Source organism: Eleutherodactylus coqui, chromosome 1 (assembly GCF_035609145.1).
Source record: "Eleutherodactylus coqui strain aEleCoq1 chromosome 1, aEleCoq1.hap1, whole genome shotgun sequence".
Classification (NCBI taxonomy): Eukaryota; Metazoa; Chordata; class Amphibia; order Anura; family Eleutherodactylidae; genus Eleutherodactylus; species Eleutherodactylus coqui.
The window spans coordinates 155,742,324-156,030,681 of record NC_089837.1 but is presented as its reverse complement, the minus strand read 5'-3'; the positions used below and the strand labels follow the sequence as shown (position 1 = coordinate 156,030,681).

General features: G+C 43.0%; 1 protein-coding gene across 2 annotated transcripts; it reads left to right on the top strand.

Annotated features, from left to right (window-relative positions):
* Window positions 1-101,607: 101,607 nt before the first annotated feature.
* IL1RAP (interleukin 1 receptor accessory protein) lies at window positions 101,608-286,661 on the top strand. Of its 2 annotated transcripts, none has more exons than XM_066602080.1 (11): window positions 101,608-101,870; window positions 211,230-211,294; window positions 232,952-233,237; window positions 238,331-238,520; window positions 246,234-246,399; window positions 251,962-252,033; window positions 261,643-261,772; window positions 263,318-263,472; window positions 267,578-267,727; window positions 269,128-269,271; window positions 285,716-286,661. In XM_066602080.1, exons 2-11 carry the CDS (start codon window positions 211,231-211,233, stop codon window positions 286,438-286,440), a joined length of 2,082 nt encoding a protein of 693 aa, XP_066458177.1. In that variant the 5' UTR covers window positions 101,608-101,870; window position 211,230; the 3' UTR covers window positions 286,441-286,661. The 2 variants fall into 2 exon arrangements, with proteins under 2 accessions (XP_066458177.1, XP_066458181.1); XM_066602084.1 differs by lacking the exon at window positions 285,716-286,661 and adding an exon at window positions 269,943-271,459 and having other exon boundaries at window positions 101,621-101,870.
* Window positions 286,662-288,358: the final 1,697 nt, after the last annotated feature.

Sequence of the window (288,358 nt, the reverse complement as noted above, 5' to 3'; positions counted from 1 at the left end):
GGTCAAATATATATGTTTTAATACAAAAAATATTAAAATGTATTGCTTGATATACCCATAGACTAGCTATTACTGGTTACATGCAGTTCAAAAATGCATAAGGCCAAATGCACACGGTCGTATTTGCACTGCGGGATACGCAGTGGGTATCCACCTCTGGATCCCGCATCAAATACTGCCCATAGACGTGCTATGTAAAATCGTTTTTCCCTGCCCTCTGGGATTTTCCGCTCGCTGGGGGGAAAATCACATCATGTTCCATTTTGGTGCTGGCCTCGCACGGAACTGCTTTCAGAGCAGGACTGCTGTTTGCCAGCATTACAGGTCAGCAATAGAGATGAGCGAACGTACTCGTCCGAGCTTGATGCTCGGGCGAATATTAGGGTGTTCGGGATGTTCGTTATTCGTAACGAACACCACACGATGTTCGGATGTTCGGGTTACTTTAACTTTCTTCCCTGAGAAATCATTTCTATATGCGCTCAATGGGGCCGGCGGCAGCAGCGCCAACCCCATTGAGAACATATAGAAGACAAATCCTTCTTCTCTGCCACAGCTGTAACAGCTGTGACAGAGAAGAACGATGTTTGCCCATTGAATTCAATGGAACCGGCAATACAGCCGACTCCACTGAATGCAATGGGCTGCCGGCGATCGCGGGATGAATTGTCGGAAAGGGGTTAAATATATAAGCCCTTTCCTGCAATTCATCCAGAAATGTGTAAAAATAAAAAATATATATATACTCACCTGGTGCCGACAGACGGAGTTCAGCGCGGCAGGCTGCAGTTCTCCTGAATTGCTCTGAACAGCTGTGAGTAGTATTCAGCAGCCGGGGATTTAAAATCCCCGCCTGCTGAATAAGATGCCTCTGAATGGTCACAGCCTGACCAATCAGAGGCCAGCCCTCACTCACACCCATTCATGAATTCATGAATGGGTGTGAGTGAGGGCTGGCCTCTGATTGGTCAGGCTGTGACCATTCAGAGGCATCTTATTCAGCAGGCGGGGATTTTAAATCCCCGGCTGCTGAATACTACTAACAGCTGTTCAGAGCAGTTCAGGAGAACTGCAGCCTGCCGCGCTGAACTCCGTCTGTCGGCACCAGGTGAGTATATATATATTTTTTATTTTTACACATTTCTGGATGAATTGCAGGAAAGGGCTTATATATTTAACCCCTTTCCGACAATTCATCCCGCGATCGCCGGCAGCCCATTGCATTCAGTGGAGTCGGCTGTATTGACGGCTCCATTGAATTCAATGGGCTAACATCGTTCTTCTCTGCCACAGCTGTTACAGCTGTGGCAGAGGAGAACTTGCTGTGTCGTTCCCATCATTTTCTTGAATTGCCAAGATTTTCACACATGAAAACCTTAGCGAGCATCGGCGAAATACAAAAATGTTCCGGTCGCCCATTGACTTCAATGGGGTTCGTTATTCGAAACGAACACCCGAACATCGCGGGAAGTTCGTTTCGAATAACGCGAACCCGAACATTTTGGTGTTCGCTCATCTTTAGTCAGCAACACTAAGGTTACAATAATAATATACTAACTATTTTACCTATAAAGTGCTGACCCCTCCTCCTGGACACCCTAGGCACATGCTCTCAATTCCCACCTTATAAATAAGTCCCTTGTTATAAATACAGCCCTTACTGTAACAGTGACATACATAGAAGATATTGAGCCTCAAAGCAAAATTAAAATAGGTGCAAGGCTAGGGTATGCCACCCATAACAATTCAGTTGGGCCAACAATTGGGTGACACAATTCAGTTTCTACAGGTTCATGCCACAGCAGGGGATGGTACTAGTCAGTGCTAAGCCCCCTATCTCTAAGGGCTCCATAAAAGGCGCATGGACTGCCTCTATGGTACGTATGCCCTTGAATTCTAATAGAAACTCTAAAAGTTAAATACTTTGGAAAGAATTGATTTTTTTACCCTGTTGATTCCTACCTAATCCCATTTAACCTTACCTAGTAGTGCTAGGTCTAGCAATAAGCGTGAATAAGAAAAAGTCTGTAAAATATATCTTATATTACCCTGAAAAAGTCAGTTGGGGCTTAAATAAGACGATACTAGTATTATTAAACCTGATCAGCAATGGCACTTCCAATGTCACTATGTTTCCAGCATAATTTGGCACAACAGCAGAGGCCAAAAGAAATAACATGAGGATGGACCAGCTTTGCAACCAAATGAGGTATTAGTTCAGTTCTTGGCCAGTTTTCTTTATGGCATGGTAAATCTGACTAAATCTGAGCACCTACTCATATTTGGGGTATTGTAACATGTATGATTTCACCGAGATCTGGACTGTTCACATAAAATCACTGTGGCAAGCAGACTACTATAAAGCTGGTGGTTAATACATCATTTTGTCTTGTTGATACTTTGTCTCAGAGTGACCTAAATGACAAGCTGTTTATAGAGACGTCGCAGGCTTACAAGGCACTCTGCACTGTGCAAAAGAAAAACATTAGAATATTTCTATTCCCTGTCATGTCACTAGAACCCTGCTGTCTCTTGACAGGATGTAAATTAGAAGTCAGTGCTCATTAAGAATTTTAAAAACAGAGTTAGAAAAAAATGACAAAATATTTTAGAGAGGACTTTTTCAAATTAAAATATTTTGTTTCAAAGAAACTGTATGTTGTGCCATGTTTAATGCCATAGTGTGGACATTATGTTTAGTATTTTTTTATTTATTTTATATCACTATTAACTTTCAGGTCTATGTGCAGAACATCGGATCGGCCTATCAATAGACCAGTGGATCCTCCAATAGGCCCATACCCCCCTAATGCTCTGTACTAGCAGAGAAAAAAGCAGCCACTTCTCTAATCAGTAATAGAGAATCCTCCCTGTAGCATCACCCCTAGCGTCTTTACTTCAAGGACCCATACTGATCCTGGTTCCCTTTCTTCCTCCTGCAATAAGTTACTAAAGCCGGAGGGCTGTAACGTAATACAGCTCATCAGTTAGGATGCATATGACAGAGAGGGAGAGGGAAGTACAAGATCTTGTCCTCTGCTCACCCATCTAGATGGACCTCCATAAAAAATTACGGATCTTCTACTGCCATCCTGGGCTGTCTACATGATGTGCATACTGCAGCAAGCTAAAGAAAAGGTGCGTGTAAAAACCATCTCAATACAGAATTTTTTGAGATTCATTTTCTACCAAATCATTAAATAATAATATACAATAGGAGTTCCAATATACAGATAGGACCAGATAGACAGTTTCTGAAGCAATACAGTAAGTTCCTATTTCCAAGGTCAAAAAGAGGGGCATTACAGGAATAAAAATGAAGAGAAGGTCAAAAGAGGGACACCTGAGAAGTATACTATTTATGAGAATAGTCAACAGCATTTTATGTGTACTGTATCGTGATATTATTTAGGCTATGACCATATTTGCACTGAAGGTTTAAATTTTGATGCAAATTCCTACAATAGACCCCATTGTAAGTTGCCAAGCTCCTTCAGGCTTTGATAGTATTCATTGGCTATATGATGACTCCAGCACTGCTTCATGGCTTCAGTAAAAATCATGAAAGTGATAGGATATATATGCAAAAAAGCCTATATATATATATACACACACACAATAAAATAGTTTATCTGGTTTCCAACAAAAAGAAAAAAAGGCAGAACATGTTCACCTCCTCTTTGCCCCATCAGTTCAGCTCTCAGTCTTTGTTTACAAATTACCAGCCTGTGACCGCTGCAGGCAATCAGTGACTTCAGGACTTGCATATCAAACTCCTCGCATTATATAGTTCCTACTCCTGAGAAGTGATGCCAGTAGTATGACACGTGTGACCACTGAGGCCAATGAGTGACTGTAGTAGTGATGTAGCAGACACTTGTAAATACAGACCAGGGGAACATCCATAGTATAAACAGCGGATCGGCGGGGGACTTTTTATGTTCAATCTTTTTTTATGAAAAACATTTTTTGTTTTCAAAGGACAGACAAATCAGGTCTCGCAGGACCACCTAGAATCAGGAAATATATTAAAGTAGATTCTGAAAACATAACTGGCGGAGCTTAGCCTTTGTGCAAAAATAATATTTCCTTTGTCTATCTTATCACATGTTTTGTCTCTAGCATGTCAAACGGTCTCATAAGAATGAACCATGTCAGAGCAGGATTATCTTCATTGGTACATTGTATTGGTCTAAGCTCCAAAATGTATGAAAGAGACACAAGAAAAAGAGAGAAAAAAAAGAAAAAAGATAAGGGGGGGACCATATAAGGTATCCCATCAAGGTGATCCCAACCCTCTGGTACCATGAATCCAGTGACCAGAGATGAAAATAAGGAAATGAGAGGGGAATCGGTGGGGGACTTTTATTTTATATATTTTTTTTAAAAATTAGATAACCCTAAAGCCTACAAACCCTACACGAAACCTGATAACATAGGTTTTAGTGCAGTTTAGCACAATCTCATATTATTCCTATAAGTCCTGTAAGCTTCCAGTCATACTGTTATTTGCAGGGTCTCCACACTCATTTTTGGTCGCTTTCACATGGGCTCAAATTACTGTGGAAATTCAGAAATCTCCTGCACATGGTATGGACATTTTCCACAATGAATCCATGAAAAATGCTGCAGATTCAAAATCTATTTATGCTGCGGAATTCAACCTTTGAAATACCAGGATTAAATTCTGCATTTGATCCACAATAAACAATGTGACCAAATCCGCACCATTTAGGTGCAGATTGAGTCACTGTGGATTTCCGGAATGCCAACAGCGATTTTGCTAAGTATGAAGATGGCCCAACTGTTCTTGCTAAATTACTGCAGTGCTATAGCCATTAGTAGATAATTTTACCCGCTATTATTAGGAGCTTATTATAGGAAAACAACGTTCCGTGTAGCGACACTAACCAACCATTGTCTTCTTTTATTGTCCCTTCTGCTGACAAGGGCACCGTTAAGTAGCTGTCCTGTAAATATCAGTGTAAATCACAGCTTCCTGGACACTCATGAGAATGTATATGCTTAAATGCACTGACGCCTGAGTTTTAGAGTTGAGTTAGGCTTTTAATATCCTTGCCAGAGAGAATGTTAAATTGAGACCTGATTTACTTCTGCTTGACTGTTACAAAAACTTTCCCAAAGGAAAGTGGTTATGCTAAAATAGAAAATCCATTTGCTGTGTTGGAAACTGAAAAGCACTAAGATTCCCTTTTTCCATTTATTGTAACTTGCTGCCGTTTTTTTGAAGAGTTACAGTTTACAGAATCACCATCACATATACAGAAATATACAGTAATAGTCTATATTTCCAAAGACCTTTGCGCTGCTTAATTTTCTCCCAGGTTTAAGCCAGCTTATTAAGGGGGCCAATTACACTGGGAGCAATGATTCTGGCTTCCTTCCCAACCACCTATTTTAGTGATTTCTCAGTAAGTACATTTTCTTATGAAGCAATCTAATAGTGACTTTACCACAGTGTAATTCTCATCATTTAAACATTGGCATTCAAAGCTGAGCTGCACCGCATTATAACAATGTGGAAATCCATTCTCCGTCTTACATGAAATACTGCAGATAATACTGTGCACTAGTAGTTAACGCTGCAAAAAGGAAGTACCATGCTGCGCAAACACTGATTATAGGGATGGAGGAACGGTTCAGACACAAAAGTTGCAAAAAATAGATTGGAGAAATCTTTAGATGGTAACATTGTTTGTCTTTTGACATTAAAGGGAACTTGTCAACAGGAAAACGGTGCCCAATTTGAGGACACCGCTTAATAGCTCTAGAGACAGAAAGTGTAGGAATGCAAACATATAATGATGTTAGCAGAATTGTTACTGGGCAACAGAGCTTCAGATAGGAGACATATGTAATAATCACAATAGAGGCATGTTCTCAAAAAGAGGAAGATCTGATTCGTCCAAAAATAAAATATATAAAAGACAATAAAATTAACTTGCCCGCATCCGTTGAAATGAACCCCTAGAGATAAGTATCACTTATCCAAACACTCCCAACTCACTCATAAACTTTCCAGCTTTTAGGTGAATAGCAATAAAAGATGCAAATGGTTAATAAAGAGGCACTTACCTGATCGGTTTTGAAGATGTCTATTACCTGCAAAGTCCATGATGTAGTGCTGGTTTTTGAGGGTTTGTGGTATGAACAAATGGGGTTAAAAAAAAGTGAGGTGCTTTGCGACCGGTAGCATCTATCTCACACACTAGCCCTTTGTAAGGGGCCACACATAAGGGGGTTAATACAGGCAGCCTCTGTGCATAGGGGATAGTGGATGGGTGTGAGCCTACCTCCTCCTTCACAGGTACTACATTCACTAGAGCTCAGCTGGAAAAAGTGTAGGGACTAGAGGGGCTTGACAGAGGATCTGGTGTGGAGACGGTCTGAGAAGGCAGGTTTGAGAAGTGAAGGTAATGCCAGGACTGTGGGATACATCCCTGAGTGATGGGGGAGCACAGCATCTGCAAAGAAAGACACCAAGAGTCCCACTGAACCCACTGGAACACTGAAGAGACAATGGAGCCACGATCTGTAGAGAGGGAGAACAATTGCTGCTGCGTTTATATTGCCCAGATACTACAGCTTGTATAATCAAAAAACGGTTAAGGGAATACCGGAACAGAGAAGCTTGAGCTCTTCAGCAACAAACTGTAAGTGAGATCCATCCCAAGCTGGATCATAAGTATGCACACTAGTACAGACTCACAACAAGCCTGTTGTATAAAGAAACACTGCAGCGATTTCTATTTAAAGAGACAGTGCTCCCTGTGTATGAACAGCCATTCATAGTATTGACACTAAAATCAACTTTATTAGATATTCATTAAAACATGCGGGGATAAGACTGATACACAAACATACAGCAATTAGTTTCCCTCAATATTGGTTAGTTTTCCTCAATATTCAAGAAAAGACAAGAAGAAAAAGGGCACAATTCAGAGATTTGATCCCTATGGTAACAAGTTAGGTCAGAGAGAGCATAACCAGCAACCCTGATAATCTCCAGCAACCCACCATCAGGGTTGCTGGTTACGCTCTCCCTACTATATCTATTTAGCTTTGAGCTAGGCAGGGCTATTTCATCTGGAACTACTTTAGACATTGTGTCTCTGACCCAAGTCGTTTTTGCAACTGACTGCCGCTGGCAGCTAGGATTGACAGACAGTTCTTATTCTCTTAGTTCCTATTTAGGTAGGACCTCTGTGCCTGCTACGGGCCGATATCTATTGGAGCTTTCTAGCTGCTAGCTAAGCAAGGTCATTGTGCCTGCGACTACTCTAGATATGATTTCTTTTAACTTTCAGCTTAGTAGGGCTTTTGCACCTAGAACTACTGCAGGCATTGTGTCTTTATCCTAAGTCAATTTAAAGACTTACTGGGGGGGGCTTTGAATATAAGCCCTCCCCCAAAAATAAGCCCTTGCTAGACTACATGTAAAAAAAACAACAAACTCACCTACCACCAGTGTTCCGGTCCTTACGCTCTTCTGCAGCAGTAACAGAGACCAGCGCGAGGACCGGAACGCTGGCGGTAGGTGAGTATTATGAGACACCCCCCTGAAAATAAGACACTGTGTCTATTTTGAGACAAAAAATTAATATAAGACAGTGTCTTATTTTCGGGAAAACATGGTAGGTAGGACTATCTGGCCTGCAACAGGCTAATGAATATATGAGTTCTATAGCTGGTAGCTAAGTAGGGTCATTCACTCTAGAAAGAAACTTTTTAGTCATCTATCGTTGTTGTCAGTCAGGATTGACGGGCAATACACGATTCTTCAACTTTCTATGGGGCAGCATTTGTTGTCATCCACGCGTTGGAATTTATTTAGACACTAATATTTGGTTCCTGAAGAACTATACAAATAGGGAAACGCATTGAACCGTTAACCAAAATTGTGTACTAGAGAGAGACATCTAGTCTGTATTCTGTCTTCTTTGTCTATACTAGCTATAGTGGAGCTATGGTAAAGGGACACTATCACACCAATCTAAGAGGGTACATATCGTTCTAACCCTTTTGATCCCATCATCTGTAGTGTAGTACCCCAGGGTGATCGAGACATGAGGCCCACACTGAGGAGCTGGTGGGGGTAGAGGTGTCAATTCTCATGCTCTCTTGCTCTACCAGATTCCTCCCTGGAGGGACGCACGGAACCTCAGCCAAGGCACCACTAGACCTCTTCAAGGCAACACCGGGTGGCGGTTACCTGTATAAGTGTAGTGGACTTGAGGTTGTCATGCGTAACGCCACCATTCCATTCACACCGGCACATCGTCTGCGGTTAAATACGAGAGCCCACACACAGTTAACCTTGAATACCTCAGTCACTGGAAATGGGCAGTGACTCGAAACTTTACTCTGAACTTGCAGAAATACAGCTTACTCGCACATGCAGCAAGGACAGTGTTTTAGTAGATGGTCAGGGAGGAGAACACAGGATGACACTGGGTCCACAGTCTAAGTTATCTGTGGTGCTCCACTCCTGGACACACACACACTCCAGGACTCTGAATAAGTCTGGTGGGGAACACAACTCTCCACTGACACTCACTCAGAACTTGCTTTGTAGAGCACTGCATGGTGGACTTCTTCACTCCTTGCACTCCTCAGAGGTGGTTTCTAGAATGGTGGAAATCTGAATACCTCTGCTCTTCTTCCATACTTCACCACATGAGGGTTGAAGGTACCCCCATATGGCAGGCACTCTCCCTCCTTTCACTACCGTTGAAGTAAATAGAAGACTAAACCTTGCTCTCAATCACCCATTCTTATAGAAGGGCAGACATCACATGACTAGACAGACTTTGATACTTTTCCAGACCTATCCCAGCCACTTTCAAACATATGTTTATGTGCAATACACATAACAGCAGACAAGAAAATTTGCAAAGTGCATCCACATTGAAGACATGACATGTATGACAATTATGGCGGGGCAAAAAAGAGGTGTTTTGGGCCACTACATTAGCATTCAGCAAGTCACCTTCTGGGTGACATCTAGGTGTTCTTGATATATAGGTGTTCTTTGACTCTTGAAATGACACTAAATTATATACTATGTATGAGGACAGATCTACTCGTTAATGACCTGTCACATTGACTGCTGACTAGTCGTTTAATAACTATATTTGTCCCTACTGTGGTTAGTGTCTTATCATAGGGCTCAATCTCTGAATTGTACCCTTCTATTCTTAATTAAGCAGGCCTTTCCCACCCTGCAATAACCATTCTGATATTGAGGGAAACTAATTGCTGTATGTTTGTGTGTCAGTCTTAGTTGATTTTAGTGTCTATACTGTGAAGGGCGTTACAATTTGACATAGACCTCTCTGCTCCAGTGAATTTCTGTGTAAGAACAGAGACTTAATGCAGTACATCACAGTGTGTATTGGGAGTACATATGCTGTGTTTAGTTGTAGCATGTTCATAATACTGCAGTAAAGGCCTTCTTCAAAAGGACTGTGTACCGCTTTCTATTTCTGCATTCCACTGTTACCAGTCTAACTCTTGCAAATATCCTCCATATTGTTACTGTATAACCCCTTAATGCCACAGGGCATAAGTTAATGTCCTGGCTACGAGGTACTTAATGCAACAGTTCATAAACTTATGCCCTGTGGATAGCTTGGGATCAGAAGCTGACCCTGCAACATCCCGCAGCGGGGGCCGGCTGTTACTGATAGCTGGCCTCCTGCTTCAATAGCGGAGGTACATAAGGACAGCGATCCCTGCTGTTAACCTCCTACATGCTGCGATCTATGTAGTTTGCAGCATGTAAAAGGTTCACAGAAGGAGGGCGCTCTCTCTGTGACATCATCATCCCCCCCCCCCCCCCGTGATGCAATCACGGAGGAGCAATTGGTTGCCACGGCAACAGGGTGCAAAATACTGGCGTCCCGGCTTGCCATTGACTATGAACGTTATTACAAGAGATAAGGCATTGCAGGACTTCTGCTCTGCAATGCCTTGCCATAAAGATCATAGCTAATATGGCTCAGGTATCCTTCAGGGACATAAAGAGCGTAAAAAAAACTAAAAATTGTGTAAAAAATACATGTAAAAAAAGAATTAAAAAGTACCCTTTTTTGCTAATTTTCCCTTATTTGTATAAGGAAAATTAAAAATATAAGAAAAAACCAACATATTTGCTAACATCATGTCCGTAATGACCTGTACTATAAATTGAACACACTATTTATCATGCAAAGCAAAAACAGTAAAAAGAAAACAGGCAAAATGCTTATTTTGTTCATTTTACCTCACAAAAATGCAGTAAAAATGATTTAAAAAGTAGTATGTACAAATAAAAACTACAGCTCGTCACGCAAAAAACAAGCACTCACAGAGCTCTATCCATGGAAAAATAAAAAAGTAATAAATGCAGCAACGAAAAAATTATTATAATTTTTTTTAAAGGGTTTTTATTGTGTAAAAATGGAAAAACCTAAAAAAATTATATTTTTGATATCATTGTAATTGTATCGACCTGCAGAAAAAATGTGTCATTTATGCTGTATGATTTAGAGATTATTCACACACGCGTATATCGGCTGCCATTTTCACAATACTAGAGTTCATTTTTGACTCGTCTTTCATGCCCGACCAATATACACTGCCCATCTGATGCATTGGTTTACAATGCATCGGTTCAGATGGGCGTATTTTCGCAGCATAAAAGCACCCAGCCGGCTAAGATAACGCATAGGAGTGCAGTTCAACCGGGTGCTTTTACGGAATATTGCGGCGGCCCCATAGACTTCTATGGAAGCCTATGTTAGCTGCTGGAGAAGGAAGGTGGGAGGGAGTTTAGTGTGTCTACTAAACTCCCACCCCTTCCCTCCTTCTTTCCGCCACTTGTAGGCTGCCAGCAATGGAAGAGAGTGGGAGCTTAGCACACTAGCTCCCACCCCGTCCCGCCCCTTTACCTTGCCGAGAGCCAGCAAGTGGATGGAAAGGGGGAGGCAGTTTAGCAGAGCTAAACTGTCTCCCCCCACCCAATGGTAATCCAGGCTCGGCGTATATGCGCCGGACCTGGGCCGTCTTAACGGGCACACAAAGGGCAGATTTGTGCACCCATTCACACGATTTTCAGTCGTGTGGAAATAGCTACGCTTATGTGAAAGAGCCCTAACATAAGTAAAAGCACCAGCACAATATATGCCGGGTAGATCAAGGAACTGATTACTTAATTACCAAATGGACACTTTACTTCACTATATTGCATAATAAAAATTAGATCGTAGTCAGCGGTCCTTTATGGAGTATAGACAACAATATACAGACCGCTACAATGTATAGATCTGAAGAACTGAGCCCAACCAAATACCATGTTGTAGACTCTTCTCCGAATGTCACAGTAAGCAACCTTCTCCACCAGTCGTTTCTCATTATGCCGGAAACTTCATTATAATTCTGAACTGAATTAGTGGCAATGATGTCACACTAAGGATTTTACAACAGACATACCCCTTAAATAAATGGTGTTATCAGTACAGAACGAAACTAAAGATGTAGTACGTAGCGATGAATATACAAATCAATCACCCCTGAAAATACCAAACCACCATTCGCTGCCAACCAAATAAGTAAAAACCTAGGTTTTCCAGCCAGTCACCGACCCTGGCACGCACCAGGCATAAGGCTGCATAGCAGTTACTATCTTTGGGGGGGTTAAGTATGCACAGTTAAGAAGGGCAGTGATGTCAGTACAAAAAAATCATACAGTTTTAATAACATTTTTTATGCTACCCATTGAGTACTGAAAGATTCGTTAAAGCCCTTACTTTGACTAACATAGTTTGTAAAAAAGAAAAAAGAAATTTTTGTAATCTAACTTAATTAGCCTCCTTTTTTGCATTATATTTCTAACTCTGTGGAAAGTGGAGAAAACGCCACCTGAAGTCCTCCACAAAAGATCTTATTATAGATTAATTATTATTCAAATTGTTGCTTGTGTACCTTGATACATCCTGCCGTTCAGCTTAACAATATGTGAAAATACTAATAGGTTGGCAGAAACCCACACCAATACTTCAAATGAACAAAAAAATACATTTATTTTTCAGCAGTTTTGACACAATTGTTGTAAAGAGGTTTTTTTTTTAAAGAGACAGTTCTAGAAAAATGTTTTTAATGCTGAATCTTGCTTTTCCCATGAAATATCTATGGCAAATTTGAACCAAAACTATGATGAATATGGCACGCTGCAGTATAAAAGTACAGACTTTACAAATATGTGTTGTTTTAACCAACCTGCGTAAATAGAACTGCCTAAATTTTACATTTGTACGCCGAGAAAAAAATCACATCCGCATGCTTTAAATTGCTAATGCATCCCTATGGGCGGCTAGAGATGGGAATCTCCCACACGGGAGACTTATGCAGATTTTATAATTAAAATCTGCCCGTGGACATTGGGCCTTACTCTTTCTCAGTATTAGGTTTCATTCACCCTTCAGTATTTGACAAGTGTTTTCATCCATTTATTTAAACCGAAACCCCAAGTGGATCCTAAACACCGCAAACTATAATAGAACCATTTATACTTCTCATTTTTGAATTCACTCCAGAGATGAAAAATGCTGATCAAATGCTGATGTTTGAACGAGTCCTTAGGCCAGTCTCATCAGATAAGTGCATTTTGTGCCCATAAAACTGTACATACAAGTATCCCGGCCTGACTGCGGGCCCTACTGACCGGAACTTACAGCATCATAGGGATCTATGAAATTTGAGCCAGTAGATCCATGGTTGGGTCAGGACATTCATCCATATTACATGTGCAAAACTGCCCTTGTGATACGAGGGGCTGCTGATAAGTCATTGGCTTTACCCAGAAAGAAACGAGATAGGGAGATAAAACTTTACATTTATTGCACATACTCTCCACTGATGTCAACACACTTCTTACATCGGTATTCCAAGTTTGGTAAGTCTTGCAAAAAGAAGGATTTCGGTTGTGCCTCAAACCAGTCATCCGTAGCAGCCGTGGCATCAGAAATTGTGTGAAATTTGGTACCCTTGAAGTGTTTCTTCTAGTTTGGAAACAGATGATAGTCGGAGGGAGCTCGATCTGGTGAATAAGGTGGGTGGTCAACCAGCTGGAAGCCTAGCTCCACCAGTTTTGCCGTAGTCGGTTGTGCAGTGTGAACGTAGGCGTTATCTTGCAGGAACAAGATTTCTTTGGACAGCTTGCTGCGCCTTTTGGCCTTCAAAGCTGCCTTCAATTGGTCGAAAAGTTCAATGTAATACCTTGCATTGATGGTGGAACCATTTTGAAGGTAGTCCACTAGCAGCACGCCCTCCTTATCCCAGAACACAGATGCCATCACCTTAGTGGCTGATTTTTGCACCCTGAACTTCTTTGGGTGAGGAGAACCACTGTGCCTCCACTCTTTTGACTGCTCCTTGGTTTCAGGGTCATACAAATAAATCCAGGTCCGGGAAGTTTTCACTCGCATGCTTTTCTGATCTGTTGTCAAACATTTGGGGACCCACTGTGCAGATAGCTTCTTCATGTTCAAATGTTCATGGATAATGGCACAAACACGTTCACGAGAAATCCCCATGATGTCTGCTATTCCTTTAGCTGAAATTCACTGATTCTCCAGTATGAGGTTGTGCACAGCATCGACAATCTCTGGAACAATGAGCCCTTAGGCTATGTTTCTACTGCAGTTTTGCAGATCATGATAAAAACTTTGCTGTTTGCTCTAAATTCTGTAAAACTGGTTCATACAAGTCTCCCAGCATAGCATTCCATATGGGGATCCCATGTTGTAGCATTCCTTAAAGGTGTGAATAGTCTTGACTCTCTTCCAATCTAATAATATTAATTTTTATATAATACCAACATACCGTATATACCGGCGTATAAGGCGACGGGGCGTATAAGACGACCCCCCAACTGTCACCTTATACGCCGGTATTCAGTGGAGAAAAAAAAAAAAATTTTATTACTCACCTCCCCCGGCGTCCTGTCGCGCTCCGGCAGGATGTCGCTCGCTTCGGCAGGCTGTCGCTCGCTCCTCGTCCCCGCCGCAGCATAGCTTTCTGAATGTGGGGCTTGAAATCCCCGCTTCCAGAAAGCTAATACACACGCCGGCAGCCATGACATCATTGAATGGCTGTGATTGGCTAAAGCACACGTGGCTTCAGCCAATCACACTATTCAATGACATCATTGAATGGGTGTGATTGCTAACACGTGCGCCTTCAGCCAATCACAGCCATTCAATGATGTCATTGAATAGTGTGATTGGCTGAAGCCACGTGTGCTTTAGCCAATCACAGCCATTCAATGCTGTCATGGCTGCCGGCGTGTGTATTAGCTTTCTGGAAGCGGGGATTTCAAGCCCCGCATTCAGAAAGCTATGCTGCGGCGGGGACGAGGAGCGAGCGACAGCCTGCCGGAGCGAGCGACATCCTGCCGGAGCGCGACAGGACGCCGTGGGAGGTGAGTAATAAATTTTTTTTTTTTACACTTTTTTTTTTTTGTATTACCGGCGCATAAGACGACCCCCGACTGCAGAGCAGATTTTTCGGGGTTCAAAAGTCGTCTTATACGCCGGTATATACGGTATTCCACAACCAATAAACAATTTTAACAATAAAATGGAGGGTCCTGCCCACACAAGCTTGTTGTGTACAATGGTCCATAATATATATATATATATATATATATATATATATATATATATATATATATATATATATATATACAGGTATGAAGTGCATTAGGATCTTGAGGATATAGAGGGAGGGGTTTAAGTATTGAGGGATAATGCAGAAGCGTGTAAATGGAGAAGAGTTAAATTAGGGACAATGGTAGGTCTTCCTTTTAGGGCACACATAAAACTGTGAGTGTTGGGCATTGACCTGATTGTCTGGGGTAGTGCAGTGCAGAGAACTGGTGCAGCTTGGGAGAAAACTTGTACGCAGAAGTGGGAGTTTTGGATTAAAGAGAAACCAAGTGTAAGGTCATCAGCAGAACAGAGAGCATGGGCAGAGTGCTAGAAAGATATGAGGAAGGAGATATGGGGTGGTGCAGCACTGTGGAGAGCTTTATGGACAAGAGTGACAATCTAACATTTATTACCTCCCCACGGGATAAACATAGGACTGCTTCAGAGCTCCCAGAGTACAATTCAATTCCCTTTATGTTTGTGATGGTAATATAAAACGTAGCAGGCCACATAATATAGTTTCCAGTACAGCTACTCAACTATTAGAATAATGTTCCCCCTGCTGGCAGCAAATATGTATTTTAAGTATTAGTTCTGATAATTGAATTTATAAAGTAGATATTCAACAAGAAGTAGTTTATTTAAAAGACAATTTACTTAAATTAAACAGGGAAAATAATCATGTTAGATTACCCTTTAGCAAGAAAAGCTAGTGGAGCAGTTAGGAACTAATTATTTTGGTTTATTCTAGAAAACATTGAGCCAAGATATTTGTTGCCATACAATTACAAGGCATAAGTTATTGACATTATTAAAAAGCAGATGCTTTGTAACATCATTAAGTTCCTGATACATTATTTCCACTAGTAAACAAAACAAAAGCAATGATATCTCTATCTTGTGCATACATCACACAGGGCAGAAAATATGTGGGCATCCCGTTTAGTGTGCTTGGTCATTTAAAGAGATTGCACCAAAACAGACTTTCATCACCTATCCACCGTATTAGTGGGGGACTCAACAGTGACACCCCCACAAATATAGAGAAAGTAAGCTCTATGTCCCCCTTTCCTTCCCTCTGTGGGCTCATTGCAGCTCCTGCAGTGAAGAGGTTGAATGGAGTGGTGGTCTCACAGGTGCAGTACTGTTCCATTTAGCTTTAATATGGATGCCAGAGATAGCTGAACCCTTGAGCTCAGCTATTTTTGTCAGTCTCATGGAAATGAATGGAGCCGCGCCATGAATGTGCGACCACTGCTTCATTCAATCTGCACATCACTGCGGTTGTATGCAGCAAGCCTGCAGTAAGGAGAGAAGAGTCCTCCACCAATCCAGCTTTTATCACCTATACATAGATAATAAAAGTCTACTTTGATACAACCATTTTAAGCTACACCCATCCTACTCAATGAGTACATAAAACCAGGCAGATAGCCATGTAATTATTTCCATATACAAACATTAGAGTAGAACAAGTAATTTTGAAGAGCTCAATGACACAAGCACTTATAGGGTGTCATCATTCCAAGAAGGCAGCAATTAGATTTTGCCTTTCTTCCCTGTGTATGCCTGTCAACCGTAGGTGCTGTTACGATGAAATGGCTATTGCTACAAGCAACATAGAACTGTAATCTGCTGAACTGAATAGTGCCTAAATCACCTATTCTTGACTAAAATTCTAAGTAATGTGATCAACTCTTCCTGTAGAAGCATAAGAGAGCAATTCGGACCGTCTTTCTAGAGTTTCACGTATTGGGCTGGTATGGTTAAACAGCACACTTTACATGAATGTCCAAATGCTGGACCTTGTTTCTTTTTTAATCAAAGTCTGAAATTCTGCACTGGAGTGATGAAGTAGTGATATGGTTTGGGCTGTTTTTCATAGTTGTGACTCCTGTGGACATACCTTGGACATCACATTTGTCAGAGAAATTTAGTTGTCTTTAAGGGTGGATGCCTTAAAAGCATCAGAAAGGATTTTGTAATGTCCTTGCCTTAGACCTTTGGCTAAATGGACCACAGGATCTTCAGCCACGTAAAACAGTCTTTTAGTCTGGGAAGACTATTTTATGGCCAAATATGTATGTAACCATGTACATTGATTATGTAATTTGTGTAAACCTTCCCATTTTTATATGTTTTGTTACACCTTTTTTTTATCCATTACAAAAGATGATGAGGGGGCGGCTCTGGGGCTCAGAGCTGATTTCGCTTTGATTCAAAGCAGCATATTGTCTGATTTCCTTCCAAATGGTGTGTTCGTATACGATTCTTGTTTTAACTATACCCAATCTGATGACTTCTTTAACAGTGGAGGTCCACCAGCAATTTGCTCAGGTTTGCTTTCTACTTATACTGAATGTGGATGACCTTTTATTCCACACAGGATGAGATATAATAAATAGCCTTTGCCTTCTATCTCCTCCACTGAGGGGTGAGGGGTCTGGGGTCAGTATGTAGAAAAAGCAAAGGAGCAATTTGATCCCCATCAGGTAGAGTTACTTTGTGTTAGTTGTTGTTTCGTTGTTTTCTTGTTTGTCTTTACGCTGCTAACTAATATATAATCTCTAAAACCCTCTTCCTCTTTTCCTAATTTGGGTTAACGGTTTTCAATTTAAATGTTACCATCTGCTGTCTGCTTTTCCGCTGTTTGTCTGTGTACTGTATGTCTATTAGTTAGAATCTGGTTCTTCAGAGTCTGCACACGCAGTAGGGGGAAGAGGAGAGAGAGAGATGGACGGAGTATTTTACTTGTCACAAAGTAAACTACTGCATATGGCGAGTAGCTTATCAGATCTTTATAAGAATCCTGAAGGGTTCTACAACAGCATACTCCATATAAGGGAAAGATACAATGCGACATGGAGTGGTTTGGGATTATTGTGTTTCATAGCTGTGGGAGCTCATATAATGTTTAAGATAATGTATGCATGAAGTGATGATTCCAAGGGGAGGGCAGCCTCTCCTCTTATCTCTAGGGGGCCTCGTTCATGTGTCACTTCGGTGATTAGCAGGGAGGGGGTAGAGAATGCTATGTGACACGTCCACAGGAGTTTTGCTGTTATCACTACTAGGATATTGATATGTTAAGAGTTACATTGGTGAAGGTTAAATTGGAACCAGATGTTTTATCAGTGTGCATAAAGTAAGTTATGCAAATGCTGTCTTGAAGAAAGCATGTTCAGTTGAAGACAGTTGGTATGGATCTGTCACTAGATCTGTTACTTCTATGTATAGGAGTATGAAATACAATAGATTATGCTCTGACTTAATTTTTCTCTGTGAATGGTTTGTTATTTGTGTGTTTGCACTGCGATTGTGGGTACATAGACAGCTGATAGTCTGTTGGTTCTGTGTCAACTGCGTAGCTGTATTTCATCATGCAAATCTCCGGTCAATGTGTTGCTATCTGTTTTTATGCTGTCTTTAGTCACATATGCTTATATGTTTTAATTGGATGATATACAGTGGTTATTCACTGTATAACCTTTATCTTCGTAACTGTATGTTTATATTCTCTTACTACTCTAAAAGGAATTTTACTTGTGTGCTGCTTGATGTTTGGATGTTACTTTTGCCTGTATAAGTATGAATACAGTGTAGTGTTGCAATGCGAGCTTTAGATGAATGCATCTATATAAATTGACTTTAGTTGAATAGATAACCGAAGCCCCTTTGAGTTCTTTGGCACATATGTGCGACTTCTATGTCATGACTCTATTCTTGTATAGATAACAGACTGTTCCTGGATATTTCTTATTACGATGTTTTACATCCCTCTGTGTTAGTAGCTGTTATGTATGACTTCAGTGGGTGTATATTATTACTACGATACTATATAATCACTTGGATGGGGACTCTGGTGTGTGTGTTTGAGTAAGTATATGTTTAAAGGTTACAAGTGCAAATTCCTCTCCAAAATCTGCTGGTCTATATTTGGTTGCCTGGATTTAAACGTCTACCGCTGTGTAGGTCAGTAGCTGGGGAACAACAGAGTGCAAAGGGGTCCCCACCCATTGCAAGGTATTCTTCTAATCATTTTACATAGCGAGTTCTGAAAATCGAGATGGCTACTCTGGCCAGTTGCTATGAGAAGCTACCTATGACCGATCTGAAAAAGCCCATGATGCGGAATCTGTTATGGGTAGGATAGGGAAAATAAGGCAAAAATTCATGAAAGCAGGTATGGAGAGGTAGGGAATTTGCATGTGGACAGGATTGTTGAAATTCATGGTTATCTGATGTTTATATTATATGAAGTTACGAAGTATGCAGCTGTTTAACATTTTGGAATGCTCAGAAGGGTAACCTCTGCTCCTCCAGATGCAGATGTTGCAGAGCGGGTAGGTAGGGGACATTCTAGTCAATGGAAAGACTGAACTGAATGTTGTGCGTCCTAAATGCAAGTATTCCCCACTTGAACGAACTTTGGTTGTTGCAAGTAGCATAGAAGAGAGGCTACATATATAACAATTTAAGATATGGGAAAATCCTACTGAGTTGAAGCCACAGGGGCTGCAATACACTTACATCCTGTCCACAGCCAAACAGGGATGTTATAGCTGTGAAGGGAGGGGTCACATGAAGTGAAATTGCCCAACCCTCAGAAGCCAGACATACGTGCAGACTGTCCCGTAAATTTGATTGGTGCGGATGTGGTAAGTGCTATTAATGCAAGTACAATGAGGTATGCTCTGATCGCCCTTATTTTTACATCTACAATTTAAAGGGGTTGTCCCGCGGCAGCAAGTGGGTCTATACACTTCTGTATGGCCATAATAATGCACTTTGTAATGTACATTGTGCATTAATTATGAGCCATACAGAAGTTATAAAAAGTTTTATACTTACCTGCTCCGTTGCTGGCGTCCTCGTTCCCATGGAGCCGACTAATTTTCGCCCTCCGATGGCCAAATTAGCCGCGCTTGCGCAGTCCGGGTCTTCTGCAGTCTTCTATGGGGCCGCTCGTGTAGAATGCCGGCTCCGTGTAGCTCCGCCCCGTCACGTGCCGATTCCAGCCAATCAGGAGGCTGGAATCGACAATGGACCGCACAGAAGCCCTGCGGTCCACGGAGACAGAGGATCCCGGCGGCCATCTTCAGCAGGTAAGTATGAAGACGCCGGACCGCCGGGATTCAGGTAAGCGCTGTGCGGGTTGTTTTTTTAACCCCTGCATCGGGGTTGTCTCGCGCCGAACGGGGGGGGGTTAAAAAAAAAAAAACCCGTTTCGGCGCGGGACAACCCCTTTAATGGTTTAAACAACTAGCTGCACTCAAAGGGGTGGAGCTAGATGATGTGAAGAAAGGGGGTATGCATTGGGTCCCTTCCCCGCAAAGGAGGGTGTGAGGGAAAATTCTGAGAAGGCCAGACTGGCAAAGTATAAAAGTTACTATTTGTAAATATACTAATGATAATGATAGATTTTAAGATTGTGTTGTAAACTTGATTATCTTGATTTGCAATGTTTGAAGAATATCAAGAAATTATTACTGTTTGTTTAAATGACTAATTCATGAGTTATATGTATAATGTATATAGAAGTTATTTGTGCTGTAATGAAGGTAGTTTAGGAATGTTAGAAATATTCATTAACTGGAGCAGAAAACTTATCAGGTCACTTTGGGCAGAGATTGATGGATTGATAAAATTGACATACAGAATCTTGCTTCATCCATTTTTATAAAGGGGTGGAGAAAAGCACCAGAAGACCCAGGACTGCGATTTTGTTTGATTTGTTATGGACTGACTTATTTCTGATCATGTTTATTTTGGACTGAGTAAATTCATGAACTGAGCTATTTTTTGCAGGATATTGGAACTTTGCAAGTGGGATTTTAAATTTCATCTCCTATAAGTGCATGCTGCATCTATCCACACAGTGTAACTGTGCGCCTGAGCCTGAAGAAGTGCCACCAAGTGCCAGCTGATGACAAGTCAAAGGAGGGCTAAGCTTCATAGCTCCTCCCTGAAGAACAAATGGTGTACCAAAGGGAAACAGTGAAATCTATTAAAACAGTGGAATCTATAAAAAATAAAGAGACTCTATAGTCAGCTGTGAATACCTGCACTTCCCACACCCATGGATATGAAGAATGGAGGAGATTGACTGACACCAATGTATTAGGTGGGGACAGATTACTTCTTTGGGTCTGTTCTTTGGCTAACCAGGGAAAGTAGTAAGGGCACCATGATCCCTTTGCTTCTCTGCATCAGAGACCCTGTTGATTTCGGGTCTAAAGAAGATCAAGAGAAGGAAGACATTGAGATAAAGAGACATTAGTATTCAGCATATGACTGCTTTTTTTTTTTTTTCATTTTTTCCTCAAGCCCAGATTTGACAGGATTGGTTTTATGTTGCTAGTAAATTAAATTCTAGGGGACAGTGTAATAAATGTGATATTGGATTCTTTGGTTATTTATGTAATGTATCATGGTTATGAAAAATATAGAAAGAAACATTTAGAAGTTACTAATCATTCATTAACAAAACTATAACATGTCAAAAGGTATATTCAAATTATTAATTGTTGGTGATTTTATGTATTTTAATCACATTATGGAATTGTTGTGTAATCCTTTTTAGTGATAACTGTTACAAATAGTCAACGTTGGGATCTAGGTCGTGTTTACCTAGAGTCCTTAACCCTGTGACCCGTGCCCACTCACATGGACCGACACATTAACCCAAGGAGTCAATGGTGAGTCTGGTGAAACAACATTGGGTAGCGCCAGGATTCAATCAGGCTGCCACCAGGTTTGTGCAAGGTTGTGTCATCTGTGCCTGCCATAACATTGCGAAAACTGTTAAGGTCCCATTTAAAAGCCCTTGTACCTGTTTCAGCAGATGCAGATGCTACATTCTCATTTGACATTTTATGTAGGGTCTTTGCAGAAAATATTGCAGCAGATTCCTAAACATGTTTTCAGTTCTATTTCAGATCTATCATCATTGCAAAGTACTCATAATCTGCAGCCAAGGGATTGAAGGCCCTTACCAAGTTTAATTTACTCCTTCTTCTGTAAAGGTGCAAGGGGAAAAAAAAACAAAAGGAAGTATTTTCTGCTCTATGTTATTTGCAATATTTTCAATTGCGTCTAGTGAACATGCATTAGATAAAGAATGCAGTGACAAATTTATTAAGTGTCATGGGATTATATCTAGAATTTCTGAGAAATGTGTTAGAATGTTGGATATGCTTTTATGCCCCTGTGTCAGATAAAGCAATGTCATATTTAGAGATTGTACAATCAGAAATTAACCTAGGAATTAGTGCGGTTAAAAAGTGTCCTCCAGTCTTTCTTGGAGTTATGCCATAAAATTTCCAATGGGAGAACCCCAGCAGGCAAATGATGGGGTAAGACATGGAGTACAGGGTCTTACTGGAATTGGTCAGCCTACAGTCACATGTAGCACTAAAACTTGCTATGAAGAACTTACTAATTGTAAAGATTATTCTTGATGTTTATTTCCTGATACTTTGTTATTAGCATACGTTGCAGATGCTTCCGTGCAGGGGTGTAACTATAGAGGATGCAGGGGATGCGGTTGCACCCGGACCCAGGAGCCTTAGAGGGCCCATAAGGCCTCTCTTCTCCATATAGGGAGCCCAGTACTATGAACAAAGCATTATAGTTGGGGGCCCCGATCCAGGTTTTGCATTGGGGCCCAGGAGCTTTACGTTATGCCTCTGCTTCCGTGCATAAGAAACAAATCAAGCTTCCTTAAGGGATCTATGCAGTGTGTGGTAACAAAGCATATTGGTGGATTCCACGGTGTGCAGGAGGTACATCATGTACTATAGCTGAGTTGGAGCCAGTGACATAGCTATGAAAAAAAAGATAAATTTCCCTACCAATACATTCTTTTTTATATGTTATATAAATGTGATACACCTGACAAGAAGGTACATTTGACTTACACTCACTGGGCATTGAAACAGGTGCAACTTTGAGTGGAACCATAGGTATAATGTTCATTTCACTGAAAAATGCACATATGATAGAAGCACTAGGAGATGACTTTGATAATATCACAGATACAGTATTTGATGTGCTTGAGGTTCAAAATGAATACATTAAAGAGTTAATGTTTGGTTATCAATCAACACACTGTGGTGCTGGATTATATCTTACCATCTCACAAGGAGGGTTATGTCAAAAAGTTGGCCAATCTTGTTGTCATTATATTGATCCTTCAGGAACATCGCTGATCATACATGACATTGAACAAGTCAGAAAGATGAAGCCGTCATACTGTAAGGCCTTATCTGATGAGGAAATGGCATGGCCAGAAGGGTTAGCATATTTAAACCCAGTCAATTGGTTCAATTGGTTGGGTGCTATGGTATCTAGTGTTGTGCATATGTTCCTACAGATTGTTCTTGTAATCCTGGTGGCTGTAATCAAATCATTGTTAAGGTTCTATTTCGAAAAATCATAAACACCAATTGGAGATATTTTTCAGGAAAATCTTTAGTTAAATTTGTGGATCAGTCTACCCCTGATGTGCATGTTCTAAATGTTATAACAACTGCTAAGCTGCCATGTACCTTGTGTGGGAAAAATACTCTGCAAGAATTTAACAATTGCATGTATTGTGGACACCAAGTCTCATCATTAAAGATCAAAGAATTTTTATATATATTGGACTATATCCAATGGACTATTATTGGATTTATACTCTTTACAGACTAACAGAATAACCATATAATATCAGTTTTATATGTATCTTATTTGTATCTTCTTGTGGCCTAGTTTTCCTTACAAATCCGTAGTGGTGATCTTAGGGACAAAAGAGGGATAGTTGAGGTCTAAACCAGCTCGGGGTAACTGGGTTTGAGGAGTTAGAGGAAGATCTCTTGATAATCCTGGGGGCGGGCATTGGGAGGAAGGGCTAGCAAGGGTAGCAGATCTGTGATACCCTTTCTGATAATAAAAGGTGGGAGCTGTCAGAGAAATGTAGTTGTCTTTAAGGGTGGGTGCCTTTAAGTCATCAGAAAGGATTTTGTAATGTCCTTTCCTAAGACCTTTAGATAATTGTAATCACGTACTTTTCTCAGAATTGTGGATACATATTGGTTTGCCAATTATCCTCAGAAATGGACTACAGGACCTTAAGAAATCCTGAAATCCGGAGGAACGATGTTCTCTATTGTCCAGCTCTTGTGTAATTTGGAACGGTCATCTGCAGCTGTTACTCTGTTTATGCCAAATATGGTTTCATCCACATAGAACATTTTTTTAGCCTGGGAAGATTATTTTATTGCCAAATATGTATGTAACCATGTACATTGATTATGTAATTTGTGTAAATGTTCCCATTTCTATATGTTTTGTTACACCTACTTTTTATTCATTATAGAAGATGAGGAGGATGCGGCTCTGGGGCTCAGAGCCGATTTCCCTTTGATTCAAAGCAGTATATTTCTGGTTTCCTTCTAAAGGGTGTGTTTGTATACGATTCTTGTTTTAAGTATACCTGATCTGATGACTTCTTTAACAGTGGAGGCCCACCAGTGATTTGCTTAGGTTTGCTTTCTACTTCTCCAAGCACAGCAGCTCCAGTGAACGGGCAATGTTTCATGCGATGCACATATGAAACATTGCCTGTTCATGTGTTTTCAGCACATGCTAGCGGCACATTATTTTTGCGCGCCAAAAACACACTCATCTGACGGAGGGCTTAGGGTCTTTTAACCAAATTGAGCAATATTTCTTAAGGTTATTTGGACTAATATTGCCACAGATTTGACAAAATAATATGCTGCTACCCTTAAGTAGAGCGCATATTATAATGACTTTAAGCCTTCTAGTAGTCACTTTAGCTCATCTGCTTTTTAGTTACCCATTCTGGTTCCCAGTCTTAGAAACTCATGATTACTAACAGGTAAGGCTCTGGATACATTACTTCACTATTGCTACATGATCTGCATCAATTGCAGCCTTCCAGATATTGCCTATGACAGGAGTCTTCAACTGGCGGACGGTGATTTGAATCCAGTTTGCGGATTCCATCTGTCTAGACCTCATAGACTAGAGGGCAGTGTCTGCTCCTATGCATCTATGATGGCAAATCTGCCATCTATTGCGTACCAGGACTTTACTATCCTCTGCTCAAACTGCCACACACTGACCTGATAGCTGTTAGTGCTGATATATTTTACATGGGTACACAAGGTGCTTCAATACGTAGTAGACATTGAAAGCACTGTTATGTGTCGACATGTACATCTTGTGGTGCCCAGTGTTTATAAAAGGAGTGCCACTGGGTTTGTGCTCAATTCGGTGTTTCGGTGTTCAATTCCACAGCATAGGTAGAATCAGTCAGTTTATACTTACCTCCTTCCTAAGGCAGACAATCCATCAATGAATCAGTGTAAGGGATTGTGTTTTGCATGGGTGAGATGCAATTTTTATTGATACTATTATAGGGTACATATGAGATTTTGATCAATTTTTAGTAATTTTTTTGTGTGGGGTGACAAAAAAATACAATTCTGGCATTATGTATTTTTAGATCAGATCACAGCCATTGTGGCCAGCTGCAGGAAACAGCTGACAGCCACACGATATGGAGCAGGCTCAGCTCATTAGCCCGCTCCATACTTCACCTGTGCACATGTGACTATATATATATATATATATATATATATACACACACACACATCACATGTCTCCTATGGTGTTACAGCCCCTAATGCACTCAAGCATCCTATTGACATGTTTATCACCAATGATCCCTATAGTAGGATATGTAAGTCCAGAGTGTAGTATCCTGCAACTGTAGGCAAATGCCATTATTTTATTAGTGTATAATGTTTTATAGAACTTCTTATTTGAAGGCTTGAAGGCAATAAATGGATTTCTTTGTGGTGTAAAGAAAAGTAGACAGGTTCATGTCCAAACTCTTCAGTTGCACAATGCTACAATTCATACTATGAATGAAGCGAGAAATTTTATCACAGAGGATCTAGAACATAATTATTACTTAAATGAAAGATTAAAGTCCATTTGTGTGGGAGGAAGACAAATTTCATCTATTTTACTGTTACATTTCCTTTCCCTCACCATTAACAATGGCATTAAAAAGAACGGACAAGCAGCCTAACATTTTGTGTAACATATAATTTAGATCTTGCCACATTCACTGAGGGGTGGAGGATTCTTACTTTTGAGTGGCTTGACCTTAATCTCCCTATAGCAGTTTAACTCCTGACAACACACTTGCAACACTGGCGTAAGAGCTTGCCTTAATCTGTAAATTGATAAGCAGAGTGGAGATTATAGTTTTATCTTCACTTGCTTTATCAAAACAAAAACATATAACAACAGTATGGAACAATCAAGATATTAACACAGGGCATGGAATGAAAAGCATGTATTATTACTATGTAACCAAATGCTGAAAGAGTCAAAAATACTCCAACATCTTCATATTTCTAAACTCTGTACAAAGACAGTAAACTGAAAGCAGTGCTTGTTATGAATGGCACTCACAATCAAGTGTTAATGCCTGCAAAAATAACACAGATTATGGACTTTTTAGACAACGATTTTCAATCAAAAATCACTCAAAGCCGTCTTTTGAGCAGTAATCGTGGTGTCTAACTGCAGTGGCATCATGCAGTTTTTGTTAAGCCGTCGCTGATCGCTGATCTTTCAGCATGCAGTTATCAGGGATTCACAGCGGGATACAGCTGATACTATTGTTTCAGCTGTAGCCCTCTCCCTGAAGACACTGCTCTGAGCAGAGGACAGCTGGGTGCAGAAGACAAGCGGGGCTGCCACGTTTGTCTTCTGCATTCTCTGCTCGGACCGCTCTGGGCGGGCAACAGCTAGATGCAGAAGACAAGCGGCCCTGCTTGTCTTTTGCATCCCCTGCTCGGAGCGCAAGGTGATCGCTCAATGTTTAAATGATCACCTTGCGCTGTAAAAAATTTTTGAGCGATAATCGTTGTGTCTTAAACAGGCTTTATTAACAACTTTTTAAAGTTCCAGAAGAGTAAAGGCATTGTACCAGAATTACAAGTTATCCCCTAATCACAGGATAGCGGGTATGTTGCTGGTCATGGGGGTCTCACCACTTAGACCTTCACTGATCCGAGAACTCGGGTCCCATGCTTACTACAATCCCTGCAGTGAGGTGGAGACTGAATGAAAGGCTGGTCGCAGAAGCATGCTGACACTCCATCCACTTACTTTCAGTGGGATGCAGAGATAGCTGAGAGGCAAGCACTTAAGCATTTCCTTTAGCCCTATTGAAATTAAAGGAGCTGCAGCTATGCATGCATGGCCAGAGTTGCATTCTGTGTGACATGGGAGAAGTGACCCGGCAGTGAAAAGCAGATGGGAACACAGAACCCCCATTCTTAAGATTGGTGGAGGTCTCAGTGGTGAGACTCCCGCTGATCAGCACGTTATCCACTATTCAGTGGATAGGGGATAACTTGTAATTTTGGTACAACCCCTTTAAAGTCTTTTTGAAGAATTATAGCAAGACATACAACAGTTTGTGACAGTCTCAAGAACAACAAGATGCAACTCCTGAAAAACTTTCCAAACACTGGCAGGAGATGGAGCATCAGCCAGAATAGTCCAGTTGCCATAGCAACATCTGCAACAACACCCATGGGTACTCTGGAAATGAGGATGGGACACACAGCTTGTTATTTATAATAAAGCAACACTTTAATTAATCCTATGGAAATAATGACAGTAACAGTTGCTAGAGACTGTTCAAAAATGTAATTTTGACTATGTCGATATTATGACTATTGCGGACTCTTAAGCAATACTGAAAGTAGTGGGATTCATGTAAAAAGTATCAATAAATTTAGACCTAGTCAGTGTATTCTTTACATATGCAGAGAATTGTGAGAAGTCTATAAATTAGTTAGTGAACGTCTTTTGCCACAACAGTAAGCAAACACTGTGCATCCAGCCTGTCCTTATCTAGTTACATAGGTTGACATTGACATTTTAGGTGTTTGGACCTGCTGTTATTTAGTCCCTATTCTGATTGACAGATGCTGTGCATCTGCCTGTATATATAGAACCCTATTCTAAAAGGTGAGGGGTTGAAGGAGGCGGGAAGAGGAGGAGCGAGTGCTCCCCTCATGAATACAGGGACTCATATCTGAGTCTACTTTTCTACTTTAGGCTCTATTAACCAAATGGTATTTGGGTGGGGGGCTATTTGGGCTAACAGTACAGCAGACCTGTCACAATAATATGCAGCCCTAAAGAAGGACACTAATATCACAACATGTCTGCTTTAAACCTTCTGATTGCCACTTCTAGTTGTCTTGCCTCCTGGTTAGCAGTCTTGGCTAATTCTAACAGATGTAGCAATCATTACTGGTGCATCATGATAACTTGATTTACAGTAATAACTACATTTCTCCACTGTAGATATGTGACATGTATCAACTATAGTCCAGGTTTTCTTATTAGACTGAATTCAGACTTTGTTAGGTTGTTAGTTATAGTTCCATTTCTTGCTTGTATAAAAAGTCTGACTTTGACTTGAAGGAATGCTGCCTTTCAATAGGTGGCACTGTGGAGGATTTATTCCATCTCCCTTACTTGCATATTACCCAGAGGAGCATGCGTGGCCATTTGAGTCGCCTCACTTAGTTTATAGTATATAGTTGCTCTCCCTAAGGAGAGAAGAGCGTTTCTGACCCCCGTCCCAGGCCTCTCACTAGCAAAAGCCAGACTCCTACTGTACACTGATGAAGGGCAAAAACCCTGAAACAGCTGTATGTACATGGAGTCTGGCTTTGCTTGTAATTCCTGGTCATTGTAACAAGGCTTGTATAAAAAGTCTGACTTCTGTTTGAAGGAATGCTGCCTTTCAATAGGTGGCACTGTGGAGGATTTATTCCATCTCCCTTATTTGCATATTACCCAGAGGAGCATGCGTGGCCATTTGAGTCGCCTCACTTAGTTTATAGTATATAGTTGCTCTCCCTAAGGAGAGAAGAGCGTTTCTGACCCCCGTCCCAGGCCTCTCACTAGCAAAAGCCAGACTCCTACTGTACACTGATGAAGGGCAAAAACCCTGAAACAGCTGTATGTACATGGAGTCTGGCTTTGCTTGTAATTCCTGGTCATTGTAACAAGGCTTGTATAAAAAGTCTGACTTCTGTTTGAAGGAATGCTGCCTTTCAATAGGTGGCACTGTGGAGGATTTATTCCATCTCCCTTACTTGCATATTACCCAGAGGAGCATGCGTGGCCATTTGAGTCGCCTCACTTAGTTTATAGTATATAGTTGCTCTCCCTAAGGAGAGAAGAGCGTTTCTGACCCCCGTCCCAGGCCTCTCACTAGCAAAAGCCAGACTCCTACTGTACACTGATGAAGGGCAAAAACCCTGAAACAGCTGTATGTACATGGAGTCTGGCTTTGCTTGTAATTCCTGGTCATTGTAACAAGGCTTGTATAAAAAGTCTGACTTCTGTTTGAAGGAATGCTGCATTTCAATAGGTGGCACTGTGGAGGATTTATTCCATCTCCCTTAGTTCCATTTCTGGAACAGAGAATCAGAAATAAATGGTTCCGCTTTTTTCCCCATTGATTTCTGTGGGTTTTAAAAAATACAAATACAATGCTTTTGTTTCATTAGGTTTCTATTTTTTAAATGGAACAAATAGTGCATTCTGCAGTGCTATTTGTTCAGTTAGCAAAGTCGAGGGTCAAGAGCGGCAAATAAAGCATACAAATTGCCGCTACTTAGCTGTACTTTCTAGATTTCAGCATTTTCAGAATTTCCATTTTGTGCCCAGCAAATCCCTATAATTCCATTGCTCTTCTCCAAAAATCGAACAGAAACAATCTCTGAACTATAACTGACAATCCTAACAGAAGAGTGAATGCACCTTTAAGTGTTAAGATTATAGCATATAATTGGTAATTACCTAACAAAATTAAAAGTGCTCAGTCTGTAACAACTGAAAGGGCAATTTTCCATGAATCAATTCTCTTAGGTACATACATGTATTAATAACCAATAGCAATTGGATTTTCCTTTTATGTTCTCAATAATTATTGCTACAAGTATGGATACCTTAAAAGGGATTTTGCAGGGCACACCAGCCGTCAGTCATTCATTTCAATGGGAGTTATGCCTGTGCTTACGAGTGCTAGCCATTACACAGGGGTCAGAGCAGCGACTTCCACTCCGACCCTAGTATATCTCAGCACCGACAGTCTGTGCTGCCTGGAAAACCCCGAAATGGCCTATTTTGGCCATGTAAATGCAACGATTTTTGGGGGATTTTCATCTCCACTTTCAAAAGCCATAACTTTGTTTTTTTGTCCATCCACATAGCCATAGAAGGGCTTCTAGAACGCCTAGTTCACTCTCGCCTTGTATGCTATCTATCAGAGAACTCTCTCCTCGACCACTTACAGTCTGGCTTCCGACCCCAACACTCAACAGAAACTGCCCTTACAAGGGTATCCAACGACCTACTGACAGCCAAATCGAGGGGTAATTACTCCCTACTGATCCTCATCGACCTCTGCAGCATTTGACACTGTCGACCACAAACTCCTCCTCAGTATGCTTCGCTTCATCGGCCTAAAGGATACTACTCTCTCCTGGTTCTCCTCCTACCTATCTGACCACTCTTTCAGCGTCTCCTTTGCCGGCTCTACCTCTCCTTCTCTTCCCCTTGCTGTTGGGGTCCCCCAAGGCTCGGTCCTCGACTCCCTCCTTTTCTCTATCTACACAGCCCCTATTGGACAAACCATCAGGAGATTTGGCCTCCAATACCACCTCTATGCTGACAACACCCAGCTATGCACCTCTTCCTGTGACATCTCTGCACCTTTCCTCCAAAACATCACCGACTGTCTGTCCGCTGTCTCTAACACTATGTCCTCTCTCTACCTAAAACTAAACCTCTCTAAAACTGACTTATTGGTATTTCCACCCTCTACTAACCGACCTCATCCTGACATCTCTATCTCAGTGTGTGGTGCCACCATAACACCCAGACAGCATGCCCGCTGCCTTGGACTCATATTCGACTCCGATCTACAATTTACCCCCTACATCCAGTCTCTTGCCTGAACATGTCAGCTGCACCTAAAGAACATCTCACTGATTCCGCTCTAAAAACATTTATTGTTGCCCTCATCCACTCACGGCTCGATTATTGCAACTCGTTGCTAATCGGCCTCCCCTGCGCCAGACTCTACCCTCTCCAATTTATCCTGAATGCAGCAGCCAGGCTCATCTTCCTGTCCAGCTACTCAGACGCCTCTGCCCTGTGCCAGTCACTGCACTGGCTGCCCGTCAAATACAGAATTCAATTTAAACTCCCTACCTTCATCCACAAAGCCCTCCACAGCACAGTGCCACCCTATATTGCCTCCCTCATCTCAATCCATCACCCTGCCCAGGCTCTCCTCTCTGCTAACGAAACTAGACTGCGCACCCCTCTAATTCAAACTTCTCACTCCCGCCTCCAAGACTTCTTCAGAGCAGCACCAGTCCTCTGGAACGCACTACCAAAGGCTACCCGGGCAATCTAGGACTCGCAGAACTTCAGGCGTGCTCTAAAAACACACCTCTTCAGGGAGGCATACCGCATTCCCTAAACAAACCCCTATGTACTCCGCCTGATAACATGCTCCCTGACCTACTGACTGCAATCCCTGCTAGCCATCATAAACTGCCCCTGCAGTCAAACCGATTCTGCCGTCATATGGCTAAATGTCTGACCATTGTCTATGTGTATAGCATCCCTCACTCTCCACCTCGGCATACCGTGCACATCTCCAGCCTCTTTACCTTCTGTATCACCCCATTACTTGTAGTATGTAAGCTCGTTGGAGCAGGACCCTCACCCTTATTGTTTCCATCAACTGATTACTATGTAACTGTGGTTCTGTAATTTTTGTACTTTCTTTCTGTATTCCCCCTGTCTATGTAAGCACTGCGGAATATGTTGGTGCTATACAAATAAAGATTATTATTATTAATCTTTTTGCATGGCAAACTGTAGCCTTTATTGGTACTATTTTTGGGTGCATATAATGTATTGTAAAAAGAGAAAACACATAAATTCTGCTATTTTTTTTGCAGCGTTAATCATACAACATAAATGACATCATAAATTTTTCAGCTGGTTGGTGTGATTACTACAGTACCAAAAATATTATGTATTTTTTTTAGGTTTTTCCACTTTTAAATGATATAAACCCTTTTTAGTAAAAATAATTATCAGTTTTACATCGCTGCATTCAAAATCCCATAACTTTCTTACTTTTCCAGGTTCGAAGCTTTGTGAGGGTTTGATTTTCGCGCGTCGAGTTGTAGTTTTCCTTTGTACCATTCTGGGGGTACATAAGCCTTTTTTGATCACTTTTAGGCCGAATGCAGATGGGTGGGTTGGATTCTGACTGCGAGATCCTCGCAGCGGGAATGCGACCCTGTGCAGTGACCTCCGGCTTACCTGTACAGCGTCTTCACTCTGCACTGTAGATGTGCTGGCTGGCGCACAGCCACACATGCACAAAGCAGGCCCGGCGCGTCAGTGATGGCGCGGCCATGTGAGCCTCTGTAAAGGTTCACACTCTAATAGGTCATGCTGCAATTTCCACCCCGCGAGCGGAATATCACAGTTGATTACCACTCGTGGGCATGGAAATCCATTTTTCAATGCATATACTATGGGCTGTATTTGCTGCGGTATCCGGAGCTCCGGATCTCGCAGTGCGAATATGCCCATGTGCATTAGGTCTTATTGTGTGTTTTGGGAGGCAAAATGCGTAAAATAAGCAAGCATTTTTCCTCAGTTTTTTAGGGTGTATTTTTACGGTTTTGCCATGAAGAATAAGGCCTCATTCACACAGGCGACACGGCATCGCTGCGCAATATCGCATCACTGGTCCATGCGACATCGCCATGACTTATCGCTGTGATACCGCAACTTTGTAGCGCTACAAAGCCGCATGTGGTGCTACAAAATTGCGCGACTTTGTAGCACCACATGCGAGTTTTTACGAGGGAGGCTTGAAATATAAGCCCTTCCCCGAAAATAAGCTGTAGCTGAAGAAGAAAAAAAAACAAAACACACATACATCACCTGTCCCGCACTGTCAGCCGGCCGCATCTTCTCCCCGGGTCCCCGGCAGTGATCTTCTCCTCTTCTGGCCAGGGATGCAAAAATCCCCGCCTCCTTGAAGCGCTGGCTGTGATTGGCTGACGCTTAGCCAACAACAGCCAGTGCTCAATGAATGGCAGTGGTTAAACAAATCACAGCCATTCATCGAGCGATGCAATGCAACAGAGAGGAAGGCTCTATAGGGAAACATGGACTACAAAACCTCACGAGTCGCGTGCATAGAGCGGGACCCATGAGGTTTTTGTGTCATTTTGCAGCATGCTACAAAACATCACGTATGAAGTAACCCATAGGAAAGCATGTGCTTCTCATACATGCAATTTGTAGCATTCTAGCAATGCTACAAAATCACGCGGCTTTGTCGCCCGTGTGAACGAGGTCTAAATAGCATATTCAATTTATTGTACAGATCATTATGAGCATGATGATACCAAATATGTCAGGGCAGATGTGTGTTTTTTTTATACCAATAGGGTAAAAATGTGCAAAAATGCATAAAAATGTGCAATGGCAACCCATCGGCCCTCCACAATTACATTGCGGGGGTCTGATGACATCACAGAGGGAGCGCGTTCCCTCTGTGAACCCCTTACATGACGTGATCTACATAGATTGCAGCATGTCGGGGTTAACAGTAGGGATCGCTGTCCTCATGTATCCCTGCTGTTGCAGCGGCAGGCCAGCTATCGGTGACAGCCATCTCCCGCTACGCGATTACACGGGTTCAGCTTCTGATCCCATGCCATCCAGATGATGTAAGTTTCCTTTCTATTGCATTATGTACACTGCTGTCAGAACATAAACTTACATCCTGTGGCATTAAGGGGTTAAAGAGAACCTATCACACTGAACATGCAATCTGATCTGCAAGCATGATGTTAAAGAGCAGGAAGAGCTCATCAGATTGCTATATAGCCTTGAAGGAAAAGATTTATTAAAGTTGTATTTCACTCATTGAAATCCCTGCACTTTCTATGCTTAGGAGTCCACAATCACATTCATAGTCATATAGGCTGTCAATATATGAGTCACTAAGCCCAATGGACTCCTATGCTTACAATGAACATTTAAAAAAAAAAAAAAGTATTCTTATTGTTTTGAGCAAAACTAACTTAAAATAATCTGTAGCAACTCCAGCTCTAAACTATGATGTTGACACGTTCCATTTAAACCCTATTAAAAGTATTCCTTATACAGTATGCACTAAGGGAACTTAAAAGCATAGCATAGCAGCCAACTAGCTTATTTTCCGTTTATTTTTTTAGTATATTTTCTACCTGTTTCCATGAGCACTGCTCCTTTTTGCACTAGGTTGAGAAATATCTCCCATCCAGTTTCCTTAACTCTAAACAAATATATAATTTACATAGACACACAGCAGGAGAGACGTGAGTACACCAATACTTCTTTGCCTTTCTGTTAAAAAGAAGAAAAGAAGAAAAAAAGCCACTTTACAACTCTGATATTCTTTTCGCTTCATTTCCTTGCTATTTTAAAGATTTCTATTTCCTGTCAGTGAATGGGAACAATCTTGATCACATCCAGAGACAGAAAACCCATGCAGACCTAATAATTTCCACAGTTGAGCTTGCTACAATTGTATTCCATCTAGGCAATCCCCTGGAACCTAAATACATCGCTTTCCTACTCTGAAAGTTTGCTACAAAGTATCAGTGTTGGCCAAATGTATCAGCCATGAGTTGTTTCATAGATCAGTGTTTCCCAACTCCAGTCCTCATTGACCCCCAACAGGTCATGTTTTCTGGATTTCCTCAGTATTGCACAGGTGATGTAATTATCGTCAGTGCCTCAAACAATGCCACAGATGTACACTACCGTTCAAAAGTTTGGGGTCACATTGAAATGTCCTTATTTTTGAAGGAAAAGCACTGTACTTTTCAATGAAGATAACTTTAAACTAGTCCTAACTTTAAACAAATGCACTCTATACATTGCTAATGTGGTAAATGACTATTCTAGCTGCAAATGCCTGGTTTTTTGTGCAATATCTACAAAGGTGAATAGAGGCCCATTTCCAGCAACTATCACTCCACTGTTCTAATGGTACAATGTGTTTGCTCATTGGCTCAGAAGGCTAATTGATGATTAGAAAACCCTTGTGCAATCACGTTCACACATCTGAAAACAGTCTAGCTCGTTACAGAAGCTACAAAACTGACCTTCCTGTGAGCAGATTGAGTTTCTGGAGCATCACATTTGTGGGGTCAATTAAACGCTCAAAATTGCCAGAAAAAGAGAACTTTCATCTAAAACTCGACAGTCTATTCTTGTTCTTAGAAATGAAGGCTATTCCATGCGAGAAATTGCTAAGAAATTGAAGATTTCCTACAACGGTGTGTACTACTCCCTTCAGAGGACAGCACAAACAGGCTCTAACCAGAGTAGAAAAAGAAGTGGGAGGCCGCGTTGCACAACTAAGCAAGAAGATAAGCACATAGAGTCTCTAGTTTGAGAAACAGACGCCTCACAGGTACCCAACTGGCATCTTCATTAAATAGTACCCGCAAAACACCAGTGTCAACATCTATAGTGAAGAGGCGGCTGCGGGATTTTGGGCTTCAGGGCAGAGTGGCAAAGAAAAAGCCATATCTGAGACTGGCCAATAAAAGAAAAAGATTAAGATGGGCAAAAGAACACAGACATTGGACAGAGGAAGACTGGAAAAAGTGTTGTGGGTGGATGAATCCAAGTTTGAGGTGTTTGGATCACAAAGAAGAACGTTTGTGAGACGCAGAACAAATGAAAAGATGCTGGAAGAATGCCTGACGCCATCTGTTAAGCATGGTGGAGGTAATGTGATGGTCTGGGGTTGCTTTGGTGCTGGTAAGGTGGGAGATTTGTACAGGGTAAAAGGGATGCTGAATAAGGAAGGCTATCACTCCATTTTGCAACGCCATGCCATACCCAGTGGACAGCGCTTGATTGGAACCAATTTCATCCTACAACTGGACAATGACCCTAAACACACCTCCAAATTGTGCAAGAACTATTTACAGCAGAAGCAGGCAGCTGGTATTCTATCGGTAATGGAGTGGCCAGCGCAGTCACCAGATCTGAACCCCATTGAGCTGTTGTGGGAGCAGCTTGACCGTATGGTACGCCAGAAGTGCCCATCCAACCAATCCAACTTGTGGGAGATGCTTCTAGAAGCGTGGGGTGCAATTTCACAAGCTTACCTCAACAAATTAACAGCTAGAATGTCAAAGGTGTGCAATGCTGTAATTGCTGCAAAAGGAGGATTCTTTGACGAAAGCAAAGTTTGATGTAAAAACAATGTTATTTCAAATACAAATCATTATTTCTAACCTTGTCAATGTCTTGACTCTATTTTCTATTCATTTCACAACGCATGGTGGTGAATAAGTGTGACTTTTCATGGAAAACACAAAATTGTTTGGGTGACCCCAAACTTTTGAACGGTAGTGTACTTACTATAAAATATTCTCAAAATATGACCTGTTGGAGCCTTGAGGACTGGAGTTGGGAAATACTGTCATAGGGCTTGAAAACATCTAAGGAGAACTGGTGAACCAAAGTAGAGAGCTTACACCATAGGTATGCCGAAGAGAAGGAATGGAAGGCTAGAAAACATTACTTCAGAACATACAAATAACAAGAGTCCAAAACAATCATGGTAAAGACTTTATTAGAACTGATTAAGGCTAAGATTCTATTGCAAATATTGCAGTTAAACCATTGGTTGCTACAGTTGTCACTCTAACTTAAAGTGGTTGTCCAAGTTGTTTTTTTTTTTTTTGTTAAAACCCCATTCAGTAACATAATTAACTGGTATATATTCACCCCTCCCTAATGTGTCCCATGCCAATGCGCTGAATCTCCACTCTGGCTTCATGCTTACAGGCTGCCCCAGTTTGTCTATAGGACGTCACAGGCTACAGCAGCCAATGACAGAGCTCAGTGAAAGGTATTTTGTCATAAAATAATAACTTGGACAACCCTTTTAATGTTTCCCTGTGGGTAAAAAAAGTTATGTGACTTAGGAAAACATTGAGGTTACGCAATGGGTGCATAAAACCCAAAGTGGAGCAATAGATGTGAGGACAAAGCAATCTGGGACCATTACTGCTTACAATGGTGTGGAGATACTGGGGTTATCCCCAGTACAGGGCCACTATAGCTGCCTATTATAGGGACATTACATTTGTCAATGTCATGATTGCAATTTAAAACTATAATGGGGCACAGAGGAAACCGTAATCTGCATGTCAGATATAGCACATATATCTGTTACACTGGGTTAGAGGATGGTTAGGTCTGTACCTACCTTTACCTTCAGAAAACAGGCAGATATGTGATTCCATTCCAGCTATGCAATGGAACTAATGACATGAAAAGGAAAAATGAAATGTATTTAAAAGACAAAATGATTAAACTGAAAGGGAGGATTTTGTATATCTAAGTATTCAGAAATGTAAGCCCTTATGTGCAAGTAATGATATTACCAGTGAAATAATTATACTACTATTACCCAGCAGTTGTGATTGCAATTGTTATAGGTAAATGGAGAGTAACATTTCATAGCAGTCCATTTTCCAAGCTATTTCAGAATTAAATGATGTAATGCTGATTCATGCCACTTCTCATTAGCAAAATAATTAGAGCATCTCTTTAAAATAAATTACAGATAATTCTGAACATAACACGCAGATGCACTGTGACTGGGATGTTTTTACATGTAGCTATGGAACTTTGGGATATAACTGGGGTTCACATTCTGCCTGAGGACTTAGATCACAGTGGAATCAGCTGATCTAACAATGAGAATGTGTAAATGTGAATTTGGGAACAGAAGATTTTGGAAAAGGCTACAAGCATAACTGTAAACAAAACCGCAAAGTGTTTAAAGGTCCTTTTGGTGGCCATGAACATTCATCTGAACATTTGTTTCCCCGATCCTCAAGCCATGTAAACAGAGGCGTAACTTGACGCTCCCGGGCCCCAATGCAAAACCCGTAAGGCTTTACTCATAGTACTGGGCTCCCTATATGGAGAAGAGAGGCCTTATGGGCCCCCTAAGGCTCCTGGGCCCGGGTGCAACCGCATACCCTGCATCCTCTATAGTTACGCCCCTGCATGTAAAAGGTACAACGATCAGCCAATGAATGATCGCACGCTTGAACGTCAGCTGATCGTTGACTTTAAGCAAGCAGAAAATGCTGACTGATTATCTGCACTAAACATCTGTATGAACAAGGAGATGTATAGCTGTCCAAGGGGGTCGAAGGATTGTTCGTCCCCATAAGAGATTCTTAGTTTATGTAAAACAAAAGTAACTGAGAACCAATCAATATGCTTGTCAGGCTGAGAGTTTGGCCTAAATAAAAAACCCTTACAGTATGTTCACATGTAGTGGAAATGCTGCAGATTTTCAATAGCAACATTTACATCAAAAACTTTGTAAAATCTGCACTATCAAGGGCTGCTTCACACTGGCCAGGGCGTGATTCATGGCCCGATATTGTCTTCACAATCCATGTGAAACCCCAGGATGCGAGTCGTTTTCACATGGAAACAGCCTTGCATCACTGCCGGGAATCCCTTCATCCAAGCGGGAAATCCCTTCACCCCTGCCATGGCTTAAAGGGGTTGTCCCGCGAAAGCAAGTGGGGGTATACACTTCTGTATGGCCATATTAATGCACTTTGTAATGTACATCGTGCATTAATTATGAGCCATACAGAAGTTATTCACTTACCTGTTCCGTTGCTAGCGTCCCCGTCTCCATGGGGCCGTCTAATTTTCAGCGTCTAATCGCCCGATTAGACGCGCTTTCGCAGTCCGGTCTTCTTCTTTTCTGAATGGGGCCGCTCGTGCCGGAGAGCGGCTCCTCGTAGCTCCGCCCCGTCACGTGCCGATTCCAGCCAATCAGGAGGCTGGAATCGGCAATGGACCGCACAGAAGACCTGCGGTCCACCGAGGGTGAAGATCCCGGCGGCCATCTTCACCAGGTAAGTAAGAAGTCACCGGAGCGCGGGGATTCAGGTAAGCACTATCCGGTTTTCTTTTTTAACCCCTGCATCGGGTTTGTCTCGCGCCGAACGGGGGGGCTATTAAAAAAAAAAAAAAAAACCCGTTTCGGCGCGGGACAACCCCTTTAAGTAATTTCCCTGCCACGTCTGAAGGGATTTCCTGCGGGAATGAAGGCATAGGATCGCAGAGTACTCCTATTGCTTTCAATGGGGCCGATGCTATTGCCGCCAGCCCCATTAAAAAGAATGGGTGATATTGCGAAAAGATAGAACATGCAGCAATTTTTTTTTTCACACAACATCACATGAGTGAAAACATCGCAGATGGGAATGAAACCATTGAAAATCATTGGTTTCATAATTCAGCATTTTCACTCACTCTCACATCGTGCGAAATTAGCTCAATTTTCTTGTCAGTGTGAGGCCGGCCTAATGCAGATTTGGACTCTAAATCAGCGGTGGATGCACAGCACTTCTATCACCTCCTAATACTGCCCACCGCTGTGCCTAGAGCACAGGGTACACTGCCACCTGCTACTAATCTCCACCGCTGGCGTTCATATACTGTGCTCGTCGTGTGATGCCACTTTTACATCACATGACCGGCACCGGCAGTGCTCAGTAGCAGTTGTCAGTGTGCGCAGCAGCACACAGTATTGAGAGATGATAAGAGCACTATGCATGCTAACATCAACTGTGGACCAGCAGCTGATTTGGAGCCAAAATCAGCTCCATCAGTGCGGAGTTTGGCCAAATTCACATGGGCAGATTCAATTTGTGGAACCCGCAGCGTGGGAGATCTGCATATCAAGCCACCCATAGGGATGCATGGGCACCCGCAGAGCAAAAAGCATGTGCATGTGATTTTTATTCCCAGCGGGTGTTTTGCAAGTGCAAGAAGAAAACGCAGCATGCTCTATCTTCCTGCGGATCCTGCAGGGAAGGCTTTCATTAAAGTCAATGGAAGCCGTCTGGTCCGCGGCACATCCACAGCTGTCACTGCGGATGTGCCGCGGATACGCAGGAAAGCAGGAGATTCAAAATCAAAAATAAGTCACTGCACATGCGCCGAATGTGTTAGTCAGCGTGCCTGGATGCATCTGCCGTGCTGAAGAAAGAAGATCCTTCCCCGACGGAGGAGACCCGCGCTGGATCCAGAGAGGAAAGAACCTGTGTTTTTATTCTCATGTCTGTGGGCACAGTTGAATTCCGCTGCTGGATTCAAAAGCAGAATCCGTGCGTGCCCGTGGGCATGATGCTTTTAATGGAGTTTTTGAGGCAGAAATGCTGTAGATTTTGGTGTGGAATTTTCAGCTGCTGAAAATTTGGAACATTTTCGTTACCTGTGACCATTTGTCTAATTTTCCAAACTTGCATCAAAATCTACACCATTGGTGCAGATTTAGAGACGTGGATTGATGTGTTTTTGAAGTGGTTTTGGTGCACATTTTCTGTTGCGGAAAATCTGTACCATTTCTGATATGAGTGAACGCAACGTAATATATTAGTAGTTTATTCATGTAAATATATCTTTACTATATAATATAACAACAGTATCCCCTAATATTAACATGCAACAGATTTACTGCAGAAACATCTCTGACTGCCCTATTTATCTGAATGTGCCTTTCAGAAACTCCTGTAAATGCTGCAGAATACCAGTAAATAAAGGATTTACAGCTGCAGAAACTTTAAACATCTAAAATAAGATAAGTGCTGTAAGTTTGTAACACTTTTTACATAACTGTGATAGCAAATTGTGCTAAATAAAAAATCATCACTCGTTTTTAATTGATGCAACATTTATTTCATAGAAGCCGCTTCAGTATTCTGCACAACAAATAGCTGTAAAAAAATGTGTAGCCACCAACTGAAAAAATAATGTATTATATATGTAGACTACCGTATACCCAATTCTACTTATTAGTTGAAATGAGACTTACCTATGTCTCCTCTTTGCCTGTGCAGAAACCTTGCTCTCTACTGGGATAATGTTTTGCTTTGGATTTTTTTCAGTAAGTACTGGATTGTAGATTAATGGGGCTTCTAGGCAGTTTGCCAAAGTGATAACTTACCATCAACTTGTGCTTAAAAAGACCAATAAATATATATCTAGCTGTGCCCATATGACTAAATAATGTATACCAGCAGCACATATATAATTATATATCAGAAAAAGGTGTCATGGGGTTATAGAAATAATGATCACTTCTACAGTATCACTCGTGACTTGCACTTGATTTATGGATGTACCCCACCATCTGTGCTTGCTCCACGTTAGAGTTTAATTATTCAGGCAAAGGTACACTATTTGACAGGGGTTATGAACTTTTTCTTGCCAAAGTTTGACAAAATATGTTATCATTTTCTTAGAAATGTTATTGAATGCGAAGATACCAAAGTAGTGATGATATGTCCTTCATGACAGCAACACTTACCCCGATAACACATAAGTAACATTCAGTAACAAGAGCAGCAGGACATTCTGTAACATTAACAGTCATAGATCCAGAGTAACTGCTGTAGACCTCCCAATAACAGAGTAGCCACATTACCTAACAACTCCCCAGCACACAGATTACAGAATTCATAGAGGACTCCAGCAGAAAAACTCAGCAGTGGACATAGATGCCACTCAGTGGTGTAAGTTAAACTCTATTTCCTCTCCTACTTTCTGCCCCAAAGATCTGGCTAGTCGTCCCCTAACTACAGGATAGCAGATATGTTGCTGATTGGTGGGGTCCTCACTACTGATACCCCACTAATCTCCAGAACCATGGTCACAGGCTTACTGCACCCTACCGCAGTAAAGAGAAGACTGAATGGAACGTTGGTTGCACAAGTGCGCTGACGCTCCATCCACTTTCAATGGGACTGCAGATGGGCAAACCACGGGCATTTTCTTCAGCCCTATAAAAATGAATGGAGTGGCGGACATGCAAGCATAGTCAGAGCTGCATTTATTGTGACATCACTGCAATGGGAAAAGTGATCCTGCAGTGACAGCCAGACCATTCTTAAAATTGGTGGGGGTCTCAATAGTGAGACCTCAGCTGATAAGCAAGTTATCCTCGAATTAATGTATAGGGAATGACTTTTGATTTTGGTTCAAAACAAAGCTAAATAATTAGTGACAGTCTCTGGAACAACATGGTGCAACTCCTGAAAAACTTTCCAAGCACTGGTGGGAGATGGAGCATCAGCCAGAATAGTCCAGTTGCCATAGCAACACTTGTAGTAGTACCCATGGGTACTCTGGAAATTCGGATGGGACATACAGCTTGTTCTATTATAGAGTGTCACTTTAATTAATCCTATGGAAATAATGACAGCAACAGTTGCTAGAGACTGTTCAAAAATGTAATTTTGACTATGTCGTAATTATGACTATTGTGGACTCTTTCTTTTTTCCAACAATATTTTTTATTGATATTATGCCAATTATTGTACAAAACATTTGTGCAATTTTACATTTCCAGTACACATATATAGTCGAGACTTTACAAGTATTTAAATGGCGCCCCACAGCTGGAAAATTGAAAGAGGCATTTATTACTTTTTTTGTTTAGATATGGTGGGGGGGGATTAAGAACATGGAAGGTAGGAAAGGTGGGAAAGAAATTGGGAAAATAATAATAGGGAATAAGGTTGGAAAAGTAACAAAGTTGTACCTTGGACCTTAATAAGATCTACCAGAAACGTTTCTGGTTTAACATGGATAATAGGTCAGCCAAGAATTCCACATACCATAATACTGTAAGATATTGTTATTCCGGAGGGCTAGAATCCTTTCATAAATACTGTGTTCGAATATGAGTTGAGTCAGGTCCTTCAGTGTGGGTAATATATCTGATTTCCATTTTCTGGCAATTAAAGATTTGGCACCCAAAAGAATATGGCCTATAAGCTTTTTTACGGGAAAATGTATCCCACCGGGATCCAGTAGCAATAAAGCTGTCTCTGAGGAAAATGGGAGTCTAAGGCCTGTGATCTTGTTGATAAGAGCATAAACCTCGTTCCAGAACAGGAGAAGGTGTGGACATGATCAAAATATGTGAAGTAGAGAACCTGATCGTCCACAACCTCTCCAGCATCGGTCATTGGAAATGAGTCCTCTTCTAGCAAACAACGATGGAGTGTAATACCATCTTGTCAGAAGTTTTAGGTGAGTTTCAATCAAACTAGCTCCTTGTCCCGCCCATCTAAAAGCTTTCAGACAGTCAGGAGTAGGAATTTTAAGCCCTAAGTCTTTTTCCCAGTTAAGAAGATGGCATTTCCCGGAGGTTGTCAGGTTCCCTGAAAGGACATCATAAAATAGCCTAGTGGGTAATTTTTTGTGGAAAGAGTTTAAGAAAGAATATATTATATCTGGAACCATAGGGTTTTGAAAGTTATAGTTATGTAAAAAGGATGATACTTGAATATACCTGAAGGTCTCTGACAATGGCAACTGAAATTTAAACATCAACTCTTTGAATGAAAGAAGGCCGTCCTTTGGAGTATAGATCTGATATGCACTTTATACCATTTTTGCACCATATTTTAAAATGTATATAAGGTATAAAATACTCCAAAGTTTCTAAAGGTATACTAGACAGTTGTCTAAAAGAATTCCTGTCAGTATGGTGAATTAAATCTATCCAAGCCTCGATAGACACCTTCATCGAAGGAGATAGGTACGGGGTGTCTAGACAATTCGCAAGAGCAGGAATAACACCACACATTGTTGCTGCAAATAATAGCGATTAAAGCGATTTTTGTCCATTGTATTATAATTCCGTTGAAAGCCAGTTAAGTTTAGTGTAATAATGCATCCAAGGTTCTAGGTTGCTCAACAAGGTAGATTTATAATAGAAATCCAAATAGGGAGACCTAGGCCTCCTATTTAAGGATAGAATTGATAATGTTATCCTGGGCCTCTTGTTTTGCCATAGAAATCTTGATAACTGTTTTTGAAAGTTGGTTATGGTATGTTTTGGAATTACTACGGGGAGTGTGTGGAAATAATGGAGAATTTTTGGTAAAATGAGCATTTTAAATATAGAGACTCGACCTAGCCAAGGTAAGGGATATGTTAAGAAATTGTCTAATTCTCTCTGAATCTCTCTGAGGAGCTGAGGAAAATTAACTGCAACCAGATCAGATAAGGGAAAGGAGAGCTTTACTCCAAGGTAGGGTATGGACTTATCCTGCCATTGGAATGGAAATTCTACTTGTAAGTCTTGTTTTAGGTATTCTTTAAGATTTATTCATAAGATTTGGGATTTATTGGAGTTTAGTTTATAATAGTAGATTTCTGAAAACCTAGAGAGTGTTATTTGAATGGCTTTCAAGGATTGGAGAGGGTTTGTCAGGATAAGTAGGACGTCGGCGGCAAATAAACTAATTTTGTGTTGGCGAAATTCAGCCGGGACTCCACATGTGTCTGTGTTAGTCCTTATGGTTTCAGCCAAGGGTTCCATGATTAGGGTAAATAATAAAGGTGAAAGGGGGGCATCCCTGGTGGGTGCCATTAGATATGGAGAAGGAGTTGGAAAGCGAATCATCCACTAGAACTTTTGCTGAGGGATTTGTGTATAGGGCTCCAATAGCATTACATATATTGCCTAAAAATCCAAATTTATTAAGAGTGGCAAAAGCGTACTCCCAGTGTTATCTGTCAAATGCTTTTTCAGCGTCGAGAGTTACTAATACAGTTGAGAGGCGTGTTCTTTCGAGTTTGTGAAGCAAATTTAAAATTCTTCTAGTTCCATCAGAGGCTTGTCTTCCTCTAGTGAATCCCACCTGATCAGAGTGTATAATATCAGGCAAGATATCTAACAGCCCTTGCGCCAAAGTTTTTGCATATATTTTAATGTCACAATTCAAAATGGAAATAGGTCTGAAGTTGGAAGGGGAGGTGGGATCTTTGCCTGGTTTGGGTATGGTTACAATTATTGCTTCCAAGGTTTCTTAAGGAAAGGAGTCATCTTCAATCCCTTGATTAAAGGCTCGGGTCATGTGGGGGACAAGTAAAGTCGAGAATGTTTTAAAATATTCGTTAGAAAAACCATCAGGCCCTGGAGCTCTTTGAGCTTTCAGAGTCTTGATGGTATTCATGATTTCTGAAGGAAGTAGTGGTGTGTTGAGAAAATTTAATTGGGTTTCTGATATCGTTGGGAGATTTATGTTACTTAAAAATTTCTCAATAGATAGCGCTGATGGCTGGGGATTGTTGGTTTCGTCTTTTAAGTTGTAGAGATTTTCGTAGTACTGGCGAAAGGACTCCAAGATCTGTTAGGGATGGTGCAATTTGACAGATGGATGCTGGGGATCAAAGATATACGGTATCTTTGATTTTTGTATTTGTTTTTTAACTAGTTTAGCTAGCAAACGAGATGGTTTATTATTAGACGCATAGAAGGATGCCTTTGAGGATCTCATTTCCTTATCATAATTATCCATTATGTACACTCTAAGCTTTTGTCTTCACTGACTCTTTTGGACCAGCAGACTAATAAGCTTAAAATTAAAATTTAACTTTTATTTATTCACTTAAAAAGTATGAAATAGACAAACAAACATACACATATATGTAGTTGATTCTGTCTCACTTAGAGATCTCAATTCCTCAATCGAAGATTTCGGACAACTAGTGTGTCCAATTACTAGCAAGCTAATATAGTGCATATATTTTACGCGTGCCCTCAGGTAGAGTGGCAATTCTGAATAATTCACAGGCTCTCCCGGCCACAAACACACCAGTGGTGGTCGATTCGTATGATATATTTTGACCGCAACAAGTGTTTAATAAGTTCCCTACGCGTTTCACCCCCAACCACACAGGGGCTCCTCAGGAGCCAATAGTTATTCCAGGAATCAGTTTCTGGCAAGTGGTTATGGAAAACAAGAATGTCGTGCGAAGGTCAAATCACCTCCCTCACGTACGTATTAGTTAGTGATCAGCTAGTATGTTTCAAAATTATTTGTTAGTGATTAGCTAGTATAATCTTCCCACAAAAACAATTCTAAGTGAGACAGAATCCACTACATATATGTGTATGTTTGTTTGTCTATTTCATACTTTTTAAGTGAATAAATAAAATAAAATTTTAATTTTAAGCTTATTAGTCTGCTGGTTCAAAAGAGTCAGTGGTGAATTTAGTAATTGGACCTTGACTGTCTCTGTGAAACTCCCCCTAAGCTTTTGTCTTAGATTAAATAATTCTTTATGAAGAGTATCCGAGGGGTCCTTCAAGATCTGCGCCTCTATAGAAGAAATTTGGTTTAATAAACTATTAAATTGTTGTTTTTTTTCCTTTCTATATTGTGCACTAGTTTTAATAAGTACCCCTCTAATGAATGCTTTATGGGCATTTCAGATAGTTAGTGGAGACATTCCGAGTGTAGTATTATATGTAAAATATTCCTCCAGGGCGGACGAGATAATGGGCTTGTATTTGAAAAGTTTTAGAAGGAGCACATTGTTTCTCCAATTTTTGGGTCTCCCATCCACTCCTTCGAGACGTATAGAAATTGTGACCGGTGCATGATCGGACCACGTTGTGGTACCAATCTGTGCTGAAAGAACCTGGGAAAAAGCGATTCTATTTACCAGGATCAAGTCCATTCTCGAGAAAGACTTGTGTCTCAGTGAGTAGAAAGAGAATTCCTTAGAACAGGCGTTTACGCATCTAAAAGTATCAAAGAGTGCCTCTCTATGTATCCAAGGTGATATGGAAGGTGTTGATTTAAGGGCCCTTCTTGAAGAATCCAATAATTTGTTGGGTACGGCATTGAAGTTGCCACTAGAGATGAGCGAGCACCAAAATGCTCGGGTGCTGGTTACTCGAGACGAAATTTTCGCGATGCTCGAGGGTTCGTTTCGAGTAACGAACCCCATTGAAGTCAATGGGCGACCCGAGCATTTTTGTATATCGCCGATGCTCGCTAAGGTTTCCATTTGTGAAAATCTGGGCAATTCAAGAAAGTGATGGGAACGACACAGCAACGAATAGGGCAGGCGAGGGGCTACATGTTGGGCTGCATCTCAAGTTCCCAGGTCCCACTATTAAGCCACAATAGCGGCAAGAGTGGGCCCCCCTCCTCCCAACAATTTTTACTTCTGAAAAGCCCTCATTAGCAATGCACACCTTAGCTAAGCACCACACTACCTCTAACAAAGCACAATCACTGCCTGCATGACACTCCGCTGCCACTTCTCCTGGGTTACATGCTGCCCACCCCCCCCCCCCTCCCTGCACGACCCAGTGTCCACAGCGCACACCAAATTGTCCCTGCGCAGCCTTCAGCTGCACTCATGCCACGCCACCCTCATGTCTATTTATAAGTGCGTCTGCCATGAGGAGGAACCGCAGGCACACACTGCAGAGGGTTGGCACGGCTAGGCAGCGACCCTCTTTAAAAGGGGCGGGGCGATAGCCCACAATGCTGTACAGAAGCAATGAGAAATATAATCCTGTGCCACCGCCATCAGGAGCTGCACACGTGGGCATAGTAATGGGGAACCTATGTGCCACACACTATTCATTCTGTCAAGGTATCTGCATGCCCCAGTCAGACCGCGGTTTTTTATAAATAGTCACAGGCAGGTACAACTGGGAATCCCCAACTCCGCAATGGGAATTCCGTGTGCACCCACAGCATGGGTGGCTCCCTGGAACCCACCGGCTGTACATAAATGTATCCCATTGCAGTGCCCTGGAGAGCAGAGCTAACGTCAGATTAAATGCAGGTGGGCTTCGGCCCACACTGCATGCCCCAACCTGACCGGGCTTTTTAATTCATAGACACAGGCAGGTACAACTCCCAATTGTGAAGTCCCTGTGGACCGACAGCATGGGTGGGTGCCAGGAAGCCACCGGCTGAACATAAATATATCCCATAGCATTGCCCATCACAGCTGAGGTAATGTCATGTTTAATGCAGGTGGGCTTCGGCCCACACTGCATGCCCCAGTCAGACTGGGGTTCTTTAGAAGTGGACACATGTAGTTACAACTCCGTGTGGACCGACAGCATGGGTGGCTCCCTGGAACCCACCGGCGGTACATAAATATATCCCATTGCAGTGCCCAGCACAGCTGATGTAACGTCAGCTGTAATGCAGGTGGGCAAAAAATTAATTGGATTACACTGTAGGCGAGGGCCCAAAAAAATTGGTGTACCAACAGTACTAATGTACCTCAGAAAAATTGCCCATGCCCAACCAAGAGGGCAGGTGAAATCCATTAATCGCTTTGGTTAATGTGGCTTAATTGGTAACTAGGCCTGGAGGCAGCCCAGTTAAAATAAAAATTGGTTCAGGTGCAAGTTTCAACGCTTTAATGAGCATTGAAACGTATAAAAATTGTTTAGAAAAATTATATGACTGAGCCTTGTGGGCCTAAGAAAAATTGCCCGTTCGGCGTGATTACGTGAGGTTTCAGGAGGAGGAGCAGGAGGAGGAGGAGGAATATTATACACAGATTGATGAAGCAAAAATGTCCCCGTTTTTGATGGTGATAGAGAACGATGCTTCCATCCGCGGGTGCAGCCTACGTATTGCTTAGGTATCGCTGCTGTCCGCTGGTGAAGAAGAGAAGTCTGGGGAAATCCAGGCTTTGTTCATCTTGATGAGTGTAAGCCTGTCGGCACTGTCGGTTGACAGGCGGGTACGCTTATCCGTGATGATTCCCCCAGCCGCACTAAACACCCTCTCTGACAAGACGCTAGCCGCAGGACAAGCAAGCACCTCCAGGGCATACAGCGCGAGTTCAGGCCACGTGTCCAGCTTCGACACCCAGTAGTTGTAGGGGGCAGAGGCATCACCGAGGACGGTCGTGCGATCGGCTACGTACTCCCTCACCATCCTTTTACAGTGCTCCCGCCGACTCAGCCTTGATTGGGGAGCGGTGACACAGTCTTGCTGGGGAGCCAGAAAGCTGGCAAAGGCCTTGGAGAATGTTCCCCTGCCTGCGCTGTACATGCTGCCTGATCTCTGCGCCTCCCCTGCTACCTGGCCCTCGGAACTGCGCCTTCTGCCACTAGTGCTGTCGGATGGGAAGTTTACCATCAGTTTGTCCACCAGCGCCCTGTGGTATAGCATCGTTCCCGAACCCCTTTCCTCTTCGGGAATGAGAGTGGAAAGGTTCTCCTTATACCGTGGGTCGAGCAGTGTGTACACCCAGTAATCCGTAGTGGCCAGAATGCGTGTAACATGAGGGTCACGAGAAAGGCATCCTAACATGAAGTCAGCCATGTGTGCCAGGGTACCTGTACGCAACACATGGCTGTCCTCACTAGGAAGATCACTTTCAGGATCCTCCTCCTCCTCCTCCGGCCATACACGCTGAAAGGATGACAGGCAAGCAGCATGGGTACCCTCAGCAGTGGGCCAAGCTGTCTCTTCCCCCTCCTCCTCATGCTCCTCCCCCTCCTCCTCCTCCTCAACACGCTGAGATATAGACATGAGGGTGCTCTGACTATCCAGCGACATACTGTCTTCCCCCGCCTCTGTTTCCGAGTGCAAAGCGTCTGCCTTTATGCTTTGCAGGGAACTTCTCAAGAGACATCGCAGAGGAATGGTGACGCTAATGATTGCAGCATCCCCGCTCACCATCTGGGTAGACTCCTCAAAGTTCCAAGGACCTGGCAGATGTCTGCCAACCAGGCCTACTCTTCTGTAAAGAATTGAGGAGGCTGACTCCCACTACGCCGCCCATGTTGGAGTTGGTATTCCACTATAGCTCTACGCTGCTCATAGAGCCTGGCCAACATGTGGAGCGTAGAGTTCCACCGTGTGGGCACGTCGCACAGCAGTCGGTGCACTGGCAGATTAAACCGATGTTGCAGGGTCCGCAGGGTGGCAGCGTCCGTCTTGGAGTTGCGGAAATGTGCGCTGACCCGGCGCACCTTTCCGAGCAGGTATGACAAGTGTGGGTAGCTTTTCAGAAAGCGCTGAACCACCAAATTTAAGACATGGGCCAGGCATGGCACGTGCGTGAGGCTGCCGAGCTGCAGAGCCGCCACCAGGTTACGGCCATTGTCACACACGACCATGCCCGGTTGGAGGCTCAGCGGCGCAAGCCAGCGGTCGGTCTGCTCTGTCAGACCCTGCAGCAGTTCGTGGGCCGTGTGCCTCCTATCTCCTAAGCTGAGTAGTTTCAGCACGGCCTGCTGACGCTTGCCCACCGCTGTGCTGCCACGCCGCGCGACACCGACTGCTGGCGACGTGCTGCTGCTGCTGACACATCTTGATTGCGAGACAGAGGTTGCGTTGGAGGAGGAGGAGGGTGGTTTAGTGGAGGAAGCATACACCGCCGCAGATACCAGCACCGAGCTGGGGCACGCAATTCGGGGGGTGGGTAGGACGTGAGCGGTCCCAGGCTCTGACTCTGTCCCAGCCTCCACTAAATTCACCCAATGTGCCGTCAGGGAGATATAGTGGCCCTGCCCGCCTGTGCTTGTCCACGTGTCTATTGTTAAGTGGACCTTGCCAGTAACCGCGTTGGTGAGGGCGCATACAATGTTGCGGGAGACGTGGTCGTGCAGGGCTTGGACGGCACATCGGGAAAAGTAGTGGCAACTGGGAACCGAGTAGCGCGGGGCCGCCGCCGCCATCATGCTTTTGAAAGCCTCCGTTTCCACAACCCTATACGGCAGCATCTCCAGGCTGATCAATTTGGCAATGTGCACGTTTAACACTTGAGCGTGCAGGTGCGTGGCGGCGTACTTGCGCTTGCGCTCAAACAGTGGCGCTAGGGATGTCTGGACGCTGCGCTGAAAGACATTGCTGGTTGGGGCCGAGGACAGCGGAGGTGAGGTAGTGGGTGCAGGCCAGGAGACGGTAGTGCCTGTGTCCTCAGAGGGGGGTTGGATCTCAGTGGCAGGTTGGGGCACAGGGGGAGAGGCAGTGGTGCAAACCGGAGGCGGTGAACGGCCTTCGTCCCACCTTGTGGGGTGCTTGGCCATCATATGCCTGCGCATGCTGGTGGTGGTGGCTCCCCAGCTGATCTTGGCGCGACAAAGGTTGCACACCACTGTTCGTCGGTCGTCAGGCGTCTATGTGAAAAACTGCCACACCGTAGAGCACCTTGACCTCTGCAGGGTGGCATGGCGCGAGGGGGCGCTTTGGGAAACAGTTGGTGGATTATTCGGTCTGGCCCTGCCTCTACCCCTGGCCACTGCACTGGCTCGGCCTGTGCCCACACCCTGACTTGGGCCTCCGCATCCTCGCCCGCGTCCACGTCCTCTAGGCCTACCCCTACCCCTCAGCATGGTGTATTACCAGTAGTGCAGAAACAGAAATTTAACTGTAATTAAATGTGCCACTTATTGGCCTGTGGTTGGAGGCTGACTTCGCTTACGGAACGCACAGCAGAGCCAGGAAATAATTTTGCGCAAGCCTGCTGTAACACTTAGCTGGCTGCGTATGAATTAGGAGGACAACTACCCCCAGCACAGACCCAGTACACTGAGGACAGTCACAGGCAGCCCAAATAGATTTTTTTTCCCAAATGTTTTTGGAAAGGCCCACTGCCTATATTCAATAAATATGTCTTCTGTCCCTGCCTCACCACTACTGGCCCTGGAGTATGTATAATAACTGCAGACTGTTGCACTGTGGACTGGAATACAGCGGTGATGTAACAGCCAACACAGAGCCAGGAAATAATTTTGCGCAAGCCTGCTGTAACACTTAGCTGGCTGCGTATGAATTAGGAGGACAACTACCCCCAGCACAGACCCAGTACACTGAGGACAGTCACAGGCAGCCCAAATAGATTTTTTTTCCCAAATGTTTTTGGAAAGGCCCACTGCCTATATTCAATAAATATGTCTTCTGTCCCTGCCTCACCACCACTACTGGCCCTGGACTATGTATAATTACTGCAGGGCGCAATGCTCTGCACGGCCGATATACAAAAAAAAAAGTGCAACACTGCAAAAAGCAGCCTCCACACTACTGCACACGGTTAGATGTGGCCCTAAGAAGGACCGTTGGGGTTCTTGAAGCCTAAAATAATCCTAACACTCTCCCTATAGCAACTCCAGCAAGAGAGCACTTTCCCTGATCTCTGTCAGAACGCATCTGTGGCGAGCCGCGGGAGGGGCTGATTTATATACTCGGGTGACACCTGATCTCGCCAGCCACTCACTGCAGGGGGGTGGTATAGGGCTTGAACGTCGCAGGGGGAAGTTGTAATGCCTTCCCTGTCTTTCTATTGGCCAGAAAAGCGCGCTAACGTCTCAGAGATGAAAGTGAAAGTAACTCGAACATCGCGTGGTACTCGTCACGAGTAACGAGCATCTCGAACACGCTAATACTCGAACGAGTATCAAGCTCGGACGAGTACGTTCGCTCATCTCTAGTTGCCACATATAAAGAGGTTACCCACCTCGCTCCTCCTAATTTTCTTAATAGTTTTGTTCAGGAATTTCAATTGAGCATTGTTCGGAACATAAAGGTTGACGATTGTAAAAGGTTTTTGGTTCAAGGAGACTGTTAAAATCAGGTACCTGCCTATTGTCACATTCTTGAGATGTGATGTCAACTTAAAGAGAATCTTTAAATGCTATCAAGACTCCTGCTTGTTTTTTAGGCGAAGATGCCACAAAAATTTTTGGAAACCTTTTATGAGAAAAGTTTGGACTAGCGGAGGCAGCGAAGTGGGTCTCCTGCACACACAGTACATCAGCATTTGTTTTCAAGGCCTCCTTCCAGAGCGAGGATTTCTTAAAAGGTGAATTCAACCCATTGGCATTAAGCGGAAGTATCGTGACCGCCATTTGGTGTCATAAAGTGATAAGATAGATATGTGGAAATTCCAAGGTAGAACTGAACAAACATCAGTAACAACAACATGTACTGCAACAAGAGTAGACACTGTGACTTGTATTTACAGTAACAAAGAAGACTGTCTTCACTGGGTTGTTTACGTGTGGAGACAGAATTAGAGGCTAGGAAAGCCATAATGTAAAAGGGGATTGAAAGCATTAATTAAGAGGTGACTGGGGGGGGGGGGGGTAGACAGGCTATCAGCCTGTTACTTATAGAGGGGACGGAAGAGTTCGCCTGGGAATGAGCTTCCGGGTTCACCTATAGTAGGTGTTGTTGGGACCTATTGACTTAGAGCAAGAGTCATTTCTGGATCCATTCATCAGGTTGTTTTCTTGGGATTCTTGAGGCTGGACAGGAAAGCTGCAACATTGGCAAATCTATATTCCATGTTTTTAAAAGTTAGGCGGTTAGTCTGGTTTGGTTATTATGTGAGTTGTGTCGTCTTTACGAATCCAGATTTTAGTTGGGAATCCCCATCTGTAGAAGATATTTGCTTGTCGTAAGGCTGAAGTAATTTCAGAATTTTTTTTTCTCTCAATCATAGTAGCTTGGGATAGATCTGCATAAACGCGGGTGTTAGAGAACGGAGATGGTAATTGGTTTAACTTGCGGGCAGTCGACATTAATGTATCTTTAATATGATAAAAGTGGATTCTGGCTATTATGTCTCTTGGAGTAGTATCTGCGATAACTTTAGGTCTGGGAAGCCTGTGAGTTCTATCGATAATTAGGTCTTGCAGAGACACATCTGGAAGAAGAGAACTCATAAGTTGATTCAAATACTTTGGTATTTCAGATGTAATCAACTCCAGAATTTTGCAAAACGGAATGTTGTTGCATCTATTCCTATCCTCTAAATCGGCAAGTTTGGATTTAAGTTGGTGTACTTCATCAGCCAGATCATAGTGGGCATCAATTAGTGCATTATGGGACTGCACAAATTCGCCCATCTTACTTTCTGTGTGGCTTCAATAGTAGAGGTGAGTGAAGAGTTAAGAGCCGTGAAGTTGGACTGAAAAGAGTCACTCAGTACCACCATCATATCCTTTATAAAAGAATCCGAAGCTGGCTGATCTGAGGACGGAAGGGATTTGATATAGTCCCTTAGGGAAGAAGACTGACTAGATGTAGGTTTAGGATCCTCCTCTGGGCCTCTGTTTTAGTGGGTTTGCTGATGGGGAGAGGCTTTTTTGGCTCTGAGAAAGTGTAGTCGGCGCCATCTTGGGTGGTGTATTTGAGAGGGGACTTTGTCTCTTACCTCCCGTCTGGATGTATGAAGGGGAGGAAGAATTAAAACTCACCCTCCCTTCTGAGTCCCTCTCCGGTAAGGATCCAGGGGCTGCGTCTGAAGCTGTGGTTTCAACGGCTCCAACCTCCAGCAGCGTAGCAGAGCAAGTCAGGGAATTCCCCACACGGGCACGCGGGTGCTCTGGGTCGCCGAAGAATTCATCTAGACGCCGCGGCTGGGATCAGGAGGCTCTGCGGCGTGACATCTCCACTGGCAAGAAAGAGAGGAGGACACTTCAAGCCTGTAAGGGTCCCTGGAAGTAGCTGTGCAGTTGCTAAAGGTGAGTATCGGCACGGAGCTCCGGGTTCACGCCGCCATCTTCCTTCACAGCCAGGCCACGCCCCACTATTGTGGACTCTTAAGCAATACTGAAAGTAGTGGGATTCATGTAAAAAGTATCAACGAATTTAGATCTTGTCAGTGCATTCCTTACATATACAGAGAATTGTGAGAAGTCTATAAATTAGTTAGTGAACTTCTTTGGCCACAACAGTAAGCCAACACTGTGCATCCAGCCTGTCCTTATCTAGTTACATAGGTTGACAGTGACATTTTAGGTGTTTGGACCTGATGTTATTTAGTCAATATTCTGATTGACAGCTGCTGTGTATCTGCCTGTATATATAGAACCCTTTTCTAAAAGTTGAGGGGTTGAAGGAGGCGGGGAGAGGAGAAGTAAGTGCTCCCCTCATGAATACAGGGACTCATTTCTGAGTACACTTTTCTACTTTAGGCTCTATTAACCAAATGGTACAATATTTGGGGGGTTATTTGGGCTAACAGTACAGCAGACTTGCCGCAATAATATGCTGCCCTGAAGAAGGACCCTATTATCACAACATGTCTGCTTTAAACCTGATTGCCACTTCTAGTCGTCTGCCTCCTGGTTACCTGTCTTGGGTAATTCTAACAGATGTAGCAATCATTAGTGGTGCATCATGATAACTTGATTTACAGCAATGTCGTATATTGTAGTTGAGTTAGCATTACATGTTAAATGTCAAATTAAGGTTTGTTATATCTCTAATTTTCATACAAGTCCCAAAAGTCGATAAGGAGAACCAATCAAACTAATTAGTCAAAAATATTGTACTGTTCAATATCACATGTCGATTCAATATCACATGTCTGAGAGTCACAAAAGTATGTGAACCTTTGGGATTAGCAGATAATTTAAAGGTGAAATTAGAGTCAAATGTTTTCAGTCCATGGAATGTCAATAAGGTGTGAGCAAGTGACCTGTTTTCTTTAAAGAAGAACAGGCATCTATCAAAGTCTGATCTTCACAACACCTGTTTGTTGAAGTGTATCATAGCACAGACAAAGGAGATTTTTGTGGCATTCAGAAGAAGAATTCTTGATGTTCATAAAGCTGGAAAACATCGAAAACCCATTTCTAAAGAGTTTGGACTCCACCAATCCAGTCAAACAGATTGTGTTTAAATGGAGGAAATTCAAGATCCCAGGAGTGGTCGATCAATAAAGATCACCCCAAGAGCAAGGCATACAATAGACTACAAGGTCAAAAAGGAACCAAGGTAACCTCTAAGCAACTAATGGTCTTTCTCACATTAGCTAATTTTCATAAGTCCACCATCAGGAGGACACTGGACAACAATGGTGTGGCTTGCAAGAAGAAAGCCGCTGCTCTCCAAAAAGAACATTGCTGACCGTCTGTTGTTTAGTAAATATCACCCAGACAAGCCAAAAGGCTACTGAAACAATGTTTTGTGAACAGATGATATCAAAACAGAGTCTCTTGGTTTAAAAGACAACCTGTCATGTCCCCATAGCACCATAAGCTAAGTTATTGTGCTTTTAGGGATAGGGGACGTGACAGAAAGCTGTGTGAAGAATTTCTTATACTCACCTGCTCCCTGAACCCGGCAAACGCCTGTAAAGTCCTGGTAGTTTACAAAAATCTGACTATTTTCAGAGTCCCATGCACAAACTCTCCTATAGAAGTCTATGGGAGAGGACAGAAATCCGAAAAGAATCAGATTTTCTAGCGCTGCTGGGACTTCACAGGCCTGATTTGCATAAACAAATTATCGCCAAAAGGGGTTAGAGAAAGAAGTCAAGAATCATTCTGATGAGCAAAGCAGTGCACCTTACAGCCGAATACAGATGTAATACTCTAACTAAAATGTCTAAATCCCCAACGTGTCCACAATCCAGATTTCTATTGTACCATACTAAGAGGAGGGTCAGAAGCCAGTGCAAGCAGCATAAATCAATGAACTGCTCTTGTCAGGTATCAACTGTTTTAGGCTGCTGGAGGTAGAATAATGTTGTGGGGAATGTTTTTTTGGCACATTCTGGGTACTCTGCAAACTATGGATGGATGCCATGAGTCTAATTGCTGCTTTTCTGCAGGTCAAATGAGGCCAATGTGCTGGTAGATGGTTGTCTTTAATGTTGTCTTTAATTCAGTGTATCATTTATAGAAAACCTGTTTACAGTAGTAGTAAAAACATTATAAATATTGGTTTGAGCACACAATATACATTAGGCACAGGTCGGATCCCGCATGCGGGAAGCCTGCAGCAGATTCCAAGTGTGACTGTGAGCACACTACTTACCTGTACTGCGTATGACCGCTGGGGCTTGCAGAGGGTTTTTTTGTTTGTATTTCCAGTGCTGTCGCTTAGCGATGACACGGGTACCCATAGCCCATATGCTATGTTAATTTCGTATGGGCTGCGGATCGAACGCCTCCTTTGGCATCCATGGAGGCCATTCGCGTGGATTCTGTAGTAAAACAGAGAATGCTGCAATTTTTCTTCTCGCAGAATACGCGAATTCGTACCCGTGAGTGTGAAGGAAAATTCGAAAATGCATGCCTTTCCATGCCTACGTTTTACCGCGAACGCCGATTACAGAATCCACAAATCAAATACGGTCATGTGAGGCCGGCCTTAGACAGTGTATGAATGGAGCAGAGTATCTGATGTGAATTCTTGCTTAAACATAAAAAACATGATTTTCCTTGATACTCTGTAGCATCTTTTTGTTTTTATCACAATACAATAACAACAACATAAAACTAGAGTGTATTGTTTATATGTTTGTACGCAGCCGTTTGCTACATTTGACCTTTCCTTCTAATGGTTTCTTCAGCATTCTGTAAACAATGTGAGACCTATAAACCCACAAAGTAAACAACCAGTGCATTGCTTTAGATTAACTAGTTTCTCAAGTTTCACATATATTGATTTTCCATGTAGATTGTCTCGAGCAGAGGGATAAATTAGAGTTATGTCTGCCTTGTACTCACAAAAGTATTCAAGCAGGACAAAGTAAAAGTAGTGCCAACCTGACCACAGACACCTGTCCTTGTAAATGCTGTATATAGTCAGTGTAAGCCAAGTGCATCATAGGGCTGTACAGTGTATGTGTGCTAGATTATTACTTTAGCTCCTGAAACTTGGTGCACTTTTCAGAACATTTTAGGAAGAGCTTTTGAACAGTAATCATAATGTTATGAGTAAAAACTACTGTTTTCAACTTTCTGAAATAGCAGGTGTTTGTAACATGATTTCCCAAAATAGTAAAAAATCATTTTAGCAGATGCCATTCGAAACAAATCTTATCAAGCATTGTAGGCGAAAAATGTTTAGAAAATATCAGCTGCAGTTTACAGCATAAGATGATACCTGATAAAAACAAATACACGTCACATAGACCAACTCCAAAAATTATATTTTACCCAGTCTTTGCTCACAGTGTTCATTTGCCGTATGCTCCAGTAAAGCTCCTTGTGCATACATCAAACGGACCCATAGGTCCCTATTTATTTCACTTTAGCCAAAAAGTGTACTTTTCATCTCCGTTGCGCTGGTATGTCCCCATACTTTTTTATGCTGCGCTATTTCATACTGAAGCTCTTTGGGGAAAAAAAAGTATATTTTCTTTTTAACATGGGAGCTAATGTGTGACTTCTGTCACTGTAAGGGCTCCAACCCACTAGCTATACGTTTTCTTACAATGCGAGAGTGAGTGAAAACGCACGATTATGAAACCAATGATTTTCAATGGTTTCATACACATTTGTGTTGTGTGCACTCAAGCCTCGCAGTGCTAAGCAAAACCTGTACGATCGCCCATTGTTTTCAATGGGGCAAGCAGCAGCAGCACTGGCCCCATGGAAAACATAGGGAGTACATCACGCACCACTGCCACAGCTGTCACAGCTATGGCAGAGGTCCACGATTTTATCTCATTGCTTTCAATGGGGCAAGCACTGCTGCAGCCCCATTAAAAGCAATGAGTTGCAGCAATGGAATATATTGATATATAAGCCCTTCCCCGAAAATCATGCCTAGCTGAAAAAAAAGTTTTAAAAAAAATGTACTCACCTAGAAGAGCCTTTTGGCTCTTCTCTTCGGCGTCAGCAGTAGTCTTCTGTCTTCTGGAGGCCGGTGATTGAAAAATCTCTGCCTCCAGAAAGTGCTGTCTCTGATTGGCTGAGCACTGTAACCAATCAGAGGCAGTGCCCAGCCGTCATTGAATTTCCCCACGGGGATGAAGGAATTCCCTGCCATAGCTATCACAGGTGTGTCAGCGGAGCGCAATATACGCCTTATGTTTTCAATGGGGCCAGCGCTACTGCCGCTGGCCCCATTGAAAACAATGGGTGATAGCGCAGGTTTTGCTTAGCGCTGCAAGGCTTGAGTGCACACAACGCAAATGAGCATGAAAACATTGAAAATCATTGGTTTCATAATCAGGCATTTTTAATCACTCTCGCATCGCAAGAAAACCTAACGCTAGTGGGTTGGAGCCCTTAGGCTATACAGTAACATATGTTGGAAGTAGCCATTAGAGGTATATGATGAGAAATTATCCCAACATATAGCTCCGAGATACAAATGCAGTATGAATGTACCCTAACTTTTTTCAATGTTTCCTAATTCTACTCAAGGAAAGATATTATATCTCTAATTTACTGAAAAATTATATGCTATTGGCTTTATCATTAAGTGTGTTTGCATCATTTCTGTTTACAGAAGTTATGCAGCCTTTTAAAATTAATGGCCTATCCTTAGGATGGGCCATCATTATAAGATCAATGAGTGATGGACCCTCCACATCCCCATCGATATTTAAAAGTGTGTGTGCATATGTATGTATGTATGTGTGTGTGTATATATATATATATACATATATATATATATATATATATATATGTGTGTATGTATGTGTATATATGGGCCATCATTATAAGATCAATGAGTGATGGACCCTCCACATCCCCATCGATATTTAAAAGTGTGTGTGCATATGTATGTATGTATGTGTGTGTGTATATATATATATATACATATATATATATATATATATATATATATATATATATATGTGTGTATGTATGTGTATATATATATATATATATATATATATATATATATATATATATATATATGTGTGTTCGTATATAATATATATACAATATTGTGTGTGTATATATAAGTGTGCATCTGTGCATATATATATATATATATATATATATATATATATATTTATAATCGTGTGCACCTGTATTTACATAAGTATAATAGTGTGCGTCTGTGTGTATTTATATATATATATATTTGTGTGGGGGTCACTCCTCACTACTATGGCCAAAATAGGGGCTACCATGGGGGACCTCATTACTGCCGGGGCCACCATGGGGGACCCTATTACTACTGGGGCCACAATGAGTGACCCTATTACTACTGGGGCCACAATGAGTGACCCTATTACTACTGGGGCCACAATGAGTGACCCTATTACTACTGGGGCCACAATGGGGATCAATATTACTACTGGGACCACTATGGAACAAGTATGACTTCTGGGGTCATTATGAGGCTTACTATTACTACTGGGGCCACTAGAGTAGCACTATGACCACAGAGGCCATTATGGGGGTCACTATTACTACTGGGACAACTATAGGAGCACTATGAATACTGGGGCCATTATGGGTCACTATTGGGGTTACTTACTACTGGGGCCACAATGGGTGACCCTATTACCACTGGGGCCACTATGGGTGCCCCTATTACCACTGGGGTCACTATGGGGACCTTATAACTACTGGGGTCACACCCTACTACCACTCGGGCCCTATGGGGTTCACTATTACTATACAGTGTTGCAATTACAATCGGCCCTTTGAAGGCAACCATAAGGCTGATGTGGCCCTCATTGAAAATGAGTTTGACACCCCTGATCCAGGGTCTTGGAATATTCTAATCATCAAAGTCTCTTCTTATTCTTCAATACATTTTAGCAAATCTCGTAAAAGAAAAAGTACAAAATTATTGACACAGAAGATGGCTACTTGCTCACAAAAGGGCTACACATAGGACAGAACCTGGAGTCATATTCATTTCACTAACAGAAGCAAACATTGAAGAGGCTGCAGTGCACACATAAGCATTGCGGCACATTCAAACAGCTATTCAAGCGGAGTGCTAAGAGTCATCCCCCAACAATCGAATACTAATAGCTTATCTTAAAAATAAGGCATCAATTTTAAAAGCCTGGGTAACACCTTTGGGCCACATGTCCATGGCCGTTTCGATAAAATGCTGTAGGTCTCTCTGCATTTTACCGGTGCTTGTAAATACCCGGTCTGCTGGCAGAGAGCCAGCAGAGACCGCATATGACTGCAAGTGTACTGCACATTCCCACGTATCACATGCACACGGCCATGCACAGTGTGACTTTTTTTTGTTTAAATTCCCCACTCTGTTTTAGTGGGGTTACATATGAAAACGCCACCCCTACTCAATGTATTGTATATGAAAGCATTGCATATGCTGCCTATACAAATATACAGGGATCACGCTGCGTAGTACGCAGAGAAATGGAGCATGCTGCAAACCATTTTTTGTGTGTGTCTACATGTACATGAGCATGGATCAATGAAAGTTCATTGACTCCATTCACTGCGTAGAACGCAGCTGTGCAACGCATGCGCAATACGTGGTGAAAAAACTCCAATGAACATGAGCCTTTAATGTGCACATGTTCATACTAATCTCTTTTTTCTTTAACTTAATAATGTACAGTGAGAAACATAAGCTTCAGTCCCAATGTCCACGGGCAGATTTGAATTGCAGAATCCCCCTATGTGGACGATCCACAGTTCAGTCCACCCATAGGGAACCATGGGCATCTGCACTTGAATTTTGACATGCGGATTAGTTTTCCGGATTCGGCATGCAGAAAACAAATCGCAGCATGCTCCATTTTAGTGCAGTTTGCGCATGGATGGTTTCCATGGGAAAGCAGGAGTTAAAAAAAAAAAAGACTACGCATGTGCGCCGGCATCCTGGCCGGCGCTTCCGCACACATTTGCAGTACAGATCTGGACAGGCATGCAGGGTTGCTGGCCGCAGACAGGGTCGGATTCTACTGTAAGTTTTACATATTTTATATACTTTGGATGCCAACGCCTCATCATTTTCCAAATATCTGCTTGCTTTTATTGTACATCAACATTCGTATTTAATTAGGGAGGTATCCTACAAGTAAAATGACAGATAATCAAAACAAATGAACAAACAATGACAAAACGTGAGAATTCTCTGCCCACATGAGCTACAATCTAAATGAATTAAAAGGAACAGCATAATAGGTACATGGTGCTGATTTAGTCCAAGGAACCATTCCTTTGTGTTAGCATGGGGATTATAAATAAAGCTGTATGAACTGCCACCAGTCGGCATCTCAAGCCCTTTTACACTGAACAATAATCTAATCATTATGTGGGTCAACACTTTCATTTAGATTTGAACATGGCTCTCAAAAAGGTTGTGGATGTTTGTATTTAGAATGGTTACAAATAAATAACATTTCCATAACTTTGCAAGCCTTTGAACAATATTCCATGTTCATAAATGTCCTTCGCACCAGTGCACTACTATATATAAACCGTTCACAGCATGCAGAAGGTCTAGAGATTATAGAAGCCCTTCACATACTAGACTCTAAATAATATTGTTTATTAGAAATTACCTAAAAACATACATACCAGGGCTAGACCGATGGGACAGGGGTATGTGTGCGATCACAGACCCCCAGAATCCAATAACGAACACACATATATACAAACTCAGACACAAACAAACTAGGAGAGACACCTACCATCCAGGCCAGAGGTGCTGCTGCTTTTTTATTTTTCATTAGCTAGGTCTCTATTAAGGGGTGGAGAACAGCTTTCCTTTGTAGTATATTAAAGGGTGGACCTCTGGGTGGCATTATCCACATTTCTTGATGCAAACTGGGCTATATTGGCCAGTTTCGTAACTCCCTAACACCCTAGTGACGAAACCGAGATTCCTTTAATGAGGACACTGGCAGTGGACCACTGTTGAGTGTTGGTTCCTGACCCATCTTTCTTTTGGAGCGATGGTATCAATGTCGCTGCACCCATACCGCTATATTATTTGGCGTCTCAGATCACAATCAAAGAAAAGTTCAGTTGGCTATGACTTACGCACCTGTACCTCCTGAAGATCCGCCACACAGGTGGTGAAATGCGTAGAGCCTTTAGGGATGCCCATTTGTCGACAGCCACTAACCCCAATGTACTTCCAATATTGAGAAAAATATATTCTTTGGTCATCATACCCAACCGGTACATTTAGGGATACGGGTGTACATTGGGTCTTCTTCTCCAATATCTATATCGAGCCCTCTAGGGGACTTGATTTGAGAGCGGTGTCTCTCCTAGTTTTTTTGTTTGTGTCTGAGTTTGTATATATGTGTGTTCGTGATTGGGTTGTGTGGGTCAGTGATAGGGCTAGCCCTGGTGTGTTTGTTTTTAGGTAATTTCTAATAAACAATATACTATATATAAACTGAGCAATACATTTATTGTATTTCTGTATGATGTATCCAAGAAAAATACTATCTTGCACAGAAAAAGTTAAATCTATATTTCCTTCTTTCTACAGAAGTAAGAAACCTACAGCCAGGAGCCAAAACTAAACTGCAGATTTAAAAGAATTTGAGCAATTTCATTGCATTTCATACAGTTGCTCAGCTTTAATGACAACTTGTCTTGCGTTATTTGTAGAATACGGTTCCTGTCACTGAACTACACGTTAAAATTCCATTTTTACATTTCTTGCACTCTACACTTACCCTCACTGAACTAAGCTTGGAAACAGGCGCATTCAGAAAATTGTTCAGAAAATTGATTTCTTTCTTCTAAAATTGTTCATATTTTCTGGTTAACATTTTATAACTTCAACCTTCAGAATGTAAAATTATATAACTCCCCTTTTATTTATCCATGGCTTGCTTGTGAAGCCCATTTTCTTTTTAACCTTTCCTGAAGAAGGGCTACATGAAAGATGAAACTTCAATGAATTTACCCTACATTATACATTCTATGCTGAAATATCCTGAATTATCAATTTTTGATCTTTGATGGTGTATGCTGAGTGACTTACCCCAAATCATGTGATTCCTGTATTCAATAAATAGCCTATGACAAAGAATGTCAAGGTGGGACATCTTTATTTATCACTGTAATATGCTCTGCCCGAAGCCATTGTGCAGATACATTGCACTAAATGATCAACAACTTACAAAAAGTATGTAAAAAGGTTGAATCTAAATTTCTGCACCTCACCCTTTACAGTAGATGGCTCATGATTTAACCCTTTCCAATCCACTGTCTGATGTCTGAAGACATTCTGATTGAAGGCTGTAAGAGCTCCGATGTCGGAAGACGTCCGGCAGAGTATTCTTACTGTATATTACGTTGTTGGGGGACCTCTCCAGCATGTCCCATACTGTAGTACTGGCTCTAGCCAGCAGACGGCGCCATTGCATATTTGCGGAAAGAGAAAGCCCCCTATGAAACTCTGAATCTAAAATTGGATTGCAAAGGGTTAAAAGGTTTTTCCAGGGAAATACTACACCTGTCCTCAGGATAGGTCATCGATAGTTGATCGGCTGGGATCTGCGGCTTAGAATCCCAGACAATCACCTGATCAGGTGTCCGCTGGCATTACAGCAACACACAGTGGCACAGAGTAGAAGCTGACTCTCTGATCTCAATGTAGTGGCTGGCGCTGGTAATTGCAGGAGCAGCTCTCATTAAAATCAATGGGAGCTGCACAAGCAGTTACAATCACCGGCCACTACACAGGGGTTGGAGCAGCAGCTTTCGCTACGTAACTGTATGTGTTCTTTCATAGTGTAGACATAAATTAATATTATTTCTTTTATTATTCACAATCAATTAAAATTGCAGGGCACTGACTGGGTCCTCGGCCCTCCTATGTGAAGGAACAAGACCCTAACACAAACATACACTTAGACTTGAACTAATAACGAACCAGAAAGAGAAGAGGCCACCTCTTATCCAAGATGAGATTTTCACCTGGGTAGAGTGGTCAGTCTGATTGGTGATTCAATATCACATTAGTTGCAATGTCCCTTATATGTATGACCTCCTTAATTGGTATAAGGAAATGTGAGGTATGTATAGGTGAGTGTCCACTGTTTTCTATACAGTTTAGAATAGAATATACTTCGGGTTCGGTTTAACGCGTTTCCCTGCATCGTCTTGCAGTTCATCAGGAACCAACTTGTTCCCCTAAGTAGGGTGTGTGTGTGTCTGTGTGAGTGTGTGGGGGTGGGGGCAATAGATCTATATAGTGCTACTATTAAGCTAGATCCAAGACCTAACTATAATCACATTCTGGATAGATAGATAGATAGATAGATAGATAGATAGATAGATAGATAGATAGATAGATAGAATTGCTCCTGGCGCAGTGTATGAGTGAGAGACAGCGTGCAGATCCACACTGAAAATTTCCGAACCTATTTTTTTCCCCATTGTAACTGGCCTCAATTCTGCACCAGTTTGTTTAAAGGTGTGGAAAAGGGGTACAGATTGCTCACACTCATGCAGCCTGCTATTCTAGTTATATGCAGGGACAGTGAAGTTCTTTATTCCCTTTATTTGCTTTCCCAGCCTTTCTATTGATATCACCCAGTAGGTAGATGGTATCTCCCGGGGTTGCAAAAAAGCAGGGAGGCTATCAGTTTTCGTTGTTGTCAATCATTCAGGACTTGGCCACACCAGGACCATTCTCCCTGTCTCCTTGATTATCTAGTTGAGTGGGTAGAGATAAATAGTATTTCCTTGCTTAGCTAAAATTAGGTAGGCTAGCAGTCCTAATTTCTGTCTCTCATTCAAAGATTGGCCACACCAGGACCCCTCTCCCTGCCTTCTTGATAGTCTGATTGAAAATAAAGGTCAGGAAAATAAATATAAATGAAATTAAATAGATATAGTCTGTAACCTGGATGGTAGGTTGCAGCTGACAGTGGGCACCCAATCAGCTGATTGCCCGGGGTCCCAAGCGGTGGACCTCAGCTGATGAACTGTTGATGACCTATCCTGAGGATAACGTAGAGAGAGGTGTAGCAAACCCAAGTACATGTCTGAGGCAAGATAGGTAGGTAATAATGAAACAAGGTGTTGCCAACCAGGTGGAATGCCTGACTCACAAGGAAGTATGGGAAACAATATAAAATGCAGGATAAAAGCCTGGTGGATGGCACAAAACTACAAATTTAGTAAATAGCTGAAGACAGTCTTAATTTCAATAAAACGTGATTCAAGGCACAGGAGCCTCTTCATCAGTTACACTGGATATCGGACTATATATACGTGTTACAAGTAAAGTGAGGAGGGAAAGGGAAATAGGGTACTAGTGTATCTTGACGCCACCAGGAAGTCCTGGTGGAAACAAGATTGATAGGGGGTTGACGCCCCCTGATGCTGTTTGACCAGCTGATTGTCCTGGCAGTGAGGCTGAAACTTTTCACCCTGGGCATCGGGGAAATCAGCGGCAGCGTTCAGAGGTGCAGTAGCTACAGGAGGCAGGTGAGCACTACAACACACCGGCCTCGCTCCCAGCAGCAGTCCTGTCCCACCTTTGCTCGCCGCTCTCACACAGCTTTTTGTACTCGTCCAGCTGCCCCCACATGTCATCTCCCACAGGAGACAGGTGAAGAGTAACACACACTGGCCTGTCTCCCGCCACCAGTCCTGTCCCACCTCCGCTCCCTGCTGTCACAATGCCTTTCACTGGGGCCCGCTGCCAGCAGTCCTCTTCCAACTCCGCTCCCCCCTCTCACTCTCTACTTTAGTGGTGCCACTGCTGCCGGCCATCCTATGCCACCTGTGGTCCCTGCTGTCACTCACCCGTCTTCCCTGTAGTGGCCCCATTCCCGACGCCTGTCCTCTTCTCCTTACCAGCCCCACTGTCCGTGTTGACATGTCCTGCCGCTGGCCCCGCTGTCACTCTCCCCGTCAATCGGGAGCTAGGAGTGTGACAGGGGCATCCCTCCATGCTAGCCCTGTCAAACCCCTAGCTTCCGCTGGCGTCAAGATACACCAGTAGCGGGAAATAGGAAAGCAGGAGAAGGGACCATAGAAACATGACCAAAATCATTGAATATGGTAACCAATTGAGATAAACACATGAGATAAAATACAATGCCATGCAATTAAAAAAAACTCTTAACTTACCTTCAGCAGAGCTAGAATGCTAAGGTCCCTAGTAACCGTCACAGGTTTGCAGGTTGCAAAAATTATTCCCTCTAATGAAAGACTGCTTCCTTGGTGCAAACAGCAAATGCCTATGTTGTCAGAATACAGAAAATAAAAAGAAGGCCTTCATAATGTGACTAAGGACATTTTTTTCCCCAACAAAACTGCTCATCTGACTTTGTGATTTATTTGCTAGAATGCACCTGAAAGCTACAGTACGTTGGTCGAACCACACAGCCCTTACGATGTCGGATAAATAAACACAGATCAAATGTTAGTAATGCTTATGTGAAATAGTGTTTCCAGAGATGTGGTAGTAACACATAACTGTGACTTCAAAGCCTTCACAATAACAGCTCTAGAACAAATCCTACAGCCAAGAGATGCAAAGCTTTGAAGAAGTGTGAAATGTTCTGGACCTTTAAACTGAACACTTTATCCCCAATGGGCCTGAGAGTCTCAAAAATATTTATGAGGGCTGCCTCATCCAATATAAGGCAGAATACTCATGGCCCTAGGGCCAATCATTTATTGAGTTTGACAAATGTTTTTGTTAGGTCCACTGTTCAGACTAACTCCTTTGCCTCTGACAGACGCATGCATCATCATGCTCTCTGCTCTACTTTAAGGGTTAAAGGCTTCTGGGCTTCTCTGTTCAGCTGTAAGCTCTCTTGCTAATCTCCTTCCTATATAGCTGAGCTGGTACCTCTCCTCTGTGCTACAGAGTTGTTGTCTTTTGTTCTGCTCTCAGGCTCCCAGTTTAGCTCCTGTTTGCCTTCTGTGTCCTGCACTTTGCCTTTCTGTCTGTACTTGCATCCCTCAGTCTATATTCTTCACCTGTGCCTCTGGGTTTCCTTGCAAACCTGTCTCTTCCCCTGTCCCTTTATTTCACCCAATCCTGTTCTGTCTTTTGTGGTATAGGCGTTCTACCCTTTCAAGGTCACCTAAAAGAAGATTGTGGGGTCGTTTTTATCAAAACGTCAGCCCTGCTTATAGACAGGGTCTTTCTTCACCCTCATACCAGCTCAGGGCTAGGTACTTTCCCTAGTTTTCACCCCAGGACTGGGTTACAGCCTTTCTGTATCTCACCTCCACATGGTAGAGGATCAGCTGTTGGCTTTGCTGGATCGGGGTCATCACATATCCAGTAGACCGACACAGTGGATTCACGTCCACATTTATTAGTTTTTCTATTTTCATCGGTTAGCAATTTCTATTCCCCAAACTGGGTATCCCATAACTTGTGTCACTATGGAGTTTCATTTTTAGCCTAATATTTTTCACTACATCCTACATCCATTTTATATTTCCCTACATATAATTTTTATTCAGTCAGGTTCTTTGGCCCTCTTGGCATCCCGTTTCGAAATGGCATACCTTTTTGAGGCTTTTACATGTATTTTAATTCATTAGAGGCCTCCAAATGCATATCTTTTTTCTTATCACCACTACCATGTTTTATACATTTTATTTTTATTACTTCATTAGTATACTATTTTGTTATTTGAGTACATTACCCTATTATGCCATTACATCACTTATTGTATAAGTTATTATTCTTATTGTCACATTATAAATCCACACTATTCCCACTCCTTTGAATGCTCTAACTTTTTTCATCCCCAAAGCCCATATTTATACATTCAACAGACCGTCCTCTCTATGTCTTTATTTTTATTAGCCATCACTCGCAGTCTTTCATATCTGACTAAGCTGATATTTTCATATATTTTTATTATTTCATGCCCTGCATATCTCTATTGTGTTTACACCGGCATCCATAGCAACTGTTAAATGCACTCTCACTTAATCTCCTACGCTTCAGTTAACAATTTAAGCTGGGCCACTAGCAAGCCTCACTATTCTCCACCACTATAGCAGTACTTCATTTTCCACCCATACCGATAAGTCGTTTTATATGGTTCCTTACAGCTCTCGCCATCGCTCCCCATTAGGTATTCCACTGACAGATTCATATCTTTATCCTTATTTGCAGGTGTTTGCGGGTAATTCCAGTAGTTGTTTGAATCCCATCCAGTCCACAGCAATATGCTAGCAAGCCCACCCACCACCCTTATAGCCACATATACCTATTACAGAATGAATTATATTTAGCATTATACACCATTCATACTGCCCTATGTGCACATCCATTCACCCATTATAGTCATTTCATCCATAACATTTGTTACATTGACTATTGTGTCTGCATTCATACTGTCTTATTCATTTATTTATTAATTCATTGTTCATTCACTCTTACTATTCCATATTACTAAACTTGTCTCATATCCACACTATTCTCACAGAATTATGTATTCATTTGTTTTTGTATTTATATATATGTTGATTAGAGATGAGCGAACGTACTCGTCCAAGCTTGATACTCGTTCGAGTATTAGCGTGTTCGAGATGCTCGTTACTAGAGGCGAGCACCACGCGATGTTCGAGTTACTTTCACTTTCATCTCTGAGACGTTAGCGCGCTTTTCTGGCCAATAGAAAGACAGGGAAGGCATTACAACTTCCCCCTGCAACGTTCAAGCCCTATACCACCCCCCTGCAGTGAGTGGCTGGCGAGATCAGGTGTCACCCGAGTATATAAATCGGCCCCTCCCACGGCTCGCCACAGATGCATTCTGACAGAGATCAGGGAAAGTGCAGCTGATGCCGGAGCTGCTATAGGGAGAGTGTTAGGAGTTATTTTAGGCTTCAAGAACCCCAACGGTCCTTCTTAGGGCCACATGTGACCGTGTGCAGTACTGTTGAGGCTGCTTTTTGCAGTGTTGCACTTTTTTTTGTATATCGGCCGTGCAGAGCATTGCGTCCTCAGTCTGCAGTCATTGTACAGAGTATAGGGCCAGTAATGGTGAGGCAGGGAAAGAGATATTCAGGCTATATAGGCAGTGGGCTTTTTCCAAAAAATTAGGGGAAAATACTATATTTGGGCTGCCTGTGACCGTCTTCAGTTTACTGCGTGTCTGCTGGGGGTAGTAGTCCTAATTAATACGCAGCTAAGCGTTAGAGCAGACTTGCGCAAAATTGTTTCCTGGATCTGCTGTCTCTGTTACATCAGCGCCGTCATCCCGCCAGAGGGAAACAGTATACATAATATTATACGCTGCCTACAGTATCTATCTGCTGGGGGTAGTAGTCTTAATTAATACGCAGCTATGCGTTACAGCATGCTTGCGCAAAATTGTTTCCTGGATCTGCTGTCTCTGTTACATCAGCGCCGTCATCCCACCAGAGGGAAACAGTATACATAATATTATACGCTGCCTACAGTATCTATCTGCTGGGGGTAGTAGTCCTAATTAGTACACAGCTAAGCGTTACAGCAGGCTTGCGCAAAATTGTTTCCTGGATCTGCTGTGCGTTCCGTAAGGGAAGTCAGCCTCCAACCACAGGCCAATAAGCGGCACATTTAATTACAGCGTTCTGTTTCTGCACTACTGGTAATACAGCATGCTGAGGGGTAGGGGTAGGCCTAGAGGACGTGGACGCGGGCGAGGACACGGAGGCCCAAGTCAGGGTGTGGGCACAGGCCGAGCTCCTGATCCAGGTGTATCGCAGCCGACTGCTGCGGGATTAGGAGAGAGGCATGTTTCTGGCGTCCCCACATTCATCTCACAATTAATGGGTCCACGCGGTAGACCTTTATTAGAAAATGAGCAGTGTGAGCAGGTCCTGTCATGGATGGCAGAAAGTGCATCCAGCAATCTATCGACCACCCAGAATTCTGCGCCGTCCACTGCTGCAACTCTGAATCCTCTGGCTGCTGCTCCTCCTTCCTCCCAGCCTCCTCACTCCATTACAATGACACATTCTGAGGAGCAGGCAGACTCCCAGGAACTGTTCTCAGGCCCCTGCCCAGAATGGGCAGCAATGGTTCCGAATCCTCTCCCACTGGAGGAGTTTGTCGTGACCGATGCCCAACCTTTGGAAAGTTCCCGGGGTCCGGGGGATGAGGCTGGGGACTTCCGGCAACTGTCTCAAGAGCTTTCAGTGGGTGAGGAGGACGATGACAATGAGACACAGTTGTCTATCACTCAGGTAGTAGTAATTGGAGTAAGTCCGAGGGAGGAGCGCACAGAGGATTCGGAGGAAGAGCAGCAGGACGATGAGGTGACTGACCCCACCTGGTTTGCTACGCCTACTGAGGACAGGTCTTCAGAGGGGGTAGGCAAGTGCAGCAGCAGGGCAGGTTGGAAGAGGCAGTGCGGTGCCCAGGGGTAGAGGCAGGGCCAGACCGAATAATCCACCAACTGTTTCCCAAAGCGCCCCCTCGCGCCATGCCACCCTGCAGAGGCCGAGGTGCTCAAAGGTCTGGCAGTTTTTCACTGAGAGTGCAGACGACCGACGAACAGTGGTGTGCAACCTTTGTCGTGCCAAGATCAGCCGGGGAGCCACCACCACCAGTCTCACCACCACCAGCATGCGCAGACATATGATGGCCAAGCACCCCACAAGGTGGGACGAAGGCCGTTCACCGCCTCCGGTTTGCACCGCTGCCTCTCCCCCTGTGCCCCAACCTGCCACTGAGATCCAACCCCCCTCTCAGGACACAGGCACTACCGTCTCCTGGCCTGCACCCACACCCTCACCTCCGCTGTGCTCGGCCCCATCCACCAATGTCTCTCAGCGCACCGTCCAGCCGTCGCTAGCGCAAGTGTTGGAGCGCAAGCGCAAGTACGCCGCCACGCACCCGCACGCTCAAGCGTTAAACGTGCACATAGCCAAATTTATCAGCCTGGAGACGCTGCCGTATAGGGTTGTGGAAACGGAGGCTTTCAAAGGTATGATGGCGGCCGCGGCCCCGCGCTACTCAGTTCCCAGTCGCCACTACTTTTCCCGATGTGCCGTCCCAGCCCTGCACGGCCACGTCTCCCGCAACATTGTACGCGCCCTCACCAACGCGGTTACTGGCAAGGTCCACTTAGCAACGGACACGTGGACAAGCACCCCCAGAATTGCGGGCCCCAGCTCGGTGGTGGTATCTGTGGCGGTGTATGCTTCCTCCACTAAACCACCCTCCTCCTCCTCCTCCTCCTCCTCCTCCTACGCAACCTCTGTCTCGCAATCAAGATGTGTCAGCAGCACGTCGCCACTAGTCGGTGTCGCGCGGGGTGGCAGCACAGCGGTGGGCAAGTGCCAGCAGGCCGTGCTGAAACTACTCAGCTTAGGAGAGAAGAGGCACACGGCCCACGAACTGCTGCAGGGTCTGACAGAGCAGACGGACCGCTGGCTTGCACCGCTGAGCCTCCAACCGGGCATGGTCGCATGTGACAATGGCTGTAACCTGGTGGCGGCTCTGCAGCTCGGCAGCCTCACGCACGTGCCATGCCTGGCCCACGTCTTTAATTTGGTGGTTCAGCGCTTTCTGAAAAGCTACCCACGCTTGTCAGACCTGCTCGGAAAGGTGCGCCGGCTCTGCGCACATTTCCGCAAGTCCCACACGGATGCTGCCACCCTGCGCACCCTGCAACATCGGTTTCATCTGCCAGTGCACCAACTGCCAGTGCGACGTGCCCACACGGTGGAACTCTACGCTCCACATGTTGGCCAGGCTCTATGAGCAGCGTAGAGCTATAGTGGAATACCAACTCCAACATGGGCGGCGCAGTGGGAGTCAGCCTCCTCAATTCTTTACAGAAGAGTGGGCCTGATTGGCAGCCATCTGCCAGGTCCTTGGAAACTTTGAGGAGTCTACCCAGATGGTGAGCGGCGATGCTGCAATCATTAGCGTCATCATTCCTCTGCTATGCCTCTTGAGAAGTTCCCTGCAAAGCATAAAGGCAGACGCTTTGCGCTCGGAAACAGAGGCGGGGGGAGACAGTATGTCGCTGGATAGTGAGAGCACCCTCCTGTCTATATCTCAGCGCGTTGAGGAGGAGGAGGAGGAGCATGAGGAGGATGAGGAGGAGGGGGAAGAGACAGCTTGGCCCACTGCTGAGGGTACCCATGCTGCTTGCCTGTCATCCTTTCAGCATGTATGGCCTGAGGAGGAGGAGGATCCTGAAAGTGATCTTCCTAGTGAGGACAGCCATGTGTTGCGTACAGGTACCCTGGCACACATGGCTGACTTCATGTTAGGATGCCTTTCTCGTGACCCTCGCGTTACACGCATTCTGGCCACTACGGATTACTGGGTGTACACACTGCTTGACCCACAGTATAAGGAGAACATTTACACTCTCATACCCGAAGAGGAAAGGGGTTCGAGAGTGATGCTATACCACAGGACCCTGGCAGACAAACTGATGGTAAAATTCCCATCCAACAGCGATAGTGGCCGAAGGCGCAGTTCCGAGGGCCAGGTAGCAGGGGAGGCGCGGAGATCAGGCAGCATGTACAGCACAGGCAGGGGAACACTCTCTAAGGCCCTGGACAGCTTATTGGCTCCCCAGCAAGACTGTGTCACTGCTCCCCAGTCAAGGCTGAGTCGGCGGGAGCACTGTAAAAGGATGGTGAGGGAGTACGTAGCCGATCGCACGACCGTCCACCTCTGCCCCCTACAACTACTGGGTGTCAAAGCTGGACACGTGGCCTGAACTCACGCTGTATGCCCTGGAGGTGCTTGCTTGTCCTGTGGCTAGTGTCTTGTCAGAGAGGGTGTTTAGTGCGGCTGGGGGAATCATCACAGATAAGCGTACCCGCCTGTCAACCGACAGTGCCGACAGGCTTACACTCATCAAGATGAACAAAGCCTGGATTTCCCCAGACTTCTCTTCTCCACCAGCGGACAGCAGCGATACCTAAACAATACGTAGGCTGCACCCGCGGGTGGAAGCATTGTTCTCTATCACCATCAAAAACGTGGACCTTTTAGCTTCATCAATCTGTGTATAATATTCATCCTCCTCCTCCTCCTGCTCCTCCTCCTGAAACCTGATGTAATCACGCCGAACGGGCAATTTTTCTTAGGCCCACAAGGCTCAGTCATATAATTTTTGTAAACAATTTTTATACGTTTCAATGCTCATTAAAGCGTTGAAACTTTCACCTGAACCAATTTTTATTTTAACTGGGCTGCCTCCAGGCCTTGTTACAAATTAAGCCACATTAACCAAAGCAATTAATGGGTTTCATCTTCCCTCTTGGCTGGGCATGGGCAATTTTTCTGACGTACATTAGTACTGTTGGTACACCAATTTTTTGGGGCCCTCGCCTACAGTGTAATCCAATTAATTTTTTGCCCACCTGCATTAAAGCTGATGTTACATCAGCTGTGATGGGCACTGCAATGGGATACATTTATGTACAGCCGGTGAGTTCCAGGGAGCCACCCATGCTGTCGGTCCACACGGAGTTGTAACTGCATGTGTCCACTTCTAAAGAACCCCAGTCTGACTGGGGCATGCAGTGTGGGCTGAAGCCCACCTGCATTAAACATGACATTACCTCAGCTGTGATGGGCAATGCAATGGGATATATTTATGTACCGCCGGTGGCTTCCTGGCACCCACCCATGCTGTCGGTCCACACGGAGTTGTAACTGCATGTGTCCACTTCTAAAGAACCCCAGTCTGACTGGGGCATGCAGTGTGGGCCAAAGCCCACCTGCATTAAACATGACATTACCTCAGCTGTGATGGGCAATGCAATGGGATATATTTATGTACCGCCGGTGGCTTCCTGGCACCCACCCTTGCTGTCGGTCCACACGGAGTTGTAACTGCATGTGTCCACTTCTAAAGAACCCCAGTCTGACTGTGGCATGCAGTGTGGGCCAAAGCCCACCTGCATTTAATCGGACGTTACCTCAGCTGTGATGGGCACTGCAATGGGATACATTTATGTACAGCCGGTGGGTTCCAGGGAGCCACCCATGCTGTGGACGCACACGGAATTCCCATTGCGGAGTTGTACCTGCCTGTGACTATTTATAAAAAAACGCGGTGTGACTGGGGCATGCAGACACCTTGACAGAATGAATAGTGTGTGGCACATAGGTTCCCCATTGCTATGCCCACGTGTGCAGCTCCTGATGGCGGCGGCACAGGATTATATTTCTCATTGCTTCTGTACAGCATTGTGGGCTATCGCCCCGCCCCTTTTATAGAGGGTCGCTGCCTAGCCATGCCAACCCTCTGCAGTGTGTGCCTGCGGTTCCTCCTCATGGCAGACGCACTTATAAATAGACATGAGGGTGGTGTGGCTATGAGGCCAGCGTGTGGCATGAGTGCAGCTGAAGGCTGCGCAGGGACACTTTGGTGTGCGCTGTGGACACTGGGTCATGCGGGGGGGGGGGGGGTTGGGCAGCATGTAACCCAGGAGAAGTGGCAGCGGAGTGTCATGCAGGCAGTGATTGTGCTTTGTTGGAGGTAGTGTGGTGCTTAGCTAAGGTATGCATTGCTAATGAGGGCTTTTCAGAAGTAAAATTTGTTGGGAGGGGGGGGCCCACTCTTGCCGCTATTGTGGCTTAATAGTGGGACCTGGGAACTTGAGATGAAGCCCAACATGTAGCCCCTCGCCTGCCCTATCCGTTGCTGTGTCGTTCCTATCACTTTCTTGAATTGCCCAGATTTTCACAAATGGAAACCTTAGCGAGCATCGGCGATATACAAAAATGCTCGGGTCACCCATTGACTTCAATAGGGTTCGTTACTCGAAACGAACCCTCGAGCATCACGAAAATTTCGTCCCGAGTAACGAGCACCCGAGCATTTTGGTGCTCGCTCATCTCTAATGTTGATTTATCTATGTTTTTATTATTTCATGTATTCCTTCATTTTATCTATGCATCCATCAGCATAATTTACACTTCTGTACTTATATCATGTCTTTACATCATAATTTGTATTATTATTACTGTCTTTAGATTGATTGACATTGTGATTTCTGTGTTCACTATTAAGCTGCGCCAAACAGACCAACATTTTGTTTTAATGCAACATGATGTTTACACCCTGAACATTATATACACTTATACACACTTTATAAATTCTCCATTTCACTTCTTCATTAAAGGGGTTGTCTCGCGAAAGCAAGTGAGGTTATATACTTCTGTATGGCCATATTAATGCACTTTGTAATATACATCGTGCATTAAATATGAGCCATACAGAAGTTATTCACTTACCTGCTCCGTTGCTGGCGTCCCCGTCTCCATGGCTCCGTCTAACTTCAGCGTCTAATCGCCCGATTAGCTGCGCTTGCGCAGAAGGGTCTTCTGCCTTCGGCTTGGTCTGGCACGAGCGGCGTTCTGGCTCCGCCCCCTTCTACGCGTCATCGCGTAGCTCCGCCCTGTCACGTGTGCTGATTCCAGCCTCCTGATTGGCTGGAATCGGCACACATGACGGGGTGGAGCTACGCGATGACGTGTAGAAGGGGGCGGAGCCAGAACGCCGCTCGTGCCAGACCAAGCCGAAGGCAGAAGACCCTTCTGCGCAAGCGCGTCTAATCGGGCGATTAGACGCTGAAGTTAGACGGAGCCATGGAGACGGGGACGCCAGCAACGGAGCAGGTAAGTGAATAACTTCTGTATGGCTCATATTTAATGCACGATGTATATTACAAAGTGCATTAATATGGCCATACAGAAGTGTATGACCCCATCTGCTTTTGCGAGACAACCCCTTTAATGACAGTTCTACTTATGACTTATTATTTACATTCCGTTTTTTACTCTAGACCAGTGTTCCCCAACTCCAGTCCTCATGGACCCCAACAGGTCATGTTTTCAGGATTCCCTCAGTGTTGCACAGATGATGTAATTATTGTTGGTGCCTCAGACATTGCCATACGTGTTCTTACTATAGGATATCCTGAAAACATGACCTGTTGGGGGGCACTGAGGACTGGTGTTGAGGAACACTGCTCTAGACCTACACCTACTCAATCACAGTCCCTTTGTTAACCATCACTACACATCATGTCTGATCTTATCACATTCTATCATATACATGCCTGGGTCCTATTTTGTTTGTCCACACCATATACAGTTAACCACCCATCCGTTCATTACATTTATTCTATTCATTTTATTTAATTTTTTTTTGTTGCATGGCATTGTATTTTATACTATGTGTTTATCCTAATTGAATGCCATATTCACTGATTCTAGTCATGTATCTATCTCTCCTTCCCTCCCCCTTCTCACTTTACTTTTAACACATTATATATATATATATATATATATATTCCAATATACAATGTAACTGCTGAAAGGGTTTCATGTACCTTGAAACACGTTTTCTTGCTGGTTTGTTGAAATAAAGACTGCCTTCACCTATTCGCTATAAAGATGTTTCTTTGGAGGTTTGTGCCGTGCACCAGACATTTATCCTGCATTTTACATTGCTATCCTGAAGATAAGTCGTCAATAGTATTTCTCTGGAAAAGCCCTTTAGTTAATAAATTTGGTTACCTTCCCATTACAGATTCTATTCTAAATTGAAGGGAACCTGTCAGCTTGTAAAAAGTAGTCCATTTTGCAGGCAGCAAGTTATAGATTTGAAGGAATTGAGCAGGCTGATATATACACAACCAGTCAAAAGTTTTAGAACTGCTCAATTTTTCTTGTTATTTTTTACATTAACATAGTGTAAGTCCAGCAAATAACGTGAAATGGTTCAAAGGTCCAAACACAAATGAAAAATATTATAAATTTTTTTTAACCTGTAATACAATAGTCTGAATTCAGGATTTTAACCAAAGGGCTTTTGGCAGGGAAGACTTAAAGGACAGCTGCTCTGCAGCACAGACAGCAAATTATGGTCTGAAAGTAGATGCTTATTATTTCTACAGTTGTCTCAACTTTTGTAGATTACTTTCAAACCCTCTGATTCTATGTAACCAGTGATGGAACAAACTGCATTACAACACCCTCTAGGGCAGGGTTTGGACAATGTTGGTCTTCAGGACAGAGCACATTGTTATCATTAAGGCAATCAAACAAAGATGACAGACAATTATAACCCTTAGAAATTTAGGTCTGTTCTACAGAGAAATTGCCAAGAAGGCAGTCAGTACAGTTTACTGTAGCATCAAAAAGAAACTGGAGAAACTTCTGCAAGGTAGAAGTGTGATAGACCAAAGGCCACTACAAAATCATATGACAAGTTTTGAGAGTCAAGAGTTTCTGTGATGGGCACTTCACAGCACAGCCTAATACAATAAAAAATAAACAAGTTTCAATTTCAACTGTGAAAAGAAGACTTCTGTCTGCTCGCTTGACAGGTAGAGTATCAGTTAAGAAAACCACTGCTAAGATTTCAAAATAAAAAAGACTTGCCTGGGTCACGCAGCACCTCCTGTGGACTACTGAAGGGAGGAATAACGTCTTACGGACTGATGATTCAAAATTTGACATGTTTGGTACATCAAGCAGGGCTTTTGTACGCTGTCGCGTAGGTGATAGGGGGCTCTTTTGCACTATCCTCAGTTGCCAATTTATACACGGTGACTGGCACACTGGAAAAAAGGGCTACCAAAGCATTTTGCTACACCTTCTTGTGTCTGACTAGTTGGACAGAAGTTCAAATTACAGCAAGACAATGATTCAAAATATACTTCTAGATTAGGTCAGGACTATTTAGGAAGACAAGAAGAAGCCAGTAGGCCTCAAAGAATGGAATGGCCTGCACAATCTCCAGACTTAAACCCAACTGAGCTTGTTTGGGATGAACTGGACAGAAGGGTGAAAGCAAAGCAACCTACAAGTGCAGCACATTTGTGGGAACTTCTGCAACAATGTTGTGAAGAAACCTCTGAACAATATCTGAATAAAAGAATGAAAGAATGCCTTGATTCTATAAAACTGTTATATTAACTAGAGAGGGCTACTCTGAACAGTCAAAAATCCAGATTAATCTGGTGAAACAAAGGTAATCCATTATTTGAATTCATCTTAACTTGTTTGTTCTCTGCTTTCATTTCAAAGTATATCAGAGGCATTAAAGGGGTTCTGACATGAATAATGTTTTTATGCTTTAGCAGCCATTGTTCCCTGGTCTGCCTAATGGACCCAGGGAACCCATGGGTTAATGGCTGCTAAAGCATAAAAATCTTATACTTACCTGTTCTCCTGTTGTTGTTGACATCGGGGGGTCATCTCCCGGCAGCATACTAGCACTTTCTGCTTAGGTTAAGCAGCCTGACTAGAGCCACCTGATTGGTGCACGCTGTGCAGTCACGTGGTGCCGAAGAGCCAATCAGGTGGCTCTAATCAGCAGCGCTGCTTAACCTAAGCAGAAAGTGCTAGTATGCCTCCCGGCAGGCAGTCTTCTTCCTCCAGCAGCCGCGCCGCTCCGGGATCGCGCGCATGCGCAGTGGAGAGGTGCCCTCTGACAGGAGTCAGGACGGGCCGCGTCTCCACTGCGCATGCTCAGCACTCCGGAGTTCAGCCAGGACGGACGGGCCGCCCACAGCAAGCACTGCTTGTGACGTGCTTGCTGTGGCGGTCCGTCCGTTGACCTCGGAAGTGCCTGACGGACGGACCAGAGCAGGAAGCGGTCTTTTTGACCGCTCCTGCTCTGCTTTAAAGGCACAGAAGAAGATGCCGGCTGGAGGGGACATGCCTGGCGATGGGGCCAGGCCAGGCAAGGTGAGTACAAATTTTTTTTTTTCATGTCAGAACCCCTTTAAACTGTGTAAATATCAATAAAAATTGGTGTTCTAAAATGTTTGATTGGTAGTATGGTTTTGTGGTAAAAAATTCAGCATAACTTGTAATTTATTAATTTAAATCCCTGCTCATTCTGTATATGGCTGTGCATAGAGATATTTGTCAATCTCTGACAAGACCGCCCACTGAGTCTCTAAGCTGAAAATGAGCAGAGATATAAATTAGGCTGCGCTCAAACAAGCGTATCTTGTAGCCTGCTGACTGCAAGAAATACGCGTGCAACATGCAGCCAGTTCGCAATGACATTGCCAACTGGCTCTGCGCCACCAATCGCCATGTACTATCTTGGCATGTATGCACATGTAATATGCACCAAGATAGAACATGCTGCGATTTTTCTGGCAGTGTATTGTGCACAATTTATGTCAGCAGCAACATGGCGTAATAGGCTAAGACCATAAGCTCGTGTGAGGCAGCCCTTAATAGAATACAAGTAGAAATAAACCTGCATAGCTTATCCTGCTCTATAACATGCTGACTGAAGCTAACATGTTCAAGCTGACAGGTTTCCTTTTAAAGGAAACAATTTGTATGGAGGGAGCCTGTTGGTATTTAATGCTACTCATGATTCGGGCAGCATGAAATTCTAATGACAGGTCAAGAGGTTTTCCCACTAAACACTTTTAGGGCATATTGCTACAATATGATGTTACTTACTGACTGTTGGGGGTCCGACTGCTGTGACCTCCATCAGTTACTAAAATGGAGGAACAGCTGTGGTCTGTAGAGCAGTCAAACTTCTCCGGAATTGACTCAGTGCTTAGCTGCCTTGCAGCCCTTGGATTCTTGGTTCAAGTCCCACCAAGCACAACATCTGCAATAGGTCAACTTAGACTGCGCCTCCAATGGAGGCTTCAAGTGATGTACAGAACTGCAGAATAAGTATGTCATATTAATGTGTAAAATTAATAAATCAAAATATTTATCAGTACTATGCCAGTGCATTCTCATTACTGGTGGAAACTCTTATAGCTGAACTATAACCAATTGTGACAGCATATCTTAGAAATTTGCTGCAACTGAAAAAACACTTTGAATTACTCATTTACCTCCAAAACTCATTTAGGCCTCAATCTTTATCATCAATCTATCTTTTCTGGTATATATCCCTATGATCCTCACAATATCCTTTTTACAACCTCCAAATTCAGTCACCAATATGCAAAAAACTATGCATTAAAGAAGACCTGACTTGTCCTCATGTCAGCGGGGCTGGCTGCATAGCTGTGGCCTCTCTGATTTTATCACAGCTTTTCTATTGTTCCTATTTCTCTCTATTTCTAGGTACCAAGTCCTGTTAGATTTGAATTCCGATGTTTTGAATCTGTAAAGCAGGCGGTCTCCATTGTTCACTGTCAATAGATGATGTCATATACGATTGAGTGTGAGTGCAGGAGATTGCCACATATCCAAAGTGCCAGGAGCTAAATCTAATGGGACTCTGGGGAAAGGTGGAAGTAGGGAGAAGAGAAAGGGCTCCTGCTCATGGATGGATATTTGCTGTCGAATCCACAGCACGCATTTGCACCGCGGATCCGCAGCAAATACCGCCCATAGCATGCTATGGGAAAATCAATTCTTCCTCCACACTTGCGTAAACCAATTACGGAGGAAATATTACAGCATGCTCCATTTTTTCGAGCATTCTGCGCGGACGGCTTCCATTGAAGTCAATGGAAGGCGTCCGATCCGCGGCCCATCCGCAATGAACATTGTGGACAGGTCATGGTTTCCACATTGTCACATAGTGACAGTGCAGGGAAAAAAAATTTGAAAAAAAATATCTGTACTGCACATGTGCAACGGTGAGCCGCTGGGTTCATCCACAGTACAGATTGCCTAGCAAAAGACCAGGTACGCACGGACGCCGCTGCTGGCAGAGCATGCGGAATCCATCTCTGCAGTGTGCAGGAGGCCAAAAGCTATAACAGTGTAAGCAAAGCTATGCAGATGGTCCCACCTACCTGATGACATAACAGTTTCTTTAATGAACAGACATAAAAAGAACAGAATTGCTACCTAAATCAACTAGAAACCAAAGAAAGGGATGCTCAAAACTGATACAAAAGTAAGTCTCAGGTAAAATAGACCCTATAATATATGAGCTTGTCAATCCAAATTTAGCTTAAGTGATCATCTAATGATGGCAGACAAGATTTTCCACTTAACAGAGGCCTGATACTTATCTAATTCAAGCAGTCAGCTCAAAAATGATGTCAGCAGCATATCATGCGGGTTTTTATTAGGAATGAAGGAAGAAATACAAATAGGTCTGTCAAAAAAAGTGTCTGAGACTTTACAGAACACATTTATCAAGGATGCATCTGGGTTATTTTTAGTGTGCGCAATATGACTCAACAGGTCATGTACTATGTTGGGGAGTATGGTGGCGGCTAGACTAATACAATAGACTGTTGTCAGTATTTGCAAAGCTCTTCCACGGCTTCTTTGAAGGGTTTCTGTATGCCAGTTTTAGCAAATAAATGAAATCCTTTGTATAATAAAAAGATACACAACTTTCTAACATACTTTCTGTATCAATTTCTCATGGTTTTCAAGATTTCCTTAAGACTCCATCTACAGAGGATATTATTTCTCCTACAATTCCTTTAATCTGGCATTTCATTATAGAAATGTTATGTTCAGTTGCAAAACAATTTGTATTTTTATAAGAACAAACAGAGAAGAGCGGAGATAACTGGTTCTTCTGTCTAATCCTATCCTGCTGCATCTCACACAGCACTGTATCACTTTATTGTATGACTATGTGATGCATTACTAGCTTAGATCCACACATGCAGAGCACCGACCACCACGTCTGTGGTATAAGATACATTAGTAAATTACACTTGAGTAGGGTTGAGAAATTATTCCTCATACCTGATACCAGGAAATGCCCTTGACAGATAGTAGCTCTGAAGGTGTGTCTATCCTGTTTCAAAACTTGTTTTTGCCATAGTTGCGTCATTTCATAATATATGTACTGCAAACATAGCTCAGTTTTCAGATGACTTTTCCGACATAGGCCGCATGCCAGGTCGGATTCCGAGATCTCACAGTGAAATCCATCCCTGTGCCGGCCAGTGATCCCCATGTACCTTTCTTAGATGTGCCGGCCACCGCATGTGCGCTGTGCAGAGAATACCGCACAAATGATGACGTAGATCTGCGGCGATTTCGAAATTTCGACATTTCGGAATCGCCGCTGGACGGACAGCTTCCATTGACTGCAATGGAAGCCGTCCGTGCAAGTCTCGCACAAAAATCCAGCATGCTGCGATTCTTCCTCCGCGAGCGGAAATCGCTGGTGATTTCCACTTGTGTTCGTAGAAGACTCATTTTTCATTGCATGCTATGGACGGACATTGCTGCGGAATTTGCGCTGGGCGTCTGGCCGCGAATTATGCAGCAAAAATCCATTCCTGTGCATGGGGCCCAAGCCACCATGTGTGTGTTTAAGGAATAATATTCTTTCTGGCCATTATATGACTTTTCTCCTCTGCATTCTGTATAGCTGATTTTCCATCCTCTCAGGAGTGGCGCCAGTGCGGCTGCGCTTTGGATATAATGTGGGTGCCAAATTTCGCATGGTTGGTATAAGCTTGGAGAATCAATACATGTACACATGAGGTGTGTTCACAAAATAAATATTACACGTTTATTGATCAGCAGGTAATATATTATTTTGGTGAGAAACAACCACCTACAGTGAACCAATCACAAGAATAGCAAGGTGTGTAATAACTAGAGATGAGCGAGCATACTCGTCCGAGCTTGATGCTCATTCGAGTATTAGGGTGCTCGAGATGCTCGTTACTCGAGACGAGCACCACGCGGTACTCGTCTCGATTAAACGAGCACTGACCATTGAATTATATATTTAACCCCTTCCCGACAATTCATCCCGCGATCGCCGGCAGCCCATTGCTTTCAATGGAGCCAGCTGTATTGCCGGCTCGATTGAATTCAATGGGCTAACATCGTTCTGCCGGGACAAGGGGAGTATATATTTTTTTAATTTTTACACATTTCTGGATGAATTGCAGGGAAGGGCTTATATATTTAAGCTTTTCCCGACAATTCATCCCGCGATCGCCGGCAGCCCATTGCTTTCAATGGAGCCAGCTGTATTGCCGGCTCCATTGAATTCAATGGGCTAACATCATTCTTCTCTGCCACAGCTGTTACAGCTGTGGCAGAGGAGAACGATCTTTATGCTGACAGTGCGGGGGGGGGGGGGGGGACCTGGGAACTTGAGATGCAGCCTAACATGTAGCCCCTCGCCTGCCCTATCCGTTTCTGTGTCGTTCCCATCACTTTCTTGAATTTCCCAGGTTTTCACAAATGAAAACCTTAGCGAGCATCGGCGATATACAAAAATGCTCGAGTCGCCCATTGACTTTAATGGGGTTCGTTACTCGAAACGAACTCTCGAGCATCACTGAAAGTTCGACTCGAGTAACGAGCACCCGAGCATTTTGGTGCTCGCTCATCTCTAGTAATAACATACAACCAACTGTAACTTGTATTCGTATCAATCTATTAGGATAAAATATTGACTTATTAGCATATAACCAATCATAGTAGATGGCAACATTAACCCATGCACATGTTGTCTGTACTGAGCAAATACTTCAGCTCAAGGCTCTCATGTTATCTGGTATTTGTTTATGGCTAGACCTTGTAGAGATGGCGACAGTGTTATTGGCCATTTACATGGGACAACTATTGCTCAAAATTTGTTCAAATAAACAAATTTGAATGATAATCATGCAGCGTAAATACACAAAAATCACTCACTTTTCATTCACTTTCAGTCAGCTCAAAAACCATCGCTGGATCAAGGGCTTGTCATTCTGTGTAAACGCTCCCCACCTAGCACTTCACAAAGAAGGTGAAGCACTGAGCGAGAAGCCTGCGATCCAGCGGTGACGTCTATCAGTGTAAACGTTCTGCACGAGCGCTAACGACCTTAGCGGTGACATCAGTGCTTGTTTAGTCCTTTACCAGACTGTCGGCCCATGTAAAAGGGTCATTAGAAAACTTTTTTACCCACACTTATCTTTGCACATTACTAAAATGCTAACTTTTGTAGTACGTTTGCTCTGAGAAGCATATACTTTGCAAACAATCATGACTATCACACTGACTGAAAACACAAATTGACCGCTGTGCATACCAGAGACAGCTGTATGCAAAGGGTGTAAGAGACATGCGTATTACAATATGCCATATCATTTTTGTATGTGGAGGAGATAAGAATCCTGCTTGCTTCTCGGTATGCTTCTACTAAAATACAAAACAAAGCATATTAATACAAAACATAATTTCCTCCACACTGATGAAAAGAGCGGCTGCTGTGCTGTGTTCTACAAACTGTAAACCGGGCGCTGCAGATATTCTAGTCTCCGTCTGTTAGGCCTCGTTCACATCAGTGTCAGGGCTCCGTTAAGGCTTTCAGTTTCTCTGTTCCGTTTTTGGAATAGAGAAGCTGGAGTAAAATGGAAATAACCAGATCAAATCCACATCCACCCCGAGGCTCGCTCGAGTAACTGACTTATCCGAGCGTGCTCGCTCATCTCTACATTTAACCCTTTGCAATCCAATTTTGGATTCAGGGTTTCCTAGGGAGTTTTCTCTTTCTGCCATTTTACAATGGCGCCACCTGCTGGCTAGAGCCAGTACTGCAGTATGGGAAATGCTGGAGGGGCCCCCGACAACAGCGAGGCCAGTAATATACAGTAAGAATACCATGCCAGACATCTTCTGACATCGGAGCTGTACAGCCTTCAATCAGAATGTCTTCAGACGTCAGACAGTAGATTGGAAAGGGTTAAGATTAGAGATGAGCGAGCACCAAAATGCTCGGGTGCTCGTTACTCGAGTCAAACTTTCCGCGATGCTCGAGGGTTCGTTTCGAGTAACAAACCCCATTGAAGTCAATGGGCGACTCGAGCATTTTTGTATATCGCCGATGCTCGCTAAGGTTTTCATTTGTGAAAATCTGGGAAATTCAAGAAAGTGATGGGAACGACACAGAAACGGATAGGGCAGGCGAGGGGCTACATGTTGGGCTGCATCTCAAGTTCACAGGTCCCACTATTAAGCCACAATCGCGGCAAGAGTGGGCCCCCCCCCCAACAATTTTTACTTCTGAAAAACCCTCATTAGCAATGCATACCTTAGCTAAGCACCACACTACCTCCAACAAAGCACAATCACTGCCTGCATGACACTCCGCTGCCACTTCTCCTGGGTTACATGCTGCCCAACCCCCCCGCATGACCCAGTGTCCACAGCACACACCAAAGTGTCCCTGCGCAGCCTTTAGCTTCCCTTATGCCACACGCTGGCCTCATAGCCACACCACTCTCATGTCTATTTATATGTGCGTCTGTCATGAGGAGGAACCGGAGGCACACACTGCAGAGGGTTGACAGGGCCAGGCAGCGACCCTCTTTAAAAGGGGCGGGGCGATAGCCCACAATGCTGTACAGAAGCAATGAGAACTCCAATCCTGTGCCACCTCCATAAGGAGCTGCAAACGTGGGCATAGCAATGGGGAATCCATGTGCCACACAGTATTCATTCTGTCAAGGTGTCGCATAGCTCAATCCACACTGCAAGGGGAAAGCCGTCAGCGCTCTGCCCCCTACCCAAGTCAGTCAGTGCCTTTGTGCCAGACAGGTCAAACACCGCAATGGGAACTAAGTTTGCACCAACAGCATAGGTGGGTCCTAGGAAACCCAAGACATGAACAAAAAATTGATCTGAGCGACCAAACGTGGCAGACTTGCACCGCGCCCACGGCATAGGCCTCGGCCCACAGATTCAGCAATCCTAGGCTGGAAGTGGACTTTCACTGCACCCAGGACATAGGCCTCTGCACAAACCCTCAGCAATCGCGTGCCTACAGCGGACTCCAATGCTAGTGTAGCTGTGCACGTCTCATTAGCGCTGTATTGCTCCTGTAGTTTGTCCCAATGCAGTGCCCCGGATAGTAGAGCTAACGTCAGATTAAATACAGGTGGGCTTCGGCCCACACTGCATGCCCCAGTCAGACTGGGGTTCTTTATAAGTAGACATAGGCAAGTACAACTCCGTGTGGACCGACAGCATGGGTGGGTCCCAGGAAGCCACCGGCATTACATAAATAAATCCCATTGCATTGCCCAGTTCGGCTGAGGTAACGTCAGATTAAACGCAGGTGGGCTTCGGCCCACACTGCATGCCCCAGTCAGACTGGGGTTTTTTTATAAGTAGACACAGGCAGGTACAACTCCCTAATGTGAAGCCCTTGTGGACCCAAAGCATGGGTGGCTCCCTGGAACCCACCGGCGGTACATAAACAAATCCCATTGCAGTGCCCAGCACAGCTGAGGTAACGTCAGATTAAATGCAGGTGGGCTTCGGCCCACACTGCATGCCCCAGTCTGACCGGGGTTTTTAATACATAGACACTGGCAGGTACAAATCTGTAATGTGAAGTCCCTGTGGACTCACAGCATGGGTGGCTCCCTGGAACCCATCAGCGTTACATTAATGTATCCCATTGCAGTGCCCTGCTCAGCAGAGCTAACGTCAGATACAATACAGGTGGGCTTCGGCCCACAGTGCATGCCCCAGTCAGACTGGTAATATGTACCTTAACAGTAACCGCGTTGGTTTTATTTAGTTGGTTTTCGGAATGTGGCCAGGATTAAGTGGGCCGTGGCAGGGGGATGGTGGGGGGGGGGCTCTCTTGTTGTGTCGTTAAAGGTGAAATTCTTGGACTGCCAACAGACGGACCAATGCAAAGGTATTTGCCAAGAATGTTTTCATTGTTGGAGGAGGAGGGGGATGTTTTTGAGGCACTACATGTCCTCTCCACGTGTCCATGGTTATATGCACCTTAACAATAACCGCATTGGTGGGAAATGGCCTAGCTGCCATCATGTCTTTGGGAAGCCTCTGTTTCCACAGCCCAGTGACATAGCATTAGCAGCGGTATAGGCAGAGCGAGGGGGCACTTTGGGAAACAGTTGGTGGATTATTCGGTCTGGCCCTGCCTCTACCCCTGGCCACCGCACTGCCTCTTCCAACCTGCCCTGCTGCTGCACTTGCCTCCCCCTCTGAAGACCTGTCCTCAGTAGGCTTAGCAAACCAGGTGGGGTCAGTCACCTCATCGTCCAGCTGCTCTTCCTCCGAATCCTCTGTGCGCTCCTCCCTCGGACTTACTCCAATTACTACTACCTCACTGATTAAATGTGCCGCTTATTGGCCTGTGGTTGGAGGCTGACTTCGCTTACGCAACGCACAGCAGAGCAAGAAAACAATTATGCGCAAGCCTGTAGTGAGACCTAAGTGCGTATGACTGAGCTACTGGAATTCACAGGGCAGAACCAGTCAAGTGGCCAAAGGCCAGTGGTAGGCCTTAAGTATTTTGCTTCAATGTTTTCAAATGGTGAGGTGAAAAACCAGACAGACACCGTATGCAGCGTATATATGTATACTCTTTCCCTCTGGCGGGATGACGGCGATCATGTAATGGACACAGCAGAGCCAGGAAACAATTATGCACAAGGCTGGGTATTAATCAGCGACTACTATCCTCAGCACACATGCAGTAAACTGAAGACGGTCACAGGCAGGCCAAATATAGTATTTTTTTCCACTTTTTGGGGAAAAGCCCACTGCCTGTGATATAGCCTGTATATGGATTTCCCTGTTGGAGGATGACTATGGTTATTGAAAGCACAGTGCAGCCAGAAAAAATTATGCACAAGGCTGGGTATTAATCAGCGACTACTACCCCCAGCAGACACGCAGTAAACTGAAGACGGTCACAGGCAGCCCAAATATTGTATTTTTTTCCAATTTTTTTGAAAAAGCCCACTGCCTATTGATAGGGATAAATCCATGTTACGTTAATATGCTGTGGGGCTCCAAATCAGAGGTGGTTATGGCAGCCACCATGAGAAAGCAATAGACACAGGCATCACGGTCGTGTCTTAGAGCAATCTGAGTTTATTGTGTACTTTGTCTTTCTTATACAAAAAAATAGTAGGCGTATCAGAGGTTGAACTGCTTTACAGAGGTCGACCTGTTTTACTGGTACATAATTTTGTCTTCTTTATAAACAATGCTTTATTTGTTTGTATGTAGACATCGTGTCTGGTATCCTGATTATCATCACACTCTACATTAACAAAGCATTCCATACAACCTTTTGATCAGTGTAACGAGATAAACAAGCTCTTGGAGACATGATGGACGCTTAAGATTACACCTGTACTTAATTTAGCAGAGCTTTTCATAGGACACAGAATAGAGTGTACAATTTAGGCCTACAGCCTCCGGAAACGTATATCAAAGATACATACATATATAAATTAATATTTTCATAACCCTCACAATCCCCCATTTTGAAACAGTCCATCTTGAAAAGAGCCTTTGTAGTGGTACTATCAAGGGTGCTAAGCCACCCCCGCCGGTCTTTCTATCCTCTTCGCCGGATCCCCACTGTTGTTGCTCTTTTACGTATGACTGTTTTAACGATATCGTAGAGGGAGCGATTCCAGATAATTTGCTTGTCTCCGTATCCCACAGAATGTCCATAAATTGCAAACACTCAAAAGAATGAACAAAAGAAACAGTATTAGTAAAGGGTGAAACATAAAATCCATCATCTTTCCTGCAATAGGTGACCATTCAGTAAAAATATCATACCAGTTATACTCTGTGTCTACCTGGATCTCAATACCTAGGCTGACTAGCTTATCTCCTACCCATACATTTTTCTAATTCCATAAGGGAGAGGTTAGTAACATCCAAATGCATTTAAAGGTGTTCAGTATCTATCATTAGTCTTACAATTCTACCCAAGGATACTGTCAGAGTTGACATAGGGATAGTATCTGGGTACCAGTAGTACCTTAATGTTGCTTCAGCATCTGACAAAAATGTGTAAGTTTCTGTAAATCTATGTATCACCGATATGTTCTGTAAACATCCAGAAAATGGAGTGGTGAGATTATACATACTGGTGGTGTTAGTTTGGTTGGTAACAAAGCATATATATTGGGGGCCAACTTCTATCAGCATATAGAAGAAGCAGGTAACACCGTCCAATCACATATGCTGATTGAAGGCTGCTGGAAACATGGCTCATATGCGGCTGTACTCCGTCCGCATGCTAGGCCATCCAGTGTTTCTTCACAGTTCTCTATACCATGGGTTTTATTTTCACTATAAATCATAGTACCTGAGAACTTGGGCAACCAATATTGTAAAGCATATAGAGGCGGTCCGAACACCACAGGTAGTACTACAGACTTACACATCAGGCTTGTGTCCTTTACATCATAAAAAGTCATTTCCCCAGTGCTATACTCATCAGAGCATTCTACACTATCAGCCCGGGGCCGTATCCAGGATGCTACTGGAATTACATTATTGAGAATATTTCTCCACAATTTTTCATTATTTGTCATCACATCTGACTGCTTTGTCCCTCTCGTGAATCATATATACATATTGCAGGCTACATTGTGTATAGTTCATGAATTTACTCATATTTACAAACAAATCCTTTTAAACCGCAAAACCAGATTAAAAAGCGTTAATACATCCTTATCATATCTTAATGCAAGACATCGGGGGAGGAACAAGGAAGGCATGCATTGTGCCTGAACATTTATCAATCTAGAAACATCCTGTCCTACCCCAGCCATTTTATTCTTCATCACCTCTAAATCTATAGAGTTCAGAACCCCTACACCTGTACCAATTCCCCCTAATAGGGTATCATTCCTCTGGTGCAGGGTTTCATTGCCTGAAGAGAAATATTATAATGCACAATGGTTTTCTGGCTCTTTGTGGATGATAAGGGGTGTCAAATGCCTGGGAGTTACCCAGGGCAGACATGAAGTGTTGCATTATTTCACCTGTGAAATGTGTACCTCTATCTGACTCGATTACCTCTGGTACCCCGTATCTGCAGATCACCTTATTCATGAGCTTCTTTTCGGTTACCTGCTCATTCACTTTTGTAACAGGGTACGCCTCCAACCTGAAAAACATCAACAACAAGCACATATTCATACTTCCCAACACGTGGGAGCTGAATGTCGTCAATTTGCAATCCCTGAAATGGGTAGAGTGGTCCTGGCAAGTGCCTTTGTGGTCAATTTACTTCTACCCTGTTGCTTACGGCATAGCTCATGCAAAACTGGACAAATGATGTAGCAGCTACAAAGAACCCAGGGGGCAACCCTTTCTCTCTCAAGCGTAGGTAACATAGCTGCCTTCGATAGGTGAGTCTTTCCATGGATCAGCTGGGCCATCATGGGGTACAGGGATCGTGGTAGGCAAGTTACTGACTGTTTGCCATACGCCACCCTGTTCTACTGCTCCCATATTAGTCCATTTATCTTTTTCTTCTTTGCTGGCTTGTGACTGTAATGTCTTTAGTACATCAATGTTCAAATTTTTATCAAAGTCCAAATCATAGTCTCTGACTTGTGCGGTCAGTATCTTCTTTTCTTCTTTCTTCCACGGCTTGAGGGCCGCTGTCTGCGCTGAAGTCTGCTAGGGCGTTGCCTTTTGCTTCTGCACTGTTGGCTTTAGTATGAGCTTTCACCTTCAGGATTGCTACTTTGTCTGGTAGGAGTAGGGCTTTCATAAGGTTCTGTACTGCTACACCATTCTCAATGGGTTGTCCTACAGAAGTTTAAAAAATGTCTGGCCTTCCATATTGGGCCGTCACCATGATCTATGCCGAATACATACCAGGAGTCAGTGTAAATGGTTACCTTCTGTCACTCTACACGCCTCAGTGAGGGCCTTCAGTTCCGCTTCTTGTACCGAGACATGCGGAGGCATTCTGCTTTTAGAGATCTTGTTGTGTGAACATCTGGTGTGGAGTCGTCAATCACCCTGGTACCATCTATAAAAAAAAACAACTCAAAATATGTATTAACAAGGGGTTTCAATAACTCTTTAAAACTTAAACTTTCTTGTTGCATCAATGCTAGACAATCATGCTGATATTCTATTCCAAATAGATCACGTTCTTATTTGCAAAAATTTTTAAAAATAGCTGATCTGTAATACATAGATCACCTATGCATCCCCCTCCCCCATTTGATCACCTATGCCTCCCCCTCCCCCATTTGAAACAGGATACTCGATTGGAAGAAGAGTAGCCGGGTTCACCATTGAAAAGAAATATTAAAGGGGGGGCATGAGCAAAGCACATTGCAACCTTATTTGACGAGCTAGAGACAGATGTTTAGGTTGTACTTGAGTGAGTATACTCTGGATGTCATGAGGGGTGAGAACCACTAGGGGGGGTAGTTCAGGACCAACTCAGAAGACTTGTCAACCATTGCTTGTACTGCTGCTACCGCACGGACACAGGAGGGGGCTCCTCAGGCTATCGGATCCAATCTCATGGAGTAATACCCAAGTGGCCGTGGACGTCCTCCATGTTTTTGCGTCAATACTGCTGTCGCATGAAAGGCCAGGGACGGCAGTATGAGACAAGTCCCAAAAAGGTGCGAAGCTTTGGCAGCAGAAGATACAGAAATGGCTTGAACTGCAGCCCTGCGTCGTTCTGTGAGATGTCTGCCTTCTTGAGCTAGACAACAACCTTTTGTTTACAAAGCTGTAATTTTTCCTTTTTAAGCCTTGCAGCCATTTTCTGCTAAAAAAAATTTTAGAAGAGAAATGGGTGCAGATTGACATGTTTTCATATCCTCAGCACAAAGCTGGAAAGTCATTAACATATTGCAACAGCACAGTCCCCTCAGGCGGAGTCCAAGCCTGCAGGACAGTTACATAAATGCCCTTTTGTCTGAAAAAGGGCCGGAGATTCAGACTGTCTCCACTCTGGCTTATTATCTATGACCTTAGGGATTTCAATAGACCTTCTACAAAGGCCATACTAAGTACATGTTTGCCCATCTTTTCTATGCCCCTATACCCCAGATCTGACTAATGTTGTTGAAGGCGGGCATAGAATTGTTTTACACTTTCTTCCTTCTCTTTGTGTGACATTAGAAAGAGACAAGGAGGATTCTCTCAATTTTTTTTTTTTTTTTTCTTTTTCCCCAATGTTTCAGACAAATTAAAAATATTTTACCACTTCTCAATTCTCTATGTTTAATTTTATCCCAATCTGTGCCACAATAGTCTTTCACATAATTTTAGATTATCGTTCCCACTGCCTTCCCTGTTTTACATCTGCTCCTATTCCACCCTCCGCTCCCTGCATCTCTTTCTTGTCCTCATGCTTCCACTCACTAGCCTAGGATCTAGTGAGCATAGGCATAACCGGTTTGTGCCGAGGAGCTCCGCAAGCAGGGCAGCTCTCTCTCCAATCCGGGTTCTGTTGTCCACAATGCCAGCAGGTCCATCCCTCCAGTCCAATGTTTGACCTTGGAGTGGATGACTTGGCATAGGGTGGGGAGGAGACGGTTGGAATTGAGATGAAGGAGGGGGTGAAGATGGAAGAGGGAACTAACCCGACAATGAGAGAACATCTTTGAATTCTTTTCTCATTTCATTTTCAGCTACTGAACAGTATATATATATATATATATATGATACAACATACTTCCTATGTAGCCAAATATAACCAATTCTTAATTCAGATTTCTTTGCAAAGACAAGTAGGTCTTCTAAAGCCCAGTACTCCCCACCCTTTGAAATTTATCTTATCTTCTATAGAACACAGAAACTTGTCCAGACAGATAGCAAAGCTGTATAACAGGTTCCACTGCCTGTGACCATCTTCTATTGTGTGTAACTAACCTGGGCTGTCTATTTAAGATTAACCCAGAATGTAATACACTTGCCCCCACCTTACAAAAACTGCAAATTCACACTCACTAAGGGGGGTTTTATTCATTCCTATACGGACTGATAATATGTGAAGTAGAAATTGGGATTGTATTTACTGTACACCAGACTTCCAATAATGAGCGAATTATGTATAGATAAGAAAAACTCTTAGTACCGCGGTTTTTACACAATTCGTTCAGAATAGGCTACCCAATGACAAACACAATACAACTTATGCCCATTTCTACCCACATACTGATATTCACCACACTGTGACCACTCAGCGGCCAATATATTATAGGGGGCTTTATTCCACCCTGGCATTATTAACAATTCATCGGACACGTCTTTGTTCTTAGCTACCGACATTTTCGTACTATTTCGGATTTTCTTAAACTGCGACATTTTCACACTAAGCCAGATTATCACAAGAAATTCTTCAACTATCAGTTTATCAAAATTTTCCTTTAAAACAAACTAGTGTATTACTCTCTGCGTAATCCTGTTCACAGCGCCATTTATGTATTGCTGCAAGGAGCAAGACTTAGTTCAAATTACGCTTTAAAGAGAGTTAGACACTATAAAAGGTTCATACTGTAGTTGATTGGGACCCTAATAAGTAGGATGGGGACCAACACTCATCCGCCAACCTCCCCAGCCATCCTTCACACCTTATCCTCTTTACCAGCAGTATGGACAATGGCTGGCGGTTTATGTACACCAAGAGGCTTATTGTTTTTATTCTTTCACACACATAAAACAATTGTTTGTTTCACTATTTTCTTATGCAGTCTTCCATACCTTATCCTCTTTACCAGCACTATGGCCAATGGCTGGCGGTTTATGTACACCAAGAGGCTTATTATTATTATTATTATTATTTTCTTTATACACTCTTTAAATAAAATACTGTTGTTCATTGAAGATGAATTACACTTTAAATAGAACTTTTGTTATTAATTTGACTAAAGTACTTATCAGGTGTTTCAAGTACACAATTATCTCATATTAATATCTTAATTCAATAATATTCAAATTAACACAACCCAATATTTTTGAATTCCACATATTCCACGAATCTGTATATACATATATGCACTGTGGTAATCCTGGGCTATTATCTCACACAACTAGTCTCAGGAATAAAATTAGATGCCCCTCCTTTGGTCACTCCATTTGTTCAAGTGAGAGACTTAACATGGAGTCTAAGAGTGACCTTCACTCTATACATTACCGCAATATACATATATATATACCAACATCCACTTAAAATGGAGACACACTTCTCACCTAGGCTGGACTGTGTGGAGGGTGGAGCAAGACCTATTCCTATTGTTCTTCCCTCCCATCTCCTTACATCACCTAGCTCCACCCCCTGTGGTCTGGCTCAGCATTTGGTCATTTTTGCTTCATTTCGTTTCTGGTTACCGGACAGTATACACCATATAACACAGTCTAACTCTCATACAGGTCCTTCCATTTATACACACACATAAAGACAAAAACATTTGCATGTCAGTTACTATTTTTTTTTTGTCAGTACTTTAAGTGTCAGTACTTCCTCACTTGTCTAAAAGTGTCGGTACTTCCCAACCCTGCTTATTTCCCCCCGTCTCAACTACTTCTCTTATACCTATAAGAGGCTCCCATCAGGGATTTTATCCCCTGAAAATTTTAGGCTTCCCTGGTACAATTTATACCATGCCTTCCCGAGATCGGCAAGCGGGTTTCATATTCTGTACTTCCTCACCCTGCATATTTTACCTCGTCTCTACTACTTCTCTTATGTTTATAAGAGGATCCCATCAGGGGTTTTATCCCCTGAAAATTTTAGGCTTCCCTGGTATAACTTATACCATGCCTTCCAGAGATTGGCAATAGGGTATCATATTCTGTACACTGACCATGCAAAGTAACAAATAAAGACAATAACAGTTAAACACCCGCACAGCATATTCAGCCCACCATATGAATTCTTAAAAAGCTTGAAGATTTATAAGAGGCATGCACTTCTTACCCCTCGGACAGGAAAGGAGCAGCCAGGAAGCACGGATAGATTGTGGCAAGATAAAGCCTTACCTTACTGCGCAGTTTTTGTCAATCCGTGGTTCCGAGTGGCTCCTTATCCCATCTGGGTCCGGGGGGGTTCGAGGTGTAGGTGGTCCTCTTGTTCCATCAAGCCCCGCGTTCGGGCGCCAATTTCTGATAGGGATAAATCCATGTTACGTTAATATGCTGTGGGGCTCCAAATCAGAGGTGGTTATGGCAGCCACCATGAGAAAGCAATAGACACAGGCATCACGGTCGTGTCTTAGAGCAATCTGAGTTTATTGTGTACTTTGTCTTTCTTATACAAAAAAATAGTAGGCGTATCAGAGGTTGAACTGCTTTACAGAGGTCGACCTGTTTTACTGGTACATAATTTTGTCTTCTTTATAAACAATGCTTTATTTGTTTGTATGTAGACATCGTGTCTGGTATCCTGATTATCATCACACTCTACATTAACAAAGCATTCCATACAACCTTTTGATCAGTGTAATGAGATAAACAAGCTCTTGGAGACATGATGGACGCTTAAGATTACACCTGTACTTAATTTAGCAGAGCTTTTCATAGGACACAGAATAGAGTGTACAATTTAGGCCTACAGCCTCCGGAAACGTATATCAAAGATACATACATATATAAATTAATATTTTCATAACCCTCACACTATATAGCCAGTATATCTCTTTTCCTGTGCCACTGTCCCTGCCTCAGCAGTACTGCCCCTATACTCAGTAAAATGACTGCAGACTGAAGACGCTATGGTCTGCACGCCCGATATACCAAAAAAAAAAAATTGTGGAACACTGCTAAAAGCAGCCTCAACAGTACTGCACACGGTTAGATGTGGCCCTAAGAAGGACCATTGGGGTTCTTGAAGACAAATATAACACCTAACGCTCTCCCTATAGCAGCTACAGCAAGACAGCACTTTCCCTAATGTCTCTCAGAGTGCATCTGTGGCGAGCCGCGGGAGGGGCAGATTTAAATACTCCGGTGACCCCTGATCTCCCCAGCCACTCACTGCAGGGGGGTGGGGATAGGGCTAGAACTTCACAGGAGGAAGTTGTAATGCCTTCCCTGTGTTTCTATTGGCCAGAAAAGCACGCAAATTTCTCAGGGAAGGAAATGTAATGGAGTCGAGCACCGCATGGTGCTCGTCTCGAATAACGAGCATCTCGAACACCCTAATACTCGAACATAATGAGGCAGATTTCTACAATTGTATTTAATATCACTGTTGCCCATAGCAACCAATCTGTTCACTTCTTTCATTTTACTATGTGTTTTGGATGATGAAAGCCGGAATCTACTTTGTTGCTATGGGAATCATTGACACTTTTTCTAAGAAGCGTTTTTTTGCACAAAGCTGAATGTGATATAATATTTGTCCAAAGTTAGAAACAACCAAATCTTTTGAAAGTTGTTACAAAATGTAGCTACAAGCCGCAATATGAAATGATGAAATTACACACTGCTATGACAATGGTGATGCTATGCAACTTTTATGTGATGTTGCATTTGTCCCGGCCGCTATGTCTGCTGAAGGGTTTCCTTTTATAGTACAGATTGCAAACAGATTTCAACCCGTCTGAAGATTCTCTACAAAAGATCTCGCAGAATATAATGATAGACAAGAAAGCCCCAAGTAACAGGAAGGTGTATGGAGTGTTCAGTCATCCGAGGACAGCCCAGAAAATGCATATTCTCACAGCTTCAATTACATATCAACCCACAGTAAACCTGATGGTAGTAAATAGTGTCGCACTGGCGCACAACTGCGGCTACCACAAGTGATTCTTAGAGCCCGCCTTCTGTATATCCCAGAGATTTAATACAAAAGATACTGTATACAGAGATATTAATTACATATACAGTACATAAAGTGCTTGCACTTTTTTTATTGTACAGAATAGGCAATTCCAAGCATTTTTGCAGTAGGTTTTATTAACCTATTCTGTACATTTTTCTTACAAAACCCCTCTTCTGCTATGCAGCAGGGTGAAATCGGGGCTGAGAAATCCATCTACACCAAGCTGTAGAACAGTAGAGGGTGCTCCACCCAGCTGTGACTGTTCGTGTTCTCTCTAGAACAGCTGCAGACACAACTGTTTCCATGTTACAGTTTATTAATAAAGTGTCTGTATTACGGTATATATAATTTTTAATAGCCATCTGCCCCCTGTGTCCCACCACTGCTCTCTTGGCTCATATGCTGCTGTCCCCCAGCAGAGCACTGTGAAGGAGAGAAGCCGTTCTATTCTGCAGACAGCTTCACTCTTCACAGCACTAGCTTCCCACCAGACCCAATGCACTGGGGCTTAGTGTGCCAGGTATATACTACCATGTCAAACCCAGGGAACAGCAGCATATGAGCAGTAAAACATTGGAGTGGTGGGATACAGGGCTATTAAAAATTAATTATATACATATATGTATATGTATAATACATACACATTAATAAACTGTAATATGGGAACAGTTGTGTCCGCAGCTAACTCGCTGCGGCTACGCTAATTGCGTAACATCACTGCCTTTCACTATGAATGGCCTAGCTACACAATTAGCGTCGCTGCAGGATGTTGGGCGGTCTGTGCTACAGATGAAGTGTGCCAAGCTTCTGTGTTGGAATGCAGCAAGGCAACATGTTTTTATTGTGGAAAAGTAGTAACGAATAATAAAAGCTACTAAAATGTGGCATCGCTGTAATCATATTGACCCACAGAACAGAACTAACATGCCATTTATACCATACGATGAACCACGTAAAAGAAAAACTAAAAAAAAAAACAACTTCATTTTTTTTATTGTCCCCCCCAAAAATAATGAAAATGAAAGAATACATTATATATACCCCATAGTGGTACCTTTAAAAGACACAACTCATCCTGCTAAAAACAAGGCCTCATATGGCTTTGAAAAAAATAAAAATGGTATGGTTCTTGGAATGTAACGATGTAAAAATAAAAAAAAAAGTCTAGGTATTAAGGTGCAAAATGGAACGGTCACTAAAGGGTTAAACACATGGTTAAAAATTGCGTTGCAGTTGCAACTTCACAGTAAAACCTGTATGCGGATATCTGCATGGTGTCTTTGATTGCATCAAAACGTTGTGTCCTGACCCACAAGCATCCAGCATACTAGCGGGTTTAAAAAAAAACTCTTTGTAGTCTATTAACCCTTTAATGACTTGGCCAAATTCTGGAAATCTAACACGTGTCACTTTAACATAGAATAACTCCGTAAAGGTTTTGCATATCCAAGTGATTCTGATATTGTTTTCTCGCCATATATTGTACTTCATTTAAGTAGTAAAAATAGACCGCTAGAACTTGTGTATATTTATTAAAAGCGCCAAAATTGGGAACATTTTTCAATTGCAATATCTCAAATATGTGCAAACATACTGTACAAATTTTTGATAAGATATATATTTCCATCTGTTTACTTCATTCTGGACACTCAAACAGAAGGCATTCAACAAGCTGCTCCTGGAGCTGCAGGAAGGCGAGCGTTCCGGGATACTTCCGGTAAATTACATATTACAGGTAGCAGTCTAAATAATAATAAAGAGTACAAAACAGCACCACTCCAACAAACCCATAGGGTGGGACCGTACTAGTGCCAGCCGCAGAGGGGGTTTGGATCCTTTGACTCCACAATAGTACAGCGAAGAAAGAAGAAATCTGTGGCAGCAAACAGTGATGCACTTTAAATCAAAGCTTCTTTATTCCTCCACCACAGCATACGACGTTTCGATCACATGGTTGATCGGTCTAAATAATGCCGGGCTCACAGGGCCGTATGTGGAATCCGCTTGCGGAGATCCGTAGCGGATCCCAGCTGCGAGTCCGGCCGTGGCCCTGCGTACAGCTGTGTAATGTAGTGCGCATAACTGCGTACTCACACAGGCGGTCATGCGCAGTGCACCTTTTTTGTTTATATTTTCCATGCCATTGCGATGACACGGGTATCTGTAGCCCGTACACAATGTAGTTGCATATGGGATGCGGATATATCCGTGATCATACAGTACAATGGGCTCTATGTCACAGATATCCACGGTAAAATAGAACATGCTGCGTTTTTTCTGTGAGTGGATTATGTAATTCCAACCCGCTGTGAGCAGAATTGTGTAATCTAATGCATTGGATTGATTTGCATATTACAGCGCATCAAACGCTTGCGGAATCCGCAATTACTATCCGCTCTTGCGATATCAGCAGAAGGTAGATCGCTACCTTTTTATGACGTGACCGGGGACCGCTCAACGAGGCCACCAGTCAGTGCTTCACGTTCTCGGCTACCTTTGGCAGCAGGTAGCAAGGAGATTTTGAATTTCTGGAGCTCCCCGTCTCCTGTGCACGTGTCCAGCATCTTACCGGCGGGCGCATGCACAGAAGGTGGGGAAGATCCGTGGAGGATGATCGCATCGAGGTTCAAATGTGCAGGCCTCCGGTAAGAAGTTTTATCTCCTCTCACCGATCGCATCAGTGAGGGGAGATGAAACTTCAACTTTTTATTTAACTTTTACATGATCGCCATTTTCCATTGGATAATAGCGATCATGTGACCGGGGACCAATTACCGCGGCCCCCTGTGACATCTCAGGCCTTTCTGCTACCTTTGGTAGCTAGGAGACGGAATATTTTACATTTCCCGGGCAATCCTTGACTTTGTAAAATGGCGGATGCATGTGCCAAAGCTGAGAAAGGTCCTTGGATAAAGATCCGATCAAGGAACAAATCTGGGGACGTTAGGATCCGTAAGGGGAAATAAATCTTTAACTTTTTAAACTGTCTTATAACTTTACATGATCACTATTATCAATAGATAACACTGATCACATGACCAGGAACAGCATACAGCAGTCCCCGATGACATCTCCCTGCATTTGGCTATGTTTGACAGCCTGGTGCATGGCGATTATAAATTTGCTGGGCTCTCTGGGCCTTCTAAACGCATTGGCGCCACATGTGCTGAAGCCCGCAGCAGGTCCGGACCGCCACAAGACATCATGAAGACTGGAGGTGAGTATTTTCAGCTCTTATCCTGGGTCCGACCCATGAGGGGAGCTGTAACTTTAACTTTTTTTTTTAAACTTTTCCGTGATCGCCGTTTTCTATTGGTCAACGGGGATCAAGGGCCCGGGGACCATGAGAGGTTAGCGCAGAGACTTCAGCTCCAAATACAGAGGTTGGAGTGGGAATCTCCGCGCCAATCTCCATATAGTGGTCGGTGCTTGTCACTGGAAGCACGGCTCCCTTTGATTTCAATGAGAGCCATGCCTGCAGTTACAAGTGCCGGCCACTACACGGAGGTCAGCGCGGACGCTTCCACACCGACCTCTGTGTTATTCCCCCACTGACAGCATGCGCCCGCTCAGCTGATCGGTCGGGGTCCTGAGCGATGGACCCCCACCGATCAACTATTGATTACCTATCCTGATGATTGGGGATACAGGGAACCTTGGAGGTTTGCGGAGATATTCCCATAGTTTTCAACGGGAGATATCACATTGCGGGCACCCAGTGGGCGCTGCGATGCGACAGCACGCAGAAGGGTAGAACATGCTGTGATTTGATTCCCGCATCGTATTGCGCTGCCATGCAGGGAAAAAACAATTGCTCAAGTTTATGACCCCGCTCCAAGAATGAGGTTCATGTTTGTGAGGTTTTCTCGCCTGTGTGCAGCCGGCCTTTTTTTTTTTTATCCCCACAGCGATGCTACGAGGTTAGAGAAAAAAAATCATAGCACGTTCCATCTTTTGGCGTTTCCTCGGAACGCCCCGTTCCTTGTTTTCGTTGAGACCTTTAAAGGCATTGCAGGACACTTACCTACCGTGCGATGTTTCCCACTGAAACCAATGGGAAACACTTGCGATACTCTGACGCTCGTGACACACGCGCTCGAGGAGCGCAATTTCACAGAAGCGAGCCGTTTTTGAATAAAAAAAACCTCAGATACGCGGGTAAAACGTATGTTGGCAAGCGCAATAGCGGGATGAGCTTCTTGGCCAGATAACGCGCTTGCCGGCTGAATTGTTAACCCTAACTGACTTCCGCTTTAACCCAAGTGTGCGCCAGGCCTTGTTGCCCCCGAGGCTGGCACTACAGGGCTGCAGCTGGCACTACAGGGCTGGGGCTGGCATGTGAGGGCTGCGGCTGGCACTACAGGGCTGGGGCTGGCATGTGAGGTAGGTACTAAATATTGGCTGCTGCTGTTCCTCTCCTGAAAGTTGTCATCTGTACTGCTCCACACAGGAAGTCCTATGTCTCCCCCCACTATGTGACCCCCAAGTTGTGGACCCCCACCTCTACAACAGCGGGGTGCTGAGGTGAGGCTCCAGCGACCACCATACTGCGCACCATGCCCGCCTGTACTTTGAAACTCTCATAAAAGCATTGCTCGGCCGCCTCGCACACGGCGGTTACACAACATCCTCTTCCTGTAGATGGAGGCGCATGAATCACCAACTCTGTCACTCAGAGCCCACTAGAAGCTCCGGTTCTGCAGCAGCAGCAGCCACCACCTACCACCGAGCTCCACCCCCCCTCTAACCCGGAGCTGGGTGGAGCATTCCTTCGCTCCAGCCGTCAGCCGGTTTGAACCAATCACAGGATACGGGGGAGGTGCCGCAGGAGCGGGCAAAGAAGAGGCAAGCAGGAGAGAGAAAAAGTGTCATGGAAAGTGTCTGGGTGACCCGCGGCAGGGCTGCGGCTGACATTCCAGGCGGCTGCAGTGAGAAGCAGAGCACAGCTGGACACAGCTGGGGGGTTTCTTGGTGATACAGACTGGGACCTGAGCAGCTGACACAGGTGAGACTGTATACATATATATATTTGGGCAGGGGGAAGGTACCAGCCTGAAGTGCACTTGGAGTGCAGTGTGCTGGGCATGGATGTGGTGAGGGGGGCACATGGGTACAGAATAAAGTGACCTGTGTCTGCTGATGCCCAATTCTCCTACTTAGAATGGGCAGAGATTGTGTGGAGCCCTGGGTACCAGTATGCCCATCTATGTAACTGCTGGCATAGGGCTGTTGTAGTAAGCTGATGCTTCTGCCGTAGAGCTGGCAGTGCCAGGATGGATAATGATAGTAATGATGTGTCCTGAATAAGACTTCTCTGAATGACAGGGCACACAGGATGACGCAGCCTGACCCCAGCTCCTTGGCATTGAGAAACACTGGATTATTTGCGTCTTCTTCCTGGCATTATCTGTTTGTGTGGTTTCCTGGCAGAAACTGAAGTTCCTGGTTTTCCATCAGGGATGAGAGGATCTGCCCGTAGGTCGGACGTGTATGAGGACATTGGCATGTAACCCGAGACAGCATGGCACAGGCCGCAAGTACTGTATTGCAGAAAACAATTTGTGCCACCCCTAATGCCATGGAAATCTGTGCATAGAACCTGGGCACTACGTATTTACTGTGACATCCTTAGGATGCTCTTAAGTTCTAGAATCCACCAGTCTTCACTTTACCTCTGTTCTTCATTGCCATTTGTATTACTGCCTGCTGGTACCGCTGCCCTGTATCTGCGTGTCGTAATGCATGCTTAAACCCCATGCACTCCTTAGGCTTGTCTTAGTGTTTTCTTAAAGGGGCTCACTTTTTCTCATAAAGATGCTGTTAACAATTGATGCCCAAGTGCTGGACCACAGGGATACAGTGTCAGTTTACATCCCCCATATATAGGATACAGGCATATGACAAAGAATAATGATTTCTGGTGTGCTACGTTATCAGCATTTTCATCCTGCCTTTGGGGAAAAGCACACTATTGAGTGTGAGACCTATTAACCCTATCAGCTCTATATGCAAATTACTACTGATTGTTTTCATCCACTTTGGTGTATATGAGCCTGTGCACTAGGATCTGGTTTCAAGGGGGTGATGTGCAAGTAGTCTACACTTGCCTCTTACAAAATGACTATTTTATGCCATACATCCCATGTAGTCGAGACGCCCGCTGGCACGCGCCGTGAGTGCTGGTGGACTGTTGCCTCAACAGTGTTGCTATTCCTATGTTGCTGATCACACCAGGACTGGAGTTTCTGGATATCACCTTGAAGGAGGAGAAGGTGGCAGTTAGAAGGGGTCATTATTTGTTGCTCTGCTCTGGTGGTAGCTGTTGCGCCGAGGTGTGCCCATATGAATGTGTGCATTTGGCACCTCTGGTGAGTGTGCACAAGGGACAAGACCTGCTGTGAGATTGGGTAGAAATCTAGGCCTAGTAAGTCACCAAAGAGGCAAGAATATGGTCCTTTTACATGGAGCAATTAATAGTTCGGATGTTGACTGAGTTGTTTCCTTTAAATGATGTCTGCAGATACCCTGTTTCCGCGAAAATAAGACCTATCCAAAAAAATAAGCCCTAGATGCATTACATTAGGTATAGTCCAGGTCCCTCCCGCTGCTCTCTGGAGCTCCGAAACGCTTCTTATAGTCTTCGACCGCCCACAGAAGATCACTTCCTGGTTAGGGGATTCATAAATCCCACTTACAGGAAGCGATGATGGCTCTGATTGGTTCTCGAGTGCTGCTCAGCCAATCAATATAGCGCTCGATGAATCAATCAGTCATCGCATTGTAGAGGCTGGATTTATGAATTGGCCAATCAATGCTGCGGCTCAGTATTTCGGAGCTTCGGAGAGCAGCGGTAGGAACCTGGACCGAGTCTGCTAGGTAAGTATAAGACATCCCCTGAAAATAAGACCTAGTGTCTCTTTTGGGGCAAAAATTAACATAAGACAGGCTGTTATTTTTGGGGAAACATGGTTATTGTTTCCATTTTTCAGCTTAGCTCGTTCAGTCCATCGTTGCTTTTGTCAATGGAGTCTGAAAATACCAAGGAATGGTTTTACATGAAACCACTGGCAAACAATGAACAGCGATTTGTATGCCTGCAAATGATGAGCAAACGATTATCATTCCTCGTACAATTGTTGGCCGTGTTTATACTCATACTATTCAACGAATATTTGAAGGATAATTGTTCCATGTAAGAACTCCCTGAAATCTGAACTGGGGTGGGTCCCAAGTTGTCACCATGTGAGTGAGAGGTCCTGGAGTCGGAAGCCCTCAGAGGGGTTGCTCAAAATCGGGAGACTGCCGCTGGTGAGTCTGAGAGGCTGTTACAAGGGAGCCAGTGGCTGTATATTGTGTTATATCATTAAAGGACTTTCCAGAGACCCCCACAAATGTAATAAAAGCCATGGATACTTGGAAAACAATAAAAGAAGCATAACTCCCCTGTCCGTTTCGCCTACATTTCAGCGTCAGTTCCCCCCGCTGGCCATGTTTCAACGGTGATATTTCTGACTACCCATATGACTGCTGAGGACAGTGATTGGCTTCACCAGTCACATAGCTAGTCAATGAAGTCACCACGATGGCTTCGGAAACACAGACTGGCATGGAGCCGTGGCAGAATGATTACAATTTTTGTATTGTTCTATAATGATCCATAGCTTTCACTAAATTTGTGGAGGGTTGGAAGACCCCTTTAAAGCTCCTACAAGTTCATGATCATCAAGAACTGGTTGCACAACGGCCTGGTGAAAAGCCATTTAGAAACTATGAGAAATGAGTGTATTGTGATTGGATGAAGCCAGGGAACTACAGGTGACTGCACTAGTGGGTTGCTGATATGGTACCATCACATTTGGCGCCTTCCTCCTGCAAGTAGTGAACGGTGCAGGTGATACCCAGACTGCAGGAGGTATGAATAGAGAAGATCCTATCAGGTTGATTTGTGTGCTGTTATACCAAGTGACTTGAGCCGTACTGCCAAGGACCATTCTGTATTTCAACACAAGTTTTGACAACATGCATACTGTATTCTGCCATCTGTGAGTCACAGGGAGTGATTTCAGAAACAGGTAGCGGCCTAACAGTCATCGAGAACCCTGCAAACACCAGGGCATCATCATGCAAGGAAACGCACCTCCAGTTTGAGGTGCTGTAAGGGATTTCCCACTATCCGTGTATGCAGTGATACAGGGAAGGCTGTCAATCACCGATGGGACCGCCCACTGGATTCATTACCTTGGATTGAGCAGATCAGACCCCATGATCAATATGACAGCTTCCCTATAAAGGCAGTGTTCCAAGACAGACCCTACACAAGTTTTCACTATCGTATTCTCTTCAAGTCTTCACTCTTCGTCTGTTCATGCTGACACACGTTTGTTCGGACTGTGTAGTCACTAGCCTTACCGTTATCCTTTTCACTGCTTGTTTTAACCCTTTCCAATCCACTGTCTGACGTCTGAAGCTCCGATGTCGGAAGACGTCCGGCAGGGTACTCTTACTGTATATTACTGGCCACTCTGTTGTCGGGGGCCTCTTCAGCATGTCCCATACTGCAGTACTGGCTCTAGCCAGCAAATGGCGCCATTGTATAATGGCAGAAACAGAGAACCCCCTTGGAAACCCTGAATCCAAAATTGGATTGCAAAGGGTTAATACATTTCCAATAATTGTTGTAGTGTTGCTATTTTATCAACATATTTAAACAATACAGAGATTGTTTATATATGCACATGTTTTCCATCTCAGTGATGTTATGTTCCTTATAGCCTGACATACCGTACATAAACTGTGACCAATTTAGTTTCATACAGTTAAAATGAAGGATCGCTGCTCTAAGGGCTCCTGTCCATGGGTGGGTCGGACCCCACATGCAGAATCCCGCAGCGGAGTTCAACCCGGTGCCCGGCCAGTGACCCATGCGTACTTGTTCGGCGGTGTCTTCTCTGTGTGGTGGATGTGCCGGCCAGCACTCCGGCACGCATGCGTAGTACAGAGGACCCCGCACCGTTGCTAGGGGAGGATGTGGCTCCCGCAGCCCTTTTGCAATGATGATTGCAGAATGGCCGCGGAACGGACGGCTTCCACTGACTTCAATGGAAGCCGTCAGTGCGTGGCCAAAAGAAATCGCAGCATTCATGAGCGGAAAATCACAATCGATTTCCGCTTGTGGGCAGAAAATCTCATTTTTACATTGCATGTTATGGGGCTGGGTTTGCTGCGGAGTCCAAAGGTAGTACACCGGACTCCGCAATGAAAAATCTGTCTGTGGACAGGAGCCCTAATGCAATGTAGCTGATATTCTGCAGATTATATTGGTATTGTTGTCCATGTCAGATACAACACCACTGTGTGACAGTACATGGGGCAGTGTTTTGGGTGACAACTCTTCATCAGACTTTAAGGGGTATTCTCATCTTGGACTTTTATGGAGAAACCACTGTTATGGTTTCATTTCAGCCTGTGTCCCATAATACAATAGGCAGCTTTAAAGGGGTTATCCCAAAATCTAAAGTTATTCCCTATCCACAGGAGAGGCTCGCGATCCTCAAAATGGGGGGTCCTGTGTCCCCGTGCTCTTGTCACTGTATGGTCACTACTCCCACCCACACTGATGTCAGACTGAATGGAGCGCTGGCCACTCTAACCATTTTAACGGGGCTGACGGATATTTTTTAGCGCTCGTACTTGGCTATCAGCGGTAGTGCAATTGAAGGTGAATGGAGTAGCACCGCGCATTTGTGGCTGACGCTCCATTCAATCTCCTCCTCACTGCAGGTTTAAAAACTACCCATAAGAAGAGGCCCTAACTGTGTGATAAGCTAGAAATGACATTGATTTCCGTTTCATGTAAGTACTGTGTCTCACAGGGCTGTTGTCAGCATATAAAGAAGCTGCACCCGTCCGTTTGTTGCCTTGATTCCACCCTAGAACTGCTTTCTGCTGCATTTGTCATGTATGCCAGCTCTGTGCCACCTCAAAGGGAACCTGTCCTCACCAATAAAGCACCAGAAACGGAACTATGTTGTCCATAGGGCACGTCCCAAGGAGTACGGGGATGTACTTTTTATACTTACCTGGCTCCTCGTTCCTGCCCTGTAACCTGTGGAAATCGGCGCTCGGTCTGTTAGTGTGCTGAAGAAGAGACTCAAATAAGGAAGAAGGAACAATACCTCTGCAGCGCCACCTACTGGATGGCAGCATTCCTTCAAATCAAAGTGACTTTCTAACAAGTCTAAACAATGATTAGGAATAGGAAACCAAGCCAGAATCCATATACAGACAGCTGTTTCGGGGTGCTTGTCACTCATCAGTGTGCAGCAGGCTTCTGGCTCAGTCTGTGAGGGGCCTGCGAAGTTGGATCAGGAGGGGTGTCATCTCTTCATAAGTTGAAAACCCCAAAAGTGTATTGAGACATCTAGGGGGTGAGTGGATTGGGGGATGGTGTAGTCTCTCCCCAAAGAGAGCACCCAGAAGGGGGTGTGGGGACACCTAGAAGGTGAGTGAGTCATGCTCATAGACTTTCACAGGTGATGGCTTGGGAAGCTAGATAAGTATAAAAAGTACATCCCTAGACTCCACGTTCCTTGCCCTATAAGCACCATAAATTAGTTTATAGTGCTCTTAAGCCATGACAGGTTCCCTTTAAAGGGGGTTTCTTAATACTTAAAACTGCTTCACAGCTACTCTGTACTACCTGGCCGCTGCTGACCAGGACACGTGACTGCTGCAGCCAATCACTGGCTATAAAAAGTCACTGCTGTGGCCAGTGATTGGCTGCAGCAGTCACATGTCCCGGTCAGCAGCAGACAGGAAGTACAGAAAAGCTGTGAAGCAATTTTAAATAATAGCAAAACCCCTTTAAGTTTCTAGCAGTTTGCAACATCATACTCATAGTTTAGGTCCTGCACAGTGGAAGGCCGGGGCGCCGGTGTGCAAGGAGTAAGGGGGCACAGCACTCTACCAATCCTGGGGTCCCTTCATTCTCAGGATCGGTGGGGGTCTCAGCGATTGCACCAATCGTTAAGTGATAGCATGCCATATAATATTTAATGGCTTGCACTGCTCTGTTTAATAATTGGTAAAAGAAGCTATTGAGGTGGTCTACGACATGACGGTATAGACATAGACATGCAGAGGATTCTGTGTAGGTTTGAGATTGGGATATTGTCATTATCACCCTGGTGTTAGTGTAGGCTCTCCTCTGTATTACACAGATATATGACCTTTTTTCGAGTAGAATCTCCCTACGCAGAATTAATATTCTAATCCCGGATGTGAGTGATGACTATTGAACAGTTAGCAGTATCTGTATCATGGTTGGTTTGTCACAGCGTCACTTACCATCTCCCTAACAGATGGTAGGTGCTGTCATACAGCTTTAGTACTAATATCTCATCAGGGTGACCGTGCTTACATCTCCGGGTGCAGGGTATCAACTTTTATAGTTTCATTTTGCTACTAGAAGGACCCTGCAAATCAAACATGACAATACATTGCAGGCGTCGCTGACCATGGAGTATGAACCGCATGAATGGAGCAAGGTCACTTACTGATTATAGGGGTGGTTGCATGAATAAAGAGGATGTTCACCTTATGAATTGTGATACCCTGTCCGACTAAATTTGTGACTGGACTAGGAATGCTTAGCGTTGATAAAAGAATTACCTGATTCATGCAGTGCTGGGAAATAGTATCGCCCACTCATGCTTTCCAGATGGTTGCTATCTGTTTCCTATACAAACTGCTAATCTTTAAAGGGAAGGTGTCATCAGAAAATCATGCTAGGTCTTATTTTCAGGATAGGTCTTACTTTCAGGGAAACAGGGTATATATATATATATATATATATTATTTTAAGCCCTAAAATCCTGCATTTTCACACTCACCACACAGAGCTTTCTTTAGCGAAAACTTTGTAGCCATCATCTCACTAACATCACAGACAGGATTACAGTGAAGTTAAGGGCCCATTAACACAGGAGTGAGTACCGCTGGATCGCTCACAGCCCACCTTCATTTACTGTAAGCAGGCAGTCGTTCAGAACTGAGTGACTGCTGTTTACACTGACTGGCCGGTTGTTGAGTTTTCAACATGCAGAAACCGAAGGACTGAACAACTATCACTCAGTCATTCAGTTTCTGCATGCATTTACACGGGGCGACTATCATTCAAAACCTGTGGGAGCGCGGGGTTTTGAACAATTTGTACAGACTCATTCACATGACCATCTGTGTGATGGCGGCTCTGCTGGCAGGAACTGCGAAGATCAGTGTGTATACTGCACATGACCGGTATCTCACCTACACGGACATGCGCAGTGTGACTTTCTTTTTTTTTTTCAAATTCCCCGCTCTGTTTCATAGCAAGGTTGTGTATTTGCATACGCTGCCCATACTAAACTACAGGGCTCGCGCTGCGTGGTACGCAAAGAAATAGAGCATGCTGCGATCTATTTCTCGTATGTATCTACTACACGCTAATGTGAATGGATCAATGAAAGTCTATTTCTTTTCATTGACTCCATTCACAGTGTGTCACGCAGCCGTGCATCGCGGCTGTAATGTGTGCCAAAATCACAGTCGTGGGAATGAGCCCCAAGTCATAGTACACGAAGGGCGCTGAAAACACATACATCTCACAACTAAATAGGTTTCGTATTTTGATTTGTATTTCTTACATAGCCAGTCAAATCTAAATGTCATTGGACTTTGGACCCTGTCGGAGCGGTGAGGTAGCCACACTATGCCAACACTATACCACAATCAAATGGTCATTTCTGGGAGTCTTCACGGAAAGAAAAATTTGGACCAGTTGGGAATAAATGACAGGAGACTGTTTGGTTTTACTAATAAGGTCACACGAGATGACTGCCGCCTGACTACCACTCCTGTGCTTACGTAGGAGCGATAGTCAATTCAACCTAATGGAGGGATACTGGACCGGGATCATTCCAGTCCACCCGCCTCTATTCACACTAAACAGGACTCACTCAAACAATGAAGTCAATGGAAGCCGTCTGATCCACTGCCCTCGCAATTGGATTCTGCAGGAAAGCAGGAATTAAAAAAAAAAACTCCACTGCACATGTGCGGCGGCCAACATCCACAGTGAAGAAAATAGAAGACCCGGATAGGTGTGTGGCATCCTCAGCTGTGAGCAGGGTCGGCTTCATTTAGAGACAATGTTGGTCCTGTTGGTTCACGATCTGAAGGTTGCAGGTTCAATCCCGCTTGGTTCAGGTAGCCGGCTCAAGGTTGACTCAGCCTTCCATCTTTCTGAGGTCAGTAAAATGAGTACCCAGCTTACTGAAAGTGCTATACAAATAGCAAGTCCCTCCCCCTTATAAACATGGCAGGAGAATGTTGAACTCCAATTACTGAGGGATACTTTTATCAGACCAACTAAAAAGACCTTGGAAATGGCGCGATGGCTGTCCTGTAAAATACTGCATAGACAGAATAGAACTGCTCTCCAAGCAAACAGGTTTTCATTAAATATATTCATTAGAAAACATAAAGCACTATGCAGACAATAATGAAGCCCATGTTGTGTAATCCTCCGCTGGCATCTCTTCCCCACAGGGAGCAACAAGATGCACTTACAGACTAGCATGGCATTCTGATTGGCTGAGTGCTGTATAAGGATGCCATCGGAGGATTAAGCCCTATCAGCTATGGACTGCTGTTTCTTAGATTAAATTTAAGATTGTAGATGAAGGAAGTAAAGAAGCACAATGGGCCTGCAGTCGGAGGTAACCTAACCCCCGAAGGACCAAGCGATTTTCATCATCTCATTGCAAGAGCCATAACTTGTTGGCATAGCCATATGAGGGCTTGAGTTTTGCGGGACATGTTGTAAATGTTAATGCCTCCACTCTGGGGTATGTATAATGTGTTGTATAACTTTTATGACATGTTCTTTGGGGGAGATGGGACCCCCCCTACAGAAATTCTGCCATTGTTTTGGGGTGTTTTTTTTACATTGTTCACCATTTGGTAAAAACAGCTGGACAATTTTTTTTTATCTGGATCAGCCCCATTACTATGATACCAAATTTTATAATTTTTTTTTAATCTACTAATTTAGCACAATAAAAACACATTTTCAAAGAAAAACAATTGACATTGCATCGCTGTATTCTACGGCCCATCACACTTATTTTTCTGGCCACTGAGCAGTGTGTGGGCTTGTGTTTTGCGGTAAGAGTTGTAGTTTTTATTTTGAGGTACCTGTGACTTTTAGATTGCTTTTTATTTTGTTTTTTTGGGAGGCAAATAAAAGTGAATTAACAATTCTGGCATTACTTTTAAAATTATTTTTACAGCATTCACCCTGCACAATAAATAAAATATTTTCATTGTTTGGGTTGTTATAAACTCAGCAATTTTTGGTATTTTATCCAGTTAAGCATTTTATGGGGAAAAATCTTTTTTTTTTTAAACAGATTTTTTTTTTCTTCACTCTGACAATCGCGATATTGCTGCAAGAAAATCGTGCCAAAAGTCAAATTTTTGTACACGTGTTTTTTGAGCGTCGGGGATGTTTTTTTCCTGAGTGCAATCTCACATTGCATCACTGCCGTCCCCGATTTGTGAGCGCAAGAGACAATAGGAAAGGCAAATTTGTGCGTTGAAATGCAATAAATCAGAGGCTCCATAAGGAAACATGGGTGAAAAACAAAATCATATTTTTTTTTGTACACAGTTTTTTTTAGTCCCTGAAGGAGCCTTAAAGATGTGATTGCTCATTTGCTAGGATACCGTGTTTCCCTGAAAATAAGACAGTGTCTTATATTAATTTTTGTTCAAAAAGGTTTAACTTTTTTACATGTATAGCTGCCTGGACACTATTGAAATTGACTTTTTTAATTAACTGTTAGCAGGGCTTAATTTTGGAGTAAGGCTTATATTTCAAGCATCCCTTAAGGGCTCATGTCCACGGGCAAAATGTGATTTAGGATCCGCAGCGGATCTCCCGCGCGCGGATCCGCATCCCATAGGGATGCATTGACCACCCGCGGGTAGATAAATACCCGCGGATGGTTAATAAAAGGGATTTTAAAAAAAATGGAGCATGGAAAAATCCGGACCATGCTCCATTTTCGTGCGGGTCTCCCGCGGGGACGGCTCCCGCGGGCTTCTATTGAAGCCTATGGAAGCCGTCCGGATCCGCGGGAGACCTAAAATAGGAATTTAAAGTATTTACCATCCGGCGCGGGCGGGGAAGGTCAGCTGTTCCTCACGGCCGCATCTTCCTTGCTTCGGCTCGGCGGATGTGCCCGGCGCATGCGCGCGGCACGTCGGCGACGTGCCGGCGACGTGCCGCCGGCGTCAGGAATTCATCCGCCGGCCGAAAATGAAGATCCGGCCGTGAGGAACAGCTGATCTTCTCCGCCCGCGCCGGATGGTAAATACTTTTAAATTCTTATTTTCGGCGCTCATGTCCGCGGGGCAGGAGGGACCCGCTGCAGATTCTACATGTAGAATCTGCAGCGGATCTGATTTTCCCCGTGGACATGAGGCCTAAAAAGCCTGAAAAATCATTTTGCATCCTCAAAAATTCTGGAAAATCATGCTATGTCTTATTTTCAGGGTATGTCTTTTTTTCAGGGAAACAACGTAGTACACTCCATTATTTATGTACTACAGTCTACTAAGCCTATGACATTGGCCTTTTAGACTCTGCCGGAGGCGGGATCTAATAGGCTGAGTTACACGACAGACATGAAGGCCTTTGTCAGGCTCTCAGCTGCCATGGGGAACCATTGAAACCTTGAGATTGCACTGAAGGAGAGAGAGAGCCCCTTCCCCCTGTCATCTGCTAACATGCTGCAGTTGCTATTGATTGTGGTGTAATAGAGGTTTAACTGCCAGGACCTGAGGTTTTTCTGCCACTGGCGGTTAGAGCAGGAGCCTGGCTGTCAGCAGTCAGCCAAACCACCACCTTAAACTGATTTATGTGCAGGCTTAAAGCCCATTAGTGAGAGTCATCACTAAGGAGCTAAAGAATACAAAAGTCTATCATGGGGTAAATTTATAACTCACCTGCAGTGAAGCATTTGGGAAAAGCCATAATGGTGCTGAGATTTTAATCAAGTGGAAAGAAAATTTTAAATTGAATACTATTTAAAATTATTAATAACAGTGAAAGTGGAGGATGAACAGTAGTTACCATATAGTGCTGGAGGGCCCAAACTCTGACACAATAATGGACTCGAAGGCCTCATGTCCACGGCACGTGCAGATTTTTCATGTGGATTCACTGCTTTTTATTGCTTGCGGGATATCCCAGATTAGTGTTTTTTTTCCTGCGCGGATGTACATGAATGCACTACGGAACGCCCGCGTGGAACAAATCCGCAACCCCACCTCCCAGCCCTTTCCCCACCTCCCTAGTTGATTTTAACCTTCAAATAAGCAGTGAATCTGCAAATATATCAAAATGCTAAATTTTTAAGGAAAATTGACTGCAAAAAGGAATTTCAACCCCAAATACTGCTTGTAAAGTAAAAAAAATCCCCTAAAGGTGTCTATTTTTTGCTGTGCAAGATGGTACATTTTCTTGGCTATATCATACGGTATAATACAGTATTATTCTGACCAGGTGGACAAATATACCTGAAGATCGAATATTGTTCAAAGGCAATCAAAGTTATATCATATTTTGTAGCTCAACAGTTGCGTGTAAATCTCATGAAGCCATAAGTTAGGCAAACTAAGCCCCACCCCTTTTCCCCAAACTTAGAAAACGTTTTATGTTATACTTTTATGTTATTTTTTTGTACCCTTTGGTTTATATTTCTAAAAAAGAAAATGGTAAAGCAGGACCGTTTCCTAGTAAGACTTGCCGTGTTTTTTTGTTGTTTTTTTGAACATTTAAAGAAGGGGCCAGCATTTTAGGAAGGGAGGAGGCTGCTTTCTTCAAGGTTACTGCATTTCAAGGATTATTGCTTTGTGTAAATTAGATTTCACAGCTGGTAGTGCAACTGCATTGACAGGCATGGAAAGGGTTTGCCACCAGCAGTAAAGATGGCATTGCGAGTGCAAAATTAACAGTAAACATTTCATTAAAAATGTGAGTGAATCATCCTGAAGAAATGGCATCCTCCTTGTAATCAGCTGGAGACGATCTACAATGTATTATGCAATAATTCCCCCTTCTATGAATGAGCGCGAGGAGCGTTATGCATGCACATCTGTGCCATAGACACAATACATCCAAATAGGATTTTCATCTTTGTTTGCAGGTGTTTTTGTATGCGTTATAACTTCATCAATGTGAATTTATGGAAATATGGTAGAAAAAAGACTGTGAATTGTATCATTTATAGCAGCATAGTTTCTAAGGCATATTTGCATTGCAGAATCCGGGGCGGGCGTCGGAAAAGCTATGGAGCAGTGCGTTTTCCAGCATACGAACGGAAAGCCTACTCACAGGTACACGTGGCCACTGGCCGGGCACAGGGTCAGATTCCGATGTGGGATCCCACATCCGGAATCCAACCCGGTCATATGCAGGCTTCCTATGGCTGAAAAAGGTCCACACCCATACAATTCAGCTTAATGTCTTGCAATATTGCTCTCCAGTAATGTATAAACCCATAGTCCATTGTTTAGTACTGCCTTGCAGTGGCGGGCTCATGGGTTCAAGTTCCCATCAAGGTCAAATTCGTACCTACAACTCCAGCACTGCAAGATGGCAGCACTAAGCCAACACACCTGTCCCTTCTGCTCCAAGCAGAAAGCTGATATTTTTTGGAACAAGATGATCCGATCCGATTTAGCAAAATCTGATCCGATTTTTATTGCCCAGCTCATCACGACAAGCAACACTATCGGTGACCCTTCCCCGTCTCCTCCAATTCTGGAAATGAAGGAACTTCAGCATGACCCTATTTAAGTGAATGCAGCCATGTTGCAGTTTCCAGCATAGCCATTGGCTGGGGAGTGACTATGTGCTGGGACTTTGTAGGGGATGCAATGCTAAATCAATTCTGCGGCCCTTTTCAGAATCAGTGGGGAAAACTGCATTGCACTTGCCAGCATGATTTTGATCAAGTCTTTACGTAAAAGGAACCTTTCCTGTTGAAACCGCAGAGCGGTCTGCAGGCAGCAGGCTATAGAGCAGGAGGGGCCGAGCAGATTGATACATAGTTGTGTTAGGAAAGTATCAGTTTAACTTATTAGTTATTCCTTTAACTCTGCTCATTTCGGATTCCAGAATCCAGTGGGCATCGTGCTGGATGATTGACAACTATCTTTGTATGCACACTCATACAGGGAGGCTATCAATCACTGAGTAAGACGCAGAAGCCCAGAATGAGAAGAGATTTAGATCAATAAATTACAAGTTATAGTGAAACTGTTCTAATAAAACTATATATCAATCTGCTCAGCTCTGCCTGCTCTATAACGTGTTGGCTACAGAGTGATTTGCATTTTCAATGCAACAAGTTAGCTTTGGCTTACACGGCTCTACTCTAGAGGCTCTGTTTGCTGTTCTTACTGTCAAACGATGGAAACCTAATAGACCCTGTCCAGTCAGTTCAGTGCATCAGCTGCCCATGGGAGTCTATGGAGAGGAGAGCGGGAGAAGGTAGCAGCTGCAGAGTGAGAGACAGAGGCGCAGAGGCACACAGCGATACTGCTGGCTCCACCAAGCATTACTGTCTCACACCGGTGTTGGATTCCCAGCTACACTTCTCAGTACCTCTATATAATGCCATTAGTGCATCTACTTGTGTGTATGTGTGTCTGAGAGACAATAGGGGAGCATGTATGTAGGAGACCATATAGCAGCTAGTCTCCTGCTGTGTTTTGCTCCTCCCCCACTCTCTATATACTCTCTATATAGGCAGCAACTGTAATCTGAGCTGAAAATTTGTGTCTTCTCTGATGTATGGATTTTATCAGTGAATGATCAGTTCAGCAGGCGAGGGGAAGATAGGAGTCTTAAGAAGTGGAGAAAGAGGCATTTTTCTGTAGTAAGATATATTACAAAGTTCCTTCTCTTTGCTTGTACTAGTGCTTCATGAAGAGTTCTTTATAATGAGAATGGAACAATACCTCTACAGCGCCACCAATTGGATAACAGCATTCCTACAAATCAATGTCCAATTCTTTATACAGGTCTTTATAACAATGATTGGGAATTGAAAACCAAGCCAGAATCCATACACAGACAGCTGTTTCGGGGGGTTTGCCCGAGGCACGCTGTAAAGAAATATTGTACTTAGAAGCACTAACGAATTGAGGGCTCAAGCATTGGAGAGTATTTGTGCTGTATGGATTTTGAAATCCTCGGTGTCCCTTGGATTTTCGTATAACCTGACTTTGTGTACTGCGGTGTGCATGAGGCCTACCTCTTCTGTGCATATCCTTGATGGCAGAAATACACTGCCCTACAGAGAAAATGCTTCAGCTTGAAGAGAAAATGTGACACCATAAAGATTTTGTCACAGAATTATGCAATTTTCAGGGTATGTTCAGATAAACAAATTATGCAAATAGTTTCAGGCCAATCATGTGATCTAAAAGTGTGGCAAAAGGAGTGAACCAGGACATACTACTTATGGAGACATTAGCATGCCCAAAGAAACTGTTTTGTGTCAATTTGTTTGCGTCTGAATAAACATTAAGGAGTGGAGATGCCTCTAAGACTCCATCAAGATCCATTTAATCAAATTCACAAGTTTACTGATGGTTTCACCATCATCGTAGGACTAGGTACAGCTGGTTGGTCTTTGCATCATATCTCAGTAGAAACTCAACAGGATGCTACAACCGTAGGTTGAATTTGCAGACTGATCAGCAGAATGAAATGTCCATCATTGTATTGGGACTGAAGCACTGAGATGACGGGAACAACACACACTTTGGCACATCTAGCGTTATGCAGTTGCTCCACACCTGGAGACATTCAACAGAGTATACGGACCGATTTGGATGCTCCAATAGCGACGATGAGAGTTGAAAATTAGATGAGGCAGGTCTGTGCTCAATTTGGTCGATGCGATGACTGTCCCTCACACCACACCACTGTTGTGAACGCTTGCATTGGTGTCACTCTAGAGTGCCCTGGCATGTCGAATTGCACAGTCTAATGTTCTGCAATGAATTAAGATTCTGTCTCAGCGCTGATGATTACTGATAAGGGTCTGGAGGCAATATGACAATTGGGCTAATCCTTCTGCCATTTTGGAGTGCCACACAGCTCATCAATGTTGAGTCATGGTTTGGGTGCCATCAGCATCAACAGCCAGTCACCTCTAGTATGCATCAGGGGCACATTGATTGCATGCACTTATGTTGATAATATAAACAGCAGAGTGCAAACTACATCTTGACTTGTCTGGCGCTGAGCGGGGACCCCTGGTAAGGGGGTTATCCGCTCAGCACCTGTAGTCCGAGTGTACCTATAGATATCAGAAGTGATCCCCGGTCCTCTGTCTTCCAAAGGTTCAGGCGGCAGGGAGAACCCCAACACTGTTGGGTGGAGGGGTAACAGTCCTAAAACCAAACCAAAACTGCCTAGGCAGTGTGAAAAAACTCCCGCGCTCCAAACTTCTATATATCCAAAGTACTTAACGCCCCACCTTCCCCGGCGGGGCATTAAATACTTTGGATATATAGAAGTTTGGAGCGCACAAGTTTTTTCACACTGCCTAGGCAGTTTTGGTTTGGTTTTTGGACCTTTGGGTTGATGACATGCTACAGCCTGTGCTATTACCGTATCTTCAAGACATACTCAACCCCATTTTTCAGCATGGTTAATGTATGGCCCCACACAGCAATCATCAGCAGGGATGCTTTGAAGGTATCCAGAGGATTCCTTGGCTAGCAAGATCCCCATATCTTTCTCCAAATGAAAATCTATGGCACATGATTGGATGTTGAGGGAATGTTCTCCCAAAGCCTCGCAAAGAAGATGAGCTGTGGACTACAGTCAATACCACATGGTCAACATTGCCCCAGGACCCCATTCGAGCACTCATTGAATCAATGCCGTGACGTGTTAATGACTGTATCACCAAACATGGTGGCCCCACTAGTTACTGATTAGCCCACAGGAGACATGTAATTGTGTTTAAATTAAAAATCAACCGTTAAGAACTTAATTCTCCATTTGTTGAGTTTCGACTCATTTTGAGTATTTCGTCATGTTGTGGCATTTTCTCTGAGAGGCAATGTATGTTCTTATGAGAGTAAGTAACATGAAAGGAGTCTGTACAGAAATCTTTGATGTAAGGCCCCCTTCACACAGGTGTATTTGCTTGCGCAATACGCAGAGAATATAGCACATCGATTTCAGTAGGTTCATTCATATTTTCCTGCGCATTTCAGTCGCTCAAAAAAGCAACATGCTCTATTTTCCTGTGCATTTGCGCACCCAGAATCCCCATAGAAATCAACGGGGATGCGCAAATGCGTGCAAAACACACTAGGAGATGTGTGAAACACTGCGTAATGGCGCAGGAAAAATAATTCCTCTGTCATTAATCTATCATTAGATTAATTAGCCATTTCAATCGGTGCGTCTTTGTTTGCCGCGCACAAAAAAACATGCATTGCATGCGCCAAAAGTACAGTAATATACGTGGTGCATGAGCAAGAAAGCATTGTTCATTCTGCAAATACCCAGCGTAGAGATGCGCTCGTGTGGCGGGGGCCTAAGTATGGTAATCGTAGGGCAAGCATACTATGTACAATGCTCCATCAGTGACAAAGAGAAAAAACGGAATGATTTAATGTCAATGTTTTCCATTTAAAAACTGTTCAGACTTTATAATAATGAAGAACCTTTAGACACTCCGATATTACGTTACAAATTCACCTAACATTTCTTAGAGTCACGAACAGCAAATCTGACATGTGAGAAGAATCCGTAACCAGCTCACGTTACAGGACATTCACTTTAACTGATGGGAAATATAGTAGTTGGGCAGCTTCACCGAACTACCAGCTTCGAGGTAATATGGTTGGGGTCCACTGATCACGGCTGCCGAAAATTGGTGTCAATTTATGGTGCAAATTTACACCTCCTCATACCTGGTGAATGGATAACTGAAAGATGTGCAACATTGTTTAAAGACACATAAGTATTTTACTCCAGGATGCTTTGGATTAAGACTGGCGTATCAAACGCCAGCCCTAGCCAAATTCCCTCATTGTGTTTGTTTGTGCAGAGCTCCAAATATAGCTGAGAACTATATATATTAGTATACAGTTGACTCTTTAGCTCCCCCTAGTGGTAGCTATAGAAAGCTTGAATTTTATCATTTCATTCTCTGGCAATGTAAGGGATAGCAGAGGAGGATCTGATGCTCTGTAAAAGATAATACTGGTGAACAGGATATTTTTTTCCCAAGGGTATTTTATGGTGATTCTAGTAGTATTTTTACCTCCTGAATTCAAATATGTTGTTAGAATTTTTCCATCAGGCAGGGTTTTTTGTGAGAATTGTTTTTTCTATAAGTTAGGTGCTCTTTGTGGTTTGTCATTGGATTAAGTACTCAGTGTCCTATTCAGTATGTGATCAATACCTGTAGCGCGTGCCGATATGAAAGACCTACGAAAATATGAAACCGTTGTTAGAAAAAAAAATCCAGTATGAAAAATATACCTAGAATATCTGTGATTAGCAGGTCATTGCTTTATTGTTTGGAATGTAACTTGGGTCACTAAATTCTGCAGTTTCTTCTGTGACTGGGACTGCCGGGATAGGAAGTCTCACTATAGTCAAAAACAATGGCCTAAATGTGTATCTTTTATTCCAGGACCAAAACGTGTCAAATATACCTCTAGTGAATCCGGACAAAGTGTATATAAAACTGGAACTGATGAAACAGTTTGTAAAAGCAATTAATAAAACTGCAGCATTTCTGCATTTGAAATCTACGTTTCGGGAACTTAGTGATGCGGAGCTGAAAGAAGGAATATTTATAGGTCACAAATAAGATCAATGATGGATGATGAAGAATTTCAGGAACTGTTCAATCCATTGCAGAAAGCAGGCTGGTTGTCCTTCACAAATGTCTCCTCTTCTTGACGATCATAAATCCGAGAACTATTGTGATGTAGTGAGAGATCTTGTGAAATCACACCCAGCTGTGGGATGTAGTATGTCCTTAGAAGGTCTCCTCTTGGACTCCTACCTGGACTTCTTCAGGCTGTTGGTGACCAGCAGGGCAAGCGTTTCCACCAGCAGATCCCTACGATGGAACGGAGGTACCGAGGCAAGTGGAGTCCTAGTATACTGCTGGACCATGAAGATAGACGTCCCAGAAGCAAAATATTCTGTCAATCATCACCAAAAACTCTCTGGGTAAACAGGATTACACATAATGGGGACTTACAGAAGTACTCATCTTATGAAACTTGAAATGTGTCACAAAACCCTGCCTGATGGAAAACCTCTAACAACGTGTATGAGTTCAGGAGGTGAACTACTACTAGAATCACCATTACATCTTCTGGTGACAGAGAAGGAGTTTTGTTGGCCAGTGTAATTAGTACTCCGATATATATGAATAATTCAGGTAGAATGGCAGACCTATTTAGAAATCACAAAGACGTGTTCAGCATATATGTATGTGTGTGTATATATATATATATTTATTTTTTTATATAAAATGTATGTATGGCAGAACCAGCTATGTTGGCTACTGAGATGGAACTGCTAAGCAAAAGGGGGAATGTTATGTAGTTCTAGAATCACATGCAATTAAAGATGGAAAAAAGTTTAGTACGTTTTAGGTACATTTTCTATGATTTTTTTAAAAAAAATTAACATTTTAAAAGAACTTGCATATATTTCTCCAAATTTTCTTAAAATGTGCAACTTGTAAAGTAGCTCGTCTAATCTGTTGGCTTCGTTAATCTGCACATGTGCTTGCATGCATTTTGGTTTGGTTGGTAAGTCCTCTAATTCCACGGAGATGGGGTGATCGTTCAGTCGGAATGGACTTGGTGTTTGTGGCTGTGTTGCTATAGGAATCAATCATTAAAAGACACTTCAACAAGTAAGGACCTCATGCAGAACATATTCTGTCACTTTTTGTTTGTTATAACTGTCAGTGATCTTTTGCATGACTCTGTGTGTAGAGCTAGAATGTCATTCTAATTTCTTGCTTAACCCCTTCATCACCTGCAATTTTTCAAATTTTCATTTTCATTTTTTTATCTCTATTTTTCAAGAACTGTAATTTTTTTAAAATTATTTTTCAATTATAGCCTTATGACGGCTTTTTTGTGGAACAAGCTGTATTTGTTTTAATGGTAGTATTTAATGTAGTATGTTATATATTGAAAAAAAGTTTAACATTTTAAATTTATTTAATTAATTTATTTTATTTAATTTAATTTTGGGCTGAAATGAATGAAAACGCACAGTTGCATCATTGTTTTTTGGATTTTGTCTTCATGCCTGTCATTTTTTTAGTGGTACCATTTTGGGATACATAGAACTTTTTGATCACCATGTTGGGCGATACAGTCGTTATCACAAGATGGCATTGATTCAGTGACTTTTGAATGCTGTCCTGGGTAGTGTTGACTATTTTGTATTGACCGTAGCCCACAGTTCATCTTCATTACAAGGCTGTGAGGGCATTCATTCGACGTTCAATCGTATCCCACAGATTCTAAATTGGAGAGAGATCTGGGGATTGTGCTGGCCACGCAGTCTACTGTATACCTTGCAGAGCCTGGCTGCCAATGTTTGCTGTGTACAGTCAGGCTACACCCTGAAGATATGGCAGATATGGCTACAGCACATTATCATCCTTACAGAGCGCTGTGATGAATACTAGAAGTGATCGGCTGTTGATGCTGATGACACCCTTCACCATAACTCCATGTTGAGGAGCTATGTGCTAATGGCAAAAAGATCAGCCCGATTGCCAAGTCCCTCCAGATCCTTGCTCAATCATCATTGCTGAGGTGGAAGTTCTACTTGTTGCTTAACACCACACTGTGCCATTCGTTTTTTCAAGTACCTCTGGAGCAGAGGAATATTTGTTGACTCTATGTTAAAGGGGTATTTCGGTGATGTAATGTCTTTTTCAGTTTTCACCCATTAATTGGTTGGTGAAAACTGATAGATCGATGGAGGTCTGGCAGCTGGGACCCCACAAATCCCCAGAATGGGGGACTCATGCCCCCCCTTCCCAATTTCATAGTTAAACATACATTGTTCCATTTTTGCAGTATAGCGGGGAATGGAGCCACTAGTCAGAGAATGGAGCCACTAGTCGCACATGGGCAGCAATGGCTCCATTTCTCTCAACGGCGTGGGCAGATAGCCGAGTGCTGTGCCCAGCTCAGCTATCATGTCTACCCTAATGAAATTAATGGACTGGTGTCGTTGCATTCATTTCAATGGAGCTGACAGAAAGAGTGCTGTGCATGACTTTCTTTGTACTCTTCATTCATTTCAATTAGGCAAATAGGAATAGCCGAGTGCTGTGCTTGACTATCTCTGTCTGCACCATTGAAATGAATGGAGTGGACAGATAGTTGTGTACAGCACTCGGCTATTTCTGTCTGCCCCGTTCATTTCAATGGGGCAGACAAATGGCTGAGGACAGTGCTCTGCTATCTGCCTGCACCATTGAGAGGAATGGAGCCGCTGCTGCCCATGTGCGACTAGTGGCTCTATTCCCCACTACATTACAGAAGTGGGACAGTATGTGTTTGAACTGTGAAATAGGGGGGACACGTTTTCCCTATTCTCAGGATCAGTGGTGATCCCAGTGGTCGGACATGCGATCTGTATGGATGTGTGAAAACTGAGAAAAACATCCCATTGCTAAAAACCCCTTTAACTTGTGGGTGTCCTAGCGTGCTTACTACATTGGCACATTCCCTTTAAATAGTTTGTGGTTCATGTATATATCCCTGGAAACCAATTTAGGTATTAAAGGAGACCTTCTAGAAGCCAAATTAAGAAGTTTTGATCCCTGTGCATTAAAAAGAGTATGTGTTCCTTCTATACTGTGATATGATTACTGTAAGTTACAGGCATTGCAGAATCTGGAGCGGGCGTCCACCCGCAAATACTGCTCATGACATGCTATTGAAAAAGGCTTTTTCCTCCACATGAGCGGAAAACAATTGCGATTTCTTTTTTTCCCCTCTCATGAAGGAAAAAGCGCAGTATGTTCCATTTTTGCACAGATTCCATGCGGATGGCTACCATTGAAGTCAATAGAAGCCATCTGATCCGTGGCCCTTCTGCAGTGACACTGTGGAATGGTCATGGCGATGAGAAGCAGGAGATTAAAAAAAAAATCTGTATTGCGCATGTCTGACAGCGAGCCGTGCGGACCATCCGCAGTACAGAGAAATGAAAAAGAAAGCAGGTACGTTTGGACCCTACTGCTTCCAGGGCGGATTCCGCATGTGTGCAGGCGGCCTTAGTCTCACGCACTTATGAATGATTTTTCTCGTTACTTACACTGAAAAAAATAATCCCACATTACGGGGGCATCTTGAGAATAATATTGCTGTGCTTGAGAAAGGCAGCTCCGCGTGCTGAATTGTGGAGTGTAGCTGTAATATTACTCCCAAGATTGTCCCTGTGATGGTGGGATTATTTTATTTTTTTCTGGAAGTGTGGTGATGCAGGGGAATTGGCGCTGTTGCTCATGTGCACAGTGAGGCGTCGTCCTGGCGCTGACATCATTACTATTACTTTTGAGTGATTTTCATGAAAACCTTTTTTTTTTCCGGTGGAGTTGTCATGGAAATCCTTTCAGTATATAGAATATGTACATCCTACCTACACTGAACAAGAGCAGTTCTGTGTGTTTATACAAGAGGAGCGGGTGATGTCCATCCACGCAAGGTCTCTGGGACAACCTGCCACCTTGCTGAAATCTGACCCATCTTGTGGCCAGCATCTTCATGCTTTAGACTACCACTTTAAAAGATCATTTCGTAGAAGTAGGAAATAACATTAAAATTGTATTTTTAATTTCCAATTTACACAAAAGAGAGCTTTATTATTGTTTGTTGGCGATTATCTACTAAGGGTGGCTTCACACAAGCGTGTTTATGTGCGTACATACGGGCGTACATAAACACGCGCCTATTAGAACCATTGTTTTCCTGTGATGTGTTCGCATGTCCTTGTTTTTGAGCACGCACCACAAGACATAGGACATGCACGCCTGTAAGGTCCATGCTGTGCAGATCTTTACATTGCCTCCTATGGGACACGCAGCATGCCCCTCTGGCTGTGTGAACAAGCCAATATACTACGATGGCCGTAAATGTTTCCAAGGACCGTGGGTTTGTGATGAGGTTTTTTTTTTTCCCGCTTTTCCTTTGCATTAAAGCAAGCCACATGCTTATACAAATGGAGGAGCAGGCTGGAACATCCATTCGCACAGCCTGTGGAGGCGGAGCATAGAAAACAAACCACATAGGGCATTGGCTCAAATGGTTGCAGTAAAAGGAAAAAATGGATGATAAAAAGATTCGCTGTCCCGAGATTAAAGTCCAGCCGCTCAGAGCATAGCGCGCAGCTATTTCCACCGTCCGTATTTGCTGGGATGCTGATAGACGCGCAGTGTTTAGAGCACATCTATGTGCGCTCGACTCAACCAAAAATACACGTTCTTACACGCACAGATCTAAAAAGCACGGAGCTTCGTTTACACGTGTTTTTGAACGTACATGAAGACGCGCTTTTGTGCGCACATATGTAAGCATACGCTCGTGTGAAGCCGCCCTAAATGTTTGAGTTCCTTTTTACTAATAAAAATGATTGAATTGCCCTCTTGAGCGGTCATTCTAAATCATGAAGTCTAGAGCGATTCGTCCATAGTTGCAGAGTTCTCAGTGGGTTGTGGTCCTCATCCTTCCTCTGTATCTCGTCAGCACGGATATGCATGACCTGCAGCCGCAGAGCAGTTTAGTGCTTGTTCAGCAGGTACGGAGCATGATTCTGTACTGTGATGGGAAGTCTTTGCATTCTGAGCATGCTAAAGAGCTGCCCTACTGACTGTTTAACTGTGCAGCACTTGGTCGGGTTTAGATGCCGATTCATTAACACTAAAAACGCTCATGTCATTACATTTTACGTGATAGCAGGCCATTTAGGGTTATTTAATAGCCTATGTAGTTCTGTTTAACCCCTTAGTGACGGCGCTATCGACTTTCTACATCCTGCTGTTGCAGTGAGATCGGGGGAGTCGTGCAGGTGTCATCGCAGCCGGGGCCTTTAGAAAGGCCCCAGGGCTGCCTTAGCAGACTGCCTATCAAGTCATCCCTGTGGGGTGGCTTGATATAGACTGCCTGTAAAAAAGCAGTATGACGTAATGTTATAGCATTACGTCATACTGCAGGAGCGATCAAAGCATCGCATGTTAAAGTCCCCCAGGAGGACTGAAAGAAAGTGTAAAAAAAGAACAATAAAGTTTTAGTTATTATTAAAAAAAAAAAGAAAAGTAATAAAAGTAAAAAAAAAACAACCTTTTGCCATATTTGCAATAAAAAATCAAAATAATAAGCCAAAAATACGTGTTTGGTATCGCTGCGTCCGATCTATCAAAGTAATGTATTATTTACCTCGCACGGTGAACATGGTCCAAAAAAAATAAAATAAAGGATGCCCGAAATGCACTTTTTTGGTCACCCTATCCCCGAGAAAAAATGTAATAAAAGGCGATCAAAAAGTCAACTGTATGCGAAAATGGTCCCAACGGAAACGTCAGGACATACCGCGCAAATTGAGCCCTCACACAACTACGTCGCCAAAAAAAATAAAAAAGTTATTGTGCGCAGAAAATGGACACAGAAAATAATTTTATATAAAAAAAAAATAAAAGTACTACAGCAAAAAAATACTATATAAGTTTGGTATTATAGTAATCGTACTGACTCATAGAATAAAAATATCAGGTCGTTTTTGTTGCAGTTTGTGCGCCGTAGAAACAGGACGCACCGAAAGATGGTGGAATGTAATTTTTTCCCATTTCTCTCCGCTTAGAATTTTTAAAAAGTTTTTCAGTAAATTATATGGTACAATAAATAGTGCCATTGAAAAATACAACTTATCCCGCAAAAAACAAGCCCTTATATAGCGACGTCGATGGATACGTAAAGGAACTTCGATTTTTTAAAAGGGAGTAAGAAAAAACAAAAATGGAAAAAAGCAAAAAAGCGCCGTCACTAAGGGGTTAATTATTTACCATACTAAAGTGTAAAACAGTTCATAGGATGAAAATGATTAAAGTGTACCTAATTCTTCAGATAACTTTTCAGAATAAACTGCCATGTGTGTACATGAGGAATAACCTTACTTCTGGCTTTATACGACTTGCCTTATATTATACCACGTTTCCACTTGTTTTCCCTCTGCAAGTTGTACATCTGATTTTCAGTCTTCCTTGAGTTGGTGGAAGACTAATTGGTATTGTGTCTTCTACTACACAGCTCATGGAGAAAACCACAGTATCTGCTGTGTAACGTTCTATACTACACACAGAAACATAACATCAGCACGGTGGACAGTGTACAGCAGCACTGAGCAGTGTAGATGTGATTTAAGTAACTGTAACACAGTATATCACTATTAACTATAAAATTACCTGTGTCAGTCTCTATTTGTGTCCCACCCCGTTTCATAGATTTCTATGTGCAGCATGAGTCTTATGAGCATCTTTTTTCTTATTTCTGTCAGTAGAGACTTCAATTGAGAGCAGGCAGAAGACAACAAATTAGAGGGAAGGGGGATCCCTAGTGGCCTTCACTTTAGGAAGATTTTTTTTTAGCACACAATGTAATTTTAAATAAATAAAGTGATTTGCACCTATGCTAGATATCTCATTGGTCATAAGATTAAAGGAGTTGTCTTTTTGTGTTATTTATTTTATTACTAACGTGACCACTAATGTTTTTGTAATACATAGTACTGTACAAGCGTTTTAGGCAGGTGTGGAAAAATGCTGCAAAGTAAGAATACTTTAAAAAAACAGAACTGTTAATAGTTTATTTTTGTCAATTAACAAATTGCAAAGTTAATGAACGAAAGAGAAATGTAAATCAAATCAACATTTGGTGTGACCACCCTTTGTCTTCAAAACAGCATCAATACCTGTAGATACACTTGCACACAGTTTTCGAAAGAACTTTGCAATGAAGTTCTTCCAAATATCCTGGAGGACTTACCGCAAATTTTTTGGGCCACTTGGCAAATTACATGTTGGTTCAATTATATATATATATATGTTTATTTTCTGGATTTATCTACGTGAAAAAATGAAACCTAAGGGCTCATGCCCACGAGCGTTGCGGAAGTCTGCTGCCGGAGTATCGCGTTTAAAAACTAATTACTATATTAATGGAGACCTCCCGCTGCAGAAATCTGCGGTGAAATAGAACAGGCCGCGATTTTTTTCCCGCAGCGGAAATCCACGGCACAATTCCGCATGTGAGCATTGGCAGCAGGAAAGCTATTAGGTTCAATAGAACCTAATGGCTGTGGATTTCCGCTGCGGTAAACGCAGCAAAAATCTGTCCGTGAGCATTAGCCCTAATGCCTGCTGTCCATGGGCGTTGGGAAGTCCTGCGGCAGATCTCTGCCGCGGGAGCAGGAGCTACCGCCAAATCTCCACCGGTCAGCCGAATCTGATAGACAGGCGGGCCGCGGAGAATCGGGGCAATTCGCAGCATGCTGCGAATTGCCCACCGCGATCGGAGAATCGCAATGATTCGTCGCTCGTGGACAGGGGCCGGCGCTTTCCATAGCAATGCTATGGAAAGCATTGGCCGGCGTGAATCGCCAGTGGTTTACCGACGGCGAATACACGTCCGTGGACAGGGGGCCTAAATCTTGTTATGTGCAAGAGTTCAGCCTCAGTACAAATAGTATTAATAATATTCAGCTGTGCGGACTGTGAAGGACATTTCAGAACCTTAACCTTTCTATTTATTAAAGAAGTTCGAGTTTTATTTTGAAGTATTCTATCTTCTGAACAAAATCTTGGAAGTCCTTGACACACAGGCAATGAATATAGGTTGGAAAACAAGAATTCTTAGAATGTATTCTCCCCTCTGGCTGTACTATATCTCCAGTGCCACTGACTGCTGCATAGACCCAAATTCAGCAGCAGCTCCATCTAGCTGTGCTAGACTGCTAATGTATCCCCCATTCACTTGTACGGAAGTTAGGGAGACGGCCTGGCACAGGGTGCTGAACTGTTACATTTGAAACCTTGCAACCTCTTAAAGCCTAGAAGTAATGGCCAGTGAGAGGAGAGTGGCATGACCGAGATGGGAATACTTTTGTAATCCTTGGAAAAAAACATACAAAAACGGATGAATAACGTACAACACAAAATATGCGCAAAAAACAATTGTTCCACAACACAAAGCAGAATTTGCCGTTGCATGAAACATTCTACAATAAAATACACGTGTCTAATGTACGGATTTTGATGCAGAATTGGAAATAGCTGAATTATGCTGTTAGGTTGTGTGCCTGGCACCTGTGGTTCTACAGGTTTCCATGAGCACAGCTTCACAGGTGAGGGTTAATTGAGCTGACTGGGTGTGGAGTTTCTCCAGCCAATCCCCTCTGGTCTGTTGCACATAAATACCAGCATCTCTTGGTAGTAGATGCTGGTCATTTTAATGCTTTACTCTGTTGTAATCCAACTCAAAGCTGGTGTTATGCATGCTTGTCTGAAGTGTCTCTCTTACCTTCACTGAGGACGGTCTGGACACCTGCTGCCCCTCCTCTCCTTGCGTTCTGGGGTGTGTGCATTTAGTAGTGTGTGGTACAGGGCCTGCGCAGGTGCGCAATGCGTCTGCAGGTTTCTCCTTATCCCTTGGCACTGTTCCCTGTATGGCAGTACGGTGGCTGACTCTCTATCCCCTTGGTGTGAGGACACTTGGACTAGCTATAGTTTGCTATCTGTATGCATGTGAATTCTGGGTGGGGTTTCTGTTCTATGTGGAATGCAAAACCTTGTGTGTTGGTGTGAACAGTAACTTGTTCTGTATGCCTATGCAGGTGGCCAGACATGAGGTGTGAACTGTCGTGTTCTGTGAACAGTGTTGTGTCCTATGTGTGTTTAGTGCATCTCTCCAGGTTCCTGATCCGGTATAGACACGTCCCAGATATAGACATTTCGGCCAACCGTATCGGGACAAGCACCCCGCGTTTAGGCAGCGGTTTCCCACTTTCCCTGATTAGTAAGGGACAGGGGTCCTTCCATCTTTACCTGGAGAGGTGCAATTGGTCCTTGCAACACTATGAGAGGTGTTTGCAGTTTTAAATAGGACCCCATCTTGTGTCTGTATTGAGGCATGGCGCTTTGGTGCGCCGAGCGAATGTAGAATTTATCAGCAGTTCTGCATCAAAATGTGCATTTATATTGCAGATTTTTGTGTTGATTTCTGCAGTGGCAAATTCTATTGTGTGTTTCAGAATAATTACATTCCGTGTGAAAGGTCTTTTAGGCAAAGCCAAGAGTAGGTTCAAAAACAGGAGGTTCAAATCTGTCCTTGATAACTTTTCTCTGCTTATGTTCATTTTCTGGTTTTGACTGATATACTGATACTGATGCAGCTCTGGTAAAGTGGCCTGGTTTTATACACAGATTCCCCCCCCCCCCCCAAAATACGTGTTTTTATGACATATTTTCATGCAGCTGTTTTAGTCTAAGCCTGCGGGAAGTAGTAGAAGTCCTTCCTTTATATTTGCTGTATTCTTTGAATCCAATTCAGGTTCTGGCTCAAAAAAAACTTTATGAAAAACTTCCAGACCAACTAAAGCTTGTATCCCAAAAAAAAAGTAGTGTGTGAAACCCTATTGAAGATTTTTTTTATCAGATTTTTTTTTCACCTCTCTGATGTTTGAAATGAAGCAGATGCCTTTAAATCTGTATTTTCTGTAGCTTTTGATATATTCGTGCTCTGGTCGCTGTATATGAGCTGCAGCTAGCCTGACCGATGCTGGCTGGATTTTCTGTGTTTCCAGAGGTCTTTACTGTAAAGGTCCTATGTGCTGACTTCAGTTTAATCGGCTGGGCAGAGTCCCTGTTTATTAAAGTGAAAATGATTTTACTGACGGTAGCCCATATAAAAAGTGCCCGTAATTAATTCCCCGTTTTTTGGCGCAGCTATAGATACTTCACATTTATCTCATTTACAACACAGACTACTATTACTTAATTGTCCAGCGCCGACTGCCAATAAAGCCTTGCTACAGGGGATCAATACCAGCGACTCCTGGCACAATACAGTATGATGAGACGTGGCTGCTCTCCACTGGCATCGCTTATTGTAAAGATAGAATGCACAGCTCTGATTCCATTCCTTACAAGTGTAGCTAAAATGGGTTAAACTGTTTTCTCTCAAAGCTGCGTATCTTCTCTTTTTGCATCTAGGAGGAGATAATAGTGGGCAGACACAAGACATTCACTGCTTGTTCCTGCCCCGATTTCTGATTAAGTGTAATCGCATCATTTCTTCATGTTGGAGGAAGCTGGAGACAAAGTGCTTGAGGGAACGACTGATATGATTTCAGTTCTTCCCTTGTAATGGACTAGGCAGCGAACAAGCTATGGATGCCGAAGAGCCGTGATAGGAAGCACAAAGAATATATGTGTATGTAACACTCTTAGTAAAAAATAAAATAAAATCAAGCACTTCGCAGGAGTTGTCGTTTTGCTGCCAAACTCGGCATGCACTAACTTCAACAGCCTTCAAGTTTGCACAATCTAGAGGCTCAGTTACAGGAAATGTGGACCAATGTTCTGTATGATATCCTGCGGCATCTGTATACCTCCATGCCCACCCATATCACATCTTCCATCCAACTAGAGGCAGTACAACAGGGTACTAGAGCCTCCATGCCCACCCATATCACATCTTCCATCCAACTAGAGGCAGTACAACAGTATACTAGAGCCTCCATGCCCCCCATATCACATCTTGTATCCAAGCTAGAGGCGGTACAACAGGGTACTAGAGCCTCCATGCCCCCCATATCACATCTTCCATCCAACGAGAGGCAGTACAACAGGGTACTAGAGCCTCCATGCCCCCCATATCACATCTAGTATCCAAGCTAGAGGCGGTACAACAGGGTTCTAGAGCCGCTATGCTCGCCCATATCACATCTTGTATCCAAGCTAGAGGCGGTACAACAGGGTACTAGAGCCTTTCTTATCCGCTCGTATCACATCTTATATCCAAGCTAAAGGCAGTACAACAGGGTACTAGAGCCTCCCTGCCTGGCCATATCACATCTTTTATCCAAGCTAGAGGCGGTTTAAACAGGGTACCAGAGCCTCCATGCCCGCCCGCATCACATCTTGCATTTAAGCTAGAGGCAGTACAACAGGGTACTAGAACCTCCATGCTCACCCGTATCACATCTTGTATCCAAGCTAGAGCTGGTACAACAGGGTACTAGAGCCTCCATGCCCACCTGTATCACATCTTGTATACAAGCTAGAGGCGGTACAACAGGGTACTAGAGCCTCCATGCCCACCCGTATCACATCTTGTATCCAAACTAGAGGCAGTACAACAGGGTACTAGAGCCTCCATGCCTGCCTGCATTACATCTTGTATCCAAGCTAGAGGCGGTACAACAGGGTACTAGAGCCTCCATGCCTGCCTGCATTACATCTTGTATCCAAGCTAGAGGCGATACAACAGGGTACTAGAGCCTCCATGCATCCCCCATATCACATCTTGTATCCAAGCTAGAGGCGGTACAACAGGCTACTAGAGCCTTCATACCGCCGGTATCACATCTTGTATCCAAGCTAGAGGCGGTACAACAGGGTACTAGAGCCTCCCTTCAAATGTTCAGTTTTCTGCAATAAATTCTCCTTTTGCTCTGATATTGTAATCACTTACTTATATCAACGTTACAATCACACGGAAAGTTTCATTCAAATCCGACAACTACTTCTAGGGGAGGAATTGTTTTTTTGACAAAGGATGTATGAATAAAAAGTTTATTTTCTGTATTTTTTTAATCAATTAGGCCTTATGGCCACGGCCGGGTCGGATTCCAACTGTGAAATCTCGCAGCGGTATCAGACCCAGCGCCCCCTAGAGACCCTATAGTCACCTCTCTGGATCCACCGCAGCTCCATTGAAGACAATGCGTGCATTCCCTATTGTGCACGCATGTTCTATCGTTGCAGGCACACGCCTGTAAAGCACGGACATGTGAACACACCATAGGGGATGCATTGGTTCTAATAGAAGCATTTTTTTGTGTGCGCGTATGCATGCACAAAAGCGCGCTTGTGTGAAGCCCCCCTTAGTGTTAGGATACTTGTACTAGCTGTTGTTTAATATCTGTATGCATGAGCGTTCTGAGTGGCATTCCTGTCTGTTTGTTTGAACAGCGACATGTTCTGTGTTTGTGTAGGGGACCAAAATGTGATTGTTCTCAGTAAGAGAAACCAAGTAATCTTGTAGATGTGATACCTTTTAATGGCTAACAAAAATACATGATGTTATAGCAAGCTTTCCAACCCTCAGGCATAATAAGATAGATCTGAAGAGGCAAGCATATATGCATGATGTGATTAATTTACACTTAAAAAAAAATTAGACCAGAGCAGGATGAGTAGAGAAATAAATACTTAAAGGAGATGTCTCGAGGAAGCAGTGAATTTTTTTTTTGCCCAGTCCCCCTAATTAAACATACATTACTAATTACCCCTGTAAATTACTTTCCTAGCTGGTTTCTACTTACCGTTCCAGCGTTTCAGCAACTTATAAAACTTTTTCCCAAGATGGCCGCCAGCTCTTTTCGCATCGCTTGCTGTAGCCCGACGTGCGCGCTCCCGAGACGCTACCAGCTGTGTCTCCATGGCAACCAGACGCCCCGCAGCCGCCGACCGGACCCCTGGAGTGAACACGGCCGACCTGTCACCCACCGCCAGGCAGAAGGTAACCGGCGCAGCCCCCCCCCCCATCACAGCGGCAGCCCCCCCGGCCCAGCGACAGCCTCCCCCCCCGGCCCAGCGCTAGTTCCCCCATCACAGCGGCAGCCCCCCCGGCCCAGCGACAGCCCCCCCCCGGCCCAGCGCTAGTTCCCCCATCACAGCGGCAGCCCCCCCGGCCCAGCGACAGCCCCCCCCCGGCCCAGCGCTAGTTCCCCCGGCGCAGCGACAGCCCACCCCCGACCCAGCGCTAGTTCCCCCGGCGCAGCGACAGCCCCCCCATCGCAGCGGCAGCCCCCCCCCCGGCCCAGCGCTAGTTCCCCCGACGCAGCGACAGCCCCCCCCATCGCAGCGGCAGCCCCCCCCGGCGCAGCGACAGCCCCCCCCCATCGCAGCGGCAGCCCCCCCCGGCCCAGCGCTAGTTCCCCCGGCGCAGCGACAGCCCCCCCCATCGCAGCGGCAGCCCCCCCGGCCCAGCGCTAGTTCCCCCGTCGCAGCGGCAGCCCCCCCCCGGCCCAGGCCTAGTTCCCCCGGTGCAGCGACAGCCCCCCCCATTGCAGCGGCAGCCCCCCCCCCGGCCCAGCGCTAGTTCCCCCGGCGCAGCGACAGCCCCCCCCATCGCAGCGGCAGCCCCCCCCCCGGCGCAGCGGCAGCCCCCCCGGCCCATCACTTACCAGGACAGCTGGACGGCGGGACAGCTGGGCGGCTTCTCCGGACAGCTCGGCAGCTCTGCACCTTCCTCTAACAGAGGAAGGTAAGGAATGGCCGTTCCAGCGCGCTCCCGAGCAGTGACAGCTCGTCTGCGCATGCGCAGAAGAGCTGTAGCGGGGAGCACACTGAAGCGGCTCGTGCTGAATGGAGAAGACCGGACTGCGCAAGCGCGTCTAAAAAAGCAAGCTGCCGGCGAATTTAGACGGAACCATGGAGACGAGGACGCTAGCAACGGAGCAGGTAAGTGGAATAACTTCTGTATGGCTCATATTTAATGCACGATGTATATTACAAAGTGCATTAATATGGCCATACGGAAGTGTATAACCCCACTTTGTTTCGCGAGACCACCCCTTTAAATAGTTCACTAGTAAAGATGTGAAAGTTTTGTGGTCTCTGAATTAGTGTTAGGGGGTCACCAAGCCAGAGTGTTATTCCTCTACTCATCCTGTTCTAGTATTTTCGTGCAAATTAAAATTAATCGCACCGTGTCTGTGCCTTGTCATATGTATGTGTATATTATATATATATATATATATATATATATATACCTCTTTGGATCTGTTTCATTATGCCTGAGGAAGAAACCCTAAGTAGGTTGGAAAGCTCGCTATGACATCAAGTATTTTTGGTATCATATCTACAAGATTACTTGGTTTCTCTTGCTTAGAACAATCGAATTTTGCTCTACTGGCTAACACTGTATCAAACTTTTTTCATATTACCTGTAGGTGACCAGACATGCGGAGTTAACAGTTACCTGTCCAGGGTGAATATCCCTTGTCTGTTGGTACATGTGAATGGTGTCCTGTCTCCTACCATCTATGGCGGGCCAGGCCTCTATGTTCCAGCGTGGGGCGATCGCCCCGCTTGCAGACAAGACTCCTGAGGTCTAGTCCCTGCATGGTTCAGGTAGCCGGCTCAAGGTTAACTCAGCCTCTCATCCTTCCAAGGTCAGTAAAATGAGTGCCCAGCTTGCTAGGGGGTAATAAATAAATTACCTGAAAGCGCTGCGGAATAAGTTGTTGCTATACAAATAACAAATACCTCCCCTTGCCTTTAGTTGTCTTGTGAGAGTAAGGACTCACGAAGCAACGAGGACCCTTGTCGTGGGCTCGTTAGCTTAAGTATCTTGGTGAAAATACGAACCAATACCTCGTACGTACTTTAGCAATTCCATCTGCTTATGCATGTTGGTATCCTAGATCAGCATTTTGGCATTTGTCAGTCGTTGTTTGATGTCTGCTCGCAAGTCCAGTTAGCAGTTCACTTTCTTATGGTGTTCAACATGTACGCACCTCGCTCTGTCCCAATCCTTTCCCTCCAGTTCTATTTACGTTCGTCCTGGGTGTGGAGTGCATTGCACCCCAAGTTGAACTTGATATTTCATCTAACAGGTAACCTATTGTCTTAAGGGAAAATGCGCATGTAGCAGAATTATTGCAGATTTTTCACAGAGAATCTGCAGTAGATTACAATAGCAGTCGAATCTCATACACACACTGCTGCATTTTTAGGCACATAAATTGACCTGTTTGTAGGGATTTTTAACTCGGCAGTATATGAATCTCTGCTGCAGATGCCTACCTAGAGGTAGCTTCACAATTGTATTCTTGTCATGAGAACGCAGGTGCACTAATTGATAAGAGGTGACTAATTACTGAGCCTCTACTAGTCACTGTCCGGTGGCATGTAAACCTATGAAGGGGCTTCATATGGATGCCCAAACCTTGGCAGAGAGCAGCAATTAAACTGAAGCTCAATCTGCTGCCTTCACAACACTCCTTTTAAAGGGGTTGTCCCGAGGCAGCAAGTGGGTCTGTACACTTCTGCATGGCCATAATAATGCACTTTGTAATGTACATTGTGCATTAATTATGAGCCATGCAGAAGTTATAAAAAGTTTTATACTTACCTGTTCCGTTGCTGGCGTCCTCGTCTCCATGGTGCCGACTAATTTTCGCCCTCCGATGGCCAAATTAGCCGCGCTTGCGCAGTCCGGGTCTTCTGCAGTCTTCTATGGGGCTCCGTGTAGCTCCGCCCCGTCACGTGCCGATTCCAGCCAATCAGGAGGCTGGAATCGGCAGTGGACCGCACAGAAGAGCTGCGGTCCACGGAGGAAGAGGCCATCTTCAGCGGTGAGTAGAGAAGTCACCGGAGCGCGGGGATTCAGGTAAGCGCTCCGGTGAGCTTTCTTTACCTCCCTGCATCGGGGTTGTCTCGCGCCGAACGGGGGGGGGGTTGAAAAAAAAAAAAACCCGTTTCGGCGCGGGACAACCCCTTTAAGGTCTGCATTTAAATTGGAATTTGACCATTAAGTAGAAATTTGTAATAGTTGAAATGCAGACCAAGCAAAACTGTTGAAGCGTGCTGAGAAGTAAATATGTGTGTGATTTCAGAGGTCATTTTCACTACTTCCCAACCTATCGGCTATGTGTCTGGGAGGCTATGTATGGGGAATATTCTGCATTTATTAGCAGCCATATAAAACAGGCCATGCCTGGGTTACTGAGTTTTCACCTGCCCAGCGTTCTTGCATCATGAGTGAGAATGCACTACATTATTGGTATATCTTTCCTGCTTTTAGGGGGAATGCCCTTTTTATTACCTCTTCATTTTACACTATTGTCCCATAGGCTTCTGTGCGTGCAATATTATATTATCGTTTTAATATGGTCACTTACATGAGGCCTAAGGCCCAGTGCCTACGGGTGGATTATCGCTGCAGAATTTGCAGTCAGACAGCAACCAAGAATTCCGCAGCAATGACCGTCCATAGACATGCAATGGTAAATCCCATGCTCACCAGCGGAAATCAGCTGCAATTTTACACTCACAGGGGAGAAGTGCGGAAGTATCGTGAGAATTCGCGTCACCGCCCTGCCTGGTGCGTCATGCGCTGCACTGCGCCGGCTCGAGACACTTCAGGAGGATCAGGACAGGTGAGTATAAGGATTCTGGGGGGTGCTGGGTCTAATTCCGATGTGAGATTTCACAGTGTGAATCCAACCCGGCTGTGGGCATGAGGCTTAGCCGGCTGTCCACGGGCGATGCGGTATCCTGCGGCGAAGCTCTGCGGCGGGAGCCGCCGCCCGGGGGCAGGAGCCGCTGCGGAATCTCCCCCAGTTAGCCCTATCTAATAGATAGGCTGACCGGGGAGAATCGGGGCAATTCGCAGCATGCTGCAAATTGCCTGCCGCGAGCGAAAATCGCAATGATTCTCCGCTTGTGGACAGGTGCCGGCGCTTACCATAGCAATGCTATGGGAAGCGTCGGTAAGCGTGATTCGCCGGCGGTTTACTGGCAGCGAATAAACTGCTGTGGACAGGGGGCCTAATGTAGCTTGTAGCATTTATCAACATGTTGACAAAAAGCTTGTTTATGTGCAAGGGTTTTTTGCTGTTATTTTTTTTATTTCATACGATTCTACCCCTTTTATTTCCATAGTAAGTAAAAATGGCCAACTAGGGGCTCATTCAAATCGGCGGTTTTATTTTTCATTTTACATTACTGTCAAAGACTGCAATATGCAAAAAAACGGTTGTGTTTTATAGAAACTTGTCACCATATATTTGCAATCCTCATTAAGGGCACCATAAGGTAGTGACAGGCCACACTGATTACAGTGATATATCTGCCCTGTGGATCTGTGCAGTAGTTTTGGAGAAAATTATGTTTTATCAGTAGCAGCACAAAAATAGAGGACTACTTGCAGTAGTCCTAGATATTCATGAGCTGCAGCTAGCCACACCCACCCCAACCTCCTGCCAATGATTGACTGCTGTCCACCAATTACTGTGCATAGAGAGAGAGCTACCAATCATTGGCTGGAGGGCAGGGTGGGTGTGGCCAGCTGCAGCTCATGGATATACCGGACTAGTTCTGTGTATGGGTGCTAATAATAAAATGCAAGTTTCTCCAAAACTACTGCACGGATCCACACAGCAAGCATATCCCTGTAACCAGTATAACAGGCACCAACTGCAGAAGGATAGTGACAGATTCCCTTTAAATCACATGAGCTACTGTTACGCTCAGTTCTGTTTCATCTGATTTCCGTTTTTTAAAACAGAAATAGCGTATCTGCGATATTGTGTTTGTGGAAAAAATGGAGCTCAAATGGAAAGGATGCTTTAGTTTTCCTCCACATCATTGTTCATGGGTGATGGAATTGAACAGGAAAGTTTGTGTGGTCCTGTTTTTGTTCCCCATTCCAATCCATTAATAACACATGTAAACGGGAACCTACTGATAGAAATTATTTGCTTTATTTTTTATTTATACATCCTTCTGCCGGAGCTATCAAAAAGGTAGAAACTATGGTTACCATTTGGTTCGGTTTTAACCCTCTCCAATCCACTGTCTGACGTCTAAAGACGTTATGATTTAAGGCTGTACAGCTCCGATGTTGGAAGACGTCCGTCGAGGTTCTCTTACTGTATATTGCCAGCCTCTCTGCTGTTGGAGCCTATCCAACGTGTCACCTCATGCAGTACTGGCTTTAGCCAGCAGATAGCGCTGTTGTATAACGGCAGAAAAAGAGTAATTCCCCTAGGAAAACTAGGATACAAATTGAATTGGAAAGGGTTAAATTTATTTTGCTATTCGTCTCATTTGAGAAAAAAAAAAGTCTGTTAAAAAGGGAAAGCAAATCGCTGATCTGAACCAGCCCTCGTGTAGCTTATTATCATGCATATTAATCCAGAGGAAGGCCTCCCAACCATAAACAAAGGATGCCCCTTTTGACCATTTTCAGTTATGTCCACAATCAACAACCTCCGCCATCATCCAGAATACAACAAAGATGGCAGCGGTGCTTCTATGACTCCCTGATGCACCCTGTGCGTTTAGTGTACATCTAAGGCCAGGCTCACATGACCGAATGCTCACTACATATCCCCCGTGCAGTTTCTGCGTGTAGCACAATCCCATAAACTTCAGTGTTGCCGCTCACACGACATCCATGCATGAAAAAAATCACGGTATGCACTACTTTGGCGTTTAGGATGGGTCAAAGTAATGTTTGGGGATTGGTGGCACGCAGCAAGTACGCATGTCACTGCACAAGAGATAAGCATGCCGGCAAACCCGTTGGTGTAAGCCCGGCCTAAGACGCTACCTACTGCTTTGTTTGGCCAGTCAGAGCAGTATGTAGAGTTTTGGGCTACCGATGCATCCTAAGGCACAGGTGGAGAATCCGTGCGACCATCTTTATTTGTCCAACCAGAGAGTCGCTTTAAGTATTTACTTGTTTTGAAAACTTCCAAGTAAAGCTTTACCTTCAGGCAGATCTTCCAGTAAGTGGGTTATATTACGGTATTGCGCCATTTCTCGCACTGTAGCTAATCTTTTTGTAAATAAATGCTAATTGCAAGTCGGTTCTCCTTTATTTTCGCTGTGAAAAGGAGACTCTATAAGTGCTGTCATTTCACAAACAGGCTTCTGTTCCGTCGAGGTCAGCAGTTTTCAGTGATTGTCACGGCCGGTGGCTTTAATACCTCCATAAAGCGACTTGACTGCCATGAGAAAAATCAGCTTGCTGGCTGCTATCCATGGCTACTTGGAGGAGAATACCCTAGGCTTTGATTGTATAGCGGCGGAGCTTATTATACCATCTACAAGGCTCTACTGCGTTGCACCTGTTTGTATGTGCTTCTGTGATCCATGAAGGTGTGAAGACAAACCATATGAGGCCACTGTGCGGAGACAGAAGCTGGCTGCCACAATTGCTGTTTTCCTCAGTTGTGGCACAAGTCCAACAGTGTTGCTGCTGAGCAGAGAGTAAGTCTCCTAAGATCTTTATTACCTCATTTCATCGGTCTATGTAGCATAATGAATTTATAGAAACCGGAAGAATGAGCTGCGATCTCCCCTAGCATCATGCACGTTGACCACTGACTCGGAGAACGGCAGTCAAGCTGTACGGGTCTCCTCTAAATGGGATGTTAAATGCTCACATCAAGTCTGCGGTGAGCTGCGAGGGCTCTACGTTCTTCAATGCCAGGGGTTTGTTAGAGCAATTGGGAGAATTTTTATTTTTTTTCTGCTTGTAGGAATTAGAATTTGGCAGAAATCTACAGATGGAAAGCTGTCATTATGTTACTTCTACTAAGTTGCTGGGCTTGATTCTAAATACATGGCTCAGATGTCGCACTCCTACATTTGGATGTGGGATGCAGAGACGATACGGTGGCATTTCGAGGGACATACTCTGTTCTTTTACATCCCACTTGGAAGAGGTGGCAGATGAGTAGATAGACTTTTTACGGGTTTTTCAGATTTTCCAATTTCATAAGATGTAGTATAGAACACTCTATCTATCTATCTATCTATCTATCTATCTATCTATCTATCTATCTATCTATCTATCTATCTATCTATCTATCTATCTATCTATCTATCGGGATGTAAAAGTAGGAACACATTACAAATTGAAGATAGTGTTGTTCTTAAGGCCTGTGCCATACATGCCATGTATTGCATAGTGGCGCAACCATGCTCCCATTCAATGAAACAGGCGCATGCTGCGTGTTTTTATTTTTTTGCGCACTCAAAATACACTAATATGAACGCACTTATTGAAATCAATGGGTTCTATTTAATACATATTGTACGCACTGATGCGTTCGTATGACACAGGCTCAAATACTCTCTCTTGGATTGATTAGATGATTATGATAATGTCATTTTCTCGGAATTTCAATATGATTTGACAAATTTGATTTCAGCTTTAATGTAAAGTTTTATGGCCGTAGGAGAGCACTTGTCTGTTTCTGTAATTCTTGCTCATTTAATTCATCATTCTGTATTGACGTCCGGAAACAAACTGGCCTTTTCTCAAGATCACTGGGAATCCCAGCTGGCTAATGTTTTTTGTCTTTTTCTTATGGTCATAACAAAACCTTCCAAGCAGTGAAGATTCCAACATGCTGTAAATAACTATGTCCAAGGACACTGATCACATCCCTTTGTAATAGGGCTTTGGGGCTTATTTATATGAGTGTATATCGGCCGGCATTTCCACGGCCGGCCGATATGCGCTACGCTTCCATCTGAGCAGTCCCCCCCCCCCCCCCTTCCCTACCCCTCTCTCCTCCCCTCCGAGCGGTCTGCAATGGGAGTGGGCGAGATGGGGGCAGAGCTAAGCTTCCCTCCCCGCCCCTTGTCCATAGCCAACAATGGGGGTGGGCGGGACAGAGCAGAGCTTAGCTCCGCCCCATCCCGCCCACTCCCGTTGCAAACGCCGGAGTGGTGGAGAGAAGCAGAGAGAGAGAAGGGGGGAACTGCTTAGATGGAAGCATATATCGGCCATGAAAACGCAGACCGATATACGCTCTTGTAAATAAGCCCTTCACATAGGGAAACGGTGATGTTACGTTGCAGTAATTCTGAAATGTAATTGTACCCTTGCATGTCCAAATGCTACAAAGTAGTTCCTTTATTTTGTTTTGTATCCGCTCATTGTTTTTAATAAAATAATATGGAAAGTTTATTCACCTTTCAGTTGCTTTACAATGGGTTTGGTTATGTTAGGCCTTAAGGCTCATTTACACGCAACGATTGTTGTTTGAACGAACAAATTTACAATTGTTAGCTTTCAAATGCTGAGCATTTACATCTAAAGATAATCGTTTAAAAGCCTCTCCATTTGCCTCGTTAGGTAAGTAAACGACAAGTGAACGAATAGTGCACGATGTCCATGCGTTTACTTGTAATGATTATCGCTCCTTTCGCTCGTGTGAACAAATTTTGGGAAAGGGGTTTTCCATGGAAATGCCATTGATGACCTGTCCTCAGGATAGCTCATCAATAGTTGTTCGGCTGGGGTCTGTCGCTCAGCTTGTAACTGCAGGTGCAGCTCCCTTTAAATTTAATGAGCCCTGTACCTGCAATTACAAGCATAGGCCACTACACAGGGTCGGAGCAGCCGCTACCGATTCATACCGCTGTGTGTTGTGGTACTGACAGCGGTATGGAACCAACTGATCGACAGGGGTTCTGAGTGGTGAACCCTAACCTACCCTGAAGATAGGTCATCAGTAGTATTTCCTGAGAAAAAAACTCTTTAACCCCCTAGAGACCAGCCTGTTCTGTGCCTTATGGACCAAGTGATTGTCATCATCACATTGGAAGAGACATAACTCATTAACATAGCCATATGAGGGCTTGTTTTTAGTGGTGCAAATTGTGGTTTTTTTTAATGGTACCACTCTGGGCTTCATAAAAATATGCTGTATAACGCTTACTAGTTTTTTTTAACTGTGGGGTAAAAAAACGTACAGAAATTTCGCCATTGTTCTTGGGTTTTGTTTTTACAGTGTTCACCATTCTGTAAAAGTAACATAATTTTATTATGTGGGTCTGCATGATTACTGTGATACGCAGTTTATATAGCTTTCTTTTTTTTTTTTTTTTTAATATACTACTTTGCACAATAGAAACACATTTGAATCTTTGTTGCCGCATTCTGAGGACTTATTTACACGAGTGTATATCGGTCGGGTTTTCACGGCCGGCCGATATACACTTCCATCTAAGCAGTCCCCCCCCCCCCCCCCCTTCCATCCCCTTCACTGGCTCTTTGCCTCTCTCCTGCAGTCCGGTGTTTGCAATGGGGGGGGGGGGGGGGGGGGGGACTGCTGGCTATGGAAAAGGGGCGGGGAATGGGCATGGGGGCTCAGCTCCACCCCTCGTCCCACCCACTCCCATTGTAAACCGCTCGGAAGGGAGGAGAGAGGCTGGGAGTGGGAGGGAAGAGTGGAACTGCTTAGACGGAAGCCCTAAGACTAGAGATGAGCGAGCATACTCGCTAAGGACAATTGTTCGATCGAGCATTGTCCTTAGCGAGTACCTGCCCTCTCGGAAGAAAAGGTTCGGCTGCCGGCACGGGTGAGAAGTGAGTTGCGGCAGTGAGCAGAGGGAAGCGGGGAGAGAGAGAGAGATCTTCCCCCTGCCGCTCCCTGCCCACCGCCAGCAGACAAATCTTTTCTTCCGAGTGGGCAGGTACTCGCTAAGGGCAATGCTCGATCGAGTAATTGTCCTTAGCGAGTATGCTCGCTCATCTCTACCTAAGACCTATTATATTTTTACTTTTCCAGCAATGGAGCTATGTGAGGGCTTGTTTTTTGTGGCAAGACTTGTAGTTTTTATTGGTGCCAGATTGTGGCACATGTGACTTTTGGATTGCTTTTCCTTGCATTTTTAGGGAGGCAAACAAAAGAAAAATAATTCTAGCATAACTTTTTAAAACAATTTTTACAGCGTTCACCATGCGCCATAAACAACTAAATACTTTCATTGTCTGTGGCATTAATACCTACTATGTGCTGCTTTTTAAAACATTTTTTGGTATCTTATCTTTTTTTTTTATTGGGAAAAATACATATAGTTTTTAACTGGACTTTTTTTTCTTTGAATTAAAAACTTTATAGATTTTTTTTCTAGTCCCTGAAGGGGACTTGAAGATGCGATTGTTCGACCACTACAACAGCACACTGCATTACTTATGTAGTGCATTCTACTAAGCCTATGACTCCGCAGATAAAGAATACAGACGACTTTTGCTCATGAATCCACTGTATTTGTGAGTAGAGCGTTACACCTGTTTCCCACCCTTCTCTATACAAATAGGAAAAAATATGCAATGCCCCATCAGAAGAATGGGAAGAATATGCTATAAATGCAGTGGAATGACAATATTATTGTTATTTGATATCACTTTGTCTGTAAAAGGCCAGTCTATTAGAATAACACACCGTCAGAAATGGTGTCCAGAATATGGCGACAGAAAGTAATTCTATACTTTATATAAATTTGCTATTGCCATAATTGTACTGACCCACAAAATAAATATTTTCCCGTAATATCTACACTGTAAAAATAAAACCTCTAAAATGGTGCAATTGTGTTTTTTGTTTTTTTTTTGTCTTTTTCATTTTGCTCCACTTGCTAATCTCTAAAAGTTTTTCAGTATGGTCTATGGCACATTAAATGCAACTCTTCTTGACAAACCCAGCTTTGGCCCCGGGGCCACCAATATTCACTCCCTACCAACCAGGAAATGGAACTGAAATGACTATGAGAACGATGACCCGCAATCTCCACAACAGGGTTTCGGCATCGTTAGCCACCAGCCACATCCACTGGACTAATCAGCCTGGATGCATTCCGGCTACTACTTACCAAACATCTTCGCTAAGAAATTATTCATTAGGAAGTCTGAAAAAACAGAGTTACCCTTTTAATGCTGTGTAATAGTAATTGTGTCCTAAAGTCCTTTACGACTTTAGTATTAAACTGATATTTTCAAAGCCATCTGCTTAAATTAGCACAATTTATTCCACCTCACCCCTCTGTCATAGTTCTTCCTCTTAATAAGGCGTTAATTAAACTTCATTGGGAAGATTAAATGCTCCTATTATGGCACATTTTAATGGTACAAGGCCACGCTTTGTACTTAGCTATATATATTGCATCTGTTTAATTTGGGAATTGCAGTGGGACGAATGTCTATGACCCTGAAACGACCAAAATCATAATGTATTGATCTTGACCATCATGTATAGTTGAAGTGTGAAATCTGTTTCTCCCATTTACAAATAGAATGTAGAAGGCAATATCTGTATTCACTTTTTCTATTTTATTTTGCTTGCTCTTTTATTTAGCGGTGTTGGCAAACCTTTTTTGTAATGCTTGTAATGCAGCATTGCAGGGCACGTTTTAATGCAATCCACATCTAGGGTGCATTCTCATGTGCCATTTGGATGCACTTTTATGATGCAGTGTTAGGAGCAGATTAAAAAGGGAGGGTTTAAAGTTTTGTCTTTAGAAACTGCTTAAAAAACTGCATCTAAATCCACCCTAGGCGTTCATACACACATAGCAGAATTGGTGGGAAACTTCCACATTGGAAAATCCACACCAAAATCTGCAGCAAAATCCATGTCAAAATCTTCACTATTGGTGTGGATTTTCCGTGGATTCCCAGCTAACTTCACCTCTTCAATTGAAAGTTTGAAATCTCCTGTGGATTAGTGGCAGAAACCTCATCGAAATCCACAGCAAACGGTGTGGATTTTCAGCTGTTGAATATCCATAGAATTTCTGCTACAGGTGAACGTACCCTTAGAACTTTCAGCCTTATAAATTAAGCTTATGGGCTTAAAGTGGGTGACCTGCTGAATCCGAGGATGTAAGTGTAATACTTGCCTTCTATGTTAATCCACTGCTGAAAACCGCCCCTCAATGCATTAGTAGTCCGCCTGTTCTAATTTTATAATTGGTGGACTACTTGGCAGCGCTGTTCAATGCACTGCAGCGGTGGCTTGCAGTGGTCACAGTGGGGGAAAATGAAGGGGAAGGTAAGTATAATATTTGCATCCCTGGACTCAGTGGGTCACCTACTTTAGGCCCATAAGTTTAGCTTATAGGGCTAAAAGTAGGTGACATAATCTCTTTAACCCCTTAAGGACCAAGTGCAGTAAATATGCAGTGCTCGGTCCTGGGCTTTAATCCATGCCAATTGCAAAAATATGGTGCAGTATTGAAGCTTCCGCAGGAGCAGGTCAGGTTCTCGGCTGTAAGACACAGCAGAGGACCCAGAGGAGAAGGCAGAAGCGAGTTTTAACTGCTTCTGCCTTCTCCTTTCCCAAGTACATAGCGCCCAATGAGTGCTATGTACTAAGAAGTGGAAGTGTTTCTTCCACTATGCGAGCCGGGTCCTCCTCTATAACAGCAGAGCTGCAGGGTCCTTTCAGACCCTGATCAGCTCTGTTAGTGACTATTGTCACTACAGGGGATGTTTCCCCTGTAACTGGGGCTCTTATGGATGCTTCTGTTGATGGACAGGTAAGGTCACTCCATCAGCGACCGTACTACAGGCGGGAGAGAGTACCATGCTGGCTGCGACTTGAGCTAATGTCAAGGAGAGGGTTGTGCTCTTAGCTTGATGACAATGGCACTGTGAGAGGTAACGATACGACTAAAATGAGGTTTCCTGCAGGCATGTAAAAAGTGCACAACCTCTTTGAGTAAGGTTTAAATAACTAATAAAACAAAAGTCTTTGATCGTTGAAACAAGCAATTACATTATTTTATCATGCAGCGTGCGCACATCTATCTCTGATGATTTACATGCTTCAAGACTGTATGAATGCCAGAACAATCTAGGTATGATACTAGTGCTATGGCAGTGAAGACTTTAGGCTAACAACTGCTTGAGGAGTCATTTATGCTTCATAGGATGATGTTTTATAGTCCTTTTGAAACAGAATATAAAAATAGCCTCTACTAAAATGGCATCAATTACAGTATTTTATTGTTATCATGAAAGCGCCATCACCATTAAAGCGGCATCTTACGGTTCACATTTACAGACGATATTCACCCAAACTGTAATCCCAAATTAGTCTTAGAACTCTTTTTGTTTTTCAAATTCCTGTACAGATCTTATACCCTCATCTCACATTGTATTTATGTGCTTGTTCCCAGCAAGAGAAACCAAGTAATCTTGTAGATATGATACCTTTTAATGGCTAGCAAAAATACATCAGGATGTTATAGCGAGCTTGCAAACCCCTCAAATCTTTCCTCAGCAGAATGAAATAGGTGTGTGTGTATGTATGTATATATATTGTAGACATGTAAAGGGTGAAGTTGTGGACGTAGTATACCTACCTCCCTCCCAGGCTTTTAGTCTGGACAGGGTGGCGCTACAGTCCACAACTTCACCCTAGTTCTCAGGAGGCGCAGCCGTGGGCCCTGACCTCATTACTGGAGCAAAAAAAGACTGCAGCTCCAGGAAGTCAGGGCCTGACAGCCTGAGGAGAAAACCTCTGAGTACCTGGTGTGATACAAACTGCATTTATTGTTTGTATGGACTTGAGCACCCTGCACGGTGCCTATGCTGTGGTGAAGGACACTGTTGTGGTTGCTGTGCCGAGAAAATAAAGTTTGCAGTGAAGTCATCGGTTGGTTTGGATGACACTATACCACTAATATATATATATATATATACATACGTATATATATATAATTTATATTTTTTAATTTATGATAAGGAACAGACACGGGCATGGTCCCTAAATGATAGGTTCATCACGGAGAATCGTGGCACGCTCGCAAACATTGGGTTGTGCTTTGCATAGTTATCCTATGGAAAGTGTGTCATGCGTGCGATTTATCGTTGCCAATCGCGCTATGACAAATCGTCCGTGGACTCTCGGTCTTAGTGTCCACCATTTCTAACATTAGCTGTACCTGGTCTGGTTCATTCAGTTAATAAAGCAGTGGTCCCTGCTCTTTCAAACTGTTAAAGAAAAGAGTTTAGAGAGTCCCTGACAGATTGTGGACTCAACCTCCCTTTCCACTTACGGTACTGATTTCTATTATGTCAATTGACAAATTTACTGCATATGCTGAAAATGTTTTTCCCAATAGTCTCGATCAGCCATGCCGCCGGTTATTGTGCTTTTCATCTGAATTAATTCATTGTAGCACATTTTTCATTTTTGCGCATCCACCCAATTAGAGTGCTATATATTTTATTTAGGGTTTAATTAACAGTGTTGTTTTGGTGTATGTGTGCTATGCTCATTAGAATGGCTTTTCTCTTTCCCAGAGGAAAGGGCATAGAATCAATCAGATAGTGAGAAGAAAATAAGGTATAAGACGTACAGATGCAAATTCATGCAGAAACGTTATTCATTGAAACAAACAACTAGGTATGAAATCATTAATAGGGACTTGGCACTATTTGAAAGTTTCCATCCATGCATTACTTATGCTATGTGACCTTTAAAGTGACATTCCAGGACTTCTATATTGACCACCTATCCCTGGGATAGATCACAAATATCAGAATTGTGGTGGTCCAACTCACGACATCCCCCAATTAGCTGCTTGCAGGAGCCCTGGTACACAGGAAATAGCATAGTTCTGTACGTTGCGCAGTGACCTGGAATGTTACTGCAAGCTTGAATGAAAGTATGCTTGAAGTATCATTCATGGTAGTGACACAATGTAAAGAACTGTACTAATTCTACGGCTCCTGCAAACAACTAATTAATGGGGGTGCCATGAGCTGGACCACCACCAGTCTGATATTGATGACTAGGCCATCAATGTGAAAGTCCCAGGATACACCTTTTGATGGGTTGTCCCATTACAGCAAGTTATTCTTTATCCACAAGATAGGGAATAACTTTCTGATTGGGTGATCTACCACTAGGACCTTCAACAATCCCATGATTTCAGCTCCAACGTGTGCCGAAGTCCTGGCATCAAAGGCCATGCATGCATGCCTCCACTGTATTCACTTCATTGGGACCACCAAAGATAGCAGTGCAGTCTTCTTCATGTCCAGTAAGGGTGACGGCCCATACACTGAGCTTTTTCACTGCAGGGTCAGAACGTTCTTCAGCAGCTGCAGTATTGAAGTCCCGGAAAACTCCTTTAAGTCTGAGACATACGCTCATCAATGCAAAACTCTAAAACTTTGTTCATAGTCTTTTTAAATAATGTGAATGATGAACTTCCTGAAGTTTTTTTTCATGTTCTTGATCACTTATAGTTTTGGCCCTGCTTAAGATTCTTGGATTCTGGGACGTTTAGATACATTTTCATTATGCAAATGGTTGTTGTAGAGCGAGGCCCACAGAGTCACTTGTAAAATCCCTCCATTCTAGTACGATCCTATTTGGAGGTCTGTACGAAACAATGGATAATGGTCTTCACATTTTTTGTAGCTCTGTTCTATGAAAGATTGCTTCTTATCCGAGCATATTTAGATGTTCTGTTTCTTCCATAGACTCAGTGGAGTCTCTGTACTATAATGTGTTGCGGCTACAAACCCTTCTTTCTTTATTTCCATCTTTTAATTACAAATCTCAATCATGTTCATGGAATGCAGTGCCGAGGTTAAAGTTTGGTCAGGCAGAACTGTCCATAATTCTAGGAGTTCTGCTGCAATAAGGGTTTGTTTGGAGTCCTCCTTTTTTATTTAACTGGAAAAGATTGAAATAGCAAAAACCGTGTTATAGGCTTGATTAGCATATTCACAGTAATTTATGGCTTTGTAATACGCTGGTGTGCTGTATTATTACACTAATGACTACATTGACATAGAGGAATGCCACTAGAGCAGGGCTGTTCTGGAAGGAGCAGATTCTCTTTGTTAATTTTGTATCCTTTTTTTCTCATAATCAGTGTTTTTGCTTTTAATTATGTAAGCCATAAAGTACAGAGTTAAACAGTTGGTATTCGTTATGTTCACCCTTGTATTTCATTCAATTTATGTGGCAGACAGTAGACTCTTTTAACAGCTAGAAAAGCTCTGGGGCAGATTTACTGATCCTGTCTAATAGACAGAGTAAATTTAGCTATGGTGATCAATTTGGCACATTTTTGGACACTTTTGTCTAACATTATACCAATGTGACGGTGCAGCCCCTGTAATGACGTCTTGAAACGACCAGACGGCCTTAGTTCAAGGAAATATAGAGCCTCATGTGACACAGAGTGTTAAGGCAGCAGAAATGCAGTCCTAAGCTCTCATGATCTGAAGGTTGTATGTTCAAACCCTATGTGGTTCAGGTAGCCGGCTCAAGGTTGACTCAGCCTTTCATCCTTCTGAGGTCGGTAAAATGAATACCCAGCTTGGTGGTAGGTGGTAGATTAAAAAAAATGATCTGAAAGCGTGCAGAATAAGTTGGCGCTATACAAATAACAAGAGGTTTTTTTTTTAAGTGTTCAAAAAAGAAGGGCTCTCTTCTGTGGAGTGGTCTAATTATACTTCAACTGAGAGGCCTTGTTAAAAACCGCAAAAAATCCAAAGGAATGAGGAGCTGGAATTCTTGTTCACAAGAACTGGGTTAAGGTTCGAAACGCGTTCTCCTTCTGATTTCATCCTGTTTGTGTGGCACAAATGAAATAAAGCAGAACACTCTTTTGTACAAGGATTCCATTCCTCATTCCTTTGGATTTTTTGCTGTCTGTAAGAAAACCGCAGTGACTGGGTGGTGTGGCTGGTGAAGATAAGAGTGCTGCATTAAGCCTTTCCAATCCACTGTCTGACGTCTAAAGACATTCTGATTGAAGGCTGTACAGCTCCAATGTCGAAAGACATCCGGCAGGGTATTCTTACTGTATATTGCCGGTCGCTCTGTTGTCGTTGGCCTCTCCAGTATGTCACATACCACAGTACTGGCTCTAGCCAGCAGATGGGTCCATTGTATAATGGTAGAAGGAGAAAGACCCCTAGGAAACTCTGAATGCAAAATTGGATTGCAAAGGGTTAACGGAGCAAGTGCTGAGGCATCAGATTAGGTGAGCTGTCTTTTTCTCTTTTGGGATGGGAAGTTGTCAGAAGTAGCCTTCTGAGCTCCTACACTGCCACTCTAGTTCGCCACCAAAGAAGAGACAGGCCAAGCATAAAAGGGTGAGACGCACCCTGTGTGGATACATGGTGGGGATTTGAAGCATCTGGGTTCCCATACTAAAAGAAGAGAGTGGCTCTGAGGAAAAGCTTGTGTGAGGCGAAGCACGAAACGGTATGAGATGTGCCCTAAGCTGATAAAGCATTTATTGTATGTAACGTTTTGAAGCAATATGTTAGTAAGTACAATGCTAAATGTTTAGGTAGAGGCCAGGATTTTTTTTGTTGTTCCTGTGCACCGTGGAAATGTCGAGCATTGTGTCAACTGTTGCTCTGAAGTTATGTAATAAAGCCGGATGAGGCCAGAGTTAAACAGAACCCGTATTGTGGACTGAGTGTGTTCTACCCGTATTACTAGAAGAGATGGAGGTCCCAAGAGTGACGAATACTCTGATGTCACACCACCTATTAGTTGCACATTGTTGCATTTATAAACTAAGCCAACAAGACTTTAATACATGCTGTTACATTTAAGTCATGCCCCTTCCCCTTAAAGGGGTTGTCCCGCGGCAGCAAGTGGGTCTATACACTTCTGTATGGCCATAATAATGCACTTTGTAATGTACATTGTGCATTAATTATGAGCCATACAGAAGTTATAAAAAGTTTTATACTTACCTGCTCCGTTGCTAGCGTCCTCGTTCCCATGGAGCCGACTAATTTTCGCCCTCCGATAGCCAAATTAGCCGCGCTTGCGCAGTCCAGGTCTTCTCCTGTTCTCTATGGGGCTCCGTGTAGCTCCGTGTAGCTCCGCCCCGTCACGTGCCGATTCCAGCCAATCAGGAGGCTGGAATCGGCAATGGACCGCACAGAAGAGCTGCGGTCCACGGAGGAAGAGGATTCCGGCGGCCATCTTCACAGGTAAGTAGAGAAGTCACCGGAGCGCGGGGATTAAGGTAAGCGCTCCGGTAAGCTTTCTGTACGTCCCTGCATCGGGGTTGTCTCGCGCCGAACGCGGGGGGGGGGGGGTTGAAAAAAAAAAAAAACCCGTTTCGGCGCGGGACAACCCCTTTAAGTTGTGCCCTCTTGTCCAATGAGACTGTTGCAGCCGTTCTGAGGCCTGCACCTGGCTTGCAAGCCAGACCAGGTTTTGGGTGTGCCCTTGCTTCTCCTGGAGCTGAGGGGTGTGGTAGTTGCAGGAGTGATGTCAGTCAGCACCTGGTGCTGACTAGCTCTGCTCCTATTTAAACTGTGCTAGCATTGACCCCTGTGCTGGTCAATGCTGCAGTTGCCACTGGACAGCGACGGAGGAACACATCCTGGCTGGAGCTCCTCTATTCCAGCTAAGTCCTTTTCTGCTTTATTTGGTTATTTGTTTTCCCTTTCTTTGGTGCTAGGGCTCCCGGGTAGGGACTTGTCAGTGGCCCAGCCACGAATGCGGGCTCGCATCTATCGGAGCGATCGGTCCGCCGAGTAGTCAGGGCCCCCTCCTGGGTTAGGGGTTTATAGGGAGAGAACTCCCCTTAGTTTTATGTTTCTTTGCGCAGTTGGGCCTTTTTCTTTGTTTTGGAGGTTGCACTTCCAGTGGGACGCAACAGATTGACCAGCCCTTACCTACTCAGAGAGATTCTGTGCAGTTAACATGAATCCTCTTGAGGTTTTGTCGTACCAGCTGGGCACGCTGGCTGCGGAGGCCGTGGAGATTAAACAGCGACAACTTGCACTGAAGGTTCCCAGCAAGGAACCAAACATTGAGCTACCTGACCTTTTTTCTGGTGATAGGCAGAAATTCGGATCCTTTCGGGATGCCTGTAAGCTCTACTTTAGACTACGTGCAGTGTCTTCAGGGGACGACGCCCAGAGGGTGGGCGTTGTCATGTCCAGACTGCAGGGGGCGCCACAGGCATGGGCTTTTTCATTGCCCCAGATGTCTGAGGTCTTGGACTCAGTGGATAACTTTTTTGCTGCATTGGGTCTTATCTATGACCCAGATAAGATATCGGTGGCTGAAGGGAATATCAGACATTTACGACAGGGAGACTCCTCTGTCGAGGATTATTGTGCTGAGTTTCGACGTTGGGCAGCAGAAACTCAGTGGAATGACCTTGCTTTAAAGAGCCAGTTCCATTGTGGTCTGTCCAATAAGATCAAGAATGTACTGGTAGGTTATCCAGTACCCCGCAGTCAAGATGAGGCCATGTCTCTGGCTATCAAAGCTGGGAGACGGATCAGGGAGAGGCATCAGGAGCTCTCCATAGATTCTCTAGACTCTTATCTGCGGATGTCGTATGGCTCAGTGTTGTCTTCGTCATAGTTGCTAGCCAGAACTTGATGGCCTGGAGATTAGGGAGAGGGCCCCTCTAGGCCATCAAATTGCTTGGGTATCACCCTCCAGACTGGTGCTTCCTGCTGAGATCCTTTGTGACAGTGTGGGCAACCCCATAAGAGTCCTTCTGGATTGTGGAGCTAGTATTAACTTAATACATCGGGAGACAGTCAAACGTTTAGGCTTAGAGATGAAGGCTTTGGAGTCTCCCATCCCGGTATCCGCCATTGATGCTGCTCCTCTATCGCAGTGAAGTCTGAGGTTTTGTGTGCCTAACGTCCATTTTAAAATTGGGCTGTTCCATATGGAGACCCTAACATTATATGTCATAGAATCCCTCCCTTCGTAAGTAGTCTTGGGGCTGCCTTGGCTACGTTTACACAACCCGGTAGTAGACTGGGAGAAGGGGGACATTGCCAAATGGAGCCCTGGTTGTCTGTCCGGTTGCATTTCTGTTGATATAGCTCCTGTTCAGGCAGAAGAGTTGCCGAAAGTCATCGCTGACCTCTCTGATGTGTTTTCCCCGGAGGGGGCAGACAAATTACCACCACACGGACAGGGGGATTGTGCAATTGAACTTCTCCCTGACTACAAGTTCCCCAGGAGCCGCATATCTGCTCCTGAGAGACTGGCGCTCCAAGATTATACCCAAGAGGGTTTTGAGATGGATCCTGAGAGGGTTCGAGCGGTGCAGGACTGGGTCCTACCAAAGAATGTGAAAGCCCTATGAAGGTTCCTGGGATTTGCCAACTACTTCCGTAGATTCATTCGGCGATTGTGAAACCTCTTACTGATATGACAAAGAAGGGGTGCTTTCCTACTAAATGGTCGGCGGAAGCAATGCAGTTATTTCAGAGATTGAAGATGTGTGTGGCTACGGCTCCGGTACTAGTGCAGCCAGATTCCTCTGGGCCTATTATTGCTGAGGTCCAGAGAGAGTTACTGCGAGCAGTTCGGCTCAGAAAGCGAGTTGCAGACAGTCATCGCTCAGAGGGGGCGGGATTCTGCGTTGGAGACTTGGTTTGGTTGTCTACCAGAGTTATAAAACTCAAACAACCGTCTGCTAAACTTGGCTCGCGATTTATAGGTCCGTTTAAAATAATTGAGAAGATTAACGCGGTTGCGTTTCGGTTAGAAATTCCCAGTGCGATGAAGATTAACAATGTTTTCCACAAATCTCTGCTCAAAAGATTCGTCAATTCTGGGAATAACCCACCACCCCCGGCCCCTGTGCTAGTGGATGGGGAGGAGCAGTTTGTAATAAGTCGCATTTTGGACTCCCGTCGAGTCAGGAATTCCTTGCAGTACCTGGTGCATTGGCGCGGTTATGGCCCAGAAGAGAGTTCATGGGTTCCTGAAGCGGGTGTTCATGCGGATCGTCTGGTAAAAAGGGGAGGTACTGTTGCAGCCGTTCTGAGGCCTGCACCTTGCTTGCAAGCAAGACCAGGTTTTGGGTGTGCCCTTGCTTCTCCTGGAGCTGAGGGGTGTGGTAGTTGCAGGAGTGTTGTCAGTCAGCACCTGGTGCTGACTAGCTCAGCTCCTATTAAAGCTGTGCTAGCATTGACCCCTGTGCTGGTCAATGCTGCAGTTGCCACTGGACAGCGACGGAGGAACACATCCTGGCTGGAGCTCCTCTATTCCAGCTAAGTCCTTTTCTGCTTTATTTGGTTATTTGTTTTCCCTTTCTTTGGTGCTAGGGCTCTCGGGTAGGGACATGTCAGTGGCCCAGGCACGGGTGCGGGCTCGCACCTATCGGAGCGATCGGTCCGCCGAGTAGTCAGGGCCCCCTCCTGGGTTAGGGGTTTATAGGGAGAGAACTCCCCTTAGTTTTATGTTTCTTTGTGCAGTTGGGCCTTTTTCTTTGTTTTGGAGGTTGCACTTCCAGTGGGACGCAACAGAGACGCAGTGGATTATAAAATGGAATGGATCCTTGAAGTGAATGTAAAGTATATGCTCAAAGGCTTTGCACGTTTTTTGGTTGGAGGAGTAGTAGGTTCAAGCAGTGTGAGGGGCCTACCAGCAAGAACTAACCATACGGATATCTCTATAGACAATAGACTTTATTGGTGTAAATTCTCACCCAACCACAGCTGCTCAGATTTTTTTTTTACTTGTATGGATAATCTTTTTGTCTATGGTTATTTCTAACAGAATTCTGATAATCCATACATATTAGAAAGTGTTTCTGTTTGAGGCTCTTATGTCCAACGCTGCTCATTCCTCATCTAGTAAAACAAGGGGAAGTGAAAGGCCACCAGTGTTTACCTGACACCAAGAAGCAGATTGATGTTCAGAGAGGAATTTATACTGATATTTAGCAAAGTTAGTCTGCATTTTTGTGTATGCCATTCAGGTATCTGTTCTGCATGTTATTGCTAGAGTCAGTGCTATCTATATATTATCTACCATATTAAAATTCAGTGACATGGCATCTGAAACCTTACCCGTTCCTCCTCTTATTCGTATGGAACCTATATAATTGCAGTAGCTCATGTACTGTTTCGATAAAATGTGTTTTCTTACCACAATTTTTTATGTACTAAACTGAAAATTCCTTTCTTGAAATATGAATATATCAGAATTTTCTATCGTATGCTCTCTTCTAAATCCCATAAATCCATCTATATTTTGTGTATATTTGGATCTAGCTAGGTATAACCAACAGAAAAGTAGAGAGATTTCAAGCAATCCTACTTTCACAATTGGTGCCTCCTTGTATTAGAATTAGACGCGTGACCCCGGAATGCAGTATAACATCAATGAGCAAGCTTTCTGTGGATCGGTTTCTGTGTGACTCCACATTAGAATAGGAAATTTGAACAATCTGAGTGACTTTGTACAAGACATGGTCATCAGTGTCAGATCAGCCTTGTACAAAGTTTCATGCAGTGGTGTCTGAAGTAGACCGTGAATGGTGTTTATCGAGAAAAAAAATCCAGCAAAAGGTGATCCTGTGGATGTAGCCAACTCGTTGGCAAAAAGGGTCAGAGGAGGAGGTCAAGAATTATTCCGCCATAAAGACGGCACACAAGTAAATCCTAGCCGAATGTTGGTGCGCCAACTAACATAGCCAAACATGCAACTCTTGGTTCCTTGGCACAGTTGGGCTATAAGAGCAGACCACCAGTTTGAGTGTCATTGCTGCCTAAGGCCTCTTTCACACGGGCTACAAAATCATCGCTACAAAACGCATGTATGTGAAGCCCATGGTTTCCAATGGGTTCTTCCCCATGAGTGATGTTTTGTAGCCTAAAGGAACCCATTGGAAACCATGGGCTTCACATACATGCGTTTTGTAATGATGATTTTGTAGCCCGTGTGAAAGAAGCCTAAGAAATACAGAGAGGCAAGACTTCTGATAGCAGATTAGTATCACTGAGCAGTGGAGAAATGCTGACTAATGAGATAAATCTAGATCTCTGTTGTACCAAGCTGCTGAGAGGGTCAGAATTTGGCGCAAGCAGCGTGGATAAATTAAGCCTTTCTATCAGATGTCAACGTTTCAGGTTGGTGGAGGTGTAGCAATAGTGTTGAGAATATTTTCTTGGCACCCCCCAATATTCCTGCAGAATGATTTCAACACCTAGTGGAGTTTGTCACAATGAAATGCTGTCACTGCCGAACTAGGGAAACTGCATCTTGTACTGAGCTGTGCGGATTTCAGCAGAAGCATATGAGGAGGTACATTGGGCTCACAAGCTCTCTGTCTGTAGCTCTATCTGTCTCTGTCTTTACCTGGACTCATAAAATTGCCATTCTACCATCTGGTGGGAAAAACATTCAAAAAGTATTATATTGCATGGAGGACATTATACAGTGGCAATAAGCAGTGTTTATGTGAATAGAGCACTGAGGTTAGCTAAAACACCAGAAGCAGCAGCGCATCTCCAGCAGCTACTTCTGCCCACCCACAGACATTTATGAACAAAAGCGGTAACCTGATCTCTCAGTGAAGCTCAAAATCCAATTTCACAAAAAATGGATTTTATCAGTGAAGTGAGAGGGACCAGTGTAGGAGGCAGGGGAAAGGAGTTTACAAGCCCTTATGCACGGAATGATAATTATCGTTCGGGTAGCCATTGGATTGTGCTAAACTGAACAATAATTGTTCAGTGTAAACCTGACCAACGATTGAACAATAATTCATTTGCTTATCGTTTGTCATTTATTCTATGCAGGCACACAAACCTGACAACAATCAGCCCATGTAAACAAGCAGCCTTTCATCTATTAGGGCTAATTCCCACAAACGGATTTCTGCCACGTTGCCCGTGGCGGTATCCCGCAGCTATTCGGTTCTATTGAACCAAAAAGCTTTTCTGCCTACAATGTTCACACTGCAGAATTCCGGAACGTGAAAGAAATTGTGGCATGTTCTATTTGCCATGGAAAAACACGTGGCCAGCTTCCATTGTGGTCAATGGAAGCCGTCTGTCACAAGATACTTCCGCTGTGAACACAGCGGAAGTATTGCGAGAATATGCATCACCGCCGGTCCGTCATGTGCTGCACTGCACATGTGCATCGGCTCGCCGGACGGGACTCTCGTGGCAGATCCGGAGAGGTAAGTATTGTGGTCTTTGTGGGGCACCGTGTCGGACTCCACTGTGATATTTCACTTGCAGAGTCCAACACTGCCGTGGGCAGAAGGCCTTAATGATAATAAGATATATTACGAGTTTATTATCTTTGCTTGTACTATGGTTTTATCAAAGAATTAACCCTTTCCATTACACTGTCTGACAACTAAAGACATTCTGATTGAAGGCTGTACAGCTCCAATGTTGGAAGACGTCCAGCAGGGTATGTTACTGGCTGCTCTGTTGTCCGGGGCCTCTCTAGCATGTCCCATACCTCAGTACTGGCTCTAGCCAGCAGATGGCGCTAGTGTATAATGGCAGAAAGAGAAAAACCCCTAGGAAACCCTGTATCCAAAATTGGATTGCAAAGGGCTAAATAAAACATCAGCTACTGTTTAAAAACATATTTATTGTGCAAAAGTAGTAAAGCATAACAAAAAGATATATAAATTTGGTAGTGACGTAATTGTATTGACAGAGAAAATAAAGTTGATTATGATTATACCACACTATGTATGACATAAAAAAGACACTAAAAACCATTGCAAAATATGAAAGAGCTAAAAAAAAACTTCTGGGTCATTAAGGAGTTAAAGAGGCAAAGCTGCAGTGGGGAACAAGAGAGTAGCAGCCTGAACCCATGATGAGACTGCCTCCAACTTCCACCTAACAGTTAAAATGATTTTTTTTGTTAATGAGAACCATAGGTATAGCATACAAATATATATACTATGTATTTGGACCCATCTGCCCATTTACTTTTATGGTTGTCTTTTTACAAAAAATGTATCAGCCTGCACTATGCAGTCCTCTGGCTCCACCAATTTTGTTTGTTTAAAAACCTTATCATAAACCATTAGCATAATGTGAATAGAGCCTTGAAGGGGTTTTGTCATTTGTCATGTGATGGGGGCGGAGCTACGCGATGACGCGTACAAGGGGGCCGAGCCAAAACGCCGCTGCTACCGAGCCGAGCTGAAGGGAGAAGACCCATCTGCGCAAGCGCGTCTAAAAAAGCAAGAAGACACCGAAATTAGACGGAGCCATGGAGACGGGGACGCCGGCAACGGAGCAGGTAAGTGAATAACTTCTGTATGGCTCATATTTAATGCACGATGTATATTACAAAGTGCATTAATATGGCCATACAGAAGTGCTGAACCCCACTTGCTTTCGCGAGACAACCCCTTTAAGGTCTATAAGGTTCCTAATGAGGTCTGATATCTGACTAAAATGCGTTAAACCATTTATGTTGCTCATCGGATTCAATTCTAAGATCCTAGGTAAGGAACCGTTTCTTCTAGCTTCATCAGTCTGGAAGTATCAGTTTATTGCCCTAACATAGGGGGGTTCCTTTTTTAGTGGCTCAATTATGCTCTCGGTTGATAGGCAGGAAGAGGACATAAGAATGTGGGTTATCGAGATCCTTTACTTCTACTCTGCTAGATGCATCAGAACTGATTCCATCTAATTGATGCACCTATCTATTCTCTTATAGTGCCTTATTTGGCACTAACTTTATTGGGCTTTCTAGATAGGAGTATAACTCTACCTCTTGGCATGTTCGTCCTACTGGGAGACTCCTATAGCCTCACTTTATGTGTTCATTATTGGTTCCCCCATTGAGTGGGCACTTGTAGAGGCTCATTTTGAGTGACCCTGGTTACTGACCCTGGCAGTGAACGCTACGTCAGGAAGCAGAATAGTGGCAATGTACGCTTTGTCACAGGAAGAAGAGGATCTGGCTGGCCTGGGAGACTGCAGGAGTCAGGAGAAGATCAGTGAAGTCAAGATCTGGTAAGGAGACTGCCTGGGGAGGAATAGGTAAGTATTAGAGATGAGCGAGCATACTCGGTAAGGCGATATACTTGAGAGAGCATCGCCTTTTTCGAGTACCTGCTGGCTCGTCCCTGAAGATTCAGGGGGGGGGGGAGTGGGGGGTGAGCGGGGGGTTGCAGAGGGGATCGGGAGAGAGAGGGATCTCTCTCATTCTCCTCCCTGCTCCCCCTCGCTGCCCCGCACCGACCCCAACCCCCGCACCCCCCCCCCCCCCCCGACTCTTCAGGGACGAGCCAGCAGGTACTCAAAAAAGGCGATGCTCTATCGAGTATATCTCTTATGATAATTATTCGGTCTAAATGCAAGCCAAGGACTGAACCGCAAGCGAGAATTGTTTGCTTTTCGTTTCTTGCTCATTCTATGCAGGTATAAAAACCACTGTTGGCTCATTCACTTAGCTTTCGGTTTAAACAGCGCTCATTCAGTCCCTCTCATTCACTTCTGCAGAGACTGAACGATTCTCATTTGAACGCGCCAACGATACATTTGCCTGCACAAGTGTGAATGAGTTAGCGGTTCCGTCACTCGCTCGTCCTAACAGGACCCTTATGTTTCAAGCCCAATTTGAGAGAACACAATCTGGGAGATAATGTTAGATACAGTGTTGTCTATTCACCCATAATTCCTTTAACACATTAACTTGTTGTTCAGCTTCCTTCTGCTTTATTCTGCGGTAGACATTAGTTATCTCTGCCAGGATTTTCTTTGTTCTTTGAGGAACGCCCTTTGTTCTCAGTGATGCTAAACACATACATTTCTCATTCCGTGAAGCGTAGCATTTAGTGTGATTGCTTACAAATATTGTATTGCATTCTTTCATTATGGCAGGTGGGAAATGTTGAAAGTTCCCACCCTGTAATCACCAGCTAACCTTCCCTTTTGCTTTGTGTATTAATTCGCATTTGTCGTGGAGATTTTCTTTTTCCCCCAATTAGCAGTTGACATTTCAGTGACATTAATTTAGGCACCCAGACTGCAAGGGATGTGAGTGTTTATGACATTAAACGCAGGGCTGAGGGATGTGTGCACAAGGTCTCATGCAAAATGAGTTTATGTATCCAAATCTGTAATATTATGCATAGTAGAGAAATATATAAATATTTACCATGTCTACATGGATGCACATGGTACGTGATCTGGCACATCAATATTAAAATTGTTTTCCGAAAGAGCTGACAGGGTACGTTGCTATATAAAGTATTTAGAATTTTCTAAGCTCAATTAGCTATTGCCCTGGGGACTTTGGGAAGACAAACTTGCAAAACTTACAATGTTCTCTAAAGTATGTGTGTGTCATGCTATTTTAAATTCTACACTGTCTTTCCCTTTTTTAAAAGTACAGATTTTATAGTTTTTAACCCCTTTGTGACAGTCCCATAGTGTTTTTACGTCCTGCCTAGGTGGGCTTTAATCCTAGAGGACGTAAAAACATGCTTCCTCTGAGGATTAAAGCCACGTGGGCTGTGTATGTGGAGCTGTCATGAGGGGCCGCGGGGAGCCCCCTCCCCCCCCCCCCCGGTAATGCTATCCCAATAAAGTAAATAAAAAGTTTGAAAAGTTAAAAATTCAGCTTCCCTGATGGATCAGATCCATCAGGGCAGCTGAGATTACTCACTCCATTCCTCCATGATGTCCCGTGGTGATCTGGTCCTCTGGGACCCGTCGCTGCTCTTCTGCGCATGCCCGCCAGACATATAACGTCTCGCGCAGAAGGCCGGGAGCCCTAGCAAATTTGAAATCTCCTGGCTCCTGAAGGTAGCCAGGAGGCAGGAGATGTCACCGGGGACCGCGGTGAGTGGTCCCCAGGCCTGTGATCGCCAGTATCCAATGGATACCAGCGATCACAGAAAAAGAAAAAAAAAAGTTAGTTTCAGATGCCCCCATTGATTGGATCCATGGGGGCAGCTAAAAATCCTCGCCCCAGTCCTCCGTGATGTCACATGGTGACCGGGACCTGCCACGGGCTTCTGCACATACGCAGAAAGCTGTAGAGCCTGGCAAATTTTTTATCTGCCTGCACCTGGCTGTCAAAGGTAGCCAAGTGCAGGGAGATGTCACCAGGGCTGCTGTATGCGGTTCCCGGTCATTTGATCACTGTCATCCATCAGATAACAGTGATCGTGGAAAGTTTTAAAAAAAAGTTAAAATCAAAAGTTAAAGTTTTATCTCCCCTTACGGATCGTATCCGTGAGGGGAAATGTAATTACATAAATGAAGTCCCCGGATTTGTCCTGCAATGGGATCTTTATCTGTGTACCTTACCCCGGCTTCAGCAAAATGGTGGATGCATGCGCAAAAGTCGAGGATTGCCTAGGACACTTAAAATCTCCCTGTTCCTGGCTACCAAAGTTAGCCGAGAGCCTGGAGATGTCACGGGGGGGCTGTCGTGAATGGTCCCTGGTCACATGATCACCATAATCCAATGGATAATGGCGATCATGTAAAAGTAAATTTTCATCTCCTCTCACCAATGCGTACCTTTGTGAGTTCTAGTAAAATGTGGCAAAAAATGCACTTTTTGGTTGCGTTTTAATTTCAACCAAGCTGCCCCGTGTGAATGGAACCGTACACAGGACATTCTAAAGCATTAGTTTTACTACATCTGTACACATGTACTTCTTCTGTAATACACTGGGAACCTCTGCCAAAGATGACTGATGACGATGGCTCTGCATTGTACAGATGAAGAGTGACTCTTCATACAATTACTGTTTATCTGTAATCAGTCCTGTAATCTCCTAAATCACTAGGTAAGCAGTTTTAGAACCAATTGGCTGTAATTACGTTATGCCACATCAGAGACCTTCACCGCATTGGATGTCTTTTCTGGGTGACTTTATTCTAATATATAAATCAATAGTTGTAAAGGGCTTAAAACATCATGTAGAATTTATTCCCAAAGCAGGCGTCGTGATTTACATCTAAATTGTATTGACTCACCACGCTGAATTATCCATCAATTATGTTAGTTTGTGTTTGCATGCTGGCCCACTGATAAGATAGGATTAGAGATGGGCAGCCTGTGTTTGTCACAACCGCATCTTCTTTGAAGCTGAAATGTTGATTCTCCTACAGTTTTCTGTTCAAAATTTATTGTTTTGTGAGATGAACGAATATGAACCCCATTCACGGAAGCGTGTTTTTAAAATTTTCATGCATTGCACCGCGATGTGGGAAAAAAACATGGCACGTCCTATCTTTGGGCATACCCTCACATCACATCTCCCATTGCTTTCAATGGGGCTGGCGGCAACATTGCAGTGTTTTATCAGCTATTTTGCTGTGATAAGACATTGGACGAAAACTGCGATAATGAGAAGCATTAGATTCCAATGCATTCATTCAGATGGGTTTTTAACCGTGTCAAAACTTTGTGGCCGTGATAATAATACATTGCAGCCGAATACGCTGGGCGATGTTTTGACTCAGCTAGAAAAGATAGGTCTTTCCCTATCTTTCAGCCACGATCAGCTGGCGGCTTCTATGGGAGAAGCTAGCAAAGGGAGGTGGAGGGAGTTTAGTAGCGGCTAGCGCTGCTAAACTGTGCTTGCTGCTCTTTTGAGCTACTAGAAGTATTTATGCCAACCGAAGGAACTCCGGGCTTCAGTGTCTATATGCCATGCTCGGCCATGTGAGTGAGCGAGAAAACACAAGATTTAGTTTGGATGAGCCTTGTGTGGTGCAGAGTGTAAGCTTCTCACCTACGACCTGAAGGTTGTAAGTTCAATCCCCGCATGATTCAGGTAGCCGGCTCAAGGTTGACTCAACCATCCATCCTTCCGAGGTCGGTAAAATGAGTACCCAGCTTGGTGGGGGGTAATTATTAATTACCTGAAAGCGCTGCAGAATAAGTTGGCGCTATACAAATAACAAGATTTATTTATTTTTATGTGGTCGCGGCTTTTTCTCGTTCATGCTTTTTAGGTTTTTTTGTTGTTTTGGCCGGAAATAGCGTTGACCGTGAGAAGAGGCCATAGCACTACAGGAGCCTCGTGGCATTTTACGTTTATGGCCGTGTGAGCTTTAGTAGGAAGTAACATTGTTTTCCTGTGACCAGTCATATTCATTCTGTGTATCACACCATCTTGATCACACTTGGGCCTTTAATACGGTATTTTAGCTCCAACCAGTACACTACTGACTAGATAAATGAGCCAACGGATGCAAATCGGAGATGGATTCTGTCTGTTTGGCTACTACATAGCCTCTTGAGGGCAAGTATATTGGTTAAGCAGCAGATAATCGGGAGATGATGACACACCGTAAATAACGTGGAAGATGAGGAGAAGGTTCTTTTATGGCTTTCTTACAGTTTTCTATTGAACTTCAGAGTCTTGTACCAATTACCTTAGTCTGAGAACTCTTTCCTTTCTTATGTTCTCACATCTTATAGCTTTTCTTGTCCTTGTAATATATTTAAGGGCCCTTAGAGTTGTGATCAAGCCTCTTTCTTGACAGCTTGTCGTCCTCCACTAGATTTTATTCGTAGCTCACAGAAAATTGAGTTTGCTATGTAATGTGACCTTTACACATTCGGAGGATGTTTCTCTTTTAATTTCCCTCTTCACTCTGTTTTGGAAGCTGATGTATTATATCAGACTGATTGAATTTTCGACGATGATGTATTGATTTATATTTTTTTCTCATTAAGGTGCACATAAAGAACTTGTCGTCTTTTGTTTTATTCCCCTCTCGCTGATGATGTATTCACCGTTCTGAGGATCCAGTAAAACGTGCGCTTGGCTTCCAATGCAACCATTTTTTTTGCATAAATGTACGCATCCTTCGAAAATATTTCATAAATGTTACTAGCATTGTCAGGCCCAAAAAAATCCAAGTCATAGCTCGGGAGCAGAGATTCCCTGCAGTGCAGCCCCTTGTCTGATTATTAGCAGGCACCATGTTGGTGAGATTTTTTCCTTTCAGCTTCACATCAATCCTATGATGCATCAGCACAGCATTAGCTCAGGCTCTACTATTTTTGCCTGCTGGGCGGACAGTTTAATAATCATTACCATCTATATTCTCCTAAATAAGCTACAGACCATAAGTATACAGTCAGGAGGATGAGCTGTGATCTCCTCTATTATAACTGTGTGACAGGAGCTGTGTGATCATCATCAGTAACTGTAACAGGGGTGTCTGTAGTCCTCTCCAGGCCATCTGAGGAAATAGAGCCCAGGAGCCTCAGACAGAAAAATAATATATATATATATATTCACCAGAATGGCACTTTAAAGATGGGAATACTGTCTACAGCTGAATGTTAAAGGGAACCTGTCACATTAAAAATACAGCCCATTATTCTGCAGGCATAATGTTACAGAGCGGGATTAGAGGAGAAGATTGATAAATAGTTTTCTGTGAAAATATTCAGTATAACTTTTTTCATTTATCTCTCATTCTGAGCTGAACAGTCCAGTGGTCGGTCCTATCAGTGATTGTCTGCTGTTCCTGTTGGTGCAGTAATACACAGATAACTGTCAATCACTGATAGCTCTGCCCACTGGACCTCTAAATGCAGAATGAGCAGGAATGTAAATGAATAGAATAGAAGTTGTACTGAATCTTTTCCCACAAAAATGTATATCAGTCAGCAGAGGAGTAGCTAAAGGATCATGGGCCCGGATGAAAAAGTTTATCTTGGGGCCCCCCAACTTCTCTTAACCCCTGATGGTCAGGTCAGCTCCTTAACTTCTATATCATGCTGCCTGCCAATCCAACAGCTTTTTTAATGTTTTCCTAAACTGTTTATTTTTCTCCTGACATTCTGTATCCGTTGACTGCAGATAGTTTTAATATTCATCTTGGGTCAATGAGCCAATCAGTGGTCTTGGTGATCTTGTTCCGTACACTGCTGAGGAGTGTTTATATGCTGTGATCATGGATATAAAGCTGGCACGGATGACCAGGGCACACTTAGGTCCACAGCACTCTCATACCTCATTGAGACAAATCTCCAGGTATAATTAGTAAAAGCAGAGGAACCAAGTATTAATGAGACGGTCTTCTGTCTGTGTGTATTCCAGCTGGACTGTAAGATACCGTATCGCATTGGGAAAGGCTTATGAGGCCTAAATGTTCAGCATTAACCAAACGGCATCATTAAACACTTTCTTCTTGCATCTGCAAATCATTCAATACCAAATGTTTTGAATTGCCGAGATACAAGAATTCTGTGGATTTCCCTGCATGTGTGCTGTGACCAGTATAACTCCTCCATGGCCACATCATGCTATGCTGCAGAGTGCAGGAATTGATTGTATTGGGGTGACCAGCGTAGTGGGGGATCGAAGCGATGAGTAGACAGACCCTCTTTTGTTTTAAAACATTTTGTACCCTCCCTGGATTCTTTACGATCTCTTGAATAGCACCATTAAATGGTAAAGGGCTCCCCAAGTATTGTTTTATTTCTTTTTATCTTTGCTCTTTTATTCTTTCATTCTCTCTTCCATTCCCTGATGCCAGATATTCAAAGAAAGTAGAGTCAAATTGTTCAGCACACTAAAAAATTGCATTGGTCTGTTTGGCTGATGGCTACTGTGCTTTATACACTTTTCAATTCAAGATATAGTCAAGAATTGCACATATCAATATTTTTAAGTATTATATCATTTCTGAATTTAAAAGGGTTGTCAAGTTGTAAACTATTGTTGGCCCAGCCTTAGAATAGGTCATCAGTAGTAGATTAGCAGAGGTCTGTGACCTGGGACCCCCATGATCAGTGCGCTTGTACAATGGGCTGATTTCTGCCCAAAGCAGACAGCTCCATTCCTATTTCAGTGGTCAGGCTTGGTATTACAGGCAAAGTTCCTACTGAAGTGAAGGAGAACTTGATGTGCAATACCAAGCCAGGCCACTACAGTGAGAATGAAGCTGTCTACTTCCTGCAGAAATCAGCCCAGTGCGATTTTTCCGCACAAATTAGAACATGCTGCAATTCTCTCCCCGCGAGAGGAAAATCACAGCCGATTTCCGCTTGAGGGCAGGGGAGAATCGTTTACCACAGCATGTCAATGGACGGTCATTGTTGCGGAATTTGCGGCGGGTGTCTGGCCATGATTTCCGCAGTGATAATCTGCCTGTGGGCATTAGCCCTAAAGCAGTATGTGGCATGGGAAGCACAGTATTTAATATTATTTATTTTGTTTTTAGTGATAAAAGTCCATTCTGCAGTTTCATAAACCCTGTACATTGTCTTTTGGATGGTCCCAGAACTTTACTTCCTTTTAAGTAGAAAAATGCATCCAGGTTGATCCAATACTTCCTGACATTAAAGGGCTTTCTCCGAACGACTGAGTGCGTTCTCTGGTGACTTATGTTAGAAATATTATTGTAGTTTCCTGCTGCAAGGTCATTTATGAAGTAGACGGCTATTTGTACAGCTGCTCCTACTTGCCTGACAAGAGCAAACCAAGGCTTCTGCATACATTGGTCCTCTATTTGTGATACACCCGTGCAATTATATATGAGCACATGAATCGGATAGGTCAGGTACATTCCCTCTTGTACTGTACATGTTAATGAAAGTATATGCTGAACACAGATTGCAACAGATGCCTAAAAGTTGCCACCCGTAGAGTAACATGGGATCCCTTTAACAATTTTAATGACTTTTCCTTTAAATGGTTGCTATTATAGGGTGATGGATGCCTGTAAACTTCCCTTTAAAAGGATGCCTATCAGCTCGAACATGCTGTCCAAGATATAGAAGGCATGCTATACAGCAGGAGGAACTGACCAGAATGATATATAGTTTTATGGGAAAGGACTCAGTATAACTTGTGTTTGATTCATTTAAAGGGACTGTCACCATTTTTAGACCGCTCTGTGAGGGCAGCATAAGGTATATCCTGTCACACTGATTACTGTGATAGGTCTGCTGTGTGGATCTGTGTAGTATTTTTTAGAGAAACTTGCATTTTGTCAGTAGCAGCACATACAAAGAGAGGACTACTTAAAGTAGTCCTGAATATTCATGAGCTGCAGGCTAGCTACACCCACCCTCCAGCTACTGATTGACTGCTTTTTGCCTATTACTGTGCATAGAGAAAGAGAGCTGCCAGTCATTGGCTGGAGAGCTGAGTGGGTGTGGCTAGGCTGCAGCTCATTAATATGCAGGACTAGTTCTGTGTCTGGCTGCTACTAATAAGTAAGTTTCTCCCAAACTACTGCACAGATCCACACAGCAGACATATCACTGTGACCAGTGTGACAGAGCACAACAAGGTAGCGTCTAAGTGAGGGCTGCAAAAAGATGGTGCACTGCAGTGTCGGACCCATCCCGACATCAGAGCTGCTGAGGAAAATGATGATGTCGGAGCAGGCCCGACATTGGATTGGAAAGGGTTAAATCTCAGCTTATTTTGAGCTATTATGTCCAGAGGTGCTATCAGTGACTGATAGCTACCTATGTATGACTGTAATCATATCAATCACTGATAGGGCCGCCTACTGGACCTTTAAACCCAAAATAAGCAGAGCTATAAATGAATGAAATGCAAGTTATACTGAATCCATTCCTACAAACTATATATGAGTCTGCATGTTCCAACCGACAGATTACCTTCAACTGATTCATTACTCATAGGCTGATATGGGAACTATTTAAGGGGTACAGAGCTTTTTTGCAGGACTCCAGGGAATGGAATAGTGTAATCTATATCTTTTTTGTGGTATACTGACATATACCAGCAATATAGAGGTCAAAATGGCTTTCTTGCCTCCATGTGACTAATGGAACCTCATGGACACTTTTAGTATGTACTTTGGGAGCCTTTCCAACATACACTCTTAAAGGGAACCTGTCACCAGCTTTGAGCACCATTAACTAAGTTATGTTGTTTATGAAAGCAGATTCCCTGGAGTTCAGGAAAGTAGTTCTTATACTTACCTGGTTCCCCGATCCAAAAATGTGTGGCAAGGACTATGCAGCCAGACTGCAAGCTGCATGCTGTTCGGTTGCACTCCTATGCAGTGCTATGGGAGATGGCAGTGCGTGCGCACAGTGTGCAGTTAGCGGTCCATGCTGACTTCCGGGGATGACAACGCTGGGTCTGGGAGCCTGGTAAGCATGAGAAATACCTCCCCAGACTCCATATGAGCACCATAACTTAGTTACTAGTACTCATACCTGGTGACAGGTTCCCTTTAATGTAAAGAGAAAAATACATGTAAACGTCCAGCAAAACACTGCACAAAAATGTAACCATGTGTAATAACAACAGTGTCAGGAAATGAATCCAAATATTGTCTTCAGTATTGCAAGTATTGCAGTGCTTTGTTTTCACCTCTTCCTCTTGTTGCTGCTCTCTTCTATTCCCTGGCGATGAGAAACAAATCAAATAAATATATTGAATGTCTTATATATCATCTTATGCTCATGCGGAGTTTATTATATTCAACTGAGAAGTCCAAACATCAGAAAAGAAAACTTTAGAAGAAAACATTACACTATTTTTAAAACCCTGGATGATGTCCACCTGTACTATATCACAAGCAAAAAGGGGTTTCTGTCCTTACAGTTGTAGATTGGAGCCCTGCTCAGCCACCCTAAGTGTAAGCGTGAAAGGAAAATGTGGGCTTCACAGTGAGTCAATGTACTTCTAAAAGTGGAATGCATCCTTGTTGTTTATTGAACTCGCTGACAGTGTAATTTGTACTTGTCTGCACTTATGGTACTGACTCACTTCTGTGCCGTCAGTTCATTCATAATGTTGGGACTTTAGTCATTGGCTTACGCCTGCTTTTTTTTTAACGCGCAGGAGTCCACGGCCAAAAACTACCCTTTTTGTTTCTTTGCCCTCTTTCTCTTTTTTGTCATTTAGAACTCCCAACAATACATAATTAGATTGATGAAAAAGCTGTGATTAAGGCAAAGCGGACAAAAAATTGGGCAATTAAAAAAAACACCTTTCGCACACTCCTGCTATTTTTTTTTTTTTTCGTATTAAGGAAGGCAAATAAATGGATTTTTTATACAATTTAATCTGAAAAAAAAACCTTCTACCTATTTAAACATTTTAGCTGTTTTTATGCTATCATCATAGCATGTGTGATTTCTTGCAATCCTCTACATATCCAGTATTTAAAGGTGCGCAGATGCATTCATGCCTTTCATATGTAAATTAATTTTTTAAAAAAGGCTTTTTTTGGTTGTTTGTTTTTTTATGACCAGCATGGGACACAAACTGCTCACAGAGTACTACATTCTCACAGGTTTCTTTGTACTGCTTAAAATGTGACCAAAATTACAATAAATGTCATCAGTTTAGAAATGGGCTCAGAAAGGATGAAAATAAGGGCTGGATAAGTAGTGTAGCAGCTGGGCATAGCGACTGGCGAGGAAGATGAAAATGAAGGGGTGAAGGGCAGGACAACATATTAAAGATGGTTTTATGCACAACACAACTTAGTTTTTATTATTTGTATTATAGTTTTTAGAAGATTGAGCAGATTAGGTTTTCTCGTTAAATCCTCTTGCTATATCCAAGCCCCTTATTTGATGCAGCTGTAAGATTTATTTTATTAAATCACTTTAAATCCTCCAGGGCACTCGGCAACATTGTTGTGTTATCTGCAGTCACTGTTGTAGCAAATAACCCTCCCATGAATAAATAATTGCGTGGCACTAGAATGGATTTTCCCCGTTTTATTTTGCGCCGCAAGACCTGGCTATCAATAACTAATGTGACTGTGATATAACTATGTGGGGGAAAGACAGACGAGTCAGTTAATTCCTTTCAACAATATATGACATCATGACAGATGGAAAATGATTTATCGTTAGCATCCTGTGCTATGGGAGTCGGCAGTGCACTGCAGACCCGGCCGCTTCAGGAGGAAGGATTGATGGATCCATCAGAAGAGAATGAAGTAAATCATATACACCGTGTGCAACAGAATATCCATAAAGATCTGCTTTTATAATAAGGTCGTGTTCACACGTTCAGGATTTAGGAGCGCATTCTGATGCTTCTTCATACATTCCGCAGTTAATGGTAGACGTAAAGGGGGTATTTTATAGTCTATTCATACACCGTGGAAAAAAATCAATGCGGGCTTACCCCGTTGAATTACAGTGGATCTAATCCAGGTGTGCATCCTCTGGCACATCCAAGTTAAACCTATGCAATCTAATTTTGGATTCAGGGTTTCCTAGGGGGTTTTCCCTTTCTGCCATTATACAATGGCACCATCTGCTGGCTAGAGCCAGTACTGCGGTATGTGGCATGCTGGAGAGGCCCACCCCACAACAGAGCGGCCAGTAATATACAGTAATAATACCCTGCCGGACGTCTTCCGACATCGGAGGTGTACAGCCTTCAATCAGAATGTCTGAAGACGTCAGACAGTGGATTGGAAAGCGTTAAAGCTTCTGATTTCAGCAGTTGATATTTTGAAATATCCATGTTGGATTTGCCATAGTCAAGAATTATGCTAACATAAATAAGGTATGTATGATGCATACAAGCACAATCGGACTCCAGAAGTTAGATTTGAGCACTTCTGACTATTTACAAGGACTAATTTTGAATTGACCTGCACAACGTCCATAGAGGATTAGATGCTCTAATGTAAAGGGGTGATCTGCTTTAGTAGCACCTGTCCCTTGAGGCCTCAAGCCCACTGCTAGGTTGGATTCCGCCTGCACCACATCGCAGCAGAATCAGACACAGTGCCCCCCAAAAACCTTATACTCACCTCTCTGGATCTCTCCCGGCGCGCATGCGTAGTGCAGCGCATGATGTGCTGGGCTGTGACGCGGATTCTCGCGGTACTTGCGCAGTGCTCACTCACTCTCTGCATCCACTGGAGTGCAAGGTGATCGCTCAACGTTTGAGCAATCATCTTTCGATGTAAATGACACAACGATTATCGCTCAAAAGTCGCTCAAAAGACAGCTTTTGAGCGATAACGTTGTGTCTCAATGGGCCTTTACAGTACAATTGATTTGCATTCTTGCACAAGGGGGAAACAGTAGTTCATATGTTATCCTTACTGCCAATTACCAATATTCCTATGCATGTTAAAATTACTGTGCGTATTGTTAATAGGCTTAGGTAAAGGAACAGAAGTAAATATTGTGCAGACAGTATTTTCTAGATATTTGTACCGTATAGGTCAGTTATCAGGTATGTATGTATATATATTGTAGGGGTGCACTGCAGAGAGTGGCCTGTAGGGGGCAACAGACAGTCAGTCTGGTGCCTGAGACAAGAGGAAAAACACCCCACAGGTATGGTATGGAATGGAAGATGTATGTCACAGAGGTTGTTAGCTTCTGTGATGTAGGTCGGTCCAATAATACTCCAGGCCAGATCTTCCACCTGAACCAGCAAGCTATGTAAAGGGACAGGTGGTACTAAGGAGGAGGTGTGTGTGTCTGGGAGAACCAGACTTGTGTTGCGACCAGACTTCTGGTCAACCTGACTCCTGTTGCAAGCAGAGAGAGATGCTGTGACCAGGCGGAGAGACATTGTCCTGGCGGGACCCTTGGGGGGCTCTGGCCCTGGGAGCAAGAGGTCTGGAGAGAGACCTGAATGCTGCAAAGAGACTGTTCGTGTGCCTCAGGAAGCTTGGGGTGAAGCCTTCCTGAGGGAAAACAGTGAGTCCTGAAGACAACTGTATGAAGCTGCCCTGGAGAGTGGGTGAGAACCACAGTTGGACTGTTTATCAAAACCTTGAAGTAAAAGGACTTTAAGTTGATTTACTTGCATAAAGTGCTGTGCTGAAGCAAGCTGCTATTGCTGTGAAGTTTAAAATAAATAGACATTTGGAGTTTAACCCATTGGTGTCTCCCTGTGATGTGAGCGAATGATCCCCGGGTTGCTTCAATATATATACACACAAAATTGTAATCTATCAATATATCAACATTAGAGATGAGCGAACACCAAAATGTTCGGGTGCTCGTTATTCGGAACGAACTTCCCGCGATGCTCGAGGGTTCGTTTCGAACAACGAACCCCATTGAAGTCAATGGGCGACCAGAACATTTTTGTATTTCGCCGATGCTCGCTAAGGTTTTCATGTGTGAAAATCTGGGCAATTCAAGAAAGTGATGGGAATGACACAGAAACGGATAGGGCAGGCGAGGGGCTACATGTTGGGCTGCATCTCAAGTTCACAGGTCCCACTATTAAGCCACAATACCGGCAAGAGTGGGCCCCCCCCCCCCCCTCCCAACAACTTTTACTTCTGAAAAGCCCTCATTAGCATGGCATACCTTTGCTAAGCACCACACTAGCTACAACAAAGCACAATCACTGCCTGGATGACACTCCGCTGCCACTTCTCCTGGGTTACATGCTGACCAACCGCCCCCCCCTCTCCCCCACAGCGCACACCAAAGTGTCCCTGCGCAGCCTTCAGCTACCCTCATGCCACGCCACACTCATGTCTATTTAGAAGTGCGTCTGCCATGAGGAGGAACCGCAGGCACACACTGCAGAGGGTTGGCACGGCTAGGCAGCGACCCTCTTTAAAAGTGGCGGGGCGATAGCCCACAATGCTGTACAGAAGCAATGAGAAATAGAATCCTGTGCCACCGCCATCAGGAGCTGCACACGTAGGCATAGCAATGGGGAACCTATGTGCCACACACTATTCATTCTGTCAAGGTGTCTGCATGCCCCAGTTAGACCGGGCTTTTTAATTCATAGACACAGGCAGGTACAACTCCCTATTGTGAAGTCCCTGTGGACCGACAGCATGGGTGGGTGCCAGGAAGCCACCGGCGGTACATAGAAATATCCCATTGCATTGCCCAACACAGCTGAGGTAGTAATGTTGTGCGTAATACAGGTGGGCTTCGGCCCACACTGCATGCCCCAGTCAGACTGGGGTTCTTTAGAAGTGGACACATGTAGGTTAAACTCCCTGTGGACCCACTGCCTGGGTGGGTGCCAGGAAGCCACCGGCGGTACATAGAAATATCCCATTGCATTGCCCAACACAGCTGAGGTAGTAATGTCGTGCATAATGCAGGTGGGCTTCGGCCCACACTGCATGCCCCAGTCAGACTGGGGTTCTTTACAAGTGTACAGATGTATTAAAAACTCCGTGTGCACCTACAGCATGGGTGGCTCCCTGGAACCCACCGGCGGTACACAAAAATATCCCATTGCATTGCCCAACACAGCTGAGGTAACGTCAGCTGGAATGCAGGTGGGCTAAAAATTAATTTGATTACACTGTAGGCGAGGGCCCACAAAAATTGCTGTATCAACAGTACTAATGTACATCCCAAAAATTGGCCATGGCCAGCCAAGAGGGCAGGTGAAACCCATTAATCGCTTTGGTTAATGTGGCTTAAGTGGGAATCAGAGTGGGCAGGTTCTCCTTATACCGTGGATCGAGCAGTGTGTACACCCAGTAATCCGTCGTGGCCAGAATGCGTGCAACGCGAGGGTCACGAGAAAGGCATCCTAACATGAAGTCAGCCATGTGTGCCAGGGTACCTGTACGCAACACATGGCTGTCGTCACTAGGAAGATCACTTTCAGGATCCTCCTCCTCCTCCTCCTCCTCCTACTCAGGCCATACACGCTGAAAGGATGACAGGCAATCAGCCGGTGTACCGTGAGCAGCGGCCCAAGCTGTCTCTTCCCCCTCCTCCTCATCCTCCTCCTCCTCTTCCCCCGCCCCCGTTTCCGAGCGCAAAGCAGCTGCCTTTATGGTTTGCAGGGAATTTCTCAAGATGCATAGCAGAGGAATGGTGACGCTAATGATTGTAGCATCGCCGCTCACCACCTGGGTAGACTCCTCAAAATTACCAAGGACATGGCAGATGTCTGCCAACCAGGCCCACTCTTCTGAAAGGAATTGAGGAGGCTGACTCCCACTGCGCCGCCCATGTTGGAGTTGGTATTCGACTATAGCTCTACGTTGTTCATAGAGCCTGGCCAACATGTGGAGCGTAGAGTTCCACCGTGTGGGCACGTCGCACAGCAGTCGGTACACTGGCAGCTTAAAGTGATGTTGCAGGGTGGCAGCGTCCGTGTGGGACTTGCGAAAATGTGCGCAGAGCCGGCGCGCCTTTACGAGCAGGTCTGACAAGCGTGGGTAGCTCTTCAGAAAGCGCTGAACCACCAAATTAAAGACGTAGGCCAGGCATGGCACGTGCGTGAGGCTGCCGAGCTGCAGAGCCGCCACCAGGTTACGGCCGTTGTCACACACGACCATGCCCGGTTGGAGGCTCAGCGGCGCAAGCCAGCGGTCGGTCTGCTGTGTCAGACCCTGCAGCAGTTCGTGGGCCATGTGCCTCTTATCGCCTAAGCTGAGTAGTTTCAGCACGGCCTGCTGACGCTTGCCCACCGCTGTGCTGCCACACCGCGCGACACCGACTGCTGGCGACATGCTGCTGCTAACACATCTTGATTGCGAGACAGAGGAGGAGGAGGAGGGTGCTTTAGTGGAGGAAGCATACACCTCCGCAGATACCACCACCGAGCTGGGGCCCGCAATTCTGGGGGTGGGTAGGACATGAGCGGTCCCAGGCTCTGACTCTGTCCCAGCCTCCACTAAATTCACCCAATGTGCCGTCAGGGAGATGTAGTGGCCCTGCCCGCCTGTGCTTGTCCACGTGTCCGTAGTTAAGTGGACCTTGCCATTAACCGCATTGGTGAGGGCGCGTACAATGTTGCGGGAGACGTGGTCGTGCAGGGCTGGGACGGCTATCGGGAAAAGTAGTGGCGACTGGGAACTGAGTAGCGCGGGACCGCCGCCTCCATGATTCTTTTGAAGGACTCCGTTTCCACAACCCTATACGGCAGCATCTCAAGGCTGATGAATTTTGCTATGCGGACGGTTAACGTTTGAGCGTGCGGGTGCGTGGCGGCGTGCTTGCGCTCCAACAGTTGCGCAAGCGACGGCTGGACGGTGCGCTGAACTACACTGCTGGATGGGGCCGAGGACAGCGGAGGTGAGGGTGTGGGTGCAGGCCAGGAGACGGTAGTGCCTGTGTCCTGAGAGGGGGGTTGCATCTCAGTGGCAGGTTGGGGCACAGGGGGAGAGGCAGGGGTGCAAACCGGAGGCGCTGAACGGCCTTCGTCCCACCTTGCGGGGTGCTTAGCCATCATATGTCTGCGCATGGTGGTGGTGGTGAGGCTGTTGGTGTTGGCTCCCCGGCTGAGCTTTGCGCGACAAAGGTTGCACACCACTGCTCGTCGGTCGTCGGTCGTCAGGCGTCTCTGTGAAAAACTGCCAGACCTTAGAGCACCTCGGCCTCTGCAGGGTGGCATGGCGCGAGGGGGCGCTTTGGGAAACACTTGGTGGATTATTCGGTCTGGCCCTGCCTCTACCCCTGGCCACCGCACTGCCTCTTGCAACCTGCCCTGCTGATGCCCTTGACTCCCCCTCTGAAGACCTGTCCTCCTGAGTAAGCGTTGCACACCAGGTGGGGTCAGTCACCTCTTCGTCCTGCTGCTCTTCCTCCGAATCCTCTGTGCGCTGCTCCCTCGGACTTACTGCCCTTACTACTACCTCACTGCAAGACAACTGTGTCTGATGGTCATCGTCCTCCTCACCCACAGAAAGTTGTTGAGACAGTTGGCGGAAGTCCCCAGCCTCTTCCCCCGGACCCCGGGAACTTTCGAATGGTTGGGCATCAGTGACGATAAACTCCTCTGGTGGGAGAGGAACCGCTGCTGCCCAATCTAAGCAGGGGCCCGAGAACAGTTCCTGGGAGTGTTCCCGCTCCTGAGCAGCTGTTATTGTAGTGGAGTGAGGAGGCTGGGAGGAAGGAGGAGCAGCAGACAGAGGATTCGGATTGGCAGCAGTGGACGGCGCAGAACTGCGGGTAGACGATAGGTTGCTCGAAGCACTTTCTGCCATCCAGGACAGGACCTGCTCACACTGCTCATTTTCTAATAACCGTCTCCCGCGTGGACCCATTAATTGGGCGATGAATGTGGGGACACCAGAAACGTGCCTCTCTCCTAATCGCGCAGCAGTCGGCTGCGACACACCTGGATCAGGAGCTTGGCCTGTGCCCACACCCTGACTTGGCCCTCCGCGTCCTCGGCAGCGTCCACGTCCTCTAGGCCTACCCCTACCCCTCAGCATGCTGTATTACCAGTGATTTGATTTCACAGGCAGCTAATAAATTGGCGCAAGACTGCAGGCCAAATATAATTTTTTCCCTTTTTTGAAAACGAAAGGCCCCACTGCCTCTAGTGAATGAATAATCTAAGTTTAATAACTGTGCTGTTTTCCTGCTAATGTGTCACAGAACGTGAGGGTAGCAGAGTTATTAACTGTGGCAGAGCAGGTATTTTTTTTCCCAATTAAGGAAAGCAAATGACGAAGCCAGGAGTAAAACGTAGCTGGGTGCGTCTGATTTTTACAGGTTGCACACGCAGCCGACACGTGTCCACCGCCCTTAGGACGGACAGAGGCAGGACAAATAGAATTATTTTCACTTGTTTTACAAGCAAAAGGCAGCACTGCGTATATTCTATGAATAACAACTGTGTTGTGGCCCTGCCTATACAATTCTTTCCCTGCAGTATCAATGGAGGGTGCAATGGTCTGCAGAGGCGATTTTGAGAAGCAAAAAAAAATGCAGCACAGCTAACAGCAGCCTGGACAGTACTGCACACGGTTAAATATGGCCCTAGAAAGAACCGTTGAGGTTCTTGAAGGCTACACTCACTCCTAACACTCTCCCTGCCTATGCAGCACTTCTGTCCCTAATGCCAGGTGCAACGCTCTGCAGAGCCGATTTTGAGAAAAAAAAAAATTGCCACTGCTAACAGCAGCCAACACACAGCTATCAGTGGCCCTAATAAGGACCTTTGGGGGGTCTTGAAGCCTACACTAACTACCAATTCTTTCCCTACAGCAGCTCCGGTACAAACAGCACTGTCCCTCATCTAACTCACACGGCATCTGAGGCGAACCGCGGGAGGGGCCGACCTTTATGTTCGGGTGACACCTGATCTTCCCAGCCACTCACAGCAGGGGGGTGGTATAGGGCTTGAATGTCACAGGGGGAAGTTGTAATGCCTTCCCTGTCTTTCAATTGGCCAGAAAAGCGCGCTAACGTCTCAGGGAAGGAAGTGAAAGTAACCAGAACACCGCATGGTGTTCGTTACGAATAACGAACATCCCGAACACCCTAATATTCGCACGAATATCAAGCTCGGAAGAACACGTTCGCTCATCTCTAATCAACATTTAAACCTAAAAAAATGCAGCTAAATGAACTCAACTAAAGAAAGGTGGAAATTACTGGCGTTTCATCCTAAGTCTTCTTTGGTTCTTCCTTAACTATTTTAGGACTATATTGATTTGGAGTACAAATCCACAGTTCTCCCCTGGGTAAAGCTTCTCCTGTAAGGTCACAAATTATTGATTTATGTTATTTTTAATCTCCCCAACCGATTCGCATCCGCTTGGATATAGTACCAAGTTGTATTGCTAAATGGGCGCCTACATGAATAATCTCATTTGGGTCTAGGAACCTTTCTATAGAAATGTGCCATTTCTTAAACTTTGAGGCCTGAGATTCTATATCATCTGATTGTTATCTAAGAGTAGAAAGTAGTCACGGCAGCAGGTTATGGTGCAGATTCACACATCCATCAGGATGCTTCTTTATTGCACGTATATCACATAAAGTACGCAGCGTTTCGATCCCTATCATGGGCTTTTGTCAAGCATGTAAGGGGTCGAAACGTTGCGTACTTTATGTGATATACGTGGAATAACGAAGCATCCTGATGGATGTGTGAGTCTGCACCATAACCTGCCGCCGTGACTACTTTCTACTCTATGACTTTTGGGGACTTGGATTCGGTCCACAACAGGCATGCAGGAGTGTATTCACTTTATCTGATTGTTATCTAAGTCACAATTATAGACCAACCCCCAACAAACTATTGTACCATTGTGAATAATCATCCACAGTGCAGGGAGAAAAAGTGAACCCTTGAATTTAATAAGCTGTAGATTCCCATTTAGCTGCAATCTGTAGTAGCAAATAAAATTTGTATAAGGTTGATTAGGAATTTTTGACCCTTTCTTCCTGCAAATGTGTCTCAGTTAATTAATATATTAGGGATGCCTTGTGGTCACAGCCCTTTTTAGGTTCTGCCTAAACACAAATTTGCAATCTCATCTTTTAATTGAAATACCTTTTGCAAATTGGATTTTGCAGATATCATTAAAAAGGTCCTCAGGAAAGCTTATCAATAGTTGGTTGGCTGATGTCTCCCGCAGATCAGCTGTTCGCCAGGCTGCTGTGTCGGTGTACAGAGCCAGAAGCAGACCGCTCCATAAACTCTGTAGCATCCTGGGTTGGTATTGCAGGTATTGTTCCCATTGATGTTGAGGATAGATCATCAGTAGTTCAAAGGTGGGCTTTAACTTACAGGTTCACTTACTATTTCTCAATGTACTCAATAAGAGACAAGTACTACACAGCTCTGTGTTTTTAGTTTAGTTAGGGCTCTTACCCACTTGTGTTTTTTTTAAAGGGGTTGTCCCGCGCCGAAACGTTTTTTTTAAAAAATTCAATAGGCCCCCCCGTTTGGCGCGAGACAAACCCAATGCATGTGTTAAAAAAACAAAACGTTTAGTGCTTACCCGAATCCCCGCGCTGCGGCGACTTCTTCCTTACCTTAGCAAGATGGCCGCCGAGATCTTCACCCACGATGCACCGCGGGTCTTCTCCCATGGTGCACCGTGGGCTCTGTGCGGTCCATTGCCGATTCCAGCCTCCTGATTGGCTGGAATCGGCACACGTGACGGGGCGGAGCTACGAGGACCAGCTCTCCGGCACGAGCGGCCCCATTCACCAGGGAGAAGACCGGACTGCGCAAGCGCGTCTAATCGGGCGATTAGACGCTGAAATTAGACGGCACCATGGAGACGAGGACGCTAGCAACGGAACAGGTAAGTGAATAACTTCTGTATGGCTCATATTTAATGCACGATGTACATTACAAAGTGCATTAATATGGCCATACAGAAGTGTATAACCCCACTTGCTTTCGTGGGACAACCCCTTTAATGCTACGATATCGCTGCGTTTTTTAAACGCGATTCAATGAGCCTTTTTAATGTTAAAAACCTATTTCAAGTTTGTGCTTTGCGATTTTTGTGCTATGCGTTTTTAACATTAGAAAGTCCCACTGACATTCGCGTTAAAAAAACGCTGCAATATCGCAGCGTTAAAAAAACGCAAGTGTGTGGGAGGCCTTAGATTGTTTTCTATGTGACAGTTAAAAACAAACTCTATCAAACCACATTTTATTAGTAATCAATGCAGAAATCCAAGTACTTCCAAAAGGTTCACTTAGGGTGGTTTCACGTCTGCATTGGAATCTCCGGTCAGAGGTTCCATCGCAGATCTAGCACAAAATACCAATTGATTTCTTCATGTAACCGTGGTATGGTTTTTATTCCCCCTGTCTTGTAAGCGCTGCGGAATATGTTGGCGCTATATAAATAAAGATTATTATTATAGTCAGTGGGGTCATCTGGCGCTGTCTGGTTCCTACTCATTGTCAGAAAATCGAGCACCTAGAAGGAGTTATCGGAATTGAATCAAACTTTTTATGTGTGATTGTGATGTTAGTATAGGTAAGTGATTACAGTATCAGAGCAAAAGGATAATTTATTGTGAAAAGCTGAACACTTGAAGGAAGGTTCTAGTACCCTGTTGGGCCGTCCCTAGCTTGGATGCAAGATGTGATACTGGCGGGCATTGAGGCACACAGCTTCCATATGGTATCCTGTGGCATATCGGTCCACATTTGTTGTAACTGAGCCTCTAGATTGTGCAAACTCATAGGCTGTTAAAGTTGGTATCCTATACATGTTCTACTGGCAAGAAATCTGGCAACCGGACAGGCTACAGAAGTGTGACAATGTTGTAGAGATGGTATGTGCAGATGAGCATTATCTTGCTGGAAAATGCCTTTTGGATGCCCCACCATGAGAGACAACACATGTGGCTGCAATATGTCCTGAACATATCGTTGAGCTGTCATTGTCCCTTGTACCACTACTGGGGGTGACCGACTGTCGTATGTGATGGCCCCCCAGATGATCACATCATCAGTGGAGTCAGTGTACTGCTCCACAGCAAAGGCAGGATTGAGGTGTTCATCCCTAGATCCCTAGACATGAACACAGCTGTCATCAGCATCCAACATGGATGTATCGCTGAAGTAACCCGGTTCTAATCCATAGCAGTCCAGTTTCAATATCTAGACAACACTGCAAATGGAGGCGACAGCGGAGGGGTGTCAAAGGCAGTACAAATAATGGGCCCCACCAGACCAAATATCCTTCAACCAAGCACCTGGAAATGGTTCAGACAACTAAACATTCGGAGCTGCTTGTTGTTGGACAATCAGACAATCCTCACTGGTCAGAACGGCCCAGGTGGCAGGCAGTTTGTTGATATGACCATTCAGCTTCTCACATCCCAATAATGCACCACCTCTTAAACTCTCTTAACTGGGCAAAGTTTCATAGATTGCATCAAAATGGTGTTTCTAGTGGTCAACAAGCTCTACAAAAGCGAGAACGAAGTTCCACTACACAGAAGTAGCCTCAGCGAGCCTTTTTATAGGCCAAGTGGGGAACCACTTTTAGGGCCTCATGTGGCAAAATCGTTCATTTAATCACTCCACAACTCTAATCCTGTGTATATCTGCCTGAGATGTAACCGCATGCCAAATCGTGCACAAACTGACAACTCCTTCTAGGTGCTTGATTCTTTTTGACAAAGTGTATATGCATATATGTGTATGCATGTATAAAACGATTGATCCATCTATATCTCAATACTGGTGTTCAATACTGACATAACAATAGCATACTTAAATAGGAACGCATAGATGTGCTACATGATGCTATGGTGCATGGGCCCCAGAACATGGATATCAGGTTTGTATTGTGGCCCCTGTAAGAGTAAAACCCAATTACAAAGTTGAAGACTAGCATGTGTGAAGCAGAAATTGACTTTCCGTGACTCTTTTAAATCTAGTGGGATCGCTGCTATGACTGAAGTAAGGGAAGCGTACTCTAAGTGGTCTCCTTCTGTTACGTGTATGGAGCGGTTGTTGGATCTGTATTTATTCCAGGGACTCTCACCGCAGGTCGGTACTTGAATCTCGTGCAGACGATGGTGGAAGACTTCCTGGATGATCTGCCCCTATCATAGCAAAAGGAGGCCACTTTAAGTACGCTGGGTTTAACTCTCTATCTCTTACAGGGGCAACAATACAAAACTGAAATCCATGTTCCAGGGCCCCATAGGGCCTTTGCTCCATACCATTGTGTACCGCATCCATACCTTCCTATTTAAGTACACTACTGTTCATGTATCACACTATATATATATATATATATATATATATATATAATCTCATATAGAAGACCAGTATTAAGATATCATGCTGGATCAGTCTTTTTGACTACACCCTTTACAGTGTATGTGTGTTATTAAGTCCCCGAGCAGCGACCTAATAACTACGTATAAGTATATCAAGGGATAATACAGAGATCTCTCCCATGATCTATTTATACCCAGGACTATGACAAGGGGGAGTCATCTAGGTCTAGAGGAAAGAAGATTTCAACATAGAAGGGGGTTCTTTACTGTAAGAGCAGTGAGACTGTGGAACTCTCTGCCTGAGGACGTGGTGATGGCGACTTCATTAAAGAGTACAATTGGGGCCTGAATGTGTTTCTTGAGCGATACAATACTATGTTATAATAATTATTAAGTTTAAAATGGACGGTGATCTAGGAATTATTCCGATTGCCAAAATGGAGTTGAGAAGGAATTTTCTTCCCTTAAATGAGGAAAATAGGCTTCTACCTCATTAGGGTTTTTTGCCTTTCTCTGGATCAACATTGGGGGGTTGATAGGCTGAACGGGATAGACATATGTCTTTTTTTAAGCCTTCCATTCTTTAATACTATGAATTAGCTTTTGATTTTGCATTACACAGACCATAAACAGTAATCCCTTTATGCGCCGTCCTATGTGAGCCTGATGTAAAAGCATAGACACTAGTAGCATATTGCTAAGATAAGTCGCCAGTGTATGATCAGCAGAAGTCTTACCGCTCCATCAATTACTAGAACAAAGTCACCTCCGTGTTAGGAAACCACCATCCTACTTTGTCACCTGTTGACTCTTGACTTTTTTTCTGAGGCCGCATGGTTCGCTCATTACAGTCCAGCGGATAACCATACGATTGCCTGGAAAAAAAAATGATCAGAGCATTTTCTATCCTGAAACCAGCTCTTAAACGTGTTTGAAATAAGCTTATTAAACCAAATAGCGAGGGAGAGAATGAGATGCCTAACTTTTAGAAGTCCTTTTTTATGACTGAGTAACTTGATGAGAAATTACTCTTAAGGTCCCTATATTGATTTTATGCAGCTCTTGTGGTTGTTGTTAATGGAAGAAATGTGGAATGATTAAACAGATGTAAAAGAGCACAACTTTGAAATGAACAGTTAATCATGTTCCACAGGATATGCAATCAGCAGTAAATGAGCGTCTGTCATATTATTTCTATTCAAGGAGAATATTAGCCCATCAAGACCTTCTTGAGGTTAGCCTTGGTGACAACAAAGAATGCTGCATCGCCCCTCAAAAGATCATTAATAACGAGAGCTTTTAGTGCTAGAAGCAACTGAGCGGGTTCACTGAGTTTTACACTTAGAGCATTTACAAAGATTAAACCTGCACTATGCCATACTTTGTAAAATGGGTTCATTTTCTTTCATCGGCTCCTTCAGTTAGATGTGTGAATAGTGACAACATACTCTTACATAGTAGGAGATAGATTCCGGAGAATGACACTTCAGGAGAAAAAAACCTTGATAATACTGTTACTACTTCCTTTAAAGGAGATGTCCCGCGCCGAAACGGGTTTTTTTTTTTTTTAACCCCCCCCCCCCGTTCGGCGCGAGACAACCCCGATGCAGGGGTTAAAAAAACCACCCGCACAGCGCTTACCTGAATCCCGGCGGTCCGGCGTCTTCATACTCACCTGCTGAAGATGGCCGCCGGGATCTTCTACCTTCGTGGACCGCAGCTCTTCTGTGCGGTCCACTGCCGATTCCAGCCTCCTGATTGGCTGGAATCGGCACGTGACGGGGCGGAGCTACACGGAGCCGCTCTCTGGCACGAGCGGCTCCATAGAAGACTGCTGAAGACCCGGACTGCGCAAGCGCGGCTAATTTGGCCATCGGAGGCCAAAAATTAGTCGGCTCCATGGAGACGAGGACGCCAGCAACGGAGCAGGTAAGTATAAAACTTTTTATAACTTCTGTATGGCTCATAATTAATGCACAATGTACATTACAAAGTGCATTATTATGGCCATGCAGAAGTGTATAGACCCACTTGCTGCCTCGGGACATCTCCTTTAAGCATGTTGGAGTAAACTATGTTTATTTTCTTTTGGTGTTCATTACTTCATCAAAAAAATGGCAATATTCGCTAATATAGTGAAAAGTAAGAAAAATCTGAATACAGTTTTCGATACATACAGTTGGAAGGATGCTGTTAGTGGGCTTATAGGGGGTCAGTGGGTCTGAATGAGAAGTGGAGAGAGATCTCCTTTATGTTTATATAACCATGTTTACTATTCGAAAACTAGATAAGGAATCCTTGCCAGTAATAGCCTAAATGTAAACATTATTGGACAAAATTCAGACAAGAGTTTTTGGAGTTGCAGTACGATAAGCCTTATTTTGGAATAAGGTATTTGATTTATTTGGGAAGACGGGGGATTCCTGAATCCAATCTACACCTTTGGTTACATCTCTTTCATTATGAGCCTTGTTCAGAAAATGTGTTGGGATCCCATAAAATGTTCATATCCTACTTTTAGTAGAGGAGAAAAATATTTTAAGACACTATAGAAGCCTTCTCTTTAGTGGACAAGATCTGTAGTGTGCAAGTCCTAGATACCATAATCTACACAGGACGAATGTTGAGCACATAAGCACCTGACAGTTATCCAGTGTATGGATGTGGAGCGGGCCGGATATCTCTTCCAGCCGCCTGCCTCAGTTCACTGCAAACAGGCAGTCGTTCATCTATTAATGACTGACTGTTCAGATAGTCTAATAGTTGCTTAGTTTTTTCGCTCAATGGCCAGTCGGTGGCTGCATGTACACGGGACAACTATTGCCCATATTCGCTATTTCATCGATTATTCAGGTGATAATTGCTCCATGTTAAGGCACCTCTTAAGTGTTTGAGCTTAAAGCAAGATTATGTCTAAGGCGTTTATTGGCCGTCGTTTTCACGGCCGGCCGATATATGCTATCATCTGGGGCGTAGAAGCTTGTGAACGGGCACACAAACCTAACGTTTGTGTGCCAGTTCACACAGCAAGGACCCCCGTGCATATGTGCCAAGATCACCATGCCGTTGCGCCTTTCCCCTCCCTCCCCATCGCAGGCTAACCTCTGCTCTCCTCCAAGCTCGTTCTTTGCAATGGGAGGGGTGCGGGCGGAGCTAAGCACTGTCCAGTCCCGCCTCCTCCCATTGACTGCTATGGACAATCGTCGGGGAAAGAGCAGAAGCTTAGCTCCACCCCGTCCCACCCATTGCAAAGAACAAGCCACACTGCTAAACTCCTTCCCACCTCTGGCCGCTGCGGCCGGCGTATTCCATCCCAAAAGATAGTTCCAGGGCTATATTTTGGGCCTGACGTAAAAACGCTTGCCGCTATATTGGCCTGGCCGGGCGCTTTTACGTCCCTGGAATACGGCCATGTAATCTGATGCATTGGAATCCAATGCATCAGATCACAGTGTATATAAGCGGGCCATGAAAATGGACAGCTGATATACGCTCGTGGGACAGAGCCCTAAGGGAGAGCATGATATTCTAGTAAGGGAATTTAAATGTAAATCTTTGAATCTTAACCCTTTTGTTATTGGCAGAGATGAGTTGTTGACAGAGGGGGCTGGCAGCAACTTAGGGCCCTTTGATTCCCACGATCCAGCGAAAAATCTGAATGCTTATCGTTCAGTGTAAATGCAGCCACCAACTGAACGACTAACGATGATTTGTTCCCTTATCATTCGTCGTTAAGTGTATGTATGCATAAAAATAGAATATCGGCTGGCACATGTAAACAGGCAGTCGTTCTTCTATGAACGACTGCCTGTTTACTGGTTCAGTGAGCGATGATCATTCCTATGTAAGGGCACAGAAACGATCACCGCTGGGACGACTGTTGGGCTTTTCCACATTGAGAACACATGCATGGTCAGACAAGCTTGCACATGTATGGAACCGTTGAGAGGGATAGCTATAAAAACTAGTGTTGGACTGATGGATATCTAACGTGTCTGTCCAGCTTTAGAACATTTTGTACATTGGTAAGTGTTTTATCTTGTTTTGCTTCCTATTACGTTTTACAACCCTGGCCATGCTGATCATGTTTCCTAATTTCATTGTAGTCATAGACAGACTTTGTACTACTAACATACCCTCCTGACCTTCTCTCTCAGTCCTTGTTTACTGTTCACAATGGTCTGCAACTGGTTCACGGACAAGATCAGCACTGTATCTGTTGTATCGCTCCTCGTCTCCTTCACATTCTGCGCTCTTCCTGGAAGGATCCTTGAAGATTTGTATTTCATTGGCAGTAGATATTTATTTCAGTACTTGTCATTTTGTATGTTTACTGCTTGTAAAGTGCTTTGTAAAATTTTGGCTCTTTATAAATAATGGTTATCGTTACTATGATTAATGTTGAACTGAAGAAACAATAGATAAAAAGCACAGTCAAATGGAGATGCACGGTAGTGTTCATTATTCAAGAACCGCGTATCAACACTGTGAAAAGAATAGTTAGTATTCTGCCTGTGCTCGGTACAGGAAATGGGACACTATAGTGAAATATGTTACTATCCTTGATGGCATAATGACTACCGATTGTACAAATTCTGTGTGAAGGCCGTGAACTGCTGGCAAACGTTTACTACCATTCCTAACTCGAAGATGCTTGGGGTCTTTTTAGGCGAGCCGATTATGGTTTGAACCTGTTCTTTCGCTCTCGAGAATCCTGTTTTGACAGGCAGATGCATTGTTGTCTCGTTCAAATAAGAAATCATTCAGAATCGTTCAGTCCTTCACATTTGCTGTGTAAGCGAATGAGAAGGAATAAACTAGCGCTGTTAACCCTTTCCAATCCATTTATTTTTTCTCATCCATTCTTCCCAGCTCCAAATAAATTGGAGCTGGGGAGAATGGATGAGAAAAAATAAATTCTTCCTTCACCCTCCTGATCTGAAAGAGTTCAGGAGGGTGCCGGTGGTCACATCACCGTCGGGGGAATGCGGAAGTATTACTTCCCTTCCCTTCAGCCTCCCAGCTCGGCGATCACATGACAGCTGGGCCCCGGTGGCACCCAGCAGTCACTTGATCGCCGGGCAGAATGCGGAAGTAATACTTCCGCATTCTCCCTTCAGCCTGCCGGCCGCATATATTGTATTTCAGCCCCATGTAACAGCTGGGGTCAAGTGACACCGGCGGTCACATGATCACCGGTCGGAATCTCCTGCATTACATAGCGCTAATTGAGCGGTATGTAATGTATAAAGGAGTGTATCTGCATCCAATGTGTCTGATGAGCGGGTGCAGATGCACTCCTGCACTGCAGTGTCGGGCCTGTCCCGACATCGGAGCTGTGGAGGAAAATGATGATGTTGGGGCAGGCCCGACATTGGATTGGAAAGGGTTAAACTCAAATAATAAGTGAACGGGCCAATGATGATTTTTTTTATGCCGTTTAAAATGAACGACGAACAAAAAGTGAGCAATTATCGTTCGGTCGTTGGTTCCTGTTTAAACTAAATGATTATCATCCTTTTGCTTATTCAAATAATTTTTTAAATGATAATCGGAATGATTAAAAACATCTTTAGTAAAGGGTGGGTAATGGATTGCATATTCTGTCCAAGCATCTATGAGCAGGCTGAGATTAGTCTGTAAAAGGGACAGCTATTGCTGTCAAATGATGAGACACATTTTTTTTATAGGACTGGGAGCCTTGCATCCAGCTGGAATCTGAATGATTATAAATGCAGTGTAGACTGAATGATGAATGAGAATTCGTTTGCTTCTCATTTGTCTTCAGTTTCTGCATGCAGAAGACTGAACTTTGGATCGGCCTGCGTAAACAGGCAGTCGTTCACTTATAAAGCACTGCCTGCTCACTGTGAGTGGAGGCCGGCTGTGGGAACGATCCCTGGACCACTCCGCCTTAGAGATGAGCGAGTATACTCGCTAAGGCACATTACTCGAGTGAGTAGTGCCTTAGCCGAGTATCTCCTCGCTCGTCTCTAAAGATTCGGGGGCCAGCGGGGAGCGGCGGGGGAGAGCGGGGAGGAATGGAGCGGGGAGGAATGGAGGGGAGATCTCCCTCTCTTTTACAATTGACCTTTATATAATCACCAACTGACTATCAGGATAAAACAAGTCTTGTCTGGTCAAAGTACATTTCTGACCCCTCAGTGAGTGTGACTAACCCCCACCTCCGTAATGGCTACATAGGCTATTGGCTGAGAATATAGTTTATAAAATACAATTTACAGCCCTTTGCATAGCTCTTAAAGGGGTTGTACCAGAATTACAGGTTATACCCTATCCAGTGGATAGGGAATAACTTGCTGATCAGTGAGGGTCTCACCACTGTGACCTCCACCGCTCCTAAATACAGGGGTCCTGTGACCCCTGTTCTCCTCTCTGCAGGCTTACTGCATCCTAATTTGTGAGGAGACTGAATGGAGTGCTGGTTGTACAATGCGCTGCTGCTCTACTAATTTTCAATGGTGCTGCAGAGATAGCTGAGTGGCAAGCACTTGGGTCTTTCCGTTGGCCTCATTGAAATTAATGGAGCGTTGACCACATATGCTTAACCTGCACTCCGTTCACTGTGATATCACTGCTGGGGATGGTGGGGGTTGGAGAGGAGGACATGGTGGGATTCTTGTTCTCAGGGAGGTTCAGTGGGGGTCTCAGCAGTGAGAGCCCCACCAATCAGCAACTTTTTCTCTACCATCATCCTGGTACAACCCCTTTTAACAAATGATTCAATCACTATTTCTTCATTCATTGCATTAGGATTATGAGTTTAACTACATACAGTGTGAGGCAAAAGTGTAGACACACTCATTTCAGTGATGTAACAATGAGAAAATTGACTTTCAATATGTGAAAGTATTAATTGAAAGGGAAGCTGCAATTTTTGCTGAAGGAAACCTCTTCTGGGGCCTTTCTGAAATCTGCCATATTGATTTCAGATCAGGTTTTTCAAATGTGAAGAGAGTAATGTGATTTATTAGCCTTGGCTAGAATTGACTCAGAAACACAGTAAGTGGTAGTTTTGCCCTATCATTAATTGTTTCGGAGTTAAGTGAGGGCAGAGTTTCACAAAGTGCTTTACATGATGTGTTCAATGTGTCTTCCGTTCTCCCAGATGCACATGGTTAAATGGCCGCTAACGTCGCCAGAATTAATGCCTTTGGACTTTTATCTCTAATGCCCTTGAGCATACGGAAAAATAGGCAATATGTTTCACCTGAAGCGACACATCCTATAGTTGTGTGAAGAACTCTAACTTGCAGTTCTTCAACTTGCTCCCAATGACTGGATTAGACTTTAACCATGTGCATTCGGCAGAATGGGGGACACATCATGTAAAGCACTTTCTGAAACTTTGCCCTCACGTAACTCCTAATCAAGTAAAGCTAGAGCAAAACTAACCAGTGTGTTTCTGAGTCAATCCTAGTAAAGCTTGATATATCACATTTGAAAAACCTTAGCTGACTTCAGTATGGCAGATTTCAAAATGACCACTGAAAATATCTCCTCCACCCAAAAAAATGGAGCCTCCAACCAATTAATACATTCAAACATTGGAAAGCAATTTTCTCATTATTACACCACTTAAATGTTTCCACACTTTTGCCTCACCCTGTATAATACAGTATGTCAGAATATAAACTTGGTAATAGAAATTGACATACATCTTTCTCTTAAAACTCCTATATCTTTAGGTTTTCCATTTTTTATTCCTTAATTCAGGGCTGCAGCGTGATCAGGTACTATAGCTGGAGTCTAATAGTGATAAATTAGAATTGCGGATCAAACGAAAGATAGTTGTTTTTTTTTTCTTCCATAGGCCTACTTTTATATAATTGGCGCAGGGAAGAATAAAATGAATGCATTCTCTGTGTCTATTAATATGGCGGTTCAGCGTAAAGGGTAATAATTGCGAACCATAATTGATACACCGGAGACATCATTTGGAGACGTCTGTGGGCATTGTGTGGAGAACATGCCTAGTAAGGTATTATGGTGGGTGAAGCGCCATTTCCAGAAACAAATGGCGAGGTCAGATAATACCTATTGAAACAGTTGACACCACTTTCAGGAATTGGACAGGTTTTACTTCTCTATTCATCCCGCTGTACAATCTTCGCAGCAAATACACAAGGACACTTTTTGAAAGTAGCATTTTGCTTTTAGTTACTGTGTACGTTGTGGGTAGTTCTGTAATAAAGTGGTATGACAGTAAGTGCCTAAATATGCTGCTTCTGTGGGAGCCGAAATGAAAAATGCAGGCCTCTAATCTTTAATAATTGCCTGTGGGCTACATGATTTACGTAGTTCCCATGCAATTATTTTAAAGTAAGTAAAGAAGAAAATAAAACAAGTGCGGTTTGGCTCTGTAGGAAAGTGAATGTTGAGCTCTCATATATCTGCTCAATCCGCTAACATACCCTGCAGCTCATGCAGGTAAACAGATAAAAGTAGAACGTATTTCCATTTTCCAAATGTTTTCAGAGACAGTTACCACTATTTTGCATATCTCCTATCTGCTGGAGTTAATATATCCTTCTTTGCCTCTTTTCAAAGCCATTTTTCCTTTACATGAAGAGCGTGGGGAAAAGGATTCAGGCCAACAGAATGAGTTCCTGGCCACCCATTAAATGTACTTTTTGTAATTTATATACTTATAAAGTAGCAATAATACATATTACTCCAAGTGCCATTCCCATCCGTCTGCAAGATTATTTATTTGGCTATATTAGGAAAATAGTAGGATTTTTTTCTGCTTTTTCAAACCAGGACAGAATTAATATGGCAATGTTCAAAAAGCATAATGTAATTCGTCAAATTCCTTGTGTAGTAGTGCAGTACACAGAAGGGCCTGTAGAGGGCTGCAGACAGGACCTCTGGTGCGAGGGTTAACCAAAGGGTGGAGCAGGAACCAGATAAAAGCCAGTTCCTGCCAAAAGCAGAGAGAGAGAGAGAGAGAGGGCCAGCACAGCATAGGGAGGTGCTGCAGGCTGGTGGCCTAAAAAGGCAAGAGTCCGACAGGGATGACGCCCCTGGACTCACCCAAGCAGAGCGGAGGCTGGTGGCCTGGAAAGGCAAGAGTCCGACAGGGATGACGCCCCTGGACTCTCACCCAAGTTGGGGTGCTTATGGACATTGATGTGATTTGCTGTGCTATAACATGCTGTGAAATAAACGCTGACAGGAGCCAGACAAAGACATACGCTATTCCTGAGCCGTGTTTACTCGTGTGGTGCACCATTTCTGGTATGAGAGGTCAGCGATCCTGAAGCAAGAGTACCCCCCCTGCTACACTTGTCATTGGACTAATTATTTACTGTTATGGTCATCCCTCCCTGGTATTTATCTAAATGCTATTAATCCCAACATTTCTGTGTCCTCTTACCCTCTGTCTCTTGTAGTTATCTAGTGCACCATTAAGTTCACCATGTTCATGCCCTATCTTGTGATCATGTGTATTTATTAAATACGTCTTTAGATTTGTTCCATTATGTCTGAGGAAGGAACCTGAGAGGTCCGAAAGCTGTAACATCACATATTTTTGTTGTCCATGAACAGGTATCATATCTACAAGTTTACTTGGTTTCTCTTCCTGAGAACAATCACAATATAGTCAAAATGGTAAAACATATTTGTACATAGTTAAAGTTGGATGAACAATAGTATAGTTCAATGACTAAGGCTGTATGTACTATAGTAATAATATAGCATGTATGCATGTATGTGTGTGTCTACTACTTGTGGGCATCCTTTCTTCATTACCTCCTCCCTACATGTATGTTTTCATTACAAACTGGGTGGCGAGGACTAAGGGGGAGAGAAATGAAGTGGAATGAAAGCAGCGGGGAGATAAACTGTAGGAGAAGAGGAAGAAAAAAAAAGGAGCAGAGTTGATACATAATGAATAAATTATATTTCTTGCTTATACATAGTGTCTCACTGTTTCCAGTTGTACAAGTACAATGTTATCGAATTGATCACAATTTCTGTTCGCCTTTGTTCATTTCTAAGCAGCAGTGCCGCTCTTTGTTTTCTCATTAAGTTTTCTTTTCTGATATTGAAGTGCAGAGAATTTAGAGATGAGGAAAACAAGGTATTTTTTTGTATAGTGATAGCCGAGTAGCAACACGGTGTGGGAGTGTGAGCGAAATAATGATACGAGGAGAACGGGTGAGGACTTGCATAGGAAATAACATAGGGAGAAAGAGAAAACCGGAGGTTGAGAAGTTGGACAGACTGCTGTAGTTGCTTTGCAAAATGGTATCTAAACTGAGTTTAGGGAATTGCTGACAAGAGTAAGCCTATGACCCCGGCCATTTCATGTATATTGTAAGAAATCAATACGGATGTGTGACAGCTGAACAGTAATAACGATTGAATGTGACAATGGCCTCTCCATCCTCTGGAACGCTTTACCCCAAGGCATCCGGACAATTCCAAAATTTCAGACGTGCCTTAAAAACGCACCTCTTCAGGGAGGCATACCAAATCCCCTGACCTAGTCCCCCGCCCCTCCCTATGGCTCCCCTCACCTTCCATCTCATACGACCTCTACCCCTGCACCTCCTTACCACCCCACCCTGTTTGCCTTCTAACAACTGATTTCCACATGAAATCCCCTTTTGCTTGTATTCCCCATGCCTTGCCCCCCCCACCCCTTGTACCTCCTGTACCACCCCCAACCCATTTGTTTCAAACTGAATGTACCTCACACTGTAATTGTTGTATTGTTTTGCATTTATCCCATGCCTGAAAGCGCTGCGAAATAAGTTGGCGCTATACAAATAAAGATTATTATTATTAGAATGTTGGGGATTGCATATAGGTTTGTGTTTACAATCAGGTGATTGGACGTTTTGTGTCTGTCTTACGTATGCCGATCATCTGTTACAAAGGTTCTTGCTGTGTTCATTTTAACAGATTAGACCTTGCACAATTTTCTAGTCCTTTACTTATTTGAAGTGCGTTCTTTTTTTTTTCTTATCTCTTCTGTGTTTCACTGCAATTTTGGAAAGATTCCTTAAAGCAGCACTTCGGTTTCATAACAAAATTCTGCCCCAGGACTGGAGGCCGAGGGGTGTATTACCTGCAGTTGTTCTTCTCTGCAATCCTTTTGATTCGCAAGTTACGGGTCTTTTTTTTTGTCCATCCAACATGGCCAACACAGTCTTCAGACCACCCAATATTCACAGTTAATTGGTAGTCTCAGACTACCAATGCACTGCATCTGTTCTCTGATTGGCCACAGCTGTTCATATGATCAGCACTGGCCAATCAGAGAGCATTGCATAGTGTGCGTTAGCTAGTTAAAAATTGCTGCAGCCATCCTGGATGGTTAAAACGGGGCGCAAATCTAGTGGATCGGAGAGAAGGCAGAGAAGAACAAATGCAGATAAACTAGCAACTGGAAACTGTAGGGTCACTTTAAGTTGATTTGAGGCTTTAGATCACTGCAAACTTATAAACATGCTGGTATATTTTACTTTTTGAGGTTATAGCAATAAAACCCACAAAAAAGGCACACTAAAACCACATTTTTAAGTTATATGAATAACTTTTTAATAAATCTACGATACATAGGTTAAAACTGCACTCTGACACAGAATCCATTTGGTCACCTATTACAAAGGTGCATTACTATTAGAAAAGCATTACATGCCATTTAATGTGATCTACATAGCAGCACCTGAGTATTGATGGAACTAATGCTGTATTCAGACAGCTGTTTGCGAGTTCAGCTGTAGTCAAGATACCCGGGTGTAACTTGCACCAGACAGCACATGGGCACCCATCCATGCTGCCTGATATGCACGAACTGCGCACATTGCTTTTCTTGCCTGTGAAAACTGAAGGGAATAGGACATGCAAAACTCATGTTATGCCACCAAGAAGAGGAAAACCACATTCACCGCACAGTTTTACATCACTGGCTGCTACATTAAATGGCAAATAATACTTTTTTCATACTAATGCAATTTTGTTAATATATATATATGACCAAGTGGCTTCTGCTTCAAATTGAGTGACACATTAACTTCCGTGGTTTAGTGTATGTTTACACAAGGCAGGAAGACTGCAGAACTTGTACAGTGGAAAATCAATGAATATAGCTCAGTGGGTAGCACTGTTGCCTTGCAATTCTGGGGTTCTAGATTCAAATCTCATCAAGAGCAACATCAGCTTTGAAAAACTCCAAAAAGCCATCACCCTGGGTCAGACTTGGACCTACAACTCCAGCACTGCAAGGCAACAGTGCTAACAGCTGAGCCACCACACTTGTTCTTTCATTGCGAGAGAAATACAAGAGCAAGAGTAGTAAACGCAATTAGAACATAAAACGCCAATACAGCCATCACCTTTGTTCAGATTTGAACCTACAATAGGAGTGAAATATAATAAAACACAATTATACCATCTTTTGGGAGGGAGTGGGGGGGGGGGAGGTGTGGTCTTGTTTTTATGGCATGCATATTTTGGCAAAAATGGCATGATAACTTTATTCTGTAGGTCGGTGTGATTACGGCAACACCACATTTATTTAGGTCTCTTTTTTTTTTTTTTTTTTTTTTTTTTTTGCTCTACCACTTTTAAAAAGTAAATTGTTCTTAAACAATTTTTTTGCCGCCATCTTCTGACCTCAATAACTAATCTTCCTGATGATGGGTTGTATGAGGGCTCATTTTTTTGCAGAATGACCTGTGTTGTCTAGTGGTACCGTGTTGCAATACATACTTTGATTGCTTTTATAAAAATCTTTTTCTTGGAGATGACATGACCAAAAATTCTGGTGGCGTGTGTACTCTTCCGTCGCTTTTTACCATACAGGATAAATAACGCATAATTTTGATACACTGAACTTTTATGCCTGTGTTTATGGACTTTTATGTTTTTGTTTTGATTATTTTTATTATAAATAGGGGAAAAGGTTGGTTTTTTTTAAACGTTTTCCAATGACTTTTACTCTTTTTTTTTTTTTTTTTTTTTTTTTAAGTTCCTGAATGGGACTTGAATTTGTTTAATCGTTTATACCATAAACTGTTATAGGTCAGTATTGCAGTATAGGATATCTTTGTAGGCAGTCTATTAAGACTGCCCTGACACCCTTACACTACCCTGACATCTCACTCTAGGAGGGCCATTCAGGACCTATGATCGCTGATCAGGCCATCAAAATGCCGCTGTAAGAATTGACAGCAGCACTTAAAGGGTTAATAGCCGCAATCAGTAAGAACTCTGACACCAGCCCTGTATGGGGTGGGCTCTGCATATATACTGAGGATTTACGTATACATCTTGGGGCGTAAAGGGGTTAATTTCTCTTGTTGAAAGGTTTTACCTATCTGTCGACTATAATTTATACAGAATTTGGTAACTGGTAGCTTGATATCCTCAAGGGACTGAAGGATTGCAATAGCCAAGTAAAACGTGCCAAAATCGGTCTGTCCTGTGTCGATTGCGTCATGACTTCCTATTTTGTGATGATGCATGTTTCTCTCAGCCGTTGCAGTCTGGCATTCCTTCTGTGGGTTTAGCTGCTGGGCTGGCTGAAATAGCTCAGCCAGTCAGTCAGTTACTTTCTTAGTTTGGTTTTGCTATTGGACTGGCTTGGTTGATTGTTAGCTCAGTCAGTCATCAGGTTCTTTCTAGTGCTATTCATTCCAGCTTCTTTGATCACAAGTTGCTGGTTATAATGTTACGTCTGGTAATCCCCTACTTGCGAACACGTTCGGTTCCAGGAGCCCGTTCGCAAGTCAATTTGTTCACAAGTCCGAACAAATGGTTGTATGAAGCAGGATCTCGGGTGGATCCCGCTCCATACAACGTCGGGTGCCGGCTGTTCTTACAGCGGGCACCCGGCAGCACAGCAGCAGTTCCGACGAGCCGCGCCGCTTGTCAGACCTGTAAACAGTTCTGACGAGCTTGTAAGAAACAGCCTGCACCCGACGTTCAGGGGGCCCGTACAGCGTCCCATGATGAGATCGTGGGACGCTGTGTGGTTGCTAGGCAGCCGGGGACCTCCTGAAAGGCCCCAGGGCTGCCTATGCAGAGTGCCCATCAAGCGCACGGCTTGATAGGCGCTCTGCATAGACAGCCCTAGGGCCTTTCAGAAGGCCCCCAGCTGCCTAGCAACCGCGATGTGACCGATTGATAGAAGCCTGCCCGGTTTCTGCACAGTTTGATGTAATGCCATAGCATTACATCATACTGTGCAGGACAGATAGTTCGTATCTTGCGAAATTCGTAAGTTGAATGTCCGCAAGTCGGGGACTATCTGTAGTTTATCAAACTGATAGTGACTACTACTTTCGGGAACAAAAACAGAGCACAACAAGAAACTTGAAATGATAGTGTTCACGGACTAACTTATAATATTAAAAACAAGTATAACTAGGTGCGGAGTACTATGAGGACAAAGATGTCAGAATCACCTGAACTGGACCAGTCCCCTCAAGCGGAGCACCCATCCAGAAAAAGACGACCCAACTATGGGTGAAGAAGCCTATTTGGTGATCACTGCACTAACACTTAATCCCTAAATCTAATAAACCTCAAGTACAAAAGCTGACTGATGCAACCTCTAACACTGAAACACAGGGGTCTCTTGCACAGCATCTAGCCAGTACAAAATCCGTTTAACCAGCAACTTGTGTTCAAAGAAGCTGAACTAAATAGGACTAGAAAGAACCTGATTGACTGGCTGAGCTGACAATCATTCCAGCCAACCCAGTAGCAAAACCAAACTTATTACGTTTTGGACTGGCTAGCTGAGCTATCAATCATCTCAGCCTAGCAGCTAAACAGCAGAGGGAATGATTAACCCTAAATTGCCAAGGATGAGTGAAACAAAACCCAGAAACCATGGTGCAGTTAACACCATAACAAGGTCTTATTTTACTATTCCGTATACTGTCTAGTATGTTCTCACAGACACACAGTGGGCACTTTGATTCATATATTATCAATACTCCTAAAGGGACTCCTGGCAAAAGAAAAATTTTGTAAAAAAAGACCCACTTTAGTCAGTCAACATATTTGGGTGTTCACGTTTGTTGTCAGAAAATACTGAATGAAGAAGTTGCAAGAGAGTAGAGAGATGTGCAACACTAAGCATGGTGGACAGCAGTTCAAGCAAGCAGTAAAGACTTTGGTGTGTAGCATCAGTCAGTAACTGCAGAGCATTTAAAGATAGATGATCCAACTTTGCAAGGAATGTGAATAAATACTTGTATCTTTATTGAAATGCTTTAAAAATCCTGTGAACTCCCCCAAAAAAATTGCAACACTTGCCAACATACTGGTAGCTGCATGTTGTGTCTTTCCCATATTTAAAATCCTCCAAACCAATCTCGGATCAAGTGAAAATCAAATGAGCTCAACACATTCATTCTTGGGATTTTAAATATGTGGAAGATAAGGCATGCAGTTGCCATGAATAAGGATCCTCAACCTGAATTTGGCAGCTTTTTTATGGAGTTCACATCAGTTTTGAATGACTTGAGTACTGCGCTGTCCAAAGATCAGTACAATCTCGGTTCTCTCTTCATGTGTTAATTTTGTATCCATATCGGTGTCTGTAACAAAGAGAAAATGTATAATAACTTTGTCTGGAATAAGGATACATCACATTTAAGTACTGATTTGGATTCCTCATCAAATACATATGTACTGTACCCCTTCTTGAAAAAATGACTTGATTCCAAGATGTCGGCTTTCAAAACAGCCACTGTGTTGAAAGGAAAGTGGGAAAAGGGGAGGGGGAAAGGGACTTGTTATTTGCATAGTGCCAACTTATTCTGCAGCGCTTTCAGGTAATTTGTTTATTACCCCCCAGCAAGCTGGGTACTCAGAAGGTAAAATGAGTACGCATGGAAGGCTGAGTCAACTTTGAGCCAGCTACCTGAACCATGTGGGGATTGAACTCGCAACCTTCAGGTCGTGAGCGAGAGCGTTGGACTGCATACTGCTGCCTTAAAACTCGGTGCTACACAAGGCCCCATTGAACATCGCCCTTCACATATTTGCCCCTTACCTGCAGGATGCCATTCGCAACCACTGTTTTCCATTTCTTCAGGTGTCTCCATACCTTTGGACCACCCTGTATAAAATAAAGATATTAGTTTTTATACAGATTTGTCTTAAAACCGGATCATCTTTTTTTCTGCTGTAACAGTGTTTCCATTTAAAGACCAAGCGGGATCTGAGCACCCTCGTATGCTCCCATATCTGGTCACGCTGCCCCCTTTTTTGTACCAACGGCAGAGTACCAATTGCCCTCACCAAATATGACTTGACTTTGCCAACTGCTGCTATACAAGAGGTAAACAAGTATTGTTACCGTTTAATAGCCAGCTGGACCACTACGGAGCTCTTTTGATACTTTTTTAGTAACACCACAATAAGTACTATAATAGCCATTTAATGGTATTAATGTGAAAATTTAGGAGCAGCAACATCCTTATTGGCTACTTGTTCCCGGTTTACGCTATGGTCATTGTACACAGTGGCTCCATTTAATATATTAACATGACATAACACATACTATTCTTAATGAGAATAGACAACCCTGGTAGCTCAGAATTTGTCATATTCTACACCCATAAGCTGCAGTACCAGACACGGTCCTGAAGAGGAGTGGCGCTGTTTGTGGGGAAGAAAACTGACTTTTTGGTTTCCCCTAATCCTGGATAACCTCTTTAAATGAGCATTCTGTGTTCCATATCTGATTATTATTCAACATGAGAACAAATCATTTCATCATTATCATCATCCTCATGATGAGCCTAATAAATCAACCTGCTAATTATGCCTAACATAGTTTGGAGTATTTGCACTTTGTAGTCTGGGTGTGTTTACAGCTTGAATTAGCACACACAACTAGGACTTGCTGCAAACATTAGAGGTTCATCTCTGGAAGACGCTTTTATAGAATTATTTGCTACAGGATGTTTTTATCGTCCTCCTTCTAATTACACAGGATAACCTTTCTGAACATCAGCAGAAAAAAGAGCAGCAGCGTTCCGTTTTGATCGGGTTTTGCAAAATAAACCTTTGATAAATGTAGGCTAAAAATTTGCCAGCAGTTCCCATCTAATGTATTGTCGCCCCTGACACGCCGACTATCAAGAGCGAGATGTGCGGTATACCTGAAGCAGTGGTCTGAGAATAAATGCCTTAGATGTGTCAAATTAAAGGCCTCTGCTTGGCGCCCTCCTGAGTAATTACTTGTTTCAGTTGTGGCTGGAGCGGCGCTAGAATAAAGGATATGCTTTGTGCTCGTATATGCATGCAGAATTACCTTATGTAAAACATCACATTACAGTGCGGACCAAAAAAAAAACATTTCTTTTTTTATTTGTTACAGTCGTTGTGCCGCCGCAAGTTAATTCTTGTTTTCTTTGTTACTTCGTTTGTGGGTATTTTTCATGCTAATGGAGACTTCTGCAATCATTTCTGCATAACGATGTAGACTAACATTGACATGTGCGCAAATGGCGAAGACTTGAGAGAGGAATTTGAAATAAATACATTAAAATGAGACGTATTGCTTGACAACATTCAGAAGTCTAATCGTGTCTGGAAAAATCAATGAAATGCAGTGGTTTAAATTGATAACAAGGAAATTTTCATATGCCTATAAATCAGGAAGGGATTATTTGCGTCTTAGCAGATCTTTTCCAACCCTCTTAACATTTAGATGTTAGTTGGTACGAATGTACGTTTGTGGTGAATGTAAAGGCATCTACCGGAGTGTTAAAGGGCTCGTCCGACTTAAAGGGGTTGTCCCACGCCGAAACGGGTTTTTTTTTTTTCAATAGCCCCCCCCGTTTGGCGCGAGACAAACCCGATGCAGGGGTTAAACAAGAAAACCGGACAGTGCTTACCTGAATCCCCGCGCTCCGGTGACTTCTTACTTACCGGTTGAAGATGGCCGCCGGGATCTTCTCCCTCGGTGGACCGCAGCTCTTCTGTGCGGTCCATTGCCGATTCCAGCCTCCTGATTGGCTGGAATCGGCACGTGACGGGGCGGAGCTACAAGGAGCCGCTCTCCGGCACGAGCGGCCCCATTCAGAAAAGAAAACCGGACTGCGCAAGCGCGTCTAATCTGGCGATTAGACGCTGAAAATTAGACGGCACCATGGAGACGAGGACGCTAGCAACGGAACAGGTAAGTGAATAACTTCTGTATGGCTCATAATTAATGCACAATGTACATTACAAAGTGCATTAATATGGCCATACGGAAGTGTATAGACCCACTTGCTTTCGCGGGACAACCCCTTTAAGGAGCTTTTGGACAGAATGGTTATTGTTTAAACGAAGGATAATCGTTTGTTCTAAACGAAGCCAACGATCAGACGACGGAGGATAATCGTTTTATAGTGGGTTTGCATATGAAATTGGTGTCCTAAGCAATGTATTGCGAACGGACAGTGTTTGCATATGCTGCCTATTAGAGATGAGCAAGCTTACTCGCTAAGGCAAACGACTCGAGCGAGTAGTGCCTTATGCGAGTACCTGCCCGCTCGTCTCTAAAGATTCGGGTGCCGGCGGGGGAGAGCAGTGAGTTGCGGGAGAGAGTGAGAGAGAGATCTCCCCCACCCCTCCGCCGGCACCCGAATCTTTAGAGACGAGCGGGCAGGTACTTGCATAAGGCACTACTCGCTCGAGTAGTTTGCCTTAGCGAGTATGCTCGCTCATCTCTACTGCCTATACAAAGTATGCTGCGTGGCAACAGAGCATGCTGCGATCTATTGTAGCTACACACCAGTGTGCATGGATCAATGGAAGTCCATTGACTTTCTTGGCTCCACTCACTGCATATCACACGACTGTGCATCGCTTGCGTAATATGTGGTGAAAACTGCCCGTGGACATGAGCCCCAAGAGAGACCTTTAAAAATGACCGATTAGATGGACCAGCTGGTCTTTTTCTGTTGCTGCTCTTCTATATTTCTATGACTGTTAACAGTAGTATTCATCTTCCCAAATGGTGAAGGAATGTGCCTTACAGACAATATAAGAGGATGAGAAAGAACTCTACAAAGAATGAGGATCTTATGAGCAAACTAAAGTTCTTAGAAACTGCTTTGCAGAAAAATGTTATCCTAAGGGAATCTTGGTCTCCACATTTAATATAGCGATGCAGTGCCTTCAAGACTTAAAAAAATACTAATAATAAACTGTAAGAACAATGTTATTACATCTTAGAATTCTGCTTCTACAAGAATTAGGGATATTTTCAGAAGTTGATCCTATATGAAAGCTGCCTGCGCAGCCGAAGCGGGTGTTTATTACATTTCGTAGGGCAAGACCTTTTAAAAACATACCAGCTTGAAGAATAGATTAGAGATTGTGATCAGGAACATATAGAATCTATTTTTTGAATTGATTGGCACTTGTAGTTGTGGAACAAAACAATGTTTCCAGAGGCTGCTGCAGCCAGTCGCAAGCTTTGGCGCTTGATCTCTGAGGTCTGTGTTTGGCTGCAGCAGCGTGTAACGTCCCATAAACAGGTTAACTACAGCCTGTCAACCCAGACCCAGCGTGGAGAACGAAGCCCTGCGCCGAAGATGCGGGTAGCCAGGAGTATAGGATGTTTTACAAACCACTGATAAAAAGTTTAATTCCCCCCCCACCCCACCCCCCCATACCAATCCCGGAGGAGCGAGGGTAATGCAAAAAGTGGGAGCATAGCTTCCATTTTTCAGTAGCCATGAACCAAAAGATGGAGTAGTTATGATTAATTTTATAAAGATTATTTGACTTCTCAAAGGTCTGTTAGTTATCTGTGTAGTTATTTTCATTAGAACATAATGTAGCACGCTATGATATTCTGGGTGTCAAAGACTAATGGGAAACAAAGAATTAATGCCTATGGAAACAGACAATAGCAATTCTAGAGCGTCCTATCTCATGATTCTGCATTGTGCTACTCCTGTTATTACTTCTGAAAGTTTATGATTAATTCATATAATTTGATAACTCTGTTACCATTCCACTTGTCAAAATAGGTGTCCTTGCACAGTGTTATACAGTCAGCAGTGATTGGACAGTATAGGGTGTGTAGGGACACGCCTTCAACTGGTAACACCCAGCTGTCAATTTATTCACAGATTCCTAGGATGAATAACAGAGGAACGGCACAACACGGAGTTCTAAAAAAAGATGCTCCAGAATTTGTTATTTCATGGGTAATAGAAATAGACACTAAAACAAACTTGTCAGGAGCCGTGACAGCTCCTTCTTAAGCACTTGTTCTACTCTATTCCGAAAAACTAAATTCATTTACAATTCAGCAAATATAAATACAATACATTGTGATATTAGGTTATTAGTCCCTCGCTTGGGACCACCAGCTTCCACCGTAAGGCGATTGGAACACGTTTAGAAAGTCAGTCCAATACTAGCAACTTTCTTTAACCCTTTCCAATCCAATTTGTATCCTAGTTTTCCTAGGGGGTTACTCTTTTTCTGCCGTTATACAATGGCGTTATATGCTGGCTAAAGCCAGTACTGCATGAGGTGACACATTGGATAGGCTCCAATAACAGAGAGGCTGACAATATACAGTAAGAGAACCCTGACGGATGTCTTCCAACATCAAAGCTGTACAGCCTTAAATCACAATGTCTTCAGTGGTCAGGCAGTGGATTGGAAAGGGTTAAAGCCAGTATCACATTCGACCTGAGCATATTGCACACCACACCTAGGACAAACGTGAATAAAAGGGGAATGCACACAAACGGACACTGAAACAGACTGAACAGTAAATGGCACTTGCGAGCAGACATCCAACAATATCTGACACACAATATACCACTTACTTGGAATACCAGCACGCATAAGCAGATGGAATACCTAAAGTACGTACGAGGTATTGGTTCATATTTAGAGCAAGATACTGAAGCTCACGAGCCCATGACAAGGGTCCTCATGGTCTCGTGAGTCCCTACTCTTAACAAGACAACTCAAACCCCAGGGAATCCTGCCTGCAAGTGAAGTAATGGTCCCAATAGGGACAGCCCCACACTGGAAACTAGGGGCCTGGCTCGCAATAGATGGTAAATGGCATACCAGCTTAACATGACATTATTTATACCAACAGACAAGGGAACACCTAGAACCTAATGCATGCAGTATCACCAGGCAAAACAAGCATGGCTCTATACATCGGGGTTCTGAGAGGAATGAGGAGAAAGATCAATGACCAGCTCCCTCTAGCAAGAGCGGCTGGCATTTATGGCAGCAGCTCGGTGGTAATTGGCTGACTGGAGCTATAGACACCCAGCCAGTTCAATCATCCCATACCTCTGGAAGTGTGCTACTGGAAACCCATAGAACTACAGGTCCCAGGAGCAAATTATCACAGCTGTCTTCTGTCAGGTGTATTGCATCATCACAGCAAATGTAACACATATACAGTGCACAGGAACCTAAACAAATCATGGCCATCTGGCCTCTTACTATATATCTAGCATTGCCCTTTTGAACAATCAGGCCTAGCAACTCCAAACATCAATCAGCTTAAATCATATATCGTATGTTATGTCCCAGCATAGAGGATGTCTTGTGCCTTGCGGTTCACAGCGTTAAGATCCGCTGTACCATCAAAGTGTAGCCAGGAGCTCAGAAGCTTAGGAGCTAAAGTGGGAAATTCTTCCTCCTTTTAGCAAGGCCTATCAAGTGTAGCACAGTGAGGCTATTCTGCAATAGAGAACCCTTCTCTATCGACCTTTTTCCTGCACTGTGGTCATGTAGGGGTTAAAATTCCTCACTACAGTGGCTGCACTGCCACAACATATTCCAGAAGAAACTGACACATTGTTCTTGCAGGAATTACTTTACGTTTATTAGTTATGAATACAGCTGTAGTTTTCAGTCTTGGAAGGTTTCTTTCCCTTTTTGCCAGTCCATTTCACCTATTTGCACACCTTGTAATTTAGCTCTGCAGGGCTGAGCATATGATATATTATCTCTGTATGGCTAATGCTTTCATATGCTTTCTGCTTGATTAACTTTTTTTGCATCCTTTATTCTGATGATGGCAGAACCTTTCCAATAAATACATTCTCACTATAGGCAAGCCTTTATGAGATTATTCACCCACTGCAAACTAGCATTGAAATAAGGTTACAAGTTTGCTTTCTACTATACTTAAATGGTGTAACTAAGTAATCTCTACCTTTATAGACTCTTAGAATGTTGATGCCTTTTGAAAATTCATTATCCTTAAATGGATCGCCCAATTTGTAGGTTTCTACCAAAAAGCCTTTTTCATGTAGTAAAATAGCTAACAGTCACATACTTGCCTCTCCTGCTGTGTCCTATACCACTGCTCTTGTTTGCCCTCTGCAGCCAGGTTTACAGGCTTCTGCAGCATGTTTGCAGGACATTACATGCTCTGCAGCCAATAGCAGAGCTCAGCACTCGATTGCTGAGCTATGTCATTGGCTGGAGCTCCTGTGACTACCTGTAAACTGGGCAGGATTGCATCCTGTATGCAAACACAGAGGCGGAGGGCCTAGCAGCACCGTGGGACACAGCAGGAGCCGGGCGAGGTAAGTGTGTGACGGTTAGTTATTTTACCGCATAGGAAAGGCATTTTAGGGAAAACCTACAACTTTGACAACCCCTTTAAAAGATTTGTCGAGCAAGAAAATTTTAGTCCAATTATATAATAAATATATATATATATATTAAAAGGATTGTACTTAGTAATATATGTTATTTATCAAGTCTACCAATCTCCTACCCTGTCTCCCTGAAAATAAGACCTACCCCAAAATAAGCCCTCGCATAGTTTTTCAGGATTTGTAAGGATGCTGTAAATATCCCTACTCCAAAAATTAGTCCTAATAACAGTTAATAAAAAAAGTCAACTTAAATAGTGTCCAGGCAGCTATACATGTTAAAAAGTTAAATCTTTTGGAGCAAGAATTAATATAAGACCCGGTCTTATTTTCAGGGAATCAGGGTACTATCACTCCTGGCCATGGATCCTGTCCCACCTCTAGTTTGGTCTTGAGACAGCAGACAACTTGCTCACCCTGTTTGTGTTCGTGACATGTTTGAAGGGGCTGTCTCTCAGGCTCATGTCAATTGCTAAATCAGAGGCCTTCTCTGTTACAGCTGATAAAGAGACTGGCTTAAAGGGGTTGTCCAAGTTAAACAGTTTTTTCCAAAGGGGTCTGTCAGTGTGTAGACCTAATAAAAAGCTCATAGAGTTCATACTCGCCTCTCCTCATCGGTGGCTCGGAGTCCACTGTGTTGTTTGTTTGCAGGCTGTGGTTAGCCTATCACATCCTGTAAAACTGTCCTTGCACCCAATAACACGATGATCGCTGAGCTCTGTCATTGGCTGCTATAGCTTGCCAGTTTGTTTGCTGCAGCCTGCAAAAATTACATCAGTCGTGAGACCAGAACCACCGGCAGGGGACGAGCGGAAAAAAGTGAACATGGGCTCTTTATTACGTTTTCACACTGCAAACTAGAATTGAAAACTTTTTTTTATGTCTGACAACTCCTTTAACAATGGGCCCGACACTCTGCCACTGCAAACACATCATCGGCATAGGGAGAGGGAAGAAACTTTGTCCTTTATAGACTCTTTAGAGACCAATCTGGAAGTGGAGGTGCTGACAGGGGGTGATTGGTGGACTTCTGATGAACTGGTTTCATGAAAAAGGGGGCAGTGCTTAGAATGGGAGGTACTCCAAACCTCCCGGGACTGCTCCACCTACAGTTGACATCAGGCATAACTGATCCTCTCTATCTCCTTCCAATACCAAGAGAAGCATGGAGTAAGTAAACCGACTGCTACAATAATGCAGAAGCTATTCCAAACGGACTCGGACAGTGTTTGCTTCCAGCTGCTATTTCTTGTCATTGACTTGTATGTTTTCTAACTACTGCTGACTGCTCATTTAGTGCGCCATTGTAAATGAACATTATAAACTACTAGTTATGTTTGTCCGGTAAGGAATAGTGCCTGCACCAGGCGATAAACAAATGAAGGCCAGTTTGTCATCGTTCGTCCCTGGTAAAAGGACATCTATCTCTATGATAAGGTTTCCATTAACTGCTGTCCTGCGGCTACAGAGAAACGTTACATTTTACTGCATTTTTATTTTCTGTAACCAAAAGTAGTGACCTATATTAGGGTTAGAATTAGTGTAAGTGCTTTGTGGTTTCTCATGGGTATTCGGCCCTGACCCTCCAGGGCATGCAATGTAATTATACAAAGCTTTGCAGAAGGGATTCTGGGAATCAGATGTGTTGGCTTCTCTTCTGGTTTCTAACAATGCATACACCTTCACAGTTTATTGTAGAAGCCGGCAGTGTGCTGGTATTTGTGATAAGAAGAAGGTACATATGTGGATTTATTGTAGATGGTAAATACATAGAAATGACTGCATTGGGATTCATCCACCTCAGTATGACGGGGGCTGCTGTTTTAACTCTACACAGTACGATCTGACTACTGTATTAACATCAGATTGCATGGCATTAAGACACAACTATTTACGAATATTTTAATGTTGGAATATCTTTACAGTTTAAGTAGACGTTATTCTAATTTAAAGGGGATGTGTCATCGGAAAATGGCCTATTGTGTCAATCCATTTTTTTATGTTAAACATATTTTCTAAGAATTTTTGGTGAATTTTTTTTAAATCCTAAAATTAAAGGGGTTGTCCCGCGAAAGCAAGTGGGGTTATACACTTCTGTATGGCCATATTAATGCACTTTGTAATGTACATTGTGCATTAATTATGAGCCATACAGAAGTTATCAGAAGTTATTCACTTACCTGTTCCGTTGCTAGCGTCCTCGTCTCCATGGTGCCGTCTAATTTTCAGCGTCTAATCGCCCGATTGCGCAGTCCGGTCTTCTTTTCTGAATGGGGCCGCTCGTGCCTGAGAGCGGCTCCTCGTAGCTCCGCCCCTTCACGTGCCGATTCCAGCCAATCAGGAGGCTGGAATCGGCAATGGAGCGCACAGAAGCCCTGCGGTCCGCCGAGGGTGAAGATCCCGGCGGCCATCTTCACCAGGTAAGTAAGAAGTCACCGGAGCGCGAAGTCACGGGATTCAGGTAAGCACTGTCCGTTTGTTTTTTTTTTAAGTCCCTGCATCGGGTTTGTCTCGCCGAACGGGGGGGCTATTGAAAAAAAAAAAAACCTGTTTCGGCGCGGGACAACCCCTTTAAGTATTTTTTACACTGACCACAGAGCCTATTAACCCTTTCCAATCCACTGTCTGACGTCTGAAGACATTCTGATTGAAGACTATACAGCTCTGATGTCAGAAAACGTCCGGCGGGGTATTCTTACTGTAAATTACTGGCCGCTCTTTTGTCAGGGGCCTCTCCAGTGTGTCACATATTGCAGTACTGACTCTAGCCAGTAGATGGCGGCATTGTATAATGACAGAAAGAGAAAGCTCCCTAGGAAACCCTGAATCCAAAATTGGATTGCAAAGGGTTAATAGTGTGACATATTATGATCTGTAGAGAAAACTTTGCAGCACAGATGCCCAACAGCTCGGCCCAGGATTATCATTCCTGTGCTCTTACACAGGAACGATTAGCGCTAGTGAGTGGAGGCGGAGCAGACTGGGGATCGTTCCGGCCCGCCTGCCTCCAGTCGTTCATAGATTTACATGGGCAGACTTCTCATTCGTCATTCAGTTGCTGCGTGCATTTACACTCAATGGTAATCATTCAGATTCTTACTGGATCGTGGGAATCTGAACAATTATCGGCCCATGTAAAAGCACCTTAACACAGGATCCACCATTCACAATTGATGATCAGCTATGACTATCTACTACCCCTTCCTGATAAATGACTTCTGCACAGACCACACAGCATGCCTAGAAAGCCTACCCTAGAAGTCAATTGGTGAGCTCCTGTCCGTTTTTGTATCTACTGTAAAGCATATCTGTAAATGCTGTTAAATGCGGCTCAGGCGAGATAACTGTCCCCATAGTATTTCACTATCAGGTTTTAATTAGTAAAGCAATATAGGTGATACATTCTCTTTAACATGTGTGATGGTAATGATAAATAATAGAAAAGGTCCATTGACACGGAGTGATGACCGCTCAAAAATCACTGAAACGACAGTTTGAGTGACCACTTTAAGTGATAATTTTGCATAAACTATTAAGTAGCTACTCAGCTACTTAATAGCTTATTACCGTGCAAATGAAGCCTTTACTAAAAGCAGTTAATAGCCAGAGGGCTCTTATGTGCATTCAGCTCCTTTGTTCTCCGGCAGGAAACAATGCTATCAGCACTACCCGCGGAGAACTCGGCGTGCGGCTCTGATAAGACCGCACAACGAGTTTTAGGTTGGACTGAATTTAACGATCAGCTAGCAGTGCACGATGGCTGCGCGTTTAGACGCAACGATTATCACTTAAATGATTGCTTTTTAGCGTTTTTTTTTTTTTTTTTGAGTGATCATCACTCCGCATAAATGGGCCTTAAGTTCAATCTCAAGTGGATAAAATAGTTTCACTCTGCTTGAAACGTATCACTATATCACCATATATGTATTGATTGCCACTCCTACCACCTGCTCCTGAACAAATTAATTGCATTGGATTTCTATTGCCACTTCTAAAATTGTATCTTCTTTTGGGTATTCAACATATATAATGTGTCACAACTTGGCTACTGACAATGGGACTGCTGTCTGAGTCCCTGCTCTAAAACACTGCTTTAAAGTGAATAGTCACTTATTAACACTATTTTGTGTTGATTAATATCATATATATATATATATATATATATATATATATATATATATATATATATATATATATATATATATATATATATATATATATATATATATATATATATATATATATAGTAGCTGAGCTTTATATCCCCCTCCACAGATATCCACTACTTGGCTATGATATTAAAACCATTGACAGTTGAAATGAATGACAACAATGTTGTTACAATGACGCATGTCAAAGGGTGGGATATATTAGGTAGCAAGAGAACAGTGAGTTATTGAAGTGTTGGAATTGGCTAAAACTTTCAAGTGTAAGGATCGGAATGACTTTGATGAGAGCCAAATTGAGATGGCTAGACAGTTGGGTCAGGGCCTCTCCAAATGGCAGGAGCTGTGGGGTCCTCCTGGTGAACAGTGGTTAGTATCTATTAAAAGTGGTCCAAGAACGGGTGACAAGGTGATGGGTGGCCACCAAGGCTAACCGAAGCATGTTGGGAGCGAAAGCTAGGCTGTGTGATCCCATCATAAAGAAGAGCTAAAAAAAGTTAATGTTGGCTATTCTAGAAAGATGACCGAATACACAGTGTATGGGGCTCCTTAGCGACAGATGGGTCATAGTGCCCATGGTGACCCTTGTCCATCTCTGAAAGTATTTACAGTGGCCATGTGAGCATCAGAACTGGACCGGAACAAATGGAAGGAGGTGGCCTGGTCTGATGAATCCTGTTTCCTTTGTCAAGTGGAAAGTGCATGGTTTATCTGAGAAGGAGATACCTGAGTGCACTATGGGAGGAAAGCAAGCCAGCAGAGACAGTGTTCTGCTGAGAAACCGGATGTCCGGCCATTCATGTAGGTGTTACTTTGACATGTTTTACCTACTTTAACATAGTTAAAGATCAGGTATCCACAGGAGTGCTGAGTGCTGCGATCTTCTTTCCATAGAAGGAAGCGGAGCAGTGGTCATGCATGTGTAATGGAGAACTCTGTGTGCACGAATGTCAGAATCAATGGGGGTCTCAGCAGTCAGATCAGAGCATTATCCTCTATTCTGTCGAATCCATGCCGGAAAAATCTGCACTGTGAAAATGGCGACATTTTCATCTGATTTTGTATTCAGATGACTAGGAGGATACTGTAAGTGGCTTTTGGCACAGACTCTGTACCAAAACCCGTGGTGTGAACATACCCTTGAGTGTTTTTAACTTTGTTCTTGTTTTGCTTTTTATTTGAGCTTATGTAGACCTAAACTGTCCTAATAAATCCTGCACATGGCCGAATTTGCATTATGAAATCTGGAGCGGGCGTCCGCCTCTGGATTCTGCAGCACATACCCGCCATAGCATGCTATGGAAAAGCATTTTTTCTGGCCACAAGTGGAAATCAATTGCGATTTTCCGCTCGTCGGGGAAAAATCGCAGCATTCTCTATTTCTAGGCGGATTCCATGTGGATGGCTTCCATTTAAGTTAATGAAAGCAGTCCGACCTGCAGCACTTCTGCAATCATCATTTTGGAAAGGCCGCGGGATCATTGCCTAGCGACGGTGCAGCATTATCTGTACTGCGCATGTGCACAGGCCAGCACATCTGCAATACAGATAAGAAGAATCTGTACATGAGGGTCACGGCTTGGGAACAGGGTTGGATTTCGCTGTGGGATCCCATGTGCAGAATCCGACCTGGTCGTGAGCAGGCGGCCTTATTTTCCAACTTATTTTGTATAGTATACCTAAAGGGAACTTATCACATTGTACAAGGAGTCCGATGTATGAGCAGCATCTTACAGAGTAGAATGAGCTGAGCAGAGTGATATATAGTTTTATGGGAAAAGATTCAGTATATGCATTTTTTTCCTTCTTATTCCTCCTCATCCTGGGTTTCGGAGTCCAGTGGGCGGTCCTATCAGTGATTGAGACTTCTCTCTGTATGTACAATTATTCAAGGAAGGCTATCAATCACAAAGTAGAAGCACTGTCTGGACTCCTAAGCGCAGAATGATCAGGAATTAAAATAAAACCATTACAAAGTATAGTATATCTTTTTCTATAAAGCTATATATCAAATTGCTCAGCTCCTCCTACTCTATACCATGCTGCCACGAATAGGACTTCATGTTCATAGGTTCCCTTTACAATTGAGGGGTGCTACTAATACTAATGTTCACCACAACTGTGTGTCACAAGTCTGCATATCTTCGCACTGTTCTCAGTTTAATGCTTTGGGTTTAGCGTCCCTTTGTCTGCAACTGAACCAGAATATTCAAGTTTTATGAGTTGAGTTGGTTGGGTCAGTGTCTGGTATAGTGATAAATGGACAGCTAAAAGCCCTTACAGTTCCTTGATTACCTGTAAGAATGACTTAAAGTGGTTTTCTGAGGTCTTTGTTTTCCATTAAATTCAGTTTCCCCTGCCATAAAGTAAAACTTAGGCTTATACCCGCTCCCGCTGTCCATATATAGGCTGCAGTCCCACCCATTTTACGGAATATCACACGCGCTGCAGCCAATGATATCGCTGAGCTCTGTCATTGGCTGTGACATCCGGTGAAAAGGCTGGGGAAGACCGTAAATATGATGTCAGAGGGAAGACCCGGAGCAGCGGTTCAGTACACAGCGGGAGCCGGGAGAGGTGATTATAAGCCTATTTTGTTATTTTATAGCAGAGGGAGCTAGATTTTCCAAAAACAAATCTCTCGGGGAAAATCCCATTATAGGGAAAAATACAAGTTTGTACTTGACAACCTTCAAACCTGAATTTTCAACTTTTGAATAAAGTTAAGCTTCAGTGCTGTAATACATTTTCATAGAATGGTTTATGTACATAGCAGTAGACCGTAGATCACGGTGAATAGTAAACCAAAGTAACAACTGCATGTAAATACTATCGGTCTTCGGTTCTAATTTTACCGGCCATAGTGTTGAGCTCGGGGAAAAGGCTCCAAATAGGAAGAATACTTAACAATCCAGCACACAGTTTTGCCAATTTTTTTTTCTAAATCTATATTTCTTGGCGCACTGTGCTGATTGCTAGTTTTCAAATGGCAGTCTTATTTTCATAAAGTGAATCTATTTCACACTTCATCTGAAGCATTCAAGACATTCTGACTGTTTAGGAAGCTTGGATTTTATATTTGATTTATAAGTTATCATTAAAATGGAAGAAAATTCACTTTCAGCGACCCATGCATTGCTTACATAACAGAAAGAACATTCAACTCTCAATTCTGTTTGTCTCCATCATAAGTCTTCACTTTAGAAATAGATGAGCTGGAGATAAAGCGCAATTTCTCCAAAGCTAGGACTTTACAGTATATATCTCCGTATTTGTGCAGTGACTTCAATTCCACCGGTTTCATGTATCTTCGAACTTATTAGCATACAAACTCACAAAGTGCCAAAAGTTCCTGCTGACTCATCGCGCCATGGTAGAATCTGTTGATTGTGATTAGTATTGTATTAAACCTCATCCCATATACTATACTTATTTTTCTGTAGGATGAAGATCGGTTTCCTAGTGATATATCTACTTCTCCTCACAATCACAAGAGACTGCACTTGTGGTAAGTAACAAACCCTGCATATTCAAATCTACTTGCCCTCCATCCTTAAAGGCTATGACCATCTTTGCAACCAATTGTTTTTTCTTATTGTTACAGTGAATCTAAAATAAAAAAATGATACAACTGTGCAAATAGTCTTAATTAAAGGTAGACCTAAGGTCCATTTACACAGATATCTTTCAAAAGATTGAAAGATCAGCGATCGTTTTGCATAAAGTAGTAATAGGCACTAATAGCCATTAGTGCCTTATCAGCTTCATTTGCATGCAAATGAGCGTCTGGGAGCTGTTACAGAACTCAGGAGGAGGTCTGAGCTCTGTAATTAGCTCCATTGTTCAGCCACAGGCTCCCTGTGGGGAATTCAGCACCATGGACAGCAGACACAGTGTGCCGTCCTGCTTATCAGCTGTTTTGCGAGTGGGGCTGAGAGCTGAAAACAGCTGTAACAATGTTATCAGCTGTAATCAGCTCTCCATGGGCAGAACACAGCATGCGGTCCTGCTTATCAGTTGTTTTGCTGAACAGAAAACCGTTGTTCGGCCAAACAGTGAAAGATGGGCACATTTAGACACAACGATTATCGCTCAAAAGCCGTCTTTTGAGAGAATTTTGAGTAATAATCACTGTGTTTAAATGGGCCTTTAGGCTTTAAAACTGCAGTGACTTTGATTTTGCTATTTTCTTGGAAGTATTATGGCTCGATCCTACATGAATAGTGCATGAGCAGCCATTGAAAAGTATGTACAGATGTGGCTTGCCCAAACTATAACAACTGGTTGGGGACCAGATCCACAGCAATCTTTTGCCTGACAGCTTCTTCCTAAGACCACCCTTTTAATTCAAACTCTTTAGTATCAAAAATTTACTGTAGGGGGTTGTACCAGAATTCACTTTTATCACTTACTCATAGGTTAGGTGAGACCCCCACAAATCTCAAGAACGGGGGTTCCTTGACACCCTCCTTCTTATCATTGCGGGCTGACTGCCCCAACCCACAGTGATGTCGGATTGACTGGAGTGGTGGTTGGACATGACAGAAGTAGTTTTTACCTATCCCCGGCAATGCTGCTGAAAATTAATTCACTGCCGTTGCATTCAATGTCTTTCTCAATGCGAGGGTTGCAGTGAGGCTGAGAGGGGGACACAGAACAATGGGGGTCTCGGCAGTGAGACCCTCACCGATTAGACTTTTATCCCCTATCCTGTGGATAGCTGATAATAGTCTGTCCTGGTACAATCCCTGTAATAGTAATACAGTTGATCCCATAAACTGAACAGACTATCTAAAAAAGCTTACAGCGATGGAATTGATGACTGATTTTACCACGAGAATAAAAATATTTCTATTTCTCTGAATATGTGCTGATTTGTTTGAGAGTATTTGAAGGGGTAATATACATACATACCCCTTTACTAAGCATGTAGCTCCCCAGTAATGCACTTATTGCATTAGGGAAGGGTACATAGATATATGGAGAAACCTACCATAAGCCTGTCAGTGGATTTTGCTGCAAATCTATCTGTAATATCTGCAGCATTTCTGGTACTAGTGGATGTATGGAAATAGGAGCAGATATGTGCAACTGTGTTTGCTGACATTAAGAATTTGGAGAACTATTGTATTGAAATGTATTAGGCCCAATGTCCACGGGCGGATTTGATTTGCGGAATCCACAAATCAAGCGACTCTTTGGTCCAGAAAACAAATCGCATCATGCTCCATTTTTGTGCGATTACCGCACAGACAGCTTCCATTGAAGTCATTGGAAGCTGTCCAATCCTCTACCCATCCGCAGCTGACACTGCGGATGGGCCGCAATTCCCGCAGAGATTTAAAAAAAAAAAACTGCATTGTGCATGTCCAATGGAGCGCCTTCAGACCATCCGCAGTACAGATAACCCAGAAGTGGAAAGGTCTGCGCAGACGGCAGACTTCCCGCACAGGTACGCAGGGTCCTCGGTCGCGCGCAGGTGGGGATTCCGCTGCCGGCTCCCACGCCTGCGGGATCCAACCCGCCGCGGACGTTGGGCCTTACAGAGAGGCCATACTCGCATGCTGAAGATTCTGTTTAGACCTAAATCCTAACATTCCACTGGTAGTAAATGTATTTTGTACCCCGTTCACACTCTTAGGAAACTATCCCTGCAGAATAATGAGTACACTGCAGATTTTAGAAGCCATGACAAGAACAATAATGATTTTTCCATATATTATTGGTTACCTTGAGTTACAAAAGCTGCACTAAGCTTCTGGCTGCACTCTTCATTCATTCGATATTTTTATGATCCCTGCTCCCACATTCAGTCTTCTCTTGTTGACATATCCCTGGAAGTAATACATGCAGGTTCTGTATCACCACCACGTTATCCCTGCACTGTATTCATTTACTGTTGCAACTTGCGAGACAAGTTGACTTTTTCATTTGCACCATTTTGGAGTGCATACAACTTCGATCTCTTTTTAGGGGGCTGGGGCCTTGCAGACCTGCGATTTTCAAGCACTGTCTGCTGTATTTTGCTGAGTTTAGTGTACCTCATACCCATCACAATGATGGGGTGTGCTACAACCTGCTGTCGGAGGCAGGAGCCTGCATCCGAAAATGAAAGTAGAATTGTGGCCAAACGCCGTGATCAAAATCGTGGCGTTCTGCCAAGCGCATGTGTGAGAGTGGCCTTATAGGTACTGTTTAAGGCTCATCTACACAAGCAGGCAGTCTACACTAAACAAGCGCCAATCAACTTCATAGCAAGTTGATCAACACTTTTGTACATCCAGTTACACGGAGTAATCATCGCCAGTATAGTCAGATAAACTATTGTTTATATGGCCACATGTCCCTATGCAGTTTCATCATTGTCAGCAGCAGTTCCATTTACACAAGGACATGTGTTGCTGACAGATGGGGATTTTTTTGTGTCTGCATAAAAAAAATCAGTCCCCGACAAATGAGGAGTTAATAATTAAGGGGTTATAATTTGATATGCAGACATGTTTATATGGGACAACTGATTGTCACAAACATTCTTTTGGCTGATTGTTGTGATGTGTAAATGGGCCTTTACTTGTCACTTTTAAGCTCATGACAGTTGCTTTAAATAATAAACTGCAGGAGAGAAAATGTGTGCCTACTACGCCATCTCTAAGTTACATTGATGAAGGTCACTCTGTCTTTATTAGACCCCAGACTTCAGCATTAGTGTGGACTGATTTTTGATATAATAATCGTGAATCAGGACTCCCAATTCCGATTTTCATTAAAACCAATAGGAGTAAAAATTGGGTTCTCTAATTTGGCCTCCTTGAACAACAGTGGAAGTGATGGTGGCGGTGGCTCAGTGGTTAGCACTGCTTCCTTGCAGTGGTAGGGTCCCAGGTTCAAATCCACATTATGGTTAGATTCAAACACACCCGTTCTTTCTGCTTGAAGCAGAGAGACAATATTTTGGCTTTTTTTTGGCTAAAAATCAGACCGGGATTTTGGCGAAAAAATACGCTGGAGCGTGGAAATCCCTCAGTCGGCAGAAGTCCTTGGAATGACTTCAAATGCTTAAATAGAGCCAGCTGTCTTCTTTTCCCAGTGTTTGAACAGCGAAAAACTCCCTCTCCCTCTTTTCTTTTCAGCTACCACAGAAGTCTATGGGAGATTCCAGCGTATCTCAACAAAAGATAGTGCAAGACCCTTCTTTTCATGCAACATATAAAATCAGACAACGATGACCTATTTTTTCCAGTGCGATTTAACTTATTTTTTTAACGAACCTAAAACTTACTCATCTGAATGAATACATTGGATTCCAATGCTTCAGATGGTTGCTATTTTTTTAGGTGGATAGATTAGCCACGTATATATGGTTGTGGGAATAAGGCCTTCAGCGCACAATCACTCATACCTTAAGCCCCATTTACATGGGACGACTGTCGGGCAAATGATGTCCAACACTCGTCCCCGCATGTACTCGCTCCCATGCTGTCGCACAGGAGCGAGTATCGTTGGCTCGCAGTTGGGTGGCTGGAGGAGATATCACTCCTCGCTCTTCCCTGCCCCTCTCCATTCACTTAACACAGCAGCCGTTCAGTACTGAATGTTCATCGTTCATCGTTTAGGCTGCATAAAATCCTGAATAATGAGTGTAAACAGCAGCCGTTCATTACTGAACAGCTGCTGCTAAAGTAAATGGAGAGGGGCGAGGAGTGAAATCTCTGCCGTTCTGTGAGTGAGCCAGCGATACTCGCTCCTGTGTAACAGCACAGGAGCGAGTACGCACAGAGATGAGTGTCGGCACCAATTGCCCAACATTCGTCCCGTGTAAATGGGGCTTTTGACTTGCTCCACGCACCAGACTTCGTCCCCGCACTTAGATTACATCAGATTCCAGACTTCAGGAGCTTACTATTTGCCATTCGCCTTTAATACTGAATTCCTTCAAATAGTCTAACATTTGCACCATAAATAATTCATTACTTCTACATTTTCAAAACGGTATTTTTCTTTTGTCATTGCACAGTGTGCTTCAAAGTGATATTTGTCATCTCTTAGATGCTACTGCAATATAAATGCTGCTCATTAACCCTCAGCCTACTCAAAAGTAGTGCTGTCCTTTTCTGCAGTACTCATGAATGTAGCCGGCAATTGGCTGATATGGTAATTTGGTCCATTGTCTCCCAGATTGTGCTCAGAAAGTAACCTGCTTGCATAAGGATTCTTGAAGGTAATGTGCCAAATCATTGACAACAGATGGTCAAGCACCAGGTGATTTGTGGAAATTAGGTCAAGCTGCTGGCACATTGCCTCCTATAATTGCTGAGAAATGTTTAAGTTATTGGATGTGCAGTATAGCATATATAATAACAAGCGGTGCAGTTTTATTAGTGCAGACTGACTGCAGTTCTCTATGCTAAATGATCTATCTCCATGTGTTCAAAACCATTAGAAAGATACCACTTTTGTTCATTAATTAAGGCAAACATATGTATAATAGTAATTCTCTCATTATAGATTTGCCCTTCCATAAAGGAAATGTTGATGTAATAATATTCCTACAAATACATTTGAACTTCATAGTTGAGTAACATACAAATGTTTTTATACAGTAAAGGAAACAATAAGGCCGGTTTCACATCTGTGTGGGAGGTCCTATCACAAATCCGGCTCAAAATACTAGAAGATAAAGCGCTGCATACAGCACTTTTTCTTCCATCCAGAAGCCGGGCAGCTGGGAGGAAAGAGGCCAGACCCCATTATATTCAATTGGGTCCATCTGGTGCTGTTCGGTTCCGTCCAGAGACCGAGACGTTCGTCCGCAGGGATTCTGCTTTGCTCATTCATTTGGGGAGCAGGAAAGAAGAATCCCTGCGGCCGAACGGATCAGGAAAGCAGAATCCCCAAAGCAGGTGTGAAAGCTAGCAGTTGACTTCAGAACATCTGAGGCTCATCATAGTGTTTCAGCAATTAATCTGTGGTTACATTGATAATGATTATAGTGTAGACCAGCCATTGTGTGTGGATTTATAGATATGTTCTACTGTATTCCCAATTTTTTTTTTGCTTTTATAAGTGACTACATCTGTGTCCATCATTTTTTGGTATGTAGACATCTAAGAATACAGCACTCTTGGATTGTATTGTACTCATTTATATCATCACCACCTTGATTTGTAAGCAGAAGGTTACACTGTGTCAGCATTTACATCTGGAGTTTATATGTGACCTTTTGACTAGCTTCTCTGAAAAAAACATAAAATCGTCATTCTCTGACAGCCGCAGGAGTTGTCGGAAGGTTCTGACAAAAAACAAGGCAGTGTGCGAGTATGTTCACATGTTGTGGATTTGCTGTGGATTTTATACGGGCTAAGATCTACAGTGGAAAATCCACCCCAAATGGTGCATATACCAGTGCAGATTCCCTAGAGGATATCACCCCCTCGTTTGAAGGAGTAAAATCTGCCTTGAAAATCCACATCCAGTTGACATCCTGCAGATTTTAAATCTGCAAAGCAGGTCAATTAATGCTGCAGATTTTCTCTGCAGTGTAGATAGATGAGATTTCTAAAATCCCCTCCACAATACCTGTACTGCACTGTAGTATCTCACCCATCTGCTGTGGGAACAGAGGACCCCGGAGACTTGTTTCTTCAGGAAATGAGGGGTTTATTGTGCCGGCATACACCCAGTAAATTCTCATTCCAAAAAACTGGGTGCTCAGAACAAAGAAAAGGAGAGCCTTATATAGAAAAACTTACTTTCACTTTCTCATGCCGTTATGATTGGGTTACATGTTATCACAAACTTCTGTTCCACCTGAATTCCCATATTTGGGCAGTTTTCTCCCCCAATCTTATAATACTTTTTATCTAATATACAGATATACATTTATAAACAAAGTGGCAGAAAACCTATTTTCATGATGTGATTCCATCATCCTATAACTGACACCCTGTATAGCATAAGTATATTCCCTACATGTACATGAATCTACTGAAGAAGGGAATATAACTCAAGGTTTTAAACTTCTATAGAAACCCTTATATCGATTAGAAACTATGAAAGGTCTGAGTGCGGTCTCGTCTTGGTTAACCCTTTACATCCACATTTAACCATTTCCTTCCCAGGCCTAGCTACCACACATCCACTTTCGTTCTGTTCCCTCTGACGTTACTCTATTTTTACAGCTACATCTATAGATGTTTTTTGTTATCTTCCTTGACCATAAACTGGATGGCCTAACATGCTGCCATTTTGTCCTTTCTACATCCCATTACCTTCAGTATTAAAACATCCTAAGGCCCTTTTACACGGGCTGATAATCGTTTGGATTCTCGAGACCCAGCTGGAATGTGAACGATATCATCCAGTGAAAATGCACACCCTGATTGAACAACAAATAAGAATTTGTTCACTTTTCGTTCATTGTTCAGTTTCTGCATGCAGAAAACTGAATGACAGGTTAGTCCGTGCAAACAGGCAGTCGGTCACTTATGAACAACTGCCTGCTCATTGTGAATGGAGGCGGGCTGCAACGATCCCCGTCCCGTACCGCCTCCATTCACTGGAGATGATCATTCCTGTGTAAAATCACAGTAACGATTATCGTTGGGACGAGCAGTCGGGCATCTGAGCCTGACAAGTCGTCCCGTGTAAAAGCACCCTTTAGTAGTACTAAATACTGGTCAGACACCGCTATGACCTACTACTTATGAATAATTCAGTCATCCTAAATAAGTGTATTTGCATCAAGTATTATGATACAGAACATATAACATAACTCACGGGTCGTTTTGACCTAAAGAAATCGAAAATTAAGCTCATGGCCCTTAACTGGAATGTAGACATATTTATTTCCCAGCATTGTTCTTGGAGGTTTTCCAAATTACCCGAGTCTCTCACTCTAAATATAATATAGTCTGCAAGCTTACGATGTCCAGTGTAATTTGCTAGTTATTTCAGAGATTATTCAAAGCTCCTTTTTTTGGAGATCTGCACTTAGTTATTAATCTATAATGGAAGTCATCTTGCAATTTTATGTTCTGGATACTTTATGACTTTTGAGCAAATATGCTTGTTTGTGGCTGTCTGCCCTTTGTATGCCCAGTCATTCTTCAAATTAGCAGTCCTGATCATACCATTAAAAGTACCATAACAAACAAAAATGTTTGGGATGTGATTACTGTTCATAACTAATGTTGGCCATAACTAATGTATGACTAGACCAAGATGTTCCATACTGAAAGATGTTTACCCATTATCCTATCAATGGGCTGTATCGCTACTGGTTGATGGCAAAATATTTCTGAAATGTGCACCCCAGGACAGCCCATCAATCGTTATTATTGTGGGCTTCACTAAATCCTACTGACAGTGGCAATATGCAATCATCATCCCTAAGCCACATTTGCCAATATGTTCTGTAATGACCCTATACGTGCATAATTGACAATGTCTGCTAAGTAACCATTGAATATATTACCCATTAATGATTTTAAGACCGTATATTTGGAAATACTATCAAGTATTCTATAGCTGATGCATTATTTAAGAGCGTAAACTCTGTTTTATTTGTTGGAGGAAGTTGGAAAGGGATGAGAGCTTATTGGGACATAGGAAAAAACCACTGCAATATAGGTAGATTAAACTCCTCAAGTACAAGTGGCATCACATCTAAGCTAGAAACTTTAATGCAGATGAATCGTACAAAGGGGGACGGAAAGAAATAGGAACCTTCTCCTGGTGGGTGGTGCATTACTTGTACAGTCTTCTGTTGCTAGGTGAATGTCTGCAAAACCCTTCTGAGTCGGTATGCCAGTCGACGTTGGGGAAGATTGTGTTGGGCTCCAGTTATTGGGGAAAAAAATCCCTGGAGTCGAACGCAGTATTCCCCAATGTCAACTGGCATACCACCTCAGAAGGGTTCTGCAGACGTTCACCTAGCAACAAAAGTCAAAGGAACATGAACGGTCTAATTAATTAGAGTTTGTCATTTACGTACATTAATGACTTGGGGCAAAAGTGCCATCTAGAAATTTACAGTTTATGACCAAATTTCCTCTACTCTTCCAGGAGGAAAAAAATGGAATTACGTGATGCCACCATATGTTCACTATACACAAACACTTCTCTAAACGATCTCTAAGACCTCTTTCTTGATTTTTTTTTTTCAATTAAGCTAATATTAAATTGATTAATAAAATAAAGCTGAGGATTTAGTAATGTTGGAAGTGACTATGACTGCTTGAAGTGAATGAGTTTTAAAAGTAGCCCCCTTTTTTATGGTTTGAGTGCATTAGCCTTTAAGTTCAATTTTGGTTTAAAAAGAAACCACTTTCTGAAGAAACATGGCTGCTTTTGCTTTCGCTAAATGCTATTCCATGAATCATATAGAAAATGTCATACAGTATGAAGATGGCCACCATTGTTCAGCGAGAATAGGGCAGAATGGAAACAAAAGGGGAAGGCCTACATTCCAACTACTCAAGAGGATAAGTACATAATAGTCTGTACGTCTTGAGTTTGCAGAGTTCCGAAATATTGCAAACCCAGTGCTGAAATGACCTACAACAGTAAGCAAAGAAAATAGAAAAGCAAATAAAACAAGAAGTATATTTGATAGTGAATGTCTATTTGGAGGTATAAGCTTACGGCTGAGTTGTTTCATCAGAGGGATTTATTTTGACCAAATGATAAAATGCTTCAGGAGTGCTCGATGTGTTCTGCCAATTGTTACTATTCTATTCTACAAAGTCATGCCATCAACTGTGGATCCACATTTCGTCATGGAACAGGACAACAATCTAGGCATACCTCTTAACCATGCAACAACTGTCCGGTAAAGAACTAAGGAACCAGAATAATGTCTTCTCTAGACTGTCCAGCACAATCAGCAGGTCAACCTTGTTGACCTCCTGTGGGATGAGCTTCAATGTTAGACCAGCGAAATGCCCTACAAACCAGTCATGTCACAAAATTTTACAAAAATTTTGTTAGAATGCCATGTGTCTGGTAAGTTGCAAGTGGTTGATTCTTCAATAAACGTTAAAGGGGTTGTCCCGAGGCAGCAAGTGGGTCTATACACTTCTGTATGGCCATAATAATGCACTTTGTAATATACATTGTGCATTAATTATGAGCCATACAGAAGTTATAAAAAGTTTTTTACTTACCTGCTCCGTTGCTAGCGTCCTCGTCTCCATGGTGCCGACTAATTTTTGGCCTCCGATGGCCAAATTAGCCGCGCTTGCGCAGTCCGGGTCTTCAGCAGTCTTCTATGGAGCCGCTCGTGCCAGAGAGTGGCTCCGTGTAGCTCCGCCCCGTCACGTGCCGATTCCAGCCAATCAGGAGGCTGGAATCGGCAGTGGACCGCACAGAAGAGCTGCGGTCCACGAAGACAGAGGATCCCGGCGGCCATCTTCAGCGGTAAGTATTGAAGTCACCGGAGCGCGGGGATTAAGGTAAGCGCTCCGGCAAACTTTCTTTACTTCCCTGCATCGGGGTTGTCTCGCGCCGAACGGGGGGGGGGTTGAAAAAAAAAAAACCCGTTTCGGCGCGGGACAACCCCTTTAAGGTTGATGAATTGGACAAAAATCTAAACTAAAAATGACTTTGTATATTTCTTCTAAATGAAGCAAAACTTGTGAATGGTATTGTATCTACATCATTATATTATAAATGACAAGCACTGAAGATTGTAGGCAATCAGAGTGAAAAAACATATTTTTTGGACGCACCCCAGGTTTAATCTACAGAAAATAGGAAACTACAGAAAATAGATATTTCAGATAAATTTAAACTTTCCTAGTTGACTGATAAAGTGGAGCGGCCGATGACACTAACTTCTGTGGTCTAGTGTAGCGCCTCCTTTCTTGGTATTCTACGGTAGGCTCAACAGACCACTTCTGTAAGTGTTTGTGCAATGTAGCAACATTTTTCTGCATTTAAATCCGCAAGGTGACTTCATTACGGATGTTGGTGCGGATTTCACTCGTTTTATTGCAGTAAATGAAATCCATGGTGAAGATCTATCACTTTTCCGTGAGAGAGCCACACTACGTGACTTTTTTTTCTGTGTATTTCTTCTACTGTGAGTGAATGAAGTTTGTTAAAACCTTATTCACTTACATTATAGCGCACTTCATTGCAGAATTTTAGTGCGCATCCCTCACAGCCCTGCTTTGCCACACAGACTGCCTTGCTATACTACACAAACAGCTTTGCTATACTATGCTTTACACACACACTCAAAACTTTTATACTAGAGTATAAATGAGTGTAACAGTATTTGCACAAGGACAGACTACAAGCAATGGGATGAAACTGAAGGGGAGGAGACACAGATTAGATATTAGAGAGAACTTTCTGACAGTGAGGGTGATCAATGAGTGGAACAGGTTGCCACTGGAAGTGGTGAGTTCTCCTTCAGTGGAAGTGTTCACGTAAAGGCTGGACAAATATCTGTCTGAGGTGATTTAGTGATCCTGCATTACCATTCTATGATTAGCCTTAGTTTTTTCCTGTGCTCTCATGCTGTCCGGGTATGACTCCTCCAACGCACCTAACTGGTCATGACCTTCGAAAGTTCCTTCACACCGGGACCTTTCATCTCTATTACAGTGGTGTGCTGAACTCAGGAGGGGCTACAGGATGGGGAACTTCGTTGCATAGCCACTTTTCAACAAGATTTTTTTCTTGTGAAAACAAAATTTGTGTGAGAACATGCCCTTACTATTCCACATGGCTGATTGTCACCATTAATAGTAAAGCCATATGGGGATCTCTTAAATCTTTGGTCACAGTGCAGAATAGCTGCACAATAAAGCCATAAATACATTGGCAAAGTAATAGGAAATGATGTCATTTTGGCAGAATTACTAAGTGAAGCGGTTGAATGGAAATTGACCACTAATTGGTTGTTTACGGAAAAAGTTCAAAACATGCTAGAAAAACTGTAATTGACAAAGGCTTCTTCAAAGTCTGGGCAGCCTAATTAGTCACATTACTTGGATTTTTTAATTAGCAAAGATACACAGAAGCTTAAAGGTAATAAAGCTAATAAGCGTTTATTGAGCAAAAGGTCAAATTCTTTTCAGGTGGTATCTGGTTTCTATAGTGCAGCGATGTAGTTCTTAGCGTTCCGAAGCCTTTACACCAAAGGAACTCCTTTTCCAAAGCCGCAATGCGTGATGCCATTTAGAAAAACAGCAAAACTCGTCTTCTGATACTTGCTGCCTTGGAAATGTCATGGCACAAATAGCTGGACTCATCCATCACATCTACATGTCCGCTGAATTGGAATGTAGGCCATTAAATGTCTGACTTATGGGAACAACGCATCTTTTACTCCTCATCCATTATTGTGTTATTATAACACAATCAGGCTTATTTCAATTTGTTGACACTGTGCCAAAGTTTGACGGGAGTGGGAAGCTTATTAGTTGTATAGAGATATTTATAATAACCAGTTCTATAAGTCTGAAATAGAAGCAGACACAATTAGAGTTTGAACAGGGAAGAATGTCAGCACTAGAGAAGTCAATACATGTGTTGAAATTCAAATTTGCTACAAAAATGACTATGAACTATTTCTTATATAACGCAATTCTGTATCCTTAAATTGAATCTATACATTTCTATACATTTGTATGGAAGATCACCATAATGTTATTGATAATGGCAGCAGGCAAACCTTTCTAAATTTAGTTTCGAGTCATACATGGAAATGGGGATCACAATGTAACGGTTACCCCTGAGGCTTTTGAGGCACATGAAGTCCAGACCCATATCCTCCGTGTCCCATTTAATAATCCAAACAAACACTATTTAAGTATCTTAAGTAATTGTAAGATCCAGAGTATAAAAATCATCCTGCTATTCAATATAACTCCCATTTCACCAACTGTCCAGTCAGCCCAAAAGCCTTCATATGGCTCTAGTATGACTTTCAGATGACCTTTGATAGATGGATCTGTGATATTAATATGCATGTCGATTGTGTTTCATAAATCAAAATCATAGTGTAATTGTTAACAAATCTAATCAGTACGTGTCATCTACATTGCATGAACAATTTGTATTTCTGACAAGGTTGTAGGGTTTATTTTTTCTCGTATTTAGAGTTACACAGCTTTTTCATTATGTAGGTACATAGGTCTTTGCTCAGAGACTTGGAATATATAGTAAGCTTGTCAAAAATATGTACACCAGAGTTGAGCGAACATACTCTGCCGAGCATGATGTTCGTTCGAATATTAGCGTACTTGATGGTGCTCGTTACTCGAACGAGCATCAAGCCGTGTTCGACCCCGTCCCAGTTTTTGGCTCCTCCCTGCTGTGATGTGCCTGTTTTGGCCCCTCCCCGCCGCGACACAGCATGCGTCATTGGCAAATTTTTTGTCTGGCAGGAGAGAGAGACGAACCTAGAAAAAAAAGAAAAAAAGCTCGGCACCCGGTGTTCCACATACAGAAATGCTCGAGTCTCCCATTGTAGTCAGTGGGGTTCGTTACTCGAGTAGAGCTCTCGAATTTTACGAAAAGCTCGACTCGAATAACGCGGACCCGAGCATTTGGGTGCTCGCTCATCTCTAATGTACACCTTTTTGTGGTTTTTCTTTTTTAATTGTCAAACATCAAAAGCACAAAATATTTCAATGCCGGCCAAGATCAGAGGTGGTCTTTTGAAAATAAAATTATTTATTTTACTTTTTCTTTTAATTAAATGAATTACCCTGTCTACTCCTCTACCCACCTAGCACCACCAATGAACATTTCACCCCTTCCTATTCTTTAACACGTGTTTTTAAATGTGGGTTCCAACAGCCATGCACCCGTTGTTTTAGGCACCAACACCTGCAAACCCAAGAACCAACTCACAAGTATTGCCATCTGTTCAGATGTATCATCAATTACCTGCAGAAATATGTAAATTATTACCCACAGCCCTAGTTAGATTCCATTAATGGTTAATGACTTGTCTATTTATAACTGGGGAAACTCTTCGGATTCTTGCCGCCTCTCACAAGTGTGCTGGCAGGAGAAATTACTCAGGTGGGAAGATACATTTCATTTTGACAATGGGTAGGATCTCCAATTTTCGTAAACAAAATAAATTATACTTGTATGGTACAAAAAATATAATTTTCGTCTTGTTGAATTTCTTAAAGGTCCCTGAATCCCAACATTTTCTTATTTTACAACCTTATTAAAAACAGCAAGAAAATCTTTTGAAGCTGAGAAATCAGAATCCAGAATTCGATTTAACTGAAATTTTTGTGGCTGAACCAAAGGATTGCAGTTCAGCCAAATGTTCTTGAAACTTACCAGAGCCTAAACCGTTTCTCAATAGAGAGCAAGAAAAAACCTGCAGTGTCCACATGTGTGGTGCAATGTTGAGCATATCTACGGAGTAAGGTTCTTAAAGGGGCTGTACAAAATTACAAAAAACAGGCTGTTTCTTCAAGGTTGTGTGTGGTATTGCAGCTCATCTCCATTCACTCCAATGAGACCATTGTAGATTGCCAAGCATTTGAACTCTATCTCCAGCAGTTCCCCCTGAAGTGAATGGAGGGATAGTGTGCATGTCTGGACACTGCTGTCAAAATTTCAGGTTGTGCAAGGGCAATATCTCTGGATTGGTAATAATTAGAGATGAGCGAGCGTACTCGGAAAAGCACTACTCGCTCGAGTAATTTGCTTTATCCGAGTATCGCTGTGCTCGTCCCTGAAGATTCGGGTGCCGGCACGGAGCGGGGAGCTGCAGGGGAGAGCGGGGAGGAACGGAGGGGAGATCTTTCTCTCCCTCTCTCCCGCCCGCTCTCCCCTGCTCCCCGCTGCGACTCAACTGTCAGTCGCAGCGGCACCCGAATCTTCAGGGACGAGCACAGCGATACTCGGATAAAGTAAATTACTCGAGCGAGTAGTGCTTTTCCGAGTACGCTCGCTCATCTCTAGTAATAATCCCAAGAGTCAGACCCCCGCTGCTGATCAGCTAGTGATCCCCTATCCTGTGGATAGAAGATAACTTGCTGTAATTGGAAACTCCTTTAACCCTTTCCAATCCACTGTCTGACGTCTAAAGACATGCTGATTGAAGGCTGTACAGCTCCGATGTCGAAGACGTCCGGCAGGGTATTCTTACTGTAGATTACTGGCCGCTCTGCTGCCGGGGGCCTCTCCAGCATGTCCCATACGGCAGTACTGGCTCTAAACAGCAGATGGCGCCATTGTATAATGGCAGAAAGAGAAATCCCCATAGGAAACCCTGAATCCAAAATTGGATTACAAAGGGTTAAACCTAGAGGTTTGCTCGTATACCTGATGAACAATATTAGATTTTCTTTTAATCGTTTTTTTGAGGATAGTGGATTAGGAAACATTCAATAGGCATTGTAGTATCATGAATAAACCTGCTTGTTTTGCATTTCTTCAGGACAGCTAGCAGTGTGTTAAACTCTCTAAGGGAGTATTAAACTATCGCTAAACTGCATCAATGTCTTTTTGTATGACGAGGTGTATTGTATTCATAAGCGTGGGTTCTTATTGTCATTAGCATTCTGTTACTGACAGCCAGCCTATCTTTTTTGATAATTACCAGCATCTCTACTTTTTTTTTATTACATCTCATCCTTTAAATGTGACATTACAAGGCTTCACCCCGCACTAAGCACCACCACAGACATCAGTCTTTGACAATTCTAGATGAATTCCTGCTTTCTCATGTCTTAGCCATTAGCTGTTGTGTGAAAGTGGGATGAAAGAAAGCAGTCAATAGGAATGTAGTCATTTCCCCAGAGACTTCTTAGTAATAACTAAACTCTTGCACAACTGCAAAAGATTTATCAGTCAACATACTTTTTTGCAAGTTTTTGGTTTGGGCTCTTAATGGATTTATCTATTTTCTAATGTGCAACATTATTGTCACGTCCGTGTGGCACACAAGCACTACGCTCAGCACAGACGCAGGGTGACGTTCACAACCACTGCCGTTGACAATACAATGCACTGTAGAGCAGTGTGCACTACGCTATGCTGAAGCACTACTACCTGGAGTAGCACCACTCCAGGGAGAAGGAAGCCTGGCCCTAACCTAGCAGGGGGGTGAAGGCTCCCTGTCTAGAAGCGGAGCAATCGCCTTGATAGAGGCAGTCTTCTTCCTGGGCCATGACTGTCCCTAGAGAAACCCCTGGAGAGACAAACCGAACAGCAAAGCAAAACAGAAATACGAACTGAAAAGTAAACCGCAGCACCTTTTTGGATGTAGCAGTACACCCAGCACAGAGGAACTCCAATACTCCTCTATGGAGCTGAATAAGCAGCATTGAGCAAAGAGAGGGATGAGAATATAAAGCTACTCTACACCGGACGGCTGGCAGAGCAATAAGAGAAGTCCACCTCCAACCTTCTCCCAGGCGTGACTAATCCAGCATGCATCATGCAGCAAAGAGAGACAGCACTCAGCAGTCTCTGCACATGGTGCATTAACCCTTGTCCGGCATAACAAGGCAACAGGTCTTGGCCTGCGTCGAGGCCACAACGCTGTCGCAACCAACAAGCCACGACAATTATGGCAATGAACATTGACTGTAAGCCATAGTGGTGAATTATTTAAAATGGGTTGTCCCTCTGCAAATAAGTTGTTCACAGGGAGACCTTCTGCTGGGACTCCCCACTATTGGCTGCTTTCCTCCTGAAATTGAGGGGGTTTGTCAACAGACTAAAGTTTCTGCTATATGCTCTGTGACTGGTTATTAAATAATAAATGAACTTAAGCTCACCTCTTTTTGTTCCCCTAGTGACTGTAGTTCCTACCACTTTGTTCCCCCTGGCAGAACTTCTCTCATTTCAATACCCTGTTGCTCACAGGACTTTTGAGATTTCCACAAACTTTTGGAACCCCCAGGTCTCCAATTGTTTTTTATGTTTTAATCCAGCTGAACTGACAAAGGGGTAATACCCGACACACATTTTAATTTGCAGGCTTTTTACATTGTCCAATAAAAAAATAAGTTCTTCACTACCGTTACGATGATTTCCAGTTTTACTTAGTTTAGAGTGTTGCGACTTTTTTACCAGCCTCTTCCTTTCTCATTGTCACATTTATGCCCACCTAGGTGGAGCGTTTTCTGGCAGACAGCACCTCTACCATTCCAAACACTTATGATTCTAGAGCCCCATTGGCTTATCACCTTTCCACCAGGTTTTGCTCCACCCTCAATTTTTTTCTCTATTATTCTCTCAATAGAGGAAGACACGCTTTCTTTCTTCAGTTTATTTCCTGTTGCTCCTATCGAGCTGACATTTTCTGCAGCACCGGTACAGAAGTCATCATCTCTGTCCCTAACAGTGTCCACAGCCTAGTTTTCCTGTCTCATAAGGATACACACACTACAGCCAGCTTCTCATAAAACCAATTAAGGTATCTGTTTTGGGATTGTGTGAGGAAAACCTACGCAAACAGGTTGGACTCAAATCCAGGACTTTCGGACAGTTCTTCAAAGACACAGGAAATTATACCTGTAGGTTAAGGTATGTTAGTTAGTCATTATGGATTTTCCAGTGAAAATCCCCCCCAAAACCTACACATGCCTATGAGGAAAAAGCTGAATTCATTATATAATACAGTTTCTTATATAATACCAGTATGTGAAAAAGCTTAAGTCTTATTTTTCTGGCTATTTTCATTGCATTCTGCAGATTAGGTTTTTACTAGGACAGTGTTTCCCAATTCCAGTCCTCATGGAGCCCCAACAGGTCATGTTTTCAGGATATCCTATGGTATGAACACCTGTGGCAATGTCTGAGGCACCAACAATAATTACATCACCTGTACAATACTGAGGAAGTCCTGAAAACATGACCTGTTGGGGGTCCCTGAGGACTGGAGTTGGGAAACACTGCACTAGACGATTTTAACAAGAGGACTCAGCAGCACACCAGATAACCATGGCAGTGGGGGAGAAAAGAATGAGCTTTAAGGGTGCACACTCACAATAGGGTCCAGACTTCAGGGATCCCAAGAGCCAGCAAACGAAATGAAATATGCAAGCAGCACCCCATAGGAATCTTTCAGAAAGTCATCAGTTGAATGAAAAACCAAATTTCATCTTTATTTGTTGAGACTCCATCCGTTACAGAGCTTGCGACGTTTCGTCCGATGCAGCGGACTTTGTCAAGCACTAGAAGATGCTATAGCAGCACTGCATGTATGTGTTTTATATGTAGAGAAGGAATCCGCTGGCAGCCACTTATCTCCTGAGAACAAAAGAATCGGGCAGTTGGACTCCAACTTCCTGATCCTCATCTTCCCTAACATCTGCCAACAGGGGAGAGCCAAGAAGGCAGACCGCCATACACCTACATTAGATCATTAACCAAAATCAGTTGCTTTGGCGATTTGCATGTAGTGTGTATGGCCATCCTTACATTTTTTTCCTGCACCGTGGCTGTTTACTCAATGAACTCAATAAAATGAATGACAGGTACAACTGTTTGTGTGTTATTAGTTTAGTTAGATCATGTTTGCCTATAATATTGACTTAGATAACAATCAGACCACATTTTATTAGTAATCACTGTAGAAATATAGATGATTCCAAGGGGGTTCGCTTACTGTTTTCTTGTTACTCTTTTTCAAAGTTTACTACATTTGCATACACTATTGATTTATAGACAAATAATCTAAACTGTAGGTAGACTCAAAATGATTTAATGACTGAACAAGGAATAAAAAAGCCTAAATGAAGAAATTATGTAGAATCACAATTTTCCATTCTTCAAACAGAAGCAGAAAGATTTGCATGTAAGAGAAAAAGGTTGATCGCTCACATACAGTACACTGTATTTACTCTTGTTGGACTACTTGTATTGCAATTATTAAAAAGAATCTGTTACCACTTTTATGCTACCATCTTTGAGCGCATCCTAAAGTAGGGACAGGTGCGCCGATTATAGCAATATGTCTGTTATTAGGTATCTGTGAAGCAGAAACTTTCATTTTATCAGTTGCAGCGCACACATAGACTACAGGAAGTAGTCCTTAATATTCATGAGTGGCAAGCTAACCCGGTATCGTTGTATCTTGTCTCCACCATGAAGAATGGGTGGAGACCTGGGTTGTGCAAGATGAGTTATAGCGGAGGGTTAGGTGACGCCCACAGCAGCCGATTGGCTGATGCAGGGCTGCTGCTGTCCTGTCTGCTGTTAGTGCGTCTCTTACTGGTCGCTGAGCCGTGGCACTTTCCCTCTGCCGAATGGACAGCAAGGTCCACTCCAGACACCTTTTTGTTACTGTGATGGGCTGTCTTCCAGCATGTCATATTGACCCTCCTGTCAGTCACCCCGACACTCACCTGTCTCCCCTTTTGGCTGCAGCGCTGAGTTTCCCCGACGGCTGCGTCCTGTCAGTAACCCCGCCACTCAGCCATCTCCCCTCCTGGCTGGCCACTGCCTTCTTCAGCAGCGTCGCTACATCCATGCTGTGAACTTGAGAGTGGGGTCAGTGTAAGCCCCGCTGCGGTACAACAGGACCATTCCCCGCCAGAGAGACTTACAGCGAAGCAGCCGGTACGCTAGAATGTAGAGTGCCGGGGTGAGTGACAGGAGGCGGCAGCTGGCGGTCAGCCCCGTTGCATGAGAACTGGAGAACCACTCCAGGGACACTTACACGATTGGCCCTGGAACACACTTCCATCATCCAATCCACTGCTGGGGGTGTAAGCTAGCCCCTCCCTGTCAGAGACACAGCCAAACCATTGTCTCCACCCCTAAGTTCCAGTGGAGACAAGATACAACAATACCAGCTAACCCTACCCACCATTCCTTCCGGCCACTGAATGGTAGCTGTCTGCCTATTACTATGTATAGAGGACTACTGTTATTCGTTCTGGAATAACGAAGGGAAGCAAAATACAAGTTATCTTTGGTTGGATCAAATTCCAAGACCTCAGTGCTGCAATAGTGCTGACCACTGAGTCACCGTTTAGCCACTCGCTACGCCAGCTAATCAGTGGAGGTTTGCAATTAGGGACTTCCCGCTAATAGAATTTTTATGGTGTGTGAAAATGTGTTATGACAGATAAATCTATTGAAATCCTAAAGATAATAGAAAAGTACATATAAAATATGCAAAATCTCAGACAACAAAACACTGAGACATAATATACTAAATTGTAGTATCTATTTATTTGTCTATCTCATGGATTGATAAAGTCCAGAAGCCATGAAGCCAATTCATCCAGAAATTTGCTATTGTTACCCAAATTTGGTGGTTATTTCCTATTACTGTCTTATTGCAATTGCTGGGGTAGTAAAAACACCTTGGCTCCTGGAACAGTATAACTTTCTAATATATGCCTACTCCATTTACTTCTCTGCACTAGATCTGGCCCGTATAAGGTGCCATTGGAGGCTTTTAGGTTAAGACATCTCCATATGTTCAATGTAGGAGGTAAGTCATCTGTTGCTATGGTAACTACTATCAGTTGTTGGCTGCACAAACAGCAACTTTAAATATGGTGAACCTGCTCACCCTACCAATCCATTCACTGGGTGCAGAGAGATACATGGCACCACATGGGCAGCAGGTCACAGTACTAAGCAGTAGAAGAAAGATAGTTCCCAATACTCCAAACATTAAGATTAAAGCTAAAAAAGTTATTTGAAACAACCAATGCACAAGCTGGACGCCTTCAGGGCAGACGGTTAGCCCTTAAAGGGGTTGTCCCGCGGCAGCAAGTGGGTCTATACACTTCTGTATGGCCATATTAATGCACTTTGTAATGTACATTGTGCATTAATTATGAGCCATACAGAAGTTATAAAAAGTTTTATACTTACCTGCTCCGTTGCTGGCGTCCTCGTTCCCATGGAGCCGACTAATTTTCGCCCTCCGATGGCCAAATTAGCCGCGCTTGCGCAGTCCGGGTCTTCTGCAGTCTTCTATGGGGCCGCTCGTGTAGAATGCCGGCTCTGTGTAGCTCCGCCCCGTCACGTGCCGATTCCAGCCAATCAGGAGGCTGGAATCGGCAATGGACCGCACAGAAGCCCTGCGGTCCACGGAGACGGAGGATCCCGGCGGCCATCTTCAGCAGGTAAGTATGAAGACGCCGCACCGCCGGGATTCAGGTAAGCGCTGTGCGGGTTGTTTTTTTAACCCCTGCATCGGGGTTGTCTCGCGCCGAACGGGGGGGGGAGGTTAAAAAAAAAAAAACCCGTTTAATCATAAAGCCACCTCCTGGCCCAGATGCATCCAGCTTTGTGTACTTACTGGTTTTAATGTTCTGGATATATTTATATTTCAGCTGTATATTTGGATCTATCTTTCTTCTACTGTTTGCTAGCTGTTAATTGCTAGCGCAATAACTGCGAAGATATACTAGGATCCAGATGTTCAGAGCTCTGTAACTGTAATAAATTAATAGGATTGGTAATTGTTGTGTAATATAGTTATAAATAGTCTGTGTATGATTGACATTGGAATCCAACTCTATAATGAGTGAAAAGTTTTAGTTGTTTGTAGTGCTACTTTGCATGATAAGAACTCAAGTTTTAGTTTATAGAGCGATTAGTAGAGCGATGAGGCATCCTCACTATATGCAATAGAATGGTGACACCTACAGGCTGTAGTGTAAGTAATAGACTACTCTGCCGCACAGTTTTACATACCTTGGGAAGTATTTACTGGGGAGAATGTTTTTGTTTTTACATATTGTATCTTACATATGGAATACTTAGAATATGATGTGTTTGTTTTTTCTGCACACGCATCTATTTATTGCATGCATATTCCGTATGGGTGTTAGTTCAAACCTCCCTACCATTGGATGCCCAAAGTGGATTTTTCATCACTATTAGGGCTTATAAAGATGGGTGTGTTTTAGCCCCATTATGCATAAGAGAACGAAGGAAGCAAAAGCATTTATTTCAATGGTTTAGTTTCCACTAATGGCCGTATGAACGAGTCCTTAAGGTGCATTGAATTAAATCACATAATATTGATTGAAGGTGTTTGAAAATTCAGTACTCTGCCACACGCATACAGTGCCAGATCATTGGTATTTGGTCACCTTATACATTTGCATTTTCCCTTTATCTGTAGTAGGGGGAATAAAGATATGTCTGTGTTATGTCAAGAAGGGAAACCAGGTCTATGATATACCCCATTTTTGTCTTTTAGAACGTTGCGATGACTGGGGAGAAGATACTAGGAAGCTGACCCAAGCTTATGATGGAGAGCCTGTCCGCATCAGATGCCCTCTGTTCGAGGACTACCTGAAACATAATTATAGTACAGCACACTCAGCGGGCCTTACCTTAATGTGGTATTGGATCGGGAAGGGGAAAGACCTTGAGGAGCCAATAAACATCCGTCTTCCAGATAACAGAATCAGCAAAGACAAGGACATACTCTGGTTTCGGCCAGTTATTCTCAATGACACAGGAAATTACACCTGTATGTTAAGGTATGCAAGTTGGTTATTCAACATTTTTCAGTGCAAATCAAAAAGAACCTACTGGACACATGTCTTGGAGGAAAAAGATAAATTTATGAAGAAAAGGTTAAAGAATGTGTTTTTTTTTTATGGCATACTGAAGATTAGGCTTTCAGTAGAGGATCCCATAGGGGCATCATCCATGTGTTTTGTATTCAGTGAGTAAAGGAAGCCACCAACGACTGAATGACGATTTAGAATTGTGAGGTTCTCGTTTGTCATTCAGTTTCAGCTGGTATATAAATCAGCGCCAGCTTGGGCACTTATCATGGAGCTTAAACACTGATTATTCAGTGTTTCATATAGGAATACGAAACCCTGAATGAGAAGTGAACAAGAACTGCATGATTCTCAATGATAATCGTACAGCCTAAACAGGTTACACGAGCGTGAATGAACGAGGGTGATGGCGTCATCATCTTGTTCGCTCATGCAAACGAGAATCGGGCACTTCTCGTTATGTGTAAAAGCAGATTACTTCCTAATCTAAATCTTCCCCAACATCTGCCATCCGGAAAAAGTCAGGAGGGCAGACCTCCATACATATGATGAGTGGCTGTACATTTAGTGTGTATGGCTACCCTTACGTTCCACCCTGCACTGTGGATGGCTACTCACTATGCTTAAGACATGAAAGGTACAACTGTTTTTCTGTTATAAGTTTCATTAGATTATGTTTTGTCTGTAATGGTGATTTGGATAGCATTCAGATCAGATTTTAATAGTAATCAATGTAGAAATTTTGATATTTCCAAAGGGTTCACTTACTTTTCCTTATACAATGTTTATGATCTTTGCATGCACTATTGATTTATGGCAACATAACACAAGCGATAGGTGTGCTTAAAATAGCCTAATGACTGAATAAGGAGCAAGAAAGGCTGAAGACGTTTATGTCAAATCACTTTTTTTATTAGTATTCAAACATAAGCACATTAAATTTCTATGCAAGGGAAAGAGGTTGATCCTTCACATAAAGGGCCTTTAAATAGTATTTACTTTTACGGGACTACATTTATTACACATCTTAAAGAGAATCTGTAAATTCCTGCATGCTGCCGTCTCTGAGCTCAGAATTAGGTAATGACAGACACACTGATTATAGCAATATGTCTGTTTTATTCTGTATCTGTGAAGCTGTTTGTCAGAAACTTACATTTTGGCAGTAGCGGCACACAGGAAGTAGTCCTCCATGTTCATGACCTGCAGGTTAGCCCCACTTACCCCACCCTCCAGCCTCTGATTGACTGCTGTCTGCCTATTACAATGTATAGAGCACCCTGTTGTTCTGTCTTGCACAAAATGCCAGAAATTAATGCATAGTTCAAGATTAAGACCTATTAATCCCATTAGAGTAGATTTCATTACTTACAAAGATAGTTTTTTGTTTTTGGAATTTTGGATAGTTTATTGATTTTGGAATTTTGGATAGAAGCTCAAGAGCACCTCTGGATTGGTGCAATAACAACATATGAACAGGCCATTAGGATAGAGCTATGCTGAGACTTTTTTCCAAAGAGCTGAGAAAACATGAACCAGAGAGTTTGAAGCCATTTTATATTCCTCCATGGAGACAAAAAACTTGTTACTGCTTTTAAAATTACTCTAAAATCTCTAAAAAAAAACTATAAAAATTACTCTAAAAAAAGTGGTGTTAAAAAATCACCAGCAATTCTCAATATAGGCCAAGTCTTACTAGTGAATATAGACTATCATTAGTGCAAAAGATCGTGTGCAGCGGGCCTACAGCACTAGTAAGACCAAATCAGTAGGCAAGAAAAAGGAAGCAGTCAGTGACACTTGTAGTGTAGGGGCAACTGCTGGATTCCCTATAGTCTTAGGCCTCATGTCCACCGCAAATAAGCCTCCATAACATGCTACGGAAAAATGATTTTTCGTGCACACGAGCGGAAACCAATTGCTGTTCCCGCTCACGGAATGTAAAATCGGAGCATGCTCCATTTTACTTCGGTTCCTGCACGGACGGCTTCTGTGGACATTGCCGACAGGCCACGGATTCCGTGGGAAAAGCAAGAGTTACAAAAAAAATCTATACCACATATCCACAGTACAGAACTTCAAGACATGGACAGGTACGCAGGCCGCAGGCATGGGCAGATTCCTTGCGGAATCCCCCATGCGGAATCCGTGGACATGGGGCCTTAAAGAGGACATGAGATCTTTGCACATCGCAAAAATGTGTTCTTTTTAGAACATTTGCACTTAATAGTGCTTGACATAAAAAAGACAAAAGTATTGAAGAGGTGATGCCTTTATTGGCTAGGCAGAAAAATGATATTCATAAGCTTTCAGAATCAGAAGCTCCTCCTTCATGCGGGAATAATAAAAGAAGCACTGAGAGAAAGCACAGTATTTAAATATTGTTACATCAAGATAAACCAGAGTCCTAGAAATAATAATTGAGTATAAGGAAGGGGAAGAGGTGATGACTTAGGAAGGCACAGATGCTGCACTTTTTCCCTTAGCCAGTCTGAAGAAGGAGCCTCTGAGCTCTGCAAGCTTCTAAATACCATTTTCCTGGTTAGCCAATAAAGGTATGGCCTCTATAATATTTGGTTATTTTAATACAGGAATATTTAACATTCCATAGATTTTCCGGGCTAACATACTATTTTTGCCGTACATCAACCTATCAGGTATAAACCGCTTCATTTAGCACAGAAGAGCGGGTCTCTTAAGATACACTACCGGCAGCTCCGTCTCCCCTTTGAACTTTCCCGCAAGATTTCAGCTCTCTTGTATTGTTTCCATGGCAGTGTGTACTGTGACAGCAAGGTGACTATTGCTTCTAAACGAGCCTGTCGAGCTTTAAAGAGGTTGTCTCAGCACAAACAATGATGGCAAATAGCTAGAACCGATCAGTAGAAGAAAGCCACGGCGGTGAGGGAAGCGCTAAGCCACTTTGTCTCCTGTCAGCTCCTCTAACCTGAGCAGCTTGGTCTGACTATTATGTGGCCGATCAATAGGAGATCATTGTTTACGCTGAGGCAACATCTTTAATATATTTAAAACGATTGCATATTTGCCATAGACACTAACAATAAGAAATGAAATCTAGGCCACTACCAGGTGGCCGGCCCTGCCAACGGAAAAATAAGAGTCTGGAAATGAGTTCCCTTTTATAGACTTTTCTCAAACTCTCCATCCATTTACACTTACATCATTGCCTATTGAGATATACGTGTGATGATGGGATACAGAAGTGCTGAAATGTTCGGAAAACGGTAGTTCGTAAACCACCGCAAAATTGAACACCCTTAGGCCCAGTTCACACTTCTCATGCAATTTTATGCATTATAACTTTTATGTATACTTTTAGATGTTATTCTTTCATATACTCATGCCAAAATTAGCCTTATACAGATGTCTTTCCTTAAACGGGTTGTCCAATTTGTTTTTTTTCCCATAAACTAGTTCCCAATACAACAAAACAAATGGGCATAAACTCCTCTTCTGTTCCACTGCTCAGTCCTCCATCCCTGATAATTGCCTGCATTCCACAGTCAGCCTGTGTACAGGACATTACAGGCTGCTGCAGTCAATAATAGAGCTCAGTGATCCATAATAGGACATCCCATAAACATGCTGCTGCAGCATGGAAGCCTGATGTCACAGGGAAGATCCAAAGTGGTGGTGGTGGACACAGCAGGAAGCTGGGAGAGGTGATTATGTGCTGCCTGTTATATTGTTGCATGGGGAACCAGATAAAAAAAACAACTCTGACAACTCTGTTAATTTCTCTTTCAACCTGAGATATCCCAACATGCTTCATGTAAGAATAAACACATGCCATCCATTGACCATAGATTCGCATGTTAAAAACGTATACTTTTTTAGTGGTTGGTGCAAAGCTGTATTGATTTGGTATGATGATAAACGGTATAAATGAAGAAAGTTCAACAAAAGTACAGGGTAGACACATCGTTATATAATAGAAGACCGATTTTTTTTTTTTTAGGGCCTTCCTATTGCAAAAAAAATAGTATCAAGGCACTTGTGCCAGTGTTCTGGCATAGAAAAAAATTGAAAATTTTTGTCGTCTTGTGGAATTTTTACCGGGCTTACACTCTCATGAGCCCATCTTACTCCCGTGCAGTAGATAGATGTACGACATGGCCGTCTTAATAAATTTGGACCAAAGTTTTCTACATTTCGTGTCGGGTATTGAAAACTGTATCTGCAAGGGCCTATACAAGCTTCATGTTTATCGAGCAGCGCCATTTGTTAGTAATGCTCATTAGACAAAACAATGTTTTCCTGGTTAGACAAGTGCAACATTTCACCACAAATAAGCATCCATCAAGCACGGAAAATAATAAAAATGTACATCTCTGTCAGGTCACTGAATACTTCATCAACACTGTTCAGCACGATTGTGAGTCAACCGCTTAGGCTGCTGTGGGATTCCTGGGAGTTAATTGTTACTGAGCCGACAGTTGGTAAACTAGACATCAATTATATGGGTTATGTACAGCTCACAGATAAACACTGAATGGAACCCAGGGACTGACTTTGGCACATGTTATGTTGAAGCAAGCCAGATCTTAGTAATTAAGATTTTGTTAAGTTCTGCACATATTTTACATCTGGAATGTGCAGAATCTGGGTTTCTTGGGCGTTTGTGTTTCAGCATCATCCTACGCTGTACTGCCATAACCATGAATGTTGACTGCCTATTTTCCCTCTACAGATTTCAGTAGGGAGCCGTACTTCACACACACCTTCCTAAGACCATTTTGCTGTTCTCATTCCCTTGAGTGAGGTATAATGTAGGCTTTGACATAGTTTCAAGATTACAAACTTTTCAGAAAATGCAATAAAGGGAATTGTTATTGCTATTTGATAAGCTTGTACGGCTTTTTATTGATTTGATATTCCGTTTTTAATCTTCAAGGTACCTTCGAGAAAAGAATTGCTTTTATACTGTAGCCTATAAACTTTATTAAACGATGTTCCAATGTTCCCGTTTTTAAGTGGAAAGAGCTGTATGCGGGTCTAGAACCATCTTAACTCTAATATGGTGGATATTTTTTGCCTCCTAGGAATACAACTTTTTGCCTGAAAATTGCTTTTCCATTAGAAGTGCTGAAAAAAGACCCAAATTCATGTGTTAGCAACGACAAAACACCAGAAGTAGTCACGTTTCAGTTAGGAGATACCGCAACATTGACTTGTCCAGACACCAAGGGATATTATCCAGCAGATGTAACTCCGACTGTGAATTGGTACAGGGTAAGGACGGTTACTGTTCTGTATTGTGTTGCTCCTAATCATTTTCTCCAGCATGTTTATTATTCATGCAGTGTGCTTTATTCCTATCCAGCATGTGATTTGTTCCAAATTATATGTGTTTGTCCTTCTTAATAAGTATCTTTGTAATATATATTTAAATTTGATAATGACGAATTTTCAGCGTCGGAAATACATCAAAAACTCCAGATACTGATATGGTGCTGGAAGTCCCACAGGCCACTGCATCTCATATTATCTGTCACACACTAGCTTGCAGTATGCACACAATCCATATTCATTGCTATGCGCTGTATGCATAACAGCCATCACATGCTTTTTAACCCCTTAAGAACCAGACACTTTTAGGGATTTTACCCATGTAGTGGTTTTACTGCACTATTTTTTTTCCTTTAGCTATCAAAATTATTTTTGCTGCGTTTTTTTTCCCGTGACATATAGGTGTTTTTTTTTATATCTTTTTCACTGACTTTTTTTTCCCCGTTTTTTTAGTTTTATTGGGGGTAAAAAGCTAAAAAATTATTTTTTAAACATTTCTAGTTATTTTATGTTTTTAAATTAATATACTTACGCTAATATAAAGTATGGGAACGGGTTCCTCATTTTGTTTCAGACGTTTTAATATATAATATGTATGGTTTTGGATTACAGGGCGCGTGCGGCAACTGTTTTGGTTCTCCCCTTAACCCCTTGAGTGGCGGGTTTCCTACCACCCTGTCGTGCCCACCAGGGCAGGTTTTTTAAAATGGTCAAATCATTGAATTTCAACTAATTTTGCAGTTGCGTCTCAAGAGCCATAACTTTTTCATTTTTCCATTGACATGGCCATATAAGGGCTTGTTTTTTGCGGGACAAGTTGTGATTTTTTAAGCAGGAGGGAGGAAAAAAAGAAATGGGGAAAAAAGAAAAATAGGGGCCATGTCATTAAGGGGTTAAATAATGTATTAACTTCCTTCTCTGGGTCATTATGACGCATGGATACCACATGTGTGATTGTATTTTTGATTTTTACAAAGTAAAGGGAGACAAGTGTTTTTATAAAAAAAATTTAATAATCTTTTTACTTTTTTTTTTTTTTTCATTTTTTTTTTGTCCCTTTAGGGGACTTCCACAGGGACCCATCAGGACCCCTGATCACATTCCGGGGGTCTGATGGTGACAGCCCTTTACATCCTGCAGTGACAGCCCTTTACATGCTGCAGTCAAATAGACTGCAGCATGTAAAGGGTTAACACAGCAGAGATCGGAGGTTTTCTCTGATCTCTGCTGTAAGAGCAGGTACCTAGCTGTCCTCTGACAGCCAAGCACCAAGCTCTCCCTGCCACAGAGACCATCGGCTTGCTTCTGACAAGCCGATGGTCTCTATGGCAACCTGTAAACAAAGCAGGAGATTGCCGGCATATCGGCAATATCTTCTGCTGGTTTTTCAAAGCCCTTGCTTTGTTCTTTGTGGGACTGTGCAGGCAGAGCACATTGTCACATCTTGTGGCATTATGTTCTGCAGCTCCCATAGTGATACATAGCCCGGAAATCTTTCGGGCTATGTCACTATGAGCAGTGGAGCTCGTCCCGGAAAATTTCCGGGCGTGCCACTCAAGGGGTTAAATGGGGAGAATTGGCTTCTACCTCATTCATTGTTTTGTTTTTTTTTTACCTTCCTCTAGATTAACATTAGGGAGTAATAGGCTGTACTGGATAGATATATGCCTTTTTTGGCTTTACGTACTATGTTACTATGGTAGGTCTATATAAAACGCTGGGCAACTTTGTAGATAGCATGCTTATCTGTGTTGTCCACTATTTACGATTCTTACTAGAGCAGTGGATTCTATAAGCTGCAGTCTGTTTGGTGCTGGCCAGACTTGGGTGCTGAGTCTGAGGTATTTTCCCACCTGTAACAAAGTCAGTAATAAGTGTTGCAGTTCGGCTACAACAAGCTGCTGTATAAAGCAGACCGGTAGTGCCGATACTGGGCAGGAGTCAATACGAGGTGTGGAAACACAGGAATAGGGTAAGAATCAGGAGTAGGACTGCCACCTTGCTGGTAAATAACCGACCTTGATGACTGCCCTTCCAGTACTGGAAGGCTACTGCTGGTGTTTAATTTGTGCTGGCCTCATTAGAGTACAGTGATTCATTGAAAGTAGCTGCCAGCATCTGTTGTAGGCGGCCAGACAGTGAGAGCCGCCTGAGCAGTGATGCTTTCAAGGCAAAGCACAGCAGGGGAAGGTGGCCTCTAAACTCCTCCCGTTCTTCTACTTTGTGGTGGGAGTTAGGAATGGAAATGTTGGAGTAAGCAAACCGAGATCATTTCCTCACTCTTCTCTCCTCAGTGTCTTCATCCAGGCAGCCTTATGGATCCGGCAGCTCAGGGGCTTACTCTCATGAAGTGCGGAAAGATTAGCGCAGGGGCAGTCAGACTGATTGATTTTGTGCTCGTAATATGTGGGAGTGAGAGACCCCTGCACCAAATAGGTGGTGCCTCTGCCAGTGCCTTTTTAACTGCATTTCAGCTTAAAAATATTTGTTTGTTGTTTTTAAGTGCCACAGAACTACAAATATGAACAAACCATTGGTGGTAAATCAGACTCGGGGCTCGTTCACGTCAGCATCAGAGGTTCCGTTTGGAACTTCCATCGCTGATTTCCGCTTAAAAAAAAAACAGTACAAAGTTGTGCTGCATACATGCAATGCTATTTCGTTCTGTCAAATCTGTCAAAACCGAATGGACCCCATTTTAGTTAATGAAGTCCATTTGATGCTGTTCGGTTCCATCATATGATGGTCCCGTTCAGCTAGGTTGGCATTTTCCCGCAAACAGAACAAGAAAGCCGAAAAACACCTTGCACAGTTGTGATTGAGCCCTCAGCGTTAAGACACTCCACCTTCCCCTTTTTACCTTGGCCTGTATTTTTTTTTTTGAGAAAGGTGGCATCCCTAATCAAGAGTCCGACTTCTATAGCACAACTGCAGATTTAGGTGCTATGCTTTGCATGGCGGCTGTTCCCGAGTCCTCCTTAAATAAGCTGCCAATGCTGACGTCATCTTTGATCAGCTCTATACCTTCATCTGAGGAGAGGTGAACTTGGATGGAAAACAGGATATTGAAGTGAAGGAGGCATCTTGTTGACTAACAACTGGACATGGCCATCAGTGTGGTCACCGACTGGAGTCTCAACCACACCACACTGGAAGTTTTCGCTGGAGCTGGGCAAGTTGAGTAAAAGCACTATTCACATTCAAACTGGAAATTTTGAATCCCGACAATTTAGCAGACCTAGAAGGTCACACGTTAGCTGTGTATTATTGCTAGCTGACCTCACACAATTCCCTGCTCTCTGGTAATACGAAACATGCTGAATTTTGTAACTTTATAGATGAATGGGGAAGAGAACGATATCTATCTCAAGTGTTAAATCGCTTTCACTGTTGGTTGATTGAGAGCCTATGCAGATATAGATACAAAAGTTGTAAAAATGTTCAAAAGGAAAATAAAGGGTTCATTCTCCCCAGCTGTAGAAACTACAGTGTTAAGGCAAATTAAGACAATTCTAAGTGGCTCAGCAATATCTGTTACAGTTTCAGACTATTTACATTGTTTTTTAGCCCTATGTTTTTTCCTGTTGTGTAGAAGTGGTTTCCATATCTGCGTCAGAACTTCAGACTGGAAGTTCCTTCACAGATCCCTCTGCAATTGCCGGGAAAAAGAATGCCGAGCTTTTTCTTCCGTCCTAAAACCAGGCAGCTGGGTAGAAAGTGGGCATAGCCCATTATAATCGATGCCCGGCACTGTTCATTTCCATCCAGAGATGGAACCATTTGGTCGAGGGAATTCCCCTTTCCTGCTCCTCGAACTGAGCAGGAAAGCGGAATCCCCAGCGTAACTGTAAAATCCCCCTAACGCCTCCTGAGAAGGAAAGTGTAATTTTTTTTTTTTCTTAATTGATTGATTGTTTTAGCTACCGTGGGCACCCAGGAAAAGCAGAACTGACATAAGTTAAAAGGGTATGGTGCTTTCCTAGTACCACTGCAACTTCATTCTAGGGATGAGGGTCACAGAGGCCAGAGTTACCAATCTGTTATTTATGCCATAACCCAGTTATATACTTTAACATTGTATTGAGTAAAATAAACTGATCCATAGCACATTGTTGAAAGAAGACTCGTATCATGTTTGGCATAAGTGTTGTTGCCAAATAACAGAAAAAAAGGGTTGACTGTAGAATCAAATGAAACTGTTAGTCCTACTACTACCAGTGTTTTGGCTTCCTTTGCCTGCACCACGTTGTGGTTCTACTGACACCCTTAAAGAATTTGTAGCCGATATTTCTTCTTTAAACTGTTCCTGCATGGCACGTTACTGGTTAATGTAATTGTAAATAATTATGCGGGCGATAGAAGGATGCTGTGCCTTGACTTCACGCTGCTATTTTGACCTAATGTTCTAGTCAATATCCTATACGGTTTGTAACAGCATCTCTTTGTTCACACCATTAGATATTTATAAACCTGATCTTTCCACACAGCCAAGACAAATATCACAATACCTAAGAAGATTAAACCGCATGACATATTTTTGTTGTTCTAAATGAAATCGCAGCTTATCATGAAGCTTAATATCCCATTGTCCGTGTCTTCCCTGCGTTCCGTCTGATCTACAAAGTCTATTTATTCAGTAATGGTAGTCTTCTATGTTGGATTATTAAACACTTTGCTAGCGAAATGTGCATTTATAAACCCAATTGGGGGGCTGAGAGGAGAACGAGAATTAGAAAGGGTAAGTTACATCTGAGAGGAATATAACTGATGTGAAGTGGGAAGAGAAGAAGGGCTAGAGGGATAAATATCCACCACAGTAGGCTCATCCTTGTGCTTAAGTATGGATATGTATCAATGGGAATAGATTAATCAGCTGACTTGTCTACTCCTTATTCACTTTTTTCAGTATTACTGTAGAGGAATTACAAACTTTCCCCTGAATCTTTCTTAAGTTATTGGCAAAAATGAAGAATCTTAGATGAGGTTACTTACAGATTCCTTTTGTCAGCTCAATAATAATGTGCTGCAATCAAGTGGATTTATTACATAGTAATATAGTCTGTAAGACTAAAAGACACAAGTCCATCCTCTGAAGGCTGACCCAAAGGAAGTCAAAATCCCCCCATGAGCCAAAAGCCAATTTTATTTCTCTAAGGCCCCCTGTCCATGGCCGAGAAGGAATATCGCTAGTGATATTCCGCCGCAGGGGAGGAGGGGGAGAGCTGACAGGTCTCCGAGATGAGCCTATCTCATAGATAGATAGGCTCACTGCAGAGATTCGCGGCAATCGCAGCATGCCGCAATTTAAATCACGCGGGCTGAGAATCGCTATGATTCTCTGCTTGTGGACACCGGCGTTGCACTTTCCATAGCAACCCTATGGAAAGCCTTGCAGAGCCCATGGATCATCGCCGGTGGACAGGCGGCCTCAGGGAAACTAACTGGATTTTGATGCAGAATTGCAAGCATTTTTAAGCCATTTTCAAATCCGCATCGAAATCTGTAGGTAGCTTGTAGATTTTAGTACGGAATTTACCGCAACTTAGTGTGTCGTGGAGCCTATTCCATCCTGTGTGCATGAAAATTCCAGCCAAGTTGTTAAGGAGAGTTTGCTAAATTTTCCAGCCCCTCACATGTAATTACCCCACACAGTTTATACCTGAAATTAGTAGGTATTGTGATCCTGTAGAATTCTGGAATTAAAGCAGCATTCTACCAAAAAAATGTTTATGATGTGGTGATCATAAGATCAATCTTATTTGGGGTCCAGCAGCCAGGATCACCGAGGGAAAGCCACTGTCCTTATAAATACACGCTGACACGGCTCATTGGCCTATTTTTGTCTCTTTTAATTCCTTTTGAGAAATAACATTTAAAGGGGTTATTGTGATCTGAACTCCTGATGACTTCCATTTACACACACAGATGATCGCTCAAAATTCAGCAGCAACTGACAGTTGTGAGCGATCATTTTGCATTAGCTGCTAATTAGCTAATCAGCCCATTAGTAGCTAACTGACTTCATTTGCATGTATTTAGAAAACAGCGGATGGTCTGTTCTCTAAATACATTGCTTTTGTTCTCCAGCCAGCGGGACAGCAGCTGAAAGAATGTTATCAGTGCTGCCCGCGGAGAACTCAGTGTGCGGTCCTTCTTATCAGCCCCAATGGATTTTAAGCTGAGCTGAACTCAGCGATGGACGAAAAGTGTATGATGGGCACACATTTACACACCGATTATCGCTCAGAAGCCATCTTGGGTGATAATTGTTGTGTGTAAAAGGGCCTTTATTCTCAGGATAAGCCATTAATACTTGATAGACAGGGGACCACCGCCTGGGATTCCTGCTGTTTACTGGAGCTGCACAGACATGTTGTGAGCTGTAAAGACACATAGCTTTGCAGTAGTCCAAAGTGGTACTGCAGGTACAGTTCCCATTCACTTGAATGATCGGACCCCTGCCAATCAAGTATTGATGACGATAGATTACTAAAGGTTTAGACCTGGAAAACCCCTTTAAAGTATAAGAAGGATTTTTGAAGTTGCTTGTTTTATACAGTATAAAGGAATGTTTAAGCTTTTAGCATTAAGGGTAACTGGGAATTTTCGCAAAAACCCAATCCTCAGTGCATAGTCTACATTATCCTTTAATGACCCTTTGTGAAGTTTCTTAGAAGACCAGCATTCATTTGAAGAATGCATTCATTTTGCCAGAGGGTTTAGTATAGCATTGATCGAAGTAAGTTAAGTGTAAAGTGTATTATATGTATTATTATTAGAGATGAGCGAGCGTACTCGGAAAAGCACTACTCGCTCGAGTAATTTGCTTTATCCGAGTATCGCTGTGCTCGTCCCTGAAGATTCGGGTGCCGCTGCGGCTGACAGGTGAGTCGCAGCGGGGAGCAGGGGAGAGCGGGCGGGAGAGAGGGAGAGAAAGATCTCCCCTCCGTTCCTCCCCGCTCTCCCCTGCAGCTCCCCGCTCCGTGCCGGCACCCGAATCTTCAGGGACGAGCACAGCAATACTCGGATAAAGCAAATTACTCGAGCGAGTAGTGCTTTTCCGAGTACGCTTGCTCATCTCTAATTATTATATGTATAACATAATATATTATAGTGTGCATTGGCTGAGGAACGTGTGTACCATGTACTCTCTGGAAAAAAGGAGACTGAAATCACCAATCAAAAATGTAGAGGTCGAGGAAATGAAGCAGATCTCCCAGTGGAAACTTTTCCAGTACCCAATAAAATTATAATTTTCTGTGTCCTGCATGATTAATTCTGCTTATTACTCCTACGATCTTAGAAATGTTACACATAGGTCACACTTTCTTGTGGGAATCATATCCAATTGTTAACTTGTTTTAGTTCGTTCACATTTAATCTTATGTCTGAATCTAAGCGAAATTACATTTGGTTTAACTATTAAGTCTGCTGTCTGTAAAATAGCAATTTCATCTTCCACTGTATCACATACATCCTTTTTGGAAAGTGGAGTATATGCTCTGTTAGTCTTTGTTATGCTTTTCAATAGCCGGACTTTCGCATATCAATTGTGCTACAGATTTGGTATAGTCCTAATCTTGTATATAGTAAGTATCTAGTTTTTGAATGGTGTACTTTATTGGTTTTCTTTTGTTGTTGTTGCTTTGTTTCCAGAATTGCTTATTAGTGGACCAGTTTGTTGATCGGCATCCCCAAGGACTCAGCTTGCAATTTTCTAATGTATTACAGCGGTATGAAGGCAACTATACATGTATTGTGTCATATGAGGAAAATGCAAGAGCATATAATCTAACTAGGACCTTTTATGTCAAAACAATAGGTAAGCAAACCCTTTTAGGTGAAAGTATGGGTACTATTTATTTATTGCCATTGGCCACATAGATCTATCCTGTTTCCCTGAAAATAAGACATAGCATGATTTTTCAGAATTTTTGAGGATGCAAAATGATTTTTCAGGCTTTTTGAGGATGCTTGAAATATAATCCCTACTCCAAAATTAAGCCCTGCTAACAGTTAATTTAAAAAGTCAATTTAAATAGTGTCCAGGCAGCTATACATGTAAAAAAAAGTTAAACCTTTTTGAACAAAAATTAATATAAGACACTGTCTTATTTTCGGGGAAACACGGTAGCAGAGATGATATCTAAATTTGAAATGTTTGCTTAGTAAATTGGTTCTCAAATATGTTTGTATTCTACATCTTAATTTATTCTGATAAATTGTTTAAATTATATTGATTTTACCAAACAAAGAAATTCACCTAGAAGAGCTTCTAACTGCAATTGTATGGATAGAGGCAGTGAATGTTCAGTGCCTTTGAATATTGCAGATGCAAAAAGTGCGATAGGCAAGTATGGTTCTATCACTAAAAGTTAGTCATCATTAAAACGACAAAGAAAAATGGGTAGACATATACCAGCACCCTGTAGTATTGTTTAGATGTTAAATTGAAATCCACTCACCAGGTACGCGGTGGGACTCCTAGGTAGGGATCCCTCCGATATGTAGTGTTCAAGTTTGCATATTGGTATAACTCTTCGTCCTCTGTTCCAGGGTTCTGGAGAGATGGTTTTGGGCCCTCTAGTGACCAGGGGCTTACGGCCAAGCCGAAGAAGTAAAAAATAGAAAAGGCTTCACGCTCTGGGACTAGGGAGTAATCTTAAGACCTACTGGTGTAATGGTTATGTAAACGTATTTATTAAGATTCACTTATGCAATGCATTTCGGCGGACCTCTGCACCTTTCTCAAGCATAAAAACAAAATCCACAGTGTACACTTATATAAGCACAATCTGTTTGAGAACTTACAATCATAATTCCCGCCGAGATGGTCATCATGACGTCACAATGATGGGTTGGACTTTCGTCGTGTGTGATGTAAGTCATATGATCAGCCTACGTGGAACGCTACGTGCGTTCCAATACCCTTTTTCATTTATAAAGAAGGGTGTATTTCGTTGTACATGTGATACAGGTCACATGATCAGCCTACCCGGAACGCTATGTGTGTTCCATTCTCCATTTTCATTCATAAAAAGGAAACTCATTCATAGCTTCCTGATAAAGATTTGTTGAGCTCCTCCCCTCTGACCATATCAGATCCGTACGAGATTGTTAAAATTCAATCCAACATCAATGTTCTATATTGAAATTCATTAATAAATATATTCATTTAAAAAGACAACTTGATTCTGTACCTATAAATAATGCTAAATCAATTGTTAAGGTTCTAAGAATCCATATATATATATATATATACTATATATATATATACTATATATATATATATATATATACTATATAAAAGCAGCTAATATCATATGTAGATATAAAACTAATCAATCCATATATTTAAAATATGTATGTATATAAAAACAATACAAAACAAAACCGGACAAAATCAGTGCAGACATATATTTATATATATGATAGTGTACATATTTCTATCTCTATTCCTCCATACTGCTAGATTTTTTCCCAAACTTCATTTAAACCTCGTGGTGCTAGGGTGCCAAGTCGATACATTCCTTTTTTTTTTTTTAGATTTGGTGGAGATAGATTCTAGTGGAGTGACTTTTATGGTTCAAAGGGAGTTTTATTGTTCTGCCATGCATGTGCAACAAAAACAATGTTACATTGACAAAATTAACAAATAAAAAACAAATCCGTGTACAAACATTATTTGTCCCTGTTATTCTTGGTTTTGTTTTTTGTAGTAAGGCAGTTTATTTTATCTAATGAAACAATCCTAAACTTCTAAGCATCTTTGAAATGTCTAGCACTAGCATTTTGGTTAATTATAAACTTTTAATAATCTAGTTATCTCCTGCAAACATATGTAGACGTTAGGAGTCTAGTGAAACGGGGGAAAAAGAAGTAGAAGAAAGATTGTAGAAAGGTGGGCTAGACAGGGGGCGGGTGGTCTAGGTATGGGTGTTGGATGGGGAGGGAGATCCGGTCTGTACCTCTTAAAAGTAGGTATGAGTGATTGATAAGTTATTGATTCAAGCGACATGTTGGCCTTAGTTATGGTGTGTTCCCATTCCTGTTCGGGAGGGCCCCAGATTCTACCCATGTGAGTAACTCCGAAGAGAGTCGGAATTGGATCCATACCCACCAGGTCGCAGTGTACTTTTCGTATCTTAGTTCGTCCCTGGCAATGAGCTCTTCCATTTGTTTCATTTGGTCTAGGGCTTCCAGCCACATCAGTCTGGAGGGGGGTGTCGTGGATTTCCACTTTTTGGGAATTATCTGTCACATGGCCATTATAAAAAATCTTAATAAGGAGCTTTTGGAGTGTGCCACTGATCCTGGAAGCATAGATAGTAGTGCTATTTCTGGTGTGAACTGTATCTGGTTTCTGCTGACCGTGGAGTACAGAGTGTTAACCTCCCGCCAAAGGGGGCAGATCCGAGGACAGGACCACCAGACATGGACAAATGTCCCTCTGCCCGACTGGCATCTCCAGCATGTATCCGGATACTGGGGGAAGATCCTGGCTAGAGTCACTGGGGTCCAGTACCATCTTATTAATATTTTATAATTTAATTCTTGTAGTTTACTAGAAGTCGACATTTTGTGTGACAAGATATATGATTTTTTCCAGGAGTCCTCCGGGGGTGAACCACCAACATCCTGTTCTCACAGCCTCTCTATATCTTTCCCGCAATTGCGCGTTCCTCCGACTAGCATCTGGTATAGTGTCGAAATTGTGTATTGTACTGAAGAGGGTGAAATGCATGTTTTCTCGAAGGTGGTAATGGGACGGCTCAGTTGTTGGATAGTTCCTAGGGACCTAATATAGTGGCCAAGCTGTAGATACTGAAACCATGCTCCAGGTGGTGGCCTCCTATATCCAAGTATTTCGCTAAGCGGTTTAAGTCCTTCCGTTGAGACCACGTCCTGGACCCTTAGGATAGTGTTTGGAGAGCTGTCTGCTATCAGTGAACCTTTAAAGAAAGTGGGGAATTGAGGATTTCCTGTCAGGGGAGTAAGAGGGCCGGGTTTATTGATCAATCCTTTTTTAGTTGCGTACTCTAACCATGCTGATAGTATGTTTTCTGCAAAGGGTGATAGCCCAAGTTCTTTGTGTTTGTCTCTACCCGGTAGCCATATGAGGCCCAGACCCTTGGAGGGAACCAATTCCTGTTCAGCTTCTACCCAGGTTCTCTGTGTTCCGATGTGGAGCATGGAGTGACTTTTAAACCTTTTGTTTGACAGTTATGAATTTGAGAATAGTGTCTAGAGACACTATGTTTGGGGTATTTGTTTCTTATGTTGGATCTATGTTTTGCAATCCTCACCCAGAGAGCATTTTTAGTTTGTCCGACATATCTTATGCCACAAGGGCATTTCAGTAGATATATCGCAAATTTGGAAGCACAATTTGATCTTTGTTTGATCTTTAGGATTTCTTCTTTATCTTCTATAATCACTTCTTTTCTTCCCTGTACTATATGGTTGCACCATTTGCATTTTCTACCTCCACATTAGTATACACCTGGTTCGGACAGCCCCAATGTGTCTGTAGCTGGTTGTGCTTATATAAGTGTACATTGTGGATTTTGTTTTTATACTTGAGAAAGGAGCAGAGGTGCGCCGAAACGCGTTGCATAAGTGGATCATTAAAACGGGATGTCTACTCATCAAAAATTGTTTAAAAATATCATAAATTTAAACTTGTACAAACTACATTTTTCGTTGCATTAGTCAACATGGTTAGAGAGTCTACCACCGGTCACCATTTTTTGTCAATTCACCCATTGACACTGATCAGATTCTTTCTTAGCATTTAAGTTCCAGTCACATAAAATCCAGCAGTGACTGAAAAAGGTGCGACAAAATAAGGGCATGTACCAAAATCTAATTTTATCACCTATCTACGAGATAGGTGATAAAGGTCTGATCGGTGAGGGTCTCCCTGCTCAGACCGCTACCGATCCCGAGAATGGGCATCCGTTGTGCTCCTACTCCTCACTGTAAGCTTACTGCACCAACCACAGTGTGGAGTTGATTAAATGAAGTGACAGTCAAACATCGTCAGTGCTCCATTCATCTTTAGTGAGACTTCCGGAGAGTGCTGAGTACTTGTACTCTTCTACTTCCATTAGCCACACTGAAATGAATAGAGCAGCACCGCTCATGCTCGACTGCCACTTCATTCAATTTCCTCTTCATAGTGGAGTTGCAGGGAGCCGACATTGTGGAGGAGAGGAGGATAGAGCACCCCTATTCTCAGAATCAGTGTGGGTCCCAATGGTGAGACCCCCCCCCCCCCTACCGATCAGACTTTTATCACCTATCCTGTGTATGATGAATATCTTGAAAAAGCCTTTGCACATTATAATCAACTAAGAATACATGCCGGCAATGTTTGTTCTCGGATTTAGAATCCAATGAGAGAGGCAGCTTGGCAGAATAGATTGGCCAGCGAGCAGGTAAAGTCTGTAATTCCAAAATGCACAAAGAACCTAGCTAAACAATGCTAGGAACATCAAGGCTTTGGACATCATGATGGTCAAGGATTCAAGTTGCAATGGAGAAGATCAGGGTTCAAGTCATGGCATGTTCAGTTCCTGACAGCATGATTATATCAATGTAAACTATGCCTCTTTTCTATATGCATTAGAGGTTCCACTCGGAGCCTCTGTTGCAAATTTCACTAAATTACCATAAAAGATAAATATATTTTTTCTGATAACATGCAGGACTCCGTGATGGAAACCCCACAGGCCCCATTACAGTCAATGGGGTCTGCCAGATGCCATTGCTGTCCAAAATGTAACCAATCCGCCACTGTTGTCACTTTCATTGTTCTGCTGCTATCATAGAGTAGAAGAGTGGAAGTGTTTAACAGTGATGTGAACGCAACCTCAACCAACTCATGTACTGTTCCGTACATCTCAACTACCAAGACCATTGTACTACAATATTATAAAGGATGGGGGGGGCATCATGGATGTTTTAAAGCATCACCTTCAGACTGATCACATTACCACTCTACGTCTTTCCATCATGGTGCCCAAGGCCAATTGTTTTCACCTGAAGTACTTGACCTTTCACCTACTGAAAGTATTCCATGCTCAGAACTCTACAATGTAAACTAGCAAAATCTGTTCTTTCTTATGAATGTGTGCGCTGTTAGCCATATATATCATATGCACTGTGCAATTTGCCCTGTACAGTCATGTATTGTAATTATACTGCATTTGCTGCCTTACATGAGTGATACATTAGGTTACTATATGCCATTATACATTTCTTAGACATAATGTAGGTGTACTAAAATTGCAAAGTGTAAGCATAGTTTTAGATGTTTGTATGAAGGTCTTGAACATTTTAACTAGATTTTTATGGTTTGGTTTTTTTTATGTATTTTTAGCTTCCCATTTTTATGCAAGAGCCCCTGTAATGATAACTCCGAATGACAAACAGACGTTTGAGTTCCTAGTAGGTGAGTAACTAAATGTTTATAACTGATTATGTAAAGCACCGTGTTTTTAAGATAAATGTGTCTTTAATTTTGGCTACCATGACTTTAAGTTGTCTTTATTGGCCGATACAAATATAGTGCTGTGAAAACTGCTTGCTCCTTTCAGAAGCATTTGTGCGTGTGTTTTTTTGTATTTGGAGCACGTTGCTACTAGGAATTACAAAAAAATGTTTGAAAACCCCCTAATACCGTTATAAAATAACAAAGGGAATAATAATCCCACATCGTTTCCCTCGTGCCTCCACCGGTCTTTGAGAAAGGCATTTGGGGAAAAAATTAATGGGTCTGGAAAACTCTATTACCCTTTTAATCTAAATGACATACAAGTATATCATCTGTGGGGTCTTGTTCCACTGAGTTGTGTAATGTAATCGCAAGGTGCTGTTGCTATGATGGCCAGGGGCCTAACTGTGTCCTCCAGGTATGCCATATTAGTACTCTTGATAGAGAAAGGAAAGGGGTGGGGCAAACTCAATAATGTCAGAGGCTCGAGTCCCAGAAGAATATCCAGGATTCAGAAGCTTTAGAGAGGGTTATGAAAAACAAATAATGGACCTGGTGGTCTTCACATATGTGTTAGTCAAGTAGGTAGACCCCGACCAATGGCGGGTGAGCTAGATATGTAAAGACAAAAAAAATGGTATCTCGGCGCCACTCTCCAATAAAGGTCATAAAACAGTGGGATGAAATATCCAACTTCTCTTTGATTAAATAATTAAAAAATCAGCAGAAGATACTAGTTTCAGGCTGAACCCCTTCATCAGTCAAGCTGGGTAGGACTAATACACAAAGGATCCCTTCACAGATATAGATTAAAATTAAATGTCTTTTATTAGTATACTTTTAAAATTGTGGGCTCACATATAACACTTCTTCACGATACAAAAGAAAAGGACAAGTAACATATAGACAAAGAATAGGCCCTAGTAGAAATATGTAGGGTAACGTATCTCTCAGATAGATTTTTGGAGATCGATACCGCACATGAATATGGAGGAGGATAAAGGTCCAAATTTTTGGAAATCGATACCGCTCATGGATATGGAGGAGGATAAAGGTCCAGAAGAAAAAGGAATATTATCCAACTCCAGAAAATATGCGTACCTAGATATGGATGCGGTACGAAGGATAATACCTCTTTAGGGCACAATGTTGTAGTGTATATTCATGTTGCTAAGACAATTTTTCATAGCCTCTCATTAATAGCACAGTTGCCGCATATACGGGTGCTAATTATATAGGCTCATTACAGGTCAGTGGTATTGACCAGCACGTAAAAACGGCTCGCTATAGCCTCTCATTAATAGCACAGTTACCGCATATACGGGTGCTAATTATATAGGCTCATTACAGGTCAGTGGTATTGACCAGCACGTAAAAACGGCTCGCTCGACGCGTTTCCCTGCCCTTGTAGGGGGCAGTTCCTCAGGAGCACGGGTAATGGTTGCCCGTAGATACGTGTTTCTAAAGTTGTCGCATAGAAATGATAGAGCAACAGGATTGATGCGTCAGGATGTAGTCCTGCTATGGTTTAGTCCTGCTAAGATAAACCTACTCGATATTCCCGTTACCGCTCCTTACTAGCCACTTCCGGCGCGGCACTTGTATTAGTACCGGCCGGCCGCTCACCATCAGAGCCGCAGGCGCTACCTCTCCTACTCTGTCCCTGCTTCTTACCCCTGTTCAATCCAGCTAGGATTGATACTAGAGGGGCTCTGTCTTTCTTGGTCTTCATGATAGAACCTTGAATGGGGTATTATCCCCCAAACGTAGCCGAGTTTGCTGCCTTTCATCTGAAGCTAAACTTCCTGAGGCACATACTGCTATTTAGTTGGGCTTTACCTGTGAAGGCACCCGACCTGAATATAACACAGCTGGGAGGTTTACCAGCTAAGTTAAAAGGGTCGGCCAGGGATCATAGAAGAACACTCGCTTTTACTAATATCGAGTGACAGAGCTTTCTCTATCTGGGTGTCGCACTGATCCACATCGTTCATTGCAATGTGTTGACCAATGCGAACACCCTAATAGATATTGCAGGAACCCTCTAAGAGGGCACCCCCGGGCATCGCTATAGTGGCTAATAACTAAGCCGAAATAGCGGTCGCCATTGGGTATCTGGAAGCGCTGTTTGAGATAGTCATATACTGACATATATCACAGTGTACACCAGATTAAGTCAAGGGCCCTCTCTCTCTCTCAAATACTCAGAGAGTCCGACAGCGGTACTAATACAAGTGCCGCGCCGGAAGTGGCTAGTAAGGAGCGGTAACGGGAATATCGAGTAGGTTTATCTTAGCAGGACTAAACCATAGCAGGACTACATCCTGACGCATCAATCCTGTTGCTCTATCATTTCTATGCGACAACTTTAGAAACACGTATCTACGGGCAACCATTACCCGTGCTCCTGAGGAACTGCCCCCTACAAGGGCAGGGAAACGCGTCGAGCGAGCCGTTTTTACGTGCTGGTCAATACCACTGACCTGTAATGAGCCTATATAATTAGCACCCGTATATGCGGTAACTGTGCTATTAATGAGAGGCTATAGCGAGCCGTTTTTACGTGCTGGTCAATACCACTGACCTGTAATGAGCCTATATAATTAGCACCCGTATATGCGGCAACTGTGCTATTAATGAGAGGCTATGAAAAATTGTCTTAGCAACATGAATATACACTACAACATTGTGCCCTAAAGAGGTATTATCCTTCGTACCGCATCCATATCTAGGTACGCATATTTTCTGGAGTTGGATAATATTCCTTTTTCTTCTGGACCTTTATCCTCCTCCATATCCATGAGCGGTATCGATTTCCAAAAATTTGGACCTTTATCCTCCTCCATATTCATGTGCGGTATCGATCTCCAAAAATCTATCTGAGAGATACGTTACCCTACATATTTCTACTAGGGCCTATTCTTTGTCTATATGTTACTTGTCCTTTTCTTTTGTATCGTGAAGAAGTGTTATATGTGAGCCCACAATTTTAAAAGTATACTAATAAAAGACATTTAATTTTAATCTATATCTGTGAAGGGTTTCTGCAAACAATATATAGATTTTCATACCACTGTGATTTAATACACAAAGGATAGATGAGATCATTAAAACAATTGCAACCTACAGTATGCACATTAGAAGAGAAGAAGAGGGTATGAAAAGAGGGGGGGGGGAAATAATATGAACAAGTGAATAAATAAATAATATGAGTGAATGAACAAATAATGAAAAATCAATAAAATAGCAGAAGAACATGTCAAAAAGCAGAAGTGCATAAAATGAATGATCATATAAATAATCATAATAAATGGTAATAATGTCAATGATACAAAGCCAAAAACAGTACAATAAACTTATCATAGTGGCACGCAGTGGGTGACGTGTTGCAATACGCTTAAGGTTAAATAAATATAACTAAATAAGATTAAATGCAATAAGAAAAATATAAAATATTAATGCAATAGGGCAATATATAACATGTACGAAGAGCAAGATAAACACAAATAAAAAATTGTCGGGAAGCATAAAGCGAATTACATCTATTGGCAGAGAATTGTAAAACGGTGGATGGTGAATAGCTGTGTACAATATATATATATATGGATAAGAACAGATTATAAAATGAACAGGAGGGGTAGGGAAATACAATACATTTATACAGGCACATGAAACATACGCTCAAGTGTCTATGCGTGTGTGTGTGTGTGTATATATATATATATATATATATATATATATAAACTTTTCTAAATGGTAAATTATTGGATGGTATGAAGTGCATTGGTTTGGGAATAGGAGGATGGGTATAATGGAAGAAAGGACTTACCATCATTCTTGGGACTGGGGGGATATAGACCCAGAAGTGTTTGTGGCACCTGCAGAAATAGAGGTGAATAAAGGGGCTATGGGACCAAGAGCTGTGTGAGGTGCCTGATAGGGGTAAACATGGCGTAGTGATATTTTATATGAGCTGGATTGTTGGGCTGGCGTATGCACAAAGAGGAGAGGGGGTAATGTGGAACAGTGTGTCGGCGCAGGGTGAGAAGGACCCGAGGGGAGAGGGAGGGGGCGTGTACTGGACAGAGAGAGTGGATAGCGAATGAGCCGAAACATGCACGGAGGGAGGCAGGGGAGGCGAAGGGAACTTACCGATCTAGAGCGTCACACTGAACGAAATATGGGCGTAGGCAACACAAAATTTCTAAAGGAAAAAATGGACTTCCTGATTTTTTTCTTGTCCGCCCTGGAAGTGCTAATAGATATTATTTAATAAGTAATATGTACCAATGGTATCATTAAAAAATACAACTCATCCCGCAAAAAAACAAACATTCCTACAGTTATGTGGAAATAAAACAATGGAGAATTTTAAAAAGTTATTTCTCTTGGAATGTGACTGTGAAAAAAGACAAAAAAAACGCTTGCTACTTAAAGGGGTGTTCACATCTGAGGGCGCCTAATCTGCTTTTACCTCACTGTTTCACTGACTTTCGTATTCCAGACAGCTGAATGACAGCTGAGAGCTGCCCTTGATTGGTCCCTGCGCTGAGCCAATCAGAGGCAGCACTCACTCACCCATTCATGAATTCATGAATGGGTGAGTGAGAGCTGCCTCTGATTTGTGAGGCTGTGACCAATCAGAGGCAGCTCATTCAGCAGGCGGGGATTTTAAATCCCCGGCTGCTGAATACTATTCACAGCAGTTCAGGAGAACTGCCGGCCGGCCGCGGCTGAGGTGAGTATATATTTTTTTTTTTTTTACTTTTTACACATTTCTGGATGAATTTCAGGAAAGGGCTTATATTTTTAAGCCCTTCCCGAAAATTCATCGTGAGATCGCCCGCAGTCCATTGCTTTCAATGGAGCCGGCTGTATTGCCGACTCCATTGAATTCAATGCGCTGGACAGCTCCGGCCCGTTTCTAATGAAACGCGGCTAGGAGCAGATTTTTTGGGCGATTTTTCGGCCCCGGTCACGCGATTTGCGGATGCGCATCCGTCATGTGATCCGCAAATCGCGGGAAAAAACTCCCCTGTGACCGAGGCCTAAGGGTGACTACCCACTACAGTTTTTTTTCACTGCGAAATTCGCAGCATTTTTTTCTCTGCAGGGGTCTATGGGCTATGGGGCTTGTAATGTTAAAATCGCGATCCCGCAAAATCGCATTTCGTGGTAAATTGCGATTTTGCGCGATCGCGGTTTTAACATTACAAGTCCCATAGACCCCTGCAGAAAAAGAAAACACTGCGAATTTCGCAGTGAAAAAAAAACTGTAGTGGGTAGTCACCCTTAAACAGTGAATTAAAATGTTTCTGTAACTTGTAAGATGAAGACACAGTGTAGCTCTCTATGCTATGCTATTTCCGTAACTCCCATTCACTTCCATGGGAGTTGTGGAAACATAGAACAGACACTATGCCTATTTCCATAGAACCCTGCCACCGTTTGAGGTGAGATGAGGCAAGATGGGGTGAGGGGTCCTCATTCTAAGGATAGGTGGGCATCTGAGGTGATACCTGTATTTATCAGACATTTATGGTGTATCTTGTGGATAATCCATAACTGTTCATGATGGGAATACGCCCTTAAAGCCCAAACAGACTGTATTTACACAAGGGAATTTGGAGACAGAAAAATCCAGATTTAAAGGGCAATCCATATCAGAAATCGGCACATTTACCCACGGATTTCACTGCAGATTAGGCACAGATTTTAGCCTTCCTAGTGCAGTGGGTAAAGTCTGCATGAAATCTGGGTGAAGAATCCACAGTGGAAAATTTGGCAATGTCTGAGCTACCATGTGGAATGTCCAATAAATGAATGGGAGTTGGTTTGTTTGCAGGCTACACACAGATTTCGACATGAAATACGCTCCAAAATCCATGTGAAAAATTCTGTTGGGATAATAAGATGGTGCAACTGGTAATTTACTAGAAGGGGGCCAGTTACTATTTGCAATGTGCAGGAGATTAAAGAGTGTTGTGTGCTTCAAATATTACATCTTGTTGAAAAATAAGAAACAAAATGTCACAAATGTAGAATAATAAGTGACATCTGTAGGCTGCAAAATACTTTTTCACATTAGAGACTTACAAATTAAAAAATACATCAATCTTTCATTCAAAATCTTGGCATGATGAAGTTGTGGGACTAAGTACCCTGCACAGCTGTCATAGGGAAGAAAAGAATTTAGGATTGGAGATAAAATAATGCTGAAAGGAATTCTGTGCATAGATTTGTACAGTATGAATCGATACATATTAAGGGCTCATGCCCACGAGCGTCGCAGGATACACCCACAGATTTACGTCGCAAGAGTACCGCATGCCTGCTGGTGATCGTGAATTTCCGCGTTCTCCATTAATGCTATATAAATGGAAACCTCTGATGGCGTAAATCCGCGGCAAATAGAACATGCCGTGATTTATTTCCCGCTGCTAAAATCCGCGGTAGAATTCCGCATGTGAGCATTAGCAGGCAGAAAGCTGTTAGGTTCAATAAAACCTTATAGCTGCGCAATGTACGCGCGGAGTTCCACCACGGGGAAACGCGGTAGAAATCCATACGTGGGCATTCACCCTAAAAGTAGTCGTTTGTGTCTGATGTTAATGGAAAAGTTAATGTAACTGTGTATTATTTTAGACATGACCAAAGCTGACAACAGCAGATAAAGGCTTGAACATCCCAGTAGGTGGACAGCGTAGATGTCTGTCTTGTGGGCTTGAATTATCTCCTACTACAAACAGTCGCAAATGCTATCTAATGGTGGGTTGATGGTTGAATAACCGTCTGCTGAATAATCGTTCCACAGACCAGCCATACACATTCTAGTCCACACTAGCCGTGACAATCCTTGATACAGGCCATGTGTGTTCAGTAAGACTGGCCGACTGATGAAACCTCTTTCTAAAGGACGTTCTTTTAAAAAAGATCTTTTGTCGTGTTTTAGGGCTCAGTCAGACGAGCGTTTTTTTCACGCATCTATAGAAAAAAAAACAGAATGCATGTATAAAAAAATGTGTAACCGAAGCTTAGATTCGTACATAAATAGTGCGGCCCCGTTGAAAGCAATGGGAGGAGAAACAAATTAGATATTAGAAAAAAATTGCTGACAGTGAGGGTGATCAATGAGTGGAACAGGTTACCATGGGAGGTGGTGAGTTCTCCTTCTATGGAAGTGTTGAAACAAGGGATGGACAAATATCTGTCTGAGATGATTTAGTGATCCTGCACTGAGCAGGGGATTGGACCAGATGACCCTAAAGGTCCCTTCCAACTCTACCATTCTATGTCTGGGATGGTTTAGTTAATCCTGCACTGAGCAGGGGATTGGACCAGATGACCCTAAAGGTCCCTTCCAACTCTACCATTCTATGATTCTATGTATTGCAAGAACCACAACTAAGAAAATGATGCAAAATAGGCCTTTTAATATAGCCAGAAGTTTATGCCACTATTATAATGTACTGTACAAGGGAGGGGGCTCTGCTCACCAGGAAAGGAGGTTATAATAGCATGACTCCCCACTAGCAGAGAATAGCACTTTCTCTATGTATGCCAGTGAAGGTAACATTACTTCCGTTGAGTATACTGAGTCAAGTCACATTTCTGTTTGGTTAATATTGTTTAAAAACAATATTATTAAAGACGGATCCAAAATGGTCAACTTGTTTTTTAGCTGTAGTTTTTAGGACATGCATTTTCTAGTTCTAGTAGGGTCTAGAGTTTTATGTCTTTGAAATGTGGTTATACACACTAAAGCTTGCCATCAGCTATCTCCCTGATCTACCTTCAAGACTTGCACAAAACTGAGTTACGCAAACAAACCAGTTTTGTTGGTGAGAAGTAGACAAGTCACTGCCAAACACTCCTAACGGTATCTTCCATCAGAATAGGGGATCCAACATGCCCCAGGCCACACTAAAATGCTCCAGACATTAATTGAATGTCCATGGTGAACTTTAAGCCGCATGTATACATTTCACTTCTGTCAAATGGTCCTGATATTTTTGTTTATATCCTCCAGTATCTAATAAGTATGGGGTTGCTCTGTAGTTCGCTCCTCAGCAGGGAGCCAAGGTGTTGCTGTACTGAGAAAAACGCTGAAGGCCGGCACTATTCTCCTACTTTTTTTTAGACAGCCCATTGGGTACTTCTCTCATCCGTCTCTGGATATTTTTTTAATTTCTATTGCACTGAGAATGAAGATGTTGCTTTAATGTACCCCAAACTTTCTTAGTTCTTCTCCCCATTTTTCTTGTACTGTTTTGTTGGTGAACTCCATTGATTTCTGCGTTTATCATGTGGTAACTCGTCAAGCCGTTTCGAAAACAAAAACCGGTGAATGTGATGCAGTGTTACACCAGCGCTGTACCATCTTCATTCTCTGGATTGGAGGAAGTCCCCTTTAATAAACACTGACTATCCTTAGATTCAGTGTTGGAGTCCATGTCTTTGCCATTACCCTAGCATTATTTTTTTAAATTGCTACTTTCATTGACATTGCACTACGGCTGATTGGGTTGGCAGTCTCCCATCACTACTCATGATATTACATATTTTCTAGAAATCATGGCATGGTTCATCTCCATGCCAATACTTGTCAGCTTTTATGGGATGGAAAAATGCCTGTCATTGACCAAATATACGTTATATAGGCCATCAGTCAACTAACGTTAGTCCTCTACTGCTTTAGTTCCGATTTGCTCTTTCCTGATCTTTGTCAGATGTGAAAGTGGATTGTTAAGAGTATTACTATCTAGTAATGCTATGACATCTCACTAGCTTATGCGAGAACATTAAGATCAGTGGGGTTTTCACCTCTGAGACAACCACCAATCTTGAGAGCTAACGTGAGGGTCCTTATTCCCTGCACTAATGGCTACACCGTGTGCATAGATCCGCAACACAGCTTCGTTAAAGTGAACGGCACTCTGTAGTACCGTAGCTGTGATAATAGTCATGGTTTATATAGTAAGGCCAGGCTCACAACGCAGCCATTGAAAAGCATGGAAATTCGCTTTCTTGCTCACACTCGCAGATATGAATTGCATACGAATCCACGAACAGAGGAAAAATTGCTTTATGCTCTATTTTGCTGTGGACTCCGCACGGACAGCTTCAATTGGAGTCAAAGGAGGCCATCCGACCTGCAGCCTACATGCAATTAACATTGCATACAGGCTGCAGGGTTTCGCGCCATCATTAAGCGATGGCGTGGGAAAACAAATCCTAAAAAAACCTCTGTATTGCGCATGACCGACGGTGAGCCACCGCGGTCATTTGCAATACAAGAAAAAAAAGGTACAAAGGGTCGCCGGCCGGGCTCACAGACGGAATCTGCTGCAGGCCTCCCGCATGCGGAATCTGGTCCGCCCGTGTAGGCCCGGCCCAACAGACACAGTTCCCTTAAAATCAGCAGTGTCATTCAGGTGTTATCACACAGGGCAGATGAAGATAACCGTATTTCAGTTTCTCCTTGCCTCCTTGATATTTGAACACTGCTTACTATACCGTATCAGCAATGACTACAGTGTATTATAATTGTATTGTATCTCTATTTAGGAGGAGAATTGAATATTGAGTGTAAAGTTTATTTCTCCTACGTTAATAATTCATTTACTGATATTGGGTGGACAGTAAATGGGAAGACTGAAGGAGACTTTACTGACCCCAGATTGCATGTTAATGAAAGGTAAGGTAGATTTTACTACAATCCCAGCAATTTATCTGAAAATCAGTGATACTATCTATCTATGTTAAGATGGAAAATAATTGCAAATTCACATAAGAAGGAGGGCAAATAGTGTGTTAATGTCCATGTACACCTACATTTGTAATACTAAAATGATATTTATGAATTACATTTATTATAGTCTTTTGTCCTCTAAATTCCTTTTTTTGCATATAGAACCTCCTTCCAGCATTTCTAAAGGTCATTAATGTAGATCAGAAAGTACAGTACATACTTGAGTGAATGTCACACTTGTACATATAACCTTGGGAAGGCTGACGGTGATTCCTACATTAGTCACTCTTCTTTCATGCTCAGCTGCATTTTTGCTAAAAGATTTGTAGCAAGAGTCTTGTCTCCCCAGTTGCCAACGAAATAATTGGCATTTAAGGTGACTGTCAGCGCTCTCATTTACTTAGACATCTTCATGGGATATTTTTTTCCCTAACCGTTGTCTATTTTGCTTGCTGGAGAAAAATAATAATTTCTTAGAGAGAAGGACACTGTAAAAGGACAACTACTCATCTGTGAAAGGTTTGTTCTATATGTATGAGATATCGCACCCCTTACTGGAAGAGTCTTATATGTCCCCAAGGAGTTCTGTGACAATATGAAAACACAAGGCTACAGTTGACAGAACCCCAAAGTGACTTCTAATAGTCTTAATAATGTATAGTAGATGGTACATTATTGCTAATAACCCATCCATCAGCTGCTGCAGAACCCGTGTTTGGAAAGTAAGTTGAGATTTATGTCTAGCGTTGATTGCTATAAAACGCCCTCATCCTTTTCAAATGAGGTGTGCAGCATATGAGATGTGCGTTAAGTTGTATCATGAACCGGGAACTGCTTGATACCTGCCGTAGCTGCTGCAGAACCGCTTTTAGAATAAACAAAGAACACTATGTGTCAGTCGGGAATAGGCGGCAGAGGAGAAGAAACCCTGCCAAAGTGATTTTCAACAGACTGCTTCCGCAAGAAGCAATAAATAGTGCTCATATAGCACCACTCATCTTTGTATAATCATCGGCGGCTGACATTACAATGGTATGTTTATACCAATATTTACAGAATTTCCATTGACTTGTATTATAGAAATACAAAAAGCAAGTTACAAAGCAATCATCAGAAAAAAAGAACATTCTGCATGAATAAATAAAGAGAGCAGCACTTGCTGAAAAAGCCTAATTAGATCTATTATGAGTCAATGTCGTCAGGCAAAAACTCAGGGGTGAATATTTTTATAGGCGTCATTTCTCAGTCTACGTATCCACTGATTTAGATTTTAACCCACATGAATCATAGTATCTTAGCAGTTGGATCCAAAAAATAGACTGTCTGTCACTCCTGTTGCCCACAATGTCTTTTATCTGTTTATCTTGTTTTGCTCTTAACCTTGGAGTGAACTTGTTGCCAGACAAGCATGTAAGCATGTGAGCTTCACTCCTGTCTCTGTCCTTATGAGTTAGGAAAAGAAATGATGCAGGGTTTTCTCATTTTCTTTAGTGTTACAATGGATCCAACCAGTCCTGGAGCCAAGACCGTAACAAAGGAATTACGCATCAGAAAGATTACACCAGATGAACTGAAACACAACTATACCTGCACTGCAAGAAACACCTTGGGAGTTGTCTCCAGGCAAGCACTTGTCAGAGAGAAAGGTACCTAAATAATATTATTATGGTTACTGTTATATTAGTCTTATTAACCGGGGTTTATGAAGCATAAGAATAACTCTTGAAGGGTTTACAATGCTAAAATAAAAAATCTTTGGATAGGTACTTACCTTATCAGTCCTGCATCTTTCCCACCTTGCCTTTCTGTTTAAAAAAGCCATAAACGGACCATAGGTGTCACATCAAGACATCAATTTTGTAAGCAGGAACAGTAAGCAGACCTGGTATTATTGTATCTTGACGCCACCGTTAGCTATGCGCATAAAGGAAAGTGAGAGCCGCCAGTCGGCACATGTTAGTGGTGCTGTGGCACATGTGAGCGCTGCTGAGCGGCAGTGGGATGCAGTGTGATCAGTGGAGCAGTTTGCCGGCGCAGGGTGTATGTGCCCGGGCAAAGTGTGGATTGATTTTTCCCTGGCTTGGAGAGTTGGTTAGGGATTAGTTTTCCTGTTAGGCTTGGATTATTTGCTGTAAATGCTTTCATGTTACCGCTGTAACATGGAAGCCTTTACAGGTAATAATAATAAAGTAAACCTAAAAGGAGCACGAATCCTTAACCCTCCAAACCAGGCAAAAATCAATCCACACGCTGCTGCTAGGACCTTACTGAATGTAGCCGATCGGAAACTAGGGGTGTGACAGGGGCGTTCCTCTATCTAAGCCCTGTCAAACCCCTAGCTTCCCGTGGCGTCAATGTACAATAGTACCACAGACAGTAATTCTATTAACCCAATAAATCCCATCTAAGCACAAAGTGGTAATATATTTTAAATTGGATTCGTTTTATTAAAAACTGCATGTTTGGCATTGGCACCGCAGCCCCCCGTATCTTTCTTGCAAAAAGCCCAAATAACGCAGACACTGGCCGAATTCCAGAAAACTTCTAAATCTACGAGACCAGAGACCCCCTTTGAAAAGACCTTCAGAAACCATCCAAACAATAGCTCTATATCAAGCATTCGCAACAAGTTTATTGTCCCCATAGCTCACTACAAACCGGCATTTTTATCATCATGGGAAAAAGAACTCAAAATAATCTTATCTACGTCAGACGTAAAACTAATTCTACAGACTTCATTCGGCTTATCTCCATGCATCTTGTCACAAGAAAGCCATTATAAAGTCTTAACCAGATGGTATAGGACCCCACAGTGGCTCCATACTCATAAATTAACGGAAAAAGACAAATGCTGGAGGTGCGAGGCAGCAACAGGTTCCTACATCCACATATGGTGGGAATGTGGTGCCCTCGCCAAATTCTGGAGAGAGGTGGAAGGAGTTTTACGATCACTGAAACCTAACTTTCATATTACACCAGAGATACTCTTCTTATGGAGACCGTCAGAGGCATTTCACCCCCTCAGGGATAAACTATTAGCTTTTCTGATTGATGCCGCCAAGGCTCTGATACCCTCCCTGTGGCTCCAAAAGACACCACCTACTATGGCACTCTGGAAAACTAAAGTAGAGTCTATTTACAACATGGAGGAGCTACATAGCTGGAACACGGACTCACACGAGGGTTTTATCAAGATTTGGCACCCCTGGAGACAATTAGAGCAGAATAAAGACCCTAAACGCATGAACACATAATAGACTGGAAGCCGGGAGGGATAACTCATAGAGCAGGATAACACACGAAAAGGCACACACGCAATCCTGAGAGACTTGAGACCCCGAGACATGCTGGACCTTGGTGAAGTCAAGGACTAACTGAAGGGGAGGTCCGACGCCTGTAACACGGTGGAAGAGACGGTGGGCGGCTCCGCGGCATCGGGCGTCCGTTGGAACGGCAGAGTGGTTCTTGATCGTGAGTACATCGTTGGAGTAGCTAAAAGGGCCGGGTCCTGGATAGGGACGACCCGTTGGAACTAGTAGAGACAATATAGGTTCAGCATATCCCCCCCCCCTTTCCCCCCCCCACCCTTTCTGTCCCCCCCCCCCCCTTCCCCAACACACCCCCACCCATGAGATGGTTTAATTTTGACTTACTTAGCTCCTCGCTCAAGCGAAGTGAGAGCGGGAGGAGCGCCTCTGCCCCACGAGTAGTGGAGGGAGAGAGAAAAAGTTGTACTTTGCACGTTAGTAAGTATAAGTTATAACCAAGTTTATTGTTATTACCGTTCTTGAGATCTGAGATAGCAACAGAACAGACACAGACGTTTGCTTAGGATACTTTTATATCTCGGATGTCAGTTTATACCAACCTATTGTATTTCAAGTGATCCTCGAAAAATGTGAATGTTTTGTTTATTATTGTAAAACTAATAAAAACTTGTTATAAAAAAAAAAAAACTGCATGTTTATCTTCCATCGTGCATCACGTTACTAAAGAATCTTTACCTATATTTTTACCTGCCTGTTTTACATACAGTATGATAGTTTTTCTTTCTAAATTTAAGTGTTATTAGTACAGGGCCTGAGGGGGTTAATGCTTGTCACAGGAACTCAAATGGCTGATCCCTTAAAGGGGTTCTGACATTAAAATAAAAATTGTACTCACCTTGCCTGGCTAGGACCGATCGCCAGGCATGTCCCCTCCAGCCGGCATCTTCTTCTGTGGCTTGTAGAAGCAGAGCAGGAGCGGTCAAAATGACCGCTTCCGGCTCTGCTCCGTCCGTCAGTCACTTCCGAGGTGAACGGACGGGCCGCCCACAGCAAGCACGTCACAAGCAGTGCTTGCTGTGGGCGGCCCGTCCGTCCCGGCTGCATATTAGCAGTTTACGCTTAGGTTAAGCAGCGCTGCTGATTAGAGCCACCTGATTGGCTCTTCGGCACCACGTGACTACACAGCGTGCACGTGCATTGCCTTCAGCAGCCGTGCACTACACACTACAGTTAAGCAGACGTGCACTACACACTACACTTAAGCAGCACGGGGTTATGGTTTAGGGTTAGGTTTAGGGTTAGGTGTAGGGTTAGTTTTAGTGTTTAGAGTTAGGTTTAGGGTTGGGGTTAGGGTTAGGTTTAGGTAATCCTAACCCTAACCCCGTGCTGCTTAAGTGTAGTGTGTAGTGCACGTCTGCTTAACTGTAGTGTGTAGTGCACGGTTGCTGAAGGCAATGCGCGTGCACGCTGTGTAGTCACGTGGTGCCGAAGAGCCAATCAGGTGGCTCTAATCAGCAGCACTGCCTAACCTAATCGTAAACTGCTAATATGCGTCCCGGCTGAACTCCGAGATTCTGCGCGTGCGCAGTGGAGACGCGGCCCGTCCTGACTCCTGTCAGAGGGCACCTTTCCACTGGGCATGCACGCGATCCCGTAGCAGCGCGGCTCGTGGAGAAAGAAGAAGAAGAGCAGCGCCTGCCGGGAGATGACCCCCCTGATGTCAACAACAACAGGAGAAAAGGTAAGTATGAGGTTTTTATGTTTTAGCAGCCATTAATCGTGGGTTCCCTGTGTCCTATAGGTAGACCAGGGAACAATGGCTGCTAAAGCATAAAAACCTTATTCGTGTCAGAAACCCTTTAAGTACAGATATGACATTTTAAAGTCTTTGCAACATGTTTACCACAAACAGAAAACTAAGTTGTAACAGTTTTACCAGTCGTGAACCTTGGGCTGTCTTTTTGCCTATGTGGCTGTGTTTATGTTAATTGTGTAATCACAGAAAATGGGTTTGATCAGCATTTAATGCTTTGCACTTTCTTGCTACACTCTGACCTTTCTTTCACCCGTTGTTTGACTTTATGTAAATGTATTTGTGAACTTTTGACATCTTTCTGTAAATGTAGCTGCTCAATTTCCCATGAGACAAGAGAGCATTCTCTCTCTCTTGTCTGTTAAATAATTATTGACATAAACAAGGATAACAAGAGGTTACGATGAGATACATTCGTGGTACTGCAGTGTATCTGCTGGGATTCTTTTAGACAGCAGTGCCAAGACAGTTTTACATAAGGATGTTCCTTATTCTCAGTGATCAAATGTAAAATGACGTAGGCTAAAAAGGTCTCAATATTACACAGTATTGACATGTATTATCAAAACAAATTTACATCTTTATTACTTTTACGTGTTTGACGAGGGACATTGATGCATCTAATTTAAATATGCTTTGTACTAATAAGAACTGTCTATTTCTATGCAGTTGGTACTCCACGCTATATCACGGAACTGGCGTGTGGACTGGGAGCAACCCTATTTCTTGTAGTGTGCTTTGTAGTTGTATACCACGTGTACTGGCTGGAAATGGTGCTCTTCTACCGGGCTCACTTTGGGACAGATGAAACTATTGGAGGTACGATACTAAAAAAAAGGAAAACCAATTTTCACCTTTTAAAGTGGTGACTGTACCAAAATCAACATTCATCGCCTATCCATGGGTGATAAAAGTCTGATTGGTAGGGGTTTCACCTCTGAGACCCTGACCTATCCCAAGAGCAGGGATCCCATGTCCCTCTCTCCTCCTCTGTGTAAGCTCACTGCATCTCCCACAGTGAGGGGGAGATTGAATGAAGCTACAGATAAACATGCTCGGTGCTGCTCCATACAAGCACTCAGCCATTACAGAAATCTCATTGAAGAAGAATAGAGTACCATTGTGTATATGCCACCTCTGGTCCATTCCATCTTCTTCTCACTAGCTGATCATCTTCCAACCATTGGGATTTCCATTGATCAGGAGAACGGGGGTCCCAAGCATCCCCAAATAAATTAAGTGATGGTTGCACATTTGTACCACCTCTTCATTCATTTCAATGGAACCACCTTAAATCCCTGAGTTCAAGCACTCAGCTATCTGTTGGTTGCATTGAAATGATTTGCACATGTGTGACCATCGCTTTATTCCTTCCGAGAGGTTCCAGAGTACATTCTCCCAATCGGCAGGGGGTTCTAGCTGTCAGACCCCCAACAATCCGTCAGTTATCCTGTATACTGTGGATAGGGGATGACTTAATGTTGTGGGACAACCACTTTAATGAGTTTTCATGGGAAAACAAAAGCATGGCTGCTTTCTTCCTAAAGCAGTTCTACACTTGCGTCTCAGGAGGGCTATCATCACTCCTTAAGAAGAACACTTAGAAGGTGAGTGAGGAGACTTACAAGACCATCCATGCTCCTCTGGGAAAAATATATGCAAATAAGGAAGATGCAACAATACCTCTGCAGCGCCACCTATTGGATGGCAGCATTCCTGCAAATCATTGTCCAACCCTTTATGCAGGTCTTTGTAACAATGATTGGGAATTGCAAACTAAGCCAGAATCCATACACAGACAGCTGTTCCAGGGTTTTTCCTCCTCATCAGTGGGATTCTAGCTTGGCTAGTGAGAAGGCCTATGTTGTGAGCCGGGAGAGGTATCCTCACTACTTAAGGGGGAAAGCACCTAGAAGGTGAGTGAGGAGATTTATAACGCTATTCATGTTCCTCTGGGAAGTATATGCAAATAAGGAAAATGGAACAATACCACTTGTATCTGATATTACATTTCAGCTCCATTAACTTCAGTGGATTGAGCTGCATTACCAGACAATAGCGGCGCTGTTTCTGGAAGAAAGCAGCCATGTTTTTCTTATCTCCTACAACTTTTTAAAAATATATATCTTCATATTAATAAGAGTTGCCTGCTGAGAATCTGATTCTCTTCGTTATGTTTTGTCTTAGTTTTTATGCTTGATATTTTCTGTTTTTCCTAGATGGAAAAGAGTATGATATATACGTCTCCTATGCAAGAAATGCAGAGGAAGAAGAATTTGTCCTAGTGACACTAAGAGGGGTGCTAGAAAATGAATTTGGCTACAAACTATGTATCTTTGACAGAGACAGCTTACCAGGTGGAAGTAAGTAACTGCTTCTCTATTACTTCTTTGTCTTTCAGTGGGGGTTGGCTTTAGTTCTGTTCCTATAGCTAGGTTTCTTTTACAATAGACAGAGAACTTGCAGAAGAAGGAAGGAGTTGGTGGCAAGAAAAGACTTACTCATATGGCTAGATATTTTCTAAGATGACCTCTCCTTAGATTGCAGACAGACACATCTTCTATTTATAACTGTGCTGTAGGGCCCAGTAAGACAATTCAGTTATTCTTTGGACGTACTCGGTCTTATTTTTAGTAGAAAACATATGTCCAGTTGCCGTGACCATCTGGCGTATTGAATATATGTACAGCAGTTTAGGAAACTGTCTAGACTCTCAAACCAAGTGGCTAGATCACGGTTTGAGGGAATTGAAAATAAACAAGCAAACTGCAGCAAAGTATTTTTTAATCTTCCTTAAGGTCAAATTATTTACTTTCCAACCATGAAAAATTTCACTAATCATCTACACTCCCCTAGCATTTCTTCATCTTGACACTTGAAAATAACACAGACAGATTGAATCTTTATGATGCAAATTATTTCAAGATCTGGTCCCTTTATTGTAGATCCTGGCAATTCTATAGAAGAAATTCAGTTCCTGATATGCATCAGAATGAAGTGTTCCTATTCTTAACATGTCACCCTTTTTTCTCAGTCGTTACAGACGAAACACTGAACTTCATTAAGAAAAGCCGACGTCTGCTTGTTGTGATTAGCCCCAGTTATGTTCACCAAGGTACACAGGCCCTCTTGGAGTTGAAGGCTGGCTTGGAAACCATGGCCTCCCAAGGCAACATCCGAATTGTCTTAGTTCAATATAAGCCTATTAAGAATAGAGAGAAAGTGAAGGAGCTGAAACTAGCACAATCAGTGCTTAGTGTTATCAAATGGAAAGGAGAGAAATCTAAGTATCCTGGCGGTAGATTTTGGAAACAGCTTCATATAGCATTGCCTGTAAAGAAACCCTCTTCAACGAAAAATAGTTGTAGTTTCCAAATGGTCCCCCAGTATCTGGAATTCGGTACAGAGTGTAGCAAGAATATAACGACTTAAAATTTAGGAATGGCAATTATGTTGGCTCAAACTAAAGAAACACCAATCCAGGTCTTTTTTAATAAAACTCTAATTAATGAAAGCTATTCTGTGAAATTATAGAGATCTTATGTGGTATACAGCCTGAACTGCATTTTATGTAACATGGAACTGAGGGCTGTTTGTAAATAAAATATAAATATTGTAAGTATTGTATTGTATAATATTTTCAGTAACAAAGACCAAAATCTATTAAGGCCGGCTATCCATGGGCAGTACGATATACCGCCGTGGGACCCGCCGCAGGGGAGCATTATATCACTGCGATTTTATGTGATGAACCTACTGCGATTTTTTTTATATGCGAGCTTATCCTATGGAAAGCGTTCATTGCGTTACCCGTGTGTGGATTATCGCCACGGGTAACACAGTGAAATATCGCCCGTGGACAGGAGGCCTTAGTGTTCAAGCTTTGGAAAAGAGGAGGAGTAGTTTATAGAATAGAGATTCTTATTGTATGGAAATGACAGTGAGGGACTTACTTGAGACCAAACATGGATCTAAACAAAATGGTCCTGAGCACCAAGGTCCTGCAAATAGATAGCATGAATTACATTATTAAAGGATGCAGCCAACGTATGAAGTTATGGCTTATTGCTGCCTATTAGAATCATTTTATATCAGTGTGGGTCCTACCTCTGTAACCCTCGCTGATCCTTAGAATGAAGGGGCTACAGCATTGGTCGAAGGCTATGTCTTGTACGTTTTCCCTACAAAGCCACATTACTGTGCAGCAAACTGAAACCAGGTTCATTCACTTGAATTAGGTTGAGCTGCAGTACTCTGTACAACAGATGCGTTGCTGTGAATTCTCATGATTGGTGGTGGGCCAGAGGTCCAATTCCCACTAATAGAGATGAGCGAGCATACTCGGTAAGGCGATATACTCAAGAGAGCATCGCCTTTTTCGGGTACCTGCTGGCTCATCCCTGAAGATTCGGGGGGGGCCGTGGGGGGTTGCAGAGGGGATCGGGAGGGAGAGAGGGATCTCTCTCACTCTCCTTCCCACTCACCCTCGCTGCCCCGCGCCACCCCCGACCCCCGCGGCTTCCCCAAATCTTCAGGGACGAGCCAGCAGGTACTCGAAAAAGGCGATGCTCTCTCGAGTATATCGCCTTACCGAGTATGCTCGCTCATCTCTAGTTATTACCAATCAAATTTGCTATTTCCAGCAAGAATTTTTGCGATAATTGCCCCATGAAAAGTACTCTTAAGCTGCAATTCAGGAACTGCTGTTTAAAGTGTGTTCTATAAAAATACTGCTTACTAAGCTGAAGAGTTGTTCTGTAGCTACCAAGTAGTCTAAAAATTAAGTGAAAAGCTCAGGAACGTTTGATAGCACTGGAAATAAATGCTAAACATTGTGGTCACATAGGTCCCTATTGAAAAATGAATTTATCTTAAGTTTCTCTTCACTTTCTGAGTATAATAATAAGTTTGGAAATCAAATTCACCCAGACAAACAGTGAAAAATATATGAAGTAGTCCCAATTTCCTCTGTGCAAAATAGACGTGTAGGACATGTCAATCATGTGGAGATCTACTACAGGCTATGGCTATAAACTGGTGTTTGGTCAAGCAGGCGGGAACCTGATCAATCCTTATGACATGTCTGATTGATAAGACATAAACAGTCCATTTTGCGACAACCTATTTAAGCTACATTGCTGCTACAATGTTGTGAATGGGTTTTGCAGGCTTATTTTAAATTCATGACCTTTCCACAGGGTAGGTCATCATTATCAAATCAGCAAGAATCTGACACATGGCACCATCACTGATCGGCTTTTTCCAGGAGCCAATAAATACTGGCACTAGCACAGCTTGCATGGGATTGCAAGAACTATCCTGAGAATAGGTCAGCAATTAAAAAAGCCTGGATAACCCCTTTAAAGGGCAGGAAACCTGTATATAGTTCATATGTTTACATTTATGCATACTTAGTGGTTTGTATTGCTACACTATTTTATGTTCACGAGTCATGTACTGAAGTACTTATTATTTACCAAAGTGCTCCTTTGTATATTATGTGTATGTGATAGAAGCAGAACATCATCTGATACATTTTCTAAATTACCATTCTCTTAAAGGAATTCCTAAACCATGGACCACACGAAACTGGGACTGGGATGCCCGTTACCCTCTTGTGGGATATCCTAATTAATGTACTTTGTAGTTTGTCTCGGAGCTGAACTCCAAGTCAGGAGGGCGGGCCGTGCCATCCTCTCCCCATCTGCAGCATGTAGATTCTCTTCCCATACACAAATAGGGGGAGAGAGCTGCCAGTCTTCATACAGTGGGTAGGGAGAGTCCAGTGTGGTCCATCCCTGTGACTCTGAAACGGGTCACGCTTCTCCGAATCCAACTTCAAAGTGCATTTATTCTGAAATGCTGCAATGTTTCAGAATAAAACAACCATGGGGCAACGGGCATCCTTGTTTTGGGTAGCATGAACCTGATGACAGAATCCCTTTGAGAAATGTATTCAGTCATCATGCAAAATAGTATTGTTTACATTAAATTTCTGCCACGGATTATTATATTGGACACGTCCTGAAGGAATCCTGATATGAAAGCATTTAATTGAAAGTTGCTTTTAACAAACAGAAGATTCAGAATAGTTGGAATGTACAATGATGAAGCTCTGTACTAAAAGAGAAGCCATGGGGAGTAAGGAAAGTCTTTCCATATTTCCCCTGGCTTCCCCATGCAAATGAACGCTCAATTTCGCTAAGTGTTCACGTGTTTTCAGTCGGTAGAGGGAGGAAAGCCATAAACACCTCTGGTGGCAGCTCAGAGTGGTACTTAAAAGTTTGTGGACACTTCAGAATTTTCCATATTTCTGCTTCTATTTGACCTAAAGCTACATCAGATTTTCACACAAGTCCTAAAAGTAGACAGAAAACCAAATCAAAGAAATGAGTCAAAAATATTAGACCTGGTTATTTATTTATTAGGAAAAGTGACCCAATATCATGTCTGTGAGTGGCAAAAATATGTGAACCTTTGCTTTCAATATCTGGTGTGACCCCCTTGTACAGCATCCGCCACAAGCACTACCGTCTCTCCAGAGTTCATAAAAGGATTGGGCTTTCAAATTCATTATCCCTAATCCTTCTTTACCCCAATATCATCCATCGGTGGAATGTTGAGAGCCCCCCATACCCATTCAGTAGTGATGTGGTCCCATTGAAATTGGCAGGTTAGGATAACTTTAGTCTAGTCTGTATGGGGGCATTTAGTGTAGTCAGTGATAGACATAAATGTTTAATTTTTGTTATCATCCCTTTGCTTTTACAAACTTCAATCAGAAACAATACTTTTAGTGACCTTAAATGGGGCATTTGTTGTCTCTGGGTGTAAATAGTTTCTCATTACATGAGAGTTCTTTACCACAATATAATAATCTATTGAAATAAATATTGTCTTTTGTATCAACCTCATATTATCCATCACTTATGTTATGTTGTTGTTATTCTGTTAGTGCCTTTTGATATACAATGCATTTGTAAAATAAATAAATGCATTTTATGTTTTGGGTCTTTTTTGTCCTTTTCTTGTTTTTTCATCATTTTTCTTTACTCCATCTTCATTACATTGCTTGACTTTGACATTACAACATTACTGTTTCTATAGAGCCATGAATCTATACATTATGTGCCTAAAATGTACGTCCATCCATCCCATCCACATCCCCATGCTAAAGAACATATAAGAGTGCCATTTAAAAGTGAAGAAATATCTCTACAAAGTGATCTACATTTGTTACAATTATTAAGGCGAAATAGTTGACTGAGTAGCTGGCCACATGTCAATGAGGAAATTCACATAAGAAATTATGAAATCATTACTAAAAATTACATTTAGTTCTAGGAGCTCCACAATTTGTAAAATATCTGCAAGCAGGTTATTACAGTATAAATACTTGTGCCTAGAAGGACCAACTGTCTTATTGCAGAAAAGAAATAATTAAGACAAAATACTTAAGACTCCAGTCGATTTGGCAAAAGGCTTTTTGAACAGTACTGGTTAGGGGATGTAATATAGTTGTCAGTCACCAAAATAAGGAAAAATATGGCACAGTTGTAAATCTGCTCAGATGAATCCATCCTTAAAACTCACTAATGTCACCAAAAGATGTATGACGGCACTGAAAGAAATGCAATTTTTTGCTTGACTTAAAAACAGCCGTTAACTCATTGGTTCTCATTTGACCTGGCAGAGCTTGAACGGTTTTGCTAAGAAAAAATGGGACAAATTGCAGAGTCCGCATGAGCAGTTGACCTATCAGCACAGATTGAAGGCTGTAAATGCTGCCAACGGTGCCTGTAGGAAATCCTGATTGAATGGAGTTTATAGTTCTTGTTTTGTGTTTAAGTTTAATGAGTGTAGATCTTTTTGTGGAGTTGTTTTCTCTTGGACATTGAATATTGTTTCTCTGTTGATCAGTATCAATAAGGTCTAATTAAAGTCACTTCATTTCAATGTAAAGCATTAGAGTTTTATCATGTGTTTTCATCATGCCCTTATTTGCTTGTAATATCTTAAGTAGAGTCCAGCTATCCACAAAATCTGCTAAAAGTCTCCTCTTTTTCCACATCAAACAGGTAAAACATATCTTGTGACTGATCGCTTATGCATTTCAAACACTAGTTCTTAACCACAGTGTGCAGTCACGCAGAAACGATAGTAGAGAGTTAATCTGCCTAATAGTGCAGGGGACCACAGAAGGCTATTGCTCAGTAGGGAGGCCTTTTGGATATTTTTGCTGAATGCTAGACTTAAAGGGAATCTGACAGCTACTTTGAAGCCTATAAGCTAACGTTATGGACTCAAAGTAGATAACCTGCTGAGTCCGGGGATGTAATTTTTATACTTACCTTTCCCACCATTCCCTATGTGGAAACTGTCAAACCCACCGCTGAGCATTTCCAGCGGACTACTGTGCACGTGCTAACTTGTATTCCCAGACTCAGCTTGTCAGTTATTTTGCACCCATAAGCTTATACAGCTCAAAGTAACTGATAGTTACTTTAAGTCATAGTCATAACTTAAAGGGGTTGTACCAAAAATAAGCTTTATGCCCTATCCGTAGGATAGGTAATTAAAGTCTGATTGGTGGGAGTTTCACCACTGAGACCTCCACCCGTCCTGTAAACGGGGAACCCATGTCCCCCTCTTCTTATCACTTCGGTGATGCTACTCCCACCTACAGGGACATCACTGTTGACTCTGAGTAGGGCTAATGTAAATGGCTATCACTCCTTTGAATCTCCTCCTCACTCTGGGGGCTGCAGTAAGTCTGCAATGAGGAGGAGGGGGGACATGAGACCCATGTCTAAAGGCCCATTTAGACGCAACGATTATTGCTCAAAATTCATTAAAAGTGTCGAAAGTGACCGATAATCGTTACGTGTAAACGCGCGCCCAACGTGCATTTTTCGTTAATAATTCGTTCAGCGTTGTCTTTCAGTCCGATTAAAATCCATTGTTTGGCAGTTTACTTTTCATTTGGTTTAAATGAAATTCGTTCAGTCGTTTAAAGATTTTTTACCTGAATTTTTTACCTTTACTGATGCACACGCCTTTCAAACAAACTATCATTCAATTATTGTTAAATGTAAATGCTACACGATGAAAGAGCGACTGAAATTCTTGGCCACCTCGTCCATTTTCCAATGATAATCATTAAGTTTAAACAGTCGTCTTTAAAAGCAAAACCATCGTTCACTTTTAAAGCTTAAACAAATTTTAATTACGTCTGAATGGGCCTTAAGAACTAGCATTCAAAATGCATACGGGATAAGTCAGAAGAGAAGATTTTATCTATTTCTTGATATGAAATAAAGTGAGGAATTTTAACACATTTTTGTGGAGTCCTCAACTCGATTTCCGATCTATCAGCTGTGAATAGATGGACTTTCAAGCACAGTGAGCTGACAGTTTACTTTCAGAATATCTGCGTGCAATCTTTGTTGAATTTTACCCCCAAAAAACAAGAGGTCTGAGCACAAAACAGATAGAAGGAATAATATTCATCCTTCCTACAGCTAGAATAATTTGTGAGCAAGAATAGTTATTTCTCAATGGCCTTATACTAGCACAGATGGCATTTGATCTGGGAAAAAAAGCCTGTTCTACTGTCAGTTTAATGGCCAATACATGGGCCTTAATAAATTTTTTAGAGGTCACAGGGAAAATCAGTAATTGTAGAGTGTCTCCCAGGGATTTTTGCCTATGGCTATAGCCTGTTATGTGGATAAGGGTGTAAACATATAGCTATTTTATGAAGAGCATATCAACTGGAGTCTGATAGCCCTGGAAGTATAAGCGTAAAACACTAGGGAACGCATGAGCTACACTTACTGGGAATTAGTACAAAGAATTCTAAAACATGTTTAGAGTATTATGGAGTTAGCAGCATTTTTACTAATTGCCTGATTGGGTCCCTCTAGATATCTGATCTGAAACAGTCAAGTCAAAGTTTGCCTCATTTTAAAGCAAGCTGACTTAGGAGGCTTTCAGATGGAACGTTATCATTCAAATGAGTAAAAGTGAACAATAATCGTTGGTCTAAACATGAGCCAACAACGAACAAGAATCGTTCATTTCTCGCCCTGTTCACTTCATGCAGACATAAAAACCATCGTTGGCTCACTCGATTCTCGTTCAGTTTATACACTGATCGTTCACATTTGCTTCTGTGAAACACAGAACGATACTGAACAATTAAATGAGTCAACGATGAATCTGCCAGTCTACGCAGGCTGTACGAGAGCGGATGAGCTAACAATGATGTCACTGGCTTGTTCACTTGGGCAAACGAGAATTGTTCAGTGTAAAAGGAGCTTACGGCTGGCGTTACACAGAATAACATTCTAATAATTGCTCCGTCGAGCTAATGTAAGTGATAGCTGTTCCATGTAAGCAGGCAAGTGTTTGTCGTTCAATGACTAGCCAATAAACTTAACAAGGAGATGTGCGCTTCAGCCACCGTGAACATAAACATCAATCTCTCAGTGTAAAAGCACAAGAAAAGTCATTCAAATGCTAACAACTTGCTGTAGTGACTATCTCCAGGGACTATTCGAGCAAGAGTTGTCCTGTGTAAGCCCACTCTGTTAAGGTGCTTTTAGACGGAATGAGCGAAAGTGAACCATAATTATTCAGCTAATTATTCAGCTAATGATGTTCACTTTTCACTTGTCAATTTTATGCAGGCATAAAAATCATCGTTGGCTGGTTCATTTGTCGATTGGGTTAAACAGCAATCGTTCAGTCATTCTCAATCACTTATACAGCAAATGTGAGCGGCTGAATGATTTCTCGTTTGAACGAGCCAACAATGTATTTGCCTGTATAAACAGGCTGCATGAGCAAGTGAGCAGTGACGTCATTCGCTGATTCAAACGATAAATCGGCTTGTCTAAAAGAACTCTTAGAGTGTATTTGGTCAATGAGCCTCCCAGGTATAGGGCCAAAGATGGCAGTAGGCCCTGCTTGCATTTAATAGTCAAAAGTGTTGATGCACCAGTTCCTACTAATAACTGGCATCAGTGATCCTTTATCAGAGCAAGAGAGATGTTGAGAATCCAATAGCATTTTTGATATATGCATAAAAGAGGCACATGATACTTCTATATCTACTTACTTGTCTAGGAACTTATGTAATATATACGACATGAAAGTTCTATCCCTACTTATTTGTCTAAATGGGGAACAAAGTTCAGAAAATGCCTTAGGGGTCATTGGTGGGTTGTTTTGCTGCACAATTCACATCCTCTGAAAACTGCTGCAAAGACAGTTGGGGGTTTCTATAAAAAGAGAATCTCCCCCAAGTTAAGAAATACAAAAGACTGTAAGTGAAAAAAGAAAAAAAGCCTGTGCTCTTTGAATTGTAGGGCATAAACCCAAAATGTCGTGGAATTTTGAAATAAAGGAACGGCACATAATTGAGAGGAGGGGGTATGGCAAGCAGAAAGCACCCTCCTTGAAGTGTCGATTCCTTAGGTCAGTTTAATGGCACTCAGATTCCAGTCTCCTCAGCATAAATCAATATAATCTTTATTCCAAATTGTAGTGGACAATATGGCCGCAACACGTTTCTGTGCTCACAGACACCTTCTTCAAGCCAATAGGAGACTGGAACGTGATTGCCATTAAACTGATCTAAGGAGTCGACACTTCAAAGAGGGGGCTTTCTGCTGGCCATACCCCTTCCTCTCGAGTAAGGCCTCATGTCCACGGGGAAAATCAGGCCCGCTACGGATTCTACATGGAGAATCTGCAGCGGGTCCCTCCTGCCCCGCGGACATGAGCGCTGAAAATAGGAATTTAAAAGAATTTACCCATCCGGAGCGGGCGGGGAAAGTCTTCTCTTCCTCACGGCCGGATCTTCTTTTTCGGCCGGCTGATGAACTCGTCACGCCGGCGGCACGTCGCCGACGTGCCTGGCGCATGCGCCGGGCACATCCGCCGAGCCGAAGCAAGAAAGATCCGGCCGTGAGGAAGAGAAGACCTTCCCCGCTCGCTCCGGATGAGTAAATTCTTTTAAATTCCTATTTTAGGTCTCCCGCGGATCCGGACGGCTTCCATAGGCTTCAATAGAAGCCCGCGAGAGCCGTCCCCGCGGGAGACCCGCACGAAAATGGAGCATGGTCCAGATTTTTTCATGCTCCATTATTTTTTAAATCACTTTTATTGACCATCCGCGGGTATTTATCTACCCCGCGGATGGTCAATGCATCCCTATGGGGTGCGGATCCGCGGGCAGGAGAAGAGTTAAAATCTGCTGCGGATTTTAATTCTTCTTTTGCCCGTGGACATGAGCCCTAAGTGTCGTTCCTTTATTTCAAAATTCCACGACATTTTGGGTTTATGCCCTACAATTCAAAGAACGCAGGCTTTTTTCTTTTTTCACTTACAGTCTTTTGTATTTCATGTGGTATATACTGTAATATACAGTTAGGGCCAGAAATATTTGGACAGTGACACAAGTTTTGTTATTTTAGCTGTTTACAAAAACATGTTCAGAAATACAATTTTATATATAATATGGGCTGAAAGTGCACACTCCCAGCTGCAATATGAGAGTTTCCACATCCAAATCGGAGAAAGGGTTTAGGAATCATACCTCTGTAATGCATAGTCTCCTCTTTTTCAAGGGACCAAAAGTAATTGGACAATGGAATCTAAGGGCTGCAATTAACTCAGAAGGCGTCTCCCTCGTTAACCTGTAATCAATTAAGTAGTTAAAAGGTCTGGGGTTGATTCCAGGTGTGTGGTTTTGGATTTGGAAGCTGTTGCTGTGACCAGACAACATGCGGTCAAAGGAACTCTCAATTGAGGTGAAGCAGAACATCCTGAGGCTGAAAAAAAAGAAAAAATCCATCAGAGAGATAGCAGACATGCTTGGAGTAGCAAAATCAACAGTTGCGTACATTCTGAGAAAAAAGGAATTCACTGGTGAGCTTGGGAACTCAAAAAGGCCTGGGCGTCCACGGAAGACAACGGTGGTGGATGATCGCCACATACTTTCTTTGGTGAAGAAGAACCCGTTCACAACATCAACTGAAGTCCAGAACACTCTCAGGGAAGTAGGTGTATCTGTCTCTAAGTCAACAGTAAAGAGAAGACTCCATGAAAGTAAATACAAAGGGTTCACATCTAGATGCAAACCATTCATCAATTCCAAAAATAGACAGGCCAGAGTTAAATTTGCCGAACAACACCTCAAGAAGCCAGCCCAGTTCTGGAAAAGTATTCTATGGACAGATGAGACAAAGATCAACCTGTACCAGAATGATGGGAAGAAAAAAGTTTGGAGAAGAAAGGGAACGGCACATGATCCAAGGCACACCACATCCTCTGTAAAACATGGTGGAGGCAACGTGATGGCATGGGCATGCATGGCTTTCAATGGCGCTGGGTCACTTGTGTTTATTGATGACATAACAGCAGACAAGAGTAGCCGGATGAATTCTGAAGTGTACCGGGATATACTTTCAGCCAAATGCTGCAAAGTTGATTGGACGGCGCTTCACAGTACAGATGGACAATGACCCCAAGCATACAGCCAAAGCTACCCAGGAGTTCATGAGTACAAAAAAGTGGAACATTCTGCAATGGCCAAGTCAATCACCAGATCTTAACCCAATTGAGCATGCATTTCACTTGCTCAAATCCAGACTTCAGACGGAAAGACCCACAAACAAGCAAGACCTGAAGGCTGCGGCTGTAAAGGCCTGGCAAAGCATTAAGAAGGAGGAAACCCAGCGTTTGGTGATGTCCATGGGTTCCAGACTTAAGGCAGTGATTGCCTCCAAAGGATTCGCAACAAAATATTGAACCAAAAAATATTTTGTTTAGGTTATGTTTATTTGTCCAATTACTTTTGAGCTCCTTAAATGTGGAGTGTTTGTAAATAAATGTGTACAATTCCTACATTTTCTATCAAATATTTTTGCACAACCCTTTAAATTAAACGTTACAATCTGCACTTGAATTCTGTTGTCGAGGTTACATTTCAAATGCAATGCGGTGGCATGCAGAGCCCAACTCGCGAAAATTGTGTTACTGTCCAAATATTTCTGGCCCTAACTGTATACCACGTGATACTCCTGTACCTGCTTACTTGTCTAGGAACTTATGTAATCTATACCACATGATGCATCTATACCTACTTGTCTAGGAACGTAAGTAAGTAGGCATGGAAGTAACATGTGGTATATATCACATAAGTTCCTAGACAAGTAAGTAGGCATAGAAGTATCATGGGGTATATATTACATGTCTAGGAACATATGTAATATATACTACATGATACTTCCATGCCTACTTACTTGTCTAGGAACTTATGTATTATATACCACATGATACATCTATACCTACTTACTTGTCTAGGAACTTATGTAATATATACCACATGATACTTCTATACCTACTTACTTGTCTAGGAACTTATGTAATATATACCACATAATACTTCTATATCTACTTACTTGTTCCTAGACTTACTTGTCTAGGAACTTTATGTAATATATACCACATGATACATCTATACCTACTTACTTGTCTAGGAACGTAAGTAAGTAGGCATAGAAGTAACATGTGGTATATATCATATAAGTTTCTAGACAAGTAAGTAGGCATAGAAGTATCATGGGGTGTATATTACATGTCTAGGAACATATGTAATATATACCACATGATACTTCTGTACCTACTTACTTGTCTAGGAAATTCTCTAATATATAACACATCTTTCATTTCCATTCAACCCTTCTTCCATGAAATTACCAAATTTTGGATACTCCAGAATACCCTGCAGAACTCGGCAACAAGATTTTTTTTAATGAAAGTCTAATCATACAGAATCAATTTCTGTTTAAGAAGAATGTCAGGAGAATACGTTATGTTATGTGCAGCAGTGTGTGCCACAATGAATTTAAATCAAGATTGGAGATTAGGGTACAATGAAGCAGAATTAACTCAGGGAAACTCGGAACGAACCGGTCCCATTTGGCAGACGTTATTGAATATGCATATTCACATCAATATTCTGTGAAAGAGAAACAATTAGGCAGAAAGAGGCGATGAATAAGAGTAATAATGTCCCCGTCTTATCATTTATTATTGGGACGCTGTAAAATTATATATTCCATAATGGTCTCCTATACCTTTAAACTCCATTAACTGCCTTATGTTCACCCAAAGGAAATCCTTCTTTTTATAGGCCATTAGCCATAGCAAAGTTTACCAGCATGTACAGGACACATTATCATGACAGCTTTCAAGTAGTGGATCATGCAATCCAATTTCCTAGTGTCTGGCACTGTGTGATCTGTCACTGATAAAATGCTGAATATTTGCAGAGGGGTTTCACAAGCAGCATTAAGTAATTCCAGGAATATTAATGAGATGGAATATAACATTTGGTTATATTCAGTGATCTAATAGAACTGTCTTCATAGTAATTGAGTTCCAAATGTTAGTGTAGTATATAGCAGTTAATAGCTTTTTATGATTTTTTTACTTAGATTTTTCTTCTTGCCTACCTGTGTCAGACCTCTGCTCGAGAGTACCAACATTGTTATTCTAATCCATTACATTGACAGTTGATGGACTATCTCTTTTAGTAAAATGAAAGCTATAGCTATGCATAGAGCCCTTATATTCTTACCATTCCTGTTATGCCTATGTATATCAGAGCTGCAGGATTAATGTAATGCCATATGTGGATGAATGCAAGCCCATTATGTCCTTATAAAGATTTGATAGATTAATCAGTATATAAATGTATACTAAATCGAAGTGCTCTCTTGTACAACAGCCCTTCTATTAACCCTTTCCAATCCACTGTCTGACCTCTAAAGACATTATGATTTAAGGCTGTACAGCTCCGATGTTGGAAGACATCCGTCTGGGTTCTCTTACTATATATTGCCCGCCTTTCTGCTGTTGGAGCCTATCCAACGTGTCACATCATGCAGTACTGGCTTTAGCCAGCATATAGCGCCGTTGTATAACGGCAGAAAAAGAGTAAGCCCCCCTAGGAAAACCAGGATACAAATTGGATTGGAAAGGGTTAATTTCTGATAATATCTTTGCTATTTTTAAAGTTAATTGCATCGATGGTCAACCCTACATGCATGCTCTAACTCCATCAAAGGGCCACACATTACATTCATTTAGAAATGGGCCTCAAAACTGAGGAGAAAACAGAGTAGCTCTTCCATTTTAGTGGTTTGACAGGCGCTCGGCATACAGTAGTGCCGGTGTCTGATCATTATACTGGGAAGTCAGTTGCATCGTATGAATCGTATGCCTTCCCCTGGAGCCACATATTAGGCACGAGAGCACCACGCCACTGATTTAAAATGTTAACCTTTGAAATCCATTTTGTAGTTTATATGGGAACATTGTCTGTGTTCAAAAAAAGTAATATTTTAGAGATAACTGGAAAGGCTGCATTTTGAGAAATGCAAATCCCTATCTAGGTAGAGATTGAGGCCGTAATGAATGCTGATATATGTTAGCTCCGAGCTTGCTCTAATTAAGGCTGTAACCCAAGATCTATTCAAGAGACATAAAGCAATGTGTTTACCAAATTCTGTAACTTTTTCATGCAGTAGATCTATAAATGTAAAGGGGCACTTTGGGACCTGTTTCATTTTTTTCTATTCACGATCAAAAGGTCATCAATAGATGATGAGCTGATTCCCGAAGTCGCTGTCACTGCGGTCAGTGCAGGATACAGAAAGCACTGACCATAGCGCAGTGGTCTGGGTTGGTACTGCAGAAGCAGCGCTCATTAAATTTCACTTAAAAGAAATAAAATACTTTTTGAAAAAGAGAATTTACCTACTGTTTGACCTTCATAGCTTTTTACATTTTCCAACAAGCACAATATCGGACTTCTATTGCGTTTGCCCGTGTGTATGCATCTTTGAATGGACTTTTACCGATGCAGCAATGCCGGATGTTTACATTTTGTTTTGTTTTTTATACAATAACTGGGGAAAGGTTTTTTTTAATAACTTTAAATATTTTTTGTTTTTTTGTAATTAGAAAATCTTTTTTACTTCTTCTTTCTTACCCATAGGGTTTATACTGTATTTTTACCTTGCATTCTATTAAGACATTCCTCAGGTCCATCTTAATAGGCAAACACTCATGGTAGCCTTGGAGGCCATCAGAAGGCCCCCATTTTCCATGTCATCCATACAACACCACACAATCTCATAACGGGGCATTTGAAACATTTAAGTGCTGCTGTCAGAATTGAATGCGACATTTGAAGGGTTAATAGACTAAATCAGATTTATTACCGATCTCAGATGCTGCTCTCCTTCTGCCTCAAAGAAGTTAATAGAGCAGTAGTTAAGCTGCCCCATTTACATGGAGCATATGGAGAGCACTATTCTCCAGATCCCCAGTAATCATACATTTATCCTTTATCCCGTGGATAGGGGATAAATATATTTAGTGGTGAAACCCCGTTTATGGAATATTTACAAATCATAATACCAATGGTGCAACAAAACTTTTTAAGTGGTGTATTGCATTGCTTCAAAATAGATTGGTCAATTATATAGTTTGAAGTAAACTAAAGTCTTCTATATTGAGCAGTAAACAAAAGTTTCCTTATGTTGAATTAAACATGTTTGTTCAAAAGATGTCATATCACTTGAGGCACAGTAGTAAAATGCATTGGCTATGAATAGCTAGACATATCCCATGAATGTGGTTATTTTTACTATATTCTTTAGTTCTAGTAAGAGTAGCTATTTGACGCAATGTCCGCCTTACCTAAGGTACTAATGCTTTTTGTGGGTTTTCAGCTGGATTGGAGTCTATAGTGAAATGCTCCCTTGGAAATAAAATGCAAATTTGCACACATCCAAAAGAAGGAAAACTGTCTCTAATATGACCTTTAAAACCATTAAAGGTACTTTTACATGGGCCAATAGTTGCCTGATTGATTGCTTAAAAGAGTAATTACAAGCGACTGTCATCCTGTGCAAACCTAAGACCCGACAGGGCAAGTTCAGCCACTTGCTTTTTAGCTCACCTAAAAACCAAGCAGCTATAGGCTTGTGCAAACAGGCAGTCATTCATCTATGAAAGACTGCCTGTTCACTCTGAATGGATCTCCCTCCCGCTCTGCCTTCATTCAGTGAGCAGTTATTGCACAAGAGAAATAATTAGCGAGTATTGTCCTTTTTGAGTACCTGCCTGCTCGTGAGAAAAGATTCAGGTGCCGGCGGGGGTGAGCGATGTGTTGCGGGAGTGAGCAGGAGGGAGCAGCGGGGGAGAGAGAGAGATTCCCCCCACCACCACCACTCCTACCCCCGCCCCCTACCAGCACCTGAATCGCTCATCTCTAAAAATAATCATTGAAAAGGCTTGTCCCATGTAAAAGTATCCTTAAAGATACTTGGGAGATAACAAATTAGAGACCCCCATCTGAAGCCTTGCTTTATAGTTAGTTTTTGACCCTTCTCAGTTCAGAGTAGCAATGCAGAACAAGTTCACTAAAATCACAATATTCTCTGCTCCACTTTAACTGTCGCTGATATTTGTAATGTCAGCGTGGCATCTGTATGACTTTCCTTGAGGAAATCAAGTCCCAGTTGTAGGTATCAAACATTTTTCAGAAAATGGACAAGTCTGTGATCAAGTTGCTTGGATCTTGCTATGAAGTGAAATACTAACATAATTCTCTTATTTTCCATGCAGTAAACTGCTCTTACTTTTTCTCATTTCTAACATTTTCTCTTTGTAAATTCTCTTCCATTTCATCTCCCCTGCCATGCTCCCTCTTATCCTTCCTAGATACAGTGGAAGCCGTGTTTGAATTTATTCAGAGAAGTCGAAGAATGATTGTTGTGTTGAGTCCTGACTACTTGACAGATAAAAGCATTAGTATGCTGGAGTTAAAACTCGGTATTGTGTGCCATAATGCCGTATGTACCAGTCTTATCATTGTGGAATATAAGCCTCTCAATGGAACACACACCACCATTTCTAAGCTCAAGGAAAGTGTGCCTGTTGTGAGTTGGGAGGGCGAAAGTTCCAGGCGCAGCAGCTCCAAGTTTTGGAAAGCCTTAAGATTGGCATTGCCCTTGAGGAGCTTAAATACAAGATCAAGCTGGAATGAAAGCTGTTCTTCCCAGTCAGATATCAGTCTTGACCAGATTCAGAAGAAGAAGAGACGTTTAAAAGAAACCTCCAATGAGCAGCCTCCTAAAACGAGTAGCATTGACAAAAGTGTGCCTGTAGGCACAGTAAAACTTAAAAATGGGTCCAAGGGTGGAAAGGCCTGCCAGTGTTGTGTGACTTATTGCGATAGTGATAACAGACTTAGAAGTAAATGCAGAGCTGGAGCCAAACCTAAATGGGAGACACATTTATGCAAACCTGTCACTTATGGAAATAAAACTCGTTGGGTTCAAAATGGTACAGTACAGCAGGCCCCTGCACCACCCCCTGTAGCTACCTTCAGTCTACAGCAGTATACAGATTTATCCAATAATAACAGCGATTTCTATGTCCTTTAATATAAAAAGGGGGGACAGTATATATTTGTTGTTCTACAGCAATCTATCTTAAGAACAATGCAGGACTGTTTAAGGTCTAAAATGCGGACATCATTCACTGAGAAGGTCCAAATAAAACTCTGTTCTTTCCGGAACTTGAGAGTGAGGATGGAATAATGCACATGTACAGTAGAAGAATGCTCAGCTGGTTCTATAACAATGGACATTTGAACTAATAGTTTACACAAAACTTTTTGAAACTTTTTCATGTGTCATAATTTTGAATATCATGTTTTTCCAGTTTATGTATTTTGACTATAATTTATTGTTCCTAAGCAAACATTCGACAGCTGTGGACTTGTTTTTTTTTTCCTACCATCATCCTGCGCTGATTCAGTTAATCTCTTCTGCCATTAAGTTACTGAAGAGACTTCTGTCTTCCTCCACTGCAATTTGATCTAATGTAAGATATAATAACATGATAAATAAATCTGTGTGCACTTGCCAACCCGTAACAGGCATCTGTAAAGGAAATAAATTGACTTCAATGGCATCTTATCAACTGAAATATAACATAATCTGTCAACAAACTGAATAAATGTAGTAGGCTCTTTGGCTAACCGATGGTTTTGGGTGATGCGTTCTATGATTACATTTATTTCGCTAATACTAAACTTGTTCTCTGTGACATTTGTAAAAGTCTAGCTTATTCTGTCGCCTTATAAAATACCATTATGAATGTTGGGAATCAAACAGGGATCATGGTTGAACATCTTTCTAATTCATTGTGTTGGTACGTAGACACCATGACTAATTAACTTATGTGAGTATATGGGAACTTGAAACATGTGCACATTATTAGGAAGCTATCAACCAGTATGTTTTTGGGACCTATTCCTCCAGACATATATGTTATTCATAGAATATACTAATGGTTCACATGCATTACATATGTTGTGTAACCACTGAAACATGGATTTGAAAATATATTAGTGAAATCAAACCTAAATTGTTATAGTAACCTCTTTTACATTTACTACAGCAATGAACCACCTTCGATACTGGTTTACGTTTTGTCTTAATGATCAAACACTATTAATTGATATTTGGTGTTGGTCACTTGGCTGTACATTTTTTTGCAGACTTTCCAATTAGTTACAGCTTGTTTATATTCAGGAATGATTGCTAGCAGATGCATAACTAGAAAGTGCTGTGCTCCCACCCCATGCATTTATCAGATACATGTGAAAGAGTGAAGGGACATTTGATGACCAAGTTGCAGGAGAAAGAAAAACACAGCTACCTTGGAAATACAGCAGCATGACCTGACAAACAAACATAACATGCAGGGTGTAGCAAGGGGGTTTACTCGCTTATGGATTGCCAACCTCAACATCAGAAAATGGGCACCATATGTGTAGAAGCAACTCCAGAAACTCTTGTTTCTTTAAATCTGGCGCCTGCTAGCATTTATTCTCAGCACACAACAAACTTGTTTAGCATAAACACGGTCCACTTGAAATGTCCAGGGTTTACAAACCACAGGGTCTCCATTACAACCCTGCCCGGGTTGTCTAAAGGGCGTCCTCCTCTGACAGACTTGTGTGACGGTCCCAAACTTTTGGTCCGCGCCAGACCTCAGGCTCGCAGCCCTTCAGCTCAAGTGAGCTATCATTTCCCCTTAAATGGGGCAGGAACTGACACTTTTAACTTTTTGTTTCTGCCACACCCACAGATGTTAGCCCTATCTTACTAGTACCAGAAGGTCTGTTTGCAGCCCTACAGGCCCTTCTGTGTACTACACTTTTACAAGTGGTTACATAAGAAGAAAATAAGTACTGGCGTTAAACCCCAGGTCAACCCCCAAAATTAAGTCAGACCTATGAATAGTCTCTTAAATGACTTTAGACTCTTGACGAGACCTCAATATAATTTCAGA

What these genes read in the sequence shown, in the direction of transcription:
- IL1RAP (XM_066602080.1), top strand. Translation starts at nt 211,231, where the DNA reads ATGAAGATCGGTTTCCTAGTGATATATCTACTTCTCCTCACAATCACA. An exon ending in AATTACACCTGTATGTTAAG is followed by an intron (nt 233,238 to 238,330) that starts GTATGCAAGTTG and finishes TTTGCCTCCTAG; the next exon opens with GAATACAACTTTTTGCCTGA. An exon ending in AGACAGCTTACCAGGTGGAA is followed by an intron (nt 269,272 to 285,715) that starts GTAAGTAACTGC and finishes TATCCTTCCTAG; the next exon opens with ATACAGTGGAAGCCGTGTTT.